The sequence below is a fragment of the Drosophila albomicans genome, chromosome 2R, assembly GCF_009650485.2.
Source record: "Drosophila albomicans strain 15112-1751.03 chromosome 2R, ASM965048v2, whole genome shotgun sequence".
NCBI classification, from domain to species: Eukaryota; Metazoa; Arthropoda; class Insecta; order Diptera; family Drosophilidae; genus Drosophila; species Drosophila albomicans.
This window is the reverse complement of record NC_047631.2, coordinates 23,844,256-24,061,123: the sequence shown is the minus strand read 5'-3', so window position 1 is coordinate 24,061,123 and position 216,868 is coordinate 23,844,256. Positions and strand designations below refer to the sequence as shown.

The following is a 216,868-nucleotide window of genomic DNA, read 5'->3' as shown; positions in this document are numbered from 1 at the left end:
ATGACAATCAATCAATCAATCAAGTATTCGTCGTTCTTCTTTTTCATTTGTGTTTCTACTGTCCCCTGATTCAGGTTGCATGCGTCGTAACTAAACTGGGAAGTTGGTCGAGAGGATGTGTGGTATTCCTTTTCCTTTTCTTTATCGTTATCTTTATCTCTTTCTTGATCCTTTTTCGTTTTCTTTTGGAATTATCATAGCAATATTTTACAATTTTCAATTGAATTTCTTCTTGTTTCTTATAGTTGTTTTCCTTTTTTGTTTTGTTTTTTTTTTTTAGTTGTTTTATTTTCATATAATATTTAGTTTAATAACTATTTTGTTTTACTAATTAAAAATTATGTTTTTTGCTTTTGTTTTGTTTGTGTTTTTTGTGGGTGTGTGTTTTTGGGTGTATGTGTGTGTGTGAGTGTTCTAATTTACAGACAGTTCTGGCGCAAAATATTTTTGTATGAGGCATCTTTGAATGTTTCTCATCGATTTGCTTCTTTTGCATTAAGTATTCAGCATTGATGTTGCTGTTTTAGTTTTGTTTCGTTTTCTTGTTAAGGCTAAAAATTGAAATTTGCTTATAAAATGTGTTTTTGCATTTTGTGAGGGCATTTTTGTTTGTTTTTCTTTTTCTTTTAGTTGTTTTTTTTGTTGTTGTTTTTACTTAAAATACGTTTGGATTATAAATGTAAATGTAGGTTGGATTTTACGCTTAAAATGTTACACACAACTTAGTTTCATTAAGTTTTCTACAATTTGTTTTTGTTGAATTTTCTTTAAACTGCTTCTTTACTTGATAATTTGTAATAATAATAATATTAATAATATAATAATAATAATAATAATAGATCATCTCTAAAGTTATATGCGCTGCTTTCCTTGTATATAATTTAAAATTATAAACACCCCCAAAAATTCCCCCAATTCGCAGTTGATTTGTTGTTGTTTGTGTTTTTGTGTGTGTTTTGTTGGATCAACAGATCGATCTTAGGGCCCAAAGGCATCGGAGCTAAAATCAAAAAGGCGATCGATGCCCTCGTTAGCGTTAAGCGCATATGGATATTCATTGTCATCCGGTGGAACGATGGGCACAAATGCATCGTTATTGAAGTCTGCAAAAAAGATAAAAGAGAAACCACATTAGTCAACAGTCGATATAAAAATGATACTCTAAACAATGCGAAGCATGGCTGCTAAAATGAAATAAATACATGTGTGTTGGGTATGTATGATGGATGTACATTAATTGATTGATTTTCATCGGGGATGATTTATTTTCTTTGATTTGAGTTGAGTTGAGTTGATTTGATTGGTTTTGATTTTTTGTTTTTTTTTGTTTGGTGGATGCATGTTTGAAATTCACGCCAGAGCTGAATCTCATGGTGCTACAAAATTTCAATTTCAATATGAACAATTGCCCTCCGCAACGGTCAGTGCACTGCAGACCCACGAGAATTCAGTTCCAAAATGAATTTGCGCTTGCGCGTTGATACAATAATGGTTTCCATTTTGACGATAAGAGGCGGCGGGTTAATACGAATATACATACATACATTATTTATATACATACATATATATATACAATGATAATTAAAACAACCTTTAAATATTAGTGTTTGTTAGTTTGCGATTAGATATTATTATGGATTATATATTTTGTAGTAGGCATAAACGTGAAATTCCTCGTTCATTAACAGCTGCTGTTATGTTAACAGTGCACAATGACTGTCAACTAACAGAAACTGTTAGGTTTCAGAGCTTTCACAGTTCCGTCGGCCTTACTAACAGTTGTTGTTGGGCATGTAAATGGGCTGTAAATGGAGTGAGCATGCTGTGTGTATGTAATGTGTTTGTGTGTGAGACAGAGAGAGCATGAAGAGTTAGTTTTGTTATTTGGTTAATTCATTAAAAGATTTTGTATTTTAATATCACATTTCACTGTATAAGAAAATAATAAAGAAAACTGCAAAAAGTTACATTAAATCAAATAATTCAATTTTGAACTGATTCTCGTTGGTAGCTAGCCGAAAATTGGAATGCAAAAATTTTGGATATAAAAACACAATTGACATCTTTGGTTGAAGCGACACTTTCACTTAGTTATATAGAAGATTTATATTACATGGTTTGTTGAAGTGCGAAGTACGCGCTCAGCAAGAACTCAGACTGTGATGCGGTTTCGATGAGAAAAATGCACGCAAGTCACAGAGAAAGTTCTTGACAAGCACGCTTCTTATATTTTGTTTAACATACACATATTATGTTATCTGCCACTGTTAACGCACAGACGCTGTTATTTACATAGGCAACATGTAATGCGTGTAAGATGAGAGAGTATGACAACGAAAACACAACTTTTATGCCAAAATCATATTAAAAAAATGTGTACTTACAGTCCGTGTCGATATCACTGAACAGTGCATCGAGGCCTTGCAGCGCAGCATTGCTGCCGTCGCTGTCAGCGTCGCAGTCGGCAACGCCTGGCGGCAACAAGCGATAGTTGCGACTATGATGCGTGTATTCCTGCTGCTGCTGTTGTTGCTGCTGCTGCTGCTGATGATGAGCAACATTGGCGCCAGCGCCAGAGATGTCGCCATATGTTGCCGTTAAGCCAAGGCCACCGTTGTTGCTGTTGTCATTGCCAGCGACGGCTGCAAACTGCATCTGCAGCGAGCCCATGGCCGAGGAGTTGTTGCTGTGATTGCTGCCGCTGTTACTGTTGCTGTTAACAGTAAAGGGCGCAGTCGCTCCTTCCATTGCACAGTTATACATGGGTACATCGCTGCGTCGTTGCTGCGGTTGCTGATTGTAGCTGCTGTTGCTGTTGGGGGGTTGGGAATTGTTGCTGCTGCTGCTGTTGTTGGTGTTGTTGTTGTTATGACTATTAAGCGTATTGTTGTTGTTGCCACGTCGCCTTGTCGTCGTTGTTGTCGTCGTCGTTGGCGTGGGCGATTTTGTTAGACTGCTGAAAAGCTGCTGAATAGTGTTCGGCTGCTGATGCTGCTGATGGGGATGATGATGATGTTGCTGTTGGTGCTGCTGCTGGTGGTGTTGGTGATGTCCGCTGCTACGCACCACAGGACTGGTCAGCGTGGGCACCAATTGATTTAGCTCCTCGTCAACATCATCATCGTCATCGTCGTCGGCGACATGATTCGTCGACGATTGCTGTTGCTGCTGCTGTGGCGAAGTCAGTTCATACTTGACGCCGCCAATATCACAAATGTTATTATATTCAGGCTGGGATTGCTTGGCCGCCGCCTCAATCGATTTGCTGAGGTTGCGTTGGGCTGATACGCGATATGGTGTATGGCCTGTTAAATATGAAAACAGATTACTAACTCGATTCGATCAAAGAGTAATGATATATCGACTTACCTAGACCCTTGGTGCTCATGGCATCAATGTTGTTGAACAGCGGATCGTTGAGCCGCTGATTGGTCAGGTGTTGCAGTCGCGTCGACGTCGCCGTCCGCAGGCCGCTGCTGCCCGCCAATGAGCCAGATGGCGCATAACCCGAATCGGGTCCAGAGCCAGGGGAAATCGGTGAATTCTCCGGCGAGTTGTCGTGGCACAGAAACACATTTATCTCCTCGCCATTCTCCGACTTGACGAAAATCTCACGCGGCTCCTTTGGATCTGAGAACTGTAACAGAGACAAGGAGAGAGAACAGAGGTCAATAACAGAAATGTTAAGGCTGTCAAGTTAACAGCGCTGTGAATAGCAGCAGCGCAGTTAACATCACTGTAATTAACAGACTGTTAACAGCAATGTATCCAACAGCGCCACTTGCCAATTGTATTTTTAGAAATGATATTTACACATTTCGCTTTATTTTGTTGGCTAAGCAACAGCGTTGCCAGACTAAGTGAATTTTTAATTACTTGCAAGTATTTAGTGTAGTATGTATGGATGTGTGTGTGTGTTTGGAGACTACCTGTAAACGATATTAATCGCTTTAGTTTTTCTTGTGTGTTTTTCGTTGTTTTTTTTTCTTTTCTTTCTTTCGCTCTCGTGCGTGCGTTACGCGCGAGTTCATTAAACAGTTCAAGGCGAACGGAAACATTAAGCGAAATATTTATAAATAGTGCGTGGCTAACTGAACAGAATCGTCTGCTGATCATCATCATCACACATCAGATCAGATCAGGCCAACAAGACAGAGCACAAATTTCAATTGGAAAATTTTTGTTGCTGAGTTCTGTTGCTCTGAGTTGCAAAATGATATCAAAAAGAAAAAAATCATAGGAGTGTATAGCATTAAATGGAAGAGGAGAGGGGGTGGCAGGCAGACAGAGGGGCGCTAGGAGTGTATTCCATTTTGCAGTGTGCGGCGCTTGTCGCCGTCTGCGTCGTATCTAAAAATAGGGCGCCATGTTTAATGGCATGCAGACGCAAAGAAGAAGCACACAATTGTCTGACGTCGCCCGAATAGGGACGAATCGAGACTTTTACCAAATACACACACACGCACTTATTTATACATTTAACTTTTGAGTATACCACAAAGTAGATAAGTGAAAAGGATGTGTGTTAAATAGTCTGGCAACGCTACACTTAGATTTACAGCTTTAGTACTCACCCCAAGTCTGGCCTCTGGCGGCGCCTTGATCACTATCACAATCTGATCTTTAAACAGATCCACATTGAGCAGATCATTCTGCGTTACATAGGCCATGCCACTGATATTCTCCACCTCACCCGATATATCGGCCAGCTCGCTGCGCATCTGATCGATAAGCGTGTTGACCTCATTTTCACGCTGCTCGAGTCGCTCGTTTTCCGCTTCGAGGTGACGGGAACGCTCGTTGCTGACCAACGATTGACCGCCGCGCCATTGAATGTTGTTCTTGGACTTCTTCTCCAAGATGCCAATGCCCTCGAGCACATTCGTAATGTCGTAGATGCGTCGCTTCTGCACGGACAAACGATTCGAGGCATCGTTCAGATCAACAACACCATCCGGTGACTCCTGCAGCAGATCCACAAACTTTTTCGTCAATATACCCAACGAGGTGTCTGCCCGATTGCGATCACCGCCTCCTCCTCCACCACCACCTCCACCTCCAGTTGATGCCGCCGATGACGACGATGTGACTAACGATGCCTGTTGCTGATGATGATGCTGTTGCTGCTGCTGCGACGCCGTCGACTGATGCTGAGACGCTGTTCGCGCAAACTGAGCATGCGAGTGATGAGCAGAAGATCCGTTGCCGGCCGGTTTGCTCGTCGTCGTCTCATCGTCGTCGTCGTCGTGTTCGACTTCGTATTGCTGCTGCTGATGCTGCTGTTGGTGGTGGTGGTAGCGCTGTTGCTGCTGTTTGCTGTTGTAGGTGACCGTTTGATGCTGATCGCTTTGTTTGGCCTGTTTCTTCGGGTGGATCTCGTGGGTGACTCCGTGCGCCCGGCGCTTGACCTGTGCAACAAACGAATGGGCAAAGAACGAGTGTGTGATGAGTACGTGTATTTATCGATCACAACGATATCGATTAAGTTATATATTGAACTTATCGACAATCATCATATCTTATTATGTTTTCACACTTAACATAGAAATGTTAATCTCTCACGGAATGTTTATATCGATCTCAACTTATCGATTAAGTTGTATCTTAACTATCGGTCAGCCTCTAATTGTATATTGAAGTTATCGACAATCATCATATCTTAGTTTTCATACTTAACATATAAATTTTAATCTCTCACGGAATGTTTATATCGATCTCAACTTATCGATTAAGTTGTATCTTAACTATCGATCAGCCTCTAATTGTATATTAAAGTTATAGACAATCAGGCGGAACATCAAAACATACAGCTTAGACACAGAATGGTTACTTAACATAGAAATGCCATTCTCTCACGGAATGGGAAAGAAAGTGTGTGTGCCATCGTGTTTATATCGATCTCAACATATCGATTCAGCTACATCTTAACTATCGATCAGTCTCTAATTGTATAACTTATTAGAACTTATCGAGAACTAGGCGGAGCATCTAAGCAACAATACAGCTAAGGCACTGAGCTGTTACTTAACATAGAAATGTTATTCTCTCACGCTCTGTTAAATTAATGATGTGATAAGAGCTGATTGATTTTATCTGGACAATAAAACCCAATCTATAACTCAAGATTGCTTTAAATTGTGCATGAGAAAAGAGCCTTGAATGTGCAGTTAAATATTGAGTTATGCTATGTCAATAGTTTTTTTTTTATTATAAACATTTCTCCTCACCTTGTAGTATTGTGTGATATCATTTGTTTTGCTTGCACCGCCACTGCGATGCTGTTGCTGCTGTGGATGTTGTGGATGTTGATGTGTGCTCGTTGCTTCGGCAATAACTGTGGATGTTGTTGTTGCGCCCTTGCTCAGACTTATGTAGACGTGATCTCGCAGGTGTGCAGCGACGCCAACGCCGCTGTTGCTGCTGTTATCGTTGTGGTTGCCACCAGCGTGTTGCTCGTAATCAATGTCCAGCAGCTTTTCATTTTTGATCACAATATTATTATTGTTATTGTTGTGACTGCTGTTATTGTTGTTGTTGTTGCCCAGCAGCTCATAGCTGAGCTTTCGTACCACCTGCGAATTGCCGCCACCAACTCCATAAAGTTGCTGTTGACGTTGTGTGCTGCTGTTGTTATTGCTGTGGCTGTTGGGCGCGGCGGTGGTTGTTAAATATTTCGACATTTCGCAGTCGCCGCTGCCTGCAGTTGTACAAAAATAGTATTTTGCTAGCGCTCTGCTCTCTATCTACTCTTCACTCCTCTGCCTCTTCCTCCTCCTTCTTCTGCTTCTTCTCGTTTACAGTTTAGTCGTTTCTTTTATGTCTTTTGCTTTTTGCTACGTTGGCCTGGCAGCGCGGCGATCGCCCGTAATTTTGTGTAGCATACTTTTAAGCGCGCTCGCTAAAAATGTTGCCACCTAGTTCGAAATTGTTGCCAGATGTGTGTGTATTGGTTGCGGTGTGTGTGAGTGTATTTTCTTGTTGTTTTTTTTCTTTATTGTACTTTTTGTTTGCGCTTATCAACTAAATTAGCACCTAGGGATTCTCTTCACATCTGCAACAAAAAGAAAGACAAAAGAAATCAATTAGACATGTGTGCGTCGCTCAATGCAAAGTATAATATAGTATAGAGTATATATTTATGCAATTGGCACATTAAACTTTAGCGCCATTTAAGGTGTTTTGTTTTGCTTTGCACCTTTTACATGTCATTAGCATTAGTGCAAGTAACAAATGCGCAAAAGAGAGAGAAATGAGAGCACAACAAAACACGACGTGACATTAAAAAGCTGATGATAAAGCGCAAGCAGGGAAACCATTTTGAATTATGTATAAGCTGCCACTACACTTCTTCCCCCTCTCTTCTATCTTTCGCTTCTCCATCTCCATCTTCGCTTCGCCCCATTAAAGCTCCCAACAAGAAACAACGCTGAAGCATACCGAAAATATTTCTAACATAAAAAACAATGTCATGTTGTTGTTGTTCTTAATGTCGCGTCGCGCAAGCGCAAATGTCAATAAACTCGGCATATAAAAAGTATTAAACCAATCAATAAGGCAACGCAAAGCGAGAAGAAGCTAGAGGGGAAGGAGCAAAGAGGCGACGACATGGAGGCCGGCGTGTGAAGAAAAGCCAAAGGCAAAACAAGAATGAGAATGCGAATGCGAGAGAAACCAGAACGAGAAGAAGCACAGACCGCAACAGGTAAGAAGAAGTCGAGGTAACGTTATAGTTAATTCTGTATTAACCGCTTTTGGTCAACGACGTCTTTATCTCGCTCGCTTCATTAGAAAGACTTTTGGCAACGTTTTGCTTGCTTGCTTGCTTGCGTTGTGTGTTGGCAAAAAAGAAGAAAATAAATTAACAGCCGACTATCTTGCTTAACATGCTCAGCTCTGTTATCGTTGCTCTGTTAAATGTTGTTTGACAAACGGCAGCTTTGAATTTTACGAGCTGTTAATTGCAGCAACAAATAGCGCGAAACAACAGCAAATGGTAAATGACAAACGTTTTTAGTGCGATTATATGCACACACACACACACACACACTATTCACATGCATTGCACACACATACATACTTAGCTTATATACAGTGAAATGTTAAACGGCAAAAAAATGAACGAAACAACGTCGTGTGGAATTTGCTGAAATTGGCAAGAAATTAAATAAGCAGCAGCAAGCAAGCAAGCAAAGGCAGAGCAGGTAGCTAAACACCACCAACAAAGCAGCCTCTCACTCTGTTCTCTTTCTCATTCACTCGCGCTCTCTATAAATTGCAGGCGTCGACGTCGCTATTAGCGTCAGCGTTGGCTTCGCTGCTGCTGAGATTTTGTTGGTGTTCATCGGTCGGTCTTCTTGTTCTTGTTGCTTTCTACGGTGTGCCAAAAACGGTATCTGTTTACAGGCCGGCGAATTCTGTTTTATTTCTTTCAATTTCCTTTTTTTTGCTTTTGCTGGTAATTCAAATCGAAGACATGGAAATTTTATACGCAAGCAGCTCCCAAGCTACAAAAAATTATGTGGGCAACAGACAACATTATACATATAAATGCTATATGCATATAGAAAAAAGGGTAGCCAGGTAAGTCCTTTGAAATGTCTTAATTTAAATGCACATGAAATATTTGCAATAACAAGTAGTCGCTTATATTCATACGCTTTGCATATAAAATTACAGTGCGAGTATAAAATTACACACCGATAACACCAGCAACAACAAATTGAGCTTATGCTAATTTGAGTCAGTCAGTGTGACCCCATCATAAAATATGCCTGTTTTTAACAGCACTGATCTTCATTTAACATTTTCATGAGCGTGCACGTTTCTGTATGTATGTGTAGAGAGTTATTTGCGAGAATGTATGTGTAGAGATAGTCGGGAATGTGTTTGTGTATCACATTTTGATGCAACTTCAAGTGCACTTGTCGGGCATCTCTCTCTCTGCTCTCTTCACTCTTTCCACTATGTGTATTTATCTAATAACAACAAACTGAAAACCCAAAAGGTAAATACCAAATGCAACTGTGCCTTGAGCAAGAAACACATTATGCAAACAGGGAAGCGAGAACATGAACATGAATATGAAAAAAAGCAAATGCCAGAAATCGTGGACAAAATGGCCTAGAGAAAACAAATAAAAACAGTAACACAAAACACATTAACAGACAACAACAACAACACAACACAGCAGAGCAGCGTAGCTTTTTTTTTTCAATCAACCTGACGACGGCGACATCGACGCAACAGAGCGCAGCGACCGCGCCGCGTATGACTGATAAAGAAGAAAAAGCTAGAAGTACTATAAGCAGACACACACGTAGAATCGTTTGAGTGTGTGTTCATGACGAGTAAATAAGCTGCAGAGTTCTGTCCAAACACGCGAACTTTTTTTGATAGCACTCTGCTGCTGCGCTATAATAAATTAAGTAAAGTAAAACACGAGAAAATTGTATTAAAAACTGAATTACATAGTCGGGGATGCGCCCCAAAGACCAAATCAACCACCCGCCCTCCCCTCACTTCCTCCCTTCCACCCTCGTTTCGTAAAGCATAACAAATGGTCAGTAGCAGCTGCTAATTGGGTGCTTCGAGTGCAATCTAACGGGAGCGTTGAATAACTTCTAACACGAGCTATTAATTATGCAAGCTACAATTTATGATTCTTTAATTATGCACATATGTACATATGTATACACATATGGGCAAACATACGCATATTGTACATATGCTTATACTATGTACATACATACGTATTTATCTTTGGCACACACACGCACGCATACATCTGTAGTCAGAGCAGCGCTGTCGACTGCAGCGCACACGTAAAAATTTCGCTTTCTTTTTGCACAGCATTTTGCATGCGCAGTAGAAAAACACAGACGCAAAAAGACAATAAAAACAAGACTGACTAGACTTACACACACACATGCACATGAGGGGGCTATGTACGTATGCATCTCTACATACATACACATACATATATACATCCTACGATTGCCATAAAATCATTCAGCAATCGGTAAGAGGCGGAGAAAAGAAGAATTTTGTGTATAGCTCCATCCACGCTCGTTGTCGCTCTCCAGTGTGCATGTGTGTGGGGAGAGCTTTTGAGCATGAGAGTGAAAGAGAGTGGGATGCTGAGGTTGAGGTCTCTGTGGTTGGTGGTTTCAACGAGATGCCGGCCGCTGTTTTACTTTTGCTAACAGCTGTTAGATCAGGCGTTGACAGATACGGTCCACGGCTGTTGTTGCAGTTGTTGTTGCTCTTGATTTTGTTATGCTGCTGTGTGGAATGCATGTTTATTACGACGCAGCCGGTTTTGTGACTTGCGTTCCACACTGATTATGCGCTTCGTCCAGAGTTGTTTTTGTTGGTGGTTGACCGGTATGTGTAATGTAAGTATCTATGTAAATATGTATATAAGCGCCCATGTCGCCATTTTCGCAATTCGCTTAAGCCAATTACAGGCCAATGCTACGACACACTAATAGTTTTCTATCTCTCTGTCTCCCTTTGTCTTTTTCCGTGTGTATTTTGCCTAAAACAATCAATGCTTAACCCAAAAACGCCAATCAAACCGGCTCTTGACAAAGTTGCTCAAAAGCAACATCATTTGAGCAACAACAACAACAAAATCGAAATCCAATTATTTGTTTGCACTGAGTATCAAGTTCTGCGCTCTCACATTTACCTCGATATGCAATTTAAATAAACAGAAACAAGTGTAAACAGCAAAAGTAAAAGGTAAGTAAAAACTCCATCTCAGCTCCGTGCGTGTGAGCGAGATGGCACAAGAGTAACATTAACAGAACGCTGTTAGGCTCAACAACGACTCTCTTCCTCTTCTTTGCTTGGTTGCAAAAATAAGGCAAATATAATTGCCACTTTGTGTTGGGTGGGCGGGAGAAAGAGAGCAGCCACCACTCGCTTAACTCAACTCCCCCTCAAAACAAATGAAATAAGAGCGAGTCGCGTTGGCAGGCGCATAAAATGCGTCGCAAAATATTTAGCGAACGAAAAAAAGCAGAAAGAGACAATTGAGTTGTAGTCCTGGAAAAGTGGAAATTCGAACGTTTCACAATTTCGAGGAAATCCCTGTCTAAAAGAGAATAAAAGCAATACCAGAGAAATAGCAGTACAAAAACACTCACACACACACACACAATCATACAAATGCACCTTTATGTACATTGTATGTATGACGCATTTACAGTCATGGGGTTCCGGAAAAACATTGCATTGAAAATGTTCGAATCGCGCTGTTATCAACAACTCTCCTTCTCTTTCTCTCCTCTACCCACTCAACCAAGCCACAATCGCTGGTTTACTCCTTTCGAGTGTGCCTGTTAACTAACATAGCATGAGGCTGCTATTGAAGTTAGGTTCCACAAATGCTGCTGATAAAGTAGAGCAAGCCACAGATGGAGTGCAGGGCGGGGGCGGGAGCTTTAGAAGTTTGCTATTTACAAATGAATTAAAATGCCGTTTTCACGTGAAACTTCGAAGCAACACACACAAAAGGCATTTAAAGGTTATTAACGGGCTTAAAGGTGGGGAGCACAGAATAGAGAGAAGAGGCAGAGGCAGTGCACAAAGCAAACTCGAAAAAGAATGATTAATTGTCGGAATACACACACACATACACTGAAAACACATGGCCCGCAGTTTTACAGCCACTGATAAATTCGATTGAAAAAGTTCAGTTGTAGTTGTTTTGCGTGTTTTTCTTCTTGAATTGCAAAAAAAAAAGTAAATGGGTAAAAAAAATTGAAGTGCACGCACCTAAATCGGAATTTCTTCGCTTATTTTTGTTGTTGTTTAACATATAGTATCACGACGAACAACCCAGCAAAGCACAAATGCTTGAAGCCGCTGCCGCGCTGCTGCTGCCGTCGCCTGGCCTGCGTCGTCGTCGTCGCTGCTGCTGCCAACGTCGCTGGTGCTGGTGTGTTGTAGTTGCTGCTGCTTCTACTGTTGTTTTTGTTACCGCTGCTGCTGCCGCTGTCGTCGTCGCGCTCATTTAATATCACACACGTTTCATATTTTTTGCGTTTTTCATCATGTTCAATTTCATTTTGTATTCACTACGTTTTTCTTCGTACTTCTTCTTCTTCTCACGTTTTGCGCAAGTTTATTTTCTTTGCGTTTCTCTGGCGCTGTGTGACGTCAGCAGAGCAAGCAGTAAAGCACAAAAAAAAGTAAATTATTTGTTGTAGATATCACATAATTGTTGTTGTTGATGCCCCCGCGCTTGTACTGTGTTTAGCTGTCCTCAATTATTTGTTGCTGTTATTGTGTGTGCAGTTCTTTTCTTTTTTTTTTTATTTTTTCTTTCCATCAGTTTTCACACATATTTTTTAATGCGGCGGGCGAAGCGCGCGAGCTAAACGAACTTCATGGGCCACGACGTAAACGCAAAGTGAGTGCTGGCTGAGAGTGTTGTGCTCTGCCCGATTCGCTGCCCTCTGCTGACTGAGTTGAGTGAGTGTGTCTTCGTCGTCGACGTTGTCGTAGTAGTAAATGGAGTCGCCGGCAAAACCTACAGCGGCGGCGAAAGAGCGAAAGAGAGTACGGCACACACGCAAAAAGAGAGCGCAGCGAACAGAGAAAACGTAAGCGACAACGGCAACGTAACGTAACGTTAACGCATTGTTGCGTCGCGCGACGGCAGAAACTGCGTGCTAAAGATTTCGGGTATGGTTGTTGCTTTCGTTGTTGTTATTGTTGTCATAACTTCCAACTGGAGACGAGACTCGCCGTTTGTGACGATGCTTGGCTTATTTTGTTAAATAAACGTTGCACCTTTACATTTATTTGCCGTGTTTAAATACAATGATTTTCAACACGCGGACGATTTTACGTTTTGATACGTTTCGCGCTGTCGCTTACTTTGGTATATGTAGCTTTTCGTTTGCTCAGCAAGCAGCAACAGCAGCGACAACCACGAGCACACGGCGACGACAACAACGACAACGACGACGACGAGGAGAACGACGGCAACAGCGAGCGACGACAGCAACAACAAACAGACACAACCAGCAGTGCGGAGTGTGAACGAAAAACTGATTGCGGCGAATTTGGTGCCGCCAATTTGAACTGTTATGAGTGCTGCTTTTTTGTGGTGTTTATGTTAAGTCCCAGTTGACGGCGAATTCAAAGCAGAATAGCAGCTGAGAGTGAGCAGCTGAGCGAACGAAAGAGAACGAGCGCCACGCAATAACGCAAAGCAGCAGCAGCTGAGCTGAGTGGGCAAAACAACTGCTGCTTCAATGTGTGTGTTTGTGTGAGAGAGTGAGTGGAACGTATGTAGGCAGATGCTTTTGTGGCATGTGGATGCCAGACTTACACGGTGGGTAGGTGTGCGTGTATGTTCCTGAATGTGTGTGTGAGTGCTTTTGAGCCGCGCTCTCGCTCACTTGCTCAAATGCCGGCTACATAAACCAAGAGACGGAAGTGACGTGCCAAGCCAGCAAACTCTCTTCTGCCGTCGCACCCACAAATTGACTATGTACACAAATGTAGCCATATGCACACTCTTTTTATATAAATACATACATACATATGTATGTATTTATTTACTTATTATTTTTTGTCTTTGCTTTGCACCGTCTTTGTAACGTGCGCTCTACGCATGTTGCGTCGTTTGTGTAATGTTGCAAGCAACAATGTTGCCAACAACTAGAGAAGTTTTGCGCTTAAAGTGTTCTACTTTAGTTCTACACAAATAATAACATCAAGCAAGAATTCTGCAAAAATATTTAATTAACCTCCTTTTATGAAAAGGTTCCAATTTTGGAACTGCTGTTGCTACCAAAAAGGCTGCTGTCGCTGTTACTTTTTCGGTTACTTTTTGAATCACAAGTTCAATGAACTAGACAAACACATCTGCTCAAATACATACGTACATTTATTCTTTTCTACATTTGCATGTACCGATCGCTAACTGGGGTACACTCTCACACTCACATTCACACACATTCGCATGTACTATCTCTATGGCCATAAAAAATCAAGCAAATTATGGTAAATACGCCACAACAAAACTCACGCCCAAGACGATGAGCCGATGTTTCTACTTCACTTTCCATTTTGTTTTGCCGGCAGTGGGAGCGTGATGGCATGCGAGATGAACAGACAGACGTATGTACACTCTCCCTCACTCTCTCGCTCATACGCACTTCCAGTTAATTAAAAGTATTTATGACACTGCAGACACACACACACACACACATTGAGGAAAAGACTGCCGTCTTAAGTACAAAAGTCCACAAGGATCGTGGGAAGTTCGAAGCGCAGACGATCGCAAAACGAGCTCAACAAAAATAATATGTGCTTCATGCGTTTGTGGTATCTATGAGCAAAATACAAACAAAAAAAATTACAAATAAAAATAAAATCACGCAAAAAAGGCATGCATAGAGAAGTTTAGGGGGGAGAGAAGATGTTTCGCCCTAAGGGTGACTTAACTGCGTCGAGTCGAGGCTTATGTGAAAAAAGGAAAGGCAAAAAAAAAAAATAATAATAAGATGCTATCTTCTCAGCCAGTCACAAATTTGGGTGTCGGTGATGTTGCAAAAAAGAAGTAGAAAAAAATAAAGGATAACAGACACACATTAAAGCTCTGCCTGGCTCTGAGGGGTCATGAGAAGCAACAGCACCAAAAAAAAGCAAGGCTGACAAAAAAAAAAAAAATATGATGAGCATGGAAAAAAATTGAGTTAATGGAAATTGAAACTGGAAATAAAATTACTATCTACTGCTCAAGGTACGCGAAAGAAATGCATGTTGGATACAACAATTTTGGAAATCCAAAGTAAAGTTTAAAATCGATAGTTATTTTTTAAAATAACTAAAAACATATGCATGTTCAATCCGTTTTATTTTAACAAATTCTAAATAAGTTTTATTGTCTTTGTGTTTCTGTTACGAAAGCTTTTCGTCTTTGACCAGAGCTTTCTCTTAGGTTATGTACCATGAGCAAAGCACATGTTAATGTTAGGGTATCACAAGTATTTGGCAAGCCAGACAAAATGTGCCGGCAGCGCAAAAGTAACTAAAGCGCAATAAAGAAGCAGAACATCCTCATAATCATCGTCATCGTTAAGCAACCCCTTTTTAGTGGGGTGCAAAAACTCTTTTACAGCCTCTGCCATCCCCAAGGCGTGCAGCAGCAAAGCACATGGAACATGGACATGGGAAATGAATGAGAGACGACAGCCACAACGTCGACGTCGCAGACATGCCGCAGAATGCAATCAACTTGAAAACTACTTGAGAATCTGAGCGGCGGCGATATTCAAATTTGAAAATAAAAGTGAAACAAAAAAAAAAAAACTGAAAAGAAAGAAAAAAAAAGGAAAACAAAAACGCATTGAGCATTAAAGTTTGAGAGAAGTTGCCGCCGCCGTTGCCGTCTCTGTCGGCGTTGACGTTGACGTCGTCGCTGCATGTTTGACAGAATGTCAGTCACAATGTTGATTGTGTAGTTGCTTTTGTTGTCGTTGTAGTTGAAGTTGTTGTTCTTTGGTTAGGGTGGCCAGCTTTCAAGGCGTTTTTGCATGTGTTGTATGTGTGTGCAAAGACAGAATGTGGACTGTGTGTGTGTGAAAGAGAGAAAGAGTGAGTGTTGCGTCTCTGACGACTTCCGAATGACTTGACGCAACATTTATTGAATTTGCCGAAAGCGTCGCTCTGACGTCGTCTTCGTTGTCGTCGCTTACGGCGGAATTGCTGCTGCTGTTGTTGTTGTTGCTGTTATCGCCGTGTCTCGCTGGGAAAATTGCTTTAAACAGGAACATAAATGAATATTTCGGAAGTACTAACTCCCCCCTACCCCACCATTCGTCGCTGATTACACGACTCTACGCAAAACCCATTTCAGTTTCACACTAATTGCAAATTAATTTGATTTGAATGTTAATTATTTTTACAGACATCACGCTTTGGCTCAAAAGGGCAGAAAACTGAGAGTAGTCGACTTTTACATTATTGTAACTCAAGTGGAGCATGGGAAGTGATACCTACAGTGTTAATATATTATGATAGACGCCATAACGAAGAAGAGATGAAAGGTAAGATAGAAAAGAAATAGTCGTATGGTAAAGTAATGAAAAATTTAAATTTAAAATTGGTAGAATTTGATGCGAAAGTTCAAGCATTAAACTGCAATCTAACAAATGAAACTATCTCTTAAGATAAAATGTAATTTTGAATTTAAAATTATAATAGTTTTCAAAATATAATTAGAAGTAAAATTTCTGGAAGCCCAGATTGGCAATATTTAAACAGTCAAAAACAGTTTCAGCAGATAAAATCTAGAATGCCAAATTCAAAATTACTTTAATAATTCGGACATTCAAATTAGACTTTAAATAACTAAAAGTTTATATCAATTTCTTGTAATTGAATTTAATGTGATAATCATTGCAGTTAATATCAAAAATATAAAATAAATATTCTGATAATATCAAAAATGAGTAATTTAAAATTATTATAATAATTTGACAATGCGTATACAAATTAATATAACTGAAATATGATACTTTAGATGTGATATCGTAATTGCATCGTTAGTTAGCTATTGTTTCGGGTTGAAGTAGCTCCTCTTAAAAGTCAAATCATCAACTGCAGATGGCAACACTTAACCGTTGCATGTTAGATACAGATCTAGTTAATGTCCGGGATGTACGTATGTAACATTATTCACTGTACTCGCGCTCAGTTGATTCTTGAATTTGTTGGGTTTGTTTGGGGCGTAGCCCTATCATGTGCCAGTTAAAACTATATAAAAAAAAAAGGTTACCGATGCGATGCGACTCGCAATCCAAATGGGGTTAGGGTTATAATGAGCGGTCAGTAAGCAGCGTCTAACGAGTGGTCGACCTTAAAAGCACGCTGCAAGCCCGCACATGAAACCGACTACTGCGACTTCCCCGATTTGCCGACCTGTCCGCCCTAACAGTCCAACAAAAATACAACACACACACACACGCAGTCAGAAAGTATGTGTACTCTATATGGTTAGACAAGCAGCCAAGTCGGCTAGCAACTGAGCGGACTTGACTTGCTTTTTCAAGACTGGAACTGAACTGAGTCTCCAACTGGCTACAAATTATTTCTCAGCTCACGTTCAATGAACTTTACTGTAAGCCATAAAACGCGAGCGATACCCCAAAAACAAAAACAACAACAAATAAGATGAAGCTAACTACAATCAGTTAATGCTTATTATTATTTAATTATTCGTTTAGAAAAAAAGTGCAAAAAAATTAAACAAGCGTGTTGGAAGATCCAACAACGCTGCAATCGAGTCACTATTGCAAACACTTCAATACCCTTTACTTTAAGCCAAAATATTTTACATGTTGAAATAAATTCAAAAATATATTGACGTAACCTTTCTTAACAATTCTTAAACGTAAAGAACACTTAGCATATATGAGCAATTTGTTCAACAGTTTCAAAAAAAAGTAATAAAAGATAAAGAATAGCCAAAAATGTGTAAAGAGTAAAACAACCCCGTAACGCCATTCCTTGACTAAAGGGTATAAACGGCGAGTGTCAAAAGGGGAATGCAGCGAGTAAAATCTAACGAGTAACTTTAACTGTTGTTATTTATTATTTATCATTGCTGTTGTTGTTGATTTTGCATTGTTTATTTTTTTGTACTTACGCTTTGCTGGCATTGAATTTTAAATTTTGTAAGGTAATCCAAAAGTTGTAGCTTGTTTTATATTTCGTTGAATTTGGTGGCAATGAATTGCAATTGATTTATTTAGTGTTTAAAATTTTGTTTTATATTATTATTTATATTTAGACTTATGTGATTGTGAGTTTAGAGCTCTTAAATATTATATTAAGTGAATAAATAATTGATAAAAATGCGTTTTGCTTTTTTGGTAAATCAATAAAAATGGTTTTACATAAATTTAGAACAAGTTAAACGTAAAGAACACTTAGCATATATGAGAAATTTGTTCAACAGTTTCAAAAATGTAATAAAAGATGAAGAATAGCCAAAAATGTGTATGAATATAACAATTAGAATTAGAAAATATTTAAAATTTTTTTTAATTTTTCATAAAAACTTATTGCATTTTCGAAATTTTGGAATCGTTTTCAAAATTAATATTAGTATAGATTTAAAATGACTTAAGCATTTTTAGCACTGAGTTTTAGCTTAGTTGATGATCATTTTAATGATTATGATTATTTTTATTGTTTTGTTTGTATTTTATTTGTAGTATTCCTTGTGTGTGTGTGTTTCAGACTGCATTGGTATTTGTTAGCATCGTTTGTGGTGTGTGTTATGTGTGTTCAACATTTGCTTTGCACTTTGCAAGTAATTTTCATGATTATTTTTTTTTTTAATTTTGTTTAACAAAAGTTGTTTTTGTTGCAACACTTAACAAAGAGTGTGTGTTATTGATAATAAAACTTTAACAGAAATAACGACAACGGTAACGATAACACGTCATGATCAACAACGGAACGAAACGGATCGGATCGCCGCCTCTCTGGAGATTCACTTCCACTTTCTGCAGCGTTCGTTTTGTAAATGTTGCGTAGTTCTGGCCGCCGACAGAGTTGAAGTCAAGGCAGACAGCACACAAACACACACATACACTGGCACACAGTTCGAGTGAAGAGGAAGCAGAACAGGAATGCAATTGCAGGGCAACAAGAGCAACAACAACAACGACAGCGCCAGCAGAGATCGTGTGTGCGTGCAATGACAGACACGCGAGAGAGAGAGAGAGAGAGCCTTGTCAGAGAGAGAGTCAGCACAGTGAGAGCATCGAGAGCGTAACAGAGTAACGGAGCGTCGTACAAAAGGAATGCAGTCGCAGTCAAAGCAAGGCGACAAGCAAAACAACAATAAGGGAGGATAATGCAGCGATCATGCGTGCACTCGTTCTCTCTATTGCTCTCTACCATTGTGGCCCACCCAACAACAAACGCAGGGTTGTATGTTATGCGCGGATAATAAACTTTCGAAATGACAGAGAAACCGTCTCGACAAAAAAAAGCTTTTTGCGCCCCAAAAGCTATCTGATGACCTGCGGAAACGCAACGTAGGGTAAAAGCAGATGGGTCTGTTACAAAACGACGACAGGTGCTAAGTGGCACATTGGTCCAACTAGTTCTTTACCTAGGCGATGGTCGGTCAGTCAGTCATTGAACCCTGTGTGCCCACAATTAGCACCCAGCAACAAAGACATCATCGAGCAGCAGCTGAATTCCCAACATGCAAAGCAAATCTAAGCGGAAATCACAAAAAACAATCGGCATAGCAATAATAACAGAGCACACAGGATACAATAAAAGAGTCTGCTGCAGATGCCAAAATTACAGAGTGAAATCAAAATCCAAAATCAACTGCAAATCCAATCCATAAGCAATTTGCTTTGGCCAAATTTTAGCGGACGCGCCAAAAATTAATCAGCAAAATAAGTCGAAATTCGAATTTGCAAAACGGATATGAAACAGGAGATGAATTGCCGCCCCAGACAGACAGTCAGACATCAAGTATATATAGTGTAGAGAACATATTGGGAACTGTACCCCCAAGCGAATTGTATCCTGCCCCGAGTTGTACAGACTGCACCACAAGTTGCATCGATAGAGGTTTGAGGGTTCGATGCGGTGTTTGAGCAGCTCAACCCAGGACTCTTTCTGTGCAACTCGAACTTCGACTCGAACCCGAACCCGAACCTGAAAAAGACCCATTGCAATGGCTGGACGACAAACTGACAGGCTGACTCGGCTTTGGGTTTGTCCGTCTGAACTGTCGTCGACGTCTGATGTATTACTCGGCGTGTAATTCCGGAATCGAAATATCAACAAGCATAGTTTGGTTTGCAGCTGTCGTTTTGTTATTGCTGCTGCATGAGACTCTTGTGCCTCAACAACAACAATACACACACACAACAAAAAAACGTCGTAGCACATGCCAAATTGGGTTGGGGGAGGGGCGCATGTAGAGGGGTAACCATTGAAATTTCTGTTTTGTTACGCCTTAGAAGGTTCGTTGGACTCTACCGAGGTCTTAAACTGATAAGGAATTTCTGAAGCATTTTGTTAGGGGAGAAATATGAATTTCTAGACATTTCAAAACTTTTCATTCTTCTCCAAGTTCCAATTTCCTTAAGTTTTCTAATGTCCAGTAGAAATTTGTTTGAGTTCGATTTTCTTCTTAAGTTTTATATCTCGAAGTTGCATTTTTGCTTTGCCAATAAACTTTTTCTTCGTCTTAAACTCCTGGAGGTCTGCCCATGCTAAGAAGCTTCAAAACTACAACAAAAGATAGCCATATGTGGCTGCGAAAGAGCTCGTGATCTTATCGTATTTATAGAATGGAATAGGAATTTCCCAGGTTCCTAGTCAAACTATCTTTAAATGTGCAAGGAATTTGGCAAAAAAAAAAAAAGATCTAGAACTTTCGGAAGTGGTTAAGTTGTTAATAAATTGTCGTGGATTTTATATCGAATGAATGTGACTTGAAATTTTATTGGGAGAGAGTAGTGTGTGGCAAAAGAAGAGTGGGTTTTGCTTATGGCTCCCCAACTGGACCAACTATCTATCCGACCAACTTGCACACTGTCTGCATGTGCGCCTAAGGCTGGGCACCGGGTGCTCATTAAATCTCTCGACTACCTGGTCGATGCCTTTGGCCTGGCTTACCGGTTTTCAAATTTGGGATATGTGCTCACGTTTTTCAGCTATTTTAAGTAACAATAACGAGAGAGTGAAAGACTGAGAGGAAAACACTGTGAGAGACAGAGGAGGCGAGCGAGACAGAGTGTGAGAGAGAGTATGAGTATAAGTATGAGGCAACTACAAAAGCTGTGCTGGGACAGGCCACAAAAACAAGAAGAACCTTCGAAATATAAACAGCAAACACAGAGCAGGGCCACGGGACAGAGCGACAGAGAGAGCTCTACAAAATCTGAGTGAGTGAGGGAGCGAACGAGAGAGAAAGATAGAGGGCCAAGTACGAGAGTACATTCATAAGATATTTTATACACAGGGCCGCGAGGTTCAGCTTCTGCTTGAGCCACAGAGCTACAGCTACAGCAACAGCTTCAGGTTTGGGTTCAGGTTCAGATCCATAGGTAGAGCAACTCGTCTGCCTAACCTCCTCCTCCTTCTGGTCTTCTTCGTCTGTACGTAAAGAGCGTTCGTTGCGCTTTTGTTTTTCCATTCACGAAATTCCTGGAAATTTGTAGATCAGTAAATCTCAGCTTGGGTTGCTTTGCCGCTGTCGCCGCTGCTGTTGCTGCTTCAGTGTCTTTCCTATGAAGGCGGTGTGCGCTCATCAGGACACTCTGCCGTGTGCAATTAGCCTAACTAAATCGAAAGCTTCACGAGCTCCACTCTAATGAGTAAAGCGTGGGAGCTTCCGAGCGGATGTGAAGATTTCATTTTGGAGATGAGGGGATTAGATGCGAAGTACAAATCAAATTAAGGCACAACACACAGTTCGGCAAACAAACTCAAACAACAAACTGACAATCAAACCGAACGGACGACTAACAGATGTCCCAAATGCGGCTGAAACTAATGCCTGAGAAAAAGAACATTGAAAAGGAAAAGTGGAAAAAGAAGTAGGAAACGACAGAGACACACGAGGACGAGAGCGACGACGAGGACACACGGCCAAAGGAAACACACCTGGACGACGTGAGGCGTTGTTGCGTCTTGCGCAAAACTCTCTTAGACTCGGGAAAGAAGCACCCTTAAAAAGGAAAAACCAAAAAGTAGCAGCACCCTTCAATGGTGTATGTTATGAGCTCTGAGTGGTGCTCGCCTTCCGTGTGGTAGCCCTAGCCATCTAGACATAGTCATAGCCATAGCCCTGGCCCACGAGGCACTTCAGACGTTGCGTCCTCTGTGTTTCAGTTTGAAAGTGGAACGAACTCAGCACTAAGCACCGAGCACTGAGACACCATACAAAAAAATCCACAAATGTCGCCAGCTAAGGTAATTTACATACCCTGTAAGTCGGCAATCAAACGGGTATATCTCAAAAGCTGTGTAATGAACAGCAACAGCAATTACTATGTAAATTCGTATATCTAATGACCACAGCTCATGCTACTCAATGTAAATTAAAACAATAATGTGATACATAAGAGCATTACGCATTTATAACTCTCCCTTGGCCATTTGAATTTTATTGCAATTAATTCAAATAATTACCTCTGCTTATCCTGAAGATTTCATCATTATCGATAAACAACAAATAATAAAATAATGAACAATAGCTTTACATATTTACGACTGCCTGTTCTTGTTTCCAAAATTTCATTGCAATTAAATTGAAATAATTTCCTCTGCCTAAAGATTTCATTACAATAGCTTGATAAACATCAAATTTATATCTGCATAGGGTACACAGGGTATCTGCAGGTCGACACGCATCATTTGCATAGCTAGTTACCCAATGAGATATTACGTTGCCTGTTGTCCCGTTTATAATTGTTGCAAAAATGCAACAGCAGCTACGTTTTTAAGGGTGCAACGTGATGGTTGCCCGCCAGGGATCAATCTCCCTATCTCTCTCTTTCTCACTGTTACTTGCATACTCCCTCTCCTGCTCGCATTGTTCTAGTGTTAGAATTGGGCTGCTGCTGTTGTTGTTGTTGTTGCTGCTGTTACTGTGCGTTGGGTTTCCTGCAATTCAACAGGAAATGGAAGTGGTTTTTTGTTGCAGAAATTGTAATGGGAACGACGCTCGCTGCCTGCTCCGTTGATGAAGTGGAGCGCGTCACAGTGGGACGGACACACGTTAAGGAGGCGCCACAACGCTACGCTGATGAATTAGGTCGCCACGTTGTTGCTTAGCAATAGAGCCAGCCATCTCTTTCCCTACTTTGCGCATAGCTTTAGTTGTTTCAGTTTTTGGGATTCCTGCTAATTTATGGCATAAGCCTCTAAAGTGGGTCGAAACACAATTCGTAAATGGTTTTCCTGCGTGTCCTTAATACCATAAAACACTCCCTTTTTTTCCTTCTACAACGAGGCAATTTATCAAATCCTGTACCTTTCTTCGTCAAAATCATGAGATTAAACTGTAGATGCTGCATTTTGAGTGAGGAAATAGGGAATTATTTAAACACGAAATGCTCTTTAATAAAATTACAGAAATTTCTGAAAATAGTTATTATTTTGTGCAACTAACGGTGTTTAATTTGATTTTGATTGTTTTATGAAATATTATTTAAGACTAAAATTTTTGCTCAAGAATAAAGTTTCTTAATTTTATCCTATTGGTAATTAAGCTTTCAAAGCCCAGTCCCATTTTTATTAAGTTTCAGCCTACAGTAACGCTTTAAAATTTTTTTGCTAAGAATTAAGGAATCTTGACTATTTTTATTTTTTTAAATTTTTATAATTTTATGGAGAAAATAAATAAATTCTCAATAACAAGGAACAATTCTCAAATTACAAAAATCATCAAATACCTCATTGAGGCTCTTACCACTGAGCACTTGCTTGCAAGGTTTGCCCCACTGTGCTGCAGTTAGGCCCAAGCTCAAGCGAGGTCCGCACGCAGAATGCCACAAGAGTTGAGAGCCCAAAGTCCAATGCAAGCATTGACATGTGCCAAATGTCGGCGATGGTGACGACGACAGCAAAAGCGACAACGACAGCGTTTGCCCCTCCGGCAAGGGTGACCATCGTTGCCCGTTGCAAGAGGGCTGCCACTGAGCTAATAATTAAAGTAAAGCAACAGCAGCAGCAGCAACCCCTAAGCGGGGGATTCGAACAGCGCATTCAAAATAGGGTGAACACCATTTTTTTTTGCAAAAGCCTTCGGTGAATTATAAAAAAAAAAAAAAAACGAGAACGCTTTGTAAATTAGAGCAGAGGGGCAGGCGAAACGCACCCTGGCTGAGGGGTGCCGAGGGGTGAGAGGAGTCGGCAGAGGGTTGTCGCTATTACAACTAATCAATTGTTGTTGCAGCAACAGAAGAAGTGCTATGGAATGTGGAAATTAAGAAAACAGCTGGCGTTTCTCGAATTGCCTATAGCATCTTCCAAGATCGAATCGAATCCTTGACGCGCGTGTCAAGCAAAAGGAAGAGATTATGCCTAGGGTCTGGCTTAGGTTTCAGAGTGTAAGGAGATAAGGTGATATTTAGTCGCCTCCTCCCTACTTCCCGACCTCCCTCAATTGAAGAGTAGATGCAATTACATGCGTGAGATTTCGTGATTCGAATCGCAAAACGAGCGAAACGGAGCGGGTTAAAAGGGGCGTCGGGTTCGTTAGCCCAGAGGTTACCAGGTAGCATCCGGAAAAGCGTTAAACCTTTTTCTTTTTTTTTGCCCACGACACGCGAGCTGCGCTACATCCTCCTTCCCTCCTCCTCGCCTAATGCATTTTCATTTTTTCTTGTGTGTGTGAAAATCAGCAGAGCATGTCAAATCCGTAGCCGAAGAGTTGCACCCTCCGTTCTCTGTCCTCTCGTGGGATTAATTAGCATTTGGTTTAGGAATTCTTAAATTTGGGTCACCCCACATAATTTATGTATGTTCGCATTTGAAAACGGATTTCGGATTTTGTTAAATTCGTATGCGGATCGGCGGTATGTCAAGTTAATGTCAAAGCAAATTGCAACAGGGAAAATACTGTGCCTCGAGTTTACAACACGTTCAACATTCAAATTGATTTGTAAACTCTACTTGCTGATGATATTTAAATATGGGATAAATCCGTTGACACAACCCGTTTTGCATACCCTAGGGCAACAAGAAATAGGTATTACAAGGCTGTGATGTAGGCAGGATGCAAGGATTATGGAGTTTAAAATAAAATTCAGTAAATTTGCCAGAGATTAATAATAGAACTTAGCTGGTGAAGCAATTTGAGAATTGACTTCTAATATACCCTATATATTTCAATTTCTAGCTATACCTTTATAATATGTAAAGGGATTTTAATTTTAAACTATTTCCCCTTGTCGTAGTTCCCAATTTGTAGTATTTGTATTTTATAGGGTATCATCGCGTCTGTCTTCCTCGCTAATTCTCTTTCTCTTTGGGAATGGACTTCTAATATACCCTATATATTTCTTTTTCTAGTTATACGTTCATAATATGTTTAAGGATTTCAATTTTAAACTATTTCTCCCTTGTCGTCGTTCCCAATTTTTCAAATTAGTATTCTACAGGGTATCATCGCGTCTGTCTGCTTCACTCGCTCTCTTTCTCACCTTCAACTTTAGAGCCAGCTTGTTGCCGTGTGACATTTGCTATGCAAACAACAAAATTCCTGGCCTGGTCCTGGCCATTTGTGGACTGACAAGTTATCTTTGATGTACTCCGAGAGTTCATTTGTATGGGATCTAAGCTGAACTGATATTGTTTGTTTTGTTGTAGTTTGTATTTTATAGTTTGTAGTTGTAGTTGCAGTTCCTGTCAACTTGTCCACGGTTCAGTGGACTGTCAAGCGGCTGTCGAAGGGTGAATAACACCTCAGGTTTGGGTAGAGGTTCAGGTCCAAAGGGAAAGAAACAAGGGCTCAACCTCAACCTCAAGCTAAAAGCTAATGTCCATAACCAGAACCTGAATAATTATGTATGCGTATGTTTGCAAGTCAGTTTATGGAAATAAACTCAATTGCCAAGTGGTTTTTCACTTCATTTATCAGGCTAATATATGGAAAATCCTTTTGTGGATTTGAAAAAAACTTACCAGCAGTTTAATATAAGTAAAAGCATGCAATCTGTAAAGAAAATAAGCAAAAGTATTATTATTATTACGATTTGCGATTAACATAATGTAGCAGACGATCGATCTACGAAGAGCTAAAGAATTCTCGACTTGTTATTGTAGATTTCTAGGACAAACAGCTCGTTAGGGGCACAAGAAGTTTTCATTGCAAACTTCATTGAAATTCAAGTGCGTTTTGCAGCCTAAATCAACAACAACAACAACAAAATTCGTAGGTTGATGGGAAGATTTTTTTTTAGAGCAGAACAGAATATATAAGAAGGTAACACACAACCAACAAAGTTGTCAAATCAAACCAAAAAGAAGGTAAGAGCCTGAGGATACTCTTCGCCAACAATGTTTGGTGTTAAAAATATGAGAGGCATTTATAAGTTGTTGTTGGTGTGTGTGTGTTTTTTTTAACTCTTTTTTGCTGGACGATGAAGACGGCGTGCTTAGATCCGTGAGGAGCTTGAAGCGGGGGTCCAAAAGTAATACCCAGTCATGGACCTGACTGGGTTGGGTATTTTAAAAACGCCAGCGATTTATGCGTCTGTCAGAGTCAGAATCAGCATCAGAGTCGAGTTCAGTTGAGTTGCGTTGAGGCGGCAGCATTCGAAACCTGATTTGATGACGGCGCAAGAGTTTAAAGGGCTTGCGTAGGTAGAAAGACAGAGAAAGATAGAGAGAGAGGGAGAGAGTAAGTCTCAGACTTCAGACAGCGAGTCCAAGTCCAACAAGACTCGGAGACGACGCTGTGTGAAGTCGCCAGACTTTACTGAAATTCCTGGACAAAGTGCCTCGGCAATAGAAGGAGGAGAAACTGAAGCTGAAGTTGATGCAGGAGCACCATCAGCAGAAGCAGCAGCAGCAGGAGTTGTGAGCTGGAGCTGTTGCGTCTGAGTTGCAGCATTCCACCAATGCTGACTGCTGCCACATGTTGCACACACTGTGAGAATGAATTTAATTAAAGAAAATTTTTCCAACATTTGCAAATCCAGATCCAGACCAATGCAGCGCCATCACACATACATACATAAAACATACTCGACTAGTTCAAAGTCTAGTACTTCGTCTGCACAGTGATTCCAAATCGCACACATTTCAATAATCGATCAATTCGCCGCGATTATTGCGAAACTCACCAACGTGATCAGACATTAAAGTTTGCCATTAAATTGAATAACTTTCGACTCTCGTAATTTTGCATGTAATTGACGGTTAAGAAAAACACAAAAAAAATAATTGACCACACAAAAAAGAAAAGAAAAAAGAAGTTATCATAAGTGAGTTTAATCATTGGGGAAAGTTGCTGAACAAGTTTGTCACGAGCCTAACTCGTTGAATCTCTTAATTTCCTGGCTATGATGGCCTACGATTAAGCTGGCTATCACAAGTTTTGAATGAAGATCTATTGCGGGTCTTGAAGTCGCTTAATTTATCTAATCAATCAAAACACCTAACTACATTCCGTCACTTCTGTAAATTGTTTGGTGAGTGTTAATTTGGGGACTCAAAACTGTTAAAGAAGTTTTCCCCTTTGTTAAGGACTTTTGGTTAATCATATAATTAAACTTCATTAATCTATAAATTTTATATTATTTTAAACAATAAATTTTGAATGTTTCTGAATTATAGACAATATATAAAATATATATTTAAGAGAAGCGTTATATTGAAAAACCGGATAACATAAAAATCCTTAAATATTTTTGCAATAAGCAAATTGAGTTCATCATAGTTTCAACCTTTTCTTTACTAAAAATGTTTGGTAAACAATCCAATGTAAAGCTCCTCAGCTAAGTTTGTTTTTTCATCATAAAGCAAATTTCTTTTGACCATCTCTTGGTGCGCGTAAACAAGTCAGTGGAAATGATGACATGATGCATTTAATTTAATTTGATTGTTCCATATACATTTGTGGCTGCATCTTGTGCACTGTGCATCTGCGGCAACTTTAGCAGGCAGCAGGCAACAATGCCAATTAAATCACATTTCAGTGGCACATTAAAATGCAATAAATATATTTCTGTGTGCGTGTTTTTCTGAGTGTGTGTGTGTAAGCGCAGCGGCTGCCATTGGAGCGTTAAAAATATTTCATGCTCAGCGCAGGGCAGACGGCGACGACGACGACGATGACGACGTATTGCTCCCCAGACCGCCTTGTTGCCACACACTTCCCACACAGAGGAGTCGTTGGTGTTGCAAGCGGCGGTGGCAGCGGCGGTGGCAATAGTCGAGTCGGCGTTGTGTCCTTTTGCGCATGCTCCAAAAACTACGCGTAGATGTTGAATGTCCGATAAAAGCAGCCACCAATGGCAGCTCAGCAGCTCTACGGCTTCCCGAAAAACTAAAACTACCAGAAGGACAGATCTGGGTGGGGGGGAGAGGGGGAAAGTGGTGCATGCAATGTCCAGTTGCAGCTTCAACTACAAATGCAACTGCAACTGCGTCTCTGAATCCAACTCCGAGTCCATGCTGGAGCATCGCATATTTACCGCTCTCATTGCATTTTCAGCATAATTTGGCGTAATTTTAGTACAGCGGCATCTGACATTGTTTCGGTATTGGATTCGACTTTCGAAAGGGTCTCACTCAGTGTGTGTGTGTGTGTGTGGTGTCCACTTGCAACATTTTTGCTGCGAGTTGCGCCATTGCCATTCGATGATGAGGCTGCGAGATTGGTAGGAGAGCGTGAAACTCGTGATATCGAGCTGGCCACGAATTATGCTGCGGAATATTGAACAGTCTCAAGGTTGTCCTTGTCCTCCCCCCTCCTACTTCCTCTACCTGATTCACTCCCTACACCCCCTCCTTGCAACCAGGTGACTCCAACAGCGTGACTGGAAGAGGAACAGAGACTCAGGCGACGGCTTTTGTTTTATGTCTTGCCAGTTTCGCAATAAACAACAACACGGGCAAGACGAAGAAGAAGAAGAAGTCGAAGAACAACAACTGTTGCAAGTGTAGGTGAGACAAATGGCATGAGTATCTGTAAAAAGTAAGTCTCGACACATGTAAAGCGATACGCTCTCAATGCTTCCGATTATCCATCAGACTATGTAGCTGCAATATTGCCACACGAAAATTAATTTCACGTGATCCATTCTCGCAAATTTATTTCATTTTTATTGTTGGTGTAATTCGCTGATATATGTTGCAATGAAGAACAATCTACCATATTTATTAGTTATCAATAAGTTAAGGCAAATAGGTGAGCAATCAAAACTCAATATTTTAATAAAATAGTAATGATATTAAACTTTTGTTGACGAATCATTTTAAGCACAAAATGTGTATAAATTCAAGAATTTAATATAAAATTTAAAAACCACAGGCAAAAGTTTAAATTTCTTGTTGATTTATGACCGCAAAATAATATAATGCAATAGTAAATTATAAACTTCTTGTTGAATAAATACAAAAAATACACATTTTTGTCAAGTTTCAACAAAATTTCTACAATTTGACTATCTAAAGTTTAGATTATAAAATACTTTTGTAATACTATAACAATTTAGAAACTAAAGTTCAGCTTACAAGCTATAGTTTTAATAGAATCATTAACTATTATGTTGCAACAACTTGATAAAGCAACATATTTAAAATTAATGTTCAATGAGATCTCTTCGTGCAAATTTTCAACCTACTTTTTGTTTTATATTCAATTTACTCCATTAGAATCTGAATTTCAGATATATAAACTAAATTTTTCATGGTATCACAACAATAACAATCGTAACAAGTTTCTTGAATTGGAATGCACCTGCTTTCTTCCCTCAACTTTGTTGACAATTGCATATTTTAAGAAGAAGCTTTCGAAAGCACATTTTTGTGATCAACTTTCCAGCTTAACTGTGGCTCGCGTCCTGACCACCAAAGCCGTGTCCAGTTACAGAAGTGGCAAAAGGGGAAGGGTGCAAAAGCATAAGCCAGAGGGAGACAACAAGAAGAAAAAAAAAAACAGAGGAAAAGTAGAAGTAAACCGCAAATGAAATATTTCAGGCATTGCAAATGAAATAAATGAAGTTAAGCCAATTTGAGGTTAAGCCCCAAAGAAGGAATTCATTATTTTTGCACCAACAAACAACATTAAAGTGAACAAGAGGAAGAAGAAGAGCACACCAGACGACAACGACGACGACGACGATGCACAAAGCGGAGGACAAAGACGCGTGTCTTGCGTGTCCTGGGCCTAAAAGTGGAATTTGTGGAACCACAGAAATGCGACAAATGCAACAATAGCTGTAAAGCGAGTCAGCCAAGAATAAGAAGCAGGAGACGAAGAAGAGGTAACACATGGGGAAGAGAAACCGCAATAAACTTGTGTGTGGAACAGATAAGATGCAAGAATGCAAAAAGATAAGCCGACGCAAGAATGAAAAAAATAAAACAAAACACAGAGTGTTTGTTGACCACAAAGGGGCGGGGTGAGCTTACTGCGTGGGAAGTTAGTTTTATTTTGGGGGGACTTTTTTTCTTTTGGGTGCGGTTTCAGTTTCTTGGAGCATTATCTATGGTTCTTATATAATTCGATAATGTAGCCGGCAAATGCAATTTTCTAAATATATAACAAGTATGTACTATATGTGTGTTAGTGTGTGTGTGTGAATATAATAAAGAGCCAAGCAGCAGCAAAGTAATCTAGCAAAAAGTTCACTCGATAACAGCAGCAGAAAAGCTCGTAGACAACGCCAACGTTGCGACGTCGCTGCCCGCGTCGCAGTCACCGTTGTCGCGCTGTCGTCGGGCAACTCCAAAAGGTCCAACACCGAAACGTAAACAACAACCAATAAGGAAAAGAGCGAAACGAGAAGGAACAGCAGGAGCAGCAACAAAAACATCAGCAGAAGAGGAAGAAGTAGCACAAGGAGGGAATGCAGCCAACGGCGGCGGCTACATGAAAAAATAAAAACATCAACCGAAAAGCAACAAACATAGTCCAATACACTGAAGTCGAATTGCGCATACGCTTATTGCGATAATAGTTGTGTGAACGTGTTTGTGTGTGAAGCTTTGCTCTGACTAACGCGCACTAATACATGCACATTTACATACTACATATTTATACATTTGTAGTGTGCAAGTTTATGTCAAGATAAGCATGGCTCTTACATTTTCTAAGAAAATCAAACAAACTGCAACGTTTTTTCCCTTCCGTATTCCAGTTGCAAATACAATACAAAAAGCAGCTGCCAATTGACGGTTAAATTTGAATATTCATTAGACGGCGTTGCCATACTAATGCTTAAAGCGTTGCCATTTCTTTCCACCAAGTTTCGTCGGGTTTCATGGATCACACTTAAAAGCTTCGCTTGCGATGGCAAAACAAGATGCATGCCAAAATGGAAATAACCCTTCGTTGTCTTGAATATAGCAAAAATTATGCGCCGTTTGCAGGAGGCTGTCCCATGATGTTTCTGATGTTGTTGTTGTTGTTTTTGGTGTAACCGAAGTGCTGCTTGATGGATGCAAGAAGCACAAAGAGAGAAAGAGAGGGGCGTTGGTAAGATGCGAGTCTGGGATTTTAACTTGGCGCTGCGTTGAGACGACGACTGCAAGCAGAATTCAGAATTCCATTGAAATCGTTTGAAAATTGAGCCCAGCATTGCGTTGCCTTGGTCTGGGCCTAAGATCTGGGATCTGGAGCTGTTTGGGGGTTGGGGGTGGGGAATAGTCGGGCGTCGTCTACCGTCTCGCAATAAATATACGCCGAGAGTTTTGCTTGCGGCACCACATGAAGCACAGAGGGGATGGAAGAGAAGGAGCCGACTGATGATGACTCTTGGCTTGGTGCAGCCTTAAACTCTTGTTGTTGTAATTGTTGGTACATTGTACACATACTCGTAAAATGTGTAAAAATAACAAAGCAAATGAATTGCAGTTTAGCAATAAAGCAAAAAGGGAAACGGATGCGCGTTACGAGCTTTGCGCAAAAGAGGCTGCTTGCTGGCCACAGGACCGAGAACGCTGTCTGTGTATGCTGCACCCGCATAATAAACCAGAGCTCACACACACACATGCACGCATACAAGTGCAATAAAGTGTCAGAGTTTGTGTAGAAAACTGCAGCCACAAAACTTTTTGCATGTAATTGTCAGGCAAACGCAGACGATGTCGACGACGATGCGACAATAGAGCACACAAGAGAGGAGGAGGAGGAAGGAAAGAGCAACCTCGTCAACTACATACGAACTACAACAATGTTGTCCCCCCCCCCCCCCACCACATCACTCACTAAAATTGCAAGTGCAAAACAGCAGTGAGAGAGAATGCAAGCGAACGAGCGCACGTGAGAGGGAGACGGAGAGAGAGAGAGAGTGAGAGCAACGAGTAACGACGAGCCGGCATATGAAACGTCGGCTCCAAAACAACAACGAAAATATCCGGCAAGTGCCAAAGCTGAGCAAGCGCCACACACAGACACTAGCAGCAACACCAATACACGTGCAAATGGATGCAGCGACTGCGCTGTCGCTGAGAATGAAGCGCGACGCACAAAAACAAGCCGCAAAAAAATCAGGCACGTCTCACACACTCTCACACAAACACAAAAAAGAGAGCGAAGCTCTGTCTGCTCTTTCGCTCTTTCATTCTGTCTGTGCACTCTGCGTGTGGGTTATGTGTTTGTGTGTGGAAGTGAAGCTTAACAGCCAGCATCGACGTCGACGTCGACGACGTTGGCCGACGCTGCAAAATTTCATGAATGGAATTTGTAAATTTTCTTTTCATTTGCAACGTTGCGATGTGGTTGCTGTTGTTGTAGCGCTAATCATGTGCAGCACAACGAAAGAGAGAGAGAGAGAGGAAGAGAGACAGACCCAAGCATGTGGGGCAGACGATGGGCACAACAACAACAACAACAATCTGGATGTCTGAAACGAGTTTTGTGGCTTTCGCATACATACACGGTATTTGTTGCACTTTTCGCTCCACCCTCACTCCACACCCCCTTAACAGTTCAGCTGCGCGGAGAGAATAGAGCAATGATAAGAGGCAACAAAGCACTTTCAGCATTTTCACTCAGATAGAGATAGCAACAGTGCTAGAAAAACTAATGTGATTTTAATTGTCGTAGAACGGTCGCCCCCTTGGGTACAAATAGTGGCTAATTATAGGCTGTGCCAACATTTGGTCAAAAGTGATTTGTGCAGCAAAAAGCGAACAAAGGAGAAGGACTGAGAGGAGCTTAACATTTGTTTGCATTTGTCAAATTCTGGGAATTGGTATTTAAAAAGTGTTAAAAAGCCTAAAGGGAAGAACGAGGACAAAACCCACAGCAGCGGCATCATTGCAATGGAATTTCATTACATTTCGAGACTTTTAGCAATTAAATGGGAGAGAGAGAGACACTTAAATATACACACACACACGCCTAAAGCTTGCTGTGCACGTAGATGCAGGCAATGCGACAACACAAAAAACAACAACCACAACTACTTACATACTCTTTAAAGCACCATTTTGCTAATTTCGTCGCTTAACAGTTTTCGTTGGCTGCTGTTAATTAACAGCACACAAATCGAATGTGACTTATTATTCGATGCACGTAACTTAACAACAAGAGATGTTTAACAGTAATATTTGCAAAGCACTTCAATTGTTTATTCAGTGACATATCTTATTATGCAAACATATTATACAAATTAAAGTATTTACATAATTCCCTCATTTGCAGTTATTCGTAGCATACTTTTTGGAGTCCGTACACAATGCTTTTTAAATTTCAGTTCTAACCTCAAATCGTAAACAGCATGTCGTGCTTAGTGTAAAGTCTAACATAACCACATGGCTGGAAAGAGCATGTGCAATAACAACTGAAGCAGTCGGAGCAGTAAAAATAGTCGATTGGCTTTGAACTTTGCGTTGCCGACGACGAAGACGACGGCGTCAGCGTTGATGATGGGTTAAAGGATATTAACAGAGAATGTTATATATATGTTTGTATCTGTGAGGGGCCTTAATCTAATCAAGCAATGCGAAACGTGTGTCGACTCAAAGACGAGGGCTATAAAACAGTAACCGAAGCAGCAACAGGCAATAAATTGCCAAGGCGAACAAGTGTAAGCCAAGAACAACAAAAACAAAAGCAAGGAGAACAAGGGTTAAGAGTGTGTGGCATATGGAGTGCGGCCATGGTGGCAAAACAATTGCACATGCCTTGAAAAAGAAGTTAAAGGTATACACGTTTGGATTATATAATTACGTTAAGTAATAAACAAGTTTAATTATATAAAACAAATTAATTATCTATATCAATAGACGAGGTGTTATTCTAAATTTCCTGGCTGTACACTGCTTAAATGCTGTTCAAAAATAACTTCAACGACTCAATAGTCAAGGGAATTCTCCAAGAGGTATCATGTAAGCGATTCAACTATTATTCCCCTCTTAAGTTAAAGCTGCTGTTCGATGGACAATCTATAAGCAGCTGTTATACGAAAGGTACAAATTATCAGCACGAGCGATGATATCAATGAGAGAGGGGCAATGTTTAATTAAAAAACAACAGCATGAAAAACGATGTAAAATGCCGTAAAGCAGCCAAGGACCAATGAAGAAGAAGAGGAAGCGTAGAAGTAGGTGAAGAGGAAAAGACAATGAGCAACAGGCAGGCGAAACAGGCAGAACGGCAGCTGGCCAAAAGAAAAACTAAAGGAAAACTGGGCTGCAACCGAGCAGAGCAGGTGTTTGTACAGCATAAATTATGAGCACGTTCAAGGAGTTCTCGGATGTGCAGGATTATAAAAGATCTAAGCAGACCCTGAGAGTAGGAGTGCAAGGGAGAGACAGACTCAGAAAGATAGAAAGAGAGAGAGAGAAAGAGGAAAAGCAAAGCCAAAGGTTAAATAAATTGCAGCATTGTACAGTGAGCACTTCTTCTCGTGTCCCATTCAAAGATGATGCAAAATGTTGTCCTCAATCTGTTCCTTTCTTCCAGCTGCCGTGAAAGAAAAAAAAAAAAGAAAAGTGAAAAGCGACTTTGCGATTTTCTCATTGAATCGAAAGAAAAGAAAGAACTCTCAATGATCATCCCAGCATCCCAGCAGCTGCCCAAAAGAAAATATTGCAGGCAGATGCAGCAATCGCTACCACGCGTAACTGTCCCATAAATTGCACTCGTAATCGATTTGTGGGTCGCAAGAGGGGTCTTGGCATATAAAAATGTATGTGCTTACATAATTCCATATGCATTATGCGCACACATTAGGCAATTAGATCAGAGCAACTTTGTTGCAGCTGTAAGGCATTTATTTCATTATTTTTTTTTTCCTTCGTCATCTCGTGATTTTTTCTTTTTTGCTTTGAAGGCATCATCAAATCGAATCAATTTTCTTGCAATTATTGTGGGGTTGCTTTCTGAGTTCGCCCGTAAAAATGTCAAGTCCGAAGCATGTTTTGGGTGGGAATTATGAGTTGGGTTTGTTATGTAAAGGTTTTTGCCTCGATGAAGAAATTGCAAAACATCATTAATAATTTAATATGAATTTCCGACATTGAAATAGGTAAATTCATAACGTCAATGAGTAAATTCATAAATTCAATTTTCCCATAGACGTTTTTTTTTACCTCCACAAATTTTTTTTCTACATTTTTAATGATGTAATTTTGGAGAACTTTTTTTTTGTGATACATAATTCAATTAAATTACTTTTAATTATGTTATTATTTACAGAATCTAAATTAAATGAATTTAAAACTTCTTCCTATACAAAATAAAAACATAGTCTTAGAACCTAAAACAAGATGAGAAAACTTTTGGTATACTAAATCGCTATATTCTGTAAGCTATATTTACTTTTCAAAATATTATTTTGAGAAGAGCATTTGAGCTTTACTTAGATCCTATGTTTTGAAATGACATTCTTCAAATACTTTTATCTAATTTGGCTGGCTTTAGTTCGAACCCGACTTGAACTCCATTGAACTTTAGCGTTTCTCATGCTCGCTCTCGCTGTGCCCAGCTTATCACCCAGTTTGCCACAATGTTGCTGCTGGGGCAGCGCTTTTTTTATAAATCGTTTAAACATCCGCTTTACGCTTCAACACCGTTTAGGTGACACACAAACATACAACAAATTTTGCATACACACAGAGCATATTAATCATAACGATTAATCATTTTATCAATGAAGTGCGAAGTCAAAGCAAAAAAAAAAAGAAATGAAAATAAAATAAGAAAAATAAATAAATTTTGCAAAACGCATGCAAAAAGCGAAGCGAAGAGATGTCGACGCCAGTGTGACCCAATTGAAGGGAGTATGGCATGTTGTATTGTTGTTGTTGTTATTGCTGCTGCTGCTGTCGATGTCAGCATCAACAGCAGCCTCGGCAGCAGCGACAGCGTCATTTCAATGACGACATCACCCACAGCAGAAGCAGCGGCAGCGAACACAACAACAAATGAGTTGTCATACAATGGACATGTCTGCGACTGTCCGTCGTCGTCTCTCCATTGCTGTCTCTCTTTCGGTCTTTCTGTCTGTCACTGCTGCCGCTGCTGCTGCAGCAGGAAATCGATGTTGTCGCCGGCAGCGCAGTCGCTGACTTTGCTCAAAACTTTTTGCTCCAATTTGCCCGCACCAACAACAAAAGCTGCGACGCTTGCGAATGGAGTTTATGCCAGTGCGTATGTGTGTGCGTTGCGTTGTGTGGGAGCAGCGCACACTCAAATTCCATATTCCACATTTCTTATGCGACGAACGCAGCGACAACAGCAGCAACAGCAACAATGATGGCGTCGCTGCCTGCGGTCGCTGCGTTGCTTTTTGCTTCGTGTTTTCTTGTTGCTTTCGCGCATTTTAAAAATAGCCAGGCCAGCGAACAGTGTACAACAACAAAAAGAGTAACAACAGCAAAACACAACTACAACGACAGCAACACTAAATGAACAGGCAACGCAAAGCAGCTACTGAAAGCTTTTAAGCAGCAAAGCACCGCAACAGAAATACTCTTTATGCTTTGACTTTTAACGTGTCGCTGATACGAAAAAGTACCGCAAAAAAATAGTTGTGGTGTCGGGTGCCAAATTTAGACATCAATAAATTGTTAAATAAATTTAAATATAAATCTTAATCTATATGTTGAACGAAAAAAAGCTTCAAATGATACAATCTACAATTTCAGATACCAGGAATTCTGTGTGTAATAATATCCTTTGGTGAAAAATCGATAAAATTTGCAAATATTTATTGCATACTTTTAGGGTGGCGTATGTGCCCTATCAAATTGCCTTTCTTTGTGTATGGAATCTTTGTCATACATATAATTGTTACAAACTTAAGGGCAAACCAATTATGCCCCCACTGAGAGGGTATCGAAAACAGCAAAAAGGCAACGCGCAACCCAAAACGACCAAAAAAAAAAAAACAACACATCAACAACAACAAAAGGCAACAAAAACATATTAATGAAATCGTTTTTAACTCGTTTCGCTTAAGTATTTTCATGCGTTTTGTTGGAAAGGGAAGGGGAACTTGTCTCTCCCTCTCCCTCACTCTCTCTCTGTCATTCTCTTTGCTCTCTGAATATTTGCCACGGCCTGGTTATACAAAAAAAAAAGTGCAACAACAATAACAAGAGATAATACATAAAATATATGATAAAAACAAACACGATACGATCGCCACAACGACACGACCCAAAAAAAGTGGTGAATCTACAATTAAAAAAAATCAAAATACATTTCGAGAGTATTTTACAAATACAACAATGAAAAAATACTCTCGTATTATTGGGGAGCAAGTGCGCCATTTGTCGATTGTTAATTGCCACATTCGGCACATTGTGTAAGCCCGTTTTGGGTGCTTCACTCGGCGTTGCCAGATCGCGCGAAGTGATAATTAATGCCCGAGTATTAATAGCACTTAATATGGAATGAAAAAGTCGGGGAGTGGGTGGGCAAGCTTATCAATTTCATTGAACTATCATTCAATATATGTGATATTCTACAAAAAATCACCCTTGACGAGAATGACAATAAACTGTATAAATAGATGTAAATATTTCAATTTATCCATATACACAATATTTAATACTGCGACCTTAGCAATAAGTATTTAAGTCTAAATTTATGATCTTTTCGTATAAATTTGTCACCTAATCTTGTTTAAATGAATTTCTTTATTTAAAAAAAAGGTTTTAATGGCTTTCACTGTTGTATCACAAAATTAATTCACTTTTCAAGTGCTCTCAACTTTAAAATGAAATAAAAATCAGAGTTCTCTTTAGCAATGTCAATGCAAATTGTACTTTGAAGCCACAAAGTTGAAAAAGTTCCCAAATGAATTGCGGATATTTTATTTGTTATTGTTGAGCCGTTAAACAATTAGTAGCGCTCTATAATAAGCGATATTAGACTCCATTATCGGTAATTGTTAGGCGTAATCGCATTCATTTCGAATTGGAATTGGAAACTGAAACTGCAACTGCTTTAAGCCGATGGAAAAGAAGAAAACGAAATGAAAAGCACAAATCATTGCTTCCGTAATAATGTATATCGGATTTTGTTCAGACTGTGTTAACCATTTTTCTGTTGTTGTTGCCAATGTTGTTGTATATAAAAGGCAACTGTGCGAAATAGCAAGAAGAAGACAATCACGGCATCTTTGTATCGATATGTGTGTGTGTGTGTATACCAAATGGAGAACAGGTAACAAAGCAACTGGTTCACAACAAATGATGAGCTCCAACCAAGCCCCAACTGAGAGCCAAAGTGAAGGCCAACAGCGCGGCACAAGTCGAAGAAGAACCAAAGAACTGTGACCAAAAATATGCAGACTCAAGAGAAGAGTTATATCTGTTGTTTGTGTCGCCGCTGCCCCCCTTTTCAGCCCCCTCTTTAAGAACGAACCGAAAAGCGATGACGCAGCGTCGTCGTCGTTGTCGCTTGGAGGTCATCAAACTATGATGACGTCGCGACGAAATAAAACGAAAGGTGAGCCAAATCCACAAAGTGCCAGGGCTGCCAAAAACTCAGGGACGGAGAGTTGAGAAAAGTGGCAAAAACAAAGGGAGGGCAATAATAGGGAAAATGGAAAATCTCGTATAGTTTTTCCGTCTACACATAAATAATGAAATATATATTTTCCAAGTAGGTTTGAACTCGGTCTCTTATCACGTGAGTTCCGCGTTGCCAGCATATCTGGGTTAATTGATACGCTGATAAGGCCTTTGAAACGGGAATGGTACAAAACTTTGACAAACGCAATCAGTACTAAACAAGAAAATGAAAAAAGTTCTGATTTCCACACTAAAACTAAGGCATAAACAGCACTTTCTTTGGTATTAAAAATGAATTACAAGGGATAAACAATCACAGCAATGGAATCAAGTTGTTAATTAATCATCCTATCGAACAACATTAAACAAAATATTATATAAGGAGGAGAAAATCGGTCATGAAGTTGGAACATGCTTGCTAAGCCAATAAGTAAGTTCGCAAGTCTTTAGGCCTAAAATTAAAGCTGCCATAAAGCTATTTTTGGACAAGCAAACATTCATCACCAACTCATGATCTTCTCTGGACAAGGTCGTGTTCACATTTAAAATTTTAAAGGTAAATCAGACTTTGAATTAGGTCAGCTACAAAAAAAATGTGAAAGTAAACATAATTTATAATTTCACATAACGATCCTCTTACATGTATCCAATAAAAATATATATATTTATAATTCTAATTAGAAATGCAAATGGCAAAGCGCATGTGACGTCATCATGGCCGGCGGCAATGAATTGGAGTTGTTTGTTCGCCGTTAGTTACAAACACACACGCGGCGCACTCGCTCACACACACTCATACGGCACACGCACGCAAAAGAGAAAGAGGCAGCAGCAGCAGCAGGTTGATGATTCGTGGAGAGGGCCGCCACATGCATACACGCACACACACACACGTGTGTGCAAGTGTTTGTGGCGGATTAATGCGAATCTTACAAATATTATATAAAATGCGCATTAGAGAGAAAGTCGCCATCGTCGCCTACTCCTTTTTCGCCGCAAAGGGAAAATTGCGCGTCAGCTGTGACAGCCGCCGGCCCGGCACAGGGCGAATATGAAAATGTCCAGCGCAGCACCCGCACACACACATGCACACACCCTCACGCGCACTCATACATAAGCGAGCGTCGTCGTCGTCACATTTTTCGCAGCCTCTATATTCTAATACTATTACATACATACATATGTCCGTACATACTACATACATACCTACCACATTTTTTTTGTCGTTTCGTTTCTTCTATGGCCGCCAGAGAGCTATGGATTTTTAGTTTTTTCTGCCACGTTTTTCACACACTTTTCGTTAAGCCACACACTTGGTTTTGATCTCAATTTGTAGCGTATTATATTAGCTTTTGATTGTTGCCAGTTTAATGCCGTTCACTGCACATTTACCATGTGAAAATTGCAGCGTACAAAAATTATTCAAGCAAAATGTGCTTTAATGCTTGCTGCTGCTTCCTCTTCGACACCATGACAATTGGTGGCTGCAGAAAGAATGAACAAGTGAGCAAGAGCGACAGAGACGGAGAGAGGCGAGTAAGCGGCAGCGACTGCGACGACGACAAGCGAATTGAAAAGCAACAGCAGCGAAGTGCGGCGGCCACCGCGGCGATGATGACGTTACGGCAAGTGTTGTTGTTTTCACAGGCAAATTGCAAAACGGGGCAAAAGGGCGCCAACTCTTTACACACTCACTCGATATTGCAAATATGCGTTGAATATTATTGTCTTTTTTTAAGCCAAATTCAACTTGTATATTTTTCGATATTTTTCTTTACTCGCGAACGCGACTCGCGCGTTCAACCAACACAAACAGCGAGGAACGAGGAATGAGCAACTTTGTGTATTGATATTGGTGTCGTCGTCGTTGTACGTGTTTTATTGCCTGCTTTGCTTTTGATACTTTGTTTGTTCTTTTACACACACTTTCTTGTGCACACAGTGTTGCTTTTTGCGCTCATCAATGTCGCCGTCTGCATTCAAATTTGACACGTAATTATTTCGTTGGCTTTTAACTGCTACTAATTTAATGTCAAATTAAATCGGTACACAAGAACTTGAAGCTCATTAAACGCGCGCACTCACACACACACACACGCACACATCGAAACACCTACACGTGAGCGGCGCGCAGTTTTCTGTTGTTTACATTTAACAGCTGTTGATCAGCTGTGCAAACAGCTGTTAACGCAGCCTGTTAAACCAACTGCTCATTAACATGCGGTCCGTTCGTGGACAAGTTGGCATCGCTATTATGGTTGCCACCTGTTAGCTAACAATTTGAATTTGAAAAAGACAAAAAGGAAATTGGAAAATTGTTTAAAGTTGGAACTTTTTCCAATTGAATTTGCATTTATTTGTCCAGACAGTGCATTGAACTGCAGTCTGGGAATGCACAAGTAATTAAACAAAGAAAAAAAGAGGGTTGTCTGGGAAACATGCACGCTGCAAATTCACAAAAGCCAAAAAAAAGGGTAGCGCACAAAAGTCTAATTGCATTTTGCAGCCGCAGCAACAAATTGAATGAATGCTGCTTGAAAAGTCATTCAGCAACCCCACAGGGTTTATTTTTTTGGGGTGCAACAGATTGCAAAAATTTCGGCGCATTTCTTATAAATAAATGTATGATTTTTTTTTTTGGGCATTTCACTTATGATTAATGAAGACAGGGATGAATGCAAAAAGCTAACAACAACAATGTCAAATTCACTTTAATACCTTCCACTCAAATATCAATTATCACAAACACTTCGAAGTTGCTGCGCTCCACGTCCTGGACAACTTGCATTGCCGAATATGTGATTGCCTTCACCTCGGTGCCCTGAGGATGTTTGCCGAGTTCGAAGGGTTCGCCATAGCAGCGACAGACGATCTCAAAGTTTTCAACATCGAATTTTGTGATTTCCAGTTTCTTGCACACCAAAAATGGTTCGCAGCTAAACAGGAACAAGAGTTCGTCAAGAAAATGAAACAATAGTCCTTCGATGTCATCGCCCTTGGCTTCGATTTCGTAGCACGATTCCACGGAAACATAATCCAGCTCAGTCATATAGCCAAACATGGCCACGCCGCATTGTTCAAACGCCTCTTTCAGCGTTGTGCCCCAGCCGTGTAACCTTTAAGGCAGGAGAGGATTAGTTCTGTCAGTTCAGTTAGTCAGCAACGTGGTTTTAACTTACTGCACATCCGCCGTGTGGTCCAAGTCTGGAAATCCAAGAAACAAACTATTGATAACTGGAAACTTTATTTACTCTGTTCAAAATACTCACATTCATATTTGGTTTCGGGCAGTAGAAAGTTCTCCTTGCTAAATTCCACCTCCATTCTGAATTTCAGTTAAAACTACAACAATTTCGTTAGAGCGTGCAAACAAAAAAAAAAAAAACAATGCGTCAACATCAGCAAACAGCTGTTTGGGATTTAAATTTTCAGCGAGGGAAATGGTAACAGTGCGCGCGTATGCTAACAGCGGCAATGTTAACTGCAGATAACGAAAAAGTTGATTTAACAAGTCTTAAATATTCGCATTTCGTTTGTTTCCTCTTTCATTTACCCCTGCAACAATTTCGTAAGATTGCGCAAAAAAAAAAAACAAATGCGTCAACATTACCAAACAGCTGTTTTAGATTGTTAAAATTACCTACAGGGAAATATTTGGAATTTACGCTAACAGTAGCAATGTAATGTTAACTGTCAAAAACAGTCGCTTAAGCCGCTTAATAAGTATATTTTTCTTGAAAACTATAAAGGCGTTACACTGTATTAAAATGTAGCTTAGTAAAACTGATATTTTTCTTTTAACTGGCTTACAACTAGAAAATAAACAGCATGTGGATTGTGTGGATTTGCGAAAACGAAATCCACACTAGGGGAAATGAGGCAACAATTTGGTTCTCTTCTATGCTAAGGCTGTTAAGTAAAATCGACATGCCGCCACACTTTCGTAATTAACAGTTGTCAATTTAACACTTGCAGCAATCGGCCACACAGTTTTGATCACCAAAACTGCAGAGAACGCAGAATTTTTTCCAAACGGCGAAAAAATAAAATTAAAACGCTTGTTAAACGTAAACAAATAAACAAAAAGCGTCTTGCAACAGCTGCTGAGCAATGTTAAATAAAAATTAATCGAATGTAAGTGAAAGAGAGTTAAATACAGCAGCAACATGGACACCGCATCGGACAATGACAGCGATGAGGGCTCCATTGGCGGCAATGCGGCTAACGAGGGCAACGACATGGAAATGGGGGGCATGGACTTGACCGGAATACTGTTTGGCAACATTGATTCCGAGGGCAAGCTGATGGACGACGATGATGAGCGAGGTGGACATGCATTCGATGCTGAGCTTCGCGAGAATCTTAGCTCCTTGGCCAAGTGAGTGGCGCATTCCTCGTCAGAAATGTGTTCTACATGAAAACATCTTTGCAGATTGGGTTTAAATTCGCTGCTGAACGAGGTGATTGATCAGCCTGGTGGAGACGCTAATTCCGATGAGGATAACGAGGACAAACCAACAGCGGATGGGTCGGATAACTTGAGTGCCTTCGATGCTTTAAAGGCGAGCACCAGTAATGAAGCGAATGAGGATGGCGCCATCAAGGCCCAAGACGATGCTATTGATTATTCCGATATTACGGAGCTATCCGAAGACTGCCCACGCACGCCATCGCCGCCAGCAGCGACACCAGTTGAGTCTGCATCTACATTTGATGATCTGGAGGATGCGATACCCGCTTCCAAGGTGGAGGCCAAGTCAAGTAGGTGTTGTAATTTATTTCCATAGTTTAAAAACTAATGGTTATTTGCATTTGGCAGCCAAGGATGACAAGGAACTGATGCCGCCGCCCAGTGCGCCCATGAGAAGCGTTAGTACTTCATCCACAGGCAGCAATGATGAAGCTACCAAAGCTGGCAACACAGAGACTTCGCCCAGCGCCGATGCAAAAGCACTGGAAGCCAAAGGTAGCTTTGAAAACATCTGTTAAAGAAGATTAAACTTTAATTGCTCCATTTCCGTTGTTTAGCTGAAGCTGATCGTCGTTTGGATACACCGCTGGCTGACATTCTGCCATCAAAATACCAAAATGTCGATGTCTGTGATCTCTTTCCGGACTTTCGGCCGCAGAAAGTGCTGCGTTTCTCGCGTCTCTTTGGTCCTGGCAAACCGACCAGTTTACCTCAAATTTGGCGTCACGTCCGCAAGCGACGCCGAAAGCGGAATCAGTCGCGTGATCAGCGGCCTAATGCAGGTGGTTCAGACTCGCCAAGCGATTCGGATGAACCACGGCGACGTGGCTTCGATTTGCACTTTGGACCTGAACCTTCACCCTCCGAATGTCAGCCCGATGATGAGGACAAACTGCTAAGCGATCTGAACAGCGAGGATGTGCGTCCCGAGGGACCGGACAGCGGTGACAACAACGATCAGAAGCCCAAGGTGGCCGATTGGCGTTATGGCCCAGCCCAGATCTGGTACGATATGCTTGAAGTGCCTGACTCGGGTGAGGGATTCAACTATGGTTTCAAGACCAAGACGGCGTCCTCAGGCGGGACACAGAATAAGTTTAATGGCGAGGTGGCGGTGATCACTACTACCGTGGATGTTGTGGAACAGCCGAGCATTGCGGACGACGCGTTTCTGATGGTTTCACAACTGCACTGGGAGGATGATGTCGTGTGGGATGGCAATGACATCAAAGCCAAGGTGCTGCAGAAGCTCAATTCCAAGACGAATGCAGCTGGCTGGCTGCCCTCAAGCGGATCTCGCACTGCGGGCGCCTTCAGTAGTCCCAAGACTGCGTTGCCAGTGGGCTCGAATAGCGGCGGTGGCGGCAGCAGCGGGAACAAAAACTCTGGAGGTGGTTCTACCAAGAAGGCGCTGCAGAGGTAAGTTTTGGCAACTCAATTGTTCCATACTTCGTAGTTAACATGTTTAATTTTGTAGTGCGGCGCAAAACAAACAGGTGGAAGCTCCAGATGACACCTGGTACAGTTTGTTTCCCGTGGAGAACGAGGAACTCATCTATCACAAATGGGAGGATGAGGTGATTTGGGATGCACAGCAGATGAGCAAGGTGCCCAAGCCGAAAGTGTTGACATTGGATCCCAACGATGAGAACATTATACTCGGCATACCCGATGACATTGATCCCAGCAAGATCAACAAGAATGTGGGACCACCGCCCAAGATTAAGATACCGCATCCTCATGTCAAGAAATCGAAGATTCTGCTGGGTAAAGCGGGTGTCATCAATGTGCTGGCCGAGGATACGCCGCCACCGCCACCCAAGAGTCCTGATCGTGATCCCTTTAACATATCCAATGACTCGTAAGACAATGCTACAATTGTTTAATTGCTTAAAGATTAACCTCAACTCTTTGCAGCTATTACACACCTAAAACGGAACCCACGTTGCGCCTTAAAGTGGGCGGCGGTAATCTCATACAGCACTCGACGCCGGTGGTGGAGCTGCGTGCTCCATTTGTGCCCACACACATGGGTCCAATGAAGCTGCGCTCATTCCATCGTCCGCCGCTTAAGAAGTTCTCGCATGGTCCGCTAACGATAGTCCAACAACATCCAGTTTATCCGTTGCTGAAGCACATTGTCAAGAAGGCAAAACAGCGAGAAGTGGAACGCATTGCGTCAGGTGGCGGAGATGTCTTCTTTATGCGCAATCCTGAGGATCTGAGTGGTAAGGATGGTGACATTGTGCTCGCTGAGTTCTGTGAGGAGCATCCGCCGCTGATGAATCAGGTGGGCATGTGCTCCAAGATCAAAAACTACTACAAACGCAAGGCGGAGAAGGATAGCGGACCACAGGATTATGTGTACGGTGAGGTGGCCTTTGCACACACCAGTCCGTTTCTGGGTATTCTGCATCCTGGACAGTGTATTCAGGCGCTGGAGAATAACATGTATCGTGCACCGATTTATCCGCACAAGATGTTGCCCAACGACTTTCTCATCATACGCACAAGAAACAGTTATTTTATACGAGTGGTGAGCGCCATCTTCACCGTGGGTCAGGAGTGTCCACTGTACGAGGTGCCGGGTCCCAATTCGAAGCGTGCCAACAACTTTACGCGTGACTTTCTGCAGGTGCGTAAGAGGTTCGTTCACTCTGGTCAGTCGTATTAATGCTGGTTTTGCAGGTGTTTATCTATCGTTTGTTTTGGAAGAGTCGCGATAATCCGCGTCGTATTCGCATGGACGATGTGAAGCGCGCGTTTCCAGCTCACTCGGAGAGCAGCATCCGCAAACGTTTGAAGCAATGTGCGGACTTTAAGCGTACAGGAATGGACTCCAATTGGTGGGTGATTAAACCAGAGTTTCGTCTGCCCTCCGAGGAGGAAATTCGCGCCATGGTCTCGCCAGAGCAATGCTGTGCGTACTTTAGCATGATTGCAGCCGAACAGCGACTCAAGGATGCTGGCTATGGTGAGAAATCGTTGTTTGCGCCGCAAGAGGATGATGACGAGGAGGCGCAACTACTCGACGATGAGGTCAAGGTGGCGCCCTGGAACACTACACGTGCCTACATCCAGGCCATGCGTGGCAAGTGTTTGCTTCAGTTGAGCGGCCCCGCTGATCCCACGGGCTGTGGCGAAGGCTTCTCTTATGTGCGGGTGCCCAACAAACCCACACAAACGAAAGAGGAGCAGGAATCGCAGCCGAAGCGTTCGGTGACGGGCACCGATGCTGATCTGCGTCGTCTGCCGCTGCAGCGTGCCAAGGAGCTGCTGCGCAAGTTCAAGGTGCCCGAGGAGGAGATCAAGAAACTGACGCGCTGGGAAGTCATCGATGTGGTGCGTACGTTGTCCACGGAGAAGGCCAAAGCCGGTGAGGAGGGCATGGATAAGTTCTCGCGTGGCAATCGCTTCTCCATTGCGGAGCATCAGGAGCGCTACAAGGAGGAGTGTCAGCGCATCTTTGATCTACAGAATCGTGTGCTTGCCAGCTCCGAAGTGCTCTCCACCGATGAGGATGAGTCGTCGGCCTCCGAAGAGTCCGACTTAGAGGAGTTGGGCAAGAATCTGGAGAACATGTTGGCCAACAAGAAGACCTCAACACAGCTGTCACTGGAACGCGAAGAGCAGGAGCGTCAGGAGTTGTTGCGCCAGCTGGACGATGAGCAGGGCGATGGCGGTAATAAGGCGGCCAAGGCCAAGGAGGAGGCCACCCAACAGACGATGGCGCAGAGCAATCAGGGACGCATCTTGCGGATTACGCGCACCTTCAAGGGTAACGATGGCAAGGAGTACACGCGTGTGGAGACGGTGCGTCGCCAGGCTGTGATTGATGCCTACATCAAGATACGCACCACGAAGGATGAGCAGTTCATCAAGCAGTTTGCCACACTGGACGAACAGCAGAAGGAGGAGATGAAGCGCGAGAAGCGACGCATCCAGGAGCAGCTGCGTCGCATCAAGCGCAACCAGGAGCGCGAGCGACTCGCGCAGCTGGCGCAAAACCAGAAGCTGCAGCCGGGTGGCATGCCGACTTCGCTGGGCGATCCCAAGAGCTCGGGCGGACATGCGCACAAGGAGCGCGACAACAGCCACAAGGAGGTGAGTCCGTCGCGCAAGAAGTTCAAGCTGAAGCCGGATCTGAAGCTCAAGTGCGGCGCCTGCGGTCAGGTGGGACACATGCGCACCAACAAAGCGTGTCCACTGTACACGGGCATGCAGAGCAGTCTGTCGCAATCGAATCCCTCGCTGGCCGACGACATGGACGAGCAGAGCGAGCGGGAGATGAATATGGACGACGACGATCTGGTCAATGTGGATGGCACCAAGGTCACACTGAGCAGCAAAGTGCTCAAGCGTCATGGACAGAGTGGCGAGGAGTCGAAGCGACGTGGCGGCCTCACGCTCAAGATGCCACGCGATGGCTCCGGCAAGAAGAAGCGACGCATGGCCAACGAGGTGCACTGCGATTACTTGCAGCGTCACAATAAGACTGCCAATCGCCGACGCACCGATCCCGTTGTGGTGCTTTCGTCCATACTGGAGAACATCCTCAACGAGTTGCGCTCCATGCAGGATGTGACACCATTCCTGTTCCCAGTGAATGCCAAACGGGTGCCGGACTATCATCTGGTCGTTACCAAGCCCATGGATCTGCAGACGATGCGCGAACAAATTCGTCAACGTCGCTACACGAGTCGCGAACAGTTTCTTGAGGATCTCAAGCAGATCGTGGACAATTCGGTGCTCTATAATGGGGATACGAGCGCCTACACATCCGCTGCCCAGCGCATGTTCGACAAATGCTTCGAGTTGCTGGCGGAGCGCGAGGATAAACTGATGCGTCTGGAGAAGGCAATCAATCCGCTGCTGGACGACGATGATCAGGTGGCGTTGTCATTCATCTTTGAGAAACTGCACTCACAAATCCGTTCGATGTCCGAGGCTTGGCCTTTCCTTAAGCCGGTCAACAAGAAGGCCATCAAAGACTATTATACGCTGATTAAAAAGCCGATGGATCTGGAAACTATTGGCAAGAACATTGAAAGTAAGTGGAGAGCGAAATGTTACAAAATATTTTGAAATTAATACACTCAAAACTTTGCACAGATCATATCTATCACAGTCGTGCCGATTTTCTGCGCGACATTGAACTCATTGCGGCCAACTGCGAGCAATACAATGGCAGCGAGGCACCGTACACGGCGTTTGCCAAGAAGATCTTGGAGTATGCACAAACACAGCTCGAAGAGGTAAGCACTTGTCGAGTTTATTAATAACTACTGTAAAACTAATGTACTCCTATTTGTAGTTTGCAAATCACTGCGGTCAGCTGGAGCAGAACATATTGAAAACGCAGGAGAAGGCCAGAGCCGAAGCACCTGAATTTGATGAGGCCTGGGGTAACGATGATTACGACATGAGGAGTCGCGCCAGTTCGCCCGGCGATGATTACATCGATGTGGAGGGCCATGTTGGACTTGTGCCACCCAATTCCATACATCGTACAATGGGCGCGGACACAAGTCAATCGCATGCGGCAGCAGCGTTGCGCAAACCGCCGCCACCAGCTGCCGGCGAGGTGAAACGCGGTAGGGGCAGACCACGCAAACAACGTGATCCGGTGGAAGAGGGTATGCGCGAGCTAGACTCAATGTTAAATCATCTACTACAACTAATCCATATAATCCTAGTCAGGAATTGGTTTTGCATCAATTCATATACATCATATATACATATATATATATTTCAATCAAACGCAACCATATAGTCTAGTTCCTTAGTCTTGTTTAATTATTGGTAATGCTTTTGCTTATTCCTCTTGCTTGCATCATATACAGAATCATAGAATCCGTATAGAATGTATGTACATATGCTTAAACCTTTCGACACACATGAACCTCTTTCTTGGTAATGGTCTACAGATCGGGTTCCATCCTCCATACTAATCTAACCTTTTTGATTCCAGTTGCTATGTGGAAGTTATTTTATGTTTGTATTAGCGTCAAGAGAACAGGCAATAATTGTGTATAAATTTTGATTTAGAAAATACATTCTAAGTTGATGTTATTCTAGTGACAACTGCATGATCGTTTGTTATGTCCATTTCATCGTCGAGAAAACCTATTAGCTCAATGTAATCAAAGTGTCCCAGTCGAGCTTTTCATGTGTGCCAAAATGCGCCATTGGGAACTATATCTATATAAATACTTATTGTTCCTTAAAAACTTATGCACAATTGCAAATTGCTTTCAACAGAAATCAAATTTTTGTTTTTGTAATTGTTATTACTTTTTTTTTTGTTAAGCATTTTTTTGCGCTCAATTTCGAAATCAAAAAATAAAAACAATTAAAACACACAGATTGAAAAATTGAAAATTCCATAAATTGCAAGCAAGTTATATATCAATGTTTTCCACCATTTATTTACTCGTATATTAAGTACTTGTAATACAGTATCTCTATAAAAATCAAAACAAACAAATCCAATTCTAGTCAAAAACTCGAATCCGGTTAAACGTGGTCGGGGCCGTCCCCGAAAGGACAGTCTTGGCTCTAACATGAGTCAGACGCAAGCTTACTTTCTGGACGAAGGTAAGACTTATGTATACGGCGTTATATGTGGACCACAGCAACAATACATAGCGCACACATACACACACATGCACACTCATACACCCACACATTTGTATTTGATTTTTCTTTAACTTTTATTAATTAACCATCTATTTATTTACACTCACAACGAATAAACACACATCCACTTAATTCCCCAAAAGCTTTCATACTAAATTTTTGCATTTGGTTTGGATTTAATTTAATTAATTAATACATTAGTTTTATACAAGTCTCTTGATTGTTTTCTTATAATTTGCTATTTAAATTAGTTATTTTTCATTTGAAAAATTTTACAAAATAAATCACTTTAATTTGTTTATTTTACTTGACAATTGTTTCAGTTCTTTTAGCACATTCTTGTCACTTATACGTTATTAATCAATGTTTTATATCTTGCCAATGAAATGCGTTTAGATCTGCAATGCTCCACAGACGATGATGAGGATGACGAGGAAGATTTTCAGGAGGTATCCGAGGATGAGAATAATGCTGCCAATATATTGGATCAAGGGGAACGACTCAATGCAACCAGCGGCGATACCATGGATTACATTGATCCCAAGAACATTAAGATGGAGGTTGATCTAGAGGCACAACAGATGGCAGGTGTGTTATGTGATGTGCATTAAATTGCATTTATTTTTAGTTGAAGTTGTGCACAACAATTATGTATTCGTATTTGTGTGTGTTGCAAGTTGATATCTCAAATATTTAAATATGATTTACGTAACTTTTTGCGAGACTCTTCTATTTTACCCAAAAAAAATCTAAATGTATTATTCTCTGTGTGCTTTGGATTCTGTTTCTACATTTTATATATACAATTTACTTTCGCTATTGTGTGATTAGAGGAGCAATGCGGCGAGGATGACAGCCAGCAAGCGGCTGAAGCTATGGTGCAGTTGAGCGGTCTTGGCTACTACGCTCAACAGCAGCAAGGTTCATATTATAAACCCATCCAATTCCATTTTCTCTAGCCCTTTTCCCTGCTCTTTTTTCTTGTTTTTCCTTTCGAAAAAATAACGCATTTTCTAAAAGCGCACGGCTTGTTTTTATAACTATTTATTATTGTCCTACATCCTTTGTCTTTCGATTTATGCTAATCGCTGTTATTTGATTTTGCAGATGAGTCCCTTGATGTTGATCCAAATTACGACCCATCGGACTTTCTGGCCATGCACAAGCCACGTCAGAACTACAATGAAAACTACAATGCACAGAGCGCCTTCTCCGATTTTATGGCTCAGTCTCAGGACGATAATGGACAGTATAATCCACCCGAAGCAAGCACGAGTGCAGCAGCGGCAGCTGGCATGATGCAGTCACAGGATGATGAGATGCCCTCGACGAGCAATAATAATGGCATGGGCATAGACGAAGATCTGGATATATCCGAGAGCGATGAGGAGGATAACAACGGTGGCGTTCGCATCAAGAAAGAGGTCTTCGATGATAGTGAATTGGCTGCCCAGCAGCAGCAGCATCACTCAGCTCAACAATCGCAAATCTATCTGTTGGATGCATCCAATGAACCCGTTCAGCCTGTTGATTATCAGTCACAAGCATCTGACTATCAGCCAGCTCAGGAGCTTCAGCAGCTGCACGCTCAGCCGCCAATGTTGCAGCAACAACATGATGAGCAACAGCAGCAGCAGCAACAACAACAGCAGCAACAAGGAGAAAACGAATTCGATTGGATGACATTTTAGTTGAACAATTATCATGTGTAACACTTCAAATATTTCAACTGTTTTATCAGGTTTATTTTCTTTATTTTTTCTTATGCCTTATAATTTTCTACTCAATGAACGACTTTTTTACTTTCATAACTGTTATACATTAGAATTAATCAAAACAACAAGTGACTAGTGGAAATGTCTAGTTGCTTTAAGATAAGTTAATTTTAGTTGGAGAAAGATGCAAAAAGATTTAATCATTTTTAACGATTTCAGTTTCTTTAAATAAATAATTGTATATTAAAGCATTCAGACATTTTTGCATTAAAAGCAAATGTTCTCTTTCGATTTCAGTTACTTGAAACAAATAATTGTATATTTTTGCATAAAAAGTAAAAAAAAATATATCGCACATTAAGTGGCAAAAATTTACTCTATTGGCTGATTAACAAAAATTTTCTCAAAAATTTTATTGTATCTGATAATTTTTCTGTTACAGGCGGATATGCAAACAAAAGGAATCTTCCCTGAATTCTTCCTTATTAACTTCACCAACTTTCTTTAATAATTTAATTAAAAATCACTATACCCAATCAATAAGAATTTCTAAAGGTTTGTAACATGATTGTCCACGACAATTCAGATTTTTTATTTATGTTTGCTCGACATTTCATAATCTACTAAACATATTATATTTATATGATATTTATTGTGTGAATACATTGTCCAAAATCAGATGCAAAAACAAACGACTAGATATCCTAAGATAGCTTTAGTTAACGAAAAAATTTATATATTGAAAACCTTGTTTTTAATATTTGAAAAATTGTTTAAGATTTTGTAATTCCAGTTAAAATTGGAATACAAATCACAGCAGGCATTGTCTTATATCAACTGCTGATCACAAATAATACTCGGCACATTTATTTGGTTTAAAATTTCAATGGATTCTAGAAATGAATCCGAATCTGTTTTGGCAGATATCAAATATCCCCTTGAAGTGAAATATTGTGGCAATTGTTCCATGCCCATCGAGTATTGTGAGTTTTATTCCGAGTATGAGAAATGCAAAGAATGGCTGGCCAAGAATTTGCCCGAAGACTATGAAAAACTCACTTTACGCGAGGCCGAGGATAGCGAATGCTGCAATGAGGTGGAGAAGAAGCGTCAGAAACGCGGCGGTAAGGGATTGCTGCGGGTGAAAAAGGAAAAATGTGATGATGACGATGCACCCAAACGTATTTGCTTGTCGTGTGCCACCCGTGGCAAGAACAAGCGAGTGACCATTGTGACCGGCATGAGTACATTCAAAATTGATTTGCGTTCGGCAGCCAAATTCTTTGGCAACAAATTCGCTTGTGGCGCGTCGGTGACCACGGATAATGCAATTGTTATTCAGGGCGATGTGAGAGAAGAGCTGTTTAAGGTAATACCCCAGAAGTGGGAGGAAGTGACTGTGGATGCCTTAGAGGATTGTGGCGAGGGCAAGAAGGGTCATCATTAGTTATAACAAAAATGCCAAGAACAAGGAATTGTTAAGAAAGACAATAGCATCACAAATGATTTAATATGTAATAGCTCAGTTTTACAGTAAACGCAACAATGCAGCAGGATTTTCCTTTCTTCTTTGCTTCAATTAACTGGCTTGTCACAGTCGTGTGTGTTGTGGTGTCCACATGCGCTCACATATTGCTTTGAAATTTTGGGGTTTAGGGATTGATTGGTTGGTTTCCTATGTGCACCTTCGCAAGAGGCGTCTGGCTAAGCGTGTGATTCTTCATCATGTATGTGTGTGTTCAGTGTATGAACTTTCTACAACAGCTTCAAATGGCCGGTGACCCGATCGATGTCATCAGCTGCCGCTGGTCCAATAGCCAGCACAGTCTTTGAATTGGGTTCGATTTGTGTGCGCCCAGCGTCGCGTATGAGGCACGTGTTCAGCAGCTTTTGTTCCGCGGACCGTTTGATTGCCATCAGTTCGGCCTCGCTGTCGACGCGCACAGCAATCTTGGCACAACCGCATTGCTCCCAGGCGCGCAGTAAGCGGGGTGTTCGTGTCACAGCTCTTTGATATGCACCGACAGCGCCATGTGAACATTGTGAGGCTATCTTGCCCTTGCCCATTTTCAGATCATTGCGCACCACGAGCACCATTTTAAAATTGTCATTGAAGCCGCCATAGTTCTGTAAAGCAAGTCATCACTATAAGTTACTGTTAATTGCAATTTCGATAACTTACTTTGTCGGCAACAGTAACTGCTGCAGCTGCAGCGCCTTCCTCTGTCGTCTCCTTCGTAGACGCTGGTGTATCGTCGATTTTTGCGCACGCTTCACCACGTTTCAATGCATATTTGTAGCCGACAAAGAATGATATCATCACAGCCAAGCCATTTATAATTTGTGTTGTATCCAACAGCTTGTCACCCATTGTTCTTTTAGTATCTATTGCAAATTTCTATTCAATAAATTTGTGAAATTCACTTCGAGCAGAATGTGCACACACCAACCACACCAGCAGTGCGACAGCTATTTGAATTTTAAAATATATCCTCGTTGCTGCGTAAAATATACTAAAATATACCGCCAATTACTAATGGGTTCGAGTGAAATCGATAAAAATTAGTCAATGGCGCGAGGCCTTTTGAATCTCTTTTTGTTTCAAAATTGTATTATTTTTATGATCAACTCTTTTTTATTGTACTACGAAAGATTTTTTATTGTGAGACTTACGAAATAATTTGGAATTGTTATATAATTTAGATTCTAAAATAAATAAAGGGCTATAACGTTATCGATCAGCTGATGCAGCTTTGTAGTATACCAGGGCAGCTCAAATCGATATCAAGAAGCTTACAGTTTTTATTTCAACTACTGCAAAGCTCCTTAAAATTGTTCATTAAGTGCAAGCTTGTTACTATATTTATTATTTAAAGAGATATAATATTATTATTTTTTCTTAAATAAGTCGATTTCATGTAAAACGATTATATTGATTTATGACTGGGAATACAGTTTAGACAAAAATGAATGCAGTTCTAGTATATTTTGCGGACATATTTAAACTGTTGATATATTTTGTAACTCAGTTACACTGCTATCCCTACTGACGTGTCGGACCAACGCGTCCGCCGCTTGCAACCTGTCATTTTTTGTCTTCGTGGAACTCGCCTAGAAAAACTTTTTTGCAAACAAAAAACTGTAGACTTGCTTTGCTTATTGTTCGTAACAAAACAAATAACAAAGGCACAAACATGGGTATAGCCAGCATGTTGCAGATAGACGAAATGATGGGCGACTTTAATCGCATGAATAAGCGTCAGGTATGCGTCGCCAATACTTTTCTGTGTAATTAATTTAAGCTTGATATCAAATGTTGCATTATAATTGCAGTCACTTTATCAAGTGCTAAGCTTTGCCATGATCGTCTCCTCGGCCCTGATGATATGGAAGGGTCTTATGGTTGTCACCGGCAGTGAATCGCCCATTGTTGTTGTCTTGAGCGGCAGCATGGAGCCGGCTTTTCATCGTGGCGATTTGTTGTTCCTCACCAACTATAAGGAAGAGCCGGTGCGTGTTGGCGAGATTGTGGTCTTCAAGGTGGAGGGACGGGACATACCCATAGTGCATCGTGTGATCAAGTTGCACGAGAAGTGCGTAGAACTATATTCACCTTAATTGAATAGTAATTAAATAGTTATATTCTACTATGTTATATAGGGAAGATGGTTCCGTTAAGTTCCTGACCAAGGGTGACAACAACAATGTGGATGACCGAGGACTGTATGCGCCAGGACAGCTCTGGTTGACCAAGAAGGACATAGTAGGCCGCGCCAGAGGGTTTCTGCCATATGTTGGCATTATCACGATCTTCATGAACGAATATCCAAAAGTTAAGGTAAGCTACTACTAAAATTATTGTAAATTTCTTGTTTTCTAACTTATTCTTTGCTTTGCAGTGGGCTATACTCTCGATTCTGGCAATATTTGTGCTGCTGCATCGAGAATAGGACCAGTATAGATATATAGTTACAATTTAAGTAGGATCTGCGGGCATTAGCTATATGGATAATGCCAGGGATGCACAATCTCTTGAGCCTGTTTGCATTTCAGTTGAATTTGTCATTTGTTTTTTTATAAGACACCACACACAGAATAAGAACAATCTTAGGTTCGAAGTTAAATGGAAAAAAACGAGTCCGGAGCTGAATTTCAATAAAAGTGAATTTTTAAATTATATATTTATATTTATTTTGCTTCGTATGCCAACAAATCGCTCTTAAGCTTTGCACCCCAATGATATTTAACAGCGCCGCTTTTGGATACAATACGATGACAAGGTATCAGTATGGACACCTCATTCTTTGCCACAGCATTTGCCACCGCTCGCACCGCCTTGGGACGCTCCACCAGCTCAGCTAGTTCGCTGTAAGTCAACGTTTTGCCCGCCTTTAATTTAATCAATTCGTTCCAAACGGCAAACTGTAAATCTGTTCCCACCACAGCAACGTCGATTGCAGCGGTGTTCTCCTTATCGACCGATAGGATTTCGACGACTTGATTAATGGATTCAGCATCCTCCACGAATTCTACGTTGGGCCAACGTTGCTGCACCTCTTTCAATGTTGAAATTTCGTTTTCTTGTATAAAATACAATACGCAAATTGTGTTGCAGCTTTTAGCGCCCTTTACTATGGTTGTGAGTCCCAGCAGCATTCGTCCAAATTTGGAATCCATAAAACCATATTTAATGATCTTTGGCGTTGTCTTTAAGTGTGTTAAGCACACTTGCAAGTTATTTGATAGCCACATATTAAGTTTCTTATTTAGTATTTAAAAATGTTAGTTTGGTTGCCTTCTGAGTGGTGAACATCGGATTATCGATATTTTTGAAATCGTTCTAAGCCTCAGCCAACTGGTCACTCTTCATATACCATATTAGTATATTTTTGAAGCGCGTAAAAATAGTGGCGATTATTTTCGTGATTTACAAAAAATCCAGGCAATTTAAAACATGTTAATTGTGTGGGTTTCTCCCAGAGATAAAAATTTAGGTAAAAGTAACCAGTTTATTTAAATAATGGACTCTAAAATTGAAAATCAGATTTTTTCATACGAACGAAGGATGAAGTAAAAATTGTGAGTGATAGCAGTTTAAAATTCTAAAAATACTGGAAAAGCATGTATGAGGATTTGTATACCAAAAAGAATTGCAATTACCAATTGCATTACTTCAAAAGCTGGTTGCTATGAATTATAAGAGTTTCAGAGAAAGCGATATTCTCATCGATAAACATACAGCAGTAACATCATATATGCGCGGGGAATTTAAAATCAATTAAAATTTAGTTGACACATTTTGAAAATAATGTAATAAATTAGGGAAATACATAAACATGATACAGGTTTGATTTTAATAAATTGAATTTGTAAATAAATACATGTGTGTCCTATTTAGTAAATATTTTCAACTATAGAAATAACCTTGAGCTTAGTTCAAGTCATGTATCAGCGATTTATAATGTGGACTTAAAATACTATCCATCACAGATACAGACCGACTTTGATGAAGGCACTTGATGAATTTTACTGGTTATTTTTCAGTTTTGCAAATTAGTCAAGATATCAAAGAACCCCAACACCAAATCCCCATTTAAATTGTATACACATGTGATACAAGAGCGCCACAGCGATACTGATCTTTTCAATTTTCGCAATCCCCTAATTCATCAAAACTTTATTGATAAAAGCTCAATTTGCATGGTTAACGATAATATAAATTTGTTTTTCCTGTTTTCAATTTTGGGCATTCGAAATTCTTTTGGTTTGCTAGGAAGGGACACAAAAGAGAGAGAGAGAGAGGGAGAGAGTTCTTCGTTAAATTAAAGATCAACAATATTTAAATTATTTTATTTATTTTCATCTGTTTTGTGTTGTACAGTTATAAGTATATTACAATTAGGACTAGATTAAATATAGTACATACATTAAGAATGAATACCAATTTGTTCGAACACAAAACGAATAACTTTTGTTCTTGTATCGTAGAAGGCCTTGCTTATAGTAAAACAATAATAATAATACTACATACGTGTACAATTTACGAGTACGAACGAGTACATTATAATTTAGATACTATATTATGCTATTGGCTATATAGCTTGGGCGCTATTGCTTACGATTATGCAGTTTTCATATAGATTTTGATTTAGTTTAGCGTATTTTGCATTTGTATTTATAAGTTGAAAGTCGATTGCTCTGTGTGATACAGTTACAGTTATTTCGTTAGTTAGTAAGAAAGTAGTTAGTTTGTTAGTATGTATAACCCTGAGTTTAGTTAATGCTAGTCTACAATTCAGCTGTCGTATTATCGGTTAGGTTTTAGTACTATTTACAGCTCCGATTCTACAGATGCTAGCATTTGATTTGTGATTTGTACAAAATACGAAAGAAATTATTTTTTTTTAGCTTTTTGTTTTTTAATTGGCTACAAGTATAACATAATATTTGTTTTATTTGAAATTTGTTAATTTTTTGCCATTTTTTTCTATTTAATTATCACAACAAAATGCGGTCGACATTTGGCAATTTCACACAACATAATATAACAACAAAAACCAACAACAATAACAACCACAATAAGAATAACAACAACAACAGCAGCACCTATAACATAGCAATAACAACAATAACAACAAACAGCAACAATCGAAATTGTTCAACTTTGTTTGGCTGCTGTTGTTGCTGTTGCTGCTGCTGCTGCCGCTGTTGCTGCTGTTGTTGCCAATTCACTGCTGACCAATTCAGAAGCCTTCAACTCGGTTTGCTGCTGTTGTTGTTGTTGCTGCTGTTGCTGTTGGTGTTGTTGGTGCTGCTGTTGCTGGGGCTGCTTTTCAGTTATCACGGGTGCGCTGTGCTGCGTTAGAATGTCCGCCGGAATGAGACCTTCCTTGACGCGTTTCTTTTGCTTCATGCGACGATTCTGGAACCAGATTTTGACCTGCCAAATTTAAGGGAAAATATTAGTTGAAAATTTTGGAATAAGTATAGATATGACATCAGCTGTTTATGGATATTCAATGTTTAGTTTTTTAAAAAATATTGTCACATTCATTCGGTTATTTTAATGTTATCATAATGTTGAGAAGAAATCAAAACGTTGGTCCTTGAAAAGTTTCTTTTAGCTTATAAACTTTATGGCGTTTGAGCTTTTACTAAATTATTAAAAATTTGATGGCTACCGAAAAAACCGTTTCACAATTATAAATTGATTTGATTTAGGTTCCAACAAAAAGTAATTTTAGAAAAAAAAACAGTTTAGTTTTAAATATAATGTTAGCAAAACTATTTTTTCTCAATATATATTTTAATGTTGAGAAGAAATCAATGGTTTTGTGGTTTTTAAAAAAGTTCTTCTCTTAGCTTATCAAATTTTATGTCATTTGATCGTTTCCCAAATTGTTAATAAATTGATGGACAAAACCTTTTCACAATTGTAAGCATAAAAAATAAATTTAATTTAGGTTCCAACAAAAAGTGATAAAAAAAACAGTTTAGCTTTAAATATAATGTTAACAAAATTGTTTTTTTTTCTCAATATATATTTTAATGTTGAGAAGAAATCAAGGCTTTTGTGGTGTTTGAAAAATTTTTTTTAATTTATCAAATTTTATGACAAAAACCTTGTCACAATTGTAAGCATTAAAAATGAATTTGATTTAGGTTACACCAACAAGTGAATTGGTTTTTGAAACAAAAAAATAGTTTAGCTTAAAATTTTAGATAAGTTGATTTTTCCAATGTATTATTTTTTCAAAAAGAGAGCTTCCACATATTTTCTTAGGCTTCTTCATTATGTACTTGGTTTCACATTTGTATTATTATTTGTAGTATCTCTTTTAGCTAGTGTCATGGGGATTAGCGGTTGCTTGAACTTTTGACCCACCTGCGTCTCGTTTAGCTGCAGCGTATTGGCGATTTCGATGCGTCGGGCGCGCGTCAAGTAGCGATTAAAGTGAAACTCCTTCTCCAGCTCGGTCAGTTGCTTGTTTGTGAAGTTGGTGCGACCCGAGTTGTTGGTGGACGACAGGCTGCAGCTGCTGAGGCCAGCCACAGAGCCGGCAGCACCACCGCCATTGCCAGTGGTGAGGCCCACGCCCAGGCCGCTAGATGCACTGCCTGAAGTTGGATTGCTGGACAGCAGCAGGGGATTCTGAATGGGCAAGACGGCGGAGGTGCCGCCAACGTTGCCGGCGCGGCACATGTCGAGATGACCATTGAGTTGGTAATCGTGCATGTTGCTGATGTTGGCAGGTAGTTTCGGTGCTGAGGGGAGAGAAAGAGAGAGAGAGAAAGAAGAAAGAGAGTGAGGTAAGAAAAAAGAAAAATTCAAATACGAAGAAAAGGAAAGAAATCGTCATTGCGTTTGCCTTGGCATTTGTTGTGGTTTCATTTGCTTTGCTTGGCTGAGTGATCCCCTGGCGTTGATCTCTAGCTGTCGCAGCTAATCAGTGTGAGAGGCCAAGACACAGACCCTTTGGGTTTTTTTTCATTCTCTAACCATAATCGTTGTGGGCATTCAGAGAGATGTGTGTATGATTTTTGTTTGTTTCTTTTTTCATTTTTTTTTTGGGCCGTGCCTCTGACTTTTGGCTCTTTGCGTGATTTTGCATTTTATTCATAATTTGACATGCGCCCCGTGGCTAAAGCCGACGATGATGAAAATGATCTTTACCTTTTCCATAGAAGGACTTAATGTGGCTAATAGGCTTGTTTGAAAATATTGGGATTATCCTGACAGCGGGTATTGACTTTTTACCGTTGTCGAATGCCCAAAACATCAACATATTATTGTGGGTGGTACGAGAATTATATTGATATATATTTTTGGATTTTGTGGGTTTGACTTGTTTGGGTAAACTCCTCTTTTTTGTTGAGGAAATGTTTTGCCTTGTTGAAATGTGTTCAAAAGTGTGATCTTTTCTATGAAAGGAAGTAGTTTTTGGAATAAAAAGTAAATTCGGAAAATATACTTTTAAGAAAGATTGAATAAAAGATGTAATACTAAAAGAATTTTTTTTTTGGTAATTGAAAAGTATTAATAGTATCATCGATTTAAGAAATGCTAAAGCCATTAATTGGAGCTAATTGAAACCCCTTCAAGAATAAACAAAACTAATCCAGATAAGCCTGCGAAGATCCCAAACAAGTCGTAAAAAGTTTAAGAAAATATTATTCACCTTAATGATGCTCATCTGAAGTAAGTAGCATAGAGAACTCTGCTATATATATCGATATATTGGGGCAATAGAAAAACCTTTTCACACAGCCATAAATCAAAATGAAAGTTTCGTTCAATTAATAAGCGTTAAGTAGCAATATAACGACAGCCAAGTTAAAAGGTGCCGAGAAGTAGCTAAAAGGAAGTACAATGTTATTAAGAGAGTATTATGATCGTAGTCGTTGTGATAACTACTCGACATTATTTGTTATGATTATTATTATTATTTTCGTCGTTTATTGTTATTGAGATTGTAAAATTTGTGGTGGTTTCTGCAGAGTGTTTGTTTTTTTTTTTTTCGGCGATAATAAATCAAGCCAAATGCGATATCATAAATAAAAACTGTGCCGTCGACACGAGCACGCGAATGAATGATGAATTTATGACACCCACTGTTAATGTTACTGTTGCTCTTTCAAAAAATAAGGAAGCCAATTGGCATACAGATGGCAGCCACTGTGGCGCAATTTGCACAGTAGCTCAACACACAGCGTTGATAAGCGGCGAGAGGCAAATGGAAAATTATAAGTCCAACTCAAAAAGCAAGCTATCATAAGACATATGAAAATATTTATGCACACACACACACACACACACACAGGAGTGTCTGAGAAAACAAGCCCAAGGATTAAATATTGTGTGTGAGTGGCTTGAGCTACATTTGAATTTTCCAGGCAAACAAAAAAATAAGTAGAGAAAAAAAACGCGACTGACTGTCGCATTCCGGTTATCAATGCCCCGGCATTTGGGAAATGGGTGTGGGTATTCAGTATTGGGTATATTCGGTTTACTGCTGCCGTTGCTGCTGCTGCAACTGCCTCTGGTTGCCGGTTGCTCGTTGCTGGTGTCGCTCGGCATGTCAAACATGTCGCGGCCAGTTGGCGGCACTGTCGCCTTTAGCTGGCGTCCGCGTCCGGCGCCAAACGATATCTACTTTGTAATATTAGTTTTAGAGAGCATTATCGGTGGATCGCTTCCACTTGAATGCATGGGCCCAGCTCGCTGACATGTCTGCCGCCTCCGACTTTGCCTCCTGTTCCCTCCGACAACAAGCAACTACTGTGTTGACAGAGTGTAGAAGAAATCTACGGGCGACGCTCTCTCTCTCTTTGATTGTGGAACTGTTTTTATTCAACGATTCACCCTGTGGCACATGCACAAGGCCATTTGGGTGTTGTTGTGCATCGTTGTTTGCCATCGGACTGAAGCGGGTGTTAAGCGCCATGGAACCATGTGGCACCATGGCGCTTACTTAAGAGTGACACTGCTGACAATCAATGTAAACATTCGTTGCAGCAACAGCTGAGGGTTGCCACTGTGGCATTGGGTTGCACGTGCAACAAACAGTTTTGATGGCAACAAAGTCGCATGTAATTTGATAACATCGCAACTAGCGTTAATTACACCGTTGCAGCTTTAACGCATTTCCCCCTCCGCTTCCACATTGTGTTGACTTTTGCATAACATGATTCGATTCTCGTGAGAAAAGAAAGCGAATAAATATTTCTCAAGTGTTCGATAATCCACCCAGAATCTGTGTGGGATTTGCTTTAAACTTGAGTTGTAAATACTTTGCTTAAGGCTTAAATTATTAGCATTTTGTTGGCATTTATTATCAGTTGATCTAAATCTTGAGTTAACGCAAGTTGCGACAATTAGTTAAAGTATATTTTAAGTAAAAGATATTGGGTTAAATTAGTCCACAAAGGCATCAAAAGAAGTTGACGTCGGTATAAAATAAGTTGTCAATACGACCTAAATAATAATCCTTCTTAAAATAATATTTTTTAGAATTTTAGTTTATCATAATTAGCACGTTGTGAATTTAAGTTTATCATAAGTTCTGAAATTATTTCTCTTTACTCTTTACTTTACTTTACTCTTTTACTAATCAGTAGTAATTTAATAAACTGGGTTTTAATACTTGGAAATCTTTCAAAAATTTAGTTTAAGAACTTACTGAATATTCTTTCCCACAATTTTGCAATATTTATTTAAAATTTGGCATCGATCTGTTTCAAATTGCGCATAATTAAGAAACTGGTTTAGTAGTAAATACTAAAAGTTTAGGCGTCATAGTGAAATTCTCAAAACTGACAAGCTAAGTTAATATATTGCGAATTTTCCTTAAACCCCATGTACAATTTTTAATCTGTCAATATTTTTGTATATATTTTTTTTTTCAATTCAGCATTGATCAATGTAAGATTGCGAATGATAATGAAATTGCTTTAATAGTGAATAACTAAAGTTTAAGCGTAATACGAAAACTCATAAAACAATTACAATTTACTTTCAGATCTCATTTGAATTATTTTTATTTGTAAACATTTTTAAATAGAACAATGCTAAATTACTTAAAGTACACATAATAATTTTAAGTAATTTAGCATTGTTCTATTTGAGATGGCGCATGATAAAGAAATTCCATTAATAGAAATAACTAAAGTTTAAGCGCAATACGGAAATTAACAAAACTGTCGGGCTTAGCTAAAGTATTACAATTTACGATAAAACCTCGTGTGAATTATTTTACTCTGTATATTTTTAGTAATTTGGCATCGATCTGTTTGAGATGACGCATGTTAAAGCAATTACTTGAATAGATCTGCTGGGAACACACACTTGAATCCGTTTGTAGAATCGACTCGAATTACGCTTTTTGCATAGTTGAAATTTGTGAGTCATTGTCAATTGCCGGCCATTTTGGTGTGATATTATCAATGATACCAGTATGATATGTAGGCGCCAGTGGCACTTTACACAGATCCCCCCGTCGGCCGCAGACGCAGTCTTGGTCGAAGTCTCTGCGACTGGGGGCATTACAGAGCTGGGCTATCGAGCTGTAGAGCTGGCGAGGCCGATGGCGATTAAGTGGGCAGACGCTCGCCAGTTGCACGAGCGTCCGATGAGGGTCTGATGTCTGGACAGTTGGTTGGTTTGGGGCTCAGTTGATAATGTTGTTTAATTCGAGTGCAAATAGAAAATTATATTGCAATTAAAAGTAAATTGTTTTAATTGTTGCTTAAATACTAAACAAGAAAAGACAACAATGTCATGTGGCCATCCACAACTTAAAATGCCAGCGTGCCTGACCAGCCTAATCACAATCATAAATGCTGAGAGCCAACATTGTTTTCGTTTTGTGTTATTGTTGTTATTTTTGTATTTTTTGGATACGATCGGTTTTTTTACGTGACGATTTGATTGATCACCGTAGGCAGTTAAACGATTCAAAATAGCGCTGGAACTAAGCATATAACATTTACACACAATTCCTATATAATTTATGGCCTGCCAACGGTGGCGGTGGAAATCAAAACTGCAGTCGGAATTCAGCGACTAATTTGACATAGTGGCATTAATATTTCGCAATATCCGCTGATAGCAATTGTACTAGTATTTACCCAGGCCAAGCAGATGGTCAGATTCAGATTGCAATGCCAGCTGACCACTGGTCAAATAAGCAGAAAAGGGTCAGTCAACAGCTAAGCCGAAACAAATGAGTCTTCTAATTGAATGTAGACGACTAACGCATGCCCTTTTTTAGTGTCAAACTCTTTGGTTTACCAAGCAATTATGCTGAAATTTTCAAAATATTTTATAAACATATTTATGTGTGCGTATGCCAAAAATGAATCGAATATCTCAATGTGTACGATAGTAATGAAAGTTATAGAAAACTGACTTAGTTTTGCTTCCCCTACAAACAATTTATACAGGGTATTCTTGTTGAGTTGTGCCGCAGGACTAATTGACTTATCTGCCATTTAACCCTTTAGATAGTGACAGTTTTGGCTGCGGGGGTGTCTTTTCTTTTTTTTGGCTTTGAAAATTGTTTCTCATTTGGTCATTTGCGACGCGTCGGCTGACTTGGCTAAAACTCAACTAATCCAATCCATTTATGCTGTCAGTGTTTTATTGGCTGGCTGTCAACTTGAACTTTCCTCATGTCATGCAATGATGCAGTTTCTTCTGTGGCTGTGTGGAACATGAAATGCACAAAAATCAACTACACATTGTACCCTCGATACAGGTATTCAAAAAACTTTTCATATTAATTGAAAGTTGTTTGTCTGTCTGTGGACGTCCCGTGGCTTATTAGTCACGATGTGCAACATTATGGACACACGTGAAAATTGCTTAACAATGTACAGACATATAAAAAAAAACTTTGGAATCTCAAACAATTTTCAAACCATTTTTTTTTTTTGGGAGTCTATTAAATGCACAAATATTGTGTGTCGCGCCGGAAGAAGTTGAAGAAGTTTGTTTTTTATCGAAGAACATCTTTGCTTTTCCCTGTTTGTCTTTTGAGTGTGTGTTCCTTTTGAAAGTAAATCGAAATTTAAATATTTACACAGATCTATAGATAAATACGCGATGTATTTACTTTGCTCGAGCGTTAATAGCAATATTTTGGCTACTGTTTCCGTAGATTACTGAAAGTGAATTCCAGTAGCCTGTGAATCTTAGTTTTATTTGGTTTGTCATATCGATAAGCTGTTGCGTGAGTGTCTGTGTGTGTGTGTGTGTACTATCATAATATAGATAGAAAGTTAGTGATATGAAGAAAGCGTGCGTACTAAATTTAGACATCATTCCACAGGCCAAAATGCATTACGACATTAATTGACGGCCTTCAGAGGAACATTTTTGTTTCAATGGAGATATGTTTTTAGCAATCAGTAACAAAGGTAAACAATTTTTATTTATTTTTTTCAACTAATCTTAACTCTTCTCGAAATATTACCTCGCTTTTAATCAGTGCAGAATTGTTGACCACTTTAAACTAATGTGAATCATGCCTTAGTATAAAATGAATCATCGATTGGACGCTTTAATCCTTTCAATAAAGTATTCCTTATTCTAACTATCATCGTGACGTTTCAGTTGAGTCATTTGGCAATAGGACTTTGGGACTTTGGAACGAGTGTGGCGAAGGTGAGCGCTCGTAACTCTTTCGGTTGACAGTCCAAATCCAAGGCCAGGCACAGAGACCGAAGTGTTCTAGTTTCACTAGTATGGAAAAGTGCCGCTGCTGCATTTTGCTGCGATACATTTTAAGAAACTGCCCCCGGTATACGGGCTAAAAATGATTTATTATATTGAAATTATCTCATGTAAACAAGTCAAGCTGCCAGCAAAGCTAATGCCACTTGTCGGCAAACCCCCCTCTCCCTTCCCCGCCCCCCATTCACACAGACACCAGCCATAGTCTAAAGTCAGGCGAAAAATGTTGTTAATTTGTCTAATGAAAAATGCTTGAGCATAAAGTCGGCCTATGGCATGAGTATATAGAGAGTTTTTCCACATTGGCTAATATTGAAGGCCCGTCTTCTCTCTCTCTCTCTCTCGCTCAGTGCTTCTCTTGTTGTGTATCTCTTGGTCTCGGAATTTTCGCACGAAGATTGATGATGACATTAGCATCATTGTCGAAAAATTTTAAAGCCCAGCAACAAAATTGCCAAAGGACTTGAAGACGACAACGTTGTGAGTCGTCTTCGTTTTTTGGTCGCCAAAATGTTTTCAAATTTGTTTTTGTTGACATTTTAATTTGCAAATACTAACAGACAGCCAGCCTACACTAAGTGTGTGTGCTTGTGTGTGTGTGTGAGTTGGGAATCAATTTTCGTCGTATGCCAAAAGCTCACACGAATGGGGCATTAATTGAATTAAATCGTCAAAAGACGCTGTCGCTTGGCTAAAGGCGCGGGCGGAGCACAGCGTTGTGTCAAGTGGATTTCAATTTGGAGCATTGAAAGTGTTGACTGTCAGCCATTGGCACGCACACACATACACACGCACACACACACAGACACACACTCGCACACGCATGTCAACCCACATTTGGCATTGGCAGCCATTTTTTCTTGGCTTTTATCGAACACCCTTATTTCTATGCAGAGGCCAGCGCACTTTGGGCTGTGGCAAAAACCGACTCGTCTATATACAAGTAAATACATATATACATACATATATTTCTATGTACAACATAACAAAAGGGAAACTATGGACATCTACTACGACTGCGAGTGTGTGTGTGTGCCTCTGCATTTTCGTTGGTGATCCGTCATGTTGTCAGAATGTATTATTCGAATTAAGATTTTACTTTTTTTTTCTGCCATTGAATTGAATTAACACAACGAACACACACACACGCACGAGCAGCTGTGCCACATACACGCATACACTCTCACACACTCTCACACGCTCTCACACACATTCAGTTATAGATATCTGTTAACTTTAACTAGTCAATTTCCCAAATATAAATAGAAATCGAAGCGTTTTTTCTTGCGAATTTAGTATAAAAATAAATTCGTTCGTGCTTAATCGAACCTATTTTTTAGCCACTATCTGGCTGGCAACTAATCAAAGTGCGAGCAATTATCATTATCCGGCTCTCAGAGACGACTTCAAGTCATCAAGTCGCAACTACTCGCTTGTTACCCAGTAAAAGCCAATGTCATAATATATTTTGGCAAGCAAGTAGACGTCTTTAAGTGGTTTTCAAATGAAAACAAATCGAATTCGTGGCATGAAATCAATATTCCTTGAAGGAGAATGCTTGATAAATAAATGTTGATTGTATTACGATTAAGATTTTACCACTTTTATTATTTTAATTTTATTTTCATACTTAAGATTGCAACTTTTATATATAAACTAGATTCTAAATGCTTCGATTTTTATGGAAACAAGTTTTTTGAAATATATTTTGACAATGTAAATCATTGTTGTTAAATTTTCCTTTCTTTTAATGTAAAAAGTTCAAGATATCATTATTACAACAATGTAAATCTTTGTTACTCAACTTACTAAAGCCAGATATATTTTAATGTAATTATGCTCCAGATCTAATTGATATAAATATCATTTTAGATTAATCTATTCACAATGTAAATCTTTGTTGTCCAACTAAGACAATCGAGTGCCATTCAGTTAATACTTTAATACACCGCTTACACTTTTTTTTTTGGGGTCGGCACCTGTAGATAGAGACATCCATCAATTAGCTTCAAACGAAATGTGAATGAAGTTGAACGTGTCGCAACCCAAGTTGAAGTTCAAGCGTACAGCGCTAATACCAGAGGCCCACTAGAATGTCCACTTTAAAGCTCACCGGCGTCAAGCGGTGTCCATTGTTGCCCCGATAATATGAGGGGAACACACAAAATGTGGTAGTGAATACCGAATACTGAGCACGAAGCGGATCATTGTGACACTTTTGTAATGCGTTCGATATCGCCATTTCACAATTGATATAAATAAAATCAGACAGCATTAGGATGTGACTAGGAAATACCCTAGAAATTAATCAACTATTATACAAGTATATTATGGAGCTATGATTCAACAACTTCAATATTTCTGAGGCTATCTCTCTGAAATTTTTAGAAAATGTTGATAAGAAACAAATCTACATAGATCAGTTGAAATTTATGCCACATCATGTTTATAGGGTATCGTAACAGAAATAGTTAAACAATGATAAAATCCAAACAAAGAAACTTCAAATTGACAGCTTTCGTTTAACTTTTATCTGCTGAAACCGTTTGCTGCCGTTCTGCACAACACACACACACATTACGCACACACACACACACCGCACTTGAGTGGAACCCATAGCTAATAAATGCCTATGAATGCGTTGGGAATTTCGGAGCTTGAGCATGAAATCACCTTCACATGTTGGCGCGCCTAACGAGAGACAATTGTAGAGCTCTAAAGAGACATGTTCAATATACACTTGGGTGTCAGGTGGGGGCGGCGACGGGGTTGGTTGGGAGGCGGCTTCTTTGATTTGCAGATCATTGGCTAAATGCGTGTGTGCTTTTTTTTGTATATTTTTGAGAGCTGTAGAGCAGACCAAAGAGCACCGCAACACTGTGGAGAGCCGGACTATTGTTCTTGTTGCACTATCTGACAAGTATCGAACCAGTTCTCTGGCTCTCTCGCTGTCCCTTTCCCTATTCTCTATTGTCTCTAAGCGCAAATAATCAAAATTTGTGAGCAGCTTAAATTGTTAGTCGACTACTGTTTGTTACCTCAAAATGATTCATTATGCGAGTAGCCGAAAGTGTTTTGTTTATTTCTTTGATTTTGTCAGCTTTTTTCTTACATCGAAATGCCATTTGGATATCAAAAATAATTGTACATATGTTGCGAAGTATGAAGTAACAAAGCCCAGTGGCAAAACAATTGATGCATGACGCAGGTTCAGGAGGATATCACAAACTAAATTTAGAATTGGAAAATTTAAGCACGATTCAACCAATGCAATTAATAATATTTGTTACCACGAAACTCCTTTCAGGTTTTGAAATATATTAAGAAACCCAAAATCCGGAGAAAATAAGAAACTTTACAGAGATTTGAGTTCAGATTTAGTTTCAAATTTATTTCCTTTTTTTTTGACACGAAGTTTTAATACAAAATATTACTTATTAATATTTATTTCAAGTCAAATTTCAGCTGCCTGTTTTTCTAATTTATATTTACCCCAATTATGCTTCAAAAAGTAAATAAAGTCATTTCACTTAGTGCTTTTGATTTACCTAAACACTATTCTGATAAATTCAGTAATTATGCTGATAAACTTTGTTGACAGCTATCAATTTATAAATGGTTCCTCAATTGTTGAACTGAATTTCAGATCGTTTTGTGTATCGAAATTAATTAGGCGTGTGGAGTACGTGAGGTCGTTGCTTATCAGTCTAGTGACTGTTTATAATTATATTCCACATTCGGGGTTTACAGGGTACTTAGAGAAAAACTGTGAGTGGCATGATTTTGTGCAATTTTATTAAGCAGAAGATATTGAAGCGTGTTTTTATCGGGGGGTTGTCTCGTGTTGTCTATGGCTGCACGTAACTGGATACTTATATAATTTCGTAAATTATATATACACTTGAAAAGTATTAAAGGCAGCCGGGCAGACGCCAGTCAGCTATGAGCTAGGAGAAAACTTATGCGCAAGCAAACAAAAGATAAGATATCCTCGTTTTTGGCGCAATGTTTGCACGAAATGTCCAAAAGGCAAACAGTCAACTGTCCATGATGATGACTATGGTACTCTTTTTGGGTAATATTACATAATAACAAGAAGACGTAGCTCAAGCGCACCCTCGAGTTATCCTTTAATACAGACAGCGGGTGGGTCAGGAACAGGAAAAGGAACAGGAGCAGGAGCAGGGACATTGCTTCAAGGGCGAGTCCGTTCTGTTGCGGATTTCTTTTTTGGTTTTCGGTTTTCGGTTTTTGGCCTGTCACGCAGTCCACGCTAATGCGCTTCTCGTGTTGTTGTGATCTCCACAAATATATGAGAACTGACATTTGAGGTGTGTAACTGTCGCAGGCAAGTTCAAAAAGAGGAGAAGAGTGAGTGGAGCTTGAAAATGAATTCAGTTATAGATTGTAGCTGCACTCTTAAGTGGTAATTAATGTAAGTACGGTGGCATTTATCAGTTTACAAATCGATGCAATCGGACGAGAAAATCCCAGTTGCTGCTGCTGAAGGTGCTGGCACCTTAACCCCATCCTTTGTAAAGAAATTTAATAACACACTTTCAAAAAAAAAAACCCAAATAAAAAAAAACGTTAGCTCAACGCGCGCGAGCGAACAAAATTTGTCACGACACATGCCTTACATTTTTGTTGGTTTTGTTTTTTGGGGTCCAAGAACGATCCAACTAGGCATTTTGACGTGCGGTGACAGACAGGCGGGCGGGTCTCTAAGTCTGTCTCTGTCTCTGAGTTCGGTATGGTTCGGTTCGGTTTGGTTTTTTCGGCTTGGTTCGGTTCGGCTTGGCTTGGCCAAGCGTTTGATCTTATCTCAAATTCCTGGTGGTCACTTTTCTATCCACAATATCATTTCGTTTAAATAGTCTGGCCTTTTTTCCCTTTTTTTTTTTGTTTTTGTTGTTGCCAAGTCTTTATATGCTCACATACATTTTTGTTGTTTTCTGTTTTGTTTTGAAATGCACGTAATTAATTCATTTCACTGTGCTGCGTCGTCGTCGTCGTCGTTGTGGCCGTCGCGTGTTGGTGTCAAGAAATATCAAAACATCACATCAAATAAATGTTGGAATACGCCAAGCGACTGGGCTCAGCCTGGCCAAGAGTTAGTTCCCCTCCTTCAGCCTCGCTCTCCTAACACCTTTCGCTACTACGCTGAACTTTTTTTTCTTTTTTTGTTTTTTGGGCCAAAAGTTTTTCAGTTAGTTACTCCACTCGAGTCGACGCGAACCGACAGTTATGTTAATTTACGTGTTAGGTTTCGTTTTTGTTCCAACTCTATTCATATTTCATATTACGACTATTCCATTTGGCATAGTTTGCGTGCCTGACATCATCCCCTCTCCTCTCCGTTTTAGCTGGGGGAAATGCTGCGACAAAGTGGTAGATCGTTTAAAAAACAATAAAACACGAAACAGTAAACAGTAAACTAGACTCTGTAGATGGCACTCTCCCAACGAGGCGACACGACATTCAATACGCGCCCCGGACTACAAGTATTAATTAAATTGTTATGCCACAAGACGGCGGACAGTTTTCAATTATGGTCGCTCATAAAAAAAGCCCAATAAACGTTCACAAATATTGTGTGGAGCATGATTTAGGGCTATATAGTAGTTGATAAGTGCACTCATAAAATGGGTGACAAAACTCTCAATCAATGTGAATGGAGCTTGGGGGCGGGGCATATGACGATGGCCACTTGTCCGAGTAAGTATTTTAATAGCGCGAATAGGGGCTCCAATGGTATTAGTTGGCTTAATCTTATATATTAACAATAACGTTAGGGTTTTAGCATGATTTGGCACTTTTTTGACTTAGTATGTGATGGGAGAATTCTTTTTGGAAAATTTACATTATTTCTACAATAATTTAAAGGGGAAATTTCACTATTTGTATTTAAATTTTAGCTGCAAACTTATTTGTTTGTTATATACATAGATTCTATATAAGTAATACTATACATTTTGATATTGAACTGTAACTCAGAATGTAATTTATTGATTTTAAAGAAGAAAATTCACTATTTTTATTTAAATTTTAGCTGCAAACTTATTTGTTTGTTATATTGAGTGTATATATAAACAAAACTATAATTGGTTGGAATTTAAATTAAATTTCAGAAACTAATTTATTGATCATGAATATTATTTTCGATTCTAGAAGTCAATAAACTATAATATTAATATGAAAACTAATTCACAAACTCATTTGTTCATCACTAAATTGTATGAAAGAATTTTAATATTTTCATTACTTAAATTTCTCTTGCATCGATCTGTGTTTAAGAGACAATTGCCTGCCCTGAATAGTTGAGCAGTTAATCAGTTTCACAGCAGTGAGTAAGTGCTGTGGCATTTATAACCATTTCTCCAGTTACTCATCGAACTAATACTGATTTGTATCTCTAATTTGAGCAATGCTCTGTTGCTGTTGCCAATTTGCTGTCGTTGGACAAATTCCTAGTTCATGTTGTCGCTGGCAAATCCTTTGAAAAAATTCAATTAATCTTTTCGCTTGCGTCCGCAGCGGGAGAATTGTTTTTCCCGCAAGTCGCTTTTCCCCCTTTTCTTAAGCGTGGTCTGGTTATTGAAAAATGCTGATTAACACATTAGAGCGCATTGAATTGAATGCAATGGATATGCAAGTGAATGTGAGTACGAGTGTGAGTGTGAGTGTATACAGGTATTTTATACACGAGCTTCTGCTGTGCGTGAATGCCAATATGTCGAATGCTACCATTTATAACCATGATTGCTGATTATGCTGTTTCCCTGGCTGAAAATGGATGACATGACAGATGGAGTGGAGCACGAAGCTCGCTGCACAGCGCAGCCAGAGATCGCAACAGGCGAGACCATATCGAGAGCCTCTCTCTCTCCCTCTGCCTCTACCTCTTGGTGCGCTTGGTCTTGAGGTTCGACTCAGTGACAGTTCGGTTGCAGTGGAGCTCAAACAAGAACTCTTATTTAAATAATCATTTTTTCTGACAGCCAACTTGACTTCCAGATCGGCATCCAGACACCGAAAGAGTGACTGCAAAACAACAACTGCTGCTGCAATGTGAGTAGGTTCGCTTCATTCTTTAACTGAGCTGCATTTCTTTCATACTTATTTTATTATTATTATTTCTTTATTCACTTTACATTTTTCGTTGTTTTGTTGTTTCGTTTTTCATTTTTCTTTTCTTTTGCTCTTGCACGCTTTAATTGTTTGTTTGACTTTGTGGTCGAGAGACGTTTAAGCGCCCGGTTGGGATTTGGGTTCGAAATGGACCCCGATTCCGATCCCGCTCCGTTCTCCGTTCCACTTGCACACGTCATTGTCATGGAGCCAAGCTGACTTGGGCATTGAGCATGAGCATGAGCTTGAGCTTTGGGTGCGGCGCGTGCAGAGATCTCGTCGTGGCGTCGTTTAATTGAAAACGATGCATGTAAATGACACTTTTCAGCATTAATAAGCAAATATTTGTATGATTATTGGTGTAGCCAGGGGATTACGTTATTCAAGCTGTAAGTGGTAGCGAAGCCCTCTTGTCTCATATCTGATTCAAGCTGGGATCAGACTGCTGCTGCTGCTGTGGCAACGTTTGTCTCTTGCAACAGGTAAAGTGCATTAACTAGTTTCTGGAAGTCAAATAAGCCTGTCACATCAAATTGGCCAACAGGTTCAGCGAAGCGCAAAAGAATCGCGAGACTCGCATAAGAAAGTAGAACTTGCAATATTGCAAATATTGGCTAATCAAATGACTCACATTTCTCTGATTATTATTTCTTTTAAATATTTTAGAATGTAATAGAAATTTAAAACATAATTTTTAATTAATGTAAACATACAAATTGAAATTACAAATGAAATGCTTAAAATTCCCTCGGTTACATTAAATTCAGCAAGTAATTTTTTATAATCAGTTATGGATCTTTTCATAGCAGAGAAACGGTTATTAATGTTATACATTTTAATGCTTAAATAATCACTTACTTAATTATAAATATTATGTTATGCAGATTAATATTTCCTCGCTTGTATTAAAATCGGATGATATTATATTTTCTTTATCATTTTTGAAATTTTTGAGAGTAAATAAACCAAAATTACATTCAGAAATATAAATGTCAACATAATCATTTATTTAATTGAAAATAATGTGCTATAAAGATAAGCTATTAAGCACTCCCTCCTAAGTGATATCGTAAATCATTCGAGAGATCCACTAAAAAACTCTACTTGTGCTCACATATTAAATATACAATTAATATTTTATAGCCGTGAGTGAGGTAGGATTCCATTTATCATGAGTTTCAGTTTATCATCCGTTGCGTATTTTCTTAGCTGGCTAATTCCAAGATACAAAACTTCTCAACGCACTGACAAGTGACAACCTGACTGACTGCACAGCATTGACAAAATTATCTGAAATATGCAAGAAATATGCCAAAAGGCAAAAGAGGGGTGCTCCAAGAGAAAGAGAGAGAGCGAACGGCTGCAAAATTATGAGCGAGAGAGAGAGAGAGAGAGAACGGCAAAGCGAAATCTTTGGCATTTGAAGAGACATTCTTATTTTTAGGTGACATGCCCTCGGTTGGACGTCTGACGCACTTGGGTTGTTCGTGTATATCTGGACTGTCAATCAGTTTTGAAAGTCATCGTTTCTGTGTTTTTTTGTCTCTCTTACCATTTCTTTATATTTTTTTTCTCTTCTGATTTTGATTTTGAATTTTGTTTTGTTTTTACCCTTTACGACGAGTTATTGGGCATAAAGCATGAACTAATACTATGCTGTCCAACTGGTTTAATATATTCATCTTGGTTGTTCGCTGTGATCTATTGATGGAAGCGTTTAAATTGACTTTGCTTAATCGTCTTACGTGATCGCTAAAATGGCAAAACTATTTGATAATTGCCACTAACATTTCTCGCATTTTAGCCAATATCGAATTGCTATTTGGCATTTGTATTACATAGAAATTTGCATCAGGTGTCGATAAGATTAATGGTTGTAAGAGTGGAAATCGTTGATTAAATGATTTGCTTTTTGCTCATTAGAAGACAGTCAATACTTAAGTTCTACTCAATTGAATGTTGATAAAGTGATCTTCCTAGAAATAAGCCAATTCTTAATCCATACTCAATTGAATTATATTATTTTAAAAAAATGAGCTGACTTCTTTCAACATTTATTGAAGGTAATTTGAATATTATTTTCATTGATAGATCTGAGTTAAATGGGTATTAAATAGTTTTGAAAACAAACAAAATATGAAAAAGATATTATATTACGAAATGGATTTTTAAAATTGTGATAAAAGTAAATGTATATTCTATGATATCATCAAAGGGTTTATACAAAAAGAAGTAATGTAGTTATATAATTCGAAATATCCTTAAAAGCCAAATGAATACTTTTACAAATCATTTTCGAAATTGAAAGTTTTTTTATGCGTCTTGTCCCATAGTCGATTTAGTTTTTTATAGTTTGAACAAAAGAAAATTAAATTCTAAGTGTCCGAACCTTAACGTGTTTATTATAATAGAGAATGAAAGATGATTCGAAATATCCTTCATGTTCAAATATATTTAGTTAAAATTTTTTTATGTTCAGAGATGGATTTCTGTCTTGTCCCACATTCAAATTAGCCAATTTATAGGTCAAACTCGTCAAAAGTATATTGAATATATTGAATAATATGTTTGAAATGGCAAACTCACCTTGTGGCTTGGGAACATTCCGTTTGAGCTGCATCCATTTGTAGGTCGGAATGTTGGGCGCATGATTTGGCGATTTTGATTGTGAGCTCGATTGGTGCGACGCATTGTTGCCCGCCGATGCCGATGCTGTTGAGGATGAGGTGGAACTGCCAGGCGATGTGACGCCACCGCCGCGTTGATTGCGGGACATGCTCATGCAACTGCTTGAACCGTTGGGAGAGAGTGCATGCTGTGGCACAACCTGGTTGCCATTTGCCTGCTGCTGCTGTTGTTGTTGCTGCTGCTGTTGCTGCTGCTGTTGTTGCAGATGTTGTTGCTGCGCCTGCTGAGCACTGCTGGTCAAACTGGCCAGATGACCATGACTGAGCGTGTGATGCAAATGCGCATGTGGATAGTCCATGGCAATGCCCGCATCCAATGGATAGCCACCGCCCATGTGCTGATGATGATGCCACATTTGTGGCGTAGTCTGCTGCTGCCCGGCAGCAGCCAGCTGCATCATGGGATCCTGATCCTCGAGCAGCAATCCCGGTGGCGCTGCTGCGTATCCTGCATGCAACACTGCCGCGTACTTCTCCTCCATCTGGCCGCCATAGCCCAGAGGTTGCGTCTGCGCCTGCTGTGCCACACTGGGCGAATAGAGACAGTCCAGATTGGTGTACATCATGCCATTCTCAGAGCTGATGATGGGCGCATGCGCATCAAGTGACTGTTGCTGCTGTTGTTGCTGCTGCTGTTGTTGCTGTTGTGTGGCATTGGCTGCTGTGACCGGCGAATTGTTGGCAGGAGGCGGCACAGTTGCCACCGCTGCTGTGGCATAGTAAGAGTGCACCGAATCGCTTTCGTAGTAAGAATCGGCAGGTGAATGGCTTGTGGGATGCAATGGCGTGCTGTTAGATGCTCCTGCTCCTCCACTGGTCGAGGTTGTGATGCCATATTCCGCTGCACTGGGACTGAAGAGATGCGAATGCGGATAGAGTTGTTGCTGTTGCTGTTGTTGTTGCTGCTGCTGAGCCAGAGGATGTTGCAGCTGGTGTTGGGTTGGCGGTGGCGTGAGCTGTTGCTGTTGTTGATAGTAGTTGGGCGAGTTGCTATCGTAGCCATTGTAGGTCAGTTGTTGCTGATGTTGCTGCTGTTGGTGTTGCTGCTGCTGTTGTTGTTGCACCTGCTGCTGCAGTTGTTGCTGGTGTTGCTGCTGCTGCTGCTGTTGTTGCTGTTGCTGCTGCTGCAGATGGTGGGTCGGCGAGGGAAAGTAGTTGCTGCCGTAGCCATCGTAGGCCGAGGCAGCGGCATGTGGATGATGATGCGGATGGTTGCCGTACATGCTGCTAACGTCCATCATATTGTACGCCAAACTGCACTCAATAAATTTAATGGCCTAAAACAAGCGGAAAATTGCCTAAGCTATGAACTAAGGTTGACACTTTATAGAATCATTGCCTAAAATCAATCAAATAGTAAATGAAAAGTACTCAAAAAAAGTGATACAGTTTTTAAGTAAACTTTAAAGATGATATTACAAAATTGTGAAATTTAAAGCATATTCAGTAATCAAGTAAATTTTAAGTTATCTTTAAAAATGCAAATACAAAATTTTGTGAAATTGAAAGCATTTCAAAAGAATAAGAATTATAAAGAAATGATAAACTAGGTTTTCCTATTTTATGCTTCAAATCTCAAATGAAAAATGTGTTTGAATAATACAATTTATTCATTTTTAATATAATAAAATTTTTTCCGTACTTTTGACATATTTTTTGAGGCCGAATTGTATTATAAACTATACTATCTAATTTGACTCTTGCTATTCTTTTCAAGTTTGAAATTTTTAATTATTTAATTCATTTACTATTAATATTATTTTAGGCAATGTGTTCAATATTTTATGAATTGCTAATTTGGGCAATATTTTGTTTGGTTTTTTGAAACACAACTAACTTTTTGCTAAAGAAGTATAAATATTTTCTGCAGCGATTGTGCCAACTAGTTTGTTAAAACAGTGACGGAGCTAATGCTCCCAGACACGTAATAGATTTATTAATTTTTGATTAAAACGAACACACTTTATTTTTGATTTTCTTTACACTTTTGACACACTGGCACAAACAGTTTAGAGGAGGAGTACGAAATACGCCATTAACGTATTAAGTTTTAAATTTAATATTTGAATTTAAATTTAAGTGTGAGTTTTGCGTTACGGTTCCGACGGTCTCTGTGTTGACCACGCGACGATTCTCGAACTTCGTGCTGCATGCGCGCTAACCAAGTCGTGACTGATTGCGATTGCTGGCCGGGGCAGCCAACCCAGCAGACAACACACACACGCTTCGACTAGTTTGCCAGGCCACGCCTCGAAGCGATGCTGACTGCTGTTGTCCCGCTCGCACAGCTGGCACTTAAAGCATGCACGTAGCTAGCTGATTCACTCGCACTGCTTGGTGAGAATTCTTATCAGTGTTCCCTGCTTTGAGGGTTAGTCATTACCGGTTTTGGCAGTTTGCTGTTTTCATTTAGTTTTTTGCCGGTCCCTGGACAAATGCTGATATTAGAGTTACGCCCATGTTCATGTCTTATTTAACTGGAAACTACAAGCACACACACACACACAGATTATGTATTTGCCGTGTCTGTGTGTCTTTTTGTATTTTCCGTTTTTGATACTTTTGGCACGTTTTGTTATTTGCGTTTTTCGCACCTACACACAAAATCCCAAATGAATTGACAGTTGCAGGTACTGTCCGACAAAAAAAGAAATAACCAAAAATTGGACAGCGAAGCTCTGAACGGGATGTGCCAACTGTGCAGCTGTCAATCGTCAGCGTCATCGTCATTTTCACATATGACAGTCCATCTATGCTCTGGCTGATGCGGAATTTAAATCGCCGTCTTCTATCTGTCTCTCTGACTCAGTGGGATGCAATTCGTAGGCGCCCCCTACGAGTCTGTCACACACACTAACTGCCCAGATAGAGATACAACATTGAGATATCTTTATGCCCCGTATCCAGCATTGCACCTTTCACGCACAATGCATCATCTTTGGCTGTCTTCTCTGTCTGTCTGTCAGTCTGGAAAACTTTTGTGTTTATTTCTTCATTCCTTTTTCTTTTTTTTTTTGGTTTTTGATTGACATTTTCACAACTTTTTTGTCGTGTACTCGTAGTTGGTGGTTTTTACTGGCCGTGCCCAAATCCAAAACTCTCAATTCCAATTCCAAAACCCATTCCACTTCCCATTCCTATCCTGACAACAACTTGCTTCGAGTTGTTGCACAGTCTCGTCCCTTTGGGTCTTTGGCCAGCGCTCCAAGGTGATTTGTTATATTTTCGGACAGCAGCAATTAATACTAACAGGATGTGTGTGTTCTCATTTTTTTCTCTCTCTCTCTCTTTCCCTCTCTATCTCAGCTTCCCAATCTTCCAAATCCCACCTACGTTCCCATTCCGCTGAATGAGTTTATTATGTTATCTACATTTTGTGTTAGTTTAGGCAAAGTTTGTAACTTTTATTCGTGAAATAAAGGACTCAAGACGTGAACAAGGATTTCAATTCAAAAGCAAACAATTTTGCTTTGTATATACAAATGTATCTTATAGATACATAACCACACAATGCTTCATATATTTATATATTAATAGTAAATATAATGCTTAACTTTAATCTAAGCACCTTTAATTTACAATATGGAAACAGCCAGTGCTTAATGGGTGTGGTCTGATTAGGCTACTGACTTTATGAGCACTTAATAATAATCGCACTGCGATATGAGCAAATGTATGTCATGCAGGCATAATTAATTGATAATATTACCTGTTGAAATACCATTGTTTAACTTGATTAACTTAATGTTGATTTAATATGCAAACCAATTGATGCACTTGAAAACCTTTTAATAGTATCATGTGATTAACTTTGAGCCAACAATCGATTACAGATTGAATAAGTATATTAAATTAAAGAAAAACATAAATTCTTGAAAGGAAGTGAAGTGAATTATAAAGTGAAGAAATTATAAAATTTTGTATTGGATATTATTCAGAATACAGTATATTTAACTCATTCATCTATTTCCACGTATTTAAATTCAAAATTAAATTAATTTTTGTTACCATTATTAAGAGAAGTAATGCTTTATATTATTTAATTTCAAATATTAAGTATACGACCACACGGTATATAAAGTCTATATTGGAGACATAAACATATATTTGAAATAATATTTTGTATATGTAATAATAAAATAAGAAATATTAATTATAGGACTAAAATCAATTTACTTTATTGTGTAATAGAAATATGTTTCTTTGAAGTTTCTGTTGTAACGATTACATCATATTCGTTTTAAGTATTGTTTCATAAATAATTTTAAATTTTGTTTATGTAACAATAAAATAAGAAATAATAAGAAAAAAACTAAAATCTATTTACTGTTTGTTTAAAATAAAGAACTTTATTTCACCCCACATTATTTTTAAGTATTTTTATATTTATAATTTTTACCTGTTGTAGGATCACAGGATTATGCTTTAGTAGAAAAGACATTCGTCGGACAGTAGCTATAAATCTAAACTGTTGTTGATTGTACATTCTCGAGTGGAATGCGGTGCACTCTAGTCACAGGTGAGTCAAGATATTATTAATGACTGCAAGTGCTATTGACGCCGTCGGAAGTGTGACACATGGATTTGATGGGTACTTTAGAAGGCGTCAATGGTCAGACGACGATCGACTCTATTGTCGTCGTCTAAGCTAATTACAATTGTTACAGCCAAAGCAGAGAGTGACCAAAGCAGAGAGTGACGCCCGGAGTTGGGGCGCCACCGGGTTACAAAGCGACTTTCAAAGTTTTTGTAAGTTCTACCCTGAGCGACAGCTGGCTGTATGACAATGGAGGTGGGGGAGGTGGAGGGAAGGGGGACGTGACGAGTAACGGTAACAGGCGTAATTGGCGCTGCACAAATTGATGGATTGCTTGGCGCCGACTGTCACAGCTCACAGCTCCCAGTTCATGTCCATGTCCAAGCCACTCGGCGGTCTTTTTTGTAGTTTTTGTTTGTAATTTTTTTTTTTCTTTTCTGTCGTTTTTGGTAAATCGATATTTGTGCCATTTTTTGTGTGCAGCTTTTGACTTTAGTGTTGTTTGTTTTCAATTCTGTAATGATTAATTAATCGTACGTACTTATCAGATTCATGCCTGTTGCATTGACAGACGGAGACACTGACGGAAATGGCGACAGAGTCGAAGCCAAAGACGGAGACGGTGACGGAGACGGTGACGGACATGACGGACACGACGGCTGAGAGCCAGACGGAGCCTGTCGCCAAATTGTTAACTGGGCTAAAGCTTAGCTCCTGTAATTGAATACATAATTACAGGTCGGACCAGACGACCTCATTGTGTGTTTTATTAATATGATTTTAAGCTTATTTCTGGTCAGTTATGCGGTTAATTACAATGTGAATTCATCACAAATAAATCTCTTTAAAGTGTAGTCGACTTTAAGTCAGAGAACACATTCTGTGATGATTGATAAATGTAACAATTAACGTGCCAACGCTCTGAATTCTTAATTAGGTAATCAATTAGTTAATTGCTAGACTTGACTTATTTATGTACATTTGTATATATGTGTAAGCTTTTTCTTTCTAAGTTGCGCATAGCTCTGAACAGTGGAAAATTTATTTATTTCTTAGGCAGTTACATACATATATGAATAGAAATCTAATATGTAAAAAGATGTAGTTACAAAATATTTTAAAAACTATTACAAACAAAATATTGATTTAATATATTAAATATTTATTGCTATTTTCAGTTTTAGTCTGTCATAATTTCAATAAAAATATTTAGTTCATTCTTTAGTTGCTCAAAAACTAACCATAATTAGTCAGTATTCAAAGAATATTCTGTTGATATAACTAAAGAATTATATTCTAAACTATTAAATATATTTTGGTATATCTAATTATAGATATATTCGTTTTACGCTTATCTTATCTGACTAGTACTAATATAAATACATCTATTACAATAGTTTTTATTGAATAAATTTGATATGGCTGTGTATAGATAATTATATGCTACTACAATAACGTTATCTTATCACAACTTGCAAAATGGTTGCTTATCGATGAAATTTGCCCTTTGAAACTCAGTCTACGTCGCATGATTTTATAAAATAATTGTGTGAATGAAAATTACGCGCGAATAATCAAATAATAATATGTCATTTTGTCATCTACTTATAACTGCATAAAACACAGCATTTTATTTATTTGAATGTTTACATTGTTCATAAATATGCCACTGACCTTGGCTGATTGAAATGCAAATTTATGCAAAGGTTTGTCACTTAAGACACTCGTGTAAAAACAACTGGTGACTTTAATGCTGGGGAAACTGCTGACAGTTTCTTTCATTTTGCACACGGATAAAGTTAGAGCGAGACAACTAGAGCTGCATCTCTTATCCGCTGCTCACCCACAATCAACCAATGGGAAGCGAGAACAGAACGTACAGACGACGATTGGGCCTTAACACAACCCCTATTTGCTGTTGCTATAGAAGCTGTCAGGCTGAAGACAGCTGCACAGAAGGGACACAAATCATATCCCATATGTTCTTTTGCATCAGTTGCCAAATTTGTACAGATGCTCAACGAAGACAAAAAGACTGTGTGTTATACAAATTGAATTGTCGGATGTAGAAGTATTGCAAATATGGCCGGGGAAATAAAATAAAAACATCATCAACTATAGTGAGAAGGTAGATATAATATCAAATTATTCAAGGTGTTAAGCTAAAGTGTGTGAAAAAATGTATTACTGGTTAAAATTGGAATTAACTTCACGTCAAGAGAAAATTTTGTTGAAAATAGTAATTGAAAGTATTGTAATTATAAGAAATATACAATAAATTTGAAAATTGCTCCCTCCCTTATTGGCATCTTTAAGATACAAAAAATTGTCGCTATAACTTACTTTTAATTATTCATTATTAATGTAATTATGTATTAATGAATAACATTTTTGGATATCCAATACTCCTACTTTAAAGAAGCCGTATGGGATTCATTATGCATGCGAGAGATTTTAATACTACGTTACAAGGTTGTTAAATCAAATGTTTATTACACAAGTTTATTAACTAAAAGTACTAGCAAATCATAGTATTCCCATTGTTATTCATTTTTATGTGGTCTACATATTTTAGCTCAGAAATATGCGCCACCTGTGGGCAAGTTTTGTTGAACATCATTTTTAAAGCATACTTTCAGGCGCCGCAAAAACTGCATGGCGGCGTCATTAGTTTATTGTGTTTGTCATGGTAGCCTATGTTACATTTTAGTTTTATATATTTTAAAACAAAAAATATATATATTTTTATATTAAAGAGCATTTAAAATTATTAAAAGCTATTCTTGGCTTTCTTGCTGCTAAAGATAACAATTCATATAGAGAACAAGTTCAAAATTTAGAAAGTTATATGAAGTCCTTATTAATAACTAAATTACCAAAATATATATTTTGGGTGCTCATACTCCAATTATTTGTGACTGCCCAATATTGGTAAAGGTGACAGAAGTAGTTGTTAAGCCGCCAACGAATGCAAAAGTCAATTACATGGGTCGGAAACCTGTCGATGGCTGATAAACTAGTTGGAATCGTCTTCAATTAGTGCAAGTCTGGAGGTCCGACTTGACCTTGTCACAGGATGGTGGTAACAGGTATTGGGCACACAGCTGTGGCATTGGGTTATTGTACGCTTAACCTGTGTCCAGTGGCCTATATAAAGGAGTCAACCGATCCAAAGAGCACTTGTATTACTTTGGCAATCGTCTGAGAAGAGTGTTTAATATTGTTTCAGTTATGTTCTCCAAGGTGAGAATAGAACTCAAATTGTGAAAGTCAGTAATTCTTAAGTTTCTTTTTTCACTTCAAGATTATTTTGTTGGTTGCTTTCCTTGCTGTGGTCAACGGTGGATTGCTGCCTGTTAAACCCGCCAACTCCGAGGACACTTACGATGCACATCCTCGCTACGAATTTGGTTACAATGTGGCAGATGCGGACAGTGGCGATGTCAAGTCGCAGCAGGAAACACGAGACGGCGACTTGGTGCAGGGTCAATACACATTGAACGATGCCGATGGCTATCGTCGCATTGTGGACTACACGGCGGATGCGGAGCGTGGTTTCAGCGCCGTTGTGCGACGTGAGCCACTGAATGCCGTTGCTCCAGTTGCCGTTGTAGCTAAAAAGGCAAAATCAACTGTGCTCACACCGAAGCTACAGCCAGTTCAACCAGCTGTGGTGGTCAGAAGCTATGCCGCGCCCACATTGATCCACCACGCGCCAGTGGCGCACGTTGTGCACGCTGCTCCCGCACCCACGATTGTGGCTCATCACGTGCCAGCTCTGTTGAAATCATCGATACACGCTGCCCATCCACAAACTATTTCATATGTATTCCAGCACTAGGGAGAGAGAGGGAAATAATGTCTGTTGGCATATTTAGTGACTGCAAACGTTTCTTGATTATCAATAAATACGCCCGATTTTTACGATTAAAAAAGAATGTTTTTTATTTCATTTACTTGCGCTTTCTATAGCAAAGAGATTGAAGAAGGTTTAACTACTTTTATCTGATTAAAACTTTTCTTAGGAATACATATATGATAGAATTAAATAAGTAGTAGAATATTCCGTAGTTATTATTTAGAATATAAAAAGAAAAATTACAACTTTTTGTACAATTCCCAAAAGAATTTATTCAGATTATCTTTAAAAGTATTTAATTTATAAAATAAGTTTTTATTAGTTGCTGTTTAAGATAAATAAAATCTAATTATTCTAGACATTACCGCATGCTATCGAGTATAGAAAGATCTATATATGTATACTAAAATAAAATGTTGAATACGTAAGTAAAGTATATTTCTATTAAAGCATAAAAGTTTCGCAATTCTTTAGCACTTCCCTTTATCGGAATAATGTGGCATATCATTTAGATCTACATAGATAACATGTGTAGGTGGCAGCTCATGTATTTTTCAAAACATCGTTCAAAAATGTTTCAACACAAATTTGTGAAACGCAAAAAAAATGTAGAATTAATCCTGTTGAAGCGTGGCTTTAACTATTTCCTATTGCTCTGGACAGCAATTCAATTAAAGTTAAGAACTTTTAAGTACAAATTGCGTAAAGCAAATAAATGTGAATTATTGTTCAGTTAAAAGCAAAGACTTATGTAAGCTTCAGTATAATACAAACGGTTAATGAGCGGACCCTGATCGGAAGTTGAGCATACGAAATCCAATTAGAGCACAAATGGAGCGCCAACAGTCAAGTAAACGCTTTAAGGTCGCTGCTGCTGCTGATGATGGGGAGAGTTGTGTTGGTGTGTGTGAGCCAGTATGTGTGTGTGTGCGTGTGTGTGTAGATGCAAGTGCAGACAATTTGAAAAACCGTTGTTATGCATTTGAGCATGCGCTGCATACGTTATTATTAATAACATCTATGTGTGTGTGTGTGTGAGTGTTTGCTGTTGTTGTGCATTGTTGTTGTGTGCTTTTCGAAAGCGAAAACAAATGAGCAATCGCATCGATTTAGTCGTCGTCGTCGTCGCAGTGCACGTTTGAGTATGCGACGACTTCTGAGTATCTGAGGCCAATATTAATTCGGCTCGAGTGCGTTCAATTCAATCAAGAAGGCATTATGCCTTCAACACTATTAACTGTTGTTGTTGTTGTTATTGTCATCGTCATTGCTGCTGCTGCTGCTGCTTTGTCACTTGTGCGCTTAGCCTTGGTTAATAATGTGCTTCACCTCCTCCTCCCAGCTGCGAGTGCTTCTAGTCTTGGATCGCAGTCGTCTGCTGTACACATTTTGTTGTTGCTTAGTATTGGTATTTTGTATAGTATTTGGTAGTTTGGTATTGTCGCCGTCGTTTCGTGACGCAAGTGGCACGCATTTGGTTACGAATTCGGGCACATCGCCTCGACTGTGGTATATAAGCCCCAGTTGGACACTGTTCAAATCAGTTCAACACCAATTACGGTATCTAGAGCAACCCAAACCCCCCCAAACAATCTAACAATGGCATTCAAAGTAAGCCAAACAGTTCATCCTCAAAGCTATTCTTAAATTGCATACTCTCAAATTCAAGAAAAAAAAAGGATATTTCTTGCGAGTCCTTGCCAGTGTTTAGTGATACAACATGTGTTAAATGAAAAACTCGTGTGTTCCATTTCTACTTGCAGTTCACCATTCTCTTCGCTGCTTGCATCGCCGTCGCCAGCGCTGGTGTCGTCCCAGTTGCCACGCCCTTGGCCGCCGTCGCCCAGGTGGAGGAATACGATCCCCATCCCCAGTACACCTATGGATACGATGTTAAGGATGCGCTCTCTGGCGATTCCAAGACCCAGGTGGAGACCCGTGATGGCGACATCGTCCAGGGTCAATACTCGCTGAACGACGCCGATGGCTACCGTCGCATTGTGGACTACACCGCCGATCCCATCAACGGCTTCAACGCTGTGGTGCGCCGTGAACCTTTGGTTGCTGCCGTCGCCGCTGCTCCCGCTGTCGTCGCTGCCCCAGCACCAATTGTCCGCGCTGCTCCCTTGGCCGCCGCTGCTCCCCTTGCCTACGCCGCTGCCCCAGCCCCAATTGTGGCCGCTGCCCCAGCACCAATTGTGAAGGCTGCTCCTCTGGTTGCCGCTGGTCCAGCCATCGTCAAGACCCAGTTCGCTTCGCCTCTTATCTCGTACGCCTATTAGATTGCCTAATAGGTGCTGACCGACCTGATAATTGCCGTTAGTTGTTATTGAATAAAGAATGTGATGTCATAGAACAATTACTACCTTTTGATTTACTTCTTGCAATTAGATTTTCTTTCTAGATATAATCAACCACTTAATTCAATAGTGCTAAAGATCTATTCGGAAAAATAAGAAAAGATTCCGTTACATACTAAGGGTATTGAAGTCTACATCTGTGCTACATATACAGTTGAACCATCTTATAGTTAATCTTATATGAAATCATATGAGGAATAACTTAATAAAGCCGATTTTACATATGTTGTATCTTATTAACTTTATTCACATACTTTCAAACCTTTCCAATCCTTTGGTATCTTTGATATATTCAAAAATCATTATTTCTTAACTTTTCCCAAAAAAAAAAAAAAAAAAAAAAATACAGAAATAAATCTTGGAAATACTTGATATCAATTATTGCTCCGAAAAAATGTAATGTAAATGATATCACAAAAACATGAAATAACAATGTTGAAAATTATAAAATAATTTATTGGGGTTAAGAAGCATAATTTATGAAGCCTTATTAAATAATTCTTTACACATATTTCTGAAAGAAAAGTAAACTGAATTCACTAAAGTAAAGGAAATAAAAAGAACGGTTTACAATTACCCTACAAACATCCGCAGTATTTTGAAAAACTTGCCAGCCAATAAATTCCGAAAGAAATTAAAAAACATTACATGCACTAAGCCACTTGACTTTCGCTCTTCCAGCTTACAATGAAATACTCACATGCGCATTTCAAGGTCGTGTCCGGCATTGAACCACTTTAAAGTGGCCATTAAGAGCAAAGAAGAAAGAACCAACCGAAAGCGTAAGTTGCAAAAGTAACAATCACAACAGCAACAACAACATCGATAATGGCAAACAAAGCGAAACAATGTAAATGTAAATGTAAACATTATGATTCACGGCTGCGACTACGTGAGATGCCCAAAAAAAATTCACTTAAAGTTGGCCGAGAACGAGGCAAGCGAACAAAACGGTAAACGCTAAAAAGTCGAGGCGTTGAAGTTGCGTTCAAACTTGACAGCAATTTAATTGACGACAATAAATCAAAGAAACCCCCCAACATTAACAATAAGAGTGCTTTGCTCGTTATCGCTGAAGTTGACATTATGTCAAGTGCTTATAGATATGGACATTCTTTATTTGTAATGGAAGAACCATAATCATAAATTTACATTTATTCGAATAAGAAATAATTTAGGTATATTCATGAAATTCAGTTCTGGATTTTAATATAATATTATGTTACAATTTATATTTTTTTTTAGTTTAATTTTAAGAATACATATTTTGAAATTTTTTAACTTTTTTGTAGATTGGAACACTTAATTCCATCAATATGAAATAGAGAAATTGAACTTCGAAACTTAAACATTTTAATTTAATGAAATACAATGTAAGGAACATCTTATGAAATTTTGTAGAGAAAAAAACATCATATAAAACTTTTAAACTTCAATTATTTTACGCTTAAATTATCCTTTACTTTAATAAGTAAATTTGTTTTTAGTTTTTAATATGTCAATAACCTTTGTAAGTATTATTATTTTTTTGAGTATGCTCCATAACTTAATATACATTTTTTATTTGTAGTAGCTAACATTATATTGTTGCTTGACCGTATTTTTTCGGTAGTGTGAACACGCTTTATAATGTTTGCTGGGTTTTTTTTCGCGCATTGCTGTAATCGCCTTGTGACTTTATGGGCCAGGTACATGGACAAGTGGCCGAGTGGCCACCTCGTCTTGGACTTCAAAAAGCAACGGCATGTTACTGTAATTGTAATTGGTATGGAGCGTATTTGGTTGTGGTTTTGAGAGTGTGTGTGTGTATGTGCGTATTTTTATTATGATCTGCTACTGTTGTTGCTACTGCTCTGCCGCTGTTTTGCTGTTAACTTTACATGGGAATGGGGCGCAGAAACACGAACATGTCACATCGTCTAGACGGACACGACTTGCCCGCAATTAACCATAAAAAACCTGACTTTGACCTTAACACTCGAAAAATCGCTGGTCACTTGTCGCCAGCTGCAACAACCTGCATTGGAGGACAAACAGGCGGCAACACAGTTTTTGTTTCCATGCCTTGGCATAGTTGGGCGTACGGATGTGTACAATATAGTAAAATATATATTATATAGTATGTTAAGGCAACACACAAAATGTACAAAAGTCTTTCTGTGCTGTCGCTATCAGTTGGCTGCTATCTTGACGATAAGACAATGGCAACGATTTAAGCCAATATATCGCCAATCGTAAATCATTCTGCAATTTGGGCGTTGCATTTGGCGAAAGGCTTGCAAAGCCCCAAAAAAAAAAATCGATCGAATTGACCTTAACTTGTTGTTGTTGTCGATGTTGTTGAATATTGAGCATTGCATGCAATATTCGAATTCGATACTTTTCTGTGTGTGTCTGCATCAATTTGCGGTGATTGGTGTAAATGGTAATGGGACCAGGCAGATGGCAACTGTGGGCTGCTCAATTTACAATAATGAGCTGCAAGCGTGCAATCTGCGTCAGAGGCGCTGTCAGAAATTGATTTAAAATATATACTAGAGGACACCGTATACGCATGTGAGTGCCGCGATCTGATCTACCATCTACCATATGCCATAATTGCCTTGTGAATTGCCGTTGACTACGTGATTTCAAGTATTTTTGAAATGATTGTTCATAGCTGGACTCAACTACTTTAATTATGATATTTCGTATATTTTTAAGTTATTTTGGAATGGTAATAAATACGTTTAAACTTTCTAAGTCCAAGTGTAAAGTTTGTGGATTTATATTATATATATATATATATATATTATATGATTAATCTAATTTTATGAATTAAAATGAATAAGATTTGTTGTGGCATAAAAATGACGCTACAACAGTTATGCAATTCTATGAATTGCTTATATATTTTGAAACTCTTTTTTATTTAAACTAATTTCTGATTGAAATATTTAATTAAAACTTAATTTGACTAACTTCTGATATTCAAACTCTTTTTTAAGTTTTTCCCGGGGAAGCTTTGTCTAACTTTTCTAATATGTACTTCCTTTGAAATTGATAATTCATTTATTAATTTTACTATATATTTTTAATATTTTTCCTATTCTTATTTGACTTTCTTTGTTTTAAGTAAATTATCTGCAAAAATTCCCTTTCCAAAAAATCCCCTGTTTTTATATAAATTTTAATACTATTTTTCCTACTCCGCTTTGCCTCGTTTTGTTTTTTTGTTTTTCTTGCTTACAAATCCTTTAAGTTTACTATCTACAAAAATTCTCTTTCTTTAAAAAAAAAATACCACTTTTATATATATTTTATATGTTCCTTCCTTGCAAATCCTTTAGGGTTATCTACAAAAATTTCCTTTCCCTTTCAAAAAAATTCCCTGTTTTTAAGCTTAGAAATATGCAACAATTTATTGAATTTAAGGACATGAAGATGGCTTTAAACAATGTCGAATGGCTAAGGAATTGCTTCCTCTTAATGGTGGTAGACAGGCACGGCTGCCACTGGGGCCACAGTCTTGATCACGTGATCGACGGGCACACGGTTGACGACAGCGTTGAAGCCATTCTCGGGGTCTGAAGTGTACTGGACGGTGCGCTTGAAGCCATCGGCATCGATCAGCGAGTACTCGCCACGAACGACATCGCCATCGCGTTCCTCGACCTGGCTCTTGGAGTCACCGGAGAGAGCGTCCTGGACATCATAGCCGAACTTGTACTGGGGATGGGGATCGTATTCATCGTCGTGCTTTGCCAGCACGGGATGGGCGACAGCAACTGGGGCATGAGCCACAGCCACGGGGGCGTGGGCATAGGCGACAGCTGGAGCGGCACCATGGTAGACCTGCTGGACGGGCAGGACACCAGCGCTGACGGCGGCAACGAGAGCAAGGACGGCGAAGTACTGCAAGGATATTCGAGATGGCAATTAGAAAGGATTGCTGGTTGAAACTTTTTTCTTGCTGTTACTTACCTTGAAGGCCATGGCGATTTGGTTTGATGGCTTGGCGAATATCCGAATACTGATGCGAAAGCAGAGAAGCTGTGGAATGATTTGCAGACCGTGGACCACACGGTTTTATACTCTCCAAATTGTAACTCGCGAAATTGAAATTATTATTATTTTTATTATGCCCTTTTTTTTGCGCTTTTTTGCACAATACATTTTTGTCACTTGTATTTATTTTTGTTGCGTTTTTATTGTTGTTGTTGTTGATTTATCGACTCGAAGCGAGGTAATTACGAATACGAGCAGATACACGAAATTTATGCAATATCTGCGACATGTAAATGTGTGCAGATTAGTGTCATAGGTAAGTGGTGCCCATAGCAACAACAACAACAACAACGACCAACCACAGCAACGATCACAGCAACAGCAACATATTCAACCACACCTTCGCCAATTGCTGCTGTTTGACCGCGGGGCATTTGTGACTTCAGCGCTTTCACAATTTCACCTTGAAGGTGATATCGAATTAAATGCATGTATTTAACAATTTATCCGATTGACAGACCTCCAAAACTAGATCCCATATCATTACACATTAATTTCCATTTTAAACCACAAATAAAAAACTTTGCTCTGATCAATTAAAATTTTATAGTAGTAGCTGACCACAAATAATGATAGATTGAGCTAATATAATGAAGTGAAAAGTGCAGCTAAAATGATTTACATAGCTGTAATTAATTAGTATGTATTGTAAGTGATTTTTAGATTTAGTGGAATAATTTAAAATTGATTGAATTGTAAATCTTTACTTTTTGAAATTTAAAATTTGACTGCATCTAAAACTATTTGTTGACTGCAATTTTAGTTGGTATCTTGATAATTATTGTCACTGTTTTAGGTGAAAGGTTAACTTTTAATTAGCTGTTAAATATCAATTTGAATTCATTGATTTGCCTCCAAGATAAAGTAAAACAAACATCACTTTTTTTTGTAAAAATATAATCACATTTAATTGTAAAATCATAAACCGAACATGGAATCAAATCAGGTCTGGGATTGAAGAGTTTACAGGTTCCTCACGGCATAGGCAGGCGCTGTGTATCTCAGGGGAGCAGCAATGGCGGGAGCTGCAACCGCAAGAGGAGCCGAGCGGACGAGGGGTGCAGAGAGGGCAATTGGCGCAGAGCGGACCAGAGGGGCGGTCAAAGGAGCAGCGACAGCCACGGGAGCAGAGCGGACCAGAGGAGCAGCAACCGCAACGGGAGCAGAGCGGACCAGAGGAGCGGCAACGGCAACTGGGGCAGCCTTCACCAAGGGCTCGGCAACGGCGACGATGGGTTCACGACGGACGACGGCATTGAAACCGTTGATGGGATCAGCGGTGTAGGTGACGGTGCGCTTGAAGCCATCGGCATCGATCAGAGAGTATTCGCCACGCACAATGTCGCCATCACGCTCCTCGAACTGTCCCTTGGAGTCGCCAGAGAGAGTGTCCTGGACGTCGTAGCTGTAGGAGTACTGTGGATGGGGATCAACCTCCTCCAGTTCAACGGTCTTGGCGAGCACAGGTGCAGGTGCCACGGCAACGGGGGCAACAGTTCTCAGCACTGCAGCCTGAGCCACGGCGAACATAGCCAGAGCAAAGACGATCTATAATGAAGATTAAAGTGTGTTATGAGTAGTATCCTAGCGTAATCCATGTGTCGCCAGGACTGTTGTAAGTGGTACCTTGTAAGCCATTTCGTTGGATTTGAGTTGGGGGAGGTTTAATCGGTGCTGTGTGAAGCTAAAGCTGAACACTGAATGTCTGCCCAAGTGCTGGCCATTATGTTATATAGTCAACTCGGTGACATTGATGACACCTAATTTGAATTCAATTTTGGCACTCCGACTCACTCGGCCTGCTATTGAAAGTGCATTTTTGGTTCGATGGTTCCAAGAAATCACGTACTTCGGTCACGTACGTTCTTCAGTTCTCCAGGTCGACAGTCGACAGTCGACGACAGTCGTTTAAATGGGAATCTTTAATTAAAAACCCATACTGCATATTATTGAATTTATTTTTATTTATCGTTGTCTGCACAGTTTACAGTTACTACTCGCATATATATTGCATACATCAGTTTCAAATTGATGGTGTGCGAATAAGCGAAAACCATTTTTGATTTTTAATCCAAATGCGAATTGACTTGTAATCAAAAGTTGCGCAAATAATATTCTCAAGTCATAAACAATTTTTGGGTTTTTCTATACTAGTTGGTTTTAGTTTTTCCGATGTATTGCACATATTAATTTAGAAACATTGGAGTATTAAAAAAAATACTTTTTAAAATATTTTAAATAAATTGTTTGGGTTTAAAACATGCTTACTAAACTACATTAAATAACTTAATTAAGTAAGAAAGAAAATTAACAATATTAATATTAATATTATATTAAAAAATATTAGAGTAAAATGTTATTTAGAGTATTCTTAAATTATTAAATTGCTTCAAAATATAAAATATAATTATTTACCAGCAAGTTTAATGGCAAATGGTTAACATCATAAATATGTCTCAAATAGAATATAAAGAAAATATTAATTAGTGTAATTTTCAAATATTAAATTTACTAAAATAAATATCTTGGTAAATATCACAAAACATAAAACTTTATTTATTTACCACCATGTTTAATGAACATTGATTACATTTAAATAAATAAATAAGGCAAAATATGTATCTCTTCTATATTGCAAAATTTATCTCTTAAATTCTTCCCCAGCAATTATAAATATTCCATGCAAAGAATTTTGTGTTTTTATATATGAACCCTATTCTTTCTGTTTGCGAGCATATTGATAACATTTAAATTTAAAGTCAAAGTTTTATACCATGCTACATAAATTAAATTTAAATAAAATTATTTATTGCTTAGACACCATTACACACATTTTGTGCTGCGTACTCTCAATTGTTTAACATGTTTAATGTCGGCTTTACCATTGTAATCTCTGCATCTTAGTGCAACTCAAACTCAAAAACCAGTTTTTGCACCCCCAATAATTGAATTTATGTGGATGACAACACACAACACAAAACTCACAAAACACAAGATATTTCATTCATCTGTACGTATACGTATTATTTGTGTTCGTATGCGGCCTCAATGCTACATTTTCCACACATATTTAGCATAAATGAAGTAAATGAATTGCACTAATTACACGACTTCGTACACGAAGAGAAACTGCCCCGATTCGGTAGCCGGTAGCTTGAAGTTGCGTATAGATCGCTCTATATAAACGCTCAACACGCAGCAGCAGACACAGTTCAATTCACTCTCCGCTCTCAGCAGTATCTCACAACCAAATCTCCAACGCAATGGCATTCAAGGTATGCCCAAAAGACTTTTAAGGAATACATTTCCATATTCATATTCGTTCTCTTAGTTCGTCGCACTCTTCGCCCTGATCGCCGCCGCCAGCGCTGGCGTCCTGCCCGCCGCTCAGGTCTACCATGCTGCTCCCGCCGTCGCCACCTATGCCGCCCCAGCTGCCGTTGTCAAGACAATTGCCCCTGTGGCCCAGCATGTGATCACCAAGGCTGCCGAGGAATACGATCCCCATCCCCAGTACAAATACGCCTACGATGTCCAGGATGCCCTCTCCGGCGACTCCAAGAGCCAGGTCGAGGAGCGCGATGGAGATGTGGTCCGTGGCGAGTACTCTCTGGTCGATGCCGATGGCTACAAGCGCACCGTTCAGTACACCGCCGATCCCATCAACGGCTTCAACGCTGTCGTCAACCGTGAACCCCTCGTCAAGGCCGTTGCCGTTGCTCCCGTTGTAAAGACCATTGCTGCTGCCCCCGTTGCCCACTATGCTGCCCCCGCCGTGGCTCACTATGCTGCCCCAGCTGTGGTCAAGACTGTGGCTCCCGTTGCCCACTATGCTGCCCCAGCTGCTCACTATGCCAGCTATGCCGCCCCCGCTGTTGCCTACCATCATTAAGAGTGTTACTCTGCCAGTGATTTGTTATAGTTTTATATCGAAGAATAAATGTTAAAAGTACTTTCAAAATCAAGAGATCTTTTCATCTGAAACAGCATTTCCATTAGCTCCTAACTATCATTAAGCAATTCGGCCTAAATTATTGCCAATTATGTTTGGCACGACATTGAAATTTGAAGTTTGCAATTGCGTCTCCATTGGCCACATTCCTCAACGACATGAAGTAAATCCTATAATGAGATAATACGTGATTTCAATCCTCCAAATCCCAACTTAAGTTTGATAAGCTTATTTTAACGATACATTTATCGGTTGTACTTGAATCAGATTACTCAGTTGCTATTGCTTGAATCAAGGTTTAATTCTCTCTTTTGATCAAATATGGTCAGCTGCGGATTTTGGCTTTTCCAATTCCGTTTCAAACATGACTTGGCCGATTTAATGCAAACTGGTTTGGCACTGACCAGACGTACGTCAAACGAAATGGAATACAATAGCTTCTAGAGTAGTTTCATGAGCTTTCAGTTCTTATTCTATTTTTGTTGCGGACATAGACAGTAATTGGTCAACAAGCGAAAGTAACTTGAAAAATCATGGAATTCTTAAAATAACTTTTAAGATTTAAATATAGAATAACATAGAATTAACAGAAGTTTGATTTTAAATATCTGATGAGTTCGTAAGCATAAATATGTAAATTATGAATCATTTTTATAAAAATAGATAGAAATTTATTTAACATTTTATTCATGACTCCTAATTAATATTCTAAATTATTCCTGACCTAAATTTGATTGAAGACAAAATATGTATGTTATTTAATTAGTTCAAATAAGTAAAAATAAAATTGGATAACCTTATTGATAACGTTTAGAATATTCTATCTAATTATTGTTCTTACTTTTCTTAAAAGATTCTACGACATTTAAAAATTTGATAATTTGGTGCTATTAACTTCAAGCTAAGCTATTTATGTTAAGTGTCGTATGGTTTGGAAAATAAGGAGAAACTCGATTGTTTAAAGATTAGTTAATTATTGTAATTTATTTAAAACATTGGCAAGTTTCAGTCAACACACTCAACAAAATGGCATTTAGTAGTGCTGGGCCAGGTGGACGGCTGGGGTGGCATAGTGAGCAACTGGAGCGACGGTCTTGACCACAGCTGGAGCGGCGTAGTGAGCGACAGCTGGAGCAGCATAGTGAGCAACTGGAGCCACAGTCTTCACGACAGCTGGGGCAGCATAGTGAGCCACGGCGGGGGCAGCATAGTGGGCAACTGGAGCTGGGGCAGCGTAGTGCGCAACGGGGGCAGCAGCAATGGTCTTCACAACGGGGGCAACGGCAACGGCCTTGACGAGGGGTTCACGGTTGACGACAGCGTTGAAGCCGTTGATGGGATCGGCGGTGTACTGGACGGTGCGCTTGTAGCCATCGGCATCGACCAGAGAGTACTCGCCACGGACCACATCACCATCGCGCTCCTCGACCTGGCTCTTGGAGTCGCCGGAGAGGGCATCCTGGACATCGTAGGCGTACTTGTACTGGGGATGGGGATCGTATTCCTCGGCAGCCTTGGTGATCACATGCTGGGCCACAGGGGCAATTGTCTTGACAACGGCAGCTGGGGCGGCATAGGTGGCCACGGCGGGAGCAGCATGGTAGACCTGAGCGGCGGGCAGGACGCCAGCGCTGGCGGCGGCGATCAGGGCGAAGAGAGCGACGAACTGTAAGTGAATTAAAGAAGTACTGTACTCCTGGTACTGATGACTATGGCTATGAGCATACCTTGAATGCCATTTTGAGATGCTTGGTGTGTGACTGGATGCGTGTGCTATCGAGTGAAGCGAAGACTGCAGTATGATTAGAAATTGGACTGAGTGCGGCTTTTATAGAGCAAACTGAGCAATTGCTTTGCCAGCTTAGGAAATGGGCAAGTGCATGCCCGAGGTTGTGGGTTTTGTTGCGGCTGCTCATTATGAACAACCAAATTACACACACCGCACACAGTAGAGCACACACACACACGCACACGTACGCACACACATTAGTGGAGACAAAGGGAAGCGAAAGGCCGAGTGAGTTGAGTCGAGTCGACCCGAGTGCAGGGCGAACGAACGCAATATCTTAGCCATTTGTTTGAGGAATGTGGAGCAAATCGGGTCTTGTCTGGCAATTGGACATACTACAGCTATTGCTCATGCTCATGGACGCGCGTCAAGCGTCGAGGTTCCGGACTCAGCCAGATCTGCCTTTAGCTCAAATAGCCCAAAAAAAAAATCTTTCTGCCCCGGGGGCTATTTGACATTCAATTTGTGTGCGCGACATTACAATTGCAAAAATTGCCATTGTTGCTACCGGATACTTTGGCATGCCAAACCGGTTACCTCAAATGCGAAAATATACAGCTAAACTAAATTAAATGAAATGAAATGAAGTGAAACGAAATGAAATAAAATACTACACGAATGTGTCTGTGTGCTCCGATTGTTGACTCTTAATGCGCCAGATCATGCTCAATTAATGATAGCTATAAGTACGCCGGGAAAAACCAATTCTGGAAGCCGACTTTTTGAAAACAAAAAGAGTTTTTATTTGCTGATTTTCTACGTTTTATTATAGAATATTGTTTTTGTTATACATTTAAGAATCCATTCAAGGAAGAGTTTAATAACTTAATAGAGAATACAATAATTTACAAAAGAGAACAACACATTAGGGAGCTTTTATGACAGTTTTATTAGAGTATTCTCACTGTGTTATATTGTCCTATCTAGGTAAGATGACACTCTAAAGATTAAGGAAAGAGGTATTGTGGTTAGAGCACTATAAATTCTAAATAGACTGTATAAGGTCGGTAAATAACAATAGCATAAGAGTTACATAATTTTGATAGCAGATGGAAAAAGGATAAATAATAAATTTTGTACACCTCAGAACTATTAAAGGAGAAAAGGCAATAACAGATTTTAACAATCCGATTTCTTGTTTGCCTAAGCAAATAAATATTAAAGGCAACAAATAAAAAGATTAATTTAATGATGAATACCATTATGCTGTTTACATAGCTGAATATTTTTAAAGTTATAGGAGCCTTTATATGTTGAGAAGTTGAACTTTATCCATGGTAAGAATACATATTTTTCTTTATCTTCAATCTCGTAAATGAAATAGAGAAACACACAGTTTTGATGCATTCAAAATTATATTGAAATATTTACAATAGAACTATTTAACAAAGATCTTAGGGCACTAGAGGAATGTGTTTGGGGGCAATGAGTACATGGAATGGGGAGATGCAAAATAATACTTTCATCGGTGCACGCTTCGGCCTTAATGGTGGTAGTAGTCGCTGGCATCATGGCTGGCTGGGGCAGGAGTCTCATAGCTGGCATAGTGCTGAGCTTGATGCTGCTGCTGCTCGTGTTCGTAGTGCTGTGGCTCGTGCTCGTAGTGAGAGGGAGCAGCATAGGTGGGAGCCACATAAGCGGGGGCAGCATACGACACTGGAGTCTTCAGCACAGCACTTGGGGCAGCATGATGATACTGCACGGGAGCAACTGGAGCGGCAGCAACCACTTTGTGGTGGACATGAGCGAGAGGTTCACGGTGCACGACAGCGTTGAAGCCGTTCACAGAGTCAGCGGTGTACTTGACAGTGCGACGGAAGCCATCGGCATCATCCAGCGAGTATTCGCCCTGGACAACATCTCCATCGCGGGATTCAACCTGGCTCTTAGAGTCGCCGGAGAGAGCATCCTGCACATCGTAGGCAAAGTTGTACTTGGGATGAGGATCGTCGGGATAGACCTCATGGGCGTGGGCGTGGGCGTGAATGTCGTGGGGCTTCTGGTAGATCACATGCTGTGGCTGAGACACTGCAGCGTGGTAGAGCTGTGGTTCCAGGTGTTCGTGGTGTTCCACAGGAATCACGCCAGCGGAGACGGCAGCAACCAGAGAGACCAAAGCGAGCAACTATAAAGCGTATGAAAGGAGTGAGAGGAATTAGAAATTTTTGGGATATTCAGGAAATTTCAGAGACTCACCTTGAAAGCCATTTTGCAGTTTATGTGAAGGGTTTTGGTGTTTGGATGGGTAACTAAGCTGTGGACGCGATGTACTCCTTCTCTGAGGGCTGTGCTTTGAATAATAATTTAACATCCAGTGCATTTGTATTTATAGAGGAAATTTTCGGTTGGGCACCATGGCCGAATGGTCCATTGTGGCTGGCCTTTCTTTCACTTTTTCGTAAAGTTTTACAAAAAATAATTTGAAATTGAGTTTTAATTCATTTGCATGTCGTTTTGTATGGATTTTTTTTTGTACCCAAACGTTAACAAACGCCACGAGATTTGCACCCACGAGTCACACCCATTTGGGCAAACTTGCTCTCGCACAACGTTATGAATGGAAGACGGACGGAATCGAAAGAAAGAAAGACGAAGAAAAAACGAAAAAAAAAAACGGCAGAAAACAAAAGACTTAGGCGAGCAACTTGGCTTTGATTGCCGACAGCGTCCGAGTCGAAGACGTTTGCCGGCAACGGCAACAGCAACGGAATCGGAATTGGAGTTGGGGTCGGGTTCGTATTCAACTCTCGAGTCATGTAAGTAACCCAATAAAGACAACTTGATCGATGCCAGCATTGCACTTGACACACACCCCCCACCTAGCTGTCCAGCTGCTCGCGCTGCAATGACCCAAAAATAAAATACAAAATGATTGAAAAAAAGACGAAGAAAAAAAAATTGAAACAAGTATCTGGCCCATGTCCAAGAGCCTCAATGAGCTGAGACTTGTAATATCTGAGCTTTCAGGTTGAAGCTTTTCTCAGTTATTATTTTGTATACCATCGACTTACGGCATAAGTGCTCAATCATGCCACAACAAACCTACACACACACACACACACACACACATTATGTTAGCACTTACATACATACGGTATATAAAGTGACTCAACTCTTTGCAAAATGATGTAATGTTTGTTGTGCTGCTGCTCGCAATTCGAGTTGAAAGAATTTCATTTAAGGTCGTTTCTAGGAGTGCAATAAATGAGCTTTTACAAAATGTGCCACTTGAAGGTTGTGGCATAATTTGAATGAAAGATTATGCTAATTAACTATAGCGTAACAGTATGACAGATCATTTAGCTATCTCTTTTATCGCATTAAATTCGCAACAAATATGTTTACGCTGTGGATATTATTTCACATCAATTTAAATAGTGTAATACAAAAGTATGAATCAAGAGTCAACATTTTTAATAGTTTATATACTATGATGCTTGAGCAAATAAACCTTAACTTAATGTGATGACAGATCATTTATTTAACTCTATTATCACATAAAGATTACACTGATGCCTTAATATAATAGCGTTTGAAATGTATGTGGATATAATTGATACTTAAATTAATGTATATACATAAATATTTTAACATACTACTAAACTAATTTCAACAAAAGGAGAGACTAAGAATCTGACCTAACAAAATTTTTATTGGTGTAAATTCTCAGATTAATTCCTATTTTCTTTCGCTTCAATCCTTCGCTTGGCAACAAATTTAATTCACTTTTGCTGACTGAGCCTCCTCTAATTAATTTCAGCTTCAATTAATTACTAAAGTTCAAGCTGAGACTTTTATGACCTCTGCCAATAATTCAATGCCATTGGCGACTTTCAATTTCAATTTCAATTCATTTTAATGGTTATTTGTTTATAGAAAATTTGCCAAAAATAAGAACAATTAAAAAAGTGTTGCTCTTAGGCGAGAAAGGTTCATACTCATTACTCGACCATTATGCAAACATAAAAGCGCTAATCACAAGTTCTGATCTCCTCGGGGTCTGACGTGCGTCTGGCCAGCGTCAAACCAGTTCCTCAAAAAAAAATGAACCGAGTCACGTTTGGAACGGAATTGGAAAAGCCGCTGGCTGAAGTCGAAGTCAAAGTCAATATCGAATGCGAAGCCGGCAACAATTTGCCAAATGTATCAACCGGAATCTGAAGCTAAGAATTCCCTTTGGGGGCTACTCCAATCACGGAGATAACCACAGTCTGGTATCAGTCCATTGTCTGCTGATAGGATTAGTTAATTTTCATGGCAATTGTGTGGAAGTGTAACAAATGAAGTCGTAATTGAAAACTTCATTTGACTTTGGAATTTCAATGTCGCAGCAAATTTAATTGGCAACACTCTCAGCTCTTGGCTCCAAGCTATGCGATTGGGGTGTGTATGTGTGTGTGGGTCTAAGCGGTTAATGTTATTTCCCAAAATTAAAATCAATTCACAATTTACACCTCAAATTGAAGCAGTGCTTCAAGCGATTTAAACAAATTGAGTTGTATTTTTTCATGTATGCATTGTTTTATTGTAATGTCAATAAATAAATGTACAGTAAAATGAGCAACGATTCTATATAGTACACACAACAGTCAAGGACTCAACACTTTAATGATGGTAGGCAACAGCGGGGGCGGCATAGCTGGCATAGTGAGCAGCTGGGGCAGCATAGTGGGCAACTGGAGCTGGGGCAGCGTAGTGAGCGACAGCGGGAGCGGCATAGTGAGCCACGGGAGCAACGGTCTTCACAACAGCGGGAGCAGCGTAGTGGGCAACAGCTGGGGCGGCATAGTGGGCAACTGGGGCGACAGTCTTGACCACAGCTGGGGCAGCGTAGTGAGCAACTGGGGCAGCAGCGATGGTCTTCACAACAGCGAGGGGTTCACGGTTGACGACAGCGTTGAAGCCGTTGATGGGATCGGCGGTGTACTGGACGGTGCGCTTGTAGCCATCGGCATCGACCAGAGAGTACTCGCCACGGACCACATCACCATCGCGCTCCTCCACTTGGGCTTTGTTGTCACCAGTCAGTTTGTCATCGACTCCATAGGAGAAACGGTACTGGGGATGAGGATCGTAGGTCTCATCGGAGGACTTGACCACCACCTTCTGGGCCACAGCCACGGGAGCAGCATAGGTTGCAACTGGGGCAGCAACTGCGTGGTAAGCCTGGGGCACGTAGCCAGCGCTGGCAACGGCGACGAAGGCGAGAGCGAAGACAAACTGTGAATAGAACCGAGAGATAATCCATTAGTTCTCATAAGTTTATCCATTGTCCCAAAAGACTTACCTTGAATGCCATTTTGCTTGGGGTTTTTTTTTTTGGGTTTGGTTGAGTTCTTTACAGAAGCAAGAGCGAATGTTGAATGATACTGCTTCTGGGCTGGGCGAGATATTTATAGTCAGACGAATGTGTTTTCACCGATAGCCAATTTGATTATGTCTCTACATACTGTGCATACTACTTGCACTCATTTACTCACACTCACACTCACATACTCATACTCATATTCACAAGTCGCATTCGCACTCGCATTCGTACCTTAACCCATACCTTTAAATTTGCCTTTACCTTTGCCTTTGCCCGTAATCGTAAGGTGCTTAACTGTGGCCTTCTGCATATCATGTTCGAAATTAGCGCAGTCACCGCGACCGTTGGCTATCCAAGAGATTGTCAAGCTATGCTGTGGTCCGGAGTGCGGAGTGCGGTGTACACGCCTGTGCTGTGGCAAGTGCAATTGCAAAAGGCTAAATTATTTAGAAAGGATTTGGGTTTTCCTTGCAGCCATAATAACATCGTCCCACGTAGCTGCAATTTGAGTGTTTTAAGACCATTAAGATGAAATGAAAATAATAACTGCATTCGTTGAACTAATTGCTCTAATTGAAATTTTGGGATTGTATGGGGTATATTTATAAAGAACTTATGCATTATTTAGCAATCTGATTGTATGTGAAAGGGTGAAACGATGCGAGTCAGTTGTGATACATTATTTTTATATGTTATTGAAAACTCAAATCAGAAATGATAAGAAATTAAAATAAGCTATGGAAGTGATTTTATACTATTCATTAAAAGAAAATATGTTTAGAATATTTTATATATACATTTTATTTGATATTATAATTTAAAGTCATTTTTGTATTATTTTGTATAGAATATTATGAAATATTCTCAATTTCATAATATTTTTTAAAAGCTTAAAGTATATCATAGGATTTTAAATGCTTTTAATTTAATTATTTTAAAATTCCTAAAACACATATATTAACATTTGTATTCGTAAGGGTGATAAAACCATAGAAGAGAAACAATTTATCTTTAGAAGGGATTAATTTATTGAAAATTTAATTAGTTGAAAATATTTTGTTTTTGTTTTAGTTGTGAATATTTTAAAAAGCTTTTTTTATACACATAATTTATATAATTTATAATATAATATGAATTCCAAAAAATTTTCAAATGTATTTATTTGTATCTCACAGTATTTCTTAATAATTTGAAATATCATTTATTTTTTAATTTGATCACATTTCAATTAATGTGCGTTTATATATATTCTTTATAATATATTCTTATCATTTTGTAAAATCATATAGAAGAATATAGAAGAATTCTTTTTCAATTACCAATATTTCTAGAACGTTCCTAAAATTTCAAGATACATGTTCAGCAAGTCAAATCAGTTTAGATTCGGCATGTTATGTAACGTCAGAGGTTGTTAGCTTACAGATTTATGATATAGATAAGCAATCATTGAATACTTGTATACAAATTAGATTAATGAAATGCTACATACACGGACACGTGTAAACAAGAACCGTTAAGCCTTTCTAAGTCTGGAAACTTATATCCGCTCAATGTTCTCGTATGTGTGGACAACCCCTTCGCCAATGATCTTTCTCTTTTTGGGCATGGTTCTCGCCGATCTCTCGACGCGATTAGAGCTGCACACCCACAGTACTTAGCATCGAACAGGAAGTACGTTACCAACACTATTGCGAATGCCAGTTCGATTCGCTGTGCGAGTAATCGAGAAATCGACAGCCAACAATCAACGTCGAGCACATTAAACTCTGGCTGTCACCATGGAAATAATACGCTCACTCGCAGCAGCGCAGCCGCGTCGTTGATTTGCTATATAAGTTGACGCTTACGTCCAGAAAAGTATCATTCGCAGATCAAGTTCACTTCTGTAAAGAACTCAACCAAATCCTCCACTCAAGCAACATGGCATTCAAGGTGAGTCATACCACTGGATTTTTCGACAATGGATAAACTTATGAGTACTAATGGATAATCTCTCGCCCCCCCCTTCACAGTTTGTCTTCGCTCTCGCCTTCGTCGCCGTTGCCAGCGCTGGCTACGTGCCCCAGGCTTACCACGCAGCTGCAGTTGCTGCCCCAGTTGCCACCTATGCTGCTGCTCCCGTCGCCGTCGCCCAGAAGGTGCTGGTCAAGTCATCCGATGAGACCTACGATCCCCATCCCCAGTACCGTTTCTCCTATGGCGTCGACGATCAGCTGACTGGTGACTCCAAGAGCCAGGTTGAGGAGCGCGATGGTGATGTGGTCCGTGGCGAGTACTCTCTGGTTGATGCCGATGGCTACAAGCGCACCGTCCAGTACACCGCCGATCCCATCAACGGCTTCAACGCTGTCGTCAACCGTGAACCCCTCGTCAAGGCCGTTGCCGTTGCCCCCGTTGTGAAGACCATTGCTGCTGCCCCCGTTGCTCACTATGCTGCCCCCGCTCCAGTGGCTCACTATGCTGCCCCAGCTGTCGTCAAGACTGTGTCTCCAGTTGCCCACTACGCTGCCCCAGTTGCCCAGTATGCTGCTCCAGCTGTGGTCAAGACTGTTGCCCCAGTTGCTCACTATGCCGCTCCAGCTGTTGCCCACTACGCCGCTCCCGCTGTTGTCAAGACCGTGGCTCCAGTTGCTCACTACGCTGCCCCAGCTCCAGTGGCTCACTATGCTGCCCCTGCTCACTATGCTGCCCCAGCTGTGGTCAAGACCGTGGCTCCCGTTGCCCACTATGCTGCCCCAGCTGCTCACTATGCCAGCTATGCCGCCCCCGCTGTTGCCTACCATCATTAAAGTGTTGAGTTGAGTCCTTGACTGTTGTGTGTACTATATAGAATCGTTGCTCATTTTACTGTACATTTATTTATTGACATTACAATAAAACAATGCATACATGAAAATATTAAAACAAATTGGTTTTTAATTTAAATAAGGTAAATGCTGAAAGACAATAGAATACATAAATAGAAGAGTCCCCTGAGAGAAGTTCTTTAGTTCAATAGAGACCAATAAATATTTATTTGACATTTGAATCACTAAGCTAATATTTTAATATTTTTGTAAGCTATTTGTTCAATTGACATTAACCAATAAAAGAATTTACGTTGATTTAATGATGCCAAAAATATCAATATCGTATGTCAATTTAATATAGAGCTTGAAAAGTTTACTTCGAAGAGAAACACACTAATAAAATCTTGAACATTTCCATAAATATTTTATTGTTTTGCTGACATATAGTTTGATTATAATAGCATTTTTATGTGCTTTGGGTGTTTCAACTCGTAATGAAATGAAGAAAGTGCTTGTTATTCGATTTGTTTCTACCTGGATGTGCATGGAGATATGCAATTGCAATTGCAGTTGTTGTTAATTGGGAAGGTCGTTCACATTATGCGCACTATTATCCTGTTTTTGTGTGCTGCTTTACTTCATCTTTTTGTGTTGAGAGTTCATAACTTGTTTGGCGGCACGGCAAGAGGCGAAACAACGGAAAAAGTTCACAGACATTAAAAGGCATGAAAGGATTGGCAGTCGTAGTGCTGCAATTCATGTCCTGCTGGACTTTTGTTTGAAATTGAAATCCCCTTAAGGATGCTTCATGCCGCATTTTGTAGTCGTCAGTCGTCAGACGCGGACATCGGGTGCAATGAACTGGCTTTTCCACTACCTCTACCTCTGCTTCAGCCTCTTCCTTAACCATAGTGATCCTTGCTGTCTGTTCGTCGTCTGCAGACTGAAGAATCCAAATTCTCGCCAGACCTGACACAAGACACAAGAGAGACTAAAGGGGTCATATTTGCATTTGAAGGGAGGGCTGGACGCTGGCTGGGGTTTCAAAAAACTGAATAGCCTCGGGGTCATGACTTCAATTTTCAAATGACAAACGGATATTTTGATGGTTTTGTGTCCTCCAGAGTAAATAACCACAATTATGCTGAAATCCATGCAGTCAAGTACAACAACGAGTACTTCAGTTAAGTAGTCTAGTTTCCCACAATGCTTCCCCCAATCGTAAAATGCAATTCTAGAGTCTGTCTGCAGACGTTGCACCTGTTGTTTGTGCTTGTTGTCCAAAAAGAACTATTCTGTCGAGGGGTAGTCCAAGGTCGAAGCTTGTAACTGATGTTGCTGCTGTTGCAGACCCTAGTTTTTGGGTTGTTTGCCACAGATTTTTGCTTAAATCGAAGCTAATCAAGTGGAAGATTGCCACGTTTTTTTCTTCGATATATCGACTGAGCGCGTCTCAGAGTGTGCGAGTGTGTGTGTGTGTGTATGTGTGTGTGAACCCTTTTCAACTTCATCATCATCATTATTATCATCTGCCGCTGCAACAACAACAACAACAGTAATGCAAACCGACAATGCAGACAAAAAACTGAAGACAAAAAAAAAGAACGAGCAAAAATGAAATGAATGTAAAACCCGATCAAGTGAGCTAAAGGATCGCCCCGTCGCGACGGACTTGCCAAAAAGGGAGAATCGAGAAGCTGACTGTAAACAGGCTTTTGCTGAATCTGAAGTCTGACGACTCATATAAATAGAAGTGATCTGCTCCTGGCTGGCTCATTCAGTGTTTTGTGCTGAGTCCAAGAGGTTGGGCCCACGGCCAGCAATCGTGCAACATTTGGATTCGTTTCGGTATCGGGTGAACAGTCGTCGTCGTCGCAGCAAAGCTCATACCAGAGATCACACAGAATGCAGATCTGTAAAATGTAAATGAACAGATACAAGCAAATCGCCGATCGATCGTTTATTTAAAACTCTTTCTCTTTTGCAGTTCAATTGGATCGCTACAGATCGTGTTTGCATCTGCCTCAGCTGTGCTGCGCACTTCAAATCCCCAAATGGAAAGTAATCGTTGACTGAACCCAACCCCACCCCCAACTCTCTTTCACCACCATCCATCCATCCGACCGCTCGGCACATAACACCTCCAACACTTTCGGCTTGTTTGGCACCGCACATCCTAAACATCATCCAGCACCGACCGGCAAAGCAGCACCTGAAGATGAAGTTGAAGCTGAAGTTGACACGAAATTTGTCGGCGGCAAATTGGCACTTGATTGTTAGCCACGGCCAATTCGCTTTTTGGCACTCATCACAAGGCATTGAATCGCACGGACCCGTTGGAAGACCCCCCAAAAACACTCTCGGCCCTTGTACAAAATTTACATTCGTGATTAAGTTTAGGTGTAACCAATAAACACAAAAAAAACTACAATAGGCTACCAAAAACGAACATGTTTTTTGATTACCACAACTCATCTTTTTTTTACAGATTACAGACTGAGAGACAGACTGTTTATAATAGTCTTTGATTATTATATTATTTTTTGCTTAAAAAATCAGTTACACAAATATTTTAGTTGCACATTAACAATGTTTCACGTCTCAATTATTTTACTTGAGATGTTTGGCAAATTGAGCGTTTATCTCATCATTTTTGAGTCATCTTTAAACTGTGATGTGTTTATTAAAAATAGCTGTGAATTGTAGGGCAGTGAACCCATTACTAATGAGCTTTCTTCCACGAAAACACTGAAGGCTTGACTGTTTTGAACTTGTTGTATGAAAAGAAAGAAAACAAGAAACGTCGGCCACTGAAAACATAGTTAAAGAGATTTTTGGATGAGTTTGAAATTGTAAAAATGAAAGAGAAACATTTATTTAAAAATGAGAAGCTACGCTAACTGAAATGTTAATTCGCTAGTGAACAAGTTTGTGAATTAATTTATAGTTATAAAAATCAAAGAAAATATAGAACAATATTTGAATATCTATTTTTCTAGACAACTTTGCTTAAAGCTTATAGAAAAAGTACCTACTATTCAACAATTATTTAAATACTGTTTTCAAAAATGTCAAGTACAATATGAGCTATATTTCATTTAATTCATTTAAGCTTAAAACTGTCAAATTAAGATGTTGATAACACAATATCAACTGCTAACGAGTAACATTCTCAGTCCAATTAACAAGAATGATACTTTTAAAACGAAATCTTTCAAAATGAGAACCTTAACTAATTTAGATGCCAAATCTGCAAAGCTGCAACTTAACTTAATTCAAAAATACATAAAACGGATTAAAAGCGAAACAAACCTAAAATAGAGAAAAAGAAACAAATGTAATTTAAGTACGATTATAAAAATATGCATGAAAATGTTTGAAAATATTTCGTTATGATTACTTGATACAAAGCGGCCGCAAGTGAACCATAATTTATGTATATCAAGGTCAGAGGGGCCCCCACAAAAGCCTATGACTGGAACTTATGGATCAAAAGAAATAAGCCAAACATACTTACAAACAAACATTCGAGATCGCGAGTCATGTGTGGAACTGGCAAAATGTAAGTTAAGAGCAAACAGGTTTGTATTACTTTAATTGCTATTATTTCACTTGTTGGCCAGTTGCCAGTTGCCAGCTGGTAGTTGGTAGTTGGTAGCTGGACGGGACAGGGCCGTTAAGGTTTGGTGTACTACATACTTTGACTGACTTTGTTGAAATTGAAATTTCTCACAAATAAGCATAAGCAACAACAACCGACAACCAACAACCAACAACTGAAGCAGCCGAAAACGTTGACTATTTTTGTTGGCTAAATGTTTGTAAATTTCATGTTACATACTCGCATATTTGTCGGCGTCATCGTCTTCAGTTTCGGCTTCGTCTTCGTCTTCGTCATCGTGGCCAACATTTGTGTGTTAACGTGGCTAACAAAACGCCGGCTCTTAAAAAAAGCGTCTTGCTTTAATGTGTTAATGGCCAGTTATCGTAATTAATCAGCTCAAATTCCAGTAACTCCGACTCGTTAACCGATAAATACAAATTCAGTTTTTTTTCACTTTTCGAAAATTGAAACAAATGCCAAAGACCTGTTGACGTTTTGGCTGCCACCGAATGTGGCCAAATCGATTTCGATTTCGTTTTCAATTTGTAATTCTTTTTATTTCTCGTTGGAATTCCAAAAGTCTAATTAATTTCAATACAACATTGACCTTACTGTCCTCAGCTCGTGCAGCTCTTTACGCTTAGCTCTTTAAGCCCTCATTCAATCGCAATATGTGGGTTTTGGCCAACGATGGTCGAGTGTCGAGTGTGCAGTAATTTAATTAATTTAAATTAAGCAGGACACGCTCTTACCCACCGAAAGTAAACGAAACAAGAGTTATTCATGGGCTTGGCGAATGCGTAATGCCCTTGCCAGCTAAATGAAGTCCATTGTGTTGGATTAATAACTGCGGATTAAAATATCTAACAGCAATTGAATAATAAACTTGTTTAGTTTGCTTGCAAAGTAAACAATTTTGGTTGACAAAAATTGAATTTAAATGTATTTTTACATATTTGAATGCTTAGTTAAATGCTTATGCCTTTTGTAAGTGTATAAAGATACGCATCCATTGGGGATATGTGTTAAGAGCGGACCCTACCACATGCCAGCTAGTAACAGAGGATGCGGGGAACATTGTGACATTGTTTAGGTTTTAGCCTGCACTCGACATAGACACGGTACTCGACAGGACGACAGGACACCAACTGCACCCAACCAAGGGCACCCAGCAGCAGTTGCTAGTCAGAGGCAATTTTGACAAACACTCGGGCCTGGTGATCAATCTTAAATTTTCACCGCTTCTGTCAGAATTGTGCGTAGTCGACGACAGGGGACTGGAACTCTGGCACTGAGATCCGGACCCGGACTTGAATTGGGATTGGGATTCAACACTGGAACTGTGAGTGCGACTGCGACTGCGACTGGGACAGCATGTGGCATAGTATAGTAGCTATTCCAGCAACTGAACTTCACACAGAATGTTGACAGGAAGGCCGAAAAAAATAAAGAGAATGTAGAATGCTGGTTGACGAATGGGCTCAGCTGAATTCCTTGGGGATGCAAACTGCGACCAATGACCAAATGAAGCATAAATGTCCGCACTTCAAAATTTCAATCAATTTTTCACGTGCTCTCTGCTGTATATTGGTAGAAGTGAAAAGTGAGAGAAAGAGAGTCTATGAATATTCTTAAAATGTAAAATTGATCTCCATTATTCTGATGCAATATCTTCAAATATCTTTCTTAAATTAAATTTATACTGACTGCTGATGAACAAAATATGTATAGTATAGTTTAGTAGATAAAATTACCATAAGTCTTTATCTTTAAAATGTCTTTTAAATAAAACTCATCTTTAATGCAATTAAACAAATTGTAGAATAAATTATGTGCATTAAAATAAAATAAAATAAATTGCAAAAATACTTGAGGTAATTTGCAAATTATGAATTTTTGGCAAAACTCCACCACGCTTTAGATACATATGTATCTTTTATCTTGAAAATGGTTTCTATTTGCCTTACGTATAGGTAATCCCACAGTTCACAGTTGCGTATGCTGTAAGGCAACGGTATATGGGTTTAGTCCCCTTCAACGCCTGTAACTCATCCATCATTAGATGTCAGAGTTTTTGGAAGGCAGGAGCACATATTTTCCATTCTGTGGAATTGTAAAAGGTGTAGAAAAGTGTGGAAGCCATTGTCACGTGAGAAGTGTTTTCTTTTGAGCACCTTTTGGTTCTCTTTCCATGCAGTATCTTAATTAATGCTTAGAGAATTAAGTTTGAGGCAATATTGTAAGTAGTAATTTATTGATTTATTTTATTTCATTTATTATTAGAGTCTAGATGTCTTTAAAGTTAATTGTATTGGAATTTAGAACAACATACAAACATTACAAACACTGAATTTGCATTAAATAATAATTACATAATGGAAATTTTTTTTAGTTGAATCGCAAATGGATTCAATTTGGAATTTCCCCATTTGATTTGAGCTACACGTATTTTAGAATATTTACATTAAACACAAATTTGAGAAATTTGAAAGTTGTTTTTTGATTTCTGTATTCCATTTTGTAAGATAAGTTCTATATGTATATATAGTAGGCTTATAATCAATTTCTGATTTGATTAGGACTGCTGGAAATGACAGTAAAGTATTTGAAATTTTTACTAGCTATTTACAATCGGAGCTTAATTTTATTTGCGATTCGGCTTTAAGCCAAATGTGAATTGCCCAAGTGGTATTCGTTTTATTTGTTTTTGTATTTCGAATGATAGCTCAACCGATCGTTGGAGAGCCTCTAACTAGAGATTAGTTCTTAGATCTGTCTCGAAGATAAGTATAGACTGAAGCATTTTATGACTCTACCTACATATCTACATACACATATAAGGACAGACGCATTAACTTATTTACAGATAAAGTGCTTGCAAATGACAGTTGAATTTAAGGACATACAAATCAACTACATCGATGACATTGCAGTTTATTTACACACTATACTCAATACTCAAATATTCTATTGCCCTACATCGTCCACCTACCAGAACTAACTCAGCTGATAATACTCGGGGGCAAAGTCATTAGCCAAATTGCTCAGGAAATTAAAGTCCGATGAGCTATTCGAGTTCTCCAATCCGCTGATGGCAGCCGTTGAACCACCAGTGTTGGCAAACGCCTGCAGCTGTCCACCAGGTGCTCCGTTCAGCACGAAATTGGCATTTGCATTAGCGTTGGCTATGTGAACATGTGGACTGGAATTTGGCGGAGCACCCACAACTTGAACTGCAGCTCCTGGTACCGTGTTATGGTGGCCATGGAGATGAGGATGGCCCTGCGCCTGCATATGATGCGGATGATGGGGATGGGTGTGAGTGGGCGGCACTGGAGGCTGTTGTTGGCCAGGACCTGCCTCGTAGTAACCGCCGCCAAAGTTGTTGTAGCCATCACAGTTCTCCATTTGCAGGCCAAGTGCGCTGTACGTCTCCCCAGCGCCAATGTGGTGCAAGTGTCTGTTGGGAAAAAATCAATATAAATAACTGTTTTCTTTGCTAATTTAAAATTAAAGAGTCTGGCGCCATTTCGTTTAGTTAAGCTTCAAACGTTTTCGTTATCTGAGTAGCTTGGTTGCGTTATTCGCTTTGACCTTGTTACTTCGCACATAGATGGCGCCACACAAGTAGTTGAAACTTACTGTTGGTGATTCAGGGGCGTCTGCTGTTGTTGATGATGCTGCTGCTGCTGTTGTTGAAACACAACCGACTGGTGTTGGTGTTGGAAATTCATGTTGTCGTAATAAGCACCACCGGTTTGTGTCTTGGGATCATAGAAGTTGCCGGGCCCGTTTATAGGTGGCGCTTCAAAGTCACCAACTGGATGATGCTGCTGTTGGTGTTGTTGATGGTTCATGTACGCGCTACCACCGTTGGTGTCGTTGTAGTTGTAATAGAACTGCTGCTCATGTTGGTGTTGTTGCTGTTGTTGACTATTCGGGAGGAAAGCGTTGGTGTTGGCAGCATTGGTGTTTGGTTTCGGACTTAGATATTCGCCGTGAAGCGGTTGTTGCTGCTGCTGTTGTTGCTGTTGCTGCTGCTGCTGTTGTTGTTGCTGCTGCTTGTGCGGGATGTGATGCGGCGAGGCGGCAAATTCAATGTCATATTTGCCATAATAGTCTTGCGGCATTTGCTGCGGCGGCTGCAATGCCTTTGGATTCGGATTTGCATTCGGATTGGCATAGTAGCCAGGACCAGGAAAATAACCAGCCGGACCAGCGGAGTTGTTGCTCTCACTCAACGGGGAGGCAATGGCAATCACATTGGCATTGGCGTTCTGATATCGCTTCTTGCCAACGGCCTTGGACGCGGGCTGATTCGAAGCCACGGCATCCGAGTCGCGGCGGAAATTCACCAAACTGGGGCCTGAATCATAGCCAAACGGCGAGGCCTTCGACGAGGTGGACACGGCCTCCTTTTTAATAACCTGTAATTCCAATTATGTGGACACATTAATGGTAATGCTTGAGGTAAGATTGAGGGGGAGGGGTTGCTAAATTTACCTGATTGTGACTGTCGTCCTTTTTCTTGACCTTGATTGGACTCTCGTCGATGTCCTCGTCCAGGCTGACGCTGGACGCAACGCTGGAATCGGCGCTGATGACATTCGAGGCGGATACGGTGGTGCTGCCCAGCAAATTGGACGAAATGCCCGTTTCCAGCGATGAATTCGGAGTCACTAACGGATAAATAGTTCAAGTAAATGGGAATCGCTATTGAAATTATTCGCTTGGTATACTCACAACTTCCTGCACTGGGATTATTGTTGGTGGCGCTGGGCGTGTTGTTGTTGTGTCCTCGGGAATTGGACGTGGAGTCGGGTATATCATCGGAGGGCAGCTCGCAACCTTGACACGATTTCTTCGAATTCGAGTCTGCGTTTCACGGGAAACAAAGTAAATCAGTCAATACGCGTGCGAAAATTGATGATTTGTTTTTATAAAGAATAAAGAAAACAGCAACAAAAACCAAAAAGAAAAAAAAGGTGAACTAAAGCTGAAGATACTACTCTCGACACGAAAGGGGTTAGGTTTTTCGATTTGGTCGCGTGAGGAGAACAGAGCACTAAGCGACTCTCTCGGCGAAATGCAAAAGTTGAGCCCTCCTCCGGCTGACAATGATTGATAAGCTACAGCAAATTCTACTCTTCTGCGTAAAAGCCTCGACAAAAGTAAAAGTGACCCGCTAAGACCAAACTTGCTCATCTTGCTCTTTTCTTGGTGGTTCTTTTAAGCCATCGTTGCCATCATCCGTTTTCTGTGCACAATTTGTTATGCTTCTTCGCTCTTGTGGTGCTTTAAAGTGACCCAAATCCCAAAGACATCTGCTTAGGCCAAACATTAACGAATGGATTTGTTAACAAAATGGAAGAGCAAGCAAGCCTCAGTTAAGAGCTTTTGCAAATTTAATTGGGAATCTATTTTTAGATCTTTAATTTTAATTGCAAACTGGAGCAAAGATGAGTAAACGTTTTTTTTAATTTCAAATATAATTTAAAATACAGAAAAAATCATTCAAAAATGTAATTGATTTAAGATATTAAGTTAATTTTGTAGTTTCAATTTTTGTTTAAAATTTAGAAAAATTAATTCCACTTGAATTGCACTGAATCTCATTTTAAAATTGGTTTGACATTAGATGTTTAGTTGAGGTACAAAGAAAGCAAAGTTATAATTTGATTTAAGTGTTCGTCATATTTCTTTCTCTATTCTTAGCAACTTCAGCTCTAGTTCAGATATGAATATAAAATTTTGAAATCAGTTTTCTGCACTTACTGCTGTCGGATTGATCATCGTCACCTTTGAGACTGTCTTTGTTGTCCTCGTCGTCTGTCTTGGAGAGCGTTTGTCGTTTGTGCTTCATGCGACGATTCTGGAACCAGACTTTAACCTGCAAAGGTAGCAAGAATGCGAAATAAAGGTGTGAAGGTGAACAATTAACAGCAAAGGAAAGGGCAAGAAAAGTAGTTCAGCCGCAACAAAGATGGACAGATTGGAGACTCCCTAAGAGAGAGAGCCACTGTCAACCTTGGCTTGGTGCAATTTGTCAGAAATAATGAAAACGGTTGCACCTTAGTCAGAAGAGCTAAATAAATAAATTTAAAAGGGGGAAGGGTAAAGGGAAACGAAGTTGCACTCACCTGTCGCTCGGTTAGATCCAAGCTGGCTGCAATTTCAATTCTTCTTGGGCGGCATAAATATTTATTGAAATGGAATTCCTTCTCCAGCTCAAGCAGCTGCGTGTTTGTGTACGCGGTGCGCAGACGTCGGGGCAGGCCATTTTCTGGAACGAATTCAGCTGCAATTGAAAATTGCATTTCTTGTTTGAGTCTCTGGAGTGAATGTGAATTTGAACATGGCGGAGCACTCGCAGGCGTGCCTTGCCGCATCTTCTCTGCCTCTCTTTATATATCTCTGAGTGCTGACAAATTGCATTCGCTTGAGGCTTGCGACTTGAGTCGGAGACGGAGACGAAGACTGTTGCCTCCTGAGGCGGAATCAATGCCCTGACATGCTGATGCATTGCGACAACTTGAGGCATTGTGCAAGTGATGCAACTGCAACTGCAACCACACAACATCCAACTTCCAGCTTCAGCATCCAAACTGTTGTTTTGCTGTGAGTGTAATCAATCCATCAGCTCGTCACCGGCCATAACTAATTCAGCGCTTCGCCAGTCAAGGAGCAACTTCTGCTACTTACACCTCGGCAATGTTGCAGCTGATGCTGTTGGTGCCACCAAATATGGGTAACGTAATGCGTACGCATCTCTCGCAAGTTTCTACAAGAAACGCACAGCTTCCAATCCCAAGCGTTAAGTAATTAACAACGAAAAATCTAATCAATCAATCTGAGTGCCCCGCGTGAGGCAACGACACTTCAAGTAGTTCGGCTACTGTTTCTCACTGCCTCATCTTCGACTTCGACTTCCACTTCGACTTCCATCTTCTTTTGCCATCTCATTTGGGCAACTTCATTTGAATACTCGACTCGACTCACTAGACTAGGGCGCCTCTAGAGAAGATTATGCAACACACGAACTAACGACAGTTGTGCTCTCGATAAACAAAATGACGAGAGCTTAGTTCTCAAGTTTTTTCTTAAAACTGTTTCACAAAATTAAGATTTAAATTTAATAGTTAATTTACACATTTGAATAAAACTTATAAGTTTAAAATGAATAATGTCCGATATAAATCAAGAATGCATTTACAAATATGTATGTAGTTTTTTTTGTTTCGAATTTGCATAATTTTCAATGAAATCTTTTTATTAATTTCTTTTCAGTAAATTAAGAACACCTGCAACAGTTTTTGAAGGCAAACTCGTAGGCGTATACTTGATGTTATTTATGTTGAGGTTGACATTGCTTTTGACTTTTGAAAATACTTTTATTAGTATCGGGTTCAAATATGCAAAAAAAAAAAAAACAATGACTATTTGATAAACTTTTTGCATAGTGTTTCTTTAATGATTTAGCAAATACATATATTCTAAAATCTTAATATTAATATTCTTCTATTTCACTTATGTAAGAAGTTTGTAGAAAAGTAGAATCTCATATGAGAACTGCTATTCTCATTTACCTGTTCTAGGCAAACTCATATTATTATCAATTTTCTTCATGTTTCATCAACTTTGTTACAATGAATTTCAGGACCAAAGCTAATAAATCATTTGATTTATCATTGCTCTCTTATTACCACACTTATTGTGTAATCTAAGTAATGCACAGAGGTTCACAGCGGATGTCAAAGTTCAGTTATGAAACTATTAAATAAATGCCACTTGCTAAAAATGTTAAAGAAGGTAAAAATTGCGAGCATATCATATAATATATTTTTCGACATTTTTGGCGCAACTTATTTGCATTGATGTCGATGGTGGAAAACGAAAAAAGAAGGCGAAATATTTGCACAAATTTCCAGTTGAACGAGCTGCGTAAACGTGGGTGAATCTCAATAGCCAGCAAATGGCAGCCAGACATAGACACTGATTGAATTACAGATGCGAGTTCCTTCATCAATACTCGCAAAACGGATGCCATAAACACCACCTGGTTGGGACGTCACACACACAGGGAAAGAGCAAGCCATTTCCCTGAGTAGAAAGGGGGTGAAGGGAGTGGGAGACCGGTGAAACTGAATCGAACCGGTAGAAGGTTGAAGGTTGAAGGAGGTGGCAGCAAGTCATACGAGTGCGGAGTACTTGCGAAAAGTGCCCCCTGATATGAGAAGAGAACGGTACGAAAAGCATAAATTTCGCACAAAAGTTGCAACCAAACTGTTTACGAGCAAGTGGCAAGCACTGCTGCTTGCTACAAGGGAGCGAAACGGGGTGTGGAGAGGGGGAAGAGGGGACAAAGCAGCCGCCAGCAACCGAAACTGAAAAGTAAAGTGCACAAAAGCAGAAAATATGATTTCCTTTTTGGCGACGACGAGCAGAAAGATAATTTTCTAAACCGAAGCGAAACACACACAGACGAGACCAAAGAGCGAGAGAGATAGAGAGAAGAGTATAGGAATAGTAGCAAAATCAGTAGCTGGCAGGGAAAGGGGGAAGAAGGGGGACACCACTGTGCAAGATTCAACCCAAAAATGAAAGCAAAGTTGAGTGCAATTTCTGCAGCCTGGTCAAAATGAAATCCCCTCAGTAGAAGAGGACGACAGCTGGTTGGCTCGGCCAGCACATTGCAAGGTGGCTGAAAATTACAAAATGAATTTTGCCAGTCATTGTGGCAGCCAAGTGAGGGAGCAGAAGGGGGAAGCGAACAGGGGGGAGTTCTGTGCACATTGGAAATGTCATCAACATGGATGAAATGCCGGAAAAGTCAAAACGTAACGAAACTTATCAGTAAAACTACGAAAGGATACTCGAACTTTATGCTCGCAACGAGGCCAACTGAAGAAGATTTGTGCAGCTCGGCTCAGCTATTAAATTATTGAAGATTCGCTCAGCTGCAGCTGTCGAGTTGTGGTTGGCGCCTGGTCAGGAAGTGCTCCACATGATTTACAGCACTTGAAAATACACTTATTAACAGCGCCAACAGCATAATTTACATGTTAACACTTAAACGCACTCGTTGCCCCCCTCCCTGCTTCTAGTCTCCTCTTTCCACTTTCCAGTCTCCAGCCTGACCTTTTTCCTCTTGCACTACAATAACCAACTCTTCCTCCTCCCTCTTCGCCTGCTGCACTCGACTATGCGCAAATTTATGTCTGTATTTTTGGTTAGGCAAACACAAAAAAATTGCTAGCCTCGGCCACACTTAACGCATCTGCAGCTGCTGCCCCTTGCAGCTTGCCTCACCTCCCACCTCACATCTTCCTCTAGACGCTCGACACAAATTAAAATGAGCGTAAATTTTGCAACAATTGCAAAATGTTTTCCCATTCCAAGCGCCTAAAGCGGAAACTGTTTCCAAGGTAGCACAACGACTTGTAAGTTGCTCGTTGCTTATTAAAAAAATTTACACACTGCGAGAAAAAGGGAAGTAACTTACTAGCAACAAAATTTTATTATAAAATTTATGTGCCATTTGCGAGCTCAAATTTAGAAACATGACAACGTATGTATATAAAAACTCTTTTTATCGAATAGTTTTGTTATTTTTAACTTAACAATTTATCTACCATAAAACATTATTAATTTAAACTAAATTAAAGGAAATTGCAATCGAGAGAGATCGTCTGTGGGATACTTGTTACTCATTTTCAATAATATCCAAATATCTTAAAAAAAATTCTGAATTCATTACGGACAAAATGTATTGAAAGCTATATTTGGTATAACTATATATCATCGTCTTCCAAATATACCATATAGTACACAATATATCCTATCTACGGGTAACTGGTATAAAGAATATAAAAATGCTTGGCCAATTTATAATTTTGTCACTATTACACATTGTATTAGTTTATCTATAGTTTATATAATTGAATATAATTAAGCTTAAAAAAGTTTTCAAGACAAAACTATTAAAAATTATATCACACATTTATAGTATGTATTTCTTATGTTGGGTTCCACATTTATTACTATTATTTTTGTTTAATAAAAAATGTTAAATAAAATGAACAAATTATGCGTAATATTTAAATGCCTTGCTTCAATTGTTGACAGTGCTGTTGCTGCATTTAAATCATGCTCGCTTCCCCTGCCAAAGGAGTCGCATCCCTTTTGTCATTTTAACGTTTCCTGCCGCTGTTCACTTACGCAAGTATGTTGGGTGTGCTTGGTGCTCAACCACTTACATGTGTTAGTCCATAAGGATAAGGACATTAAGGACATTTGTGGACACACGAATGGGACAGCGGTCAACAAGGTGGACACAATTTGTGGCAGGACCTTTGAACGCCACTCCAGTCCAGTGGAAGAGCAAACAAGAGATGACCAAAGGTGGACACTGGCAAAAAATGACCTCAATTTATCTTGTAAATTTTTGGTCTAGCGCTTCAGCTGGGGGGAGGGGAACAAAAGGTGGCAAGATGTGGCGCAAGAGGCACGAGTGCTGTGGCTTGAATTATGGCTGCGTTTGCGGTTGCCAACGAGCTGGCAAAACTTTAAAAGGCCAAACCCAAAACACGCTTAAAGCGGGAAGAGAGAAGAGGGGAGAGGAGAGAGGAGTTGCGCACAGCAAGTGCCATGACAAATTCAATCAAAAGAGACAGTCGAAATGTGGCAAGCGGCAAGTGGCAAGGACGGATGTTGCAGCTTACATGCTCGGCTTCTCAACTTGAGTTTCAGCTTCAGCTTCTGCTTCAGCTGCTCTGCGATGCGTTGCGTTTGCGTTCGAAATGCAGTAAAAATGCTCTAACTGACGACAGACAAAAAAGAGACACAGATACAGATACAAATACGGATGGAGCTGGAGCTGGTGTGGGCCGACAAATGTACGAATGCGCATAGCTGCATCATTAATCATTCCAGCCAAAGGAAGACAACGACCGAGACGTAAACGTAGACGGAAAAGAAGGCGATGACGACGACGACGATGTAACCGTAGAAAAAGTCAATTTCTCATGAAAATATTTTGTATCTGTATCTATTTGATATGCATCCACAAACAACTTGAACAAAAAAGTCGCATTTTAAACTGGAGTCACATTCTCATCATCGAACTTGGCTTAAAGCTTGTTGCTTTATTCTGCCAAGTGTCTCGCTGATTAGCTGCAAAAGTATCTTGAATTCTGTTCGACAAAAGCCCAACGAATGAACGTCTTCAATCATTTAATTGTGGGCTTGATTGACATTCATGCGAAAAGTGTACAACAAGCATTTGCTCTGGATTAGTTTTAATTAGCACCCCATCGAAAAAGGGTTGAAACAAGGGTATTAAAGCATCTCGTTCTTCTTTCCCATTTCCAGAGGGAAGAAATTTCGTTCTATTCGAAGTTTTACTTGAATGCTTTTACCGAGCTGCCAGTTTCCAAGATAAATTAGAGAAATATATTTAATGACTTTTCATGACCAGCAAATGTCAACAAACAGAACATTTACAGAGCAGTCACAACAAACACAAACAACAACAACAACAATAATAATAATAACAATAACAACAACAACAATGATAACAAAACTATGTGCACTCAGTTTGAACTGCGGTCTAAGAGTAGAAGTAGGAAGCACCCTCGCTCTTCCCTCTGCCCTCTCTGTTCTTCTGTTGTGGTAGGTGTGAAAATTGTTGATTAATGTTCACTTTTCCGAAATGTCATTGTTAAAATTGCATAATCAAAAGGAAAAGCGACTAGACTTGGCTGTGTATGCTATCAGAAAGAATATTCTAATTTATGAATGATTAAAGAGAATTCTTGTAAGCTTCTGGACAGAATTTGAAATCAATTTTAACAGAATTTAAAAGTAAATTTAATAAAAGCAACTTTTGGAAATTGAATCCAAATTAAATGTATATGAAATTAATGAACATAATTATTCAATTTAAAATATACCTTTTATGTAAATATAAAGTTTCATGTTAAATTTGTAAAATGAAAAATAAATATTGCCTTCTATGAATTACTTTAAATTTGTACAATTCGCTTCTTTCAAATATTCAGCTCTTATTTTTTCTACAAAAATATTCAATTTTTAGAAAAACAAAAAAACCAACAATATTTTGTTTTAAACGAAAATATTAAAAAGCCATTAGGCAGCTTATGGGTGTAAAAGAAACACATCAGCCAATCTGCAACGAATTCAAATGTGGTCACAATTTTGATTTCTTTTTATGATTTCTACAAAGAAACAAACTTTTCCCGCATTTCAACTTGATTCGCTGTGAAATCGACATTTTTTGGAGGCGACTCCCACGAGGCCACATTGAATCAAGTTCAAATACTTTAAAGCGGCTCAAATTGAAAAACTTTCAACATGGCTGCCGCACAACTATGTATTGTTGTTATATATATTATATTTTCATATATTTCTTATACAGATGCGCATGTGTCTAACAACAACAACAACAACAGCAGCAACAAAAAGAAAGATGGAGAGAAAAAAGAAACGTCTCGTCTGTCAGGGAAATATGAAAGCTGTTTGGCAAAACTTTTATGCAGCGCCTAAGCCTCTGGTCTCTGGTCTCCCAGTTCCACACAGTTCACCAACTCTCTTCTCTCTTCTCTCTTCTCGCATCTCCGGTCTGTCATTTTGGCCTGTCGCAGTGCCTCAGCCATGGCTCAAATATGAAATCCATCAGGGATGCTGCTAAGAGCTGTCAATCAAAATCAGCGAGGGAAACTTTTTCCAGCGCTCTCATGAGCACACAACAACAACAACAACAGCAGCAAGAGAAAAAAGAAAGGAAAAATATGAAGGAAAAAAATTTACATTTCCCTTTTTTTTTGTTGTTGTTTTGCATGGAGGGTGGAACTGGATTACGCTTTATGCTTAGCATGTTTGCCAGATTGAAAGCGAATTAAAAATGGAAAATTAAATCCCCATAACGTCAATGCGATATTAATGTCAATTTCAAACTTTCCATTGAATTTCAATTCCAATTCCGATTTCAATAAAAAATGGCCACCAATATTCTGCACGCTGGACACTAAATGCGATTACAACAGCCATGAAGAAGTAACCTGTCTTTAGTTACAAGTGGAAGTTCCTCAACCTGAACTTAACACCGCAAACAATGCTTTAAGCGTGGCCAAAAATGCCATGGAAAGCGGCAAATTTTGCAAGAGACAAAAGTGAACAATGGCGATGTGGGGACAAAAAGTGCCGCCGGATCATAGAAAAGCGAGCAGAGCCATGAAATATGACCAGCTCGCATTGTAAGCAAGCTCCCCAAACGTAGATCGCAGACAAAAAGACTCACAGCTGAAGGCCAGAAATCAGCTTAAGATCGTTTCGAGTATGGTTCGAGTGAATACATGAATGAATGAATGAACGAATGACAACAGCAGCAGAAGCAGCAAAGAAGCAGCAGCAATGGCCGACCGCCATGATTAATCAATATTTTGTTTGAAAATGCAACAAAAGCGTCGTCGCATCGCCAAAGTGGAGAGCCTCTAAGGCGGGTGCCACATTGCTGCGGATGCTGTTGTTGTTGTTGCTGCGGCTGTGGCTGCCGCATTTCTTTTGGCTACGGTTTCAGTTTCGGTTGCCGCATTTGACAGATCAACGTGCGCTGACAGCTTTGTGTTGTTGTCGTCGCTCTTGTTGTTGTTACTGTTATTGTTATTGTTACTGTTGCTGGCTTGCCATTGAGCAATGTTGAGCATAATTGATGATGCGGCTTTGGCTTTTGAATACTTTTCGTTTCTTTTTTTACTCAGTTTTTGGCGTTGGCAATGGACGTCTCTTGATCGCATTGGCTCCACACACAGTTCTCCAAATACCTCCAATCTCTGAAACGTGTACCATATACTTATTTTCGTGTGCTTTGTGTCCGATTGAAGCGAATAGAAGCGAATTGCGAGCTGTTTGATCGCATCGGCTACTGTTTATATTCACGCTTGATAGTCGATGATAGATGAGTGAAGGAGATGGCTCAGAAAACGGACAGACGGACAAACTGTCTGAATGACAGTCGGACAGTAGTCAATTACAATGTATAGGCCTCTAATTAGAGTTGTGCCGACCATTTGACTACTTGAAATTGATGGTTTCTATTTTGTTGAAATTCAGAATTTAGAAAAAGGATTTGAATTAAAAACCAGTTGCAAAAAGAAAACGAATTGATTCAAAATTTAAGAGAGAGAGAATAAAGTTAATAAGTTTAATTGAATTCAATTTACAGACAAATGATGTTTCTTATTTCCATTTGAAAATAAACTTGGTAGGAATTCTTTAACGATTGCATAACTCTTCTTTATTGCTAGATAACCATTTTTACTAATTTTCATTATTTTGTAAATTTATATTCTTCAGTCCAAATCTCTTCCTTCATATTTTTATATATTATGCCCATTTATATCCACGACAAAATAAATAGCGGAAGTTTAAATTGCGTCCACATATAATAAAAGTGACTCCACGTTTATCTTTTTATATTTTCCAACAACAATAAAGTATTTAAAATTTTCTGCCCAGATCCGACATTACTTGGCATTTGGTCAGTTTGCTGTGCCATTGTTTGAAAGATATGAAATTTAGTTTTCTGCTCGATTTGATTGCGATTAAATAAGTTGTTAAAACGCAAGTAATTCATGCGCTTTGGAAATAAAATGCCACAATCATTTTGTTGCAGTCACAGGACTTATTGGGGGAGAATAGAAAAAAAAAAGGAAAACGCCAACTCATGGCCTCCACTCCGGAGTTGCCCCAGTGCAAATATTTCCAAGTCCCGGAGACTGCAAAGGAAATTGCCGCATTCCACGGATGAAGCTCAACCTGTGTCCAGTTGGCATCACGGCGTTTCCGTGCCCCAAGCGCAAAATGAAAATACATATAAATAAGATTGTGGTTGTAAGACGGGTAGCAACTAAGAGGAGGAGGGGGAGACATGGCTGTGGGGTAAACTTTGCTTGAAACAACGAAATAATGCCTCATTTTTTTTCCTTATCGCGGCAATAAAGCAGCATAAACGCTTCATTTCCATTTGTCTCGCAAGTGAGTCTTGCCCTCAGCAGAGACGCAACGTCACTCGACCTGGTGGTGGTCAGAGAGGGTCAGAAGAGGGGGTGAGCGGAGCGGAGGGGAGGCAGTGCATGGCCACCCAGCCAGCGACGCCGGCTGTCCAACTGTCCAGCTGAAGAGAGACAGCGACACGGGGAGAAAGACAGAGAAATGCGAGAAAAAACCGTTTACACGCCATGCTCAAGCTGCTTTTTTTTCTGCCTCTTTCTGCTTCTACTTACATTCTGCAATTTTTCCCTGTTCTCTGTTTCGTCATTTCTTATACGCCATCAGTTTGCTGCTGCTGCTGTTGTTGTTGTTGTTGCTTCTACTTTACTTGAAGCGGCATTTTTATCGCCCGTAAGTTTTGCTTATTTTAAACACGAACGCCCAACAACAACAACAACAGCAACAACAACGCCGGCGGCATAATATTCATGTTGTATGAGGAAAAAGAGAAAAAACAAAAGTCACTTCCGTTGCGCCAAAGGAAAACGCGAAAAGTCTGCAGACGACGACGACGACGACGCCAACAGTGGCCACTGCCCCCTTGCAGACTTGAGAATGGAAGAAGAATTCAGCACACAACTTCTAATTAGATGAAAAACACTCGCAACAACAATATCGAATATACATGGAAAAAAGTGAAATGTAAACTAAATTACATGCATTGCCAGGGTTTCGAAAGGAAGCCAAATTATGAATTGGAATGGAAATAAATGTAATAATAATTATGTGCAAAAAAGTTTAAAGTTTTAGTTCTGCTTAGATGAGCTTTAAATAAAAAGGAATCGAGATAATAAAAGTTGCCTTAATATCTTAACAAAATAAATGATCTTCAATTCTTTCTTTTCATTTCTTTTCTTTTCTTAGATCAGTTTAGATGAGCTTTAAATTAAGATCAAATCCTATTTTCAAATAAATAAAATAATTAAATATCTTTAGGAAGTACGTAATCTTCAATCCTTTTTTATATTTGAAAGTTTTCATTAAATTCAATATTCTATGCAAATACTAATTCAAATATCAACAACAATTATTCACACCACAGAATAAATTTCATCGAGCACCATATAAAAAACAGATGTTAGTGCTTTCTATAAAATGAATTTAAATTACCATAATACCCTTAAATATCTTTGCAAAAAGTATGATCTTCAATTCAGTGATGCCTCTTAACAGCTTATTTTCTTATATGTGTTAATCTAATAATAATCTTTATATTATATTAGCTTTACTTATTCAAATATATTTTCATTCTATAGTCTCAATTTAAGCGAACAAAATCCTTCAACAAAATGAATTTAAGATATCATATCATAATACCCTTTAATATCTTTGCAAAATGTATGATGTATGTTCAATCCATTGATGCATTTAAAAAAATCTTTTCTCATATTTTGATTGTGTATTTGTTAGCCTAATAATACTCCTTATATCAGCTATACTTATTGAAATATATTTTCATTCTATAGAAACAATTTAATCTAACAAAATCTCGAGCTCAACCGCGTACTGCAAACAGACTAAGCTTGTCTCGCATCATTCTTGACAAATAAGTGTAATAATGATAACGTAAGATATAATAATAAACCTATAATATATGGCCCATTATGGCAACAGACATCACAAATGACATCCGCATATTTTGTATGCATAATTGTGTGCTCTTGATAGTGGCTTAATACTCGACTCACCTCAACAAATTGCCATTCCCCAGCGTGCACAGTGCAATTGAATATTGAACATGTTTATGACGCGGTCGTAAAACACGTCTGGAATCGACGAGCACATTGTGCCGTGCGATATACCATCAATAAAGCTATCAGCGCGATCCATTCAATTTACAGGTTCTACCCAGGCGCGGACAGAAACTATTTAAAAATGTGATAAATCTACAGTCGATAAAATTGCCCGCTTACTTTGTAGCTGGAGTGTACACAAATTGGCTAATTGACAAGCCAAAGCTCCATATTGCTAGCTGGATAACTACAGTTGAACCTCATTAGAATGCACTGTTGATTGAAGTGCAATAAAAATTGCCGCTGAATGCATTAAATAATTGAAAAGCAATGCATTTCTCTTAAAACGTTGCTTCACTGTACTCGCCGTGTGTTTGGTAATCAACAAGTTTTACTGCCAGACACTCGCTGTCTCTTTGCCTCGTTCGCGCAAATGCAAATTAATTAGCGAGTTGCGTTGCGGCTGCTTTAATTGCGACCCCGCCAAACATGACAACATGGCGTATGCGTGTTGTTGCATGCAGCTAAAGCTACGCACTCGGGACTCTGATAATTGAATTTCGCCCAAGTCGCATGCGTAAAAAGCGCAGCTGCGCAGCTGAAGATGGACGTTGCGGATGGAGCCTCCAATTTGCCACAGGCGCCGCCTTTAAATTTGAGTTATGGCAACAGGCGAGCAGCGAATAGCGAATAGTATTCATATGCATATTCATGCACACTCATCTCATGTATTCAGTGCGTAAATTTGTCCCCGAAACATGTTGCGGTAGTTGGTGGTTGCTGTTCTATGCTGTGGCCAATATTAACCCTGCAGTGTACGTCTTGAGACATAAATCATCTAAATCACTCGAACATGCAGCTTTAGCCCCTGACTCCCTCGAAGACATTAAATAAATCGCTGCCTGCCAAATGTTTCACATACGATTTGCCTAAGCAACTCCCTGCAAGCGACACGACACGACGCGACGCTCCTTTTGCGAAAAGTTTTGCATTTTCCCGAGCTCCCATTTCCCATTTTCCCTCCATCTTCCATACTCCCTTGTCCCTTAACTGTCACCCACTCACGATGTTTTGGGTTTGGGTTTTGGATTTGGTTTCAGATTTTGCTCCTTGGGCAGCCATGTCAAGTGCATGTGTATCGTACATTACACACAGGTGGCGACATATGCTAAATGTCTCATAGTTTAAGCTCCATTTGGAGCTGCACATTTCATGTACGGCCCATATATCATTTATGCTGTTTGTGTCTGGGGAAAATAAGTCAATTTACGGTATTGATGTTCAAACTATTAGAGCTCAGGTTTGACGACCTTTTGAAAGTTATTTGCGTAAAACACTGACTTAATTCTGATTGACAGCTATACTTGAAGCTCTGGAAAATGTCAAATAAATATTCAGAATATTCCACAAATGTGAAAACTTAGGATTGAAATGAATGCAAATAATATTTGCAAGAGATGTAGAAAGTTGTAAAAAAGTGATGTCAACCAATGCCAAATAAATATTTCGAGCATAGCAAATTATATAGATAATCCGAAGATAGAAATAAGTACAAATAATATCTTTGGAAACATGTAGTTCTAGATTTTATAAAAAGTATGAATAGAGCATTTAAACATTAGAATTATTTGACTACTCCAAATTTTGGAACATTATAAAAAAATGTGTTGGAAATAAATGCAGATACTATTTTCAACATTTATAATTTAAGAATATAGATGATTCTTATTTAAGTCTACTTAAAATGTTTGCAACATCACTTTCCCTAGTTTCGCCTAGTTTTCCACGCAACTTGATGCCACTTGAAATTCTTAAAGTGCTTGCTTTCGACAACTTTACACATAAAATACTGGCTGAAAGGCCATTTGTCCTTGTATCAGGACAAGCAGCAGTACCAAATCTAGGTTGACTTATATACTTCCGCTTCCGGCAACAAAACATACGTTCCGACTCCGCTTGTGCCGTATTTTATGGCCGTATTATTCCATGGCTGTGGCGTGGCAAGAGCAAGTGGTTGGCGCAGAAACAGAATTTTATGCAAATATCCTAATCAAATTCACATTTTGAAGTTCAACTGTTTTATCCAAAAGTTTTACCTACAGCTAACGCTGGTAAAGCCAACGTTGTCGTTGCCTGCGACGCGTGTTGTAGACGCCCTCCACTGGCTTCCAGTTACCACGAAGGATAGAGAGAGAGATACCTCCCATTTTTAATTTATTTCCACTTAAAAAAAGCCAAGTGCACGGCGACGAGAAGCGCAAGAAAAGAAGGCCATGGGCATAGGCTCAGCTCAGTCTCTGAATCCCTGTCCCTGTCTCTGTCTCTATCCCGGATCCAGAGCAAGTCCCATCCCTTGGCCCGCATCCGCAGTTCACATCCTGTGCGTGCGTCCGGTGGAGCGATTCCTGGGTTTGGGTTTTACATTTTTCGATGGTGTGTTATCGGGTGGCTCTGACTGAGGCTGAAGCTGTGCCATGGGTTGTTTGCAATATCCGCTATGCGAGGGTTGGGTCGTTCTCCATATTTTCACTTATCACAGCTCCCATTCCGCCCACCTCCCGTTTGCCTACCTTTTCAGGGCGCACAAAAAACTTAAATCCGCATGTCGAAAGCGATTAAACAGTTACCGTGTGGCAGCCAGAATCTGCTTCATTTGTTCGGAATTAAAACAAAAGCAGCCAAAAGGATAAAATTAGTCACTGTGGTGACAGTAATACCAACTCCCTTCCTTTCTTCTTCCTTGTGCAGTTTAATGCAAAAGCAGCTTCAACTTCAGCTACAGTATTCAAAGTCAGTTTGTGGCACCTCTCATCCCCCTTTGCCTTTGCTCCTCGCCCACACCGTCAACGTGGGAATTCGTTGCGCCACTCGGCAACAACTGTGCAGCTCGACTCAGGGCTCGACTCGTTGTGATTAATTGCAATTTAAACGGTTTCAATTAAGGCAATGCGCATCTTTCTGCCGCTCTTGCTGCTGCTGTTGCATCCACATCACAACCCAAAACAATTTCCTTTTTTTTCTGTTTTACTTGCCGCATCAATGGCATTGATGAAATTGACAGACAGAAATGTTACAGCTGCCTGAAGATTTGCTTAACACTCGGAGTTAGATAAATAAATGATCTATGTTAAATTGCGTGCATAATTGAAGGGAACTACACTCAGCAGGTGGAAGTTTAATATCAACAAGACGATTAAACTTGACTTTCAAATTGATTCGATATTGCTGTTGATGGAACATGTTATGGAGGCTTCAAAGAATATTCAATTGGTATAATTAATATAATGTAACTCTTTATAAAATGTCAATAATTATTGATGTTTAAAAAATATGGAAAACTGATTTGATTCGGATGGAAAGTATTCCAGCAGAACATATTGAAATAGGTATTGCATTTTCATTCAGTAAAAAAGGCTAAACTTGATTTTAAATATTGATTTGATATTGCAAATAATTTAATATTTTTCTGACTCTTAAAAGTGATTTATAATGTCATGTAATTAGAATGTAACTCTTTAAATTATCAATATTTCTTGATGATTTATTTGGATATTTAAATAAAATCAAACAGATTATATTTGCGTCAGAAAAATATACTTTAACATATGTTCAAATAAGCATTGTATTCCCCTTAATTAAATGAGACCCAAGAATTTGATTTTAAATTGCTATAGATAGGATGTTTTCCTGTTTATAACAAATGTGTTCAATCCAAATTCTTAATTTAATATGAGCCATTGAATTGTGTTAAAAGAACTAGCATGAATGTTATTAGAATAATATAATAATAGTCGTATTTAAAGAAATACAACACTAAATTGTATTGACAAAATGTACTTCGACATATGCTGGTATATCTAGGTATTATCTTTCCCCTAATTAAATATATTGAATAGAGCCAACAAAGGTCAATCAAATTAATAATATTAGGAAATTGTATATGTAACAATATTTGTATCATTGAGATTCGATTGGCTAATTGAAAACCAAGATTCACACGCATTTGTGGCATATTTAAATACAGACTGATTTCCCATAATTTTGTGGGAGATACTTTAATCAACATATGTTCATTGGCTAGCTAACCACTCCCAATTTTTGTTGACCAATTCACCCTCTTTTTAGGCCGTCGACATTCGCGCCATGTTGTTGCTATTTGAGCAAGAGTCTCGTTGCCATGGCCAAGGCACAACAATCCACCGAGTGGTGCCAAGGATTAATTTCTAATTTCGCCTAATGCTCCGCCAAGTGTTTCAGTTTTGTGTTTACATTTTGTGTTGTTTTTTTCTGTGTATTTTGTGTATGTGCTTGTCTAATTTACCTTGATGTGGCCAGTGGCAAGTTGTAGTAGACCCATTCCCAAGTACGTTCCCAGTGCCATTCTTGTGTCCCTTCCCATGGCCCAGTTGCCAGGCCGGGTCTGCCCTACCCCCAGGCTGTTTCAGTCTCAGCCCTGGTCTCGGCCTCTAAATGCAGCCAGTGCCATTGCCAGGGCGTGCTCCGTACTCCCTGACTCCGACTACAACTTTAACTCTCTGTCTCAGTCTCTGTCTCTGGCTGCGGCGGCGTCGGCGTCGGCGTCGACTTGGCCTTCGGGCCCACATGCTTGCCACCATCATTAATCATGACGTTTCAGCTCTGACACATTTGTCCGATCGGCAGCAGCAGCAGCAGCTACGACGGCGGCTACGCACCATTTTCATTGTAATGAAAACGTTTTCGAAAAAAAAGCCCTCAGACTGACGTCTGCCTCAACAGACAGACAGACAGTCAGAGAGACAGTCAGAGAGACATCGACTCGGCCAGCCAAGTGTCTCTGCACAGCGGGCAACATGGACGACACGTCAATAGACAATGTTACATCTTCGGGGCGAGCAGTTTGAAGACAAACATTTTCATAATGCGACCCATAACAGGCCACAGCAGACCGCACATAGTAAATGTCAATATTGGCCAACTATTTACGAACTATTAGCCACAGTTAAGAACTGACTAATTGTGGCAGAAGGAACAGTAGCAAACACCTTTCTCGGATTCTGCTTTAATGCTTCAATGTGCTAAAAGGGATTAGCACTAAATATTATTCTGCTTGAAATATGATGACAGCAATCATTAAAATGGGCTATGAATATTAGTGTTAGAAATTACATAATGTTGATACATTTTAGTATGATTTGAAAGAGAGAAAACAATGTAAAGTTAAAGATATATATAATTAAAATGAATACGTATAATACATTCTCTCTAATTTTGCTAATTTGCTGTCAGTATTGATTGTTAAAAGATTTAAATACACCAAATGTATGGTTAAAAAATGTGGGAAAATATTAAACAACTTGAGTATGAGTATAAGAATCTATACTTGAAATTCAAGTCTTGAATATAATAATTATTAAAACTTTGCTGATTTTTTAAATAAATGAAGAGCTAAAATTTGATATAAGATGTGACTAGAATATTAAAAGAATTAATTCATAATAAAAAATAAAACATAATATGAATTGATTACAATTTCGAAGCGTTAATATGCATCTTTTTTTTCAAAGTTCCAACTACTTCTTAAATCTATTCGCCCTAAGACAAACTTCATATGAAGCAGAGAACGAAACTGAGAGATAGTTTCAGTAACTTTAATATAAAATGCAAAATTTTTGTTATAACGATGGTCTACTTATTATATATATTTAAATTCAGTTGAACCTTTTTGTAAATAGACAGAACAGTAGCATATGTCATATAATATACGAATACTCCAGCTGTAGTATGTACGACATTTATGCTGACACTTTTGGCCAATAAGAGCAACGTCCACTCAAGCGGGTTGTTTGTGTAGGACAGAAGGCATGGCCATGTGGGTTAAGGGCTGCTCGGTGAAGTGGGCAAAAAGGGGCAAGTTTAACCAACTACTGCGACTACGCTGAGTACGCTGTGCAAGCGATACAATAATTGCTCTGGGCCGTCGACGTCGGCGACGTTGTTGTTGTCAACGTCATCATCGTCATTGTTGCGGCTTTGGCATGAATTACAAACAAACAAAAAAAAAGAAGAAAAAAAAAACCAACAACGAAAACAGAGAAAAAGAGCAACAACAACAACAAGAAAAAACGAGTACAACGAAACAACAAGAATTCTGTATGTGAGTACAAAGCCGCCATTCATTCCATTGCCGGCGTTTGCAAACACACACACACTAACAGAGAAGCACATACATACACTAACACACAGTCGACGCTAACATGCAATGCTCATAGGGTCTAAAAGCTGGAGAAGGAGATGGAGAAGGAGTTGGAGATGGAGATGGAGCTGGCGTTCAAGTTGAGCAGGCTAACGTGTTCTGTTCGATCAGACAACGACTGCCACCATCACTAGTACAACAAGCTCCACCACCACCACCACCACCAAGAAGTTGACCGCTCTTGTTGTGCGTGTGTGTGTGTGCCTATGAATATGTTCATATGTGTGTGTGTGAGTGAGTGCCTCAATCATGTAATTATTTCCTCCGCAACCGTTTTACCAATACCACTGCGTCCGGGCACCACCAAAGTGACCAACACATGCACACAACACAACGACATCGTCGTCGTCGACAAATGATATTACAAGTGGGGCCAACTTGGTATGAACGAAACAGAAAGAAAAAAAATGAAACTGGTAGCGTGTTTCGCTTTGAGTTTTGTTCTCTCTTTGTACCTTTTTTTTACGCTATGCAAACAACAAAACACAAAACTGAAACAGAAACAACACGTCAAAAGAATTCAGAAAGAAACGAATTTCCTTTCAAAAGGTCGAGCTTGCAATGCTCTTTATACAGATTATAAACACTATTAACAATCTACAATTTAATATAAAAATATACATTGAATTCAATTTACAAAAAAATTAAAAAATGAAATGAGTTTAAATACCCATTTTATTAAAATTTTCCTAAAAAACATTTCTCATAAAGTACAAAATTGGAATATATAAAGACAAAGAATGTTTTTCTTTATCTTTCCCCTAAACTTTATGTAAACTTTAATAATTCATTTAGCATTTTTTTATTTGCCTCAGAAATATTTTAACATTTCTCAGCGTAGAGTATAACAAAGTACAACAATGCCAAGAAAAATAAGTCGAGTAACGCAAAACTGTCTATACCATAAAAAACTATACTATATAGCATAGTCCTACATACCTTTAAGTACTACTGTGAGTGTGCGTGATTCTTATGTGTGTGTGTGTGTGTGCAAGATACATGAAGCAAAGTTTTCGTGTTTTTTTGTTACTCAATTTAATTCAGGTAAAATTTGTTTTTATGCAGGCCCCGAGCACTCTTAAACTTTGGTCACGAACATGAAAAAGCGTCGTTTCCGTCGAATTGGTCGAAAATGGTTGACGGTTGATTGGTTCACTTTTTTCTTTTTTTTTTTTCGTTGTTTTTTTGTTGTTGTTTCTGCCTGACTTCAGGGAGAGGTCGCCGTCTAGACGGTGCGAGTTTCGTTTCAAAATGGCAGCCAATTTTGATATGAATATGAATCCGAAATAAACTATACTATACTACAAATTAGCTAAAGTATTTCTAAGTAACGCTACAAAGAGAAAGGAGTTCCCTGTAGTTCCCAAAGATATTCATATAATTATGCTGGAATTATTTTTACTTCCCAAAGCCTTTATCTTTACTTTGCAGCTTGTTTTGGCTCATTCAAAAAGAAGCTAACAAAAAAATGAAACCGAAAAACGAGAGGCTGAGAAATGGCCAAGGGAAAGAAAGACAAAAACAAAAAAAAAAAAACGAAATGGCTTAAATTGGCAGCCGTTGTTTCATTTGCGGCTCTTTACATAACCTTCGCACACTTTTCGGCTCGAATAATAACATTTAATCATCTTGCGGTTTCAGTCATTTCATTTTTTAGCAAAAATCTAATTGTGTCTATTCCCAACCCATTGAGAGTTTTTCGTATTTCATCTCAAACGAATGCAATTTGTTGTACTTATGTTGCCAATTAAATATGTTGTGGTTTTCAATGTCGAGCAAATGAATGGTAGCAATCTGTACTTACTTATGGAGTTATCACCTGAAAAATAAGAAAAAGACTTCATTAATTAAATGGTTAAACTTCAATGTTGTATATAAAAATGTTTATCTTATATTTAAAATGTATTAAACTTATTAAAATGAATACTCTATCAAGCAGATTATTTTTCGATCAACTTCTCTTAGGAAGTAAGCAAAATTGACCAGCTTATAAGAAAGTTTGCGTAGACTTCCAATAAGTTTGAAGCTCACTACCAACAAGTTACTCGCAGTATTATGGAATTGAGCTCAAAAGTGGAAAATAATTAACCCCAAAGTTCGTAGTTGCTAGCGGAAGTTTCAAGTTGTTGCCTCTGTTGAAGCTGATGCTGATGCTGCATGTGACCAGACTTTGACCCAACTATAACTTCCAGCTAAAGACAGAGTCCGTGTTCGAGTCCAAAGTTGATGAAGGGAACACACATGCAGCACGTAACGAGCGGTCAAGAAGAAAATGGCACTGAACCGCTTCCGGAGACAACAGCAACATATTAAACAACTTCCAAGCCAAGTAATTGAGAAGTTTGCTGTCTGTCGTTCGATAGCAAAGCACAAAAAATGTGGCATAAAGACTCAAGCTACTCTACTTTAAGAAAGTCCCAAGGAAGCTGTCTTGTCTGGCAGTACATTATTTGCACAAAAAAACAACGGAGAGAAGCGCCCAACTGAAATATCAAAGGAGTAATCTGAAGAGCCAAGAGGAGAAAATAAAATCATGCGGTTGGAAATAATAGCGTCTGAGCTGGCAGTTAATTTTTGCTGATGGGAGTGAAGCCAAGTTTTGTGCACAGTCAAATAAATACAACTGCGAATAGATATTGATATGCTTGTACAGAGATGGCTGCGTGATTAGCAATTATTTCAGATAGATAATAATTAAATATGAGAATATTTCTGCCTTTGTATTATTGCAGCTGCTTTGACGCACAGGAATATGACTGGCAAATTTATAGAGCGCTTTAAGAAATGCTTCAAATATGCAAGGGGTTAAATTATTGCTATAAATATGAGGAATTTTTGCAAAGAAGTTAAAGAAAACATAAAAATTAATGAGAAATCTTAACTAGTCAACAAAGAATTTGTTTTTCTTTAGTTCACAGTTAAATAAATCCATTTAAGATAATATAGCAATGACATTCTTATACTTGTAATATATATTTCTTGTAAGATTGGTGTTAATAAAATTTGATTAAAAAAGTAAGCAAGATTTCAATGAGCTAAGTTAAGTTAATTAAATATAATAAAATAACATACTTAAAAAGCCAAGATAAAATTAGATAAATTTAGATTTATATCAGCTAGAGTATAGTTAACAATCCTTAATAGCCCAATATTACATACTTTCCAGTTAAATATATCCATTTAAATTATAATTAAGAATCCTTCTTAATGAGCCAATCTTATTTTTTCTCTTAGGTATCCAGTTAAGTAAATCCATTTAAAAAATATAGTTAAGAATGTTTCCTAATGAGAATGTGCCCTAATCTTAAATACTTTCCATTACTTTTCAGTTGAGTAAATTCATTAAAAAATATGGTTAAGAAACTTACTTAATAAACCAACATCAATATTTTTTTCGCTAAGATATTCACTTAAATAAATCCATTTAATGAATATAGTTAATAATGATTTCTAATGAACCAAGACTGACTTTTTCTTTTAAGTTTTCAGTTGAATAAATCCATTTATCTATGCTCTGTTAATTGAATCCGTTCAATTGTTAACAAAACCATTTTTGAAACCCATTTGCTTAATTGAAAAATAAAATAAAAAAGAATTCTCCACAAATGTGTAAGAATATAAATGTAAGTGAACTTTAAAGTTGCCTTAGTGTGGTGCAGCACCCAAGTGGTTCCACTCCAGACGGGAGACGAGAGACGGAGACGGAGACGAAGACGAAGCCAGGGCCAAACGCAGACGCAGAGCAATGGCAACGCCTTGGTCAGTTCAAAATGATACCGTTGTTGCCGTTGCTGTTGCTATTGCTGTGGCTATTGTTGTTGTTGTTGTTAGTGTTGTTGTTGCCCCGCAGCTGACTGACAGTAGGTGTGACCAGTCTACTCATTCATTCTGACAGTTTTCCCACCCACTCTTGCACAAAACGCAATTTGTTGGATTGTAGGTTGTGCCCTCTAAGCACGAAAGGTAAAAGTGCTGTGGCAATATCGACGTATACGTGTGTGTTTCTGTGTGTGTGTGAACCACCACCACTGTGTACAGCTTGTGGTGCCAAACGGGGCGGGGAGGTTGTATGTGTGTGTTGCTTGTGGCGCCACAAGCCGCATTTTTCGCAGTTGCCAGTCGCGTGTCTCTTTGGCCCGCGTATTTGAATTTTCTTTTCTCTATTTTGTGGTTTTTTCTATTTTTGGGCTGCGCTTGCAACTAATTTTCATTTCCAGCACAGTGCACCTTTTGCCATCAGCCACTGTTCTCAAGCTCAGTCTCAGTTTCAGTTTCAGCAACAGCCGCAGACGGTAAGAAATCTTATTAAAAAGTGAACAGTGCGATAAAATTGAATTTGCATTCAAAAGCCATTAACCACAGCAGTCACTTCTACTCTGTTGTTGTTGTTGTTGTTGTTGCTGTGGTTAACAGACATTGTCCTTGCAGCCAGAAATTAAACAGGAAAAGCTGAAAAAAACCTTAGGCTCAGCTTTAATATAGCTCACAGAGTTCGCAGTTTGCAATTTATGCATTTATCGCCATATTTAAAAATCAGCAAAATCGAAATTAATATTTCACGCACAAATCAGCGAATCTGCGACAGCTGTTGAACGCTTTGCCAAAAAAAAAAACGAATATAAAGATACCTTGTAAAAATAATGAGAGGAGTAAAAATCAAAAATTAAAAAATTTATCAATTCAAAAATATATTTTAATAGATTAAAGTATATTCTGTCAGCTTATTCGATTCTATTTCAATAATAAATGAATGAAGCAACCTTATCTAAAAGCTTTCATAATGTCTTGTTAGCTAACAGATAATATTAATAAAATAAATATATATATTTCACTTCTTTTTCCAATTCCTTCAAATTACAATAAGATATTGGACACTTCAATATATAGATTCATATATGTTATCAAATGAAATATAATATTATGAATAATAATATTACAAAAAGTTATTTTGCTAGCAAATATTATATAATGAAATTTGAAACAAAATATTTGTTTTAAAAAGCATAGCAAAAATTATTGCCACTCACGTGGAAAAATATTATTTTAATTGCACATGAATTTCACGCTATTTACCAAAAAATCGACGCAATTATTCGAAAGCAATTTGTGCAATGATCTGAGCGATGCGTTTATAACAATCACACGGTCAGACAGCTACCATAGTTAACCCCATCTTCCATCCTCCAACCAACTCCATCCCCATCAAAAGCTGCGACACCTACAAATTCCATTTGCCATGCCTGCCAATTGACATTCAAAAATTGGAGCTAAACGCTGCCAATTACACAGCGCATGGGAGCATGTAACCATGGAGGTGTTTTGGCAGACAGCACGTGGGGCACAGCCAAGGGGGGAAGTGAGGGGAACGGAGGGGGTGTGGCATATTGGAGGTGTTTTGTTGGTTCATAAATGGCCCACTTATTTCATTTTTATCTGTTATCCATGTACGAATATCAATTAATAACTGCGGCCATCGAATTGTTGTAATTACACTCGAGTGTTCGACTTGTTGTTGTGCTAGTTATTTATTTATATATGCACAATGAATCGCTTGATTTAATGGCCCATCATTATCCACAAATATATTTATATTTATGACTTAAATGCAAAACAATATTACATTTGTTATGCGCCACATCGCTGGCTGGGGGCAAAGGTTTCAATTAGATATTGAAAATTACTGCAAAACACACACACATGGAAATCATTAAGTATTGGAAATTGATTGGCACAGCATTAGAATACATTTATGTACATATGCTGAATAATTATGATTGCATACTGTAATTGCTGATCAATAATTATGCGCTTTGAAGGAGTTTTAATTGTTCAAGCTTTACTATTAACCTTCATCACGAATCTCTTATAAAACTATTAGTCTATGACAATCGCTTAGCTCTGCCTTCGAGCCATCGATCACTTCGATAAATTCGACTGACATAATTATTGCAGTAACAAAAAAATAATTCCAATAATCTCAGCAACGCTTCGCAAATAAAAATGTCAATTTAAATAAGATTTCCCCGAATGCAAATCAATCAGACTTGGACCATGGCTAAAGTATTTGATGTATTGGCTGATGTCTGTGATTTTTGCTTTCTCTCTCTCTTTATCTCTCGGGCAACGTCTGTTGTCTGTCTGGCGATTTTCGCAAACATGTCACACAGTTTACAGTTAACAGATGACAAATTCATTTTTAACACGTTTGCCAGAGTGAAACCCCGACATGGTGGACCAACAACCATATAATCATCGCCATCTCTACTCGTACAATGAGCCATTGCACTGCACATTTCGTGTGTGTAAAAAAGTCATCTTATCGAAGGGTGAACTACCAGATACCCTGTACAGCATCTTCAAGTTGCAGCAGAGTTAAGCTGCTTATCAACTTTTTTGCAGGGTAGAGCAAATAAGTAGAGGTATTACTGTCTGACATTCTGTCTGCCTCGTGACGTTTGGCTGTCAACGGTTCCCCCAAAAATAACTCACAAGACACTCGTATCTGTATCTTTGATGCATGAAAGAAGTATCTCGACAGCATGTGTGTATGTACGTGTGTGTGTGCCACAGCTTGTGTTTTGTACGCACCTCATTCCAGGCGCAGATAAATGTAGAAAATTAAAGATTCTCCTGCTAAACGGAAGCTTAGTCGAAAAAAGGTCAAGTCCAAAATGATGGATGATGCCATGACACTCTCTCACACACATACACTAACACATATGCAGAGATGACACCCCAATCGACAAGGAGATGAATGAAATGGCTGAGTGACATTTTTCGTACTGCGCCCCGCAAAAGGTCTATTAAAAAATGTTGCCCTGCTCTTTTGGCTCTTGTTGTTTGTTGGGTGGTTGCAAAAATTCCAGGGGAATATACATATTTTGTGTGTGTGTGTGTGTGTGTGTACTGCTTCAATGTTGATTTTTAAACACTTATTCTTATCTCAGGTGGAACGTGGATACCTTGTGGCAATATCCGTTGACGCGTTGAGAGAGTCGCAAAAAAGAAACTTTTCGGCTATCATAATTTTTTGTTATCATCGCATTCATCGCATAAATAATTCTGTTAACATTTTCAACAAGCCACAAATTAAAACTACAAAGCACTAAAAATTCGTGCCCCGCAAAATTTACGACCAACGGAATCACGTGTCATCCACACGCTTCGTGTTCCCCCCGTCCTTCGCTTGCTCTCTTACAACTCTCCCCCCCAAACCCTTCGCAGACAAGAGAGTTGCACGAAGTTCCGCAGCCAGGCGATATGATGCATGGCATGACTCGGCGGAAGGCGTCCTCGACGGGTTGCCGGCAGCCTTAAGGATCTCAGTTTCGGATTGCGATTCACGTGCGCTCTGTGTATGTGAATTTAAATCTGTGTGTGTGAGTGTGAGTGTGCGTTGCATTTGAATATAAAATCCTTGAAGCCTTTTTGTGGTTTGCAGCTTGAATATAAAATCAGGGGAAACCCACACACACAAATACATACAAAAACACTCACCCTCCAAAGCACAGACACAACGAAAGTCGATGACAAACAGAAAATCCATTTCACACAAACATTAGTTTTATTTAAATCTGAGATTCATACACAAACACACACACACATGCGTACACACACACACGGGGCACACGGCACAGAAGAGCACGACCTTTGTCCTGACAGCAAGCAGGAGCATGTGTTTCAGCCCATATCCTTGTGTTATCCTCGTTGACTTTTCACGCTCTTTTAAACGCCGCTTGGCTACATTTATCACACTTTAAACAGCAAATGAAAATGAATTCGATAATAAATTATTGTATTTTTATAAAAGGCCATGGGAAGAAGATACAAATGTATCTGAAATTATTTTATGCGATCTATATTCATTGCTAATTCAATTTGGAGTAAGAAAAACATTTTCAAAAAGAGCGGCAAGTATTGTGAATTTGATTTGACTGAACTGAAATTCTTAGTGAGCTTATTTGGTACTCTTACGATTCAACTTTATAAAATCGTAAAACTATTATAGAAGTTCCTTAACTAAACAAAAGCATTTAAGATATACAGATACACAGATTAAGTCATACAAGTTCTTTTCAATAATTATAAAATTAGCAAAAATGGGGCAAATATTGGACTTTGAATTATTTAATCTGAAAATTTTTTTGTTAGGTAAAACTGCTCCAAAAAATATTTTTTTAAAATATTTATAAAATATAGTGTTATATATAGATAAATTAAGCAAAATTATAAATTAAACATGGAATTTCTTTCACTATATAATTGCCTTTATATTTAATTTCTCTATTGGCAAATTTATTCATTATGTTGAATACTCTTCTACAATTAACTTTTATCACTTGTCTTAAACTCTTCCTAGAAATCTACACAGCATTCCCCTTTTTGTGTGAAGTAGGAAATATGGCAATATTTTTTTTTCAGTTATCTGACATGTGTGAACCTCGCTCAGACATTGCATGTTTGTAAAGTTCTGATAGCATTTAAAATTCACACCTGTGATTTCGCTGGCTTTGACAGATAGGAGATAGGAGTGCGAGTATTCAACTAATTAGTTTCGAGTGTCTCCACTAAGGCATTGCGAGGCAACGGAGCGTTACTTTAAGAATTCAGTAAAACTTAAATCGGTGTCTGAAACAACAAGAATAACAATAACAACAACAACAACAACTAGACGTGATACACGTAATTTATGACAATTTTTTGCAGTCATTTGTCTTGAGGCGTAAACCGCTTATATTGTAAACTGTAGAACAGCGTTGTAATTCCCCTCTGATAATTATGGTTGTTCACTGGTTCATTGATAACTAAGCGGCGTTTTATGTAAAACCCGATAATTTATTAACTTATTACAGTTGTTAGTTAGAGCGAACACAAAACTGTAAACTAAATAGAGGAGAGATATACACACAAACAATTTGAGGTGGAATTGCAAGTGAAGTGGATTCGCATGCAATCGAGTGTATGTAATGCGATTAACGTTCTGATATGCGGTAATAAATAGGTGTACTTGTAAGTGTTAGTGTAGGTGTAGGTGTAGATGCCATTAACTTTGCTCGAACTTGGCGTTCCTTTTGGGGTCCTTTTGATAAACGCCCAACAATGCTGCTAACAAGCAATTTTTATGACCGAAAATCCAATTCAAATGTTTACAAATCGTTTAAACTGAATTAAACTAAGGCTCAGAGAGTGTAATACAGATATAGAGAGAGTGAGAGAGAGGGAGAACAGGAACAATGCTCAAGTTTGCGGCTGAGAAAAAGACATAAAAATAAATCGCGTACAAATTGAAAATAATTTCGGATTTGATTTTCTTCTTTACGATGATGCGACAACAACAACGACAAGCATGAGAGAGAGAGCTCTACTTTAAGTGGACAGAGATATATATACGCATAGATTCATGTATATATTCAAATGTGGACAGCGTGGGTCAAAACCACATCGTGGGGTGTCCCTTCCATTTGACTAAGTACACAAGAATAGAGCGTAAAAAATTTTATCGTCGCGCTTTTTACGGAATGTGATCCGCGGCGATTAAGTGCGCGGCTTTTGTGTCATTGTCATGCCGTCGTCCTCATCCTAGCCAGCAAAGGGAATGGGCTTCTTGATGGCAAGCCAAGGAGTGGGTACGGGAATGGTATTGGAGAGAGAGAGTAAGGGGGAACCATGTAGTTGAAGTTTATTTGCAGAGGGCGACGATTCAACCACTGCCACCGCCACCGCCACCGCTAACGCCACCGCAAACACCACCATCTCCATCTCAATCCAGTGACGCCTCCACCTCGTAATGTATTCAAATTTTCTAAGGCGAGGCCAACGTCACTGCAGTCATTTCATAAAATGCTTTTTTAAAATTTAATCGTGGACAAATATTTTCATTTCGCCTTGTTTTTTTTTACGTTTGCTTCCTATATTTTTTTTCATTCCGTTTACTCCTCTCTTTTGGCTTTTAGCTAAATGAGTGGAAATAAAATTAAATCGATACTGGCCGTGAGTTTAATTCTATAGTCAAAGTTTCTTTCCCTAATTCACTTGGGGAGCTAAATGAAGCACAGTGGGAAGAATAAATGTAAGGGTAATGAAATTAGAATGCTGTGTGTATTAAAAGGTTCCATTTAGGAGACGCTTAATCCCAGCGAAATAATTCTATTATTACATTTAAATAAATTACTCAACTTTCAAGACTTTATTAAGTTAACTTAAGAAAAATCTCATTAGAAATGCACTAAAATTGAATATATTAAAAATGTGCAAAATATTTTTTTGATGCCACTGTGCTTTGCCAATTTAAAACATTATTATCAATTGAGCCTCAACATTTGCCGCCCAATTTCTCAAAACTTAGTTTTTATTAGAAAGATTGCGTCAGTTGCCCGAAATGTTTTTGGCCATGGCTAAGAACTCTGAAGCATGCATTAATTTTTCATAATTTTCAGAGAGAAAAATGCGCTTTAAAATAATGACAAATCAGTTTGCAGATAAAGGCTAACCGCAAGAATGGAGAGGGAGGGAGAAGGAGAGTTAAAGAGAGAGCAAAAGTAAATAAAAAATAATACGAGTTTTTTCTTTTGGCAGCCGCTGTCGCACTTTTCCCCAAGCTTAACTAATCGTAACAGATTTTTTTCACAGTCACGTTTTGGGAGGAGGGATAAGGAAAGGCCTTGGGCGTTAACGTCTGCTTGGCCATGTCCTGCGGCCTGCCAATTAGAACCCTTTGTTTGCCTTCAAGACGCCTCAAGACGCCTTCGTATCTCGGTGCACTTATCTCCATAATAAAGTCGTAACAATTAATTGCGCGACCTTTTCACTAGCCAGCCAGTCAGCTAGCCTAACCCAACCGTTCTCCCTCCAAATGGCTGCCAGGGTATTCCCGAGTCCGAGCTGAGAGCCTGAGCCTGGACTTTAATGTAATGGAAATGTGCTTTGCCCACCTTTTGCGGTTTGACGCATAATTTGTGCTCCAAAATTATTTGATGGCCGTCAATTAATTTAATGTCTTTGTCCATTCTCAAGTTTAGCTTTGCGTTTAATTTAAGTGGGTTTAAAATGTCGCTTTACGGGTCGTATACTTGATAGCTGACTGATTTTATTGGTGTTCTATTTGTATTGTTTTTGTGTCATTCTTGGAATAATAATATAATAATACTATAATGATAAATCTAAATTTGCAATGGCAGCTCAATAACTATATATTCAAATTTAAAATAGTTCCCATGAACTTCTCATATCCATAGATCATCACTTTTGTGGCAAATCAAATCACTTCCTTGTCGATAAAGTCATAAAAATGTTCATTCTTCTCACACTTCACCCCCTTATACAACAATATCCGTAATACAAGCCACAAATCTGTTTGAATTTCAGTCTTATCAGTAGAGAATACATATGTATTTATGTACATGTCTTGATGGCACGAGTATTATTATTATCCATGGATGATCTGTGGCAAACGAATCCATTGAATATATTTCGCACTTGGCCGAGGTTTGTTTTGAATGAATTCAACTGTAAAGGTTAAAATTATAAATGTGCAAATGACTCATCATAAATAAAATTAATAAAAGGCACAAGCACGGATACGAAAGCCGACACCGAGACACCAAGAAACCGAAACCGAAATCGAGACAGAGACAGCGACCGAGGGGGGAAGAAACTGGGACCTTCATTGAGAAAAAGTACAACACATCAACATAAATATTATGATAAATGGTTTGTTATAATCATAATCCACAGGGGGTAAGTTTTGAGTCGTGCGCTACGCATTTTTTATCCAGCGACGCCCCCGAACCACAATCAGCAACAGACAAGGACAAGAGGTAAGGGGTACGGAAGAGGACAGGGATACTGGATGAACTGGCGCAACATATGGTCGGTGGGTGGATTATACAGATGGCGCAGCAGTGGATACGAATTTCGATTGCATTTCAATAGACGCGTTCTGCTTCTTTTTTTTTTTATTGGTTTCGCTAACTGATGGCCGCACAGGGATTAAATGCCGAAGCGAGTGCTTTGCATAACAGGCTGAGATACTTTTGCCGTATCTTCCGCAGATACTTTGGCAAAATCTTTGCGCATCTTGCTGGGCCATAAACGGTTCGTAATATAACTTTGTCTTGGGAGTTCATTACAGAATGTGGAAGCTTTACGCCTAATTAACACTTTATTCAAGTTGAAATTTTATTGTTTCAATTATGTGAGTGAATGAGCGCGCGCGAAAAGCAGCCGCAAATTGACAAAACAATTTGTATTTCAATGTGCACATGAGTAGACTTGTTCTTCTTTCTAACAGCGAACCCAAAGAGATACAAAACAACCCAAAACACACACACATTCCACACTTATCTCATACTCGAATTGCGTACGCATTAAAATTCAGGATGTGAAACAAACAATTTGCGGTGAGCGCAACAAGCCAAGGACCTCGATTAAAGGTTAAAGGAATTTCGTGGGTTTTGAATCGGACTGAAATTATTGCTTTAAATGTTCACCGGAATGTGGAAGATTTTATTGCAGAAATTCATATGGATAAAGCAGCGTTTTCCCAATGAATTTGGAAATTTTTAAAAAACCTCTGTACAAATATTGTACTAAATTATTAAACAATTTTTGGGCATCTCATTAAATTATCAGCTAAACACTTCAAACGTTGCGATAACAATCTTGAACAAACAAAATTTGTGCTAAACGATCTTTGACTCTGTTGGATGCTGACAACACTTCAATTTGGTTACAACCTGACAGGGAATTAATTTGACAACATTAACAAATTAAACTGTTAAACCAACACACAAGCAGCAGCAGCCAGTACAACAACAACAACATCAGCAGTTGAGTACCATATCAACGTTCGTCTCCGGTTCCAGTTGCCAGACATTTACAACATCATTTGCAATCCATATCGCACAGCATGAAGTCCCACAGTCCCACTCGAATTTGTGTGTGTGTGTGTGAGAGCCAGAGAAAAGATGTATTGACCCTTCAACAGATTCTGTACGGAATGCTTCACGCTATTTATTGGCTCACTTTCACTTGGATACGGACAACGGACAACGAACTGGGGAAAAGACAGAGCAAGAAAGAGAGAGAAATCTGAAGCACGCCCCAAACTGTCCACAGAAGAAGTTGCAACATCTCGCAGGGGAATTTCCCAATCGAGTATTTGTTTGCTTCCCTGCAAAATGCGACAAAGGCCACGTGTTTGGATTTCAGGTTACACTTGAAACATTCGTTGGATTAGTGGCTGCCATTTGTCAACATGATGATGGTGTGGTTGCAATTAATTGGCATTGTATTTAGTTTAAGTCCAGTGGTCAAGTGGTAGAATGCAGAGACAAATGAGTGGGAATTACGGAAGAGATATTCCAGGAAACTTATTATCACAGCTTTAAGCAGTTCGAAAGTGTTTGGAAATTAGCATACTATATTTAGGAACTTATGAATGAAACTTCTTTTCCAATTAAGAATGTGGTTTGGCGAATGAACTCTGAGAAAATTTTAGTTTTTTAATATGCATATTCAAATGTCAAAAGAAACAAATTCATTTGGGATGCAATACTCTTTAAAATACCGTATACAAACATTAAATGTAATAAGAGATTACATTTTAATGATATTTAAAGTTAGTGCAAAAATATAAAGTTACATTACACATATTTTATGTTCTAACAGCTCAATCCTACCAAAAATTCTGTTCGCTTTCTTAAATATTTTACGCTATTGACAATATTTCAAGAAAACATTGGTTTTTTCATAGCTTTTTATGTTTTCCTTTCATTGTTTTAATTTTTAAGAATATAACTGAGCAAAGCTGTAGTACAAACAATTCAATAATTTAATACGTGTTTTAAAGATATATTCCGAAATATATCAAAATGATTTACTTGTCAAATTTAATGCGATGCACCGTTGTCTGTTGCAGCAATTGCCAGAGGCCAAAGAGAGCCGCATGACTGTTGCTCACCATTTTGGGGAATGCTCCACTTGTGTCCAGTTGTGATTAATTGAAATTTTGTGCAAGTGAATGGAAATGGAATGGCAAATGTTGATAAAATGCTGCTTAAAATGCAGTACATAAACCAGCGAATATGGTGTAAATTTCCTGGGGATATTGCAGCAACTGCAACTGCAACAGCAGCAATGCAACTGCAACTGCAACAGCAGCAATGCAACTGCAACTGCAAGTTGCAACTTGCAGCCGGTTGTGCACCCATTCTCATTCCCATTTCCATTCCCGTTCTCAGCTTTGGGCTGTTTTCCTGCCCCTTTTATCGAAGCAGGGGACAGGAAAAATATTTTGACAAATGAACCTAAATAACAGGTTGCAATCGCTTAGAGGACCGAGAGAGCTACATACAGTGAGAGAGAGAGAGGGAGACGGAGAGGGAGGAAGGGAGGAGTAGACAACAACGGCAACATATGCGTGGCCCTGGACAGACTGCAATGGACCGCTTGTACCTCGTACCTGGACAGGAAAACGTATAGCCAGACAACCTTGATACCTCATTTATTTTAAAATGTTGTTGCCACAAACCCGACTCCGAGTCCGAGCTCGAGCTCGAATCCAGGCTGGCTTTTGCGCTGCACAAATGAAATCGACACATTGGGGTAAAAAAAAACGAAGAACATAAAAAAGTAAAAGAAACAAAACTCTCGAAGAACACTCGAGAGTTGAGTTGAATTCATCAGTCAGACGAACGCAACTGACGAATCGACGTCGACCACTCTCGAAAATTGTTACAAATGATCGCAAATAACAGATCTTTGCCGCACCGTCGATCGGGTTTTTTTTTTGTATTTTTGGGCCTGGGTCTGGGCTTTGGCCAGGTTGCGCACAGTCCAGTCCATCAAAGGAGCCGAAGCCAGCAAAGCAGAGAAGCAGAAAAGCAGAAACAGAGACAGAAGAAACGCGTTGCGTGTGATCGAGTCTTGCACTGGGAAATGAAATGAGATTGGCCACAGCTGAATGTTCTCTGAGGCTTATTGGAAACCTGGTAACTGGAAATGCGATTCGTATTATTACCCAACTTGGGCGCCGCTTGTTGCCAGTTTGAATTGCACTGATTTCTTGATTAATGAGAGTTTTGCATTTGCCAGTTGTTGCTTTTCATCTTTGCCGTTGTTGCAAGTACTCAACTATGTTATCAATGTGGCAATAAGTTTTGGTTGTGCACTTACCCTGATTGTTGTTGTTGCTGCTCTTGCGCGATGTCTTCTTCTCCTTCATCCATGGGTACTCAGGCACCGAGTCCATCCCATCCGGCGTCTGTGGCACACCAACACCAACCGGATATCCGCCACCGACACCAACACCGCCGACACCACCGCCACCAACACCGCCAACAGGTGTGCCAATTTTCGGGCTCTCAGGACTCAAGTGATTGAGAAACTCGGCCATCGAGGGCTGCGAGTTGATGAAACCCCCCTCGGAGGCCATCCAGTAGGCGGTGTCCGCCGCTCGTTTATCACAGTTCGGTGCCATTTTGTTGACAAGCATCACAGCCGGCGGCGGTCCCTGCGGCTGTTGCCCCGGACCGGCAACCACAGTTGCCACCGCTGTTTGGCCCGTTTGCACCTGCAGCGGATTCAGAGGTGACTCCGATTTAATCTGGGCTCCCATTTGGGTGCTGTCCAATGTGCTGCACACTTCTTGCATTGTTAACACTAAATTTATTTTAGAATCTTTTTGTCTATTTGATTTTCACAGTTCTATGTTATTTTAATATTCAATTATGCACCTGAAATAGATATAAATAAAGCACTTCAATTTAGAATTTATTCATGAACAAAAAGATTAGAATATAAATATGAAAACTAGCCGAAAAAATCATTTTGAATATTCAGTTTTATTCGTATTAAATGGTGGAATATTTGAAAATAGTTTTAGTTTGTATTAGATGAATGAATACTGCAAATTAAATGCATAGTAATTGAAAATAAATTGAAGAGAATTACTTTAAAAAATTCCAAATGCTTTTCAAGGATTTATTTTACATATGTGTGCTAAATAAAATTAGTTTAACAATATAACAATATACAATTAATTTCTAAACCAAAGTCTTTGTCGGGTTCACACTTTAATAGATGTCAACTTTTTCTATCACATTTGGCATTGCTCTTAGAGTTTATTACTTTGTATCTTTTAACACTTTTCTTGCACAAATATGAAATGAATAAAATATGAGCAAATAAATACAAAATATACACGAATATTAGATTAAATATATTATTTTAAGAATTACTGCTGCTCTTTCATAACATACAAACTTTCCGACGGGTTTATAAAAAAATTGTATATAAAAATGTATTATAAATATATAGAATTATTTTACTTTATAAATGTCTATTCACCAAATATTATGAAATAACCAAACACTCAATAAGTTTTGTGCTTATGAGAGAAAATCCATTTTTTTTTTAACTACATGTGAAGTTAATATTATTCTCTTGGCAAATCATACTTAATATGCAAATATTATAGATTATTTATACTTTTGACTTACCATTTCAATAGATCGCTATGAAGCGTTTGCTTAAAACAGTTTTCATTTTACATTCTACACAGTTTTCAGCACTTGGTCACACATTTATTAAGCGTGTCGCAATTGCGGCACATTGACTACTAAGTTGTATTACTGCTACACAGTATTATTTTGTTGTTATATCTTTGAGATGTTTTTGCCAACAGGGTCAGATAAGGGCGCAAAGCAGGCACAAACTTGTCATCGACACGGGCAAACGCGACGCGAAGCGAGAATGGCAATGGCGATAGCGATGTTGCTATTGCTGTTGATGGCGACCGTTGTTCACTCGAGCGGGACTGTTTCAGTTCCAGTTCGAGCTTGAGCTTTAGCTTTAGCTGCGAGTTCGAGTTTGAGTTCCATTATCATGTAGAGCAGCTGGCGGTTATAGTAGTTGTATACACATTGGCACCCATGGCGACGCGAGTGTCAAAACAGAAAACAGAAAACGCGACACGATACACGGGTGGACAACGGTGCGTATGCGAAACGACAAGTTGTGCACGAGTTTGGTTATTGAGTTGAGCAGAAGGAAGGCTCTCGTTTGGTCTGGTCTGTGCCTGGCTAAGAGTCACAAGAAGCCGAAGCTGATCTTGCAATGGTTACACACACAAACACACACAAGTCACGGACACTGACACAGACAGTTGCACTGCAATTTGTAGTTACAAGTTACACTTTTCTACACATTCGCGCCACAGTGTTGTGACTGTAGCTGTCTCTCTCTGGCCTGCGGCGTAGGTTCAACTTCGCGTCGCGTTTCGGTGCGCAGAACCGGTTTGCATTGTTATTGTCGATGTCGATGTCGATGTCGTTGTCGTTTTCGTTGCCTCAATGGTGGCCTTTGCCGTTGCTATTTTGTTAATAATTCAACTAAAATATTGTACACGATTTATTTATTGCACTTTTGTCAAATAATTAATGCAAATTATGAATTGTTTTGCATTGCATTTATTCGTTTAGTTATATTCACAGTGTCAGACTCTCGCAAAACTCTCCCTCCGTTTGTTTTGTTGGGGCAAAACGACGATGCTTCGTGCGTTCACGAATCTCATGCAACCATTTCATCCAATAGCACCGAACGCACTGAATCTTGTCCGCACTTGTCGCAAGGAGTGGCCAACGCAGCGCAGTCTTACAAATGTTTTCAAGATGAGCGCCACAACCACCACCAAGCCGAAGGGGCGTGTCCAAAACTGTCTGCTGTCTGCTGTGTATGTGCGTGTGTACATGTGTGTGGGCAGAAGTACGAGTAGAGCAAAGCACAATGACAAGCAGCGACAGAGCGTTGGGGTGAATTGTCATGAGAGAGATGAGCGCAAGCTTCGTGCTCGTGAGTTAAACTATCGCATGCGATTTTAAATGTTAGTGGTGATCGCCAATGATATTCTTTTCATGTAGATCAATTTTAATTAAAAAAAAAACATATTTAAAATAAATAATATTTCAACTCTTTAATCAATAAAATAAATCATATAACGAAAATATTTTCCAAATCTTACTTCTCAGCTCTACTTAATTTTCGAATAGGAAATACATTTCATATTTAAGGTAATGTTTTTACATTTGTTTCTAGTTGTACTTTGTCAGCTGTGTTTTGTTATCTGGTTGGATCTGCACGGTGTGTTCAAAGTTCAGCAGAGAGCATGTTCGAGCGTGCGCGATACTCAATACGCCGGTTGCCGGGGGTGGAGTTCTGCCAGTCGCACACAGCTCTTCACACACACAAGACGAGTGCACACAAACACAAGCACGCACACACACATGTAGAGAGTGTAGAGTCTCCGCAACGCTGATTGGTCGAAGCAGCATTTGTCTGTTTCTTTTTGTCGCTCTGTGGCTTTGTTGCTCTGTCGCGCTGTTTTTACTCTTTTCGCTTTTGGTTTGACTGAACTGTAAACGTGTTGCTTGTGACGGAATTTATTTGCTTTTTTGTTATTTACACATTCCGTCGTCGTCGCCGCTGTCGCATTGGAGCAGCAGCGACAGTGACAGCGACAACAGCGACGAGTTTCATTTCGTTTTTGTTGTCTCTCCGCGTCTGTGGTGTTGCGTATTTTTGACATTTCGTTTTGCGCGCTGCGCGTCTTTCTTTTTGTTTTGAGCGCCTCTTCTTGTCTAACCATCATGTTGTCAATCTTGGTGGCATTGTTTTTGCCCTTTTTGCTGCCACAGTTTTTCACATTCTGTTTTTATTGGCAATCGCTTCGTTTCTATGCGCTTCTGTTTCATTTACGTATGCTGTTCTACAGTGACTGCTAAAAGTTGATGAACCAACTGGCAGCGCCTCTGCATACTTTAATCAGGCGACGCCAAAAAAAAAACTTACACTTGAGCAGTCATCAATATAATGCTTGACAATAAAAAGATGGGAACCAATATTGCCTATTTTATTCATTTTGTTTTATTTTATTTGTTTTGAATGAAAAGTTTAGTTTTCTTATCGGTATTAGAAACATATATTAATAAAATTAAATTAAAAAAAAATTACCTTATACTTCAACTTGTATAATTACATTTATATATTGTATATGGGTAATTCTCTGACGGATGTCGCGTGGGACCATCTTTTCAGTGAACAAAAAAACATAACCTAGAGCTAAGAATGCTTTTGGAATTTTCTTTTTGTTTTATTTTCTGTTCTGATAATGGCAAAAAATTAACAAATTCGTACGCAAAACCAAAAAATTAACGAATTTATATATTTTATCATAAAACAGAACAAGTTTCTAAAATCAATCTTATCTCTAAAAATAGTGCTAATCCAAATCTTTAAGAATAACCGTCACTTGTTTTTAAAATTATTTTAGTTTATGTTTTTTTTAAATATAAAAGTGGACCACGCGACATTTACCAGAGAATTACCAATATGTACATTAATGTATACATAATATAATATTTACATTCCCCATTTGATAATGCTGTTAGTCGCTATTGTTTTACAATTTGGGGCAATGATATTTGTATGAACAACTATGTTTAATATATGGGTCTATGTATGTATGGGTCTTAAAGAAACATTTTTATATAACGACATAAAGAAATATTTGTTTTTTAATCATTATGATTATCATTTGATATTAAAAGTATTAAGTATTAAGTAAATAGTGAATAATGAATAATAAATATATGACGAATGGAAATGGAACATCTCTAATTATACTGATTGCTATTATAAAGTTTGTCTGTGTTTCTTAGAACAACTATATAATAATCACAATTATAATTTAAGACTAAGACTTATATCTGACCGAATAATAAATACAAAACAATATATATTTAAATATGTATTATATTTTTTAAAAAGAATAAATTATTATTTCATATGTATTATTAATAATTTCGTCACCACTTTCAGCATTGTGATACACATTTGCGTGATCAGCAGATCAGTTCGTACATACTTGAATTTTGAATCCCCGATTTAGTACCAGTTTACATAAGCCTGCGAGAAATATATTTTCCTTTAGCCCCTTGTCCCTTACCTTTTGCAACAAACATGGCGTCACCAGAGCGTGGTATCAGCTTCATTTTTATTGCAGGAGATCAAGTTTAACCGAAGCAGCGCTTTATGGCCGAGATGCGGATTTCGTAGAGCCAGAAGCGAGCTAAGCAGGTAGCTCAAGGTAAAGTATTCACGGAGATTTTGGAAAACCCGCGGAAAAACCAGGAAATTTCTCGTTCATTTTTCTATGATGCGATTGTTACCATTATTTACCTGAATAATATTTAAAATATTTGACACCTGCTTTAGGAAAGGTAAAAGGATGCGAGGGTTAGCTTGGCCATTATTTGGTATGCTTTGGAAATAGAGGAAGAAGTTGACGCTATACTATTAGGAGGTACAGTTATAATAGATACAGTTAAATATATAATTGCTAATTAAACGTACATGCGCAATTTCTATCTTTATGAAAACGAGCGTTGTCAGCAGAGTTCTTTTCTTCTTTTTGAGCATTTCCCGTATTTGTAAAGTCCGCCTAAAGTCAATTAAATTGTGCATGCATAATAATTAGCCATACTCGCCATACAAGCCGGCACTCATTTGGCAATCAAGACTCACGCCACACATTTAAAATGTGTCGCACAGTCTTCGGAGCCAGAATCAGAAACAACGACAGTAGCTGAGACTTAGACGGAGACGGAGACAGAAGCAGCCATCGCCTGGACACGGGCCAATAGAGGCGACGACACGTAGTCGATGTCGCATCCTTGGCCAGTCGGCAGCCGCTTGACCTGTCGCCACAGGTAACAAAGAGTTTGGCGGATTCGCGGATATGTTTACCTGCGAGGTATAAAAGTAAACTGACAGCACGCACTTGCATCTAGTTAAAAAACAAATGTGTCACGGTGCAGAAGCCAAAATATTACTCAACAAAATGTGCAGCAATTACGAAAACATCAATTTCTCTTACGTGGTGGTCAGCAATGGAGACAGTGGCTATAGACTAGAAGAGCTATTAACTTCAAGCGACACGCAACAATCGAACAACAATCAGCTTGGTGGTGCCAAGTGTAAGCGTCCTCGCACAGCGTTTTCGAGTCATCAACTACTGGAATTGGAGCGAGAGTTCAATGAGAATAAATATTTGGCCAGGACCCGAAGAATCGAGATTGCTCAGCGACTCGAGCTAACGGAGAGGCAAGTGAAGGTTTGGTTCCAGAATCGTCGCATGAAGTCCAAGAAACATGCGCACAGACAACTCCAACCCAAAGGTTTGATAGTGCGTGCCAAAAGTACTCCAACACCCCCTGAACCGCAAGTGGAGGAACCTCTCACTGATCACGAGTTGATTGTGGAGCGACTTTTACAATACGTAAACACGGAACAAGTGCCAACGAACTACGATTTGCCACAACAGTACTTTGATGCAACACTATTGGAACAACAACCTCAGCAGCAACAGCAACAACAGTTCTGCGAATATCCTGAAACTGTTGAAAGTCATCTGTCAAATCCACTTCCAGATTTTACATGGCAGTCAAATTATATGGACACAGATCCATGGAGTGCAATAATGAATGAACAGCCATATGATTACATCGATAATTTAACAGTCAATCCCGATACACTATTAGATGAACATTTTGGCTGGGATTCAAGTAACTCCTTGACCACTTCTCCATCTACATCAACATCCACTTCCTCATCCACTTCCCCTTCTTACGATTCGTTTGAAACTCATGACGTTGACTTTGATTTCCTACAACATTTATTAGACGCATAAGATAATTGTTAATTTAATTTAAGTTTTTTTTTTAAATATAAAATTATATACATATTTAGATTTAGTTAAAAATTCATATAAAAATAAAATACAAAAAGAAAATACTTAAAGAAAGGCCTGTTTAATTATCTAAAAAAAACACTTTCGTTGATTTCCGTTCTTGTCAGTTTTCCCTCTTCTCTGTCGGCTGCTTTCAAATAACTTGGATAAATTGGTGTCATCACATCATAAAGTCATTTCGACATATTGAAATTTTTCTCATCTAACAAGGAACACAGACACGGGTGCACGGACAAGGACATTTACAAGTTGATACACTGAGTGTGTTTTGTGTTTGACGCAGATTGTTTTGTGGACAATATTTCATCAGCAGCTGCTGTATTACATATTAGTTTTATTATTCCAATAACATTAATGCATTGCATTTCATTATCGACAAACTTTCCCTATGCCGCCACACATATTGATTAGAAAAGTTAGAAGCGAATTGCGTGAAGATGTATTGAGTAAGCCAAGGATGTTTGTTGTGTGAGGAATGAGATAAATTTGGAAATTCTTAAAATATTCATTTCAGTTTGAAAATATATATTCTATTCAATTGATTGAGAAACAATGAAATGAAATACCAACATTAATATATATTTCTATAAATGAATTACTTATTTAATGTCATCTATCAATTAATGCGATTTTAACTGCACCTATTTAGAAAGTGATATATGATGTGTGGGCATGATTCGCGAATACAATTGAAACAAAACATTCAATTATTGTGATTAATGTAAGTAAGATTATTGCTAAATCACTAATACCAAATAGTAATGTGTGTTAATTATGTTTTATCTAAAAGGATTAATGACTAGAGAAATAAATTAAGAAAAAAAAGAAATTATTTGACTCATTTGGAGAACATATTTATCGAGAATTTCAGTCATGTGTGATTGGGACCCCAAAATATGTGCTTGCTTGCCACACACACGTACACACACACACATTGTTGCAAAAGTCAAAGCAAAAGATGCAACTACCGCAACAACCGTGACAAGTACAACATTTGTGTCGCCTGCCGCTGCCTCTGCCACCATCTCTGCCGCCTCGCTTCAATCTGTCGCCCTTCGACGCAACCTTTGACACGCATAAATGGAACAGGAACAGGCAACCCCATTTCCATTCTCTGCTACAGCTGAGTGGGTGTTGGAAGCCAGCAGCACCGACACCGACACTGAGACCGGGACAAACAAAGATCGCAATTTGACTCTACACCACGAAGCTGTCAGCTCGCACAGAGTGGAGGAAGATTGATTACCGCCATCGAATTGTTTGCCTTCAACGGGGTTGGCACACACCCCGGGCCAAGGGGGATGCGGAGTGCTTCGATTGAATGGCATTAGAATCGAAAGAGTTATACTCGTATGCGAGTACTGCTGATAGTACTGCCTTCAGCCTCTGACAGTCTCGACATCAACATGAAATTCCTGCTGTCATATGTAAACAACACTCTTCAGTTTGTCTTTTTTTCTACACACTTGGGTTTCAGTTTCAATTTACTCTTAAAATTTTCTATAAACTTTTAATGACTCACTATAAATATTAAAATATTTTGATTCAATGTCGGTCAGCGGACTTAACATTATCAATGGATTTGTTGATACAGTACAAAGTAGGAACTAGAGAGAATATTTCTAATATTATTCATGAATAGCGCGTACTAAGATTTCAATAAATAATTAAAGCTACAGTCGAGTATGCTCGACTGTGAGATACCCGCCACCTATTTTGAATAAACGCAACATATTGCTGTATTATTCTCAAAATATACCAAAAATACTACAAACATACTAAAATATATCAAATGTTATATGCAGTATATGTAGTACCACAATCAAAATATACCATAGACGGCAACTAAGACTCCTACTAAGTAGGTGTTTATGCCCATACAAGTAGTATTTCTTTAATAACTTCCACAATTTTTATCTGATCGCAACCAAAATTTTGGTTGATTTGCGGGGACGATTTGAAATTTGAAACAAACTTGATCTGCGTGCAAACATAACAAATGCTGTCGAATTTGAACTCTATCTCTTATAGTCTCTGATATCCAGTGTTTCATACGGACAGACAGACATGCCTAGATCGTCTCGGCTATTGACACAGATCAAGAATATATATACTTTATAGGGTCGTAGATGCCTCCGATGCCACCTCTGCCGGCACAAAGTTATAATAAAAAAAAAACACTGTCTTTTTTTCTACGCACTTGATCTTCAGATTCTATTTAAATGAGTGCTACGAGCTGATTAAGAGTAGGTCAGTGGACCTAACATTAAGTCAGCACAAGCAATATTCAATGCGATTATGAGTAAATCTTTATAAGCTGCGATCGACATACGCTTTCATTCAGTCACTTAGTACAATCAATCAAGATGAATTGTCGCGTCGCTGTGTTGTTATTCATATTAATTTGTGTATTTTCTTGCTTTTGTGCTATGAATATTCGTCCTAGATGTACCCGAGATTATTATAAAAAATGCGTTAAAATAAAGTGGATGCGGCATTCTCACTTTTGCGGTGAGAACGAAAACTAAAAGCGTTGCTTGTCTAATAAAATTCAATATTTATTACAAAAGGCAATGATAGTGTTTATTTACAGAAAGTTGTGAAGAGTTCAATTTACATCTCAATTAAACTTGCAATTTAAATATTTCTGTGCATTATGACATTCATTAGATTAACTAACTTATATTCTGAAAATGCAAGAAAACTAACATTCGATAATAAATTGAATTCTGTTTATTTCGAATTTTTTCAGCACATCAAATCAAAGGGCGGCCTTCATTTTTTCAATGAACGTATCGATAAATTCCATTTGCTTCGAGTGATATTTCCGCACATACTTAATACAGTTCTCGTAATTGGCCTCATCGTTGAGACTCTTGTAAGCCATGGCGCGATAAAGCCACGATCGCAAATTCTTCTCGTCTAGTTTATTTAAAACAAAATCACAGTCAATTATGGCACGCTTAAAATTTCCCAATCTGTTTGCAAAAAATTGATAACAAATTAAATATTATAAAATATGTAGCTTTCCATATAGAATAAGTATTACTTGATAAAGCAGAGCGCACGATTTATATATAAAACTGGACTATCTTTGATATTTTCAATAGCCTCACTGTACATCGCAATGGCATTCTCGTACTTTTCCTGTCGATAATTAGCGTTACCCAGTCTAAAATTGTAATGATTACACTTTAAATAAATTTGAAATATTGCACAACATACTTGCGGAAATTCTGTGCCACACGTTCCCGTTCCAGACGCGCCTTGGATCGTTCGTCCTGATCCACTTCCACTTGACGCATGAAGGTGAAGCGATCGTTGTTGATAGAAGTGTCGCTTGGTCGCTTTGTAACCATAAAATTATCATCTGTAACACCGCCAGCTGTTGTCTCCTTTTTTAGTGTTGCTGCTTCGACTTCTTCTCTGAAATAATAAACTATTATTAAACGCACACTTTTCGCTCAAGTTGTTTGTTTATTTACTCGCTTGGTTTTATCATGCTGCGCAATAATGTTGTGACTTCTTCGACTTTGGAGTTCAACTGGAGAAAACTCTCATCAATTTGCGGATGCTGCAGGGAATACATCTTGTTTCGAAGTTTACTTTTTTACTGAAAAGAATTCTGTTTATTTTCAACTGTTTGTTTATGTCTGGCAACTATTATTTATTGGTAACCTAGAGCAACCTCAAACATATTTACGAATTGCTAAGCAACAGATAAAGTTTGTTTGCACTTAAATTATTTTGTTTTATTAAAATTATTATTGTATAATACAAATTCATGAATATTGAAATTCCGAGATTAGCTCAGATGATGTCACAAAAGTTAAGCATGAGCTCAACATTATTTTCTACAAAGATTATTTCAAAAGACAAAAAAAGTTCGTTTGCCTTTAAATTATGTTGTTTTATTTCATACAAATTTTATAAAAAGTAATTCAAATTATTATTCTATAATACAAATTCATGAACGTTGAAATTCCGAGATTAGCTCAGATGATGTCATAAAAGTTAAGCATGAGCTCTAAATTATTTTCCACAATGATTATTTCAAAAGACAAATAAAAAAATATATGTATTATAAAAATCCGAACAAATACTAAAGCATTGAATGTTAATGGAATACAGAAAGAAATTTCTCCCAAAATAATCATGTATAAGTATAAGTATTATGAATATAGTAAATAAACTGAGATTACGCTTATTTGAAACTTTTTTTTTGCTCATATGTGGCGAATCGTTTACGTGAATCTACAATGTGTCCACATTACTTTTCATTTAATCTCATACAATTTGTAAGATAAAGAAATGCATATATGGTATGCATGCTAAGCTCAGAGGATCAATTATAGACTATAAAACATAATGGCATCTAATAATAGAGCCGCAATCTGAGCGCCAAAGCCAAAGGCCCGACCGAACCCAACTGCACTTAAAACAGAAAAGAGAGTGCAGTGCATTGCTTTGGAGCTGGTTGTGTGCATGTCGTCAGACATTACCTGCTCCTGCCCTGAGTGTGTGTGTGTGTGTGTGTGTGAGAGTGTGGAGCTGGCGGCGGATGTGTGTCTCGTGTGCACATTACATTTAGGAGCACACACACACAGCAATGACTTCGACTGTAGAGCGTTTACCGCCCAGCCGGACATGGACATGCTTAAGCGCCAGGCCAGCCAAATGCCAGCTCGTTGCAACATTGAGTGTGGCTGTGTGGCTGTGTGGCAAGTTGGTTGCTACGTTCCGTTCCGTTCGCAAAAGAGAGGCAACAACATGCAGGAATAAATAATTGCAGCTCAAAGCGAGCCGGTGAACTGGTTGTGGCACCATAACACACTCCTTCCTCTCACTCTCGCTCTCTCTCTGTCTACCTCTCTCCTCTTCTCTGAACAGCGACACCAAATTGCTCACATGACGCATCGCATTTTTATATGAATTACGCTTAGGTGAAGCATTCCCTCCACTTCTGCTGCTGCCGCTGCTGCTGCTTCCCCCGTCACTCCTTGCTCCTGTTGTGCCCGTCCCATATGACGAGCGTTCCGGCGTCATCAGCATAGATTGCCATTCGGAGTAATTGTTACAAATGGATTTCATGTAATTTAATTGCGGGTTTTACATCATGAAAAATATACCAGCCATTGGCCCATAAATATCCCAAGACCATCCATTCAGCGTCCGTTCCAAGCATATCCTTTTTGGGAGGTCAGCAAACGCGGCGTGTTGCAGATGTTGCAGCCTGCTGATATAAGGAAAAGGGCTGTTTACCCCTTCCGCTATAAAGAAGTATAACAAATTAAAGATATGATATGAGATACATAGTTGTGTGATGGAAATGATTTAGAGATACTTGTAGTAAAAAAATAAATACTAACAGAATACAATCAAAATACTAAACTAAAGCAGATATCATTAAAAACACATGAGTATGTAGTTTATAGACTAAAAGACCAACAAAGTTTTCACTTTAAACATTTTCTTGTTGTGGAAATGTTAACAAATGTTCTTCATAAATTGAGTATAGAATTTCACCCAGATTTATCCTGTGTTTTTTCATAGATACTCTCATCTAATGATTCCATCGATTAGCTATAAATTAGATGTCAATATGATCTGGTATAAGAAACAATCAGGTTAGCTCTGCCATAATCAAATATTCAAATTGTGTCGCACATTGTTTCTGGCCCAAGATATGAAGAGTTGGGCAACGGCAACAGCAACAGCAAAACAGCAACAGATGCTTCCAACAGCCTCACGGCTTTGTGCCATGATTCAAGCACAACAATAATGCGTTTGTATTGCTCCCAAAAAGATGTGGATATGTGTGGCAAAGCATCTTCTGTACTTGCCCAGGGCATTCACAAGGACTAAAACAGTTGTGCTTCCCCTTCCTTGCTTCATTTCTTTTTTGCCTAGCCCTCAATTGGCATTCAAACGTTAAAGTGATTTTTTTCACGCGCTTATTTTGCACAAAATCCGCTGCGGAATACAAAACAACAGCCGGAGCAGGACTCTCCGACAGGAATGTCTACCTTGGCACTTGGTTCACTATTTTTGTTGTGCGGCAAACAACAGCAGGGCAAAGCCACCTTAACCATGCTTTCGTGTACTACATAAGGATACACACCAACGCACACACACCAACACACACTCGCATTCCAATATTTTGCCACGTGCAATTTTTGGTGAGCTGAAAAAAAAACTTTTTTTTCTGCCAGGCTGTTGGAGGAGGAAAAGGAGGTGGGGACAAAGGGGGCACACATTTGGCCTGTTTATACGACAGGTGTTGCCATATTGGCGGCGTTGAGGGACTAACACGTCTGTGAAATGTCATAACGTTTAAACGTGCTAAAAATTCGGAAATATTTCATTCCCCTGCCCACCGACTAACCAACCACACACACATCGCAAATTATGCACAGCGAGCACTGAACCCATTGTCAAGTGAACCAGTCTAGAATGGTATGCGATTGAAATTCAGTAATGTAGGTCTAATTCCAAATCACTTATCATCAGAAAAGACTGGGTTGGAAACTAGGATTAATATTAATATAATCTATAAATGAAATAAAATAAAAAATACAATAAAGTAAACCAAATGAATAAAAACAGCAAAGAAAGTGCATCCCTAAGAGAGAGAGCTTCCCATTTTTTGGTATATTGTTAGAGTAATACAATCAAAATATACCATAGACTGCAAAATATACCAGATTGTCAGCCAATCTACTAAGACCCGCCATGTTTCCCCATATAAAAGTACTTCGTAAATAACTTCTACAATATTTATCTGATCGCAACCAAATAAATAAAAAATAAAAAATAATAAAACTAAAATCAAAATATATATAAAGAGATACAAAACTGAAAATACTAATTTTGATTTTATTACTTTTCCAAAAAATCTCAACTCAAAATCATACTAAAGAACTTAAATTACTTGGACTGTATTTTACATTTTTAGTGTACATTATATCAAGCAAATTTTACAACTTTTTATTTTGATTATATTCCATCACAAATGAATAACTATTCAACTCGGCAGCTGCGTCTAACGATAGCATATTATAGGCGAAGCAAATATCGTAGAAGATAACTATGGTAATCTTGAGTAAAATTCATTTGGCCGGTCCAAGAAAACCAACTCAATTAATTTATTATGGAAGCGAGTTGCTGAAGAACTCGTTTCATTTGCACAGAAAACGCATTTCCCGCAGATTTGTTAATTCTTCGCAATGCTTCGAAAATAATTGGCCAGAGAGACGTGAAAGCTGTGAAAAGTCGTGGAAAGCCGCAAATTCAAAATTCAGTGCAAATGCAAAACGCGCAATGCGATTAGCCATAAAAATTATAGATTCAATCTAATTAGAAAATGTCGCGGTTGCTGTGTTTTGGGCCGACAAAAAGCGAGTACCTTCTGCCCCAGAACTGGAGCAGAGAAAGAGGCAAGTGAATATTTAATTTAATTAACAAGAAACCATTTGGTTGTGTCGCTTCTGCAAACATAAGAAAAGGGGCGGAGGGGGAGGCAAGAGTGCTGTGCGGTTGGGAATTTATTGTTATGACCAGGCCAAGAAAGGAAGTTGGCGTTTGCCAATGTCATCAGCAGACTGACGATGGCGCAATGGCAGCAACAATATCGCGAGTGCTGCGAAATGATTGAGCTGTATATTTTGTTAGTATTCTGTACATAAAGAAGCAACAACAATTGAAACAATCTGTTGGACATGTTTATTACAATGGCATTTTGGCGTAATTGCAACCCAGTCTTTCACTGATTTTTTATGCGCCTTTGATTAGCTACGTTTATTGCCAGACGATTAGCCACACCCACACTTGCAACGCCTTTTCCTTTGAAGCCGAAATCACATCTATATTCATTATGGCAGCGACATCGCGCAGGACATGTGATGTCAAGGACTTGGCCCGCCCGCGGCTACGACTACACCGCAAAACGCAGTCTGACACATGCTCGGAAATGTCAACAATGCGCATGAAAATGCCAAGGTGCCACCCCCCGATTTGCCCCTTTTCCCCTTTTCCACTCACAGCACACAGCACACAGCTTCTTGGGCACTATTTCCGCACCGACAATTTCCTCCCAGGGGAAGCAATTTGACACACCAGAGCTAACCCTAACCCAAAAGTCACTTCAAGCCGGAGTAACTAAATGTGTTTTGCGGCATGTGTATGCCCCTGTCCTTGTCCCTGTCTCTCACTCTCTCACCCTCTCTTTCTCTCTTGCTCTGTGCTTGTTCTGCTTCACATTCCTTGGGGGCAAGTTCGGGCAAAGACGTCGTCCAGCCGCCGCCCAAAACAAGTGTCCCAAACAACACGAGTACAAGTAATGTGTGCGGTTAAATATCCATAAATCAAATCGTCGAGCACTTCCCATACTCCTCTCTCTCTCTCTCTATCGCTTGGCATTTCCAAGATGACCACTGGACCAGGGACTCGGACTGTTCCTGGCAAATGCGGTTGACACTTTTCTCGCATTAATAGCTGGTCACTTGGGCCAAACCGGCATTTGACTTTAGCAACATCGAATTCCTCGACTTGACCCTCAAGCCGCAAGCAGCACATTAAATGCAAAAGTGAAAACGCAGCCAACTGGGGCGAGTGGCTTAAGTATGCCACAAAAATGAACTCTTTTTCTTGGCTCATTTCAGTTTGACATCGGCCATGATGGATACCTTGTTGTTGCGGTTGATGCATTTAATATCAAACGTATACAAAATACACATTCCATGGGGTATGAGTTACAAAGGGAAATTTCTCATTTAAGGTAGTAAAGGGGTTTCACCCCTTCATGCAAAAATCTTGTTCTACATTCAAAAATTGAATTAATGAAATTACTTAAAAGAGGGGAAAAAAGACAGACATTAAAGCACATCCTAATATATTTTATGAGTAATTACTCTACTCACAAGAATTCGAAAAACTAATTTATCTGTACATTGTTTTTTGGGGAAGTATTTGCTTTATTGATACCAACAATTTTTGGGGTAAAGTTATCTAAAAGATTGTGAAGTAGATAAAGTAAATTGTATTACTTATTTAGAACAATATTATTTTTTTGTAGAATGAGAATCTTGTAGTATATCTTTAGGAAGTTACAACTAACAAAAATGCGAATGATAAGATTAATTGTTTAATTTTTGTTATGGCAATATTTGCTTTATTTATATAAAAGTTTATATATAGGAATTATTCTAAAGATTGGGTATGCGTTACTAAGTAGTAGGAACATTGAGAGTTAAGAGCTTTTCTTGTTTGATTGTTTCACTGAGTTGGGGCTGCCTTTTACGTCGGCTTGGGAATATTTCTTATACCAGGGACGATTACTTAGGATCTATAGCTTAAATCTACACACACACACACATACGGTTGGCATAAAAAAAATGTAAAAAAAAATAAGAAATTCAAATCAATTGTGATAGTCAAAGGCCGAGCAAGGATTCATGTGAGAAACGCTCAGTTTTCTGGACTTGGCCACGGGTTCGCCCCACTGTAGATTCATCGAAATTGATGAGCTGGGATGCATGACACTCTGCTCATTAGAATGTGTGGTCTGAGTATTGAGACCAGCTGAGTTGGACTTGGACCAGGCCTGAGCAGCTTCCTCCAGCTCCTGCTTGATGCTCTGCAGCACCAGATCCACATTGTATGAATAGTGTCCGGAAGAAGCGTTGCCCGCTGGCAAAGCGTTGCTCGTTGGAGCTGTCGTTGTCTGGGCGAGATGTTCCAGTATTTCACTGAGATCCGCAGAGCTGTTGGGCACAGTTTGTGGCTTCGGTTTTGGGTTCAGCTGGCCATAGTAATTTGGATTAGCCATTGGCATTGTCACTGGCATTGGAGTAGCATTCGATTGAGTGGGAGCAACAGTTGTTGCTGCTGCTGCTGCTGGTGCTGAACGTTTCTCTGCAGTCGGATCCTGGGAATAGGACATCAGACGCTGCACGATGCCGCGATGAGCACTTTGTTCGGTTTGTGGCTGTGTCAACTTTGCATTGGGTTTGGCATCGCGTTGACGGTGTCCTTGAATGTCCTTCTTGAACTTCATGCGTCGATTCTGGAACCAGATCTTCACCTGACGCTCACACAGCGACAGTCGCTGAGCAATCTCAATGCGACGTGTCCTATACAGATACATGTTAGTCTTGAACTCGTGCTCCAGCTCCACCAGCTGGACGCTAGTGAATGCGGTGCGGGAACGCTTCAACTTGACACGCTGCTCCTGGGCTGGCTGCAGTGGCATATTCTCGTCGGAGGACAGCTGCTGGCCAGGCTGTTCAGCAATGGACATGGGCAGCACAGTGGGCGCCATCGAATGCTGATAGGTGGGCAGTGTGGTAACTGGCAACGGTGGCTGGGATTGTGGCAAGGATTGTGGTGCACTGTGATGATGGTTGTAGATTAACTATGGAGTATAGTAGAGTAAAGTTAGTTAACCATCGAGCGGTATGTATTTAAATGTTTTACTTACATCGCTGTACTTAACCACGGGCGCTGGGAAAGCGTTCATCTTAGGCTGGTGCACTGGATAGTAATGCATGACGGATGACATCTCGTGTGTTGCTCTTGACGTGTCCAAATCAATAGTGATGTCCTTTCGGCCAGCACCACTGCAATATATAGTCGGCTAGGTAGGCAAATCAGTCAGTCGGCAGGCTTGCCAAAAATCCGTACACCGAAATTTGCCTAAACTCGCGCACGCTGCCATAAATCCGACGATCGACGATGGACGATGACGACGTCTGTCTCTGTCTCTATGTCTATCTCCCTCTGTCTGAGTGTTTCCGTCTCTTTCGCTGACGCTTCGTTTACGTCTGGCACCGCGACGACTAGCCAAGTCCATGGCAGGGGCAATCTAGAGGCTTGTTTTGATCGAAATCCGGCTAGGCGAGGATTTTTACATTACGTGAGTCCTGTCGCAGGACTCGCTGTATAGTTGAACTATAGGTATGCATATAGACTTAGACAGACGGCTGTCCATAACTGATGATGATCTGTTTGTGTTGTCCAACTTGTAGCACCTGTGGCAGCGACAAAGACAGCGACAGAGGCAGCGACATCGGCAGCAAGGAAAGTGAGTTCTATTCCAAGGACATCCATAATGCATGGAACGCGAAACACTGCGAAAAAGGATATTTCGAGGGTTTTATGCTTGATTTAACAGTTTATGACTTTATTTGTGTGACAGACACACAATGCAACGACAACCAAGACGACTGTCTTCCTCCTTTATCTCCCTCTCTCACTCTCATTTGCTTGCTATCCTTGTCTTCTTGTGCTGCGCCGGCGCCCAGCTCACCACACCTGCAAATTCGACAGAGCTCGCAAAATTTTATTACTGGCGCTATCGGATTTGGTACTTCGCGGAATTTACTAAAAATTGCCAGAACAAAGACAAAGTCATAACGCATGAATCCCGTACAGTTTCTACAGACGCAGCTTATGATCTCAGGATCTTACTCATAAGCGTTTAAGTGCATTAGTTAGGCAAATAAAATAGCCATGTATGCACTTTTGTATAGCACTTTTATTAGTAGTTGTCTAAATGTTTTCTTTTCGAATTCTATCTGAAAAGAAAAGATTTCGTTTCCACTGTTTCTATGAGTCTCTAAAGATACATATAACATACATATTAACACTACATATGTTAATTTAATAAAAATATTTATAAGAACTTTCTCTATCACAGATATCTAATAATGCGAAACTGTTAAAGATATCATTTAATATTTCAATATGTAATTATAAAATATAAGAGCTGTATACTAACGATTTTAAGTGAAGATATTTCAATTTTACAGTGATAAAATGTTTGATATTTTTCGGAAATTATTTGAAGCTGTTATAATGGGTTAAATAAAGATATTTTAATATATCAAGATTTTAATTTTGTTTGAAAATGTTATTAAAGGTTCATATAAAAATATTTTAATATATCAAGATATTTTAATATATCATGATATAGGAACCTGTTTCAAAATATTATTGAAAGTTTCAAAAGAGTACTTAAGAACTCCTTAAAAGTTTGACTTAGTTAGTATTATGTTTTAAATATTTTGATAAAGATTGATCTATAAAACCTATTTTGTCAATTAGTCATATTTAATCAAATTCAGTTCTTTGCACTAGTATGAAAATGAGTAACGACATTTAAACTAAACTGATTTGGCATATTTGTGTTAACCCAAATTAACAAAATATTGTTGAGGTAATGAATAATATTTTTAATTAATTTTAATTAAATTAAAAATAAAATATTATATATTATATTACTTTAAAATGTATATAAAACTTCACACATTTGCCATGAATTGTAAGTAACTTATCGCGCCCCCCTTCAAAGTTCATCCAACTATAAACATGTCATTACAATATGTTTACTTAGTTCCTTTAGGAAACGAGTCAATAAAATTGTGAATTTGGGAGAAACCCACATTTCATTCGTTCATGCAAATGTTGGATTTTCCACATTTTATATCAAAGAAAAGTGAAGCAACAAGTTGCCTGCTTCGTACATCCGCGGCGCCTCTCGGAGGCAGCCATAACTAGAGACAGAAGACACCCGGTCAGGAATTGGGTAGATCAGCCTACCTAAATAGTTCAGATCACAGGTAGAATACATAGGCACCTGGTGGCTTCACCGGGAATTAAGTGCAACATTTTATTACGCGCTTTTCGCAGAAAATTCGCGGATCGGATTTTATTACTCACATGTGCCTGTCGATCATAAAGCATATTTTCGTTTCCACTAGTCTCCTTTTTCCTTTTTAAATTCATAAGATTTTCGGAAAAACCAGCTACGTTTTCCGTTCATCGCCGTTCCGCAATTTGCCTACATACCATATTTACATACATATATGAAACGCTTTATATTTGAATCCTAGCATATCCTTAACATACCAATTTTAGTATAGAATAGAGTATTAAGTAGAATAAATAACTTAAAACTTAAAATACATGCTTAGTTATAATTCCTAATAAGACATTTTTTAAGCTTTCTAAATTGTCAAAAATATTTGAACTCAATTAAATACAATTACCAAATTTTTAATCTAAAATAGTCATCAAATTAAAAAGTACACCGACTTTGTGGTTTGTTTAATCCTTTAATGAAATATTTAAATCTTTGGGAACAATTTTGCTCAATATATAAAAATTGTATATTCTCAAATAGACTATATTAAACAGATCAATACTTAATTTTAAAGGTGCACCATTGCAAACATTTACTTTAACAGAGTTCAATGCATTTCAAACAAGGTAAGAAATTAAAATTCCACTAGTTAAATATAAAACTTTTTGCATAACCGAATCGAGTTGATTTCACGTTATTAAATGCAATTTTTAAACAATTCTTGCGCAAGAAATGTTAAAATGCCATATGAAACCATGGCATAGCTTAGTATAACAATATTCTGATAAATATTATTGTTTAAAAGTTCAATCTTCGACTGATAATAGCAACTTGATGTGCAATTATCAGGAAGAGAAACATTTTTCATTTTGATCAGCCTAGTTTTTAGGCTATGCCAATTCGATCGAGTTATGTAAAGAGTATTGCATTTAAAATGGGAATTATATTAAGAAACTTCATATGGAATACATTCACTAAAGCCCATATTTGTCTCGACAGTGACTAAGTGGGCATTGATGGGCTTTTAGGCAATATCCAGTCAGTCAGTGTTGAGAACAAAGCGAACGTATTCAACATGAGGTTTCTGTACATAATCGTTACAAAATGCATTGAAGTCTGCAGCAACGACTTAAGTTAACATTGTAAAATCATTAAAAAGAATATAAAATTACTTAAAATACTAAGGGCTACTACGAGTAGATATCTACAATTTTTGAGTTTTTGTACAATCAGGAAATAACGAACCACTTAAGACTAGAAACGACACAAAACATTGATATTCTATTTATACAATTGCATATTAATTTCTATTTATAGACCGATCTGTGTCCAAGCCTAATTGAAGCAGTAGGCGAACTGCGTATTGCCAGAGGCATTACGATGTGGATTATACGCTTGCATTATCGTATCCATCGTGCATTGATATTGACTCGAATCACTCATTGAATCCATCGGGCTGTTCGCAGGCGCCAACGGTGGCGATTGCGGAGAACGGTTTCCGAATTTGCCAAAAGCGCTACGCCCATTGCTGCCACATCCGATGCCACGTGCCACAGCAAGTATTCCTGAGCCCAGAACATCGCTGTCGTCATCACACGATTTGTCTTCATCGGCAATGTCACTCTTCTGCGACTCCAAGTTCTGTTGAATAAAAAGAACAAGAATTTTAGGAAAAGAGCAAGTTGTTATGATAAATATGTTAATTTGTTGCTAATAATACATTTATACGCTGTCTTCTATTGGATCACTCAACTATAACAAACGCCTTTGATACAAATCGCTGATTAAGGTATAGGATTCAAACTAAACTATATCATAGCGATTGGATACCATATAAAGTGTTATCAAAAAATGTATCATCCTTAAAGAGTATAGAAATATGTGGTTTAATAAATAGCTTTACTATAATTCGTGGTGTGAATCGTTCATGAAAGAAAATTGTCAAAAATATTGTAATACGAAGAATAAAATGATATATTAATGAATATTTGTTATTTGTCGCTGAAATTCACACAACATTTCATACTTGTGAAATGAAGTTTAATGGTTATTGAAGCATATTATAGCATAAAAATAAAGTTTGTGATTAATAATATGTCACATTAACTTTCTAAAACCATATTCGATTATTAAATGTATATCTACTATATCGGACTTTTAGACTTTCTTTTTGAAAGCGTAGGAACTTGTGCTTCTTTAGAAAAAATAATTATAAAAAGACACAAAGGTGCATAATAGCTTGGCTTAACTGACTTTGCTTTTAAGGTCACTCACATATCATATAACATTTACTCACCTGTAGCGTCGTCGTCTTTTTAGTCGATCCATCGTCCATGTCGTCGGTGTCGTCTTCGGCGCCGGCAGCCGTGGGACAGGGGACGCCAACGCTGCCGCTACCGCTGCCGGTACCGCTTGCGTCGCCACCACTGCCACCAGGAGCACCGCCACATAGACTAGAACTTTCGTCATTCTTTGGTGTTAATGGCTCATAGACCTCGGAGCCGGGCGAGAGCGCAGACGCAGCGACAGCAGCAGCAGCTACAGCCTCGCCGGCTGGCAAGCTGCCAGACTGGACGCCGTTCAATGGCAGCGCCGACGAGCGCATATAATACGAGCCATTGAAATTGTAGTCGGCCTCGTTGTCGCCTTTCAACAGTGGCACCGGACAGCCGTTGCCATTCTTTTGTTGAAAGTCAAAATGATGATATTGCTGCTGTTGCTGCTGCTGTTGTTGTTGCTGGTTCATGACATGATGTTGATGTAGCTGCTGTTGCTGATGAAGCTGCTGCTGTTGTTGCACATGTGGATTGCCATGTTGCTGGGGAAAGAACTGAGATCGATCCACACTCGATGCCGATGCAGTTGATGCTGAGTATTGGACATGCACATTACGTTGCTGTGGCTGGCAATTGTTGTAGTTATAGTACGCATTGAAGGATTCACTGTAGTGCTCCACAAGATGCGGCGTTGGCGTCGATGGTGTGGGCGAGGGCGTCAAAGCATTGGACGTGGCAGAGCCAAGGCTCAATGCCTGCAAACTCGGCGGGTCCGCATCGGAGCCGCCTTTGTGGGCGCCAGCATTGGGCAGCGATGGCGATAGCGGCATGCCATCGTATGATTGATCCTTGTGTTGATCTGTCTGTATTTTATGGCGGCGTCGGCGATTCTTGAACCAGATCTTAACTTGGGCAGTGCCCAAAGCCAATTTGGCCGACAAATCCGCCAAGCGGGGAGCGGTAAGATAGCGTCCCTGCAGAAAGTGCTGCTCTAGCTCCGCGATCTGGGAGCTGGTGAATGTGGTCCGAGTGCGTCGAGGCCGTCGCATCACCAGAGAGTCGGACAGCTCATCTGATGTGGTATGGGAATAGATTTGTTATTAATATTGAATACAAATACAGTAAAATGTCGATATTTGCAACTACTTCTTATGGCACATCCAAGAACATAATTGTATAAGATTGTAAGTAAATCGTAATATGCTTTTTATCAGTTTGTCTACTACATTTATTGTTTAAAAATGTGTGTGCAATCATCGACACTCTACTGTAAGCAAAAAAATCCCAGACAGTAAATAATCCCAGACTTCCAAGCAATCTTGAACGCTCGAAAGGGACGAGTTTTCACTGTATTCTACTCTACGCATACGCATTTACTTGCCTGGCTTGGGCATTTGGTTGGGCAGATAGGGACGTATATAGTTATAGTTGATGGCGCCCGTGCGTTCATCGAACAGCTTGAGGAGGGAGTGTTGTTGTTATTGATTCTGTTGTTGTTATTGTTTGCTTGTACACTTACTAAGTCGAAGGGATTGCGGAACTGTGGCGGCAACTGCAGCTGTGGATGCTGTGTGTGTGCGTGCGTATGTGAGTGCGGATGGGCGTGTGAGTGTGGATGCGCATGCGGGGGCAGTGTGTGATGATAGAAATTCTGATCCGGCGGCGGTTGCGCCATTTTCCGCAATTAACTCCACCTTGATTGTGTTTCTTTCTTTCGTATTGTTCGCACGTTGCACTTAAGAAACAAAAAAAATTGACACTTTGTCGATGCAATTGATATTGTAACCGGTTACATTTGCAACAACACATTTAATTTATTATTCCCACATTTTTCTTTCGTTTTTGCATCGCGTCCGAGAAACGCCGTTATATCTTGCCCAACGAAGCACGATTCAAAACAGAATGTGTAAAAGAGTGGCCAGATAGCGTGACGGAAACAATTAAATGCGTGCATGTGGCAACGTCGCACATGATAAGCGTACGCCGCTAGGTGTCGCTTTTACACAACAGCGCTGGGCCAAGTGTGTGCTGTAAAACTAGTTGTGCTGGTAGACGGCAGATGGCGCAAGCAGGTGGCGCGCATATTTGAATTGTTTCTTATTTGTCTAGTTATATTTTATATAAATTCGTAATAAATGTGCATAAGTATTTAAGTGTTTTACCATATTTTGGAGAAAACTTAAAATTGGGTTGCAGCTAACACAATTTGCAAGCTTTGCACTTAAGCATCTTAATTTATGGAACAGTGTGAATTGTGCTAATACCGTTTACCGAATATGTAACAGATCAATGTTGTGTTGACTTTAGATATGGGAGCTGTTTGCAGTTTACTTACTGTTGGTGTCGTAGTTCTGCCAACTGGCAGCAAAAGTCAATTCACAGTTCACAGTCAGGCAGCGAGCCAAAAAAACAAACAAAACATTTGCACATACCAAAGGGAGACACACACACATACACTCACAATCGCACACACGCGCATACTAGCACACTGGGCCACAAATTCACACGCAGTGTGTGACAAAGGACTATGGGCAACCCCCCGCCCCGAAAGAGTCACTGACAGAAACAGGATTCGGGTAATAAATTACAAATTTTGACATTTTCTGTTTCAGATCCGCTTGAGCTCTCGTGAACGTGAACGGGAACGTGAACACAGTCTCAGCTCGCAGCTATTGGAAGGATATGGATGCATGCATGAATATATACACATATATAACTGGTATATGTATATGTGTGTGAGTGTGTGTGTGCAAAAGACCCGCATCCGAAAGGAGCATCGATGATGAGCCAAATGTTGAACTGCAACTGCAACTGCTGCTGGGATAAAAGCCACGAATACGACCACAAACTCTGACTGCATTTGGACTGTCTGCATCTGTTGTAGCCAAAGGATTCAAGCGGGGAACAGCGGGGCACACAGAAAGAGACAGTAGAGAGTGAGATAGAGAGAGAGCGAGCGAGGCAGGAATGCTAGAATAGAAGCGCCCTATGCGGTCCACAGATAGTTAACTTGAAATTTATTATTTTACACAATTTACAATTATCTGATTCAAATGTGCACTCCTCGTTCGCTCTTCTCTCCTTTACTCTGCTCTATAAAGGATGCACTTTCATCTGCTGACTGCCACAGCCTCCGACTGTGTCTCTTTCCCAGCTCCGACTCCCTCTTTGTTCCTCCCTCCGACTCCGACTCCGTGTTCATGTCCGATTCCGCCTTCGCATTTGGACAGAAGTCACAGTCACGTTTTAAGGTCTGATTTAATTTTCTGACTGTGGCATTAGACTCGCTTTTTGTTCTTGTAAAATATCTCACATCACCCATCGTTATTTCTATTTGAGTGCGTCGAGCAGGAAAAACCATTGGAAAGCCACAAGAAACCGAAGATTCTATCACTTAAAAGGTGGAAATTAAAAGAAGAATTGTAGTTAGCATATTTTTAGGTAAACAATTTTATTTAGTGTAGATTAGAACACAAATGCACAGTACAAATAACATCAGACGTGCGGAAATTAGAATTCGAATTCTAGTTTCTGAAAAATTCAATTTTCTAGCAAATAAAAAAGGTAAAAGAAACCAAACAATCCAATGAAATGCATGACTATATGATAAGAGAAATGATTCAGTTGAAAAACTTGAATTCCAATTTCTGGGAGATTCCGAGATTCCAATTTATAAGCTTTTATTACATTAACAAGTGATTTTCCCATATTAATTTCAAACTATAGAAAATAACAATTTAATTTATCCATAGTGTTAATTTCGAAGTATTTTATGGCTATATATTTGTTTCATTATTGTATTTGTTGTTTTTTAATATTTCTATGCTAATGTGTTACTATAAATAATTTAACAGTACTATTATTCATTCGCTCATTATAACATATCTGCAATTATTTTCAAATTAAATTATATCTTGATAGTGTTTCCCTACTTTTTGAATATATTTTCCATTAAAATTATTGTGTTACTAATAATTCTAGAATTCTTTTTAATTAGCAAAAATTATTCAATTATTTTAATTTAAAATAATCTGCAGTTAAATTTTGAAATTTAAATTACAGATTTATTTTCAAAACATTAAAGTTGCTCCAAAGTTGCAAGTCCAAAGCACTGAGAAAGTGAAGTTTTCAACAGTTGCGAGATTTTCCACCCCCCGTTTTCTGGTTTCACGCACGCGCCTCTGCTTAATAACGATGGTTGCTGTTGCTGTGCGAAAGAGATGGCATGCAGCATACACACACACATACTCATATTATGGTGGCCGTGCAGGATCGCGACCTGGCATTGGCATTTCCACAGGCGAAAGGTCTTTCCAGCAGACGGCATCATTATTGTTGTTGTTCGTTGTAGTCGCGTCCTTTGTTCCCTGCGCCATGTCATAAATCATCTTGTATACGTGTGTATTCGCTTATGTATGTGTAAGCGTGTGTGTGAGTACGTGAGAGTGTATGCGTGCATTACCTTTCCACGAACTTCTAAACGTTTAAGGGGCAAATGGCGTCACAAATTTAAATTGTGGCGTCAGTTTTGTGCAGTTGCTCGCGAGTCGCGACTCTTCTTCGAGGCGTTTTGCCCGCGTTTTCTGTTTTTGTAACGGCCATTCGCCTTAGTCGCAGTTGCCGTCGACGTCGCAGTCGACGCATGTGGGGGAAGTCGTCGAGCAAAACAAATCAATTGAAGGCGAAGAGTGCAGTCATTGATAAGTGAGCCGCGAGACAAGAACAACAACAACAACAAGGAGAACAAATAAACTAAGAAGAGCGACAAATACAAAGGAGAGATATGATCGAGAGCTCGCTATGTTTTCGGTGTTTGTCTGTCGCAGCAGCAGATAAGCAAAGCAGAAAGCAGAAAACAAAAAACCGATCGGTCAAAGTCAACGTCGCAGCCGACGCCGATGCCGAAGTCGTTGCCGAAGACGACGCGAAATGTCTTCGTTTTGAGCGCAGCTCAGAGTTCGCAGAGCCGATGCTCATCTCAGTCGTGTGGCGAACGTGAAACGCACACAAGCAAATTTTGTAGGCGCATTGAACTCGAACTCGAACTCGTGTTACTCGCAAAGTGAAAAAAGTTATCAGCAGCAAGCATGACAAAGTGTCAGCATTATCTATTGTGGCTATTGTGGATCTCAATTGCAGTTGCAGCTACAACGGCCACTGCGCCCGTTATCAGTCACATCAGCCAGGATGTGGTGGCCAGCGTGGGCGACAGTGTTGAATTCAACTGCACCGTGGAGCACGTGGGACAACTCAGTGTTAGTTGGGTGAAAACCGAACCCAGCTCCGTGACTTTGACCATGCGCAATATTCTCAGTCTACGCGATCAGCGCTATAATGTCAGCGTGCAGGAGAATACCGAAAAGGACAGTGGAGTCTACGGCTTTCGCATTGCCAAGATCGAGGCCAGCGACATGGGCACCTATGAATGCCAAGTGATTGTTTCCGCCTCTGGCACGGTGAAGAAGAGTCTCAAGCTGCTGATCAAGACACCGCCATCGATCGCGGGCTCAACGCCACAAACCCAACTGGTGACCGAGGGTCAAACACTGGAGGTGAGCTGTCATGCCGATGGTTTTCCCACACCCACAATCTCCTGGGCACGTGTAGACAATGCCATAATGCCGGCGGGTGGACATCTGTTGAATGAGCCAACGTTGCGCATCAAGACTGTGCATCGTCTGGATCGCGGTGGCTACTATTGCATTGCCCAGAATGGCGAGGGACAGCCCGATAAGCGTCTGGTGCGTGTGGAGGTCGAGTTCCGTCCCCAGATTGCCGTCAGTCGTCCCAAGGTGGCGCAGATGTTGTCGCATACCGCGGATCTGGAGTGCACCGTTCAAGGATTCCCGGCACCAACTGTTGTGTGGTTCAGGAATGGAGTGCAGTTGGAGTCGAATCGTCGGCACAGCATCTTGAACACGGCTTCGCCGCTGGAGGTGACGACGTCGGTGTTGCGCATCGATAGCGTCTCGGAGGAGGACTTTGGTGACTACTATTGCAATGCGACCAACAAGTTGGGACACGCCGACGCACGGCTGCATCTCTTCCAGCCCGTCATCCCGGTGCCCTCGTCGTCGTAGTCGGACCTCAGATGTTCCCACACTTACACACACACAAAAACACACAAAGTAAACTAAAAAAGCAAAAGACTTGAATACTTTAATTTTTTCGGCAATTGTCTGGCCGGGGATTGTGTCCACTTTGGCTGCGGTCTCGGTCTGTAGTTCTTCTTATTATTAATGATTCATTCAATTCAATTAACCCACGATTCACGAGTTTATATCAATCTCCCTCTCTCACTCCCATTCCCGCAATTCTTGTGCCTTAAGAACTCGCTATCCAACTGCCTTGCATGTATAGCAGTCGTGTTTCCTGCCCCCCTTCCCAACCATCCATCTATACATGAATAAACATACTATATACACAAGTCTTATACAGTCTTATAATTTGTCTTATATATCTGATAAGTTGCGAGTGTTGTTGGTGGTTTCTTCCAGAATATTTACACGGGAGATAAGGAAGAGCCCGAAAAAAGGAAAAGGTAAGATAAGCCCTTCAATAATGCAGTTCAATGAATTCTTATGTTCTTAGATTGCTGTATATCTAAAGTCAATATTTACTTTGAAATTATTTTGATATTTTTTAACAAACATAGTTTAGAGAAGACCCGTAATGCAATTGAATTCTATTATATATGTATTTTGAAATGATTATAACAGATATTAATGTTTGTTTAAAAATTGCTTTGATTTGAAACAATATTTTACAGAGAGGTCTAGAATACACTTCAACATATTAAAATGACCATTGACTATTATATTTTAAAATCAAAATACAATATCAATATTGGTATCTTTCTGAAGATATAGTATGAGAAATTATACTTAACTCAAATTGTATTTACAGAAACACTTGTAGCTTTTATTTCATTTCATTTTCATTTAAACAGTCAAGAGTTAAACAGTTGTATACTGTTGGCTTTTAATATAAACAGTATATCGATTGCATTTATTAAATATATACTCTAATATTTTTAGAATTTAACAGAATTAGTAAATATTTTCTAAATTTAACATTTTGAAATCTGTAAATTTTTGGTTAAAGTCTTTCCTCTTATGATTTGATTCCTTAACTTATATTTACAGAATTGTTTATAAGAATCTCGATAGTTTGAAACTATTTAATACGTTTATATTTCTTTGATAGTGCGCATAAATTTGCCAAACTTTAAGCCACATAGTTTAATAGAACCCTCAACAACATTTAATATTCTAAAGTTTTCCCCTCCCCTCCCCCGGGTGTCTGCCACAGAGTGAGGCATGAACATATGAGTAGGTCGGGCAGTAGATTATTTAAGTGTCATTTATGTTAAGCTGAGTGAAGCTGCTAAAACTGCCACAACATTTAACTCTTCAATCATGGTTAAAAATGGACTACAGTTCACCTCTTGACACACACACATACACATACAGTCTCGCACATACACATACAGAGATCAAGAGGCTGGCAAAACTAAGTTGTTCAATGTAATTGAGAAAAATGCGAGGCATTTGTAAAGGCAACCCAGCAAAGGAGAGTCTGTTGCTGGCAGTTTTGTAGGGTTCTTCTTAGTATATACTAAGTGTAGGCCCAAATGCGAGCAGTATATACTAAATGCGGCGAGTATATACCGCATTTATATAGTGTGTGTGTGTGTGTGTGTGTTGTGGGTGCCATGTGGCAAGCAGTTAACCGCATGAGCGATGTCTGCTGCTTTTGTCCCCATGCGTATGCCGAGTCCATTATGTCCTGCCACATTAGTTCCTGCCTTCCTCTCCCACACACACTCACACACACACACACACATGCTTGGCAGTCATGAAAATCAACACTTGCTAATGACTTAATTGTTTCCATTAGAAACTCGTTGCTAAATACATTTCGACAATTTTTCATAGTCAATTTTTTTGCTGGCTTTGGTTGCGTCTATCTCTCTCTCTCTCTCTTGTGATGCCTCCTTCTGTATTTCTGTGGCAGGACATTGAGCACATCCTTGGGGTCTGGGTGCCAGTGCGAGTAAATGCAATCCAGCTCTAAATGTCTGTCTATATTGTAATTGGTGTTGTTGCCGCTAAGCGCACACACGCTCCACACATTGTCCAAGCAGCTTCTGGAGTTCTGGAGTGAGTGAGCAATGGAGCTGTGGGAGATTGGGATGCGGACAGGGACGCGGACAGGGATAGGGACAGGACAACACGTGCGCCCTTACGATGCGTTGACGTCGGCATCATCATTTCATTGTCTGCCTTCAACATGGACGTCGGCGTTATTGATTTTATTTTTGGGTTGCTCCATGGCAACAACCACCCGACGGAAAAGTCGATTGGAACTCTCTTCTGCTCTCTGTTCTCCAGCCACGAGCTTAAGGGTGGATGCTGCTTTCAACCCTGTTAAAGAAAATGGCAAAAGGTGATTGCTGAATACACTACAGCGTAAAACTTCTTTGGCAAGGAATTCTTTTGCACGGCACAGAGTTGCTTGTGTAGCTCAACAGCCTGACATCCTAGCATCCTGGCATCTCCTGTTTGGCATTTTTCCATTCTGTGAACGAGCGCATGCGCTTCGCACATCGTTGTTTACCTTTTTGCCGTTTACGGTTGCATTCACTGTGTGGATGCTGTCTGTGTCCTCTCAGAGTGGCTTCCATTGGAAGCACTTCCAGGCGGCCAGAGCAACGTGTGTCTGCTGCTGTCCTTTGGTCCTGCTGCTTTTCGAACGCCTCCACATGCAGACACGCGCCTCGCTGGCGCTCATTCGACTTTTGGATGTGGCGGCGTTGATGCAGCTGGCTGCTGGCTGCTGTTCCACACAACATCAACTGGCTGCTGCTACTGCGTGTTTTGTTTTTATTGTGCTCTCGACGTTTACGATGTGCCTGCTGCTTGCCTCTTGGATAATGGCCACTCGCTGCCACTGTTGTCCATCGTTCTGCCTCCTGTCCCTTGACTGCTGCCTTCTCGCACATTTTCTAGTTGTAAACAAAAAAGGCTTGGCTCGCAGTTTTACGATCCTTGCTGGCTGCCGGATTCATTCAGATGTCATCACAATAAAGCCCGAAAGCAACGATAACGCAGCATCATCGTCAACTCAGTGACGCAGTTTGATTAGGTGAGTGGCTCTTTTAAGGATATCCTAATATATTTCCCCGCCAGTTGAGTGCAATGAAACCGAGTGAAAAAAATATATATTCAAGTTAAGGATCATAGACAATAACCTGATTTTATTAAAGTGTTTCAACGACAACGAACTGTTAATATGAATCCTTTTTTAATGAAGGTATCTTTTCAAATTAATTGTTTGATGTATAAAACAATTTGATTATAACAAAATTAGCAGTTTATGAAATTAAAAGGGATCATCAAAAAGTTGCTGTGACGGAATATCAATCAAGATCAGTTGCGCCCTTTCTTAAAGCTTCCGTTCTTAATTGTTAATCATTGAATTATTTTATGTTCAAGAATTATTTCCTTAATACTCTTCATTAAATTGAAGTTGAATTTAGCATTCATATTATAACATCATTTCTAAATTGCATTATTTAGTTCTTAACAACTTGACCAAAAAGTCTAAATAAATACTAGTTCAGCAAAAGGTTTATATGATATCGCAAAAAACAATATTGTTCTTTCTAAAATACTAAATAAGACGTTAAAAATAGTTGAACATATATTAAAAATAATAAATTTAATGATACAAATAACTGTTCATCAAGAACATCATAACATAATATGAACTATTATAATAACGAATTATTAATAAAAATTAAAGTTTGTAATAAATTTTAATCTTGAAAATTCGATAAACACTATAATAATTTTATAAATAACTGCATAAACATTTTAAATATAAAAATGTATAAATACATTATCAAAACATATTATTAATTTACACAATATATATTTTAACATATTTGTAAAATATTTTACTAATATCTTATTTATTTCTACTATAATGCATACTTCAGGCATATCATTTTTCTCGCTTCTTAAATTATTTCGTAGAGTGTTTTATTTGTAGATAGTCGTTAAGTCAGCTGTCTGCTATCAGCTTGTTAATAGCTCTTTGGCTCTTATGATTTGCTCTGATAAGTAACACATGTGAACGTTAATTGCCACGCCCACCTCCCCCTATCCAAACACACACACACACACACACACACATATATAGGCCCACACACATGGACAGAGATCCATAAAGTGGGCAAGCTAATTATGGCCATATACTATACATAAAGGCAATGTGTGTATAAGTAATTGCATTGTAATTAATGCAGGCTTTCCCTCTCTCTCTCACTCTCTATATACATACATATATATACTTTATGTACATATGTATGTGTGTGCTGGTTAAGATAAATTAGTAATGAATTATCGATGGGACTAGTGGAACATTAATTGAAGTCTTGCCATTGATTTATGATGCGCAATTTATAGTCAAATGCAATCAAAAGGCAAAAAGCAAAAGATCCAACCAACAAAAAAAGAAAATGAAAACGTATTAACAGCAACAAAAACAACAATGCAATTTGCCTGCTGCCAATAAATAATAATTTAAAAATGGTGTTTAATACGCCAGGCATAAAAACGAATTAGCCTCGTGCGTATGCTTTAAACCAAATATTTGCCAGACACAAGGCGGGAGGCGGTTGGCTGGAGAGAGAGAGGGGAAGGGAGGAAGCTTGTGGCAGGAGCAATGACAATTTTCATGCATGCCCCGGCAACTTTGGGACTGTCTCGGGGGGGTCGCTTGGCTGCTGTTGTTGCTGCTGCTTGTCATTAATCCCTTCGCGAGGAGACAAATGGAAACTGCTTTGCCGCTGACACATTGCTTCTGGTTTGAGTTTGAGTTTGAGTTTCAGTTTCAGTTTCGGGTTCTGTTTCGGCTTTGGCCAAACAGATTTGCCATCCTCTTCATCGCAGTCGCAGTTGCTTCTGATGCTGATGCGGTTGCGGTGCGTGCTCAAATAATAAATTTAACTAATTGCCCTGGCGATTGGCAAACAAAAGGCAACCACAGCTACATCCGCAACAGCAGCACCAAAACTGATTTGCATTCAAATCCTGTCTGTGTCTCTCCTCTATTCCCTCATATTCTTCTTTTCATCCGAAAACTTTATCCAGCACAAAAGTGCTTAAGCATCTTAAAGGGGCGTTGCAATGCCACTTGCAGCTTGCCGCAAGCATTCTTTTTTTTTATTATTTTTTTTTGGCACTCCACCAAAAAAATGTATGCAACGAATTTGGCTTATGGCGCTATTCTATTGTCTCATTTTAAAATATGCAGAGCAGGCTTACGAAAACTGTTTAATTATCCTGCATAAAACTGAATATGTTGAGATTTTTCATTTTATAAATAACTATTTAATTTGAATGCCAGTTGAAAGCCACATTAAAGTCTCAATTTATCTTGTATCATAAAATTGTAACGACATATTTTATTAATTCTATATTATATTTTTGTTTTTTATTTTTCCCATACAATTTTGGTTTTATATCATATATAAATTTAGCTGCAAAAAACAAGCAATTTATTTATTAAAATTGTAATATAATTTTAACAAAGTGTAATATAATTTTACCATTTAACTTTAGCCAGTTCAACTTAATGACTTAGAATTTCGTTTATATTTTATTCTTTAATTAAAATTGAATTTAAAGTTTTGATTTTCATATTACTTTTCTTGGTTACCAAAAATTAGTGATCATTTAGTCATTGAATCATTTTTAAAATAAGATAAGAATATCTTAATATTTTAGTTTTAATAATATCAAGTGTTAGTAACCTTTAGAAATCCACAAATAAATAATGTAAATTAATTGTTGTATAATTTTAACATTTATCTTTGTCAGTTCAGCTAAATACTTTATACTCTCATTTATATTTCATTTCTAAATTAGGATTTAATTGATAGTTTTATTTTTCATATTCCTTTTAATGGTTAACAAATATTATAAAAATCATATTTAATATGAGTTAAGCTCATCTCAGCAATTTAGTTTGAATAATATCAAGTGCCAGTTATCTTTTGCTATTCATAAATGAATAATGGTAGTATAATGTTAACTACACAGTTAAGATTATATGAATACTCAGCTTGAATGAAAATAGTTCAGCTGGCGAATTATAAATTTTCTTTGAAAGTGAGCATAGAAAATAAAGATTCATTAAGAAACTTTTACACTAAAATAATTAGTAAAGTTATTCTTTGCTACAGAGTATCGCTTAGTCGACTCTTTTGCCAACTTAAGCGCCCTTTTCATAGCAGATATAAATGTATTTTTTGGGCTCTGTCGCAGCTGGTGCGAACAACTTGGCTAAAGCCATAGAGCTATAGCCAAAAAAGCCACAGCAATTTCCCATTACAGATTGTGGCCGAGTGTTCAACAAAAAAAAGAAAGAGCATCATGTATCGTACGAGTATCGTTTTAATATTTTAACCAATTTAGATAACTGTTTCCATTTGCAATTAAAATGCAGATGCATGCAGCGTTGTTGCACACAAATGGGAATGGGAAAGGGGGGAAGGGAGAGTCGTAAAAATTGTGCACGAACTGAAATTAAAACTTTTCCTTGGCGGCCAAATGGGCGTGGCTATCTGCACAACTGGGCGCACTTATCTGCAGTGCATGCCTCAATATCACGTTCTCTTCTCTTTTTTTTGGGAGGGAGAGATTTTTTTGTGCCAAATTAAAAAAGAAATAAAAATTTGTTGCGGGCGTCGCATGAAGTTTTTTTTTTGTACTTTTTTTGGGAAGGGGGAGCGAACGCATTTGCATGTTAAGAGTTTCGCACTGTGCGCATTTTATTTTCCACATCCTTCCCCCGCAAACTGACACCTCCTCCCCGTCTTCGCTTCTCCCCGCGGCAGCAACGACACGCCTTTTGTTGACGTGCAACGGAAGTTGCTTCGGTTTGAGTTTCAGTCCTGCGGTGTTGCCCATTTCTTTATTATAGTATTTTTATTTTCATCTTCTTGTACGGCTTCTTCTTCTTCTTGTTGTTGTGGCGGAAGTTTTGTGTGCAACCGCCACCATTTTTGTGCACAGTGTAATGCGTTCTGCCAAAGGACTAAAAGGATGGCTGGCATGCTGTGCGGCAAAAGGAATTCCAAGCGATAGAGCCAAGAAAATGGAGCGCAAGTGACACAACTGCAATTCTCACCAAACATTTAACAAATAAACACAAATATGAATGAGGTCCTTGCAGCACAAATGTGTCGAGCACAATTTAACAACGACTTTGTCACTTCAGAGTCCTTGTCACACACACACACACACAGTCAAGGCAAACAGCATTCTCGAAATGAGCTTCTAATGAGCTGTGATTGCGCTTCAAATGCTGTGAAAGATAAGTTTGACATACAGTTTATATTTACACTGTGATTTCAGTTTTGTAACATACTTAGTTTATTTAAGGCTTTTTATTTTGTTTATACATTATTTAAAAGATGTTTTTAAAGTTTACATTTATGCTGTGCTTTCAGTTTTGTAATATTCTTGGTTTATTTAAGGCTCTTTTATTTTGTGTGTGAATTATTTTAAATATGTATTTGGCTTTTTTTGTTGTTATTTAAGATTTACTATGCACTTTTGTTTAGGTAATTAAAGCTTAACGATTTATTAAGAATTATTATTATTATTATTTATTATATTATAATAAATCAAATAACAAATAAAGATTTGGAAAGATCGCTTCACAACTAAATTGTTTGATACCAGCAGATATAAACTATTTCACATAAAAATATTCACAATTCTTCAAACTAGTTTACTATTTTGTTTTTTCAACTTTATTTAAAAGACTATTTCTTTTTATATTTTTTTTTAGAATTTATGTGGTTTCAAATATATGATTCCAATTTATTTAATATTTATGTGCCTTTTAATTGTAACACAAATTGTATTTTATGTATGGTATTTTGTGCAATCCATTTCATGGGCAAATATTTCATCATTTGGTATGAAATATTGGCTTTAAATCGGCCTTCAGCTAAACTTAAATCAGTTTTGCACTTAGGAAAATTAATTTTCTTTATGGTGGACAAATTTCGGTTGAGCAACATAAATCAAAAATAATTTCCATTATGGACCAAAAGACGCTGTCGGAGTTTGGGTCTTAAGCATAGATTGTGTGTGATGTGGCGCCGCGTGGCAGAAAATGAAAAAGATTGAAGCCAAAAGGCGACGCTGTCGACGGCGACGACGAAGGCGATGGTGATGGTGATGGTGAATGGTGAATCCGATGCCAAATGATATGCAATTTATCTAGCGAAAATCTAAGAAAATCTGCTGTGTAATGAATGCCCCTGATATCCTTGTACTTGTACTTGTATTAGAAGCGCGCATGTAGCAAAGGACTTGATAGTGAATGAGAGCAACTCAGCTCAGTTGGGTCCAAGTTTGTATAAGTGAGTGTGAGTGTGTGTGTGTGTGTACGTATGTGTGTGTATGTTACGATTACGTTGGGGACATTATTCGCTTTAGGAGTTTCATTATAACATGCATCGCACGCTTTGCTTTATCGCCGAGCACATCCTGGCTGGCTGTTGTAGCAGCAGTATCTATCAACATCAAAATGCGATGTTGTGTCCTTGTGTCCGCTGAACGCGGACGCAACGCTGCCAGGACTGCCCGCATCATGCCGTGAGATTCATGACCGTGTGCTGGGCTACATTAAAATGTTGCCATTGCTGTCAGAGAGAGTTGCGTGCTAAGCAAGGATGCGGGGGCGCGCACACTGGTGAGTCAATCCCAAAACCCAATCCCAACACACACACAAACGCAGAGAGTACACACGACTGTGCACCGTATATAAATAAACTGGCGCAATCGCCGGCATCATCGTCGTCGTCGCATCTGCAATTGCGTATTTCTGCTCAGTGGAAGGAGGAGGATGGAGTAAGAGTGAATGTGGCAGCATTATGTGAGTAAGAGGCGTACCAGCCGAAGTATAGTAGGTGGAGCTGTGTCTGTGTCTGTTTTTATGTTTGTGTATTTATGTTTGTGTCTGATGCTAATGCCAATGTGGCTGCCTTTTGCCTTTGCCTTGGAGAAGAGGAGGGAGAAACTGCCACTTGGACATGGGGTTAGAGGTGTGTCTGGACTTTCCATTTTTGCTTCTTGTCGTCCTAGTCGTCCAAGTCGTCCTCGTCGTCGTTCGACTAACCCTGCCACAAGCTCTATAGCATACAATTTGCATATAATTTGCGTTCATTTTATTTTATTCCAACATTCCCCCATTCCTTCATCTTTGCTCTTCTTTCTGCGTTTCGCTCTAGCATTTACGATGGGCGTGGCAGCGCCTACCAGCAGCCAGCAGTTTATTGATAGCTCAATATCCAGCGCAGACTTGCAACGGTTATTTAAGTCCGCACAAGTCGTTGTCGGTTTAACGCCCCCAATTATGTTATTGCCTCAAGATAGGATATTGGGACAGTTGTATTCCAACAACTTGTGCTTCATATAAGTTATATATAATATGATTACCACATAAAATAGTTGAGAATGTTGTTGAAACTATTTTTATTAACGATATATTGAAAAACTGTTTTATACCTGAAAGTATGCAACACTTTTTGTCCCTTTGACATGGTCAAAGAATAGCCTGGAAGTATGCAGCACTTTTTGTTCAATTTGATATGGACAAAAACTTGCTTTACTTTATTTTATCTGTTCAGTTTGATTTTTTGGCATTATTATATAAATTTAAAAATGTTCTTTGAATGTTGAATGCCTCCGGAAAACTCGTTCTCAAACAACACAAATATTGCAAACTTAAATATTATAAATATGCTTTAAAGTATGCTTTAAAAGTATTATGAAAGCTTTAAATGAGCGATCTATCTCTTTATATATTTTTTGATCGTTTTAAACACATATCAGCCTCTTCTTAACAGCATACCGATTTTTAAAGCCACTTTTTGTGGCATTTTGAAATTTATTCTGAAGCACTGATAAAATGCATATAAAACTGAATTTCCTATGACTGAATTTAAGCACTCCAAAAGCAACGCTTACAAAAGAGGTAAATGAGATACATATATGTACATATGTATCTGTAATTTGTAGTACGCACTTTGGAGACTCGACAGCAGCTGCATTAAGTACACGAACTAATTAAATCTTTAATGCACTTCGAATGTGCCGCTTTGCATTAATGTTCGCCACGGAAATACACAAACATATATGCACTTGTACTATATGGTATAGTACTCGCAATGGCCATTTGCATAAATGCAGCGAATAGCGCTGACCATGGTCGGGGAGTACTTAAATAGAGATATGGCTAATGGGTCGTGGCCATGGCAATTTGGGGTAAATTGAACGAGGATTCGCGTTGTTGTTTGCCTGTTAGATGGAGATTTTAATTACTCTTTGAATGAATGCTAATTCATAATTGAGTATGTGAGTGTAACTGACGCAGCTGCAGCTGCAGCTGTATCTGTATCTGTATCTGTATCTCTGTCGCTGTTCATTTGTATCCGTATCTGTTTCGGTTTCTGTTCTGTTCTGTTCTGCAGTCTCAAACAGCGATGCAATTATGCTTGTTTAATTTAAACCAAATTTATGTGCAGAGTTTGCTCGACAACAGCTACAACGACAACTACAACTACAACGACAGCGACAGCGGAAAAAGTATATAGTTTTGGCCATGGCCGCTCTGAATTTATGTTGAAGTTAACACACTGTGAGCGGTAAGTGTGTGTGGGAGCAAGAGTGAGTTGGACTTTTGCACAACACATAAAAATGGCTGCAAAATTGTGTTGCACAGTGAGCAGCTAGCTGGCAGCTGAAAATTACTTGTGCATCCGGTGGTGCATCCTCGAGCATTTGAATCGCTCCGCGTGGTCCTCTTAGAAACCTCAAGGCGTGAGTTTTACAGTCGTCTTCCGCATCCCGATGAAGCCATTTCGCTCGACGTTGGCTAAGTGAAAATACGAGCAGGCGGAAGCCAACTAGATGCCCCACATTCCTCCCCCCCCCCCATCACACAGCTCCATTCTTGCATTTACTGCGAATGAGTTGTGGGCGTGGCAGTGGCAAACATCAAATGCGCTGCGCACAAATTGAAAACAAATGACGCGCAGGCCTTTTTCTTTTCCTTGCTTTTTGGCCAAAAAAAAACGAGAATAATTTTAACAATTTTTGCTCGTTGGCTTTTCATTTAGATTTTTGGCGTTGGTCCGACTTCGCTGGCCATGCCACATGCCAGGCTTTTTATGCAGCCCATTAGAGTACGTGGCAGCAACAGTAACAGCAGCAGTAGCAAATGGTAAAGGATGTGGAAGTGCCTTTTGGCCCATAACTCACAGCGAATGACCTTCTGGCGCAGCGAGCAGAAAAACTGTGCTGGCGCTGTTGGCCAGACCTTTTAATTCCTTCATAAGGCAGCAACAAGGCCAGGACATGGAGAGCACACGGCCAACAGCCAGCAGCCAGCAGCCAGGAGCCACGATGCCACGACGCCAGGAGGATGCCAGGCAGAGAACATGCCTTTTAAGCATTTCTCCAATTCCCCCAAAAAACATTTTTGCGACTGTGCTCGGCGTTTTTAAGCGATTGCCAAGCCATGATAAATTGTTGGACTAATTTAATTAAAGTTTACGGGGCAGACTCGCTGCATTCCTGCAACTGCAACGGCAACAGCAGCGGCAACTGCTGCTCTGTCTCTTCCATTTTCCATTTTCTTATCCTTGTCCACATGACTTGCCCAATTTATGTGTGTGTGCAAGTCAACTCGTATTGCAGTTGGCCAAAAAGCGACAGCGAATGCTCCCGTTGGCTACTGTCAAATGACAGTCACAAGCTGCACAGATAAAAGTTCCAATTAAGTTTGCACAAATTATTAACAGGTGCAAAAAGGTTGAATGATAAAGCAACATGAGTTGAAGTTAAGATACAAGTTATGATTTTCCATTTAAAGTTGACTTGCTATCAAATAAACAACTAACAAAGCTAGAGTTTAGAAAGCTGGACTGTGAGATACTCGTTTCCCATGTTGAATAAAAGTTAAGCAAAGCGTTGTTATTCTCAAAATATACAAAATTAATAAACCCCAAAAAGTCTAAAGTATGCCAATATCTATTTTTGGTATATTGAATATAGTATTACAATTAAAGTATACCATAGAGTACAACTTATACCAAGTATACCAAAGCAACTAAGACCCGTAGTAAGTAGGTTTTTTTCCCATACAAAACTGTCTCTTAAGTAACTTCTACCATTTTTATCTTACAGTAATCATAAATACTGTAATTACACCAAAAATCGTTGTAGCTTTAAATTTAAGCTGGTTATCCGATTTTTTATTTTGGGCTTATCCAAGTATTCTATTAATATTTAATAATTTATATTATCAGTTTATAATTTTTCAAGTATTCAATAAGTAATTAATATTATTAGGTTATTAACTTTATGAAGCATTTACTTAACTCCTAATGTAATTACAAATTTAACTAAATTTGTTTAAACCAACATAAATTGATATTTTAAATGGTTGCAATTGAGTTAAAAGTGTAAAGCGTAATAGGAAAAATAAACCAAACTAATATTGCACCGTGTACAATAATAATACAATAGTAATTAAAATAGATTTCATAAATCAAAACTATCTGTGCTCTACAACGCTGTCCACAATAATAAATAATGGAATTATCTCTGCTGCAATTTTCGCATAAGCATTTAAATGTGACGTTCAAATTTGTCAGTTAGTTAAATATGTGTTTAAATTAAATTTGCTATTTTGAATGCTGAAAACTTTTACAAATTAAACACAATGGCAAATATGTTAATTTGTAATGAGGACAAGGCTTGAAGTTTGAGTTCTGGGCCATTCACAATGTGGTTTTGCCTTTTTGTTGTTGTTGTTATTGTTGTTGTTAGTGGAGAGCAAAATCTCATTACGCACATTTTGCGAGTGCCATAAATAAACAGAATTTTGTGCTGTAATTTACAGATTATAATGCAAAACTAAAATGCATCTCTGGTCACAGCTGCATGTGGCAAGGACACACACACACACACACACACACGGATGCGGATGTGAATGCATATGCGGATACGGATGTGGATGCCGATCCCAAAGCTGTTGCCGTTGTCGTTGCAGATGCGGATGCGGATAGATGTGTGGCAAGTAGATGCCAATAGCTTCGTCGTGGCATGGAGAGCCGACAATAAATAACAAGTTCATTCTCGTTTAATTGCACATTTGTGAATGCAATTTGTTTGCCTCTCACGAGCATGCTACAGTAGAGTATAATACTATATAGTGTATATATATATATATATTGTATGTGGATTATGTATTTTCCAATTATGATTTCAGTTTATAAACCTTCACTGAGCGGCAGCAGAGTTGAGCAACCATTTCCTGAACTCAGTTAAGAATGCATACAATTTTAATATTAAATGCGCACTCGACGGACACCAGAGCAAAAGGTGTGGATGAGAGGAGGACGAGGAGGAGAAGGAGCTGGAAAAAGGGGGAAGGATGTGGCACAGCAGGACATCTGCTAGCTTGTCGCAATTTCGCCCACGACAATGGACAAAGTTTTGTGCCAAGTATTCGATGCGTTTTTGTTTTCCACAGCGTCAACCACACTCTCCCTCCCACTTCCCCTCTCTCCTTACCCATCGCTTCATTGAAAGTTTGCCTTGTTTTTCAAATTGTTATTTTACTTTCGAAATTTCTAGCGCTTCAGGCAGATACTGCTTACTGGATACTGGAAGCAAAAAAAGAAAAAAAAACGAACTCAAACTTTACTGCATATTTATGGGAGTTGTTATTGTTGTGCCGGTTGTCTTGTTTTTTGCTGTTGCTGTTGCTGCTGCCCCCCGCAAGGTGCGTGGCATTTATCTACTTACCAAAATCCAGAAGCAGCCACAAAAAGCAGACCGAAATCCGAATCCGCAGCCAAAACCAAATCGAACCAGTTTGAGGTAATAATTTCAGCTGAGACATTTGCCAGATAAATTTGTTTTATGTGAAGCAGAGAAGTGAAGTAAAGTGCATATCAGAAACGCTCCCGTGACCTACCCTGTAGTTCCGGGCTTTTGTTTAAGTGCAGCTCAAATGCCATTGTCAATTATCAGAAGCTCGTCTCTACAGGTATCTCACAGGGTAGAAAGAAACAACAATTAATAATAACAAAAATATATTTAAATTTCGCTTAAAAATCTAAAATTTAAATTTAAAGTTGTCGAGACAGCGTTAAAGCTTGGCAACGTTACGTATACGTAATTTATTGGTCACTTGAATTTATGACTATCCTCTTTAAATAAACACAGCTTAAATTTCAGTCGAACGAAAGCTGCGTTGGAGTGAAAAATATGTTTTCATCCAAACTTGTCGCAGGTGACTTACCAACTACTTAGCACATAAAACATCAACTCAACTATGATGCAGACGCCACGACGAAGTAAGCAAGCAATAAGGACAAAGAAGGAGGACAGAAGAAGAAGAGTGAGAGAGAGGAGAACAATGAAGATGGTGTCCAGGCGCCAACAATTGGCGGTGCCTTTTAACGTGTATTAATAATTCAGGCTCACGTAAAAGTTGGCGTCACTTAACGTACATCGTTGGCAGGCGAGCTGAAGTGCAAGAAAAGAGCAACAACAACAACGAGCAGGAGGAAAGAAAAACAAACAACAATAGCTTAGGGGAAATCTGGAGAAAATCACAACAGGCAACAGCAAAAGCGACAACAGCACAGCACAGCACAGTAGAGAGAAGCTACTCGGCATCTAGAGCTCACATAAAGTGTGCGAATCCCGGGGAAAAGAAGCCAATGGCTGTTGCCGTTGCCGTTGCCGTTGCCTGCAGACGCGAAACAAACTACGAAGGAACACAGCTGAAACTGAAGCTGAAGCAGCGAGCGATGGAAAGATGGTTCATATCCTGTGCTGAGCTGCAAAAACCTGGCCTGGCACGTTTCCATATATAAATAACGATTTGGAAGGCCGTTTGGCTGTTTGTGCCAGGCCTGTTATGATGACGTTTATGTTAGTGTGTGTGTATGTGTGTGTCCCTCCTTCCCTTTTCTCTCTTTCCACTGTTCGTTGTATTTGTGCCTGACATTAAGTATACGCCGCATGCTGCAGCACTGCGAGGTTTTTATGCCAACTTGTGTCTGCACACCGTTAGCAAACACAGAGAAAGATAGAGAGAGAGAGAGCACAAAATAACTCAAATTTTCTGATTTCTGAGATATGCCAGATATTTGGTATTGGCATTTATCTCCACTTAATGCATTAATATTCAACACATTCAACACCCGCTGCTGGCCAAACCACATTATTATCCATTCCGTTTGCCACGTTTGGGAATACTTTTGAGGTTGCTTTGATTTTTCTCCGAGTATGCTAATCTCTAATAATAAAACACACCCAAATCTCAATAGAGTTTCTTGCGTGGGTTGCACATAAAAAATATATATATTTATTTAAAATAATAAAGCATATACAGCTGCAGCGGGGTTTATAAAAGTTTTCTATTTTACCAAATTGTTTTCCCAAACTAAATAAAGAAAGTTTTTTGCTTAGAGTGCAAAATATATTTAAAGTTTTGGCGTGGAAATTGTCAACTATATAATATTTTTAATGTTAAAATACGAGCTTATAAAGACAAAATATGTAATAAAGTTAAATTAATTTATTTTAATAACTATAAAATGAAATATTAAATAAAATATTTATTTGTATGCAACTTTTAGCATTTTAATATCATAAATAGTATTTGGAATAATGGATCTGTATTGCAAAGTGTAAATTGAGTTTGAGCTGCTGTCGATTTGACTTGAGTTGAGTTGACTTGACTTGACTTGATTTAAGTTACGTGAAGTCCTTTAGACTGTGCCGAGTATAAAAAATTGGCGCACGTTTTATCAACGATGCTGAACTAAAGTTTTTATGGCAGCTGTCGTCCTTGGGGCATAAAAGTGGCAGAGTAAATGGTGCGGTGAGGAGGAGAGGGGAGAAGGAAGAGGAGAGGGGGTTGCTCTGCTAAAATGAAGGAATGCGATTTATTTTCGCATTGACAATCGTTTGATTTTGGTCGTGCGCGTTTTTCAACTGCTGATTTAACGTTTGGGGCACCAGGGTGGTGGAGCTCAATGGCTCAATGGCACTGAGCTGCAATAAGAGGATGAAGAATGTGGCAAAGAGAGGTGGATGTGTATACATATATATATATTTTTTTTGTTCTGAGGGGGTCTTTGGTTCTTGTCGCTTTCATTGAGTTGGCAATTTCTTTGCCATTTGAATTGTTGTTGCCATGTCGTCGCTTGTTTGGCTGTTGACTGGCTGCTGCTGCAATGGCCATGGCCTTTGTTTTTACTTCCATTCGCAGCATTTTCTATTCTCTCGTTGTTGCTCCTTTTTTTATTTGGCAGATTTCAGCACATGAATGGGAGGATTCTCCCTTTTTGGAAAAAGGATGCCAACCTAGCAGCAGCAGCGCTGTTCCTGTTGTCTGTTTTCTTTTTCAGCTCGCTCGTAAAATGATTCGCACATATAATTGCTTTTGTTGTACGTTGGCACGCCCATTACACCCACCTCCCACCACCCACTCCCACTCCTTGGGCCGCGCGTTGAAATCATTCGTCAGGATTTATGCGAATGAGCGACAGTTTTTGCCATTTGTTTGCAACGACGCCGCCAACAAGGACAGCAAGGACAGAACAGCGAGAAGGAGGTGGCACCCAAGAAGCAATAGAAACTGTGCTGTGCAACAAACAGGACGAACGGATGTGGTAAAACATAAGCGATGAATGATGGTGTATCCGTATCTTGCCACTAAAGTATCTTTGTATCTGCAGCAGCAGCAGCAGCAGAAGCAGAAGCAGCAGCAACAATCGCTGAATATATTTTACGCGTTTAGTTGCGCCACTCTCTCCACTCCACTCCTTCAAACTTGCTGGTGTTCCACATCCTTTCGTTGCCAGAGTCCTTGTAGTTCCCTCCTTCACCGCCCACAGTACATTTTATTAATTCGTTTTATTTTACTTCGCGTGACAAGTTGACATAAATGGACAAATTGAGCTTTTAAATTTGTTGCACGCTGCCGTGGCAGCAGCATGCCAGCCATCCAACCAGGCAGCCAGAGCAACCAGCAACCAGCAGCCAGCAGAGTAGAGAGAAGGACCTTCAAACTGGACTCATTCCACTGTCAATACGATAACGATAACCAGCAACAACAAATACAAATTGTTTTCCAAACAAAATTGATTGCCAACTGCGCAGCAGCCGAATAATATTTATTGGATTAACATAAACTGAATGCCATTTTTATTGCCTGATGCCCCCATTGGACTCTCTGTCTCTGCTTGTTGCCCGTCGTCCGTTGTCCGTCGTCCGTCGTTGACTGATCCCCTTTGACTTTGCTAATTAGTCGAGGTCAGTTTCAGCTGCCCCTTAGGGCAAAAATTGGTCAGAAATCAAAATGAAATAACTCAATCATTTTTTTGTGTAACAAATTGAATTTTTGCCATTGAATGAATGCATTTAATGAATGACGCGGAATGTAGAAAACTGAGTGGGTAATATGCAATTAAAAGCAATTTACCATATAAATAATTCATCAGCTTAACCCCACGTTTATATAAGGAATTTGTTTATTTACTTATTAATGATACAATGACTTTAAAAATACATAAAACATTAAAGTACTACAAATTTAATTTGATATTAAATGAGTTTTTATGACCAAAATACTATCGATTTTAATAAATATTCATAATTATATAAACATTACTAATATAGAAATGCAAAGTATTCAAATAAAATTGTTCTCATAAAACCATGTTGTTAAATTAAATGCAAAGAAGCCATGTGTTATTGAACGGCTTGATTCAAATCCTACGCGATATCTGTTCAAATTTTAAATACCGATAAATTTAGCAAGGACACAAACCAGCTGGTGAGTTTCACAACTGCGGACTACTATCGTTGTCTCGCTTTCTCAGACAGAGAGAGCGAATGTTCACATTTACAAACCAAACTTGGAAAGTGTGGAAGCTGAGTTCAATTCACTACTTAGCGGTAGATGGCGCTCGCGCACCATAATGTGGAATTTGTTCATAGTAACTGTGGATTTTAAAGACAAGTAATGGTTTTATATATAGGTTCGTATATATTTTATTGTGAATTGGAAAAACTGTTCCTTAAAAGATGGCTTTATTTACCGGGCTTAACAAAGAAAATGATTTTATACTTACACCAATAAAAGATTTAATTCTTACGTCATATTGAATACTTGAAAAGTATTCTTAATAAATAAATATATACATAAACGCATTAAACATGCATTACCGTAAACATTGATATTGATATATAGTATAATATTTGGAAAAAGGTGAAAGATTTTTAAGAGAAAGAAAAAAAACAAAAAGTATTTTCATCACAATTCAAACAAAGTACAAATAAATAAAATGCAGGAAAATAGACTATTTTATACTTCATATGGAATTGCTTAACTATATTTCAGGTATGTATTTCCTACTTTCTAGATTCTTGTACTTGATGCTTAGTAACAAATTTAAGGCGAATTTAATATGAACCCACATTTGCTATACTTTTCTTTCTTTCCTTTTCATTGTGAGCGAATGCTTGTTTCTTTTATTTTCGTTCGTTCTTTTTTTGAGGCACGTCAACGAAATAATCAAGAAAAGGACATGGCATAAAAAACGAAGGACTAAGCGAGCGGCAGAGATGACATTGACGGGTATGTGAACAGAATAAAATTTCATCAAAATGCGACTGTCAAAGACAGAGATACACACCAACGCAAACACACACACGCACTCTGCTTCCATGAAGCGAATAAAACTTGGGGTAAAAATTGCAAATGGACGAAATTGCTACTTTCATCTTGGTCCTTTGCACGCATGGAGAACTTTCACTGCTGTTGACTAGTCAGGCAGCGGATGAGGGAGAATGGAAAGGAAGAGGGAGCGGAAGAGAGGAAAAGTGGCATGGCTGTCAGGGGAGGGTGTGCAGAAAAAAAAAACCCTCACATCATATATATGAGGATTTGTGGACTCTTCAGACCGAGGGGGACTGTCGAGCTGTCAGCCAAAAGAACAAAAGCACTCAGTAGCGCCGGGCGGCCATGATGGTGGCCTTAGATGTAACACACATATAAAATGCTGGCAGCCAGGAGCTATGAGCTCCTGAAGGGTGCTTCCAAGTGGCAGCAGTTGAAACTAACTGCGGCACTCTCACCTTGCCACAACACGAAGGTGTTGAAGGCCGTTTCACTTGCCTCGCAATCGTGAATTTGTAGATTTGCCGGACAGCATTTGGCTTGGAATCAGTGTGCTATATGGTGTATATATTCGGGACGCAGCGGGCAATTCTTTGCCAAAATCGGAGATGAACAGCCAGAACAACAACTTCAACTGAGAGAACCAGCACGAATACAAAACTAAATAAAATTCGAAACGAAATGTCTGCATTGTGCACTTTGATTAATGATCGAATGTCAATTACCGCATATACTGCTCTGTACGCCACACACCAACACACATACACATACTTATACATATATACACACATACACTGACAATTCCCGCAGTGAACTCGAACCAAATGTGGATGCGACTGAGAAAGATTGAAAATTCTTCAATAGTGTCGCCGAATATGAACTGCAATTGCAATTTGGACTTGTCAATGGATTCGCAAGTGAACAAACTGAGCTTATAAAATTGTAAATTTATTTAGGAATTTATCGAGCGAATCTCACAGCTGCAGACAAAGCGTGACTAAAAGATTTCCTGCATTCTTTTCATTGCAATTGTAATATATTAAATTTTGGTGTCGCCGAAATAATTGTACATTATATATTCTGAATATTCTGTCTTAAAAAATTTTGTGTGAATAAAAGAAAAATTTGTCGAATATTTATAAACGTGACGTTTAAATATTTTATATAATTTGGGGTCTTGCTAGTTTCTCTTTTAGGGTTTTAGCCTTTAATTTTATTATCATACATTTTTATCTTAAATTCTTTAAGTGCTCTTTATTTAATTTATTTGTATTTTCTCTAATTTAGGTTTCTTACATTTTTATCTTAAATTCGTTAAATGTTAGTTCTTAAAATATTTTTTTATCTAGAAATTTAACAGATTTTAAACAAAGGTGGAGTAAAAAAGTAGAAAGATTGAAATACTTAGATATTGCATTACAAAAAACATAAACAACTCAAGATTGATTTATAAATGAAAGTAAATTCATTTCGAAAGCCACATTTATTTTGAACATTTTGAAAAATATTCATTCGGTTTTTATTTGAAATCAAAGTTGTGACTGCATCCAAATGGCCTGCGACTTTTCACACCTCCGGCAGTTTTGGGGTTCATGTGTAGCACAAAAGGAATCAAGAGCACAAATGGTTTGTCCATTATTTTAAATGGTTTTTAATAGACAAAAATCACCGCAGACATTCATCCATCTATCCAGTCAAGCAACCATTTCAACCAGCCAAATCAGCCAACGAAGCATCTATCCATCGAGCCTTCGAGGCAAACATAAAACGAGGCTCCTTGGCTCTCGTAACATGGGTAAACAGCATGCATTCGCTTGGCCAAACATAATACGTTGGTTAATGGTTACAAATTAGGCTGATCGGCCGCACGCATGCACAACAAATACACAGAAAGACAGAGTGAGAGAGAGAGAGAGAGAGAGAGAGACGGAGAGGGAGCAGGAGCTGGAGTAAGCCAAGTGCATAAATGGCCAACCGCAGTCGAGTTTCTCCATCTACATCTCGTTCTCGTTCTCCTTCTCTCTGACGCCAAGACTAAACTGCCAATTTAATAAATGGACACACATTAATTAAAGCAATACACAAACACACACACACGTGCACATACACTAACATAAAGCGAGTCTAAGGGCTTGTTGATGCTTTTCGAGTGGCTGCGTGTGATGTGAGTGATGAGCCTTGATTGAATCCTGAGGCCACCACTCGAGAGCTGCCCATTGTTGCCACAATTGTTTGTAAGTGGGCAAATGCAACGTCAGTTGTGGCCTTGGCATCGGTGCAACTTTGATTTATGCCGGACGCCGAGATATTTGTTTCCAATTCAAGCCTAATGAGAATTGATGTTTATTTTGACAAAAAAGACTCATGTCTTCTCGTCGCTTGCCTCTCAAAAATATCACCTAACTAATTAGCAGGTATGCGCACTTCTCAGAATACCAGAATCCTGGCCAATCCCTTTGGAAAAACGGTAGCCAATGGCAAAAATGCCGAAATTGCCCGACAATAGCATCAAAAGGACACGCATTAGCAGAAGTCAACCGTTAGAATGCCGTCGATGGCGTGCGGCGCTCAGCTGGATTCTCTGCACAAAAATATCCTTGCTCATGTGCTGCTCATGTAAATCGGTCTGTCGCGTGGGCGTGCAAGGGGGCGTAACGCTGTGTCTGTGTCTGTGTCCACAGACTGTATGCAAAATGCCGCCGCCGCATGCAACCTGAAGATCCTATGAAATTAGCAACAGTAGACGGGTTAATTGTTTTTCTTCTTAGTCGCAAAAAGGGTTGACTTTTCCTTTGACTTTGACTTCGACTCTGACTGCGACTCGGCTGGAGTGGGCTGTGCCATGTCCGGTGACTTCTGTGGGGATTAGCCGGGATGAAAGAGGATGAGACGGGATTAAAGCATGCCGAACAACCAGCGACAACTTCAAAGCAGTCGAATGGATTCTATATACGCACTTGACTAAGAACACTAAAGTCAAAAGTCAATTCAGTAATTTTTGTGAAAAGACAAAGAGTTGGGAAAACACACGAGAACTGAATTACCATGAAATCAAAATATATATCTGGGAGTTTTTATACCCAGGCACCATTTTTAATAATAGTAAAACATTGCGGTATTATTCTTCAAATATACCGAATTAATATATTGCAATAATTACAAAATATACTGAAGTCTATATTTGGTATATTGATATAGTACTAGATTCAAAATATACCATAGAGTAAAAACATACCAGAATGTCAGTCATGGCAGCTAAAACCCGATAGCAGTAGGAGTTTTTTTTGCTATACTAAAGTATTTCGTAAATAACTTCTACAATTTTTTTCTGCTTGCTTCAAATTCATAAAAAGTGTAGTTATTTTTGTATGAACCAAATTGCGTTTCTAGCTTTTAATGTTGTTAAAATTATATAGTTTAAGAATATGTCAACAAGTATGAAAGAAGATTTATAATAAGTAATTTTAAACTGTAGCAAACGCATTAACAAAATATTTTATAAAGGAAAAATATAGGCAAAGTTATTCTTAGAAAACGTTTTGGTATTTCAATATTCTGCACAGTATTTTCTCAATGACGTCCTCTAATTTACATGAATAATTCCAATCTTATCAATAGGCATATCTAATACAAATTATGGTAGTAACATACTCAACACTTTTGCGGTAGGTCCTCAAAGAAACGAAAGCCACTGACAAGCGAAGGCTACCGTTGCTGGTAATTAGGGTCAGGGGATGTTGTCCCCGTTGTCGCATTCTCAATGGCATAACACGTGCTCCGTGGTCTCCCGGCTCCTGGCTGTAATCATTTCGAGCTGCCAATTTCGAACCCTTGCGGCACTTTTCGTTCCGCTGCACGACGCTTCGGGTTCGATTGCAGCTCTTAATCCTTTTTATCGCATTGCGCGAGTGCGCGTAATTTCCAGTTGCTCGAGCAGGAATGGACTGAAGGCGGAGACGGAGCTGGATGGAGTTGGAGTTGGTGCTGGAGCTGGCCAGGGTCTTGAGCTGAAGGCGCGTAGATCATTTCGCAATGATAAATTAAGCGCTAAGAGTGTTTTCGTGTTCCTGCAAGACAATCCACTGTCAAGTCCGAGTAGATTGATTGTGCCCAGCTTGTGGCAGCTCCCTCCTATTCTTCCCCTCCTTGCTGCTCTTGTCACACATGTGCTGTTTACCTTTGGCTTTATGGCCACACTGTCAACGCAATGTCCGCCTGAATAAGCAACGACAATTTGCAATAGGACTTCGGTTTTTTTTTTTAGCAGTTTCAGAGAAGTTTGTCTGACGCAAACAATTCAAGTCTTGGCTAAGACCAGTTTATGACACTCTCTCACTTACTTCGCTCTCCACTCCTCGCTCTCCTTCTCTCTAGCACTCTCTTGACTGGAAATCGAGTAGGTAGGCTGCCAATTTGAAAGATGATGCCTTGTTTAACATATTTCCAGAAGCCAACAGGTGCCAATGGGCTGTGATCAATCATTGCGAATCGATGTTTAATTAAGAACTCTTGTTAGCATTTGCCAACTATCGCTGCCTGTTCATCTCTCGCCTCATTTTCATTCCGAACTCCAACTTCAGCTACAGCTCCTGCTCCCCAGACCCAGCTACCCTTTTTTTTGATTTGCGGCTCCCTGCCATTCCACATGAGCAACGTTGATTGCCAACAAAGGCTTGTTGAGTTCTGAATTCTTTTGAGCCCACTCACAGGATGAAACGCAGACTCGGACTCAATGCACAGCAGCTCGCTTTCATGATGTTTAAATTTGTCCTAATTAGATGACTATGAACGATGAATCAGCGTAAATTGCTGAAACACAGTTCGATTGGTAAACATGTTTCTGATATCGGTATAGAACGAAATTCCAAATTAAATTGGAAAATCTATAATTATTTTCTTAACAAAAATAATTGAAATTTATTTTAAATCTGGAAAAAAAAAAATAAAATTAATCTACAGAGACTTTTTCATTTTAATAAAAATAAAGAAATCCATATTAATTCCAAGTAAAATTGTTCTGTTTATTTGGTTTTTATATTGTCTAGGTATATTTATATACTTATATACGCATGTTTGTTTGTTGTTTAGTTTTGTTTTTTCCATTTGTTGTTGTTCCATAAAATATACGTTTGAACTTACATAAATATCTACGCACAACAGATGCAACTATTCAGATACAATAATAATAGTAATAATAATTATAATTATAATAACTCATAGATTAATACACTATATACTTCCACTTAGGACTATGACAAATTGGGGTTTGTGTTTACATTTAATTTGCTATGCTTTATACAAAGACTTATGTACCACTAATTAAGTACTGCTAATTTACAAGATTTTCGTTATATAAATTTTATTTTGTTTTATTTTTGGATGGGGCTGAAACATTGCATATAAGCCTGTGAACAAGACTGCAAATCATAAAGTTAATTTTCAATAAAGCAAACTTTTTAAATCAAATTTATTTTTTAACCAAAAGTTTCTATAAAATAATATAGATGTTCTTCAGATTTGCAGCCTTGTTGCTTATCATAAATTCAGCCCGTGGTCGAGGATTTCTTTCTTGTTTTTGGTGCTTAACTAACTACAAGTAAGTTTTTGTTCACTGTATATTCCGAATTGCCCGAGTCAATTGAATCGTTGTTCATCGGGTGTATAAAAAGTGGTGTCATTATGATTACAATAAAGTATGTTACAATACATGCTGACTAAAGAGTGTGTGTGGATACCAGAAAGTATTGCGGTGCTAACTAAAGGATTCAATGTACAAGGCTCAACGAGGACAACAACAGTTTGCTGTTGCCCTAAAGTGCGGTTAGATCATAGTCCTGCTTAATATGCTGCTGCAGATTGGTCATGAGATCGGATTGCTGTTGCTGCTGCTGCTGCTGTTGATGATGATGCAGACCCGTATGCATTTGATTGTTATTGTTGTTGAGGTTGCTACTGTTGTTGTTGTTATTATTATTGTTGTTATTATTATTGTTATTGCTGTGGTGCACTTGATGCTGTTGAGATCCTGGATATCCATTGCCATTATTGCCATTGCCGCAGCCCGTCAAATTAGGCGCCTCCGAAACCGCAGGAATATACGGAGGATTGCCCAAAGATGAGCTGACATCGCCAATGCTCTCCAGACTATCAGAACGTATGCACTAAAAGGGGGGAAAATATAATATAATTTGTTAATAATATGTTAATGTAAAAATTATAAAATTATATATTATGATACGCTAAATCTAAGATGTGTAATTATACTGACATTTTAAGACATAATTCATCAACTTTTGTCACCTTAGCTCTTATAGTTTCTGAGCTTTGGAAATTGTAACTAGCGGACAGACAGAAGTTTCTAGCATCTTATAAGCGTACACTGCATGTTTAACTCAACAGACAGGACCAAATAAAGCGACGCGATTACACTTTACGTATTTCGAATCAATTCTTAATTATTAATTGGTGTTATTGAAAAAGTAATAAAAATATCTTATGAATTAGCGTAAAATTTAAGAGGAATCATTAGCTAGACTTTGTAAAAGTGTTGTCATCAAATTTGGTAACCTTAGCTGCACTTGTTCTTGAGCTTTAGTTGGGTTTACCAATGGACAGACAGACAGACGGACAAAGTAAAGCTACAAGTTATACTTCATCTCTTTTTCATCTCTTAAATGAAGCTTAAGGCACATTTGGCAGATAGATAATTTCTCTCAAGCGAACTGCATGAGTCATAAATGTTTTTTGCTCAGCTCGGCTGTCAAAGTAATACGCTTTTATGGCTCAGCTTTTCTATCGTCGTAATCTCGTGTGCAAGTGCCACTTTCAGCTAATGTCATTGGTGCTCTAAGTGCTTCGCCGCTGTTGACTTTCAGCGCATGCAACCTACCTCATTCATCACCGGTGTCTGTTGCTGTTGCTGCTGCTGCTGTTGTTGCTGTTGTTGTTGCTGCTGCTGTTGTTGCTGTTGCTGGGCCTGCTTCTTGGCACTGGCACGCTTAGTGGGCTTCTTGGCTACCGGTGTTGGATTGCCATTGGCATCGACGGTTTTCTTGCGCACATTCTTCGTGTTGGGCAGCTTGTTGTCCTTCTTCCACTTCATGCGCCGATTCTGGAACCAGATCTTGATCTGGCGCTCCGACAGCACCAACGTATGGGCAATTTCGATGCGACGGCGTCGGGTCAGGTAGCGATTGTAGTGGAACTCCTTCTCCAATTCGAGTATCTGGTGGCGTGTGTAGGCGGTGCGTTGGCGTTTCGGCTCCATGCCCGGTTGATAGGAGCCATTCGCTGCAAGAAAGAAGAGAGTGTGTGTGTTAAACAAGATGCATAATTAATGATTGGCAATATTTGCGAAAGGGTTGGGAGACTGAATGGGGAGAAGCGACGCGGCGATTAAGTCGCATCGCGGCACAATTAATACACTTCAAATGGAGTTTCATAATAAGCAGGAGGCGCAATAAATCTCCCATGATAAGTTGACAACCCCAAAAAGCGCGCCAAAAACTTTTCGACAAGCACCTTGAACCTCCCCCCAAACAGCATTGCAGCCATCGAAGGGTAGCGAATATGATGAAGAACAAGCAACTATAAGAAGCTGAAGAAGAAGAAGACGCAGAAGTAAAAGGACGACGGGCGGATAGATGAAAGAGCTGCACTTACACAGCGCCAGTCCGTGGCAGTTGGACAGGATAATTAATCAAAATCAAATAATACAACTGCCTGTCTGTTTGCCTATCGGACGCGGAACGTTGACGCAGACTACTTGGAAAAAAAAGAGCACAACAACAACAACAGCAGCAAGCATTTCACGTTTGTATTTAGTTTTTCCTTGAAATTAAACATTTCCCGCCTGCAGCTACCCTCAGAAAAAAAGCCAGCGCCGTACAGCCGATGTATCCTTTTCCTGTTCCGTTTTTTATGCGCCACACCTGCTGCCCCGATTCAGGGCATTATCGTAACCCCGTTGCCTGCGGGTCTATCAAATGGAACAGACGGACGGACAGACAGCCCATCAAATTTATATTCGCACCATCAATTTCAATTTTTTGGGGCCAGATTCCAATGGCATCGAGATGGGATTGGGATTGGGATGGCGACTGGAGTTGATATTTCTATTTTCGCCAGTGCTCTCTCCGTGCTTGACCAATCATATCCGGCGCACATCAAGTTGTAATTTATAAAAATTTCATTGCACTGTGACAGACAGCTTTCGATTTGATATAAATATTTCAATCCCGGCTGCGTTTGCCGTTTGCCCAGACACTACGCAGATTAATGATGTTGTCCACTAGCCGCTGACAGCCAAGTGGGAACACACAATGAGCAAGGGGGAGGGGGCAGCAAGGGTAAGCTTTCTCCCTTTGGACTGTGCTTAAATGTTTCAAATCAATTGACGTAGGCCTTAAAGAGTTGCTGACAAGTTACAATAAAGATGCAAGATGTTTATAAAGCCCAACTTGACATTTTCTCTATATCAAAATATCAACCTATTATGTTGAACTAGCTTTTTTGGAATGAGGAAAGTAAATACTGAGCATTTCGTCGTCAAATATTTTTAAAAAGTTGTACAAGATTAGTAGAAAAGTTTTCAATAAGAAATTGAATTTAATTTATGCAGATCTCATACATACTACAATAATATATAATATTATCTCATTGTTGTTCTATGTTACGTATTGATAACAACAATAAGCACATTCAAATTTAATGCGATTTCAATTCTAAAATCAACAAAAGACGTTCTCAAGTTCAACTTGTGCCTGCAAGGATATTCAATATAACTTTTTCTCTACAAATAAAAACATTGAAATGTATTTCTCAGAAATTCCGTGAAGAACAGCTCATCGCATCAATTCGTCACGCTTTTTGTACGCAAATTCTTCAATGAGTTATTGATTTGATAACACAAAAAAAGAAAAACAAAACAAAAAATAAAACATGACCACAATAAAGTAAAAAAAAAATGTGTAAAAAAAAGCAAATCAAATAAACAATATCAATTACAAAGCCCCAGAGGCACAAGCAACACGAGCGAAGCACAAGGAACCAGAACAATGAAAATGAAACCATTCAAGGGTCCAACAAACCAACTATAACAACAGCTGCAACAACAACACCAGCTGCTGCGTCGGTGTCTTCAGAGTTCGAAGCGAGTTGGCAGCGCTGGCGTTGGCGTTGGCAGCATGCTGCGTTAATTCGTTTTTAATAAGTGCGTATCATTTCATTTCAACATTTCAACGAAACGAAATGAAACGAGAAGGCTGAGAGGTGCCATGTCCATGTCCAGGAAGAGGCCTTCAAGTTGCCCAGTGTGGACTTGAGTCCAAGTCAAAGTCTCTGGTCCAAAGTGCAGCGTCATTGTTGCGGAGCGCGAAGCCAAAAGAGTGCCAATTGCAATTGCTTGGCAGCCAATTTATGAAACTGCCGAATCATACAAGGCCAAGGAAATCAAGATTGCACAAGCACAACAGAGGGGCAAACATAGCGTGAAACTGCTAAAGAGCGAGCTGCATGTTTTCTTTTCTTTTTTTTGGGAAAATTGGCGCTCTCTGGGGAATTGGCGGCGATTCTTAAACATATTAGTGCGTAGGACGATGACTTCCCCTCTCTCTCGCTTGCTCTCTCTCTCTCTCTCTCTCTCTCTCTCTCTCTCTTTCCCTGTTTCAGTCGCTTGTTGTATGTATATGATGTGTCGAGTTATTATAATTGGCCCTGCCTCATGCACGGCTGTCGGCATGTTTGTCCCATCATATGATTTATCATGCATTTGTGACTCTACAGTTTCATTCATAGCCCGAGAGCGGGGGGAAACGAGTCAGTTTCCAAAAAAAAAAACAAAAAAAAAGAACGTTGAAAAACAAACTATGTCAGACGTTACTTAATAAGCATAATCTTTTTGTGTCGGCGGCTCAATTCAATTGTGGGTTAACTTCACTGCCAGAACAATATCTGACTCGATATCTCTTTAATCCACAAAACTGATCGTTAGCCCATTTAACTGGGAGTATTGTCTGAGGTGTGGTCCAACTTCCGGGCTTTACATTACGCTGCGATCGTTTCATTCATTCGCAATCGCCGTGCAATTGAGGATCAACTGGGCAACTGGGCCACTTGATTAATTGACGCGATAGTGCGAGAGTGTGTAAATATTTTTGTGTAACGTCGCCAGGGCACGACCTGTGTTCGAAAGAAATTTGACTCGTGCCAAGTTGAAAATATTGTACGTCTGTCAACTTTGATTTACCTGCTCATTCATCAAAATTCCCAACCCAAAACCAAAACCAAAATCCAGAGACCCAGACCTAAGACCTAAGACCAAACCCGTTTACGAAACTCTCTATGAAAAATGCTGGCGCTTGAAAACGTAAAAACAATGCGGCAAAAAGCGCAGTTTTTCGTGTGCAGCATTCAACATTAAATTAAACAAATGACAACAAATTAATTTCCAAGCAAAATACAACAACTCAAGTCAAGTCTCTCGCTTTGGCCCTAATGAAGCTGGCGGTGCAAGGCGCGCATATTGCGCATACGCCGCATCGGCCAGTGTCAGCTTCACTTGAGTTCTAAATTGAATTCCATTTCAGGTTTCGCTAGGTTTCGTTACGTTTTTTCTTAACTTAATGTTTAGTATTGATGTTGCCAACTGTGAATTGTCGGCAACAATGTGTGGGTAAGGTTTAATGTGTGTATGTCTGTGTGTGTTATGTGTGTGTGTGTGTGTGCGCGCTCGTTTCATGAGCTCATGGAAAAAGGCAAGTCAACATCAGCATTTCAACAACAGCGGGAGCTGCATCAGCAGCTTGTCAAGTGACTTGCAATTTGTGGCAGGCAAATAAAAATAAACATGAGCTCATGCTACTTACAAGCACACACACACACACACACACGCATACATATGCTATAGTACCACAAATCTCGTGTACTTAGAAACAATTGTCTTTATACATGTATATATCCCCGACTTATTTGTTTAGCTACAAACTGAAGCTAAAGCTCAAGCACCCGCAGCAATTGAAGCTCAAAAAGTGCACACAACTCGAATTCTAAATTCGCCAAACAACACTTTAATAATAACTTTTACTGCATAAGGGAAAGACAGAGATGGAGACAAAAGACACAAAAGGCGAGACTACAAAAACACATGTTAATTTTAAGTTAATAAATAAGAAAAAAAATGGCACAATAAACGTGCCAAGTACTCGATCAATTTTTCAACAAAAATTTTAGCAAACGTCGTTTTGTTTTGCCGCACAAAAATGTCTGAGAAGACATCAAAATGATTGATGTCACCTCACGTAGAATTTGTTCATTAATAAAACAATAACATGATTATAAAGCTTTTATATAATTTAGTGAATTATGTGCAAGTTTTTGGTTGATGTTGTTGTTGTTCCTTATATGGAATTTTGAAATTCGAAATAACAAACACTTTCATTTTATAATTTTAGCATTTAAAATTCGTAATGATTTTTTATATGCATATAATTTTATGATGATAGCAGAATTTACAACCGATTTTATAGTTTAAGTTTAAAATAAATTTGATTTTTATAATAAAAAAAAGATAAGATGACCAAATTTTGTAGCTCAATGTTCAATAATGATGCAAATCTCAATTGCTATAATTAAAATATAAACATAAGATAAAAATAAAAACATATTTTAAAGATATTTTTGTAATTTGCATTTTAAAATGATCTCGAAAAGTGTGTGGAAACCAGTTTTAAGCTGCAATACAGCATATAACTGCAATATATTCCATTGATTGATTGAATGTGTAATTGGTTTTGAGGTAATAAAGCGTAGCAAAGTTCAAAAAACTTTTGTCAACAACTCTAAATTGATAATTTACAAACTATATTTAGAAAACTTAAGCTTCTGTTATATATTCTAATCAAAATAAAACAATAATCTACTTAACTCAACAACTTTACTATAGAAGTCTTTAAAAAGTCACTTTTAGTTTCTTTAATAATGATCTCATAGCAAAGTATATAAACCCGTATAATTGTGTTTGTAGTTTTCTATAGTTTCTATATGGCCATTCATTCCTTAAGCCATAGTCGCAACAATGCTGACAATACTCCAAACATTTTCACTTTCCACAACGAACCTAATGACCAAAACTTGTTGTTGCTTGGCGAAACTGAAACTGACACTTGTCCTAAAGCCGATACTGAAGCCATTTTCAAAAAGTTAGCTCTCAGCTGTGTATAGATTGTAAATAGTCTAAAAAATACAACAGAAAAAAAGAGTGTTATGACCAAAAGCAGAAAGACAAACAGCATCAAGTTAAGAAGCTCACGACTTTTTAAAGTCCGCAGCAACAATAGACGCGACCTTGAAGATTCGTTTCGTTTGGTTTCGTTTCGCTACGTTTCGAGACTTGCCACAAAAAGCACTCAAAGTTTTGTTGTTTGAGTGCTTGCTCGCTCGTCTTGGTGGTATTATTATGATACGCTGGAATTATTCTCGGACCAATAAAAGCGTCGCCAATTAATGCCAATTTCAATAATTCGCACAAGTTGAGAGGGCTTCCAGAACTTTATTGGCGCAAATTGGGCGAACTCGCAGCGCAGACTTTGAAGCGTCTCTTTTTTCTGAATTCTGAGCTCCATTCACACTCGCACTCACAGTCACACTCACATTCACATACATGTGATTTTTATATTCCATTGGGACGCTAATTACGCTTTGTTCGCCATAAGATACTCGAGTTGTATTTACAAATACACAGCTACAGCTACAGAGTTCCAGATGGCGGGGCGCATTCACAGTCACATTCACAGTCACATTCACAATCGCAGCCACAGCCAGAGTCACAGTCTCTCAGCTGTTCGTGCCTCATCTGTCATAAAAGGCGAACTTCTTAATTTTTACTGCGTCATTTTCATCATTGTCATGCCCTGGGCTTGGGCCAGTGCTGAGGTCTGGTCTCCGGTCTCTGGTCTCTGAGCTCAGTCTCTCGACAGCGTTTTTGCAAAAAGGCAATAGGAGATAACCTGAGTTGGGCTTACGTTTTACAGCATCTCGGTCGCATCTGGGTCTCGGTCTGGGTCTGGGTCTGAGTCTGAGTTTCAGTCTCAGTCTCAGTCTGGGTATGGGTATGGGCTTGCACATTTTGTTTTTGCCGCTTGCTGATGAGGTTTTTCGCAAGTCATCGGGTAACTGTGAGCCTGGCCTCTGTGGCACACTGGAAACTTAATCGTGGACTTGCCATTGAAATTCAGTTACAAGGCTGGCCACGTTTTTCAGTGACTATGACTATGACTATGACTACGAGTATGACTATCAATATATGAGGCTAAAACATGAATATAACAACAACTACAACCACAATGCGAATGTGCGAATCCAGTTGTTGTTATTGAATGTTATGTGGAACGCGTTCTCGCCGATCATCTGCATAAATTCTTGAATAAACTGAGGCTATCGTGCATGAAATCAATATTCTGCCTTAATTCGCATGCATCCATTTGAGAGTGTTATGACTATACAAGTATTATTCATGGCGGTTGTAGAAGTATTTCTTGAGCTATTTTGATATTACTATCAATGACAATGTATGTAAATATGGTAGAAATCTATTACTATTATTATTATATTATTAAAATAACGAATACAATTCCTTATTGCAATGAGATGAGATGGAGAGAATAAGTACGTTTAAAACTACAAACTTTTTAATAGACCAATTAAAAAATATGATTGCAAATAAAACAAGAATGGGGTGCAACATTTTTAGCTTATAAAATATTATTCAGAAATAATGTCGAGTTTCAACTAAGAATAGAATCTTAATTAAACTTATTTAGTATGGGGATCTACAAAAATGTATTGCTTAACAAGAATTGCAATGCAATTATTTCCCAAACTTCCCATTTATAAAAAATTTAACAATATATCAAGTACTCATGTTCCGCAATCAATAATGCTTTGTTTACTTCTCTACTGAATTAAACTAAACTTTAATTTGGTTATGCTGTCAGTTAAGAGTGTTGTCAACACCTTAAATTATTTGCACGAAAGCCAAATTGTTCTCTAAATACTCACACTTTGGCAAATTATAGCTGTGACTGTCGTTATTTGTCGTTGTCGTTGTCGTTGTTATTGTGTTCGCCCGAAGGCGAATTATACAAATTGGTTGGGCCAGTTGAGACCACACGCCACCTGATACGCACGCCAAGTCTGATTTGGAGCCTAGGTAAGCGCTTGCTAACCGAGTGTAAGTCATTTGTAACAAAAAGAAAAAGAGCTGAGAACAACAACGAGCAGGCAAACAGATGCACAGGCTGAGAAAGTCGGGAGCCGGGAGTCTGGAGAGTCTGGGAGGTGGGGAACTCTGAGAAACTGGGAAGAGCCGCATTCCGTATAACGAGAGAGATGATGCACTGGCGATAATCAAGTTTCGTCTTGTTTTCGTAGTCGTGCGCTCATGATAAATGTCACAACATTAACATCAAATGACACGGACCATCCGTCACTCAGTCGGAGTTTTGTTTTGCCCCTGAGCGATCTCTGCTCTCTGTCTGTCTCTGTCCATCTGTCTGTGCGTCTCTGCGCTGTGTGTTCGACCATCGAACTACTTCGATTTGATGCTCATCAGCATAGCTAATCCCCCAGTGTCAGTGTCGCACGTCGAGATTGTGTCTATGTCTTTGCAACTGTATCTGAATCTGAATCTGTATCTTTGTCTCTGCGGCTGAAACTGAAACTGAAGACTGAACGCGTGGCGAAACCTAATGATATAATTGGCCATTCGGGTCAAGGTTATGCTTAATTGGAGTGCATCAATGGGAGTTGCATAGTCGCATCAACTAAGCAAGTAGCTCGCTAATTAAAAAGCCATTTATCAGTCGAGCCTAGAACCTCCCTCGCCTCCCTTTCGTAATGCACTCGCCAACACCTGAACCTGTCGACCCATTGTCAGCTGTCATTGCCTGGAGCCAGTCCAGTTGTGTGTGGTGTGTGGTGTGCGGTGTGTGTTGTGACCATGCGCGGTAGCCAATTTTGAGTAGAATTAAAACAATAAGCGCTGACAAACGTCGCTTTTTGATAATGGAACTCAACACATGGCTGCTCAATGAATTTGGTTTTAGGCCAGTTAATGTTCCGCCGCGACGCGACAATTAATGGTAATTATCTATCGAAGCTGACATTCAAATGCGTGTATAACCATATACTCATACTCCGACATCGAGCCATTGAGCCACCTGGGTATTGGGCATATTCAGAATTGAGCATTTGTGGCATTTGGGTATTCACTTTGCTGTCCACCAAGTTCATTCGCTCATCGAGTCGCTCTCGAGTCGTAGTGAATGGAAACCTGTTTCTGCTGCCCACATTCAAAATTTTCGGTGTGAAAATTTAATAAAAAGATAACAGACACATTGTCGGAAACTTAAAATTGATGGTAAATTAAATGTGGTCTTAGTAAAATAATAAAGTTGTATAAATTTGAGAGAAGCTAGATTTTAAATTGAGGAATTGCGCTGTTTTCAATTAACTCACTTCCATATTCGAAAAGATATAAATCTTGTTGAATATAACAAAAAATGAACTAACGAATATTTTTTGTTAAAACAAAAAAAAACATTTCAATTCATAATGTTATTTAATGCATTAAATATATTAGGAAAAATGTAACGCAAAAAATTACTTTTTTAATGTTGATAATATTAATAAAAGCCGCTAAGAATATTATTAAGCTTTCATTCGACATTTATGATCGAAAATTTTAAAATAAATATAATTTATAAATTCAATTGTTTGTGAGTATCCAAATATTTAAGATCAAAACACATATTTTAATATAAATGAGAGAAGGTTAATACAATAAATCATTGTATATATAATTAAATAAATTTATAATCCTTTGAAACAATTAGTAAACCAAAACATTATAGATTAAATGTATCTTTGTTTTTATGTTATTAATAAATTGTCATTAATTGAAATCAATAATTGAATCGCTTTACTTTTGATTTTCAATAATTGGGTTACTCGACTATTTTTGTATAGACGAAATGTATTTTAAGAAACGGAATGAGCTATAGCAAATGACAAGCGAATCCACTTGAAGGAAGTCGCAAGTGTTGAAAGAGCACGCAGAGCCATTTGTATAGTCGAGTGGCAGTTGCATAAAGATACAAATAATGTATAGTATGTAGCATATAGGGAAATGTGTGTAATGCTCATATATGAATATGTCACTCGCCAAACTCTGCCCTCAGCAGAAGGCGTGCCATTCTTGATTTTGATTAATGAGCGCGAAGCGTAGTTTTTTCTTTTTTTTCGTTGGTCTTTTAGTAATTTTTTCTTTTACAAAGTCTGTCAGTGGATCACGTGGGTGTTGGCAGCTAAGTAATTTAATTAGCATACCAAAATGGGGCACAGTCTGTTTTGTGGGTGCATCAACCAAATATGAAAGTGAGAGACGTGTCTACTTACCAACACCCGCTACATGAATCTTCTTCATCCAAGGGTAAATGATGCGCTCCCCGTCTGTTGTCTCTGCCATCAGATCGTCATCACTATCGGAGTCCAGATCATCGTCGTTGTCATTGGACGCCAACTCGTCTGGCGAACGATCGAGCATAAGACGATCCTCTTCAGACATATCCTACATAAAAATCAACAATATTCATGAGCTTTCTTGAGAATAATTGAACTAATTGAAATGTTTTTACATTTTCAGATCCCATATCATCACAGTGTAGAACTTCTTGCAGTTGTTGACCAGTTGGCGCGGCTTCTTCAAGACGCTTCTCCAATTTTAAGCCTATTGTGTAAAAGTAAACGTTAATTGTTTTCAAATATTAATACTACAATATGTTTAATTACGAATAAGTTATACTTAATGAATATCAATTGAATTAAATAAAAGTTTCATATAATGTTTGAGGACTAAAGGGATGTGTATACTAATTTTTTTTTTATTAATTTGCAGTGATAATATTATTTAAACTATATAATATATAGTATACATGTATTTAGATTAATGTACATACCAAAGTACCTTAAATAAAATTATTATCATAAAACACATTGAACATTGGCATTTTTCAACATTTGTTTGTAATAATGAATATATTAATTGAGTTCATTTATGAATATTAAATTTTGTTTTAATTATAATCATGAATGGCAAATATAACATCTATTATATGATAACATATGTTTGTATATATATTTTAATTCTGATGTTTCGCCATCGAAATACTTTTCAAATGTAAATATATACATTTAAAATGAACAAAGGAAGAACTACTTTAATTTCTTTGTACTCATTTAAATTTAACTACAAACTTTAGTAGTTATCTCAAATTTCAAACTTGTTATTTATTAAAAAAAAGCAATCTGTATATAAATTAAATAGAAGCTAAATTAATGTTGATGCTACGAAATGTGATGAGAACTGAATTCTGCAATCTAGACTTATTACGGTTAATTTTATTAAATAAATTATTATTTTTTTAGTTCATATTAACATTTTGCATGCATTCAAATATTGAAAAGAATGTTATGAATTTAATGACCTAATCCATATATAAAAGAGATACTTTTTGAAAGTAATTCTTATTTTATAGCTCCTATTAATATTTAAGCATATTTGATTCCCCATTTGAGTTATTAAAACTCTATTTTACTTGATTTTAAGTATCTTGTTTTGTTTTCTATTTGTCACTCACCTAATTCCTGCAGACCCAGTGAGGTGTTCGTTGGCGGTTCGGTTGATGAGCACTGCAGTGGCAGGTCCATCATCTGGGAGGAGAGTGGCGAATGGCCCTGCGAGTGCGTGCTGCCCACGCTGCCGTTGGTGGTGCCGTAGTAGCCACCATAGTATCCATTGGAGGCATTGGCGGTGTTGCTGTTTGGCACATTCACCGACGGCGGCGGCCCATAACCACCCTCGGAGTGCACCACGCCGGCGGAGATGTACTCGGGGGCATGGTGCACGGCAGCAGCAGCGGCGGCCGCCGCATGATGGCCATAGTAGCCAAGGCTCTGGTGCGGATGCGTGTGCGGATGATGGGAGGGCGGCGTGGTCGCGTAGTTCGATGTGTAGCCGGCATTCTGGTGATGGTGGCCCGAGAGTGCGCTGTTGCTGTGATGATGCGAGTGCGGGAGCTGTTGGTTGTGGTGATGCGCTGCGGCGGCCATATAATCATTGACCATTTCCGCCGGATGTGTGGCGTGCGGGTGGCCCGACATGCCAGGGCCGCCGCTGCCAGCCAGTGCACCGCCCCCGCCGCCACCACCGCCGACCCCAACACCAACGCCAACACCAACACCGACACCGACGCCAACGCCACCCATGTGACCCGTCGAGGCGGTCATGGAGTAGTGACCATTGTAGTGATGATAGTCATCGGCAACCGGCGGGAACTTTGGATCCAGGCCATTGCCCATGGACATGGGGCTCTGGACGTGATGCGGTGCATGTGGATAACCCATGAGGAATGAGCTCATTGTGTTTAATTAATTTCTTGGGTGCTACGCTAAAACTTTCGCTAGGCTCTTGCTTTTCGTCGATTCCAACGCGATGAGCACATATTTTATTTGAATCTTCACTTATTGGCACTCACTTTCTGCTCTCTCTGCACATTCAATATGATCACTTTATTTGCAGTGTGGCAGCATTGATATTGTAATATATATTTATTAATATTATATTGAGCACTACGCGGCGAATGTCGCACAACCGGCGCGTTCAAAATGTTGCAAACAAGCGACGTAAACAACACAAAATAATGCCAAACAATTCAGATGAAACATTCAAAAAACACCAAAATATCGACGCGTCTGATCACGAATCACGAGTGCGAGTGCGAATGCGAACCGTTCAATTCGAGCCGTTCTTTTGTTATGAATACGAGTGAACGCTCAGAGCGCAAGCGAACCTGTTTTTCTTACTTCTGTTGCCCTCCTTCTACTGTTCATATTGCTGCTGCCGTCGCTGTTGCTGTTGCTGTTGCTGCTGTCCTCTCACTCTCTCGCTCTCGCTCTCTCTCTGCGCTCCGAAACGCACCGTGCAAATCGCCATTGCCATTGACAGCAAGCGATGACGTCGACCGTTGAGTTTCGAAACTCGATTTACTGGTTTTGTTTTTGTTTTGCTCAAAGCACAATAACAACAACACTACTCAAAGGCCAGCCCACACGCAGTGAGAACTCTGTGGCCATGGCAGCACGCCATTTTCAACCACCAAACTGCCAGCAAGTTAGCAGAGTGCCGCATGCTGTTGTGTGAGCGAGATAACATGACGTTTGGTCACACCCCTTCACAGTTGTTGCTCAGCTCAATGTGGAGACAGTCGAGGCCAAAATAATGGGCAGAGCTGAGTAGTTTGAAGGAGCCTTTAATATGGTGAAGTAATTGATAATGAAAATAAATATAATAAATATAAAAATTAACAATAAGTTAACAATATTTAATAAAAAACAAACTTTAAATGAATTTATTATTAAAAAATACTATTAATGAATATAAACAATACCAAAGGTACGCCTTTACTAGAGTATGTAGAATTTTATATTTTTAATATGGTTTTATTTATTTATTGTTTATTATTTTTATTTATTACTATAATAGTTATTCAAAATTATAGCCGTTGTAATAAGAATAAAAATGTAGTATTATTTAGCTTATGCTTAATTTCATTATATATTATTTTTAAGTATATTTGATACTGTAAATAATAAAAACATTAAGCGAGTATGCTAAAATTGTAAATTAAACTGTAATATTTATTTTATCTATTGGCTATTGTACGTAAAAAACACTGTCAACACTAGCATGTCATAGAAGCTACTGTAAGTCAAGGCACACACCTTTTCATGGCTGTGACTGTATCTTTCGATGGGCACCACAACTGCTGCTAGCTGAGTGAGAGTTACTTCGTGTGTGTGCGTGCGTGTGTGTTTGAGCGAGAGTATGAGTGTTGCTTTTGTAGTCTTCGGCCATGGCGCACGCTCAAAATTCGAGACGAAAAAAAAAAGAATAAAAACTGCCCTCATCGTCTCACGTCGCTTCGTGCGTGGCCAACAAGCACCGCCCACTTTTCACTATGCCTTTCATCGATCCCACAAGCGAATATGGCAGACCCAGACCATTTATTTTCCAGAACTTAAAAACGGATGCAGTCTCAGTGACTACTGCCAACTACAGTCATATTCGCATTCGTATCGATCGCTGTTGAGACTGTGCAAAGTGTTGATATGAATTGCTCTGCTCAGTCTCTATGACTACCAAGTTGAGAGTCTCTACATACATACACACCATACATACATATATGTATGTATGTTGTATGTATATAGCGCAAAAGGCAGCGACTGACTTGCAATAATTTCCCATTGCCATTGAATGTTGAATGAATATCACCGCACTTGGCGCAATGTTTCATTTTTATTGTGGTTTCACGATGGTGTGAAGAGAGACAAAGTGAAAGGGTCAGGTGGAGATGCTGCTGTTGTTTACTTTTTTGTTGTTATTTCTGTTGCTGTTGGCGTGGTTGTTGTTATCATTACTACCGTGATTTGTATTGTTGCTGAAATGTTGATGAAATGATGAGCATGACTAGGCAAATATTCAAATGAGTCAGACACACATGGAAAATCGATAGAATGATTGTTGTATAATGCACATAAAGAAGGTCGCACATTAAACGCTTTAATATTTTTACACAACAATATTTAGACTCTTTTTTCTCCCCAGCACAGCATCAATATTGCTACTGCTCTACTCTAAATGAAATTCTCCTTTCAAATTTCACGACTGCGTCATGCCATCGATGTTGGACAATGAGTGGATGGATGGGAAGGTGGGCTGCATGGGGCGAGTGTCTGCGACTGTCTAATTGCCGAATAATTGAACTCACTCCACAAAAGAACACACGTGCTATACTCGACTAAATATGTAGACAGTCCACTCTGCGTATACTCGATGTTAGTATTTGAGTTTGTGTATGTGTGTTTGTGAGTGAGAGACTACTAATTAATCGACTTCCTACTGATTCGATTTTGATGGGGACTATCAAAAGTTCATTAAGTCCATTAAGTGTATAAAACTTAAATTTATTTGCCTGCCTGCCTGCCTGCCTGCCTGACTGTTGTTGTGCTCGACAACTGTCCAGTCCAGAGTAGTTAACAGTTAACTTATTTGACTTGTAAATGCAAATGAATAATTCAATAAATAAGTTCAAAAACCTGTGCATAGTGCACATTATTCATGTTCATACCAGCACTATAAGTGACATGTTAATTTGAATTCAAATATAATTGTTCGAATATTTTCAACTTTAACCATTGATGTTGATATATTTACTTCATTTTCATTTGAGATTTAACCTCTTATATTATATAATATAAAGCAGAATATAATTATAAAAAATTTGACTCCCTAATATTCAAATATACTGAAGAAAAGTAAGTAATAAATATACGTTCGATCACTCAATTTATAAAGTGTTCAACTTAATAATATTAAAATTTTGTAGGAAAAAGACTATTGTACTTTTTCCTTACGTATATCACCTCTATCAACATTTTTGATAAATAATTATTAAACTTTTCTAGTCAAAATAATAATTTGATACCTTCAGTTTCATAAAAAGTAATTAAAATTGTAAGATCTGCATTAAAGACATTAAAGTAAATTAAAGATTCAATATTTAAGAGTCTTGGCTTTTGAAGTATCTCATAAGGTTCCTTTGAATTTATTCTGCTCGCATTCTGAGCTCAGCTAAACCTCCAGTCATAGAGTGTTGAGAGACAGACGGGTGGTTTTGGGTGAGAGCTTCTCTTGTCTCTGAGATGTTTGCTGAGATGTTTGGTTAGGGTGACTGTTTGTGCAGCATTTGAGTTTCAAATCCCAATTCAGAGCCAGCAATCAGTTGCGACTGTCAGGCGGCAAAGGAAGTTCACTTGCTGCACAAGGCAAATGTGATTAATGGTTTCATATGCGAGCCACATTACGAGTATGTGTGTGTGTGTGTGTGCCCTGTCGTGAGGCACTGTTGGGTCTTCTTGTTCCTCTTTTCGTATTCGTGTGGCTATTCTTTGTTCTTACTCCCTCTCTAGCTAGCTCTCTCTCTCTCTTTGCCTCTCACGATGTGTAGCTATCTCTTTTACTCTGTCCTATCGCATCTTTAAGCCAAGCATCAAATATGAGTTTGATACAAAATTAAGAAACCTGAGAACTTTGATGCGTAATTTATGCGGATGGGTGTTAACCAAATATCTAATTACCTGCCTAATAAACACGATTTTCAAAATATTAAATTCTATAAGTATTAATCAAATACCCGAACTAGTTATTATCTTTCAGAGAAAGTGTTATGATTTATTATGAAACTGTATAATAATATTTGTAGTGGTATTTTCCATCAAATTTCGCTATCTTCAGTTTTATATTAAGGAATTAAATTATATATTTATTGCTTGATTAGTTTCATGGCTTAAAGCTATGGAATTTTGCTAAAAGTTCTATAGCTAAGAGTTAACTGAAGACCCGTTCAATGTGGATTTTAAGTTCAATATAAAAATGCCCATTTCTTGCGAAAATATTTGTTTATATGTAAACATAAAACTTTGTAAATATTTCGCAAAGCATTCTTTAATCCAATAAACAGCTTCGCATTCCCCTAAGAGATCAACTTGGTATGCAAATTGTGCTAACGACATGTTGACATGAGAAATTGAGTGTGGGAACAGAATGCTGATTAGCAGGTTCATTCTTATCGCCATCATTTCCAATTTTAAAAGCGAAACTCGAGAAGTAGCTGCTAGGAGTTTGCGACAGGACAATAAAAGGAGGCTGTTCAATGATTGATTGAATGATTAATGATTGACTGCGCGGTTGCGTCAATCACTTGCGCCGATGTAATTAAAGCTGCAAACATTCTCAACTTGTGACTTTTATTGACATTAAATTCAAATTTTCTTTTTGTAGGAATAGGGAAAGTCCTCGGTTAACAGGTCGTATACTTAACCATAGTTGGTTCATTCGAAGAAGCGCTGGGCAATTAAATGTGGTTCATTTGGTTGCCATTGGGAGAAACGTTTTCTGTCCATTTATCAATTGACTCAACTGTTAGCTGTCATATTATACCCAAATCGGCGACCCAGAGTTGTCCGACATGTGGACGAGCAGTTTGTAAGCCCAGTTTGGGAGCGAGACGAGTGTTTAACCACAAAAAATTTACACTGCGGCTGTTTAAAATAATTACACGAATGTCTTAAATGAGCCAAGCCGATCGCTTGAGGGGGAAAACGATGCGAAGCTGTCCAGCTAAGCTGCGACTGAAACAGAGACAGAGATTGGGACAAGACAAGGCACAGGTACCCATTATCCATGACAGATTATCTCTGATTGATTTCATTTTACCCCATGCACAACAACCATAACATAATGAAGGCTGTGCGGCTGCATATGGACCAACAAACAGCTTCGGGCCAAAATGCTTTGATTTTGAGTTGAACTTCGGTCGCCTTTTGCCGCCAATTGGTTAAGTGTTCAATTTTGAAAGATGGCTCCGTAATTGCCTCACATTAGCTGAAATTTGAGAAAACTGTTAAAATTATGCTTAATGATCGGACATATGTAGCTTACCTTTTTCCTTCCACAAGAACTTTACGAAATTCGCATGATATTTTCGTTGAAATTTTGTTATTTTTGCACTTCGATCTGACGTCAGCAACATTTGCGTAGAGTTTAATGCTGTACTAAAAATACTTTAAAAATTTAACACATTGTGATTATTATCATTTATAATAGAGTATGCTCTACAAAAGAAGACTAAAAATATATTTTTTCGGCAGCAAAATCGCTTTTTTAAATTAAAAATAATATATTCACTAACTTCATTTGATGTAGAATTAAGTACATGTTAAATATAAATGTTAAAGTGGAATGTATCTTAATTGAACGCCATTTCTTAACCCCAAACTTTATGATTGGTAAGGTATAATAATAATCTTAGGTACGCAATGAAATTTTGGATACCTTGTAATTTAATATTTGCGTCAAGATATGCGTATCTAGATAGGAATTTAAAGCATTTGCTTATTCAGCGCTAAATGTGCTGCCGATTTACAAAACTTTCTATAAAATTTTCACACCATTGTCGGACCCCCATCAGCTCCTGATGTTGGGCCTTATGAAAATGGTTTTGGTTTTGGGAACCGCACGCCTCTTGCGCTTATCCATCAAAGAAAGTTGGGTAAGGTATTTAAGCTAACCCTTTAATTTAGTGAAACTTTTGAAGACTGCCGATGCCGCTGTCGATGTCGATGTGGATGTCGATGTCGATGTTGCTGGTAGCTTGCTGCTGGCTGCGTCAATGTTTTGATGGCAATCGGCCCAAAGCTCTGCTCAAATTTCCAATTACGTCTATGTCAATCATAATTAGTAACAACGTCGATTTTTCATTGAAGGGCCTCTAAAAAATATTTAACCTAAACGTAACATA

General features: G+C 39.0%; 24 protein-coding genes and 3 long non-coding RNA genes across 34 annotated transcripts; 11 read left to right on the top strand and 16 right to left on the bottom strand.

Moving 5' to 3' along the window:
* Positions 1-225: 225 nt before the first annotated feature.
* On the bottom strand, positions 226-40,527 carry LOC117575090 (transcription factor E2f1). Of its 4 annotated transcripts, none has more exons than XM_034259191.2 (7): positions 39,925-40,527; positions 25,699-25,729; positions 6,228-7,051; positions 4,575-5,408; positions 3,370-3,637; positions 2,385-3,305; positions 226-1,103 (listed from the first exon to the last, which is right to left on the bottom strand). In XM_034259191.2, the coding sequence occupies exons 3-7, from the start codon at positions 6,678-6,680 to the stop codon at positions 979-981; spliced, it is 2,601 nt and encodes an 866-aa protein (XP_034115082.1). In that variant the 5' UTR covers positions 6,681-7,051; positions 25,699-25,729; positions 39,925-40,527; the 3' UTR covers positions 226-978. The 4 variants fall into 4 exon arrangements, with proteins under 4 accessions (XP_034115082.1, XP_034115081.1, XP_051863387.1 ...); XM_034259190.2 differs by having other exon boundaries at positions 39,929-40,527; XM_052007427.1 differs by lacking the exons at positions 25,699-25,729; positions 39,925-40,527 and adding an exon at positions 17,672-17,695.
* An 884-nt stretch (positions 40,528-41,411) lies between these two features.
* Positions 41,412-42,283, bottom strand: LOC117575092 (protein archease-like). The gene is made up of 3 exons (XM_034259193.2): positions 41,988-42,283; positions 41,898-41,922; positions 41,412-41,834 (listed from the first exon to the last, which is right to left on the bottom strand). Exons 1-3 carry the CDS (start codon positions 42,040-42,042, stop codon positions 41,444-41,446), a joined length of 471 nt encoding a protein of 156 aa, XP_034115084.1. The 5' UTR covers positions 42,043-42,283; the 3' UTR covers positions 41,412-41,443.
* A 389-nt stretch (positions 42,284-42,672) lies between these two features.
* LOC117575089 (transcription initiation factor TFIID subunit 1) lies at positions 42,673-51,918 on the top strand. 4 transcript variants are annotated; one of them, XM_034259185.2, is made up of 13 exons: positions 42,673-43,096; positions 43,151-43,479; positions 43,538-43,684; positions 43,747-44,608; positions 44,667-45,050; positions 45,107-45,824; positions 45,878-48,239; positions 48,302-48,444; positions 48,504-48,825; positions 49,688-49,786; positions 50,225-50,416; positions 50,660-50,749; positions 50,936-51,918. In XM_034259185.2, exons 1-13 carry the CDS (start codon positions 42,885-42,887, stop codon positions 51,517-51,519), a joined length of 6,444 nt encoding a protein of 2,147 aa, XP_034115076.1. In that variant the 5' UTR covers positions 42,673-42,884; the 3' UTR covers positions 51,520-51,918. The 4 variants fall into 4 exon arrangements, with proteins under 4 accessions (XP_034115076.1, XP_034115078.1, XP_034115077.1 ...); XM_034259187.2 differs by lacking the exon at positions 49,688-49,786 and having other exon boundaries at positions 42,674-43,096; XM_034259186.2 differs by lacking the exon at positions 50,660-50,749 and having other exon boundaries at positions 42,674-43,096.
* Positions 51,919-52,362: 444 nt separating this feature from the next.
* Positions 52,363-53,100, top strand: LOC117574378 (density-regulated protein homolog). Its single transcript, XM_034258212.2, has one exon. It carries the CDS (start codon positions 52,430-52,432, stop codon positions 52,988-52,990), a length of 561 nt encoding a protein of 186 aa, XP_034114103.1. The 5' UTR covers positions 52,363-52,429; the 3' UTR covers positions 52,991-53,100.
* Positions 53,019-54,025, bottom strand: LOC117575091 (probable peptidyl-tRNA hydrolase 2). Its single transcript, XM_034259192.2, has 2 exons — positions 53,726-54,025; positions 53,019-53,670 (listed from the first exon to the last, which is right to left on the bottom strand). The coding sequence occupies exons 1-2, from the start codon at positions 53,912-53,914 to the stop codon at positions 53,299-53,301; spliced, it is 561 nt and encodes a 186-aa protein (XP_034115083.1). The 5' UTR covers positions 53,915-54,025; the 3' UTR covers positions 53,019-53,298.
* A 554-nt stretch (positions 54,026-54,579) lies between these two features.
* On the top strand, positions 54,580-55,720 carry LOC117575644 (signal peptidase complex catalytic subunit SEC11A). Its single transcript, XM_034259924.2, has 4 exons — positions 54,580-54,806; positions 54,877-55,136; positions 55,204-55,381; positions 55,443-55,720. The coding sequence occupies exons 1-4, from the start codon at positions 54,738-54,740 to the stop codon at positions 55,491-55,493; spliced, it is 558 nt and encodes a 185-aa protein (XP_034115815.1). The 5' UTR covers positions 54,580-54,737; the 3' UTR covers positions 55,494-55,720.
* On the bottom strand, positions 55,694-56,372 carry LOC117575643 (bifunctional transcriptional activator/DNA repair enzyme Ada). The gene has a single exon (XM_034259923.2). It carries the CDS (start codon positions 56,293-56,295, stop codon positions 55,732-55,734), a length of 564 nt encoding a protein of 187 aa, XP_034115814.1. The 5' UTR covers positions 56,296-56,372; the 3' UTR covers positions 55,694-55,731.
* Positions 56,373-57,990: 1,618 nt separating this feature from the next.
* LOC117574377 (homeotic protein labial) lies at positions 57,991-77,704 on the bottom strand. The gene is made up of 4 exons (XM_034258211.2): positions 77,432-77,704; positions 75,494-76,871; positions 59,429-59,808; positions 57,991-58,483 (listed from the first exon to the last, which is right to left on the bottom strand). The coding sequence occupies exons 2-4, from the start codon at positions 76,833-76,835 to the stop codon at positions 58,202-58,204; spliced, it is 2,004 nt and encodes a 667-aa protein (XP_034114102.1). The 5' UTR covers positions 76,836-76,871; positions 77,432-77,704; the 3' UTR covers positions 57,991-58,201.
* Positions 77,705-83,006: 5,302 nt separating this feature from the next.
* On the top strand, positions 83,007-84,069 carry LOC117574117 (pupal cuticle protein Edg-84A). Its single transcript, XM_034257771.2, has 2 exons — positions 83,007-83,374; positions 83,436-84,069. Exons 1-2 carry the CDS (start codon positions 83,363-83,365, stop codon positions 83,970-83,972), a joined length of 549 nt encoding a protein of 182 aa, XP_034113662.1. The 5' UTR covers positions 83,007-83,362; the 3' UTR covers positions 83,973-84,069.
* A 1,476-nt stretch (positions 84,070-85,545) lies between these two features.
* Positions 85,546-86,349, top strand: LOC117574118 (larval cuticle protein A2B). Its single transcript, XM_034257772.2, has 2 exons — positions 85,546-85,601; positions 85,754-86,349. Exons 1-2 carry the CDS (start codon positions 85,590-85,592, stop codon positions 86,270-86,272), a joined length of 531 nt encoding a protein of 176 aa, XP_034113663.1. The 5' UTR covers positions 85,546-85,589; the 3' UTR covers positions 86,273-86,349.
* Positions 86,350-89,757: 3,408 nt separating this feature from the next.
* LOC117574119 (larval cuticle protein A2B) lies at positions 89,758-90,373 on the bottom strand. The gene is made up of 2 exons (XM_034257773.2): positions 90,314-90,373; positions 89,758-90,244 (listed from the first exon to the last, which is right to left on the bottom strand). The coding sequence occupies exons 1-2, from the start codon at positions 90,323-90,325 to the stop codon at positions 89,816-89,818; spliced, it is 441 nt and encodes a 146-aa protein (XP_034113664.1). The 5' UTR covers positions 90,326-90,373; the 3' UTR covers positions 89,758-89,815.
* A 922-nt stretch (positions 90,374-91,295) lies between these two features.
* LOC117574115 (larval cuticle protein A2B) lies at positions 91,296-92,232 on the bottom strand. Its single transcript, XM_034257769.2, has 2 exons — positions 92,024-92,232; positions 91,296-91,945 (listed from the first exon to the last, which is right to left on the bottom strand). Exons 1-2 carry the CDS (start codon positions 92,033-92,035, stop codon positions 91,361-91,363), a joined length of 597 nt encoding a protein of 198 aa, XP_034113660.2. The 5' UTR covers positions 92,036-92,232; the 3' UTR covers positions 91,296-91,360.
* Positions 92,233-93,615: 1,383 nt separating this feature from the next.
* Positions 93,616-94,340, top strand: LOC117574116 (larval cuticle protein A2B-like). The gene is made up of 2 exons (XM_034257770.2): positions 93,616-93,672; positions 93,729-94,340. The coding sequence occupies exons 1-2, from the start codon at positions 93,661-93,663 to the stop codon at positions 94,287-94,289; spliced, it is 573 nt and encodes a 190-aa protein (XP_034113661.1). The 5' UTR covers positions 93,616-93,660; the 3' UTR covers positions 94,290-94,340.
* Positions 94,341-95,352: 1,012 nt separating this feature from the next.
* Positions 95,353-96,136, bottom strand: LOC117574376 (larval cuticle protein A2B-like). Its single transcript, XM_034258210.2, has 2 exons — positions 96,077-96,136; positions 95,353-96,015 (listed from the first exon to the last, which is right to left on the bottom strand). Exons 1-2 carry the CDS (start codon positions 96,086-96,088, stop codon positions 95,383-95,385), a joined length of 645 nt encoding a protein of 214 aa, XP_034114101.1. The 5' UTR covers positions 96,089-96,136; the 3' UTR covers positions 95,353-95,382.
* A 1,356-nt stretch (positions 96,137-97,492) lies between these two features.
* On the bottom strand, positions 97,493-98,547 carry LOC117574113 (cuticle protein 21). The gene is made up of 2 exons (XM_034257767.2): positions 98,335-98,547; positions 97,493-98,263 (listed from the first exon to the last, which is right to left on the bottom strand). Exons 1-2 carry the CDS (start codon positions 98,344-98,346, stop codon positions 97,622-97,624), a joined length of 654 nt encoding a protein of 217 aa, XP_034113658.1. The 5' UTR covers positions 98,347-98,547; the 3' UTR covers positions 97,493-97,621.
* A 2,124-nt stretch (positions 98,548-100,671) lies between these two features.
* LOC117574114 (larval cuticle protein A2B-like) lies at positions 100,672-101,518 on the bottom strand. The gene is made up of 2 exons (XM_034257768.2): positions 101,426-101,518; positions 100,672-101,358 (listed from the first exon to the last, which is right to left on the bottom strand). The coding sequence occupies exons 1-2, from the start codon at positions 101,435-101,437 to the stop codon at positions 100,744-100,746; spliced, it is 627 nt and encodes a 208-aa protein (XP_034113659.1). The 5' UTR covers positions 101,438-101,518; the 3' UTR covers positions 100,672-100,743.
* Positions 101,519-103,318: 1,800 nt separating this feature from the next.
* Positions 103,319-104,354, top strand: LOC117574112 (cuticle protein 21-like). Its single transcript, XM_034257765.2, has 2 exons — positions 103,319-103,378; positions 103,459-104,354. The coding sequence occupies exons 1-2, from the start codon at positions 103,367-103,369 to the stop codon at positions 104,233-104,235; spliced, it is 789 nt and encodes a 262-aa protein (XP_034113656.1). The 5' UTR covers positions 103,319-103,366; the 3' UTR covers positions 104,236-104,354.
* Positions 104,355-105,905: 1,551 nt separating this feature from the next.
* Positions 105,906-106,680, top strand: LOC127565801 (uncharacterized). Its single transcript, XR_007955195.1, has 2 exons — positions 105,906-106,157; positions 106,223-106,680. It is a non-coding gene; the product is annotated as an uncharacterized LOC127565801 (long non-coding RNA).
* A 930-nt stretch (positions 106,681-107,610) lies between these two features.
* Positions 107,611-108,975, bottom strand: LOC117574121 (uncharacterized). Its single transcript, XR_004572755.2, has 3 exons — positions 108,077-108,975; positions 107,753-107,787; positions 107,611-107,704 (listed from the first exon to the last, which is right to left on the bottom strand). It is a non-coding gene; the product is annotated as an uncharacterized LOC117574121 (long non-coding RNA).
* A 1,734-nt stretch (positions 108,976-110,709) lies between these two features.
* LOC117574111 (homeotic protein proboscipedia) lies at positions 110,710-146,580 on the bottom strand. Of its 2 annotated transcripts, none has more exons than XM_034257762.2 (8): positions 146,051-146,580; positions 132,681-132,695; positions 113,980-114,137; positions 113,615-113,729; positions 112,583-112,714; positions 112,343-112,518; positions 111,482-112,266; positions 110,710-111,299 (listed from the first exon to the last, which is right to left on the bottom strand). In XM_034257762.2, exons 1-8 carry the CDS (start codon positions 146,526-146,528, stop codon positions 110,837-110,839), a joined length of 2,322 nt encoding a protein of 773 aa, XP_034113653.1. In that variant the 5' UTR covers positions 146,529-146,580; the 3' UTR covers positions 110,710-110,836. The 2 variants fall into 2 exon arrangements, with proteins under 2 accessions (XP_034113653.1, XP_034113654.1); XM_034257763.2 differs by having other exon boundaries at positions 113,980-114,122.
* A 5,192-nt stretch (positions 146,581-151,772) lies between these two features.
* LOC117574375 (protein zerknuellt 2) lies at positions 151,773-152,621 on the top strand. The gene has a single exon (XM_034258209.1). The coding sequence runs from the start codon at positions 151,773-151,775 to the stop codon at positions 152,619-152,621; it is 849 nt and encodes a 282-aa protein (XP_034114100.1).
* A 2,807-nt stretch (positions 152,622-155,428) lies between these two features.
* On the bottom strand, positions 155,429-156,270 carry LOC117574374 (tetratricopeptide repeat protein 12). The gene is made up of 4 exons (XM_052006577.1): positions 156,167-156,270; positions 155,907-156,107; positions 155,731-155,853; positions 155,429-155,659 (listed from the first exon to the last, which is right to left on the bottom strand). The coding sequence occupies exons 1-4, from the start codon at positions 156,268-156,270 to the stop codon at positions 155,443-155,445; spliced, it is 645 nt and encodes a 214-aa protein (XP_051862537.1). The 3' UTR covers positions 155,429-155,442.
* A 5,794-nt stretch (positions 156,271-162,064) lies between these two features.
* LOC117574565 (protein zerknuellt) lies at positions 162,065-163,239 on the bottom strand. The gene is made up of 2 exons (XM_034258437.1): positions 163,159-163,239; positions 162,065-163,092 (listed from the first exon to the last, which is right to left on the bottom strand). The coding sequence occupies exons 1-2, from the start codon at positions 163,237-163,239 to the stop codon at positions 162,100-162,102; spliced, it is 1,074 nt and encodes a 357-aa protein (XP_034114328.1). The 3' UTR covers positions 162,065-162,099.
* On the top strand, positions 163,011-164,203 carry LOC127565827 (uncharacterized). The gene is made up of 3 exons (XR_007955221.1): positions 163,011-163,133; positions 163,203-163,634; positions 163,706-164,203. It is a non-coding gene; the product is annotated as an uncharacterized LOC127565827 (long non-coding RNA).
* Positions 164,204-165,780: 1,577 nt separating this feature from the next.
* On the bottom strand, positions 165,781-169,452 carry LOC117576002 (homeotic protein bicoid). The gene is made up of 4 exons (XM_034260506.2): positions 169,117-169,452; positions 168,979-169,054; positions 167,618-168,669; positions 165,781-166,962 (listed from the first exon to the last, which is right to left on the bottom strand). The coding sequence occupies exons 1-4, from the start codon at positions 169,270-169,272 to the stop codon at positions 166,657-166,659; spliced, it is 1,590 nt and encodes a 529-aa protein (XP_034116397.1). The 5' UTR covers positions 169,273-169,452; the 3' UTR covers positions 165,781-166,656.
* Positions 169,453-172,563: 3,111 nt separating this feature from the next.
* On the top strand, positions 172,564-174,025 carry LOC117576181 (protein amalgam). The gene has a single exon (XM_034260770.2). The coding sequence runs from the start codon at positions 172,685-172,687 to the stop codon at positions 173,675-173,677; it is 993 nt and encodes a 330-aa protein (XP_034116661.1). The 5' UTR covers positions 172,564-172,684; the 3' UTR covers positions 173,678-174,025.
* Positions 174,026-197,902: 23,877 nt separating this feature from the next.
* Positions 197,903-211,269, bottom strand: LOC117575430 (homeotic protein deformed). Its single transcript, XM_034259634.2, has 5 exons — positions 210,089-211,269; positions 209,087-209,178; positions 208,848-209,019; positions 199,285-199,685; positions 197,903-198,556 (listed from the first exon to the last, which is right to left on the bottom strand). Exons 1-5 carry the CDS (start codon positions 210,867-210,869, stop codon positions 198,206-198,208), a joined length of 1,797 nt encoding a protein of 598 aa, XP_034115525.1. The 5' UTR covers positions 210,870-211,269; the 3' UTR covers positions 197,903-198,205.
* Positions 211,270-216,868: the final 5,599 nt, after the last annotated feature.

Coding starts and splice junctions, on each gene's coding strand:
- LOC117575643 (XM_034259923.2), bottom strand. CDS start 56,295: ATGTGGCTATCAAATAACTTGCAAGTGTGCTTAACACACTTAAAGACA.
- LOC117574111 (XM_034257762.2), bottom strand. CDS start 146,528: ATGCAAGAAGTGTGCAGCACATTGGACAGCACCCAAATGGGAGCCCAG. Junction 113,730..113,979: donor TGGATCTAACCGAGCGACAG/GTGAGTGCAACT, acceptor CTACCTTTGCAG/GTTAAAGTCTGGTTCCAGAA. Junction 112,267..112,342: donor AGGACGACAGTCACAATCAG/GTAAATTTAGCA, acceptor TTGGAATTACAG/GTTATTAAAAAGGAGGCCGT.
- LOC117575090 (XM_034259191.2), bottom strand. CDS start 6,680: ATGTCGAAATATTTAACAACCACCGCCGCGCCCAACAGCCACAGCAAT. Junction 3,638..4,574: donor CGCCAGAGGCCAGACTTGGG/GTGAGTACTAAA, acceptor TCTCTGTTACAG/TTCTCAGATCCAAAGGAGCC. Junction 1,104..2,384: donor CAGTGATATCGACACGGACT/GTAAGTACACAT, acceptor TCTTTTTTGCAG/ACTTCAATAACGATGCATTT.
- LOC117575089 (XM_034259185.2), top strand. CDS start 42,885: ATGGACACCGCATCGGACAATGACAGCGATGAGGGCTCCATTGGCGGC. Junction 45,825..45,877: donor TTACGCGTGACTTTCTGCAG/GTGCGTAAGAGG, acceptor CTGGTTTTGCAG/GTGTTTATCTATCGTTTGTT. Junction 49,787..50,224: donor AGCTTACTTTCTGGACGAAG/GTAAGACTTATG, acceptor AAATGCGTTTAG/ATCTGCAATGCTCCACAGAC.
- LOC117575092 (XM_034259193.2), bottom strand. CDS start 42,042: ATGGAGGTGGAATTTAGCAAGGAGAACTTTCTACTGCCCGAAACCAAA. Junction 41,923..41,987: donor GCCCGAAACCAAATATGAAT/GTGAGTATTTTG, acceptor TTGGATTTCCAG/ACTTGGACCACACGGCGGAT. Junction 41,835..41,897: donor GACCACACGGCGGATGTGCA/GTAAGTTAAAAC, acceptor CCTGCCTTAAAG/GTTACACGGCTGGGGCACAA.
- LOC117574565 (XM_034258437.1), bottom strand. CDS start 163,239: ATGTCATCCGTCATGCATTACTATCCAGTGCACCAGCCTAAGATGAAC. Junction 163,093..163,158: donor CCGTGGTTAAGTACAGCGAT/GTAAGTAAAACA, acceptor TATACTCCATAG/TTAATCTACAACCATCATCA.
- LOC117574377 (XM_034258211.2), bottom strand. CDS start 76,835: ATGATGGACGTTAGCAGCATGTACGGCAACCATCCGCATCATCATCCA. Junction 59,809..75,493: donor GAATGTTCCCAAGCCACAAG/GTGAGTTTGCCA, acceptor CTCTCCCCTCAG/CACCGAAACTACCTGCCAAC. Junction 58,484..59,428: donor TGCAGCTAAACGAGACGCAG/GTGGGTCAAAAG, acceptor TAAATTTGGCAG/GTCAAAATCTGGTTCCAGAA.
- LOC117574378 (XM_034258212.2), top strand. CDS start 52,430: ATGGATTCTAGAAATGAATCCGAATCTGTTTTGGCAGATATCAAATAT.
- LOC117575644 (XM_034259924.2), top strand. CDS start 54,738: ATGGGTATAGCCAGCATGTTGCAGATAGACGAAATGATGGGCGACTTT. Junction 54,807..54,876: donor ATCGCATGAATAAGCGTCAG/GTATGCGTCGCC, acceptor TTATAATTGCAG/TCACTTTATCAAGTGCTAAG. Junction 55,382..55,442: donor ACGAATATCCAAAAGTTAAG/GTAAGCTACTAC, acceptor TTTGCTTTGCAG/TGGGCTATACTCTCGATTCT.
- LOC117574374 (XM_052006577.1), bottom strand. CDS start 156,270: ATGTATTCCCTGCAGCATCCGCAAATTGATGAGAGTTTTCTCCAGTTG. Junction 155,854..155,906: donor GTGGCACAGAATTTCCGCAA/GTATGTTGTGCA, acceptor TTACAATTTTAG/ACTGGGTAACGCTAATTATC. Junction 155,660..155,730: donor CGTGCGCTCTGCTTTATCAA/GTAATACTTATT, acceptor TTTTGCAAACAG/ATTGGGAAATTTTAAGCGTG.
- LOC117576002 (XM_034260506.2), bottom strand. CDS start 169,272: ATGGCGCAACCGCCGCCGGATCAGAATTTCTATCATCACACACTGCCC. Junction 169,055..169,116: donor TCCGCAATCCCTTCGACTTA/GTAAGTGTACAA, acceptor TCCCTCCTCAAG/CTGTTCGATGAACGCACGGG. Junction 168,670..168,978: donor CAACCAAATGCCCAAGCCAG/GCAAGTAAATGC, acceptor ATACCACATCAG/ATGAGCTGTCCGACTCTCTG.
- LOC117575430 (XM_034259634.2), bottom strand. CDS start 210,869: ATGAGCTCATTCCTCATGGGTTATCCACATGCACCGCATCACGTCCAG. Junction 209,020..209,086: donor ATGATATGGGATCTGAAAAT/GTAAAAACATTT, acceptor ATTTTTATGTAG/GATATGTCTGAAGAGGATCG. Junction 199,686..208,847: donor GATTCATGTAGCGGGTGTTG/GTAAGTAGACAC, acceptor TCTTTCTTGCAG/CGAATGGCTCCTATCAACCG.
- LOC117574375 (XM_034258209.1), top strand. CDS start 151,773: ATGTGCAGCAATTACGAAAACATCAATTTCTCTTACGTGGTGGTCAGC.
- LOC117576181 (XM_034260770.2), top strand. CDS start 172,685: ATGACAAAGTGTCAGCATTATCTATTGTGGCTATTGTGGATCTCAATT.
- LOC117575091 (XM_034259192.2), bottom strand. CDS start 53,914: ATGGGTGACAAGCTGTTGGATACAACACAAATTATAAATGGCTTGGCT. Junction 53,671..53,725: donor CAGTTACTGTTGCCGACAAA/GTAAGTTATCGA, acceptor CTTGCTTTACAG/AACTATGGCGGCTTCAATGA.